The sequence below is a fragment of the Eubalaena glacialis genome, chromosome 7 (assembly GCF_028564815.1).
Source record: "Eubalaena glacialis isolate mEubGla1 chromosome 7, mEubGla1.1.hap2.+ XY, whole genome shotgun sequence".
Taxonomy (NCBI): Eukaryota; Metazoa; Chordata; class Mammalia; order Artiodactyla; family Balaenidae; genus Eubalaena; species Eubalaena glacialis.
In genome coordinates, this window is record NC_083722.1 from 133,059,989 (window position 1) to 133,348,346 (window position 288,358).

Consider the following 288,358-nt stretch of genomic DNA (forward strand, 5'->3'; position numbering starts at 1 on the left):
ATTCCCAACTCTGGTTACTAGGGCAACACAGCCTTCCTGGAAGTCCTGTTTGTAGGTTGTAAAGTAGAGTGGAATGTGCCAGGACAAACCCCCAGAAACTATGTCTACTTATTTGTTGTTGATATTCTCAGTTTAATTTTCATTTTTCTCAGAGCAAATTTGATTGCAATGTTGTGTTTGTTCTAGGTGTACAGAATGTCTTTCATTGATTCGTATATCTTTTCATGTTTGGATCCTGTTCCGTAGAGATTATTACAGAATGTTGTGTAGACCTCTCTTGGTATTCGGTATGTCTGATGATTATATATTTTATAAGTATTAGCATATGTCTGTTAAACCCAATATCCTCCGTTATACATTCCTCACACCTTTCCGTTTGGTTAAGCACAAGCTTGTTTTCTGAACACGTGAGTGTCCCTCTCTGTGGAAATAGGTTCATTCCTATCAATTTTTAGATAAGACCTATACGTGATATCATAGGATATGTGTCTCTCGCTTTCTGACTTACTTCAAGGTGTGTGATTGTCTGTAGCCTCGTCTATGGTGCTGCAAACGGCATTGTTTCATTCTTTTCTGTGTCTAATATTGCATTGTGTACATGGACCACTTTTTCGTCCATTCATCTGATGATGGACATTTTTGTTGCTTCCATGTCTTGGCTATTGTAAATACTGCTGCAATACACGATGTTCCATCCTGTGTCTTTTTGATTCTGGCTTTCACAGGTGACAGGCCCAATAGTGGGCCTTCCGGATCATATGGGGACTCAATTTTTACCTTTCAACGCACTGCCATTCTGTTCCTATTATTGGTGGTTACCAGTTTACATCCCACTTAGACCGAGAGGTTACGCTATTCTCCACAACTTCTTCAACATCTATTGTTTGTTGACGTTTTGCTGATGGTCATTCTGACTGGTGTGAGGTGATACGTTTGTGTAGATTGGATTTGCATGCGTCTAATAATTCCTGATGTTTTGCGTGGATCAATGTCCTTTTCATTTTTTTTTTAAGATTCAGCTAAACTTACAACTTCAAATTTCCTTCTTGAAAAATTTGCCGCGTTTGGATTTTTTTGGCCATTCCCTACCCCAGGACAGTTTTTGAGGGCATGAGTCATTTACAGCCCTGCAGTCCTTGTGAATATCAGTGACCATTAGCAGTGGATTTAAAGCTGCTGTTTGAGGAAACGGCCTTAAGGTGGCAGCATTTCTACGTTGCCAACTCTGCTTGCTAGGGAAACAGAACCTTGCTGCAAGTTGTGCTTTTAGGTTGCAGATTAGAGTGGAATGTGTCAGGACAAACCCCCATAAGTTTTAGCCTCCTTAATTCTTGTTTGTGTCTTTAAGTTTTCATTTTTATCAGAGCAAATTGGATTTTAAAATGTCTTTTGTTCTAGCTGCACAGAATCTTGTTCATGTACACATATACATATATCTATTGATCTTTGTGTCCTTTTCCATGTAGGTTATTGTAGAGTGTTGAATAGACCACTCTTGGTATTCCATAGGTCTTTGGGGATGATATATTTTATATGTATTAGTATATGTTTGTTAACCCCAATATCCTAATTTGTCCATTCCTCACACCTTTTCTTTGGCTTAACCATAAGTTTGTCTTCTCCATCTGAGATCGTCTTTCCCTATGGAAATATGTTCATTTTTATGAATTTTCAGATAACATAAGTGATATCGTAGAACATTTGTCTTTCGCAATCTGACTTACTTCACGTTGTGTGATTATCTCTAGGCTCATCCGTGGTGCTGCATATGCCATTCTTTTATTTTTTTTCGTGGCTAATATTCCATTCTGTACATATACCACTTCTTCTTTGTCCATTCATCTGTTTATGGAGCTTTTTTTTGCTTCCATGTCTTGGCTCTTTCAATATTGCTGCAGTGCACATTTGCCTGCCTCTGTCTTTCCGATTCTGGTGGTCTTAGGTTATAGGCCCAGAAGGTGCCCTGCCGCATCGTACGGTAGCTCAATTTTTACCTTTTAAAGCAGCTGCATTCAGTTTTCATTAGTGCTGTTAGCACTTTACACCCCATCAGCAGCTAGAAGGTACACAGTTCCCTAAAACCTCTTCAGCATTTATAGTTTGTAGACTTTTTGCTGATGGTCATTTGACTGGTGTGAGCTGAAACCTTTGTGGACGTGGGATTTGCATGCAGCTAATAATTCCTTATACTGAGCTTTAGGCATGTCTTTTTTTTTCTTTTCCTTTTTTTTTAAAGAGTGAGTACAACTTCCCTCTCATATTGACTTCTTGAAAACTTTGTCATGTGTTGAAATTTCTTGCCTATTCCCTACCCCAGGACATTTTTTGAGGGCAGGTATCATTTACAGCCCCGCAGTCCTCGTGACTATTAAGCGACCATTAGCACTGTGTTTAAAGCTGCTGTTGTGGGAAACAGCCACAAGGCGGCAGCATTGTTACGTTCTCAACTCTTGTTACTAGGGCAACAGAGTCTTCCTGGACGTCGTGTTCCTCGGTTGTAAATTAGAGTGGAATGTGCTGGGACAAGCCCCCAGAAGTTTATGTCTCCTTACTTATGTTCGTTTTTTAAATTTAATTTATATTTCTTATCGGAGGAAATTTGATTAGAGTGTTGTGATTGTCTGGCTGTACAGAATCTGGTCAATGATTCATACATATGTCTGTTCATCTTCGGATCCGGTTACCATGTATGTTATTACAGAATGTTGAGTAGACCTCCCTTGGTATTTGGTAGGTGTTTTGTCATGATATATTTTATATGTATTGGTGATTATATAATTCATATAGTTTATATGTTATATGTTTATATACATTTAACATACATTAGTATATGTATGCTACCCCCATAATCCTAATTTATCCATCCTCCCACCTTTCATTTTGGTTAACCATTAGTTTGTTTTATCAGTCTGTGAGTGTGTTTTTCTGTGGAAATATGTTCATTGGGAGCAATCTTAGGATGGATAACACGTATAAATGATATCATAGGATATTTGTCATTCCTTTTTGACTTACTTAACGTACTATGATTATTTCTAGGCTCATGTGTAGTCCTGAAAACGGCATTGTTCATTTTTTTCCCGAGGCTACTATTCCATTCGGTACGTACACCACTTCTTCTTTGTCCATTTGTCTGTTGATGGACATTTTGTTTGCTTGCATGGCTTGGCTATTGTAAATATTGCTGCAGTGCATGTTTGCCTGTCTGTGCCTTTCCCATTCTGGTCTTCTTAGGGTATAGGCCCATTAGGGGATCGGCCGCATGATATGGTAGCTCAATTTTTACCTTTTAAGCGCAGCTCCGTTCTGTTCTCATGATTAGCTGTTACCAGTTTACATCCAACCAACAGCATAGTGGGTATGCATTTCTCCCCCAACCCGTCAGCATGCATGGTTTGTAGACTTTTTACGGATGGCATTTTGAATATTGGGTGGTGAAATCTTTTTGTAGTTTGGATTTGCATCCAACCAATAATTCCTGATATTGAGCTTTTATCCATGTTCTTCTTTTTTTAGAACAACCGAGTGAGTAACACTTACCTCTTCAAATTGTTTTCTTGAAAAATTTTCCGTGTTGTGAACTTTCTTGGCCATTACCTACCCCAGGACATTTTTTGAGGACACGTGTCATTTACGGCCCTACAATTACTGTGAATCTCAAGTGACCCTTAGCCCTGTGTTTAAAGCTGCTGTTGTGGGAAACGGCCACAAGGCGGCAGCATTTCTCCATTCCCAAGTCTGGTTACTAGGGCAGCAGAGCCTTCCTGAAAGTTGTGTTCCTAGGTTGTAAATTAGAATGGGATGTGCCAGGGAAAACCCCAATAACTTTATGTCTCATTAATTGTTGTTCGTGGTTTTAATTTTTTAAATTGGGGTAATGAGCAGAATAGTGTTTGTTCTGGGTGTGCACAATCAGGTTCAATTGAACATTATATATATCTACTCATGTACAGATCCTCTTCCCATGTAAATTACTATTATTTTTTTAAATAAATTTATTTTATTTATTTATTTATTTTTGGCTGAGTTGGATCTTCGTTGCTGCATGTGGGCTTTCTCCAGTTGCGGTGAGCGGGGGCTACTCTCCGTTGCGGTGCACCGGCTTCTCACTGCAGTGGCTTCTCTTGTTGCGGAGCACGGGCTCTAGGCGTGTGGGCTTCAGTAGTTGTGGTGCATGGGCTCAGTAGTTATGGCTCATGGGCTCCAGAGCGTAGGCTCATTAGTTGTGGTGCACGGGCTTAGTTGCTCTGCTGCATGTGGGACCTTCCCGAACCAGGGATCGAACCTGTGTCCCCTGCATTGGCAGGTGGATTCTTAACCACGGTGCCACCAGGCAAGCCCCCGTGTAAATTATTACAGCGCGTTCAGTAGACCTCCCTTGGTATATGGTCGGTCTTTTTGATACGTGTGTTTAATATGTATTTGTATACGTACGGTAACCCTAATCTTAATGTGTCCATTCCTCCCACCTTTCCTTTTAGATAACCATAGTTTGTTTTCTAAGTCTGTGAGAGTCTTTCTCTGTGGAAATATGTTCATACGTGTCAGTTGTTAGGTAACAGCTAGGAGTGATATCACAGGTTATTTGTCGGCTGCTTTCCGACTTACCTCATGTTCTGTGATTATCTCTAGGCTCATCTATGGTGCTGCAAAGAGCAGTGTTTCATCCTTTTCCATGGCGAATATTGCATTGTGTACATGGACCACTTCTTCTTTGTGCATTCATCTGTGGATGGACATTTTGGTTACTTCCAAGTCTTGGCAATGCTAAATATTGATGCAGTGCAGGATTGCCAGCCTGTGTCTTTTGGATTCTGGTCTTCTCAGGGATTAGGCCCAGCAGTGGGCCTACTAGATCATATGGTGGTTCAAATTTTTCCCTTTCAACGCACCTCCATTCTGTTCTCACTACTGGCTGTTACCAGTTTACATGCCACCAGCAACTAGAGGGTACACAGTTCTCTAAAACCCCTTCAGAATTTATTGTTTGTAGACTTTTTACTGATGGCATTTTGAGTGTTGGGTGGTGATACCTTCTTGTAGGTTGGATTTGCATGCGTCTAATAATTCCCGATATTGAGCTTTCATCTACGTTTTTTTTTTTAAGTAAAACAGAGAAACTCACCTCTTCAAATTGTTTCCTTGAAAAATTTGCCATGTTCCCTGAATTCCTGTGGCCATTACCTGCACCAGGACATTTTTTGAGGGCAGGTGTCCTTTACAGCCCTGTAGTAATTGTGAATATCACATGACCATTAGTTCTGCATTTAAAGCTGCTGTTGCAGGAAACGGCCACAAGGGGGCAGCATTTCTATATTCCCAACTCTGGTTACTAGGGCAACACAGCCTTCCTGGAAGTCCTGTTTGTAGGTTGTAAAGTAGAGTGGAATGTGCCAGGACAAACCCCCAGAAACTATGTCTACTTATTTGTTGTTGATATTCTCAGTTTAATTTTCATTTTTCTCAGAGCAAATTTGATTGCAATGTTGTGTTTGTTCTAGGTGTACAGAATGTCTTTCATTGATTCGTATATCTTTTCATGTTTGGATCCTGTTCCGTAGAGATTATTACAGAATGTTGTGTAGACCTCTCTTGGTATTCGGTATGTCTGATGATTATATATTTTATAAGTATTAGCATATGTCTGTTAAACCCAATATCCTCCGTTATACATTCCTCACACCTTTCCGTTTGGTTAAGCACAAGCTTGTTTTCTGAACACGTGAGTGTCCCTCTCTGTGGAAATAGGTTCATTCCTATCAATTTTTAGATAAGACCTATACGTGATATCATAGGATATGTGTCTCTCGCTTTCTGACTTACTTCAAGGTGTGTGATTGTCTGTAGCCTCGTCTATGGTGCTGCAAACGGCATTGTTTCATTCTTTTCTGTGTCTAATATTGCATTGTGTACATGGACCACTTTTTCGTCCATTCATCTGATGATGGACATTTTTGTTGCTTCCATGTCTTGGCTATTGTAAATACTGCTGCAATACACGATGTTCCATCCTGTGTCTTTTTGATTCTGGCTTTCACAGGTGACAGGCCCAATAGTGGGCCTTCCGGATCATATGGGGACTCAATTTTTACCTTTCAACGCACTGCCATTCTGTTCCTATTATTGGCGGTTACCAGTTTACATCCCACTTAGACCGAGAGGTTACGCTATTCTCCACAACTTCTTCAACATCTATTGTTTGTTGACGTTTTGCTGATGGTCATTCTGACTGGTGTGAGGTGATACGTTTGTGTAGATTGGATTTGCATGCGTCTAATAATTCCTGATGTTTTGCGTGGATCAATGTCCTTTTCATTTTTTTTTTAAGATTCAGCTAAACTTACAACTTCAAATTTCCTTCTTGAAAAATTTGCCGCGTTTGGATTTTTTTGGCCATTCCCTACCCCAGGACAGTTTTTGAGGGCATGAGTCATTTACAGCCCTGCAGTCCTTGTGAATATCAGTGACCATTAGCAGTGGATTTAAAGCTGCTGTTTGAGGAAACGGCCTTAAGGTGGCAGCATTTCTACGTTGGCAACTCTGCTTGCTAGGGAAACAGAACCTTGCTGCAAGTTGTGCTTTTAGGTTGCAGATTAGAGTGGAATGTGTCAGGACAAACCCCCATAAGTTTTAGCCTCCTTAATTCTTGTTTGTGTCTTTAAGTTTTCATTTTTATCAGAGCAAATTGGATTTTAAAATGTCTTTTGTTCTAGCTGCACAGAATCTTGTTCATGTACACATATACATATATCTATTGATCTTTGTGTCCTTTTCCATGTAGGTTATTGTAGAGTGTTGAATAGACCACTCTTGGTATTCCATAGGTCTTTGGGGATGATATATTTTATATGTATTAGTATATGTTTGTTAACCCCAATATCCTAATTTGTCCATTCCTCACACCTTTTCTTTGGCTTAACCATAAGTTTGTCTTCTCCATCTGAGATCGTCTTTCCCTATGGAAATATGTTCATTTTTATGAATTTTCAGATAACATAAGTGATATCGTAGAACATTTGTCTTTCGCAATCTGACTTACTTCACGTTGTGTGATTATCTCTAGGCTCATCCGTGGTGCTGCATATGCCATTCTTTTATTTTTTTTCGTGGCTAATATTCCATTCTGTACATATACCACTTCTTCTTTGTCCATTCATCTGTTTATGGAGCTTTTTTTTGCTTCCATGTCTTGGCTCTTTCAATATTGCTGCAGTGCACATTTGCCTGCCTCTGTCTTTCCGATTCTGGTGGTCTTAGGTTATAGGCCCAGAAGGTGCCCTGCCGCATCACACGGTAGCTCAATTTTTACCTTTTAAAGCAGCTGCATTCAGTTTTCATTAGTGCTGTTAGCACTTTACACCCCATCAGCAGCTAGAAGGTACACAGTTCCCTAAAACCTCTTCAGCATTTATAGTTTGTAGACTTTTTGCTGATGGTCATTTGACTGGTGTGAGCTGAAACCTTTGTGGACGTGGGATTTGCATGCAGCTAATAATTCCTTATACTGAGCTTTAGGCATGTCTTTTTTTTTCTTTTCCTTTTTTTTTAAAGAGTGAGTACAACTTCCCTCTCATATTGACTTCTTGAAAACTTTGTCATGTGTTGAAATTTCTTGCCTATTCCCTACCCCAGGACATTTTTCGAGGGCAGGTATCATTTACAGCCCCGCAGTCCTCGTGACTATTAAGCGACCATTAGCACTGTGTTTAAAGCTGCTGTTGTGGGAAACAGCCACAAGGCGGCAGCATTATTACGTTCTCAACTCTTGTTACTAGGGCAACAGAGTCTTCCTGGACGTCGTGTTCCTCGGTTGTAAATTAGAGTGGAATGTGCTGGGACAAGCCCCCAGAAGTTTATGTCTCCTTACTTATGTTCGTTTTTTAAATTTAATTTATATTTCTTATCGGAGGAAATTTGATTAGAGTGTTGTGATTGTCTGGCTGTACAGAATCTGGTCAATGATTCATACATATGTCTGTTCATCTTCGGATCCGGTTAGCATGTATGTTATTACAGAATGTTGAGTAGACCTCCCTTGGTATTTGGTAGGTGTTTTGTCATGATATATTTTATATGTATTGGTGATTATATAATTCATATAGTTTATATGTTATATGTTTATATACATTTAACATACATTAGTATATGTATGCTACCCCCATAATCCTAATTTATCCATCCTCCCACCTTTCATTTTGGTTAACCATTAGTTTGTTTTATCAGTCTGTGAGTGTGTTTTTCTGTGGAAATATGTTCATTGGGAGCAATCTTAGGATGGATAACACGTATAAATGATATCATAGGATATTTGTCATTCCTTTTTGACTTACTTAACGTACTATGATTATTTCTAGGCTCATGTGTAGTCCTGAAAACGGCATTGTTCATTTTTTTCCCGAGGCTACTATTCCATTCGGTACGTACACCACTTCTTCTTTGTCCATTTGTCTGTTGATGGACATTTTGTTTGCTTGCATGGCTTGGCTATTGTAAATATTGCTGCAGTGCATGTTTGCCTGTCTGTGCCTTTCCCATTCTGGTCTTCTTAGGGTATAGGCCCATTAGGGGATCGGCCGCATGATATGGTAGCTCAATTTTTACCTTTTAAGCGCAGCTCCGTTCTGTTCTCATGATTAGCTGTTACCAGTTTACATCCAACCAACAGCATAGTGGGTATGCATTTCTCCCCCAACCCGTCAGCATGCATGGTTTGTAGACTTTTTACGGATGGCATTTTGAATATTGGGTGGTGAAATCTTTTTGTAGTTTGGATTTGCATCCAACCAATAATTCCTGATATTGAGCTTTTATCCATGTTCTTCTTTTTTTAAAACAACCGAGTGAGTAACACTTACCTCTTCAAATTGTTTTCTTGAAAAATTTTCCGTGTTGTGAACTTTCTTGGCCATTACCTACCCCAGGACATTTTTTGAGGACACGTGTCATTTACGGCCCTACAATTACTGTGAATCTCAAGTGACCCTTAGCCCTGTGTTTAAAGCTGCTGTTGTGGGAAACGGCCACAAGGCGGCAGCATTTCTCCATTCCCAAGTCTGGTTACTAGGGCAGCAGAGCCTTCCTGAAAGTTGTGTTCCTAGGTTGTAAATTAGAATGGGATGTGCCAGGGAAAACCCCAATAACTTTATGTCTCATTAATTGTTGTTCGTGGTTTTAATTTTTTAAATTGGGGTAATGAGCAGAATAGTGTTTGTTCTGGGTGTGCACAATCAGGTTCAATTGAACATTATATATATCTACTCATGTACAGATCCTCTTCCCATGTAAATTACTATTATTTTTTAAAATAAATTTATTTTATTTATTTATTTATTTTTGGCTGAGTTGGATCTTCGTTGCTGCATGTGGGCTTTCTCCAGTTGCGGTGAGCGGGGGCTACTCTCCGTTGCGGTGCACCGGCTTCTCACTGCAGTGGCTTCTCTTGTTGCGGAGCACGGGCTCTAGGCGTGTGGGCTTCAGTAGTTGTGGTGCATGGGCTCAGTAGTTATGGCTCATGGGCTCCAGAGCGTAGGCTCATTAGTTGTGGTGCACGGGCTTAGTTGCTCTGCTGCATGTGGGACCTTCCCGAACCAGGGATCGAACCTGTGTCCCCTGCATTGGCAGGTGGATTCTTAACCACGGTGCCACCAGGCAAGCCCCCGTGTAAATTATTACAGCGCGTTCAGTAGACCTCCCTTGGTATATGGTCGGTCTTTTTGATACGTGTGTTTAATATGTATTTGTATACGTACGGTAACCCTAATCTTAATGTGTCCATTCCTCCCACCTTTCCTTTTAGATAACCATAGTTTGTTTTCTAAGTCTGTGAGAGTCTTTCTCTGTGGAAATATGTTCATACGTGTCAGTTGTTAGGTAACAGCTAGGAGTGATATCACAGGTTATTTGTCGGCTGCTTTCCGACTTACCTCATGTTCTGTGATTATCTCTAGGCTCATCTATGGTGCTGCAAAGAGCAGTGTTTCATCCTTTTCCATGGCGAATATTGCATTGTGTACATGGACCACTTCTTCTTTGTGCATTCATCTGTGGATGGACATTTTGGTTACTTCCAAGTCTTGGCAATGCTAAATATTGATGCAGTGCAGGATTGCCAGCCTGTGTCTTTTGGATTCTGGTCTTCTCAGGGATTAGGCCCAGCAGTGGGCCTACTAGATCATATGGTGGTTCAAATTTTTCCCTTTCAACGCACCTCCATTCTGTTCTCACTACTGGCTGTTACCAGTTTACATGCCACCAGCAACTAGAGGGTACACAGTTCTCTAAAACCCCTTCAGAATTTATTGTTTGTAGACTTTTTACTGATGGCATTTTGAGTGTTGGGTGGTGATACCTTCTTGTAGGTTGGATTTGCATGCGTCTAATAATTCCCGATATTGAGCTTTCATCTACGTTTTTTTTTTTAAGTAAAACAGAGAAACTCACCTCTTCAAATTGTTTCCTTGAAAAATTTGCCATGTTCCCTGAATTCCTGTGGCCATTACCTGCACCAGGACATTTTTTGAGGGCAGGTGTCCTTTACAGCCCTGTAGTAATTGTGAATATCACATGACCATTAGTTCTGCATTTAAAGCTGCTGTTGCAGGAAACGGCCACAAGGGGGCGGCATTTCTATATTCCCAACTCTGGTTACTAGGGCAACACAGCCTTCCTGGAAGCCCTGTTTGTAGGTTGTAAAGTAGAGTGGAATGTGCCAGGACAAACCCCCAGAAACTATGTCTACTTATTTGTTGTTGATATTCTCAGTTTAATTTTCATTTTTCTCAGAGCAAATTTGATTGCAATGTTGTGTTTGTTCTAGGTGTACAGAATGTCTTTCATTGATTCGTATATCTTTTCATGTTTGGATCCTGTTCCGTAGAGATTATTACAGAATGTTGTGTAGACCTCTCTTGGTATTCGGTATGTCTGATGATTATATATTTTATAAGTATTAGCATATGTCTGTTAAACCCAATATCCTCCGTTATACATTCCTCACACCTTTCCGTTTGGTTAAGCACAAGCTTGTTTTCTGAACACGTGAGTGTCCCTCTCTGTGGAAATAGGTTCATTCCTATCAATTTTTAGATAAGACCTATACGTGATATCATAGGATATGTGTCTCTCGCTTTCTGACTTACTTCAAGGTGCGTGATTGTCTGTAGCCTCGTCTATGGTGCTGCAAACGGCATTGTTTCATTCTTTTCTGTGTCTAATATTGCATTGTGTACATGGACCACTTTTTCGTCCATTCATCTGATGGTGGACATTTTTGTTGCTTCCATGTCTTGGCTATTGTAAATACTGCTGCAATACACGATGTTCCATCCTGTGTCTTTTTGATTCTGGCTTTCACAGGTGACAGGCCCAATAGTGGGCCTTCCGGATCATATGGGGACTCAATTTTTACCTTTCAACGCACTGCCATTCTGTTCCTATTATTGGCGGTTACCAGTTTACATCCCACTTAGACCGAGAGGTTACGCTATTCTCCACAACTTCTTCAACATCTATTGTTTGTTGACGTTTTGCTGATGGTCATTCTGACTGGTGTGAGGTGATACGTTTGTGTAGATTGGATTTGCATGCGTCTAATAATTCCTGATGTTTTGCGTGGATCAATGTCCTTTTCATTTTTTTTTAAGATTCAGCTAAACTTACAACTTCAAATTTCCTTCTTGAAAAATTTGCCGCGTTTGGATTTTTTTGGCCATTCCCTACCCCAGGACAGTTTTTGAGGGCATGAGTCATTTACAGCCCTGCAGTCCTTGTGAATATCAGTGACCATTAGCAGTGGATTTAAAGCTGCTGTTTGAGGAAACGGCCTTAAGGTGGCAGCATTTCTACGTTGCCAACTCTGCTTGCTAGGGAAACAGAACCTTGCTGCAAGTTGTGCTTTTAGGTTGCAGATTAGAGTGGAATGTGTCAGGACAAACCCCCATAAGTTTTAGCCTCCTTAATTCTTGTTTGTGTCTTTAAGTTTTCATTTTTATCAGAGCAAATTGGATTTTAAAATGTCTTTTGTTCTAGCTGCACAGAATCTTGTTCATGTACACATATACATATATCTATTGATCTTTGTGTCCTTTTCCATGTAGGTTATTGTAGAGTGTTGAATAGACCACTCTTGGTATTCCATAGGTCTTTGGGGATGATATATTTTATATGTATTAGTATATGTTTGTTAACCCCAATATCCTAATTTGTCCATTCCTCACACCTTTTCTTTGGCTTAACCATAAGTTTGTCTTCTCCATCTGAGATCGTCTTTCCCTATGGAAATATGTTCATTTTTATGAATTTTCAGATAACATAAGTGATATCGTAGAACATTTGTCTTTCGCAATCTGACTTACTTCACGTTGTGTGATTATCTCTAGGCTCATCCGTGGTGCTGCATATGCCATTCTTTTATTTTTTTTCGTGGCTAATATTCCATTCTGTACATATACCACTTCTTCTTTGTCCATTCATCTGTTTATGGAGCTTTTTTTTGCTTCCATGTCTTGGCTCTTTCAATATTGCTGCAGTGCACATTTGCCTGCCTCTGTCTTTCCGATTCTGGTGGTCTTAGGTTATAGGCCCAGAAGGTGCCCTGCCGCATCGTACGGTAGCTCAATTTTTACCTTTTAAAGCAGCTGCATTCAGTTTTCATTAGTGCTGTTAGCACTTTACACCCCATCAGCAGCTAGAAGGTACACAGTTCCCTAAAACCTCTTCAGCATTTATAGTTTGTAGACTTTTTGCTGATGGTCATTTGACTGGTGTGAGCTGAAACCTTTGTGGACGTGGGATTTGCATGCAGCTAATAATTCCTTATACTGAGCTTTAGGCATGTCTTTTTTTTTCTTTTCCTTTTTTTTTAAAGAGTGAGTACAACTTCCCTCTCATATTGACTTCTTGAAAACTTTGTCATGTGTTGAAATTTCTTGCCTATTCCCTACCCCAGGACATTTTTTGAGGGCAGGTATCATTTACAGCCCCGCAGTCCTCGTGACTATTAAGCGACCATTAGCACTGTGTTTAAAGCTGCTGTTGTGGGAAACAGCCACAAGGCGGCAGCATTATTACGTTCTCAACTCTTGTTACTAGGGCAACAGAGTCTTCCTGGACGTCGTGTTCCTCGGTTGTAAATTAGAGTGGAATGTGCTGGGACAAGCCCCCAGAAGTTTATGTCTCCTTACTTATGTTCGTTTTTTAAATTTAATTTATATTTCTTATCGGAGGAAATTTGATTAGAGTGTTGTGATTGTCTGGCTGTACAGAATCTGGTCAATGATTCATACATATGTCTGTTCATCTTCGGATCCGGTTACCATGTATGTTATTACAGAATGTTGAGTAGACCTCCCTTGGTATTTGGTAGGTGTTTTGTCATGATATATTTTATATGTATTGGTGATTATATAATTCATATAGTTTATATGTTATATGTTTATATACATTTAACATACATTAGTATATGTATGCTACCCCCATAATCCTAATTTATCCATCCTCCCACCTTTCATTTTGGTTAACCATTAGTTTGTTTTATCAGTCTGTGAGTGTGTTTTTCTGTGGAAATATGTTCATTGGGAGCAATCTTAGGATGGATAACACGTATAAATGATATCATAGGATATTTGTCATTCCTTTTTGACTTACTTAACGTACTATGATTATTTCTAGGCTCATGTGTAGTCCTGAAAACGGCATTGTTCATTTTTTTCCCGAGGCTACTATTCCATTCGGTACGTACACCACTTCTTCTTTGTCCATTTGTCTGTTGATGGACATTTTGTTTGCTTGCATGGCTTGGCTATTGTAAATATTGCTGCAGTGCATGTTTGCCTGTCTGTGCCTTTCCCATTCTGGTCTTCTTAGGGTATAGGCCCATTAGGGGATCGGCCGCATGATATGGTAGCTCAATTTTTACCTTTTAAGCGCAGCTCCGTTCTGTTCTCATGATTAGCTGTTACCAGTTTACATCCAACCAACAGCATAGTGGGTATGCATTTCTCCCCCAACCCGTCAGCATGCATGGTTTGTAGACTTTTTACGGATGGCATTTTGAATATTGGGTGGTGAAATCTTTTTGTAGTTTGGATTTGCATCCAACCAATAATTCCTGATATTGAGCTTTTATCCATGTTCTTCTTTTTTTAAAACAACCGAGTGAGTAACACTTACCTCTTCAAATTGTTTTCTTGAAAAATTTTCCGTGTTGTGAACTTTCTTGGCCATTACCTACCCCAGGACATTTTTTGAGGACACGTGTCATTTACGGCCCTACAATTACTGTGAATCTCAAGTGACCCTTAGCCCTGTGTTTAAAGCTGCTGTTGTGGGAAACGGCCACAAGGCGGCAGCATTTCTCCATTCCCAAGTCTGGTTACTAGGGCAGCAGAGCCTTCCTGAAAGTTGTGTTCCTAGGTTGTAAATTAGAATGGGATGTGCCAGGGAAAACCCCAATAACTTTATGTCTCATTAATTGTTGTTCGTGGTTTTAATTTTTTAAATTGGGGTAATGAGCAGAATAGTGTTTGTTCTGGGTGTGCACAATCAGGTTCAATTGAACATTATATATATCTACTCATGTACAGATCCTCTTCCCATGTAAATTACTATTATTTTTTTAAATAAATTTATTTTATTTATTTATTTATTTTTGGCTGAGTTGGATCTTCGTTGCTGCATGTGGGCTTTCTCCAGTTGCGGTGAGCGGGGGCTACTCTCCGTTGCGGTGCACCGGCTTCTCACTGCAGTGGCTTCTCTTGTTGCGGAGCACGGGCTCTAGGCGTGTGGGCTTCAGTAGTTGTGGTGCATGGGCTCAGTAGTTATGGCTCATGGGCTCCAGAGCGTAGGCTCATTAGTTGTGGTGCACGGGCTTAGTTGCTCTGCTGCATGTGGGACCTTCCCGAACCAGGGATCGAACCTGTGTCCCCTGCATTGGCAGGTGGATTCTTAACCACGGTGCCACCAGGCAAGCCCCCGTGTAAATTATTACAGCGCGTTCAGTAGACCTCCCTTGGTATATGGTCGGTCTTTTTGATACGTGTGTTTAATATGTATTTGTATACGTACGGTAACCCTAATCTTAATGTGTCCATTCCTCCCACCTTTCCTTTTAGATAACCATAGTTTGTTTTCTAAGTCTGTGAGAGTCTTTCTCTGTGGAAATATGTTCATACGTGTCAGTTGTTAGGTAACAGCTAGGAGTGATATCACAGGTTATTTGTCGGCTGCTTTCCGACTTACCTCATGTTCTGTGATTATCTCTAGGCTCATCTATGGTGCTGCAAAGAGCAGTGTTTCATCCTTTTCCATGGCGAATATTGCATTGTGTACATGGACCACTTCTTCTTTGTGCATTCATCTGTGGATGGACATTTTGGTTACTTCCAAGTCTTGGCAATGCTAAATATTGATGCAGTGCAGGATTGCCAGCCTGTGTCTTTTGGATTCTGGTCTTCTCAGGGATTAGGCCCAGCAGTGGGCCTACTAGATCATATGGTGGTTCAAATTTTTCCCTTTCAACGCACCTCCATTCTGTTCTCACTACTGGCTGTTACCAGTTTACATGCCACCAGCAACTAGAGGGTACACAGTTCTCTAAAACCCCTTCAGAATTTATTGTTTGTAGACTTTTTACTGATGGCATTTTGAGTGTTGGGTGGTGATACCTTCTTGTAGGTTGGATTTGCATGCGTCTAATAATTCCCGATATTGAGCTTTCATCTACGTTTTTTTTTTAAGTAAAACAGAGAAACTCACCTCTTCAAATTGTTTCCTTGAAAAATTTGCCATGTTCCCTGAATTCCTGTGGCCATTACCTGCACCAGGACATTTTTTGAGGGCAGGTGTCCTTTACAGCCCTGTAGTAATTGTGAATATCACATGACCATTAGTTCTGCATTTAAAGCTGCTGTTGCAGGAAACGGCCACAAGGGGGCAGCATTTCTATATTCCCAACTCTGGTTACTAGGGCAACACAGCCTTCCTGGAAGTCCTGTTTGTAGGTTGTAAAGTAGAGTGGAATGTGCCAGGACAAACCCCCAGAAACTATGTCTACTTATTTGTTGTTGATATTCTCAGTTTAATTTTCATTTTTCTCAGAGCAAATTTGATTGCAATGTTGTGTTTGTTCTAGGTGTACAGAATGTCTTTCATTGATTCGTATATCTTTTCATGTTTGGATCCTGTTCCGTAGAGATTATTACAGAATGTTGTGTAGACCTCTCTTGGTATTCGGTATGTCTGATGATTATATATTTTATAAGTATTAGCATATGTCTGTTAAACCCAATATCCTCCGTTATACATTCCTCACACCTTTCCGTTTGGTTAAGCACAAGCTTGTTTTCTGAACACGTGAGTGTCCCTCTCTGTGGAAATAGGTTCATTCCTATCAATTTTTAGATAAGACCTATACGTGATATCATAGGATATGTGTCTCTCGCTTTCTGACTTACTTCAAGGTGTGTGATTGTCTGTAGCCTCGTCTATGGTGCTGCAAACGGCATTGTTTCATTCTTTTCTGTGTCTAATATTGCATTGTGTACATGGACCACTTTTTCGTCCATTCATCTGATGATGGACATTTTTGTTGCTTCCATGTCTTGGCTATTGTAAATACTGCTGCAATACACGATGTTCCATCCTGTGTCTTTTTGATGCTGGCTTTCACAGGTGACAGGCCCAATAGTGGGCCTTCCGGATCATATGGGGACTCAATTTTTACCTTTCAACGCACTGCCATTCTGTTCCTATTATTGGCGGTTACCAGTTTACATCCCACTTAGACCGAGAGGTTACGCTATTCTCCACAACTTCTTCAACATCTATTGTTTGTTGACGTTTTGCTGATGGTCATTCTGACTGGTGTGAGGTGATACGTTTGTGTAGATTGGATTTGCATGCGTCTAATAATTCCTGATGTTTTGCGTGGATCAATGTCCTTTTCATTTTTTTTTTAAGATTCAGCTAAACTTACAACTTCAAATTTCCTTCTTGAAAAATTTGCCGCGTTTGGATTTTTTTGGCCATTCCCTACCCCAGGACAGTTTTTGAGGGCATGAGTCATTTACAGCCCTGCAGTCCTTGTGAATATCAGTGACCATTAGCAGTGGATTTAAAGCTGCTGTTTGAGGAAACGGCCTTAAGGTGGCAGCATTTCTACGTTGCCAACTCTGCTTGCTAGGGAAACAGAACCTTGCTGCAAGTTGTGCTTTTAGGTTGCAGATTAGAGTGGAATGTGTCAGGACAAACCCCCATAAGTTTTAACCTCCTTAATTCTTGTTTGTGTCTTTAAGTTTTCATTTTTATCAGAGCAAATTGGATTTTAAAATGTCTTTTGTTCTAGCTGCACAGAATCTTGTTCATGTACACATATACATATATCTATTGATCTTTGTGTCCTTTTCCATGTAGGTTATTGTAGAGTGTTGAATAGACCACTCTTGGTATTCCATAGGTCTTTGGGGATGATATATTTTATATGTATTAGTATATGTTTGTTAACCCCAATATCCTAATTTGTCCATTCCTCACACCTTTTCTTTGGCTTAACCATAAGTTTGTCTTCTCCATCTGAGATCGTCTTTCCCTATGGAAATATGTTCATTTTTATGAATTTTCAGATAACATAAGTGATATCGTAGAACATTTGTCTTTCGCAATCTGACTTACTTCACGTTGTGTGATTATCTCTAGGCTCATCCGTGGTGCTGCATATGCCATTCTTTTATTTTTTTTCGTGGCTAATATTCCATTCTGTACATATACCACTTCTTCTTTGTCCATTCATCTGTTTATGGAGCTTTTTTTTGCTTCCATGTCTTGGCTCTTTCAATATTGCTGCAGTGCACATTTGCCTGCCTCTGTCTTTCCGATTCTGGTGGTCTTAGGTTATAGGCCCAGAAGGTGCCCTGCCGCATCGTACGGTAGCTCAATTTTTACCTTTTAAAGCAGCTGCATTCAGTTTTCATTAGTGCTGTTAGCACTTTACACCCCATCAGCAGCTAGAAGGTACACAGTTCCCTAAAACCTCTTCAGCATTTATAGTTTGTAGACTTTTTGCTGATGGTCATTTGACTGGTGTGAGCTGAAACCTTTGTGGACGTGGGATTTGCATGCAGCTAATAATTCCTTATACTGAGCTATAGGCATGTCTTTTTTTTTCTTTTCCTTTTTTTTTAAAGAGTGAGTACAACTTCCCTCTCATATTGACTTCTTGAAAACTTTGTCATGTGTTGAAATTTCTTGCCTATTCCCTACCCCAGGACATTTTTTGAGGGCAGGTATCATTTACAGCCCCGCAGTCCTCGTGACTATTAAGCGACCATTAGCACTGTGTTTAAAGCTGCTGTTGTGGGAAACAGCCACAAGGCGGCAGCATTATTACGTTCTCAACTCTTGTTACTAGGGCAACAGAGTCTTCCTGGACGTCGTGTTCCTCGGTTGTAAATTAGAGTGGAATGTGCTGGGACAAGCCCCCAGAAGTTTATGTCTCCTTACTTATGTTCGTTTTTTAAATTTAATTTATATTTCTTATCGGAGGAAATTTGATTAGAGTGTTGTGATTGTCTGGCTGTACAGAATCTGGTCAATGATTCATACATATGTCTGTTCATCTTCGGATCCGGTTAGCATGTATGTTATTACAGAATGTTGAGTAGACCTCCCTTGGTATTTGGTAGGTGTTTTGTCATGATATATTTTATATGTATTGGTGATTATATAATTCATATAGTTTATATGTTATATGTTTATATACATTTAACATACATTAGTATATGTATGCTACCCCCATAATCCTAATTTATCCATCCTCCCACCTTTCATTTTGGTTAACCATTAGTTTGTTTTATCAGTCTGTGAGTGTGTTTTTCTGTGGAAGTATGTTCATTGGGAGCAATCTTAGGATGGATAACACGTATAAATGATATCACAGGATATTTGTCATTCCCTTTTGACTTACTTAACGTACTATGATTATTTCTAGGCTCATGTGTAGTCCTGAAAACGGCATTGTTCATTTTTTTCCCGAGGCTACTATTCCATTCGGTACGTATACCACTTCTTCTTTTTCCATTTACCTGTTGATGGACATTTTGTTTGCTTGCATGGCTTGGCTATTGTAAATATTGCTGCAGTGCATGTTTACCTGTCTGTGCCTTTCCGATTCTGGTCTTCTTAGGGTATAAGCCCATTAGGGGATTGCCCGCATCATAGCCGCAAATAGCAAGACAGGAACACAAACCCACCCATTAGCAGAGAGGCTGCCTAAAATCATAATAAGTTTACAGACATCACAAGACACACCACCAGACATGGTCCTGCCCAGAAGAAAGACAAGATCCAGCCACATCCATCAGAAGAGAGACACCAGTCCCTTCCACCAGAAAGCCTACACAACCCACTGAACCAACTCTGGGGGCAGGCAGCAAGTAAAACGGGAACTACGAACCTGCAGCCTGAGAAAAGGAGACCCCAAACACAGTAAATTAAGCAAAATGAGAAGACAGAGAAATATGCGGCAGATGAACATGCAAGGTAAAAACCCACCAGGCCAAACTAATGAAGAGGAAATAGACAGTCTACCTGAAAAAGAATTCAGAGTAATGATAGTAAAGATGATCCAAAATCTTGGAAATAGAATGGAGAATATACAAGAAACTTTTAACAAAGATCTAGAAGAACTAAAGAGCAAACAAACAATAATGAACAACACAATAAATGAAACTTAAAATTCTCTAGAAGGAATCAATAGCAGAATAATTGAGGCAGAATAGCGGATAAGTGACCTGGAAGAAAAAATAGTGGAAATAACTAACACAGAGCAGCATAAAGAAAAAAGAATGATAAGAATTAAGGACAGTCTCAGAGACCTCTGGGAAAACATTAAACACACCAACATTCGAACTATAGTGGTCCCAGAAGAAGAAGTGAAAAAGAAAGAGACTGAGAAAACATTTGAAGAGATTATAGTTGGAAACTTCCCGAATATGGGAAATGAAATAGTCAATAAATTCCAGGAAGCACAGAGAGTCCCATAAAGGATAAATCCAAGGAGAATCATGCCAAGATCCATATTATTCAAACTATCAAAAATTAAATACAAAGAAAAAATATTAAAAGCAGCAAGGGAAAAGCAACAAATACCATACAAGGGAATCCACATAAGGTTAACAGCTGATCGCTCAGCAGAAACTCTGCAAGCCAGAAGGGTGTGGCAGGACATATTTAAAGTGATGAAAGGGAAAAAACCTACAACCAAGATTACTCTACCCAGCAAGGATCTCATTCAGATTTGATGGAGAAATTAAAACCTTTACAGACAAGCAAAAGCTAAGAGAATGCAGCACCACATAATCAGCTTTACAACAAACGCTATAGGAACTTCTCTAGGCAGGAACCACAAGAGAAGGAAAAGACCTTCAATAACAAACCCAAAACAATGAAGAAAATGGTAATAGGAAAATACATATAGATAATTACCTTAAATGAAATGAATTAAATGTTCCAACCAAAAGACATAGACTGGCTGACTGGACACAAAAACAAGACCCATATATATGCTGTCTACAAGAGACCCACTTCAGACCTAGGGACACATACAGACTGAAAGTGTGTTGATGGAAAAACATATTCCATGCAAATGGAAATCAAAAGAAAGTTGGAGTAGCAATTCTCATATCAGACAAAATAGACTTTAAAATAAAGACTATTACAAGAAACAAAGAAGGACACTGCATAATGATGAAGGGATCAATCCACAAAGAAGATATAACAATTGTAAATATTTATGCACCCAACAAAGGAGCACCTCAATACATAAGGCAAATGCTAACAACCACAAAAGGGGAAATTGACAGTAATACAATCATAGTGGGGGACTTTAACACCCCACTTTCACCAATGGACAATTCATCCAAAAGGAAAATAAATAAGGAAACACAAGCTTTAAATGATACATTAAACAAGATGGACTTAATTGATATTTATAGGACATTCCATCCAAAAACAACAGAATACACTTTCTTCTCAAGTGCACATGGAACATCCTCCAGGGTAGATCTTATCTTGGGTCACAAATGAAGCCTTGGTAAATTTAAGAAAATTGAAATCGTATCATGTATCTTTTCTGACCACAACACTATCAGACTAGATATGAATTACAGGAAAAAATCTGTAAAAAAATACAAACACATGGACGCTGAACAATATACTACTTAATAACCAGAGATCACTGAAGAAATCAAAAAGGAAATTAAAAAATACCTTGAAACAACTGACAATGAAAACACAATGACCCAAAATCTAAGGGATGCAGCAAAAGCAGTTCTAAGAGGGAAGTTTATAGCAATACAATCCTACCTCAAGAGAAAAGAAAAATCTCAAATAAACGACCTAAACTTACACCTAAAGCAATTAAAGAAAGAATAATTTAAAAAACCCCAAAGTTAGCAGAAGGAAAGAAATCATAAAGATGAAATCAGAAATAAATGAAAAAGAAATGAAGGAGGGCTTCCCTGGTGGCGCAGTGGTTCAGAATCTGCCTGCCAATGCAGGGGACACAGGTTCGAGCCCTGGTCTGGAAAGATCCACGTGCCGCGGAGCAGCTAGGCCCGTGAGCCACAACTACTGAGCCTGCGCGTCTGGAGACTGTGCTCCACAACAAGAGAGGCCGCGATAGTGACAGGCCCACGCACCGCGATGAAGAGTGGCCCCCGCTTGCCGCATCTAGAGAAAGCCCTCGCACAGAAACGAAGACCCAACACAGCCAAAACTAAATATAAAAATTTTAAAAAAAGTTTTAAAAAAAAGAAATTAATAAAACAATGCATAAAGGCTGGATAGGGTGTGGAGAAAAGGGAACCCTCCTGCACTATTGGTGGGAATGTAAACGGATACAGCCATTATGGAGAACAGTATGGAGGTTCCTTAAAAGCTAAAAATAGAACTACCATATGACCCAGCAATTCCACTACTGGGTATATACCTGGAGAAAACCATAATTCAAAAAGATACATGTACCACAATGTTCACTGTAGCACTATTTACAATAGCCAGGACATAGATGCAACCTAAATGTCCATCGACAGATGAATATATAAAGAAGACGTGGCACATATACACAATGGACTATTACTCAGCCATAAAAAGGAACAAAACTGAGTTATTTGTAGTGAGGTGGTTGGACCTAGAGTCTGTCATACAGAGTGAAGTAAGTCAGAAAGAGAAAAACAAATACCGTATGCTAACACATATATATGGAATCTAGAAAAATGGTACTGACGAACCTAGTGACAGGGCAGGAATAAAGACACAGATGTAGAGAATGGACTTAAGGCCACAGGGGGGAAGGGGAGACAGGGACGTAGTGAGAGAGTAGCACTGACATATATACACTACCAAATGTAAAATAACTAGTGGTAAGCTGCCGCATAACACAGGGAGATCAACTCGGTGCTTTATGTCCGCCAGAGGGGTGGGATAGGGAGTGTGGGAGGGAGGCTCAAGAGGGGGGGATATGGGGAATATATGTATACATATAGCTGATTCACTTTGTTGTAAAGCAGAAACTAATACAATGTTATAAAGCAATTATACTCCAATAAACATGTATTTTAAAAACCCACAGGATTGTAAATCAACTACACTTGAAGATATTTCTTTAGTGCAAAAAATTTTTTGAATGTAAGTTTTATTGTGTGTGTGTACCACAGGTTCAATATATATGAATTATGTCAAATTGATTACATTGCTTTTCAAAATAAAGAATTTTTGATATTTTACATCCGCTTCATAATATAAATGCAGAAAAAATATATTATTTTTTTCTAAAGTTCAGAAATAGCCATTTTGCTCATTCGGTATACTATAAACCACTAACTTTATTAAAAAGGGATTTGTGACCGACCTCTTCCTTCCAAAGAAATATTTCTCCACTCACACAAGTTTAATAGAATGTTCCACCATGAACTGACTTCCCACCTTAGAGACACGAGATTTGCATCCTGAAATCTCTTTCTTGCAAAAATGTCCAATTAGCATCCTAGCATTACAGAAAGGAAATGCTTTTTTCCAGATCTCAAATTCCATACAACTTTAGTCAAGACATCATGTATGTTTTTTTTCACACACACAGACTGTATTTTATTTTTACAAGAGATAAATCAACTGACACCAAGCACTGTAAATGGATGACCACAACAAAAACAACAATGATTGCAATTACCAAACACGAAACACACTCATACTATGTCATAATATTGACATTCAGTCCAGTAATCCTCCACTGTAACAGCTCCTTTACTTTGCAGTGAAAGACATCATGTATTTTAAAATAATCAGCACTCACCTGAGGTCTTTAAATATCAACAAAAACATAATTTTGTGTTCGCTTTCATTTATTCTGGTTCTAAGTGGTCATTTCTAAACGAAAGTATTTAAGTATGTTAACGTCATCTTATAACATCATATTTCCAATGACTACCGTGTCTACAAAGATGAAATATGAGGAACTCATAATTAGGCTTTCCAAAGTTTTACTCTCTGAATCTGTATAACCCTTCTGCTGAACTCCACACTGTTCATTATTCTCTGAGAATATTCTTTTTCTTGTATGGCCATCTCACATGCTCTTTCATTTCATGAAGTTTTTTCCTACAATTTTATGCCTAGTTTATTTCTGAGAAAATGCATTATTTCGGAGTGATATTTATAGACACAAAGAAGACTTCTCTATAATTCCCTGAGAGTTTCAAGAACTCCTTCTTCTTTTTTTTTTAATACCTAGATTCTGAAGCTCTCCACAAAGCATTACTAAAATTGCATTTACATAAGTATCTACATATTAATCACACATTAATGCATTTACTATTGTATTATGATTTATTGTTAATGTTGGAGCATAAACGTAGCTGTCTTATTTACCACCCTCTTGGAAATCACTTTAATATTTGCACTTAGGACTTGAAAGAGAATGGATAAATAAAAACCTGAAGAATATGCAGATCCAATTTATATATTTCTCATAAAATTAGGTGATTATCTAAACTTTATCCAGGAAAAAGAAGAGCCCAGATACTCTGCAGGCATGATACTCCAGAATGTATGGTCTTCTAGCAGGAAAACATGCATTAATCCATGTGGCAGAGTTTACCTGTGACCAGCTGGGGTTAGTGACCTATGCATTCCTTACATGCAACATATCAGGAGTGGAAAAAAGGAATCTGTCATTTGTGGCAATAAGTATAATGAAGTTTTGTAGCAGGTCACGCTCATATATTCAACACAGGTACAATCAAAATTTTGCTCAATTCTGATGAATCTAAGTCTGTATCTGTTACAATGTCTTTAACGAGGAAATGTCAGAACTGACTTACTAAAAAAAAAAAGTGTTTTGTTTGTTTGTTTGTTTTAATTACAGTCACGGTGAGCAACACTTAGCTCAGAAGAGCTAATGTGACTTAGTGATTCTCTCATCAGGAAATACAGTTTCTACTTCCTTGTTTATTCTCCACATCCTGTAGTAAGTAAAGTTTCAATGAAAGATAAACGTACACAGCGAAAAGAAAACTTACATGTGTTGATAAGATCATTTTGACAGGTTGTACCACGTATGTCAGTGTTTCTGGGGATGGAAACAAGCCAGAGCTCCCTACTCTGACATTTTCACTGATTTCATTCCCCTGACCCTCAATTTGAAAGTGGATAAAAATATTTTCTATGTTTTCTTATTTAAGAAATTAAATAAAGAATGCTTTCTAGACATGATTCTCTAATGATTTTCAGTCAGTGGTCATCAACAGAGGAAAAGCACAGAATCTCATCCCCACAGAAGGGTGACATTCAGTCAGGTAAGAAAATTCTCCCCGAAATCAGAGCTTCATCTTTAACATGCAATCAAAGGCTTTCACAGGTTCTTCATCACTCTGCACTCAGCCCTACCATATGGGATTGGCTCTGAGAATCTCACATCAGATGACTGACAAACATTTCATAGTACACTGATCTGGTACCAGATCCTGCCTCTCTTAATGATCTCCTGCAGGGACATTGGAATATTCTAGGATATTTCCTGGAGCCCTCTACTCTATACAGGTACACTTCCAAGTAGAAACAGAAGCTTGGATTCTCACTGGGACTCCTGCTCTGTCCAACCAACCTCTCTAGAAATATGATGTTCTAATCTCTCCTGATTAGAACACTTCAAGGTCTCTCCCTGTGCTAATTTAGTAAAGGTAAAAGAGAAACAAGAAAGAGCAAACTATGCAGGGAGCAATATATAAGATTCCTTTACTTAATGTATTTATCTGATATACCCAAATATTGAGAAATATAGATTCATTTCATAATGGTCAAGAAAAGAGGAGGAGGAACCTCCATTCCAACAGTATATATAAAATGGAATCAATATTGCATAAGCTCCAGCTTAAGCTTAGCTACGAGGTACTAACTCTTCTCATAAAGAAGCAATAGTTCTCCATCATTTGAAGCACACTGAGGACTCAGACAGCTGGACACTGAGGGTGTAGTCTCCTCATTCGAATTCTGTACCTGCATCACAGAGCCATGAAATATTCCCAAAGAATTATTAAGGATGAGGGGGGGAGCCGAAATAAAAGAGATGAATCCAAAGTCTGTCCTGCCATCTGTTCTGCTGGATATTACCACCATCTTGGCCCAATATGACCTTCCTACTTCTCTCTGGGCCTCCCTACTTTCCACCTCCATCCTCTCATTATATCTTACCTACACTTGGAAACGACTCTAGTTGTTCCACTTATCTTCATCAACAAGTAATCCAAATAGCAACTGTGTATATAACTCCTTAGAAACCTCAGGTCTGACTCACTAACACATGACCTTCGAAGTCCAAAGTTTTCCTAATTCCCTTTATTATTTTTTTTTTTCTAATTTCCATGTACTTACACTCTCAGGACCTTCACTGTTCTCAAGTTCGTCTTCCCTGCAAAATCTGTCAACCTAGACATAGACTTAAGTACCACCCTCTAATTATCTCCTAGGGAATTCAGTTTTTAAAAAAGCCTCAGCAAGCCTTATGGACTTTATTAAAGACTCTTTAAGATAACCCATGGGAGATAGCAGTGTACACATAGATATCTATTTAATACACCCTCAGAGTAATTTTTTTTTATAAAGTCTCTTCTGGCCAATGAAGACTCTCAGCTCTTCTTCTTCAACATATGCAGTGTCTCACCCTTCTGATTACTCTCTGCTCTATCCCAGGTCCACTCCCTTTCCTGATATTACATTCTTTCCCAATTTTGTATGTTGGTAAAATCAAATAACATAAAATATAACATGTTAATTACTATAAAGTGCACCGTTCAGTGATATTAAATACATTCATATTATTGGGCGATCAACATCACCATTTATCTTTCTAATTCTTTTCTATGTTTTAAAACTGTAACTCTGTATCCTTTAAACATAACTTTCCTTTTTGTTCCATAACCACCTGAAAAACATCATTACCCTCCTAATTTCTATGGTTTTGACTACACTAAGTACCCCATATAATTGAAATAAGTAGTTGTATTGTTATGACTCACTAAAAGTCACCAAAATGGCATTTTTGGTAGCTAAATTTCCTCAAGATTCATCCATGTTGTAGCATATTCTTAGATCTTTTCCTTCTTAAGACTGAATAATATTGTATTATATGGGTATACCACACTTTGCTTATCCAGGAACTAGTGGATGAACACTTAGGTTGCTTTCATATTTTAGCTACTGTGATTATTACTGCTCTAAACACTGGAGTACAAATATTTCTTTAAGACCCTGATTTCAATTCCTTTGGGTATACCTCATAGTAAAATTCCTGGATCATGTAATAATTCTATTTTTCAATATCTGAAAAATTGCCATACTCTTTTGCAAAGCAGCTGTATCATTCTACATTCCCACTGACATAGCACAATGGTTCCAACTCCCTCACATCCTCACCAATACTTGTTTCCTGCTTGTGTATGTGTGTGTGTGCTTGTGTGTGTATGCATGCACACAAATATATAAACATGCATTTAGTGATATGGAGCATCTATTCAAGTGCTTAGTCATTTGTACATCTTTTTGAAGAACCATCTATTCAAGTCTTTCATCCATTTTTGAATCAGGGTGTTTGCTTTTTCTTGAAGTGTAGGAGTTCTCTGTATATTCTGAATAGAAATCTCTTGTCAGATACATGGCTTTCAAATATTTTCTCCCATCTTGTGGGTTGCCATTTTATTCTGTTTACATTTCTTTGATACACATTTTTTTTAAAATTATGTTCTGCAAATTGTTAGTTTTGTTAGCTGTACCTTTGTTGTTCCTTTGTTTCATATTGAGGAAAACACTGCCAAATCCAATGTCGTGAAGCTCTTGTCCTGTGTCTTCTTCTAAGACTTTTTATTTTATTAGGTCTTATATTTAGTTTCTTGATACGTTTTCATTAATTTTTGCATATGATGTTAGGTAAGGGTCCATCTTCCTACTTTTGCATGTTGACAACATGACTTCTCAGCACCATTTGTTGAAAATACTATCCTTTCTACTTGGAAAAGTCTTGGCAACTTGACAAAAATCATTTGGCCATATATCAGGGTTTACTTCTGGGTGTTCTACTCTATTCTATTGGTTTTGAATAAGGGAGAAAATAGTATAACCTATCCAGGTTGATGAAGAACATAAAGGAAGACCAGGACTGAGAATTAGGACGGCAATATAAAACAGCAGGGAGTAAAAGACAGTGTGAGAGAAGATCTTGTATTTGCAAGTTCATGGAAATAGGATCATGCTAAAACCAGTAAACGCCTGACTTTGAACAACACGGTAAATGTGCTAGCAAGAAACATAACACTTAGCCATCTCTGGGAAATATAGTATGGGCATAAAGATAAACTACACACAAATATATTAAAAAGGGAAGGGTTTTCATGGTGTGAAAATGTTGTGGGATTTGAAATACAATTTACTTCTGTTCTACCATTGTCTCTAAAATTTATCAAAGTGTATATACAAGCAATTCCAATTCTGATAATGTGCTTGACAGGTTTATATATGAACTTCAGCAGACCAGTAAATGTACATTGATAGTAAGACTGTTCCCTAAACCAAAAAACAAAACTCAAAAACTGGAAAGACTAGAGTTCACTTTGTCAACACACATACAGATGCAATGATGGTTAACGGTCCAAAAACAGAAAGTGAGCATGGGTGCAAGAGGTTAATCCCCAGGCTGGGGTGGGGTGCAGAGTTTGAGGTTAACACAGGTAGAAAAGGCTTTTGTCCTACCCTTGATTTTTGAGGTATGGAAATTCACAGGTCACTACCTTCATTTCAAACTGAATGAATGCACTATTCAATTTCTTTAAACAGGCGAAGTAGACATGAGTGATAATAAATTTCAAACTGTCGCTAATCAAATAAGATACTAAGAAAACTTAAATAATATGATTTAAGAATGAAGTGGACATATTGTCCAAAATGGTAGTATTCAAAGACCCAGAGCTTGATGCCTCTCATGGGCACACCAAAGTCACAACAGTTTACAGAACAGCAATTGATGAAAAAGGCTGGGACCTGCTGTAAAAGATGTTTTACACCTAAAGACATAAGGAAGGCACCTCGACAAGACAGAAAGGAAGGGAAAAATCTCAATAGAGTCAAGACCCATACCACCAGGTGGGTGGCCCACAAATGGGAGAATAATTACAATTTCAGACGTGGTCCCAGGTAGCAAGGGGTATGAACCCAACATCAGGCTCCCAAGCCCAGGGATCCTGTGCTGGAAAGAAGAGTTCCTAAAAAGTTGGGCTTTGAAGACCAGTAGTGCTTATTTTCCAGAGAGCCAGAGGGTTGTGGGAAATAGAGATTCCACTCTTAAAAGATGCTCACAAAATCCCACATGATCCGAGAGTCAGAACAGAAGCAGTCATTTGAAAGGATCCCGGGTCACACCTACCTCCTGATCTTGGAGAGTCTCCCAGAGAGGCAACAGGCAACTACAGCACAGCCTCAGGGACATAGACACTGGCAGCAGCCATTTGGGGGAGCTCCTTCTACCTCGTGGACACTGGTACCAGCAAGCATAATTTCAGAATCCTCCCTCTATCTCTTTAGCCTCAGGACCTAGCCCTACCCATTTCCACCAGACTATAGACACAAGTACTAGGATGCTGCAGGCCAAACAACTAACTGAGCAGGGGCATAGCCCCACCCACCAGCAAACAGGCTGCCTTCAGACCCTCTCAATGCACAGCTGCCCCTGGACATGGGCCCAGCCACCAAAAGCCCCAGGACCAGCCTCCACACCTCAGTGGACAGGCACCAGCCCCAGAGTCCCTGGCCCCTCTGACACGTGAGCCTACTCGGGCCTTGGAGTCAGCCTCACCATCAGCAGGTGATAACTGCACAGGGACTGGATGGAGCTTGGACCTACCCAACAGCAAACCTGCTCGAGCATTGGGATCAGCCTCATACACCAACAGGCACACACCAGCTCCAGGAATACCACAGCCCAGCAGCCTGTGTGACCAGAACACTCACTTGCAGGCCAGAAGCAGCCATGGACTCAGCTGGGACCTGACCCTGCCCATCAGAATGCCAACACAAGATTAGGGATACCCCAGACCCTGCAGATAGCTGTGTCAGGAACAGTGATCCAACACCAACTCTGTGACTCCTGGGACCTGCAGCCAGAACTCAGGACCTGTCTCTTCCTCCCAGTAGCCAGCATAGCCCCAGGACCAGTGACTGGGCACTAGCCCTGACATCACCGCTACTGCAGTTCTACCCATAAGTGAACCAGCACTAGATTTGGTGTCCCCCAGAGTTGTGCAGCCAGCTGCCTTATGATTTAGTCTCACCAAGCAGCACAGACAGCCTCCACACAAGGCAGAGCCTGGCAAACAAGCAGTCTGGGGGCAGCCAAGCTTACCAGACCACCCACAGTAGTCAGCCCACCACAGCAGAAGAACCCAAGCAGCCCACATAGGGGGTACACCTAGAACATATAGTTCTAGTGACCAGGGGACAGTGGGCTGCTGGGACACATAGGACCTCTCCTACAAAAGGCCACTTCTCCAAGGTCAGGAAATGTAACGAACCTACTACACACATAGCAATAAAAACAGCAAGTTAAGAAAAATGAGGTGACACAGAAACACGATCCAAATGAAGGAACAAGATAAGAATTCAGAAGATCTAAGTGAAGTGGAGATAGCCAATCTACTCAAGAAAGAGTTCAAGGTAATGACTGTAAAGATGATCAAAGAACTCAGGAGAAGAATGCATGACCAGAGCAAGAAGTTAGAAGTTTTTAAAACAGAGTTAGACAATTAAAGAACAACAAAACAGAGATGAGGAATGCAATAACTGAAATGAAAAATACACTAAAAGGAAACTACTGTAGACTAAATGATACAGAAGAATGAATCAGAAAACTGAAGGACAGAGTACTGGCAATCACTGAAGATGAACGGTAAAACAATAGATTAAAATGAAATGAGGAAAGTTGAACAGACTTGTGAAACAACATCAAGTGTACTAATATTTGCATTATACTGGTCCCAGAAGCAAAAAGGGAAGAGAAAGCAGTGTAGAATATACCTGAAGACATACGAGCTGAAAACTTCCATAACCTGGGAAAGAAAACAGACATCCAAGTCCAGTAAACTCAGTAAGGCCAAAACAGGATCAACCCAAAGAGGACCACACCAAGACTCACTGTAATTAAAATGGCAAAAAAAATAAAGATAAAAATACACTATTAAAGGGAGCAAAGGAAAAGCAATAAGTTACAAACATGGGAACTTGCATGAAGTTATCTGCTGACTTTTCAGGATAACCTCTGCATGCCAAAAGGGAGGGGCAAGGTATATTTAAAGTCATGAAAGGGAAAAACCCATAACCAAAAATACTCTACCCAGCAAGGCTCTCCTTCAGATTTGATGGTGAGATCTAAAGTTTTACAGAGAAGCAAAACTAAAGGAGCTCAGCATCGCCAAACCAGCTTTATGAGAAAACTTAAAGGGGGTTTTCTAAGTGAAAAAGAAAAGGCCACGATTGAAACATAAAAATTAGGAAAGAAAACTTACTAAAGGAAAAACCTCATTGGTTAAGGCAAATATTCAACAAAGGTAGTAAATCAACCATCTACACAGCTAATAGGAAGGATGAAAGAAAACAGTAATAAAATCATCTATATTCACAATAAGAAGTTAAGGGACACACAAAACAAGTAGATGTAAAATATAAGGTCAAATTCAGTAACTGTGGGGGAGGAGAGTAACAATGTAGGGTTGGTAGTGTCCATGTGAAATTAAGAGCTCAGCAACTTAAATAATCACACACACACGCTCACACAAAACTGAAAGAAATCCAAACATGATATTAAAGATAGTCCTCACATCACAGATGAAGGGAATAAAAGGGGAAGAAAGGAACACTGAAGAAATTAAAGAGGGATTCTAAAAATACCCAAGACAAATGAAAATGAACACACTATGATCCAAAATCTATGGGACACAGCCAACGCAGTTCACGGGGGGAAGTTATAGTGACACAAGCTTATTCTTAGGAAACAAGAAAAATATCAAATAAACAACCTAACATTACACCTGAAGGAATTAGAAAAAGAAGAAAAAACAAAACCCAAAGCTGTCAGAAAGAAAAATTAAGAAAACTATACCATATGCAATCACATCAAAAAGAATCAGATACCTAGTAATAAACACACCTAAGCAGGTAAAAGACATGTGCTCAGAAATCTATCAGCCATTGGTGAAAGAAGTTGAAGGCAACACAAAAAGATGGAAAAACATAGCATGTGCATGGACTGGAAGAATTAATACTCTTAAAATAACCATACTCCCAAAGACAATCTACAGATTTAATGCAATCCCTATCAGAATACCAAAGCATTTGCACAGAACTTGAAAAAGTAATTTTAAAATTTGTATAGAAACACAAAGACCCCAAATAGCCAAACAATCTTGAGAAAGAATAGAGCTGGAGGCATCACACACCTTGACTTCAGACTATACTGCAAAGCGACAGTAATCAAAGAGAAAGGTACCAGAGCAAAAACAGACACAAAGATCACTGGAATAGAATAGAGATCCCGGAAATAAGCCCACACACTTATATTTAATTGATTTATGACAAAGCAGGCAATATGGAGAAAAAACTGTCTCTTCAATAAGTGGTACTAGGAAAACTGGTCAGCTATATGGGAAAGAATAAAATTAGATTATTTTAGCACACCATATATAAAATAAATGCAAAACTGAATAAACACCTAAATGTAGGACCAGAAACCATAAAACCCCTAGAGGAAAATATAGAACATTCTTCAACATAAATGATAGCAACAGTTTTAGGTTCAGTCTACTAAGGCAAATGAAACAAAAGCAAAAATAAACAAATGGGACTTCACTAAACTTAAAAGATTTTGCACAGCAAAGGAAACCAAAGACAAAATGAAAAGACAACCTGCTGAAGGAGAGAAAATATTTGCACATGATAAGAGGTTAACACCAAAAAGATGACTAAGCAACGGTTCATAGCTAAACTACAGAAACAGCACATACAACTCAATACCAAAAAAACACCCAAAATCTTTTTTTTAAAAAAATGAGAAGACCTAAATAGACATTTTTCCAAGGAAAAAATACAGATAGACAGCCGGAACTCACAAAGATGCTAAACATAGTTAATTGGCAGTAAAATGCAAATCAAAACTATGAGATATATCACCTCAGTCTTGTCAGAATGGCTGTCATCAAAAAGATCACAAATAATAAAGGTTAGTGAGGATGTGGAGAAAGGGAAACTCTTGTACACTCTTGATATGAATGTGAAGTAGTGCAGCTACTGTGGAAAGCAGAATGGAGGTTCCACAAAAAACTAAAAATAGAACTACCATAATATCCAGCAATTTCACTCTTGGGTATATCAGAAGAAAACAAAAACACTATTGCAAAAAAAATAACTGCACCCCAATGTTCATAACAGTGTTATTTGCCATAGCCAAGATATAGAGTCAAACTAAGTGTTCATCAATAGGTTAGTGGATAAAAAAGATTTTTGATGATGACTTCAGCAAAAAATGAAATTTTGCCATTTGCAAGAACATGGATGGACTTGGAGGGTATTATGTTTAGTAAAATAAGCTGCAGAGATAACAAGCATGGTATGTTATGAGAAAACAAGCATGGTATGTTATCACTTACACGTGGCATCTGAAAAATTGAATACAACAACAACAACAAAAAAACAGACTCACAGATTAAAGAACAGACTAGTGGTTACCAGCAGGGAGAGATAGGGTGGAGAGCAAAACAGTAGTAGGAGATTTTGAGGTACAATCCACTATGTATGAAATCAATAATCTACAGTGGTGTACTGTATAGCATGGGGAATATAGCCACTCTTTTATAATAACTATAAATGGAGAAGAACCTAAACATTTATGAATCACTGTTGTACCTCTGAAACTAATATAATAATGTAAATTAACTATAGATCAATAAAATATAAAGTAAGAAACAGTAAAGGGGAGACACCGATTATTAGATAGAAATCAATTAAATAAACATAAGTTTTGGAAATCAAGGAATTAAAACACAACATGTAAGACACAACGTTGGCATTTAAAGTGTACAATCTATTCATTTAAAAGAAATCATTTAAGTGGTAAAAAATGGTACCCATTCTCACAATTTTGTATATCTAGGATAAATTATTATCTACAAAAATACGTTACAAATATTCACTCAAAAAGAAAGAGAAAATTTGGATAAACCCATTTTAGTATACAAATTTAATATCAAAGTCTCTATGTAAAATTGATTTGAATAAGTTCTGTTAGCCACTTCTAGTTTCTTTGTGATGTAAAATCTTTTAAAGCATAAAAATCAGCCTTTCTACATTATTCAGACAAGGGATGCCACAACTCCAGCCGGGACTCTGCACTTCCCCATCCCTGATTCTCCAGAAGAGCAGGTGGCCCCCCTCTGAGGGCAGGGGCAAGACCAGGGACCAAGTTCCCCTGCACTAAGGCGCTACTGGAAGCTCTTCCTGAACAGCAGTGCTGGCTTGGAGCGAACCCGTGCACCGCCAAAGTTGGTCTCGTCCTGCAGCTGAGGGACGCAGGCTTTAAGTCAGCTGCCTTGGCTTTAAATCAATCAGTCCCCCCTTTAAGTCAGGTGACCCGACTTTAAATCACTGTGTGCCCCTCAAGCCTGCAACTTCAAAAGTTGGGAACTTCACTTTGATCCCAGCACCTCACACAGCTGAATGCACACTGTAGTCACCCCCAAGCCTGGCTTAGAGGCAGGATATAAGGTAAGGGGATGGGCGTGCACACATGGTGATGAGGGTGCACTTCATGTACCAGAAGGGTCCAGGTACTCTGGGTACAGCAAGCAGTGCACGATACAACAGCTCCCTGGCAAAGCTGGTGATGCACAGGGGGAGCAGGCACACCCAGGCATGCAGAGGTTCCAGGGCGGGAGCTGGGACACAGCCAGCCGGGAGGGTGTGAAAGCGGAGGATCTGAGCCTTCTTGAGAAAGGCAGACACAGAGGATGGATGAGAAACAAAGACCAGATGAAACATGGATTTGAAAAACACACCCTGCTCTTGAAATTGGGGTGGGGGGCACCGCAGATTTGAGTCTTCTTACTCCCCAGTACCTAGTGCTTTGGCATTTGCCCAATTACTTATAAAATGTGACTGTTAATATCTAACACATACAATACTGCATTTGGAGTGGTTTTGCATATTTATGTTTCTATAGTGTAATAAGCTTTTCTACAAGAAAAATGTACACAATCTGAAATAAATTAAAACCCCTCTTTAAAAAGTACTATATCAGACTTCCCTGGTGGCGCAGTGGTTAAGAATCTGCCTGCCAAGGCAGGGGACATGGGTTCGAGCCCTGGTCAGGGAAGATCCCACATGCCGTGGAGCAGCTAAGCCCATGCGCCACAACTACTGAGCCTGCAGGCCACAACTACTGAAGCCCGCGTGCCTAGAGCCGGTGCTCCACAACAAGCGCAGCAAGAGAAGCCACCGCAATGAGAAGCCCGCGCACTGCAACAAAGAGTAACCCCAGCTTGCCGCAACTAGAGAAAGCCTCAGCCAAAAACAAATTAATTAATTAATTAGTTAACTATTTTTAAAAAGTACTATATCCTTCTGTACAACTTCTCTTGGAATAACAGAGAGATGGCGTAGGAGAGTGAGAAAGACCAATATTTAGTGCACATCTCTCATGCAGGTGCTCTGCTGGCTCAGATAGATTTATCCCCACTTTACAAAGGAGCAAATAATCTCAGAGAGGTTTAGTAATTTTCCCAAAGCCAAACAGCTATTGAGTGGCAGAACCAAGATCTGAACCAAGTCTGTTACCTTCAAAGCCTAAGTCCTCATCACAACAAAACTCAATTAATATTTACATTTATCGAATTACATTGCAACCTAGGGAGTTCTTGGCACAATCCTGAATAAGAGTGAGAAAGAAAGAAATAGCCTTGTTCCTACAGTCAACCAAAATTTTTGCAGCAGCTGCTAGATTCCTGGCCCTTTTTGGGGTTCAGCAGTGATCAAGACAGGAAGAGTCCTGCTTTCATGAACCATGTAGTGGGGAGGAGAGACGGGTGCATCTTGGGTGAGGGATTTCACCTTGCTGGACCTCTGTTTTCTCATCTGGAAAATGGGATGAGTGTTCCTGGTTTTCTGGGATTGTCCAGCCCTCACATTCTCTGATTCCATAAGAAGCATTTGTTTTCCTGTTTCGTTAAAATTCATTCAGGCCGTGAGCTGTGATGAATGTTGTTAGCTGCTCCCCAAATCACTCTATTCCTACCCTTTTCCTGTGATCAGGTCTTTCCCGAAACATGACTCACAGTCAGTCAAGTCACAGAACCTAAGGGGCACCCAGCAGAAAAATTCCAACCCTTGCTTCCCAGGAGCCCTGCGGTCTACCTGCCAGGTAAACTTAATTCACCTGGCACGAGGTGGCCATCCCTGGTTTCACATCAACATGATCTCAGGCACAAACCTTATTTTTCCATTTTGTCTTTAAGTTACTTGTTGAAACAACTGCACAAATATGACAAAGATATAAAATCAGGCATCTTCTGCCCCCAGTGCCTACTAATAAATGATTTTCTGCCACTTGAATGATAAAGGTAGAACATTTCAACATTCTGCTGCCCTTATTATTTGTCATTTTTGTTGATATTTCTATTGAATACATCTTTCAATATTTTAACAATGGAACATTTATTTAGGTTGTTCCACACCCAGCCTTTAGTGGTAAAGGTTTTGTTGTTATATTTCTATGATGTTTCCTTTAAAAATCATTATCCTATTTAAATGGATTAAGTCAATTCTATAGGCATTTATCTTATGATATTGATGAAATTGATACATAGAGGGCAGTAGTACAAGTTGATTGGACTTGAGAACCTCTATTAGCACAGTTAAGTATAAATATTATCTATATGTAAACCAAAGTACATGCCGAGTGAGATTCTCCAACTCTTTTTCACTGTCTGCCCCTCAAGCCTGTGAGAAATGTAATATTTCTTGCCATATCAGTAAACAAAGGGTGTCACAGTCATCAGCACTTGCAGCCCTCCAAAGTGAGCTGGCAGGCCCTGAGGCACTCAGGATATGCAAATACAGAATGCTGGCCCCAGAGAGCTGAGGTGCATATCAAAGGAAGGATTTCAGTGAGCCCAGACTCTTGCATCTTCCCATACAAAGAAAAGAGCTACATTCCTCACCTTGGGAGAGCTGGTTTTCCTTAGTTAACAATCACCTTTTGATGTTCCCCATTACCTGCGCCATTGCCCTGCCCTGTCCCCTCCCCCCGGTACTTTAGCTCAGGGAGGAGGAAGCGTAGAGAGACTCGGCTGAACAAGGGGCCTGCGCGCCTCGGGAGGAGTTTTCAGCCGCTTTCCCCGCAGTCGGGAGGAGGGGCGCTGAGGCTGCAGCCGGACCCTGCGCCTCCCTTGCCCCGTTTCCCCTCAGGACGCTCAGGCCGACCCCCTCCCCACGCCCACCAGGCCCCGCGAGCCAGGCCGAGGGCAGGGGCGAGAGGAGGGACCGAAGTTCCCCGGGACCAGATGCTGGGGGCCGCTCTTTCTGCACAGCAGCGGCGGGTGGCAGCGAACCCCTGCCCCTCAGAAGCTGGTCTTGCGCTGCCGCCCGGGCACAGGACCAGGCCCACTTACCCGGCCCGCCGTCCCCACGACTGTCGTGGCTTCGGCCGCCGGGGCCCCTCCGGAGCCGGCAGCCTCAGTGAGGCCGCCCTCCCCTCGGGCTCCGGGGCAGTTCCGTGACGGCGGAGGGAAGAGACCCCGAGCCGGGAGTCCCAGCTCTGTGGAAACGCGGGCTCCGTTCTGGGCGCAGGGGGTGGGACCACTCTGCCCCGAGGCCTTCCGGGAAGGAGGCGGGGGGGGCGGGGGGGGCGCGGGGGGAGGAGCCGCCAGGAGCGCAGGGCCCCGTCGGGGGTCCTGGAGGGGCGGCCCGGTCTGGGGACCACGCCCACTGTGGCCGCAGCCCAGGCCTTTTTCCTGGAATCCTACACAAAAAAGTTAGAAAGATACACGGTCTATAGTAAATATTCACAAATGATTGTTGCTGCTGTGCTTACTATTCTATTAAAGGTGTAAAATCCATAAAACACTTTAAGTTCAAAATTAAATATGAATTTTTACCTTTCTAATTATGTCTCTGCTATTCACACTTGTGGTTAATGAATCAGAGACTGTGGCATCACTAGTTAAAAATGAGCTTGTTAAAAAAGTAGAACTCAGGCCCACCGGACCTACTGAATCACAATCTGCACTTTTACCATCTCCCCAGTGTACTTGTGTACCCATGAATAGTTGAAAGGTACATTTCTACCTCGACATGTCTTTTCTGTCTGAGAAATACACACATTTTATCCAGTTTGATATAAATAAAACACTCAAAAATGCATATGCCTGTGTTGAAACCATCATTTTATCATTTCTTTTCCAGACAAGTATAGTCTCTATACTGGTTTTGTGGATCACATGCCATACTCTTTTCTTGTAGTTAGAAATAAGGTAGAGAAAGTTACTTTGTAAAAAAAAAATTATATATATATATATATATATATATATATATATATATATATATATATATATTAGTGGATAATTGAAGACAGTCTTCTAAATTAAAACCAGTTCTCTTAACTTGCTGTTTTCTTCTTGGGTCACATTATGAACTCTTCCCGTGGCCACATGGCATGTGTACTTTTAATTTCAGGGACTGCTGACATTCCCGGATGTGGCCATAGATTTCTCTCAAGAGCAGTGAGAAGGCCTGGACCAAGATCAATGGGAATTGTACAGGGATGTGATGTTAGAGAAGTATAGGAACCTGCTCTCCTTGGGTGAGGATACCTTCCTTCCAGAATTCCTTATCCACCCACAGGGTTTAGAGTCCTTCATTTGTAGAATGTCTCCTGGAATCTTCTGCTTCCTGCAATAGGGTTTCAGATTGCAACGTTTCAGGAAAGATTGGGAGTTTGTGGGTATAATTTTTCTTATTCTTTTAAAATTGAAGCCTCCCTTTTAATATACTTTGTAACTGCTTGGGATGTGTCTATATGAACTGTGTACTATATGCTTCTGTTATAGTCCTTACAATATTTTATTGTTTTATTTTCTGTAATAATTTTCCATGGATTCTTTGGGCTTAAGGTATATTAAAAGGGAGACTGCGATTCTGGGACTTCCCTAGTGATGCAGTGGTTAAGAATTCGCCTGCCAATGCAGGGGACCCAGTTTGATCCCCGGTTCGGGAAGATCCCATGTGCCACGGAGCAACTAAGCCAGTGGGCCACAACTACTGAGCCTGTGCACCACAAGTACTGAAGCCGGTGTGCCTTGGGCCCCTGCGCCATTTATTTTTTGGAGAATAAAACCACCTCTGAGTGATTAAAATTTAGACCAGCTAGTCAAAATGCTTTATCACCTGTTTATCTAAAACACTGATCAACGGAACAAGTTTTACTAGGGATAACAGTGTAATTGTATTCTGGAGTTCATATCGGCAATATGGTTTATGACCTTGATGCTGGATCACGACATTTCAATGGTATAACTGCTATTAATTGTCTGTTTGTTCAACGATTAAAGTCTCACGTGATCTGAGTTCAGACTGGAGTCATTCTGGTTGGTTTCTGTCTATTGCAGATTTCTTCCAGTATGAAAGGACAAGAGCAATTCGGCTTACTTTACAAAATGTCTTCAAACTAAATGATGATATAATCTACATTCAATTAATTTATACATACCCAGTGTAGAACAGGGTTTGCTACGGTGGCAGAGCCCGGTAATTATGTAAAACTGAAACCTTTATCTGCACTGGTTCAAGTCCTCTTCCTAAGAATATGTTTATAATCAACATTCTTTCACAAATTACCCAATTTAATTCACCATTGCATTCCTCATATTAACTAAATGGAAAATCCTAGGCTATATACAAATCCAGAAAGGGCCAAAAGTCATCAGCCCCTACGGATTATTACAACCCATTGCTGAGGCATTCAAATTACTTATGAAAGAACCACTATGTCCATCAACATCATCAATTTATATATTATTGCCCCAATGCTAGCCTTAACCCTGGCTCTCACAACATGAATTCCTCTCCCATATCTTATCCACTAATTAATATAAATGTAGGCATATTATTTATATTAGCCATATCACACCTAGCCATTTATTCCATCCTCAGATCTGGATGAGCTTCAGATTCAAAATACTCACTCACCGGAGCTCTAGGGACAGCAGCACAGACAATCTCATATGAAGTAATGTAGCAGTTATTCTATTCTCAGTCTTACTGATAAATGGATCATTTACACTTTCAACAGTAATTATTACACAAGAACACCTATGACTAATTTTCTCCTGACCCCTACCCAGAATTTGATTATCTCCGCAGTAGCAGAAATCCAATGAAGCCCCACTTGATTTAACAGAAGTAGAATCAAAACCTGTATATGTCTTCAATGTAGAAAATGTAGCAGGCCCATTCACCCCGTCCTTCCTAGAGAATATGTCAATTTCCCTATAATAAACATTTCCACCATAATCTATTTTTAGGAGCATTTGACAATCCCTAGGTGCCAGAATTATACAATCTTTCATCTTGTGAATATAGTTTTTTTTTTTAAATAATTTTTATAGTTTTACTACCTTTAAACAAAATGTACTCCATTGCTGTGGAATATTCCTTCATAGGAGCGTTCATGGTTCATTTCTGCATCCGCTTGTGATGGCCTTCAGGTTCTTTCAGGTTTGGCTCCTGTGGCTGCAGAGTCCATGTCCGTGTGTCCTGGTGCAGGGCTGGTGGGTTTGTGTTCAACTGGGAGGAGCACTGTGGGTCTGTGTGCACGGACTTCGCTATCTGAGGCCCGATGGATTCAGAAGTGGTTGCACCCCCCGCTGCGTACCAGGCTTTCCATTGCTCCACATCCTGCTGATATTTGATACTATGTCTTTCATGTCTGCCATTCTGGGAGGTGTATGCACAGTATTTTTCTTATGGCTTTAATCCCTCGGTTGTTAGTGAAGTTGTGCATCTTGTGGTATTCATGGACTATTTCCTGTTGTTTTTTAAAAAGTTTTAAAAATTGTGGTCAAATACACATAACATAAACTTTACTGTCTTAACCATTTTTAAGTGCACATTTCAGGGTCAAGAAGTAATTCCCACTGTTGTGAAAACTTGACCGCCTTCGTCCTCCAAAACTTTTTCATCTTGCAAAATTGAAACAGTCCCCATTAAACACTCACTCCCCATTGTCCCTCCCTCAGCCTCTGGCACTCAACATCCTACTTTCTGTCTCTATGTTTCCGACTGCTCTAGGGGTCTTGTATGAGAGGATCAAGCACTGTTTGTTTTTCTGTGTCTAGCTTACATCACTGAGCATAATGCCCTCAAGGTTCATCCCTGCTGCAGCCTGTGTCAGAATTGCCTTCCGTTTTAGGCTGAATAGCATTCCCTTATATTGATGGACCGTGTTTTTCTTCTCCATTCATCCATTAGTGGACACATGTAATATCTACATTCATTTCTCCTGTCATAATATTTGTGGAATAACATCAGAAAGTCCTATGAATCAAAAGTCATTTGCCATTAACCTTTTTCTTAAACTTTTTATTGTTAAAAACATCGGGGCTAAGAAAAGGGAAAAATACATGTCCGCTTCACTTGTGTTCAGGAATTAATGCTTTACGGATTCACTTTATTCCCTGTGTGTGTGCTATGCGTGTGCATGTGCCTGTTTGCATACATATGCTGTGCATGTGCATAGGTATGTGCACTTGCACACGTTAGTGTGTCCATGGGCATATGCGTGCATGTGTGTTCACGTGCTAGTGTGTGAATATATTTGTGCTGTGCATGTGCATAGGTATGTGCACTTGCACACGTGAGTGTGTGCATGGGCATATGCGTGCATGTGTGTTCACGTGCTAGTGTGTGAATATATTTGTGCTGTGCACGTGCATATGTTTGTGTGTGTGCTGTGCCTGCCTGTGCGCACACCTGTGTGTTTGCTGGAACCACTTGCAAGTTGGTTGCAGACTGAATTTGCCCCAGATATATCCGCACGCAGCTGCTCCAACAATCCTGCGTAGCCACGTAAAGGCCACAGATCTCAGGGATTTAAATGGATGGAGCAGGATGTCCTGACACAGAGTCTGTCCTCCAATGACTGTCACTGTCTCAGTAACATCCTTCACACCTTCTTTAAACCCCATTCAGGGTCCAGTTTAGACCCCCATTACATTCAGTCACCTGCCCCAGGTCCCCTAAAGCAACAATGTCACAGTTGGGGAACCCGACCAAGGATGGGGGTGCCCCTCTTGTTGGCCTGGCCTCCAGGCCCTGCACTTGGCTCCTGTGTTCCCATCTCTCAGCCAGGCCCCGACTTGGATGGGGCCGCCACCTCTTTCCTCACAGGTTCCCATCGCCCAGTCAAGGGGGTTCATTCTCCCCAAACACAGTATCAGGAGTGTGGGGGGGTGACAGTCCCCACTGGGTCTCCTTCATGTGAGACCCTGTGCTGTTGAAAGACCAGGCACCATGCCCTCGGGGGTGGGGGGCTGGGGGGTGACATGCGGCCCACGATGGGCAGTCGGGTCCCCAGGTGGGGCGAGCCAGTGTGCAAGGAGTTCCGCGGTAGGTTCTCCTCTCCAACGGCTTCTGTGTCCCTACCTCTCCCCGTGCCTCCCCTCGAAGACAGCGCGGTGCCCGGGACGGGAGCCATGGGAGCCGTCAGCCACCGCCCCCTCTACACACACACACACACACACACACACACACGCACACGCACACGCTGCAGGGAAGCAGGACCTGAGTGCAGGGCTCTCAGCGGCCCTGAGCGCCCCGCCCGGAATCGGCCAGCCGAATGGACAGACTGGATCTCCCGGCCCGGCCCATGCAGGACTGTCCTGCCTGGGCTTCCAGTGTGGCCGCCTCCTTCTGGAAGCCTGGGAGGCTGGAATCAGGCCACTTCTTGTCTGTCCTGGCAGCAGACTGGGCTGCACTCTAAGAAGTTCGTGGCTCACCCGTGGATCCTGACCATCAGGTGGTCAGAGAAATTGGGAACATTTCTGTTTTGCCTGTTGAAATGTTTAATGACAAAGATTTTGTTCAGTTTCCTGATGTGGGTGTCCAAAGATGAGAGACCCATGTGTGTGACCTGTACCTCCTATGAGATCAACCCTAAGCTAGTTTAAACATGATCAAGTTCTGTCTACACGGTAGATTTAGACCTCTGCATGTCCTGTCTCCTGTTTAGAGCTGACCATGTGTTGTCTATGGTAAGAAGATTTAGACCTGACCATGTTCTGTGTACGCTAGGACTATGGGGACCTGGGTAGAGACCTGGCCTGGCCTCAGTACTGGGAAGCTCCGTGCCTGCATCTGAATGTCAGTGCTTAGATGTCTGGGGTCTGGAGCTGAGGTGGGCTTGTCTACGTAACAGCCTCGCTTCTGAGTGTGGTTACCTGGTCCTCCCAAGGGTCAGTGCTATGGTCGGGGCCTTAGTCTTAATCCCTGCAAGGTTCACCTTCCCTGGGGCTCGTGGAGAATCCTCAGGGGGGCTACCTGGCAATAATTCCAATTTACCAGCACGTGCATGGTGCGTAGGGAGGCAGGTTTAGCTGGTGAATTGATTGCAGGGCACGCAGGTCGGGCAAAAGGCCGATGGGTAACAGGTGAGGCTGCTTCTGAGATCTCCTTCCAGTCTACCGTCCCTACTCAGCAGAGTCCAGAGCTGCCCCTCGGCTTTCAGCCCTGCTGTCCTATGAGTTTTCTCAACATGTAAGTGAGACAAGAAAGGACTGAGCCTGCCAGCACCAAGGTCGTGTGTTCAACTCTAGCATGAAAGCTTTAAAAACAGTTAAAATCACACAGAACCAAAGTGAGAAGTGGAGGACTCCTCTGGGACAAGTGTGGGGAGAGGAGACCCACCTGACACTTTTTCCCATCCCAGGAGATCCCAGGGACCCAGCTTGTTTCCACATTAAGGGAGCCCCCTGCAGAGCCATGGTGTCCTGACCAAGGGGACGTGTGACCCCAGGTGCAGGGTCTGGGGAGGTGAGGTCACCCTGGGACTGTGGACATGTGACCCAGGTGGAGGGGTCTGGGGAGGAGGGGTCACCTGGTGAGAGAGAACGTGTGACTTTAGGTGCAGGGTCTGGGGAGGTGGGTCACCCTGGTGGGTGTGGATGTGTGACCCCAGGTATAGGATGCGGGGACTGTGTGGGTCTCACCACACCTGCATGGGCCAGGATCACATGTATGGGGAGACCGCATATGCGCTCTTTGCCTGCAGTGTGTCCTGTCCCCTTTGAGGTTTCCAACCTCTGCATTAAGGGTGTTGCCCTGATTAACCTGTGGTTCCTTTTCTTCTCTTAATCTTGTCACAATCATATGAGGTCAGGTATGTTTGAGTGGGTTGCTGCTCTGTGTTCTGGTGAGTGACAACACTTGGTGGTATCATATTAATATCACAGCATATCATATGTCTAATCTATGGGGGTCACCACTGCCTGGGTCCCCCTGGACAGAGGTCAGGTGAGCACAGACTAGCCCCCCCTAAGAATGGTCTCCCACGTGCTCTGTGAGGGTACCATGATGGCCCCTAAGGTAGGGGACTGTGTCTGGGCCTCCGACATTTGTGATGAAGGGGAGTCGAAATGGAATCTCAATTAACAAGACATTATTTTAAGAATTTATTTTAAGTGAAATAAAACACACATCACATACTCTTTACCATCATCACCATTTTAAGTGCACGTTTCTGAGGCATCAGATATATTCACTTTCTCGTGGAGCCATCACCACCATCTCTAGAAATTTTCATCTTGCAAAACCAAAATTCCACAACCATGAAAGTCTCACTCCCCATTCCCTCCCACTGCCCCTGGCACCGATATCCACTTCAGTCCCTGAGTTGTCGACTCCAGGGCACCCACTGGAGTGGAATCCTGCAGTGTTTGCTGACGGGTCATTTTGGAAGAGCTGACTTTCAGTCTGAAGCTCTGCCTGTTTGCATCTGAAGAATCTGCATTTAAGGAGAGGGTGTATGAGGAAGGGGGTGTATGAGGGACAAAGGTGTCCGGGGTGCAGATGAGCCAGGACATGACCAGCTGCCTTTTGGGTCCTCTGGTCCCATCTCTTGGTCTGTGCCTCATCTGCATCATCACTCTCCCCGCTGGCACCCCTGGGGTGTTGTTGTCTGAGTGAGATTCCCCTGGTGCCCCTGCTCTCCTCCCCTCCTCCTGCTGGTTGGGGAGGGAACTGCTTGCTGTGTGGTCTCTACTCCTGAGGCAGGAAGGACCCTGTAGCATGGACCTGCAGAGTGTGGGGTGTGGTCCCAAGAGCATGGGGCCCACATAGGACACAACTTCGGGGAGTGACAAGCGCTAGGGCTGCCTCATCACTGACAGGGAATGTTGCCCAGATCCTGCTCGGGAGGGTGTGGTGGGTGGCCTGGGACCCTAGAGGCCCCATTCCTATCCTGGAGCTTGGAGAGTGCATCCCCATGGGCTCCAGATTCACCCCATATCTCAGCCATATCCCTCTGTCCTGTCTTTGAACTCAGGAAAATGAGCTCTCTTGTCCACAACATAGGCCTGGTCCTGTTGGTATTAGGATTCGTTAAGTTAGGCGTCCTGGGATAGCAGCTCTTTTTAGGCCTGAGAAGCAACAACTCAGGAGTGTACAACAATTTCAGATGAAACTAATATTCAATGACTATCTCTAACTACTCGGTTGTTGACTTCTATTAGTCATTATTCTCCTGGTTTTAGCTCTGATGTGGGGATTACAGAGGAGTCAACATTTAAATCTTCATAATCTGTGTATTTGTAGCTTCAGTATCATTACTGACCCATAGTTTTTTATGGTTTGGGAAGAGTTATTGATTTCATGTATCATGTAAAGGATTCACAATGATGATAGGGCAATTAAGATTACAATAGTGGCTAGTAAATTGTTCACATTTTCTCTACCTGTGCACCTATTGTATGCATATGAGTTAGTTTAGATGTCAATGTTAGTGAAATGATACAGAGGACTAGAGAACTTATTTTAAAAATCACTATTAATGTGTGATGATGAAAATGGAAAAGTTCTTCCATAATCGGTGATGTTGTATCTTGAGAGCCTAGATGAAATGGATATGCCTTAGTGATATACAGGATTTTAGCTTATGATTTAACTTTGACAAAGCTACATCACTTTTTACTTTTATCTCATTGATTGAGAAAGATATAATTGTTATGGTGTTGGCTTGAAACTGGTTGAAAAGGACTTGAGTCCTTCCTTATTTTACATTTACATAGGTAGGATCTTGAAGCATAGGATATGGTGGAGGGCATTCGTGTAACCATTCTAGGTTAGGAGTAGCAGTTTCCACTGCTAAGACTTCTTGTTTAGACGCAAATGCTTTTCAAAGTATGAAGATTATTAGCATTACTGCTGCTACTGAGATGAATGAGCCTAAAGACAAAATATTTCATGTTGTGTGTGCCTCAGGGTACTCAGACTAACGTAGTGACATCCCTGAGAGGCCAAGGAAGTGCTGCAGGAAGTCATATTTACTACTACAGATATACTTGTGAATTTTTGCTCATGTTAAGTGTATAACCTGAGAATAGTGGGAATCAGTGTAGAAGCCTCCTATAATAGTGAAGACAGCTCCCATGGACATTACGCCATGGAAGTGTGCTACTACATAGTATGTATCCTGGAGGACAATGTCCGGGGATGAGTTGGCTAAGATGATTCCTGTCAAACCACCTACTGTAAAAAGAAAAACTAAAGCCTAAAACTCATAATATAGTGGGAGGTCATATAATACTACCTCCGTGAACAGTTGCTAACCAGGGACTTCCCTGGTGATGCAGTGGTTAAGAATTCGCCTGCCAATGCAGGGGACACGGGTTCGAGCCCTCGTCTGGGAAGATTCCACATGCCGCGGAGCAAAAAGCCCGTGCGCCACAACTACTGAGCCTGCCCTATAGAGCCCGCGTGCCACAACTACTGAAGCCCACGCGCCTAGAGGCCGTGCTCTGCAACAAGAGAAGCCACCGCAATGAAAAGGCCGCGCACTGCGACGAAGAGTAGCTGCCGCTCACCGCAACCAGAGAAAGCCCACGTGCAGCAAACAAGACCCAACGCAGCCAAAAAAAAAGAAAAGAAAAAGAAAAATTAAATAAAGAGTTGCTAATCAGCTAGATACTTTTACTCCTGTAGGGATAGAAGTAATTACGGTAGCTGATGCAAAGTATGCTCCTGAGTCGACAGCTATCTCTATGGTAAACATATGATGGGCCCACAAGAGAAATCCTAAAAAGCCAGTGGACATGACTCATACTATTCCCAAATAGCTGAAAGTCACTTTTTGTCCTAAATAGTATGTAATGATATGTGAGTTTATAACAAACCCTGGTAGGCCATGAATACAGACTTCAGGGTGAGCAAAGAATCAAAATAGGTGTTGGTATAGGATTCGGTCTCCTCCTGCAGGGTCAAAGAAAGTAGTGTTTAGATTTCTATCTCTTAACAGTATGGCAGTTCTGACTGCTCGGACTGAGATTGGTAATTATAGTAATATGGCTATAGTTGGGGAAGATTAAACAAATAGTGGTGTTTGGTATTGGGATATGACTGCTGGTTTTGTATTAAAGACTATAGTAATAAAAGTAATAATACCAAGAATTGAAGAGACACCTGCTAAATGTAAGGAGAAAACAGTTAGGTCGACAGAGGCTCCTGCATGGGCCAGATTGCAGGCTAGAGCTGAATACACGGTTCCACTGGTACCAGAACCAGCTTCTACTACTGGTGATATGAGTAGGAGTAAGAATGATGGGGGACGTAGTCAAAAGTTTATATGATTTATTTGGGGAAATGCTACTTCAGGTGTCCGAGTTATTAGTGGCCCAAGTCAGTTTTCAAACCCTGCAATCATAATGGGTACAACTATAAAGAAAATTATTACAAGTGCAGGGACTGTTATGACTACCTTACAGATTTGGGCATCTCCAAGTAGCGCTCCAGGTCAGCATAGCTCAGCCTGGATTAATATACTTAAGGTGCTGCCTGCTACTCCAGCTCAAGCACCAAATAGTAAAGATAAAATGCCGATATCTTTGTGATTTGTTGAAAATAATCAGCAGTGTATGAACAGAGGTAAAATGACTGAGTTAGCATTAGACTGTAAATCTAAAGACAGAGATTGAGCCCTCTTTCTGGCAAACCCTGTGCTGAATCAACAAATTGAATTGTAACTTCAGAGAAGCAGCTTCAATTCTGCCGGTGATTTTCCTGCCTTTTTTTTCTCTTTTTTTCTTTCTCACATGAAGGAGAAGTAGACTGAAGCCAGTTGACTAGAGGATTTACCTGTGAACTAAAGTTTCCTGGGGTTAAAACTCATCAATCTCGTAAAGATTTGGCTTAAATAGAGTGTTTGCTTTACATTCAATTGATGTAGAATAAAGTCTTGCAATCCTTATTTTTAGGAATTAAGTAAATTTTACTTGTTTAGGGTTTTGAAAGCTCTTGGTCTGAACTAACCTAAATTCCTAGTCCAGCACCGATAGAATGGGTGTTGTGTGTAGTAATCGTGTGGGTATTATGATTGGTAATGATAAGAAGGTTATTTCTTTGTATGTTCAAATTGTTTTGTGTTTGTGTTGTTTAATGAACGGAATATAGTTAGTGATGTGGAGTATGTTAGCTGCAAGTAGAAATACATGCTGAGGACTGCTATGATGGCTATTAGTGTTGGTAGAATGATGTTGTCATTTTTGTTATCTCTTGGATAATTATTCATTTGGGTAAAAACCCTGATAGTGATGGGCGATGTCCTAATGATACTATAATGGTGAGGAAAAGGATTGTGATGGGAGGTGTTTTATCTCATGTGTGTGATAATGATACTCTTGTAGTACATGATCTGGGCATAAATAAGAAGATAGTGTTGTTATGATATAAATTAGTATGTTTAGGATTGTTATAATCTGAATATACATTATGCTAGCTGTTATTCATCCTATATGGGCAATTGATGAGGAGGGTGTAATATTTTCCAGGTGAGTATGGCGAAGTCTGCCTCAACCTCCAGCTATGACTTATAATATCACTATGATTTATAATATCACTATGATTAATAGTATATTTAGGTTGATGGATGGTGACATGTGGCATAAAACTGATAGGGGTGCAATTTTGTCATGTTGATAGCATCAGGTCTGCTGTTCATGGGATGCCTTGTGTGACTTCAGGCACTCAGAAGTGAAATGGGGAAAGTCCTACTTTTGTGACAAGGGCGATTGTCATGAGGGTGGATGCTGCTGGATTAAAGATTTTTGTTATTCATTGTGTTCTTTGACCAGAGTATATTAGATTAATGATAATAGCCATTATAAGTAGTATTGATGTGGTGGATTGTTTTAGGAAATATTTGTTGGACGCTTCTGTAGCTTATGGGTTCATGTTTTTTATTAGAATGGGGATACCATTAACCAGTGTGAGCTTGTTATACAATTATATTTCCTGAGAAAATGGTCAGTAGAATGATAGTAAAAACAATGAGAGTTTATTAGCACAGGAAGGATATACAAAAACATTTTGAGGGTATGGGTCTGAAGCTTACTTAGAGAACCTTACTATATAGCATGTGGTGTAATGTGGTAGCATGGAGAATGTAAAATTCTTAGGAAGAATTCAATTCCAGGAATAAGAGCATTGAAACCTCTATGATTTACTCTATCAAAGTAACTCTTTTGTCAGACATATTTCTTAAGTTTGTGGTGGGTTGCCTGGTATGATGACAAGTAGTGAAAACTCTCATATACATAGGGTTAATGTTAGTAGTAAAAAAACTTTTTATAAGAGATGTATGCGTTGATCATATCAAAATTGTGGGTAGGATGCTCATATTCATAGAAAGGAGATTATTAGATGTGTTTTAATGATGACTTGGGCTGTATATAATTCTGGCACCTAGGGATTGTCGAATGCTCCTAAAAATAGATTGTGGTGGAAATGTTTATTATAGGGAAATTGACATATTCTCTAGGAAGGACGGGGTGAATGGGCCTACTACATTTTCTACATTGACGACATATACAGGTTTTGATTCTACTTCTGTTAAATCAAGTGGGGCTTCATTGGATTTCTGCTACTGCGGAGATAATCAAATTCTGGGTAGGGGTCAGGAGAAAATTAGTCATAGGTGTTCTTGTGTAATAATTACTGTTGAAAGTGTAGATGATCCGTTTATCAGTAAGACTGAGAATAGAATAACTGCTACATTACTTCATATGAGATTGTCTGTGCTACTGTCCCTAGAGCTCCAGTGAGTGAGTATTTTGAACGTGAAGCTCATCCAGATCTGAGGATGGAATAAATGGCTAGGTGTGATATGGCTAATATAAATAGTATGCCTACATTTATATTAATTAGTGGAAAAGATATGGGAAGAGGAATTCATGTTGTGAGAGCCAGGGTTAAGGCTAGCATTGGGGCAATAATATATAAATTGATGATGTTGATGGTCATAGTGGTCCTTTAATAAATAATGTGAATGCCTCAGCAATGGGTTGTAATAATCCATGGGGGCTGATGATTTTTGGCCCTTTCTGGATTTGTATATAGCCTAGGATTCTCCATTTAGTTAATATGAGGAATGCTATGGTGAATTAAATTGGGTAATTTGTGAAAGAATGTTGATTATAAACATATTCTTAGGAAGAGGACTTGAACCAGTGCAGAAAACGTTTCAGTTTTACATAATTACCGGGCTCTGCCACCGTAACAAACCCTGTTCTACAGTAGGGTATGTATAAGTTAATTGAATGTAGATTATATCATCATTTAGTTTGAAGACATTTTGTAAAGTAAGCCATATTGCTCTTGTCCTTTCATACTGGAAGAAATCTGCAATAGACAGAAATCAACCAGGATGACTCCAGTCTGAACTCAGATCACGTGAGACTTTAATCGTTGAACAAACAGACAATTAATAGCAGTTATACCATTGAAATGTCGTGATCCAGCATCAAGGTCATAAACCATATTGCCCATATGAACTCCAGAATACAATTACACTGTTATCCCTAGTAAAACTTGTTCCGTTGATCAGTGTTTTAGAAGAACAGGTGATAAAGCATTTTGACTAGCTGGTCTAAATTTTAATCACTCAAAGGTGGTTTTATTCTCCAAAAAATAAATGGCTCACCGGCTCAAGGCACACTGGCTTCAGTAGTTGTGGCGCGCAGGCTCAGTAGTTGTGGCCTCTGGCTTAGTTGCTCCGTGGCACGTGGGATCTTCCCGGACCGGGGATGAAACTGGGTCCCCTGCATTGGCAGGCGAATTCTTAACCACTGCATCACCAGGGAAGTCCCAGAATTGCAGTCTCCCTTTTAATATACCTTAAGCCCAAAGAATCCATGGAAAATTGTTACAGAGAATAAGACAATAAAATATTGTAAGGACTGTAACAGAAGAATATAGTACACAGTTCATATAGACACATCCTAAGCAGTTACAAAGTATATTAAAAGGGAGGCTGGAATTTTAAAAGAATAAGATAAATTATACCCACAAACTCCCAATCTTTCCTGAAACGTTGCAATCTGAAACCCTATTGTAGGAAGCAGAAGATTCCAGGAGACATTCTACAAATGAAGGACTCTAAACCCTGTGGGTGGATAAGGAATTCTGGAAGGAAGGTATCCTCACCCAAGGAGAGCAGGTTCCTATACTTCTCTAACATCACATCCCTGTACAATTCCCATTGATCTTGGTCCAGGCCTTCTCACTCTTCTTGAGAGAAATCTATGGCCACATCCGGGAATGTCAGCAGTCCTTGAAATTAAAAGTACACATGCCATGTGGCCACGGGAAGAGTTCATAATGTGACCCAAGAAGAAAACAGCAAGTTAAGAGAACTGGTTTTAATTTAGAAGACTGTCTTCAATTATCCACTAATATATATATATATATATATATTTACAAAGTAACTTTCTCTACCTTATTTCTAACTACAAGAAAAGAGTATGGCATGTGATCCACAAAACCAGTATAGAGACTATACTTGTCTGGAAAAGAAATGATAAAATGATGGTTTCAACACAGGCATATGCATTTTTGAGTGTTTTATTTATATCAAACTGGATAAAATGTGTGTATTTCTCAGACAGAAAAGACATGTCGAGGTAGAAATGTACCTTTCAACTACTCACGGGTACACAAGTACACTGGGGAGACGGTAAAAGTGCAGATTGTGATTCAGTAGGTCCGGTGGGCCTGAGTTCTATTTTTTTAACAAGCTCGTTTTTAACTAGTGATGCCACAGTCTCTGATTCATTAACCACAAGTGTGAATAGCAGAGACATAATTAGAAAGGTAAAAATTCATATTTAATTTTGAACTTAAAGTGTTTTATGGACTTTACACCTTTAATAGAATAGTAAGCACAGCAGCAACAATCATTTGTGAATATTTACTATAGACTGTGTATCTTTCTAACTTTTTTGTGTAGGATTCCAGGAAAAAGGCCTGGGCTGCGGCCACAGTGGGCGTGGCCCCCAGGCCGGGCCGCCCCTCCAGGACCCCCGACGGGGCCCTGCGCTCCTGGCGGCTCCTTCCCCGCCGCCCCCCTCCCTCCCGGAAGGCCTCGGGACAGAGCGGTCCCACCCCCTGCGCCCAGAACGGAGCCCGCGTTTCCGCACAGCTGGGACTCCCGGCTCGGGGTCTCTTCCCTCCGCCGTCACGGAACTGCCCCGGAGCCCGAGGGGAGGGCGGCCTCAACTGAGGTTGCCGGCTCCAGAGGGGCCCCGGCGGCCGAAGCCGCGACAGTCGTGGGGACGGCGGGCCGGGTAAGTGGGCGCCGACCCTCCGCCTGGTCCGGTGCCCGGGCGGCAGCGCAAGACCAGCTTCTGAGGGGCAGGGGTTCGCTGCCACCCGCCACTGCTGTGCAGAAAGAGCGGCCCCCAGCGTCTGGTCCCGGGGAACTTCGGTCCCTCCTCTCGCCCCTGCCCTCGGCCTGGCTCGCGGGGCCTGGTGGGCGTGGGGAGGGGGTCGGCCTGAGCGTCCTGAGGGGAAACGGGGCAAGGGAGGCGCAGGGTCCGGCTGCAGCGTCAGCGCCCCTCCTCCCGACTGCGGGGAAAGCGGCTGAAAACTCCTCCCGAGGCGCGCAGGCCCCTTGTTCAGCCGAGTCTCTCTATGCTTCCTCCTCCCTGAGCTAAAGTACCGGGGGGAGGGGACAGGGCAGGGCAATGGCGCAGGTAATGGGGAACATCAAAAGGTGATTGGTAACTAAGGAAAACCAGCTCTCCTAAAGTGAGGAATGGAGCGCTTTTCTTTGTATGGGAAGATGCAAGAGTTTGGGCTCACTGAAATCCTTCCTTTGATATGCACCTCAGCTCTCTGGGGCCAGCATTCTGTATTTGCATATCCTGAGTGCCTCAGGGCCCGCCGGCTCACATTGGAGGGCTGCAAGTGCTGATGACTGCGACATCCTTTTTTTACTGATATGGCAAGAAATATTACATTTCTCACAGGCTTGAGGGGCAGACAGTGAAAAAGAGTCGGAGAATCTCACTCGGCATGTACTTTGGTTTACATATAGATAATATTTATACTTAACTGTGCTAATAGAGGTTCTCAAGTCCAATCAACTTGTACTACTGCCCTCTATGTATCAATTTCATCAATATCATAAGATAAATGCCTATAGAATTGACTTAATCCATTTAAATAGGATAATGATTTTTAAAGGAAACATCATAGAAATATAACAACAAAACCTTTACCACTAAAGGCTGGGTGTGGAACAACCTAAATAAATGTTCCATTGTTAAAATATTGAAAGATGTATTCAATAGAAATATCAACAAAAATGACAAATAATAAGGGCAGCAGAATGTTGAAATGTTCTACCTTTATCATTCAAGTGGCAGAAAATCATTTATTAGTAGGCACTGGGGGCAGAAGATGCCTGATTTTATATCTTTGTCATATTTGTGCAGTTGTTTCAACAAGTAACTTAAAGACACAATGGAAAAACAAGGAGGTTTGTGCCTGAGATCATGATGATGTGAAACCAGGGACGGCCACCTTGTGTCAGGTGAATTAAGTTTACCTGAGGTAGACCGCAGAGCTCCTGGGAAGCAAGGGTTGGAATTTTTCTGCTGGGTGCCCCTTAGCTTTTGTGACTTGATTGAGTGTGAGTCATGTTTCAGGAAAGACCTGATCACAGGAAAAGGGTGGGAATAGAATGATTTGGGAAGCAGCTAACAACATTCATCACAGCTCACGGCCTGAATGAATTTTAAAGAAACAGGAAAACAAATGCTTCTTATGGAATCAGAGAATGTGAGGGCTGGACAATCCCAGAAAATGAGGAACACTCATCCCATTTTCCAGATGAGAAAACAGAGGTCCAGCAAGGTGAAATCCCTCACCCAAGTTGCACCCGCCTCTCCTTCCCACTACGTGGTTCATGAAAGCAGGACTCTTCCTGTCTTGATCACTGCTGAACCCCAAAAAGGGCCAGGAATCTAGCAGCTGCTCCAAAAATTTTGGTTGACTGTAGGAACAAGGCTATTTCTTTCTTTCTCACTCTTATTCAGGATTGTGCCAAGAACTCCCCAGGCTGCAATGGAATTCGATAAATGTAAATATTAATTGAGTTTTGTTGTGATGAGGACTTAGGCTTTGAAGGTAACAGACTTGGTTCAGATCTTGGTTCTGCCACTCAATAGCTGTTTGGCTTTGGGAAAATTACTAAACCTCTCTGAGATTATTTGCTCCTTTGTAAAGTGGGGATAAATCTATCTGAGCCAGCAGAGCACCTGCATGAGATATGTGCACTAAATATTGGTCTTTCTCACTCTCCTACGGCATCTCTCTGTTCTTCCCAGAGAAGTTGTACAGAAGGATATAGTACTTTTTGAAAATAGTTAACTAATTAATTAATTAATTTGTTTTTGGCTGCGTTGGGTCTTCGTTGCTATGCGCAGCCTTTCTCTAGTTGCGGTAAGCGGCGGCTACTCTTTGTTGTGGTGCACGGGCTTCTCATTGCGGTGGCTTCTCTTGCTGCGCTTGTTGTGGAGCACCGGCTCTAGGCGTGCGGGCTTCAGTAGTTGTGGCCTGCAGGCTCAGTAGTTGTGGTGCATGGGCTTAGCTGCTCCACGGCATGTGGGATCTTCTCTGACCAGGGCTCGAACCCATGTCCCCTGCCTTGGCAGGCAGATTCTTAACTACTGCGCCACCAGGGAAGCCTGATATAGTACTTTTTAAATAGGGGTTTTAATTTATTTCAGATTGTGTACATTTTTCTTGTAGAAAAGATTATTCCACTATAGAAACATAAACACGCAAAGCCACTCCAAATGCAGTATTGTATGTGTTAGATATTATCAGTCACATTTTATAAGTAATTGGGCAAATGCCAAAGCACTAGGTACTGGGGAGTAAGAAGACTCAAATCTGGGGTGCCCCCCACCCCAATTTCAAGAGCAGGGTGTGTTTTTCAAATCCATGTTTCATCTGTTCTTTGTTTCTCATCCATCCTCTGTGTCTGCCTTTCTCAAGAAGGCTCAGATCTTCCGCTTTCACACCCTCCCGGCTGGCTGTGTCCCAGCTCCCGCCCTGGAACCTCTGCATGCCTGGGTGTGCCTGCTCCCCCTGTGCATCACCAGCTTTGCCAGGGAGCTGCTGTATCGTGCACTGCTTGCTGTACCCAGAGTACCTGGACCCTTCTGGTACATGAAGTGCACCCTCATCACCATGTGTGCAGCCCATCCCCTTACCTTATATCCTGCCTCTAAGCCAGGCTTGGGGGTGACTACAGTGTGCATTCAGCTGTGTGAGGTGCTGGGATCAAAGTGAAGTTCCCAACTTTTGAAGTTGCAGGCTTGAGGGGCACACAGTGATTTAAAGTCGGGTCACCTGACTTAAAGGGGGGACTGATTGATTTAAAGCCAAGGCAGCTGACTTAAAGCCTGCGTCCCTCAGCTGCAGGATGAGACCAGCTTTGGCGGTGCACGGGTTCGCTCCAAGCCAGCACTGCTGTTCAGGAAGAGCTTCCAGTAGCGCCTTAGTGCAGGGGAACTTGGTCCGTGGTCTTGCCCCTGCCCTCAGAGGGGGGCCACCTGCTCTTCTGGAGAATCAGGGAGGGGGAAGTGCAGAGCCCCGGCTGGAGTTGCAGCACCCCTTGTCTGAATAATGTAGAAAGGCTGATTTTTATGCTTTAAAAGATTTTACATCACAAAGAAACTAGAAGTGGCTAACAGAACTTATTCAAATCAATTTTACATAGAGACTTTGATATTAAATTTGTATACTAAAATTGGTTTATCCAAATTTTCTCTTTCTTTTTGAGTGAATATTTGTAACATATTTTTGTAGATAATAATTTATCCTAGATATACAAAATTGTGGGAATGGGTACCATTTTTTACCACTTAAATGATTTCTTTTAAAAGAATAGATTGTACACTTTAAATGCCAGTGCTGTGTCTTACATGTTGTTTTTTAATTCCTTGATTTCCAAAACTTATGTTTATTTAATTGATTTCTATCTAATAATCTGTCTCCCCTTTATTGTTTCTTACTTTATATTTTATTGATCTATAGTTAATTTACATTATTATATTAATTTCCGGGGTACAACATAGTGATTCATAAATGTTTAGGTTCTTCTCCATTTATAGTTATTATAAAAGAGTGGCTATATTCCCCGTGCTATATAGTAAATCACTGTAGATTATTGATTCTATACATAGTGGATTGTACCTCAAAATCTCGTACCACTATTTTGCTCTCCACCCTATCTCTCCCTGCTGGTAACCACTAGTCTGTTCTTTAATCTGTGAGTCTGTTTTGTTTTTGTTGTTGTTGTTGTATTCAATTTTTTAGATGCCACGTGTAAGTGATAACATACCATGCTTGTTTTCTCATAACATACCATGCTTTTTTTCTCATAACATACCATGGTTGTTTTCTCTGTGGCTTATCTTACTAAGCATAATACCCTCCAAGTCCATCCATGTTCTTGCAAATGGCAAAATTTCATTTTTTGCTGAAGTCATCATCAAAAATCTTTTTTATCCACTAACCTATTGATGAACACTTAGTTTGACTGTATATCTTGGCTATGGCAAATAACACTGTTATGAACATTGGGGTGCAGTTATTTTTTTTGAAATAGTGTTTTTGTTTTCTTCTGATATACCCAAGAGTGAAATTGCTGGATATTATGGTAGTTCTATTTTTAGTTTTTTGTGGCACCTCCATTCTGCTTTCCACAGTAGCTGCACTACTTCACATTCACATCAAGAGTGTACAAGAGTTTCCCTTTCTCCACATCCTCACTAACCTTTGTTATTTGTGATCTTTTAATGACAGCCATTCTGACAAGACTGAGGTGATATATTTCATAGTTTTGATTTGCATTTTACTGCCGATTAACTATGTTTAGCATCTTTGTGAGTTCCGGCTGTCTATCTGTATTTTTTCCTTGGAAAAATGTCTATTTAGGTCTTCTCATTTTTTTAAAAAAAAGATTTTGGGTGTTTTTTTGGTATTGAGTTGTATGTGCTGTTTCTGTAGTTTAGCTATGAACCGTTGCTTAGTCATCTTTTTGGTGTTAACCTCTTATCATGTGCAAATATTTTCTCTCCTTCAGCAGGTTGTCTTTTCATTTTGTCTTTGGTTTCCTTTGCTGTGCAAAATCTTTTAAGTTTAGTGAAGTCCCATTTGTTTATTTTTGCTTTTGTTTCATTTGCCTTAGTAGACTGAACCTAAAACTGTTGCTATCATTTATGTTGAAGAATGTTCTATATTTTCCTCTAGGGGTTTTATGGTTTCTGGTCCTACATTTAGGTGTTTATTCAGTTTTGCATTTATTTTATATATGGTGTGCTAAAATAATCTAATTTTATTCTTTTCCATGTAGCTGACCAGTTTTCCTAGTACCACTTATTGAAGAGACAGTTTTTTCTCCATATTGCCTGTTTTGTCATAAATCAATTAAATATAAGTGTGTGGGCTTATTTCCGGGATCTCTATTCTATTCCAGTGATCTTTGTGTCTGTTTTTGCTCTGGTACCTTTCTCTTTGATTACTGTCGCTTTGCAGTATAGTCTGAAGGCAAGGTGCGTGATGCCTCCAGCTCTGTTCTTTCTAAAGATTGTTTGGCTATTTGGGGTCTTTGTGTTCCTATACAAATTTTAAAATTACTTTTTCAAGTTCTGTGCAGATGCTTTGGTATTCTGATAGGGATTGCATTAAATCTGTAGATTGTCTTTGGGAGTATGTTTATTTTAAGAGTATTAATTCTTCCAGTCCATGCACATGCTATATTTTTCCATCTTTTTGTGTTGCATTCAGCTTCTTTCACCAATGGCTGATAGATTTCTGAGCACATGTCTTTTACCTGCTTAGATGTGTTTATTCCTAGGTATCTGATTCTTTTTGATGTGATTGCATATGTTATAGTTTTCTTAATTTTTCTTTCTGACAGCTTTGAGTTTTGTTTTTTCTTCTTTTTCTAATTCCTTCAGGTGTAATGTTAGGTTGTTTATTTGATATTTTTCTTGATTCCTAAGAATAAGCTTGTATCACTATAACTTCCCCCTGTGAACTGCGTTGCCTGTGTCCCATAGATTTTGGATCATTGTGTGTTCATTTTCACTTGTCTTGGGTATTTTTAGAATCCCTCTTTAATTTCTTCAGTGTTCCTTTCTTCCCCTTTTATTCCCTTCATCTGTGATGTGAGGACTATCTTTAATATTATGTATGGATTTCTTTCAGTTTTGTGTGAGTGTGTGTGTGTGTGATTATTTAAGTTGCTGAGCTCTTAATTTCACATGGACACTACCAACCCTGCATTGTTACTCTCCTCCCCCACAGTTACTGAATTTGTCCTTATATTTTACACCTACTTGTTTTGTGTGTCCCTTAACTTCTTATTTTGAATATAGATGATTTTATTACTGTTTTCTTTCATCCTTCCTATTAGCTGTGTACATGGTTGATTTACTACCTTTGTTGAATATTTGCCTTAACCAATGAGGTTTTTCCTTTAGTAAGTTTCCTTTCCTAATTTTTATGTTTCAATCGTGGCCTTTTCTTTTTCACTTAGAAAAGCCCCTTTAAGATTTCTCATAAAGCTGGTTTGGCGATGCTGAGCTCCTTTAGTTTTGCTTCTCTGTAAAACTTTAGATCTCACCATCAAATCTGAAGGAGAGCCTTGCTGGGTAGAGTATTTTTGGTTATGGGCTTTTCCCTTTCATGACTTTAAATATACCATGCCACTCCCTTCTGGCATGCAGAGGTTATCCTGAAAAGTCAGCAGATAACTTTATGCAATTTCCCATGTTTGTAACTTGTTGCTTTTCCTTTGCTCCTTTTAATAGTGTCTTTTTATCTTTTTTTTTCCATTTTAATTACAATGAGTCTTGGTGTGGTCCTCTTTGTGTTGATCCTGTTTTGGCCTTACTGTGTTTACTGGCCTTGGATGTCTGTTTTCTTTCCCAGGTTAGGGAAGTTTTCAGCTCGTATGTCTTCAGGTATGTTCTACACTGCTTTCTCTTCCCTTTTTGCTTCTGGGACCAGTATAATGCAAATATTAGTACACTTGATGTTGTTTCACAAGTCTGTTCAACTTTCCTCATTTCATTTTAATCTATTGTTTTACCGTTCATCTTCAGTGATTGCCAGTACTCTGTCCTTCAGTTTTCTGATTCATTCTTCTGTATCATTTAGTCTACAGTAGTTTCCTTAATGTATTTTTCATTTCGGTTATTGTATTCCTCATCTCTGTTTTGTTGTTCTTTAATGGTCTAACTCTTTAAAAAAATTCTAACTTCTTGCCCTGGTCGTCCGTTCTTTTCCTGAGTTCTTTGATCATCTTTACAGTCATTACCTTGAACTCTTTCTTGAGTAGATTGGCTATCTCCAGTTCACTTAGATCTTCTTCTGAGTTGTTATCTTGTTCCTTCATTTGGATCGTGTTTCTGTGTCACCTCATTTTTCTTAACTTGCTGTTTTTATTGCTATGTATGTAGTAGGTTCGTTATATTTCCTGACCTTGGAGAAGTGGCCTTTTGTAGAAGAGGTCCTATGTGTCCCAGCAGCCCACTGTCCCCTGGTCACTAGAACTATATGTTCTAGGTGTACCCCCTATGTGGGCTGCTTGGGCTCTTCTGTTGTGGTGGGCTGACTACTGTGGGTGGTCTGGTAGGCTTGGCTACCCACAGACTGCTTGTTTGCCAGGCTCTGCCTTGCATGGAGGCTGTCTGTGCTGCTTGGTGAGACTAAATCATAAGGCAGCTGGCTGCACAACTCTGGGGGACACCAAATCTAGTGCTGGTTCACTTATGGGTAGAACTGCAGTCCAGGTGATATCAGGGCTAGTGCCCAGTCACTGGTCCTGGGGCTATATTGGCTACTGGGAGGAAGAGACAGGTCCTGAGTTCTGGCTGCAGGTCCCAGGAGTCACAGAGTTGGTGTTGGATCACTGTTCCAGACACAGCTATCTGCAGGGTCTGGGGTATCCCTAATCTTGTGTTGGCATTCTGATGGGCAGGGTCAGGTCCCAGCTGAGTCCATGGCTGCGTCTGGCTTGCAATTAAGTGGCCTGGTCACACAGGCTGCTGGGCTGTGGTATTCCTGGAGCTGGTGTGTGCTTGTTGGTGTATGAGGCTGATCCCAATGCTCGAGCAGGTTTGCTGTTGGGTAGGTCCAAGCTCCATCCAGTCCCTGTGCAGTTATCACCTGCCGATGGTGAGGCTGACTCCAAGGCCCGAGTAGGCTCACGTGTCAGAGGGGCCAGGGACTCTGGGGCTGGTGCCTGTCCACTGAGGTGTGGAGGCTGGTCCTGGGGCTTTTGGTGGCTGGGCCCATGTCCAGGGGCAGCTGTGCATTGAGAGGGTCTGAAGGCAGCCTGTTTGCTGGTGGGTGGGGCTATGCCCCTGCTCAGTTAGTTGTTTGGCCTGCAGCATCCTAGTACTTGTGTCTATAGTCTGGTGGAAATGGGTAGGGCTAGGTCCTGAGGCTAAAGAGATAGAAGGAGGATTCTGAAATTATGCTTGCTGGTACCAGTGTCCACAAGGTAGAAGGACGTCCCCCAAGTGGCTGCTTACAGTGTCTATGTCCCTGAGGCTGTGCTGTAGTTGCCTCTCGCCTCTCTGAGAGAGTCTCCAAGATCAGGAGGTAGGTGTGACCCGGGATCCTTTCAAATGACTGCTTCTGTTCTGATTCTCGGATCATGTGGGATTTTGTGAGCATCTTTTAAGACTGGAGTCTCTATTTCCCACAACCCTCTGGCTCTCTGGAAAATAAGCACTACTGGTCTTCAAAGCCCAACTTTCTAGGGACTCTTCTTTCCAGCACAGGATCCCTGGACTTGGGAGCCTGATGTTGGCTTCATACCCCTTGCTACCTGGGAGCACCTCTGAAATTGTAATTATTCTCCCATTTGTGGGCCACCCACCTGGTGGTATGGGTCTTGACTCTATTGAGATTTTGCCCTTCCTTTCTGTCTTGTCGAGGTGCCTTCTTTATATCTTTAGCTGTAAAACATCTTTTATGGTAGGTCCCGGCCTTTTTCATCAAGGGCTGTTCTGTAAACAGTTGTGACTTTGGTGTGCCCATGAGAGGCATCAAGCTCTGGGTCTTTGAATGCTACCGCGTTGCACAATCTCTCTACTTCATTCTTAAATCATATTATTTAAGTTTTCTTAGTATCTTATTTGATTAGCGACAGTTTGAAATTTATTATCACTCATGTTTACTTCGCCTGTTTAAAGAAATTGAATAGTGCATTCATTCATTTTGAAATGAAGGTAGTGACCTGCGAATTTCCATACCTCAAAAATCAAGGGTAGGACAAAAGCCTTTTCTACCTGTGTTAACCTCAAACTCTGCACCCCACCCCAGCCTGGGGATTAACCTCTTGCACCCATGCTCACCTTCTGTTTTCAGACCGTTAACCATCATTGCATCTGTATGTGTGTTGACAAAGTGAACTCTAGTCTTTGCAGTTTTTGTGTTTTGTTTTTTGGTTTAGGGAACAGTCCTACTATCAATGTACATTTAATGCTCTGCTGAAGTTCATATATAAACTTGTCAAGCACATTACCAGAATTGGAATTGCTTGTATATACACTTTGATACATTTTAGAGATGATGGTAGAACAGAAGTAAATTGTATTTCAAATCCCACAATATTCTCACACCATGAAAACCCTTCCCTGTTTAATATATTTGTGTGTAGTTTATCTTTATGCCCATACTATATTTCCCAGAGATGGGTAAGTGTTATGTTTCTTGCTAGCACATTTACCGTGTTGTTCAAAGTCAGGCGTTTACTGGTTTTAGCATGATCCTATTTCCATGAACTTGCAAATACAAGATCTTCTCTCACACTGTCTTTTACTCCCTGCTGTTTTATATTGCCCTCCTAATTCTCAGTCCTGGTCTTTCTTTATGTTCTTCATCAACCTGGATAGGTTATACTATTTTCTCCCTTATTCAAGACCAATAGAATAGAATAGAACACCCAGAAATAAACCCTGATATATGGCCAAATGATTTTTGCCAAGTTGCCAAGACTTTTCAAAGTAGAAAGGATAGTATTTTCAACAAATGGTGCTGAGAAGTCTTGTGGTCAACATGCAAAAGAAGGAAGATGGACCCTTACCTAACATCATATGCAAAAATTAATGAAAACGTATCACGAAACTAAATATGAGACCTAATAAAATAAAAAGTCTTAGAAGAAGACACAGGACAAGAGCTTCATGACATTGGATTTGGCAGCGTTTTCCTCAATATGAAACGAAGGAACAACAAAGGTACAGCTAACAAAAAAATAAACAATTTGCAGTACATAATTTTAAAAAAATGTGTATCAAAGAAATGTAAACAGAATAAAATGGCAACCCACAAGATGGGAGAAAATATTTGAAAGCCATCTATCTGACAAGAGATTTCTATTCAGAATATACAGAGAACTCCTACACTTCAAGAAAAAGCAAACACCCTGATTCAAAAATGGATGAAAGACTTGAATAGATGGTTCTTCAAAAAGATGTACAAATGACTAAGCATTTGAATAGGTGCTCCATATCACTAAATGCATGTTTATATATTCGTGTGCATGCATACACACACAAGCACACACACACATACACAAGCAGGAAACAAGTATTAGTGAGGATGTGAGGGAGTTGGAACCATTGTGCTATGTCAGTGGGAATGTAGAATGATACAGCTGCTTTGCAAAAGAGTATGGCAATTTTTCAGATATTGAAAAATAGAATTACTACATGATCCAGGAATTTTACTATGAGGTATACCCAAAGGAATTGAAATCAGGGTCTTAAAGAAATATTTGTACTCCAGTGTTTAGAGCAGTAATAATCACAGTAGCTAAAATATGAAAGCAACCTAAGTGTTCATCCACTAGTTCCTGGATAAGCAAAGTGTGGTATACCCATATAATACAATATTATTCAGTCTTAAGAAGGAAAAGATCTAAGAATATGCTACAACATGGATGAATCTTGAGGAAATTTAGCTACCAAAAATGCCATTTTGGTGACTTTTAGTGAGTCATAACAATACAACTACTTATTTCAATTATATGGGGTACTTAGTGTAGTCAAAACCATAGAAATTAGGAGGGTAATGATGTTTTTCAGGTGGTTATGGAACAAAAAGGAAAGTTATGTTTAAAGGATACAGAGTTACAGTTTTAAAACATAGAAAAGAATTAGAAAGATAAATGGTGATGTTGATCGCCCAATAATATGAATGTATTTAATATCACTGAACGGTGCACTTTATAGTAATTAACATGTTATATTTTATGTTATTTGATTTTACCAACATACAAAATTGGGAAAGAATGTAATATCAGGAAAGGGAGTGGACCTGGGATAGAGCAGAGAGTAATCAGAAGGGTGAGACACTGCATATGTTGAAGAAGAAGAGCTGAGAGTCTTCATTGGCCAGAAGAGAGTTTATAAAAAAGAAAAAAAAATTACTCTGAGGGTGTATTAGATAGATATCTGTGGCTGTACTGCTATCTCCCATGGTTTATCTTAAAGAGTCTTTAATAAATTCCATAAGGCTTGCTGAGGCTTTTTTAAAAACTGGATTCCCTAGGAGATAATTAGAGGGTGGTACTTAAGTCTATGTCTAGGTTGACAGATTTTGCAGGGAAGACGAACCTGAGAACAGTGGAGGTCTTAAGAGTGTAAGTACATGGAAATTAGAAAAAAAATAATAAAGGGAATTAGGAAAACTTTGGACTTCGAAGGTCATGTATTATTACTGAGTCAGACCTGAGGTTTCTAAGGAGTTATATACACAGTTGTTATTTGGATTACTTGTTGATAAAGATAAGTGGAACAACTAGAGTCGTTCCCAAGTGTAGGTAAGATATAATGAGAGGATGGAGGTGGAAAGTAGGGAGGCCCAGAGAGAAGTGGGAAGGTCATATTGGGCCAAGATGGTGGTAATATCCAGCAGAACAGATGGCAGGACAGACTATGGATTCATCTCTTTTATTTCGGCTCCCCCCCTCATCCTTAATAATTCTTTGGGAATATTTCATGGCTCTGTGATGCAGGTACAGAATTCGAGTGAGGAGTGTCCAGCTGTCTGAGTCCTCAGTGTGCTTCACGTGATGGAGAACTATTGCTTCTTTATGAGAAGAGTTAGTACCTCGTAGCTAAGCTTAAGCTGGAGCTTATGCAATATTGATTCCATTTTATGTATACTGTTGGCATGGAGGTTCCTCCTCCTCTTTTCTTGACCATTATGAAATGAATCTATATTTCACAATATTTGGGTATATCAGATAAATACATTAAGTAAAGGTATCTTATATATTGCTCCCTGCATAGTTTGCTCTTTCTTGTTTCTCTTTTACCTTTACTAAATTAGCACAGGGAGAGACCTTGAAATGTTCTAATCAGGAGAGATTAGAACATCATATTTCTAGAGAGGTTGGTTGGACAGAGCAGGAGTCCCAGTGAGAATCCAAGCTTCTGTTTCTACTTGGAAGTGTACCTGTATAGAGTAGAGGGCTCCAGGAAATATCCTAGAATATTCCAATGTCCCTGCAGGAGATCATTAAGAGAGGCAGGATCTGGTACCAGATCAGTGTACTATGACATGTTTGTCAGTCATCTGATGTGAGATTCTCAGAGCCAATCCCATATGGTAGGGCTGAGTGCAGAGTGATGAAGAACCTGTGAAAGCCTTTGATTGCATGTTAAAGATGAAGCTCTGATTTCGGGGGAAGATTTTCTTACCTGACTGAATGTCACCCTTCTGTGGGGATGAGATTCTGTGCTTTTCCTCTGTTGATGACCACTGACTGAAAATCATTAGAGGATCATGTCTAGAAAGCATTCTTTATTTAATTTCTTAAAGAAGAAAACATAGAAAACATTTTTATCCACTTTCAAATTGAGGATCAAGGAGATGACATCAGTGAAAATGTCAGAGTAGGGATCTCTGGCTTGTGTCCATCCCCAGAAACACTGACATACGTGGTAAAACCTGTCAAAATGATCTTATCAACACATGTAAGTTTTCTTTTCTTTTCACCCTGTAGATTTATCTTTCATTGAAACTTTACTTACTACAGGATGTGGAGAATAAACAAGGAAGTAGAAACTGTATTTCCTGATGAGAGAATAACTAAGTCACATTAGCTGTTCTGAGCTCTGTCTTACTCATCGTGACTCTAATTAAAACAAACAAACAAACAAAACACTTTTTTTTGTAAGTCAGTTCTGACATTTCCTCGTTAAAGACAAGGTAACAGATACAGACTTAGATCTACCAGAATTGAGCAAACTTTTGATTGTACCTGTGTTGAATATATGAGCGTGACCTGCTACAAATCTTCATTATACTTATTGCCACAACTGACAAATTCCCTTTTTCCACTCCTGATATGTTGCATGTAAGGAATGCATAGGTCACTAACACCAGCTGGTCACAGGTAAACTCTGCCACATGGACTACTGCATGTTTTCCTGCTGGAAGACCACACATTCTCGAGTATCATGCCTGCAGAGTATCTGGGCTCTTCTCTTTTTCTGGATGAAGGTTAGATAATCACCTAATTTTATGAGAAATATATAAATTGTATTTGCATATTGTTCAGGTTTTTATTTATCCATTCTCTTTCAAGTCCTAAGTGCAAATATTAAAGTGATTTCCAAGAGGGTGGTAAATAAGACAGCTACGTTTATGCTCCAAAATTAGCAATAAATCATAATACAATTGTAAATGCATTAATGTGTGATTAATATGTAGATACTTATGTAAATGCAAGTTTAGTAATGCTTTGTGGAGAGCTTCAGAATCTAGGTATTAAAAAAAAAAGAAGAAGGAGTTCTTGAAACTCTCAGGGAATTATAGAGAAGTCTTTGTGTCTATAAATATCATTCTGAAATAATGCATATTCTCAGAAATAAACTAGGCATAATATTGTAGGAAAAAACTTCATGAAATGAAAGAGCATGTGAGATGGCCATACAAGAAAAAGAATATTCTCAGAGAATAATGAAGAGTGTGGAGTTCAGCAGAAGGGTCATACACATTCAGAGAGCAAAACTTTGGAGAGCCTAATTGTGAGTTCCTCATATTTCATGTTTGGAGACACGGTAGTCATTTGAAATATGATGTTATAAGATGACGTTAACATACTTAAATACTTTCGTTTAGAAATGACCACTTAGAACCAGAATAAATGAAAGAGAGCACAAAATTATGTTTATGTTGATTTTTAAAGACCTCAGGTGAGTGCTGATTATTTTAAAATACCTGATGTCTTTCACTGCAAAGTTAAGGAGCTGTTACAGTGGAGGATTACTGGACTGAATGTCAATATTATGACATAGTATGAGTGTGTTTCGTGTTTGGTAATTGCAATCATTGTTGCTTTTGTTGTGGTCATCCATTTACAATGCTTGGTGTCAGTTGATTTATTTCTTGTAAAAATAAAATACAGTCTGTGTGTGTGAAAAAAAAATACATGATGTCTTGACTAAAGTTGTATGGAATTTGAGATCTGGAAAAAAGCATTTCCTTTCTGTAATGCTAGGATGCTAATTGGACATTTTTGCAAGAAAGAGATTTCAGGATGCAAATCTCATGTCTCTAAGGTGGGAAGTCAGTTCATGGCGGAACATTCTATTAAACTTGTGTGAGTGGAGAAATATTTCTTTGGAAGGAAGAGGTCACGAATCCCTTTTTAATAGTTAGTGGTTTATAGTATACCGAATGAGCAAAATGGCTATTTCTGAACTTTAGAAAAAAATAATATAGTTTTTCTGCATTTATAATATGAAGCTGATGTAAAATATCAAAAATTCTTTATTTTGAAAAGCAATGTAATCAATTTGACATAATTCATATATATTGAACCTGTGGTACACACACACAATAAAACTTACATTCAGAAAATTTTTTGCACTTAAGAAATATTTTCAAGTGTAGTTGATTTACAATGTTGTGGGTTTTTAAAATACATGTTTATTGGAGTATAATTGCTTTATAACACTGTATTAGTTTCTGCTTTACAACAAAGTGAATCAGCTATATGTATACATATATTCCCCATATCCCCCCCTCTTGAGCCTCCCTCCCTCCCTCCCTATCCCACCCCTCTGGGGGACATAAAGCACCGAGCTGATCTCCCTGTGCTATGCGGCAGCTTACCACTAGCTATTTTACATTTTGTAGTGTATATATGTCAGTGCTGCTCTCTCACTACGTCCCTGTCTCCCCTTCCCCCCTGTGTCCTTAAGTCCGTTCTCTACATCTGTGTCTCTATTCCTGCCCTGTCACTAGGTTCGTCAGTACCATTTTTCAAGATTCCATATATATGTGTTAGCGTACGGTATTTGTTTTTCTCTTTCTGACTTACTTCACTCTGTATGACAGACTCTAGGTCCAACCACCTCACTACAAATAACTCAATTTTGTTCCTTTTTATGGCTGAGTAATACTCCATTGTGTAAATGTGACACATCTTCTTTATATATTCATCTGTTGATGGACATTTAGGTTGCTTCTATGTCCTGGCTATTGTAAATAATGCTACAGTGAACATTGTGGTACATGTATCTTTTTGAATTATGGTTTTCTCCGGGTATATGCCCAGTAGTGGGATTGCTGGGTCATATGGTAGTTCTGTTTTTAGCTTTTAAGGAATCTCTATACTGTTCTCCGTAGTAGCTGTATCAGTTTACATTCCCACCAACAGTTCAGGAGGGTTCCCTTTTCTCCACACCCTCTGCAGCCTTTATACATTGTTGTATTAATTTCTGCTGTGCAGCAAAGTGATTCAGTTTTATATATATAGATAGATAGACAGATAGATATCTATATCTATCTATCTCTCTCTATATATCTATATATATATATATGTATATATATATATATATATATATTCTTTTCCATTATGGTTTATCACAAGATATTGAATATAGTTTCCTGTGCTATACAGTAGGTCTTTGTGGGTTGTCCATCCTATGTAGAATAGTTTGCTTCTGCTATTCCAAAACTCCCAATCTTTCCTTCACTCTCTCCTTGGCAACCACAACTCTGTTTTCTATATCTGTGTGTTTGTTTCTATTTCACTGACATGTTCATTTGTGTCCTGTTTTCGATTCCACATATAAGTGATATTATATGGTATTTGTCTTTCTCTCTCTGACTTACTTCACTTAGTATCATTATCTCTAGGTCCATCCATGTTGCTGCAAATGGCATTATTTCATTCTTTTTTATGTCTGAGTAATATCTATTGTATACGTATACCACACTTCTTTATACATTCATTTTTCAATGAACATTTAGGTTGTTTCCATGTCTTGGCTATTATAAATAGTGTTGCTATGAACATAGGGTTTCATGTATCTTTTTGAATTATAGTTTTGTCTAGATATATGTCCACAAGTGGGATTGCTAGATCATATGGCAACTCTCTTTATAGTTTTTTTGAGGAACCTCCATACTGTTTTCCATAGTGGCTGCACCAACTTACATGGCCACCGACAGTGTAGAAGGGTTCCCTTTTCTCCATAACCCCTCCAGCATTTGTTAACTGTAGATTTTTTTTAATGATGGCCATTCTGATCAGTGTGAAGTGATACCTCATTGTAATTTGGATTTGCGTTTCTCTAATAATTAGTGATGATGAGCATCTTTTCATGTGCCTATTGGCTATCTGTATGTCTTCTTTGGAGAAATGTTTACTTAGATCTTCTACCCATTTTTCCATTGAGTTATTTGTTATTTTGTTATTGAGTTGTATGAGCTGTTTGTATAGTTTGGAAATTAAGTCCTTGTCAGTCTCATCATTTGCTAATATTTTCTCCCAGTCCATAGGTTGTATTTTCATTTTGATTATGGTTTCCTTTGCTGTGCAAAAGCTTATAAGTTTGATTAGTTCCTGTTTCTTTTTTGCTTTTACAGTAAGTCCCCTACATATGAAGAAGTTCTGTTCCAAGAGTGCGTTTGTAAGTCCAATTTGTTTGTAAGTCCAACAAAGTTCGCCTAGGTACCCAAATTACACAGTCGGCTATATGGTATGGTACCGTAATAGGTTTATAATACTTTTCACGCAAACAATACATAAAAAACAAGCACAAAAACAAAGAAAACATTTTTAATCTTACTGTACAGTAACTTGAAAAGTACAGTAATACAGTACAACAGCTGGGATACTCGGGCTGGCATCGAGGGAACAGGAGAGAAGAGTTACTGATTGGAGGAGGGAGAGGAGGTGGGAGATGGTAGAGGTGAAGGATTATCAGCAGTAGGAGACAGAGGGCAAGCTGCAATTTCACTCATACCTGACGTTGATGGCAAAGGTTCTGGTTCCTTGCTGGATTTAATTCTATCTACCCTCTTGAAAGAATGATCCATTGATGTCTGGGCAGTAGCTCTTTTTTTCTCATCATAGATGACAAGGTAGCACTGGATTGCATTCTGAATGGCTGCTGCCACCTTTGGGTCCCATTCTAGGTTCGGGTCCTGTGCCTCAAAAGCTAACAGTGCTTCCTCAAATAACGAAGATTCGCTTGCCATTTTCTGTGTCGTGAATCTCTTCAGTTCTTCAGTTACTTCTTCTTCCTCCTGTCCCTCTTCATCCTTTCTCTGGGCCTCCAATTCCGTCAGCAAGCTCCTCATGTTGCACAGCAAGGAGTTCAATGAAATCGTCCTCTTGCAGATCTAGCTCCAGCTTCTCGCTTACGTTGCTGAAGACCTCTTCGGACTTCTGATCTACCTTCTCAAATCCACAAAAATCATGAACAAACTGTGGGCAAAGGTTCTTCCAAACCCCATTCATGGTGACCGCCATACCCTCACACCATGCAAAGTCAATGTTTTTTATGGTCTTGTAGATGTTATAGTCCTTCTAAAGTTGTCCCTAGGTTGTTCCTGATTTGTCACTTACCTTTACTGCCTGACAAAAAGTGTGACATAAATAATATTTCTTGAAAGTCGCTATAACTCCCTGGTCCATAGGTTGGATGAGCAACGTAGTATTCGGTGACAGATGCAGTACTTTGACGTTGGGATGAAAGTCATCCATGAATGGGGGGTGGCCCAGAGCATAGTCGAGCAGCAATAGAATGTTTTGCTGGAATGTCCTTCTCCAAGCAATATTTCTCTACATCTGGGATAAAGTGGTGGCAAAACCAGTCCTGGAACGTGGCCTGTGTAATCCAGGATTTGGGGTTACGCTTCCACACAACAGGAAGAGAGCCCTTGGCTATGTTTTTAAGGGTTCTTGGGTTCTGTGAATGATAAACTAAGAGAGGTTTCAGCTTCAATTCACCGGAAGCATTGCCACCAAACAACAGTTAGCCTATCCTTTGCTGCTTTACAGCCCGGCATCAACTTTTCCTCCTTACTGATGTAACTTCGGTCTGGCATCTTCTTCCAGTACAGTTGTGTCTCATCCACATTAAAAACCTGGTTGGGTAAATATACACTATCATCAATAATTTCTCAAAGTGTTTCCGGAAGTTCCTGGACAGCTACCCTATCTGCACTTGCTGCCTCTCCACTTACTTTTACATTGTGAAGGTTGGCTCTAGCCTTGAACCGATGAAACCAGCCATGGCTGGCATTGAAAGATGTGCCCTCTGATTCTTTGCCTTGTTTCTTCTTCAAGTCTTCATAAAGGCTTTTAGCTTTCTCTTGAATCAGCGTTAAGTTGAGCAGGACTCAGCGCTGATGTTGATCCTGCATCCGCACACTGAGAAGTTTCTCCATCTCCTCCATCACTTTCCCATGCTTCTTCAATATTTTGTCAACATCGTCGGCGCAGCAGACTTCACATGTTCCATGATCTTGTCCTTGTTCTTTAGATTCGTGCCAATGATTGAATGATTCATGTTATAAGAATGAGCGATGTCTAACATCTTTTTGCCTCGCTCCACTCTCTCAATTACTTTCACTTTTGTTTCCATCATTATCGCTTGGCGCTTCTTAACAGTACCAGCTACATCACCTCTGCTTTTACGCTTGCTTCCAGACATCTTGGGCTTGAAATAAAGGTACTGTACTACTGTACTCTATACAGTACTGTAAAGTACACAAAAGCACAACCACATATAGAGGAAGCACGCACGTGACAATGTATGCCAGACACGTGAACTAACTTACATGATAGGACATGCGAATGGACGTTTGCATCTTTGAAAGTTTGCAACTTGAATGTTCGTATGTAGGTGACTTACTGTATTTGTACTGCCTAAGGAGAACTACCTAGGAAAACTTTGGTATGACTTATGTCAGAGAATGTTTTGCTTATGTTGTCTTCTAGGAGTTATAAGGTGTTCTATCTTATATTTAAGCATATAAGCCGTTTTGAGTTTATTTTTGTGTATGGTGTGAGGGTATGTTCTGACTTCACTGATTTGCATACGGCTCTCCAACTTTCAAAACACCACTTGCTGAAGAGACAATCTTTTCCCCATTGTATATTCTTGCCTCCTCTGTCAAAGGTTAATTGACCATAGGTGTGTGGGTTTATTTCTTAGCTCTCTATTCTATTCCATTGATCCATGTATCTCTTTCTGTGCCAATACCATGCGGCTTTGATTACTGTAACTTTGTAGTATTGTCTGAAGTTTAGGAGGGTTATGCCTCCTGCTTTGTTCTTTTTCCTGGGGATTGTGTTGACATTTCTGACTTTTTATGGTTCCAGATACATTTTAGGATTATTTGGTCTAGTTCTGGGGAAAATGTCATGGGTAATTTGATAGGGATCACATTAAATCTGTAGATTGCTTTGGGTAGTATAGCCATTTTAACAGTATTAATTCTTCCCATCCAAGAGCGTGGGATGTCTTTCCATTCCTTTGAATCATCTTCAGTTTCCTTTACTAATGTTTTGTAGTTCTCAGCATATAAATCTTTCACCTCCTTGGTGAGGTTTATTCCTAAGCATTTTATTTTTTTGATGCCATTTAAAAAAGGATTGCTTGTTTACATTTCCTTTCTGTTATTTCATTGTTAGTGTAAAGAAATGCAACCAGGGACTTCCCTGGTGGCTCTGTGGTTGAGAATCTGCCTGCCAATACAGGGGACACGGGTTTGAGCCCTGGTGCAGGAAGATCTCACATGCCGTGGAGCAACTAAACCTGTGTGCCACAACTACTTAGCCTGCACTCTAGAGCCTGTGAGCCACAACTACTGAGCCCATGTGCCACAACTACTTAAGCCCACGTACCTAGAGCCCGTGCTCCGCAACAAGAGAAGCCACTGCAATGAGAAGCCTGTGTACCACAACGAAGACTAGCTCCCACTGGCCACAACTAGAGAAAGCCCGTGCACAGCAATGAAGACCCAATGCAGCCAAAATAAATTAAAAAAAAAAAAGAAAACCCAAGAAATACAACCAAGTTTTGTATGTTAATCTTGTATCCTGCTACTTTGCTGAACTTGTTTATCAGTTCTAGTAGTGTTTGTGTGGAATTTTTAGGGTTTCCTTTATATATATTAGCATGTCATCTGCATATAATGACAACTTTACCTCTTTCCTTCCAATTTGGTTAGATTTTATTTCTTTTTCTTGTCTGATTGTTGTGGCTAGGACTTCCAATACTATGTTGAAGAGAAGAGGTGAGAGTGGGCATCCTTGTCTTGTTCCAGATTTTAGTGGGAAGGCTTTCAGCTTATGAACATTGAGTATTATATTGGCTGTGGGTTTGTCATAAATAGCTTTTATTATGTTGAGATATGTTTCCTCTATAACCACTTTGGTAAGTGTTTTTATCATGAATGGATGTTGAAGTTTTTCAAATGCTTTTTCGGCATCTATTGAGATGATCATTTGTTTTGTGGTTTTCCTTTGTTGATGGGGTGTATCATGTTGATTGATTTGCATGTGTTGAAACAACTTTGTGACACCGGGGTGAATCAAATTTGGTCATGGGGTATGATCCTCTTATGTGTTGTCAGATTCGGTTTTCTAATATTCAGTTGAGAATTTTTGCATCTATATTTATGAAAGATACTGGCCTGCAGTTTTCTTTTTTGGTAGTGTCTTTCTCTGTGTTTTTTTTTAAAGTCTTTATTGAATTTGTTCCAATATTGCTTCTGTTTTATGTTTTGGTTTCTTGTTTGTGAGGCATGTGGGATCTTAGCTCCACCACCAGGGATCAAACCCGCACCCCCTGCACTGGAAGGCGAAATCTTAACTGCTGGACCACCAGAAAAGTCCCCATCTGTTTTATTTTGTTTTTTTTTAAAGTAAATTTCTTTCTTTCTTTATTTTTGGATGCATTGGGCGTTCGTTGCTGTGCTCGGGCTCTCTCTAGTTGCGGCGAACGGGGGCTACTCTTCATTGTGGTATGCAGGCTGTTCATTGCGGTGGCTTCTTTTGTTGCAGATCATGGGCTGTAGGTGCGCGGGCTTCAACAGTTGTGGCTATCAGGCTCAGTAGCTGTGGCTCATGGGCTGTAGAGCGCAGGCTTAGTAGTTGTGGCACACAGGCTTAGTTGCTCTGCGGCATGTGGGATCTTCCTGGACCAGGGCTCGAACCTATGTCCCCTGCATTGGCAGACGGATTCTTAATCACTGTGTCACCAGGGAAGTCCCCCCCCCATCTGTTTTTGATATCGGGGTGATGGTGGCGTCGTAGAATGTCTTTGGAAGTATTCCTTACTCTTCAATCTTTTGAAGAGTTTGAGAAGAATCAGTGTAAGTTCTGCTTTGTATATTTGGTAGAATTTGCCTGTGAAACCATCTGATCCTGGACTTTTGTTGGTAGGGAGTTTTTTTTAAATTACAGATTCTATTTTTTTAAAAATTTTATTTATTTATTTATTTATTTATTTTTGGCTGTGTTGGGTCTTCGTTTCTGTGCGAGGGCTTTCTCTAGTTGCGGCGAGTGGGGGCCACTCTTCATCGCAGTGCATGGGCCTCTCACTATCGTGGCCTGTCTTGTTGCGGAGCACGGGCTCCAGACGCGCAGGCTCATTAGTTGTGGCTCACGGGCGCAGTTGCTCCGCAGCATGTGGGATCTTCCCAGACCAGGGCTTGAACCCGTGTCCCCTGCATTGGCAGGCAGATTCTCAACCACTGCGCCACCAGGGAAGCCCTCTATTTTGCTTTTAGTGATCAGTATGTTCAAATTATCTATTTCTTCTTGATTCAGTTTTGTTCGGCTGTAAAAAAACAACATATATTTTTAGGTTATGTTAGCACCTAAATACTTACCATGTATTAGACCACAAAAGAGCGAAGAAAAAAATATTAAAATATTTTTTCAAATAGAAAAAGTATTGACATATTTTTAAGAAATTGGGATGATATACTAATTACAATAATGACAAATTGTTCTGAACTTAAAGACTACTTTATCTAAGATGCATATTATATGCTTATTGTTTTATTGTTTTTAAATACATGGAATATTTTCTCCTTTCTAATGTAATTCTTTTATTTTACCTGTATATTGTGAAAAAAGTTTAGTTGCACATAATATAAAAAATTACACTTTAATAGGAGATATTAATCCATTTACATTTACTATAGTACTGAAAATACTTAGGTTTAGAGTTACCATGTCATTGAGTGCTCTTGTTTATTTATTTATTTTTAAAAGAGATTTAATTTGGGGGGCATAAATTATTTATTTATTTATTTTTAACATCTTTATTGGACTATAATTGCTTTACAATGGTGTGTTAGTTTCTGCTTTATAACAAAGTGAATCAGATATACATATCCATATATCCCCATATCTCCTCCCTCTTGCGTCTCCCTCCCACCCTCCCTATCCCACTCCTCTAAGTGGTCACAAAGCACTGAGCTGATCTCCCTGTGCTATGCAGCTGTTTCCTAATAGCTATCTATTTTACATTTGGTAGTATATATGTCCATGCCACTCTCTCACTTCGTCCCAGCTTACCCTTCCCCCTCCCCATGTCCTCAAGTCCATTCTCTATGTTTGCATCTTTATTCCTGTCCTGTCCCTAGGTTCTTCCCAACCATTTTTTTTTCTTTTTTTTTTAGATTCCATATATATGTGTTAGCATACAGTATTTGTTTTTCTCTTTCTGACTTACTTCACTGTGTATGACAGACTCTAGGTCCATCCACCTCACTACAAATAACTCAATTTCATTACTTTTATGGCTGAGTAATATTCCATTTTATATTGAAGATGTGCAATATCTTCTTTATCCATTCATCAGTTGATGGACACTTAGGTTGCTTCCATGTCCTGGCTATTGCAAATAGAGCTGCAATGAACATTGTGGAACATGACTCCTTTTGAATTATAGTTTTCTCCAGGTATATGCCCAGTAGTGGGATTGCTGTGTCATATGGTAGTTCTATTTTTAGTTTTTTAAGGAACCTCCATACTGTTCTCGATAGTGGCTGTATCAATTTACACTCCCACCAATGGTGCAAGAGGGTTCCCTTTTCTCCACACCTCTGCAGCATTTATTCTTTGTAGATTTTTTTGATGATGGCCATTCTTACCTGTGTGTTGTGATACCTCATAGTAATTTTGATTTGCATTTCTCTAATGATCAGTGATGTTGAGCATTCTTTCATGTGTTTGTTGGCAATCTGTATATCTTCTTTGGAGAAATGTCTATTTAGGTCTTCTGCCCATTTATGGATTGAGTTGTTTTTTTTTTGACATTGATCTGCATGGGCTGCTTGTAAAGTTTGGAGATTAATCCTTTGTCAGTTGCTTCGTTGGCAAATATTTTCTCCCATTCTGAGGGTTGTCTTTTCATTTTGTTTACGTTTTCCTTTGCTGTGCAAAAGCTTTTAAGTCTCCTTAGGTCTTATTTGTTTATGTTTTTTTAAAATTTCCATTTTTCTAGGAGGTGGGTCAAAAAGGATCTTGCTGTGATTGATGTCATAGAGTGTTCTGCCTATGTTTTCCTCTAAGAGTTTTATAGTGTCTGGCCTTACATTTAGGTCTTTAATCCATTTTGAGTTTATTTTTGTGTATGGTGTTAGGGATTCTTCTAATTTCATTCTTCTACCTGTAGCTGTCCAGTTTTCCCAGCACCACATATTGAAGAGGCTGTGATTTCTCCATTGTATATTCTTGCCTCCTTTATCAAAAATATGGTGACCATATGTGTATGGGTTTATGTCTGGGCTTTCTCTCCTGTTCCACTGATCTATATTTCTGTTTTTGTGCCAGTACCATACTGTCTTGACTACTGTAGCTTTGTAGTATTATCTGAAGTCAGGGAGCCTGATTCCTCCAGCTCTGTTTTTCTTCTCAAGATTGCTTTGGCTGTTCGGGGTCTTTTGTGTTTCCATACAAATAGTGAAATTTTTTTGTTCTAGTTCTCTGAAAAATTCCATTGGTAGTTAGGGATTGCACTGAATCTGTAGATTGCTTTGGGTAGTAGAGTCATTTTCACAATGTTTATTCTTCCAATCCAAGAACATGGTATATCTCTCTATCTGTTTGTGTCATCTTTGATTTCTTTCATCAGTGTCTTATAGTTTGTTGAGTAAACGTCTTTTGTCTCCTTAGGTAGGTTTATTCCTAGGTATTTTATTCTTTTTGTTGCAGTGGTAAATGGGAGTGTTTCCTTAATTTCTCTTTCAGATTTTTCATCTTTAGTGTATAGGAATGAAAGAGATATCTGTACATTAATTTTGTATCCTGCAACCTTACCAGATTCATTGATTAACTCTAGTAGGTTTCTGGTAGCATCTTTAGGATTCTCTATGTATAGTATCATGTCATCTGCAAACAGTGAGAGCTTAACTTCTTCTTTTCCAATTTGGATTCCTTTTATTTCTTTTTCTTCTCTGATTGCTGTAGCTAAAAATTCCAAAATTGTGTGGAATAATAGTGGTGAGAGTGGGCAACCTTGTCTTGTTCCTGATCTTGGTGGAAATAGTTTCACTTTTTCACCATTGAGAACAATGTTGGCTGTAGGTTTGTCATATATGGCCTTTATTATGTTGAGGAAAGTTCCCTCTATGCCGACTTTCTGGAGGGTTTTTATCATAAATGGGTGTTTAATATTGTTGGAAGCATTTTCTGCATCTATTGAGATGACCATATGGTTTTTATCCTTCAGTTGTTTAATATGGTGTATCACATTGATTTGCATGTATTGAAGAATCCTTGCATCTCTGGGAGAAACCCCACTTGATCATGGTGTATGATCCTTTTAAGGCGCTGTTGGATTCTGTTTGCTAGTATTGTGCAGTGGATTTTTGCAGCTATGTTCATCAGTGATATTGTCCTGTAGTTTTCTTTCTTTGTGACATCTTTGTCTGGTTTTGGTGTCAGGGAGATGGTGGTCTCATAGAATAAGTTTGGGAGAGTTCCTCCCTCTGCTATATTTTGGAAGAGTTTGAGAAGGATAGGTGTTAACTCTTCTCTAAATGTTTGATAGAATTTGCCTGTGAAGCCATCTGGTCCTGGGCTTTTGTTTGTTGGAAGATTTTTAATCACAGTCTCAATTTCAGTGCTTGGGATTGGTTTGTTTATAGTTTCTATTTCTTCCTGGTTCAGTCTTGGAAGGTTGTGCTTTTCTAAGAATTTGTCCATTTCTTCCAGGTTGTCCATTTTATTGGCATATAGTTGCTTGCAGTAATCTCTCATGATCCTTTGTATTTCTGCAGTGTCAGTGGTTACTTCTCCTTTTTCATTTGTAATTCTATTGATTTGAGTCTTCTCCTTTTTTTTCTTGATGAGTCTGGCTAATGGTTTATCAATTTTGTTTATCTTCTCAAAGAACCAGCTTTTAGTTTTTTTGATCTTTGCTGTTGTTTCCTTCATTTCTTTTTCATTTATTTCTGATCTGATCTTTATGATTTCTTTCCTCTGCTGACTTTAGGTTTTTTTTTCTTTCTCTAATTGCTTTAGGTGTAAGGTTAACTTGTTTATTTGAGATGTTTCTTGTTTCTTGAGGTAGGATTGTATTGCTATAAACTTCCCTCTTAGAACTGCTTTTGCTGCATCCCATAGGTTTTGGGTCTTCATGTTTTCATTGTCATTTGTTTCTAGGTACTTTTTAAATTTCCTCTTTGATTTCTTCAGTGATGTCTTGGTTATTAAGTAGTGTATTGTTTAGCGTCCATGTGTTTGTATTTTTTTACAGATTTTTTCCTGTAATTGATATCTAGTCTGATAGCGTTGTGGTTGGAAAAGATACTTGATACGATTTCAATTTTCTTAAATTTGCCAAGGCTTGATTTATGACCCAAGATATGATCTATCCTGGAGAATGTTCCACGAGCACTTGAGAAAAAGTGTATTCTGTTGTTTTTGGATGGAATGTCCTATAAATATCAATTAAGTCCATCTTGTTTAATGTATCATTTAAAGCTTGTGTTTCCTTATTTATTTTCATTTTGGATGATCTGTTCATTGGTGAAAGAGGGGTGCTAAAGTCCCCTACTATGATTGTGTTACTGTCGATTTCCCCTTTCATGGCTGTTAGCATTTGCCTTATGTATTGAGGTGCTCCTATGTTGGGTGCATAAATATGTACAATTGTTATATCTTCTCCTTGGATTGATCCCTTGATCATTAGGTAGTGTCCTTCTTTGTCTCCTGTAATAGTCTTTATTTTAAAGTCTTTTTTGTCTGATAGGAGAATTGCTACTCTAGCTTTCTTTTGATTTCCATTTGCGTGGAATATCTTATTCCATCCCCTCACTTTCCATCTGTATGTGTCCCTAGGTCTGAAGTGGGTCTCTTGTAGACCGCATATATACCGGTCGTGTTTTTGGATCCATTCAGCCAGTCTTTGTCTTTTGGTTGGAGCATTTAATCCATTTACATTTAAGGTAATTATTGATATGTATGTTCTTATTACCATTTTCTTAATTGTTTTGGGTTTGTTATTGTAGGTCTTTTCCTTCTCTTGTGTTTCCTGCCCAGAGAAGTTCCTTTAGCCTTTGTTGTAAAGCGGGTTTGGTGGTGCTGAATTCTCTTAGCTTTTGCTTGTCTGTAAAGGTTTTAATTTCTCTGTCGAATCTGAAAGAGATCCTTGGTGGTTCGAGTGATCTTGGTTGTAGCTTTTCCCCTTTCATCACTTTAAATATGTCCTGCCAGTCCCTTCTGGCTTGCAGAGTTTCTGCTGAAAGATCAGCTGTTAACCTTATGGGGATTCCCTTGTATGTTATTTGTTGTTTTTCCCTTGCTGCTTTTAATATTTTTTCTTTGTATTTAATTTTTGATAGTTTGATTAATATATGTTTTGGCATGTTTCTCCTTGGGTTTATCTTGTATGGGACTCTCTGCACTTCCTGGACTTGATTAACGATTTCCTTTCCCATATTAGGGAAGTTTTCAACTATAATCTCTTCAAATATTTCCTCAGTCTCTTTCTTTTTCTCTTCTACTTCTGGGACCCCTATATTCGAATGTTGGTGCATTTAATGTGGTCCCAGAGGTGTCTCAGATTGTCCTCAATTCTTTTCATTCGTTTTTCTTTATTCTGCTCTGCAGTAGTTATTTCCACTATTTTATCTTCCAGGTCATTTATCCATTCTTCTGCCTCAGTTATTCTGCTATTGTTTCCTTCTAGAGAATTTTTAATTCCATTTATTGTGTTGTTCATCATTGTTTGTTTGCTCTTTAGTTCTTCTAGGTCCTTGTTAAACGTTTCCTCTCTATTCTCCATTCCAGTTCCAAGATTTAGGATCATCTTTACTATCATTACTCTGAATTCTGTTTCAGGTAGACTACCTATTTCCTCTACATTTGTTTGGTCTGGTGGGTTTTTACCTTGCTCCTTCATCTGCTGTGTGTTTCTGTGTCTTCTTATTTGGCTTTGGGGACTGTGTTTGGGGTCTCCTTTTCGCAGGCTGCAGATTCGTAGTTCCCATTGTTTTTGGTGTCTGCCCCCAGTGGCTAAGGTTGGTTCAGTGGGTTGCGTAGGCTTTCTGGTGGAGGGGACTGGTGCCTGTATTCTGGTGGGTGTGTCTGGATCTTGTCTTTCTGGTGGACAGGTCCGCATCCGGTGGTGTGTTTTGGGGTGTCTGTGACCTTATTATGATTTTAGGCAGCCTCTCTGCTCATGGGTGGGCCTGCATTCCTGTCTTGCTAGTTGTTTGGCATGGGATGTCCAGCACTGGATCTTGCTGGTCTCTGAGTGGAGCTGGGTCTTAGCGTTGAGACAGATATCTCTGGGAGAGCTTTCACCGTTTGATATTACAAGGTGCCGGAGGTCTCTGGTAGACCAATATCCTGAACTCGGATCTCCCACCTCAGAGGCACAGGCTTGACTCCCGGCTGGAGCACCAAGACCCTGTCAGCCACACGGCTGGGGGTGAGAGCAAGAGGTAGCTTTGGTACATCTCAAAGACCACCAATGAGATTCACTGACCATTTTCTCTCCAGAAGTGAAGAAAACAAAATTCAGACTTCGGCTAGTCAGCCACTTTGGTAGCCAGCCTCCAAGATGGCCCTAATTATCCCCTAATTATCCCCCAGTCTTCATGTACATGTGTGGCTTCTCGCACTTGAAAACGGTGAACTGTTTAACTAATAAGAAATTGCAGAAATGACAAAGTGCAGTTTCCAGAGTTATAAAAGACATTGCAACTTCTGCTTTGGTTTCTGCTAGATCACTCATCCTAGGGTAAGCCAGCTGCCATGTCATGAGGACACTCAAGCAGCCCTAAGGAGAGATCATGTGGCAAGGAACTGAGGCCTCTTACCTACAGCCACATGAGTGAGTCATCTCAGAAGTCAAAAGATTTAATTTTATTTATTTTTGGTTGCATTAGGTCTTCATTGTTGCACAGGGTTTCTCTAGTTGTGTCAAGCAGGGGTTACTCATCGTTGTGGTGCACGGGCTTCTCCTTGCGGTGGTTTCTCTTCTTGTGGAGTATGGGCTCTAGGTGCATGGGCTTCAGTAGTTGTGTCATGCAGGCTCAATAGTTGTTGCTTGCAGGCTCTAGAGCACAGGCTCAGTAGTTGTGGCACACGGGCTTAGTTGCTCTGCGGCATGTGGGATCTTCCCAGATCAGGGATTGAACCCCTGTTCCCTGCATTGGCAGGCAAATTCTTACCCACTGTGCCACCAGGGAAATCCAGTGTGCTCTTTTTTAAATCTAGTCTGTTTTCATTATTTTCTATCTTAATGATTCTGTATTAAAGAAAAAAAATAATACTCATTTCTACTCCTCCTCTTTGAGGATTATATATGAAGAAGTATGTCTTATTTATTAATCTCAAATTTTCACCTTACTTTAAGAAGTTATCACAATGTCAAGTATTTAATACCTTTCACTTCTACCTTGAAAGGCATGGATATTAAAGTGCTAATATAATTACCTTCCCTAGTCTATCTTTTTACTTTTTGTTATGTATAAAAAACAACTAAAAACATGCATGGTTTGTAAGGAAATGACAAATTTCAGAAAATTCAGCATCTGAATACACTCTATACATAGCTTCTAGATAAAGACACAGAAAATTGCCAGATACTCAGAGGCCCCCTGGTCCCATTCTAGTGACTCCCCTTAAGGTTTAATATTGTTCTGGTATCTAACAAAAAGATCACTTTACCTGTATTTTGTATTTTATATAAATGTTATGGCACAGTAAAATCACTTTTGGATTGGGCTTTTTTATTTTATGTTGTTTGTGAATATGCCTATATGGTTGCCTGTTGTGATCATGCATTGCCACTGTTGCATAGGATTCCATAGCGTAAATATTTAACTATTAATTAATTTATTCCAATGTGTATTACAATATGAGTGATTTTCAGTTTGTGTCTATTGAGAACAGCACTGGTATATAAATTCTAGAACTTGAGCTTTGGTGGTGTGTGTATAAATTATTGTTCAGTATACATGTAGTAGTAAAATTTTCGAGTCATAGCTTTTATGTGTTTATCTTTTTAGATATTTCTAAATATTTTCAAAACATTTGTATGATTTTTCATCCTCAGCAGCAGTGAATGAGATTCAAGGATTATACACATTATTGTCAAACTTGATAATACTTGTCATTTTCATTTGAACTTTCTGGTTGGTGAGTGATAATTCCAGGTATCACGTTTTTGCATTTAATTGACTACTAAGAAGCCAAGCATCTTTTGATATGTTTACTTAACATTCTATACTCTCTTTTTTGAAATATCTTTTGGTATATTTCCCCCATTTTGCTATTCCATTATCTTCTTATTGAAAACTTCCTTTTTTTTAACATCTGAAGACTTCTTATTTAAGAGTTTTTAATATATGCTTGATATGAGTTCTTCTCTCTTTCTGTCTCTCCTTCTCTTTCTTTAGATGAGTGTCAGTTTTTAATGTTAATAACATCTAATTTGTTATTTTCCTCTTTATTTATTTATTTTAGTCTTATTTCTATTTATTTATGTAGTCTTCTTATCTGTAGCAGAACACATTATTTATTCTAAACCACAAATATGTTTTCGTTTCTTTAATAAATCTAATTATTAAGCTTTAAAATTAAGTTAACTTTCTAAACTAAATATGTTGTATCATAGTGAGTATTAATTTTTCTATGACAGCTGAAAGGTTACATTTATTCAGAAAACGTTGTATTCAGCTTTCTTCTCATTTGCTCCTACTTCTCATTGATTCACAGTGGTAAACATCACTTCATCCTTGGATCTGACTTTTCTCTGATTTCTCATGGTCATTCTCACTAATTCGTCTTGCCTCCTGAAATCTTTAGCAATCCCATTATTCCACAGAAGCAAAAACCTTCCTTGGGCCTTTTTCCTCAGAAGATTGATTATTCCCACATTTTAAATGGGAGATTGCAATAAGTTAGGAGAAAATGCCACAAGGGTCTCTCATTTTTTTTTTGCACATCTTGTATCAGCCTCTGCTTGCACTCTCTGTTCAAAGATTTTTGTACAACACACTGATGGAAGATGCCAGTTGTTTCTCTCCTTGGGGAAAAGACAGATTAATTACCTGACAAATAAAATAAACAGAGTGTCTTGCTCTGTTCAAATGTTGGACAGGATTGCTTGCATCCTAATTTAAATGTTTCAGGTGACTGAAGCTTAAGATTCCTAAGCTTTAACCCATACTTGCGCCATGCACAGCACCCAACAGGAGTGCTTTACATAACCCCATGAGACACTTGTGTGCAAGTGGAACAGATAAAAATATAAAACTATTGCTGTCTTTTTGTGTCATAAAAATGATTTTTTGTCTCATTTAAAATATTTTTTTCTAAAATCCAAAAACGTGTCAGGCTAAAATATTGTTATTTCAAATATGGTAAAATCGAAGACCTTTCAAATTTCTTTCCAGTTTTATTGATGATGGAATGCCATCAGAGATATGACTTCATTAACACAATAGGTAAGATTCCTTCATAGACCTGATTGGGGAATATGAAAATAATCCCCAGAAAAATCTGGACATTTTCTAGTTCACAAATATTGGTTAAGATGGTAGAAAGGGCCCTTCATTGTCTTATATGTTAATGCAGATCAATTGTGAGAGGTGGGGATAAAACAAGCAGCCTAAATATCCTTTATGTTTGTTGTACTACTAGTAGAAAGAGGAAGGGTCAACATGTCACCATGGTTGATATAGCAAATAAGCTGCTTGAAACTACACAGAAATGTACCTGCTTGTATTTTCTGTGCAGTTACCCTCTCTTTTGGTGTGCCCTGATACCTCCCTCAACTTATGTACCAACTCCAGCAGCATTAAGCAGAAATCCAAAGAAATCTATTCTTTGGAATTATGAGGAAGGGAAGAGTCGAAAATTTTATAGCATGCTCTATACAAGGATACACGTCACCATCCTTATCTATGTCATGCCATGCATGGAGGGTCAGTAGGTTCAGGGGCTTCTGGAAGCACCAAGTTCTGTGGGGTTAATCACAGCTGCATTCATGGGCAGTAAAAGAGAAGGGCCTTATCTTGGTCACTTTCTCAATGCTAGTAGCTACAAAAAGAAGAGGACAGCAGACATCTTAGGGAGAAGGGCCAACATTAAATGAAATGTCCTAATTACTCTAGGCAACCTCTCATGATAGCCTCCCATAGCTCCTCAAATCCCTACATACTTGCACAAGGGATAGTGTAATATTACTGGAGTGTCTGACTTCAGATTAACATTATTTTTGTTGAAAAAAATAAAAATAGGTTCAAGTGATAGGGTTTGAAAAGGGTTCACAGTGCGAGGGAAACTGTTGTAACAATGTGGACAGGACCCTTTGGATGGATTGACCATTTTTTTTTTGGCTGCTTCAGAATCTGTAGTAGAGATTGGTGTGTTCCATGATGGATTCCCGCTTCTTATAAGTTTTAGATGGAATACCCCATTAGGAAGAAGTGCACGTAAGGAAGATTAGTGAGTCAAACTCCTCTGCCCTCTGTCAGCAGTGGGTGCAAAGGCATTTAGACCAAGTGCTTTCATCCTTTGATGTGCAAAGTTTTCACTATATGAATGATGTTTTGTTTGTTTGCAGGTCAGGAGCCTTGGTCTCAATATCCCTGTTTAAAAAGTGTTATCATGTGTCTGCCAGAAAGAATTGCTGATGATACTGGAAAAAATTGAGAGTTATCCTTAACAATTAAGGGTTTTGTAGCAACATGGATGGACCTAGAGATTGTTATACTAAGTGAAGAAAGTCAGACACAGAAAGACAGATATCATATGATATTGCTTATATGAGGAATCTAAAAAAGAAATAAAAGGTACAAATGAACTTATTTACACAACAGAAATAGAGTCATGGATATAGAAAACAAACTTATGGTTACCAGGGGATAAGTGGGGAAGGGATAAATTGGGAGATTGTGACTGACATATACACACTACTATATATAAAATAGATAAGTATTGATAAAGACCTGCTTTATAGCATAGGGAACTCTACTCAATGGTCTGTATTGGCGTATATGGAAAAAGAATCTTAAAAAAAAAAACAAGGGTTTTGGGATTATATAATAAACGTAAATGTGCAAACCTTTAACATGAAAGAAAAAATCAGTTAACTCTGTTGTCCCTGTTATGGTGTAAATATTTTGTACCTCTAATTTTAAAATTTTGAAACCCAGCTCCCATATTGATGGTATTAGGAGGTGGGGCTTTTGGGAGGTGATTAGGTCATGAGGCCAGAGACCTCAAACATGGGATTAGTGACCTAATAAATGTAGCACACAGAAGATCTTATGCCCATTCTATGATTTCATTGCTGAGCGAGAAGACTCACATTATGAACCAGAAATTGGTCCCTCTCCAGACACTAAGTCAGCTGGCAACTTGTTCTCTTTTTTTAAAAATTAATTAGATAATTAATTAATTTTTTGGCTGTGTTGGGTCTTTGTTGCGGTGCGCGGGCTTCTCATTGGGTGGCTTCTCTTGTTGCAGAGCACGGGCTCTAGGCGTGCGGGTTTCAGTAGTTGTGGCTCATGGGCTCAGTAGTTGTGGCCTGTGGGCTCTAGAGCACAGGCTCAGTATTTGTGGTGCACAGGCTTAGTTGTTCCATGGCATGTGGGATCTTCCTGGACCAGGGCTCGAACCCTTGTCCCCTTTATTGGTAGGCAGATTCTTAACCACTGCACCACCAGGGAAGCCCCTGGTAACTTGTTCTTGAACTTTTCAGCCTCAGCAATTATGAGAAAACAAAAATATTCTGTTGTTTATAAAATACCAAGTCTCTCGTATTCTGTTTTAGCAGTCAAAGAGCTGGCTGAGGAGAAATATCTGTGAGCTTGAAGACATATCAAGAGAAACCTTTAAATCTCAAAAGAAAAGAGAAAATGGGCAGGAAAGAAATCAACAGAACAGAGTAATCAATAATTGTGGAACAATGAAAAATGCTGTGACCTATACATAACGGGTATAGCAGGAGGAGAATAAAGATAACAAAGAACAGAAAATATTTTTAAAAAATGACTGAGAATCTCCCCAAATGAATGTCTGTCACTAAATCCACAACATCCAAACTTAGAGGAACATATGAATAATAAAGAAAACTGACCAATATCTCTCAGGAACATCAATGCAAAAATCCTCAACAAAATATTACCAAATCGAATCCAACAATATTTTGAGAGAATTTTGTATCATGAATGAGAGGGAATAATCCCAGGTATGCAAGGCTGGTTCAACATTCTAAAATCAAATAATTATATCCATCATATCAACACCCTAAAGACAATCATTAGCATATCAATAGATTCAGAAGACCTTTGAAAAAATCTAACACCCATTCTTCATAAAAACTCTCAGTTAAAGAAATAGACTGGAGCTTTCTCAAGTTGATAACAAAGATGTACAGGAAACTTTTATCTTACATCATGATTAATGGTCAAAAACATGAAGCTTTTCCACTAAGTTCAGGTAAAAGCAAGGATGTCCCCTTTCATGACTCCTTTTCCATATTTTACTCCAAGTCCTTGCTAATGCAATAAGGCATGAAAATAAATAAAACAAATACAGATTGGGTAGAACAAAATGAAAACAACCTAAATAAAATGTGGACCAATATACTTTATGGACACCTCACCAAAGAAAATAGACACTATGCATATAAGTATACAGAAGAATAATCCAGATTACATGCTGCCATGAAAAAGCAAATTAAAAATACAATTACATACCACTATGTAACACTTAGAATGGCTAAAATGTGAACAATGACAAGAACAAATTCTGTAGGAGATGTGGAACAATAGGAAATGTCATTTGTTATTGGTGGAAATGAAAAATAATACAGCTACTTTGGTAGTCTGATTGACACTTGCTATAATATTGAACATTCCCTTACTGTACAATCTGGCAAGTGTTTTCATGGATATTTACTGAAAGTAGTTTAAAACATACTTCCAGACGAAAACCTGCATGTGGATATTTATAGCACCTAATTCAATATTGCCAAAATGTGAATGAAACTAAGGTGTCCTCCAATAGGTGAATGAAATGATATAGTATTAATATATTCTGGGAATGGGATAATATTGAGCACTAAAAAAGTAAGCTATCAAGCCATAAAAATAGATGGGAATTCTTTTTTTTCTTTTGAAATATAAGTGATTTTCTTTATTTTGTAATTTAAATTTTATTGGAGTATAGTTGATTTACAATGTTGTGTTCATTTCAGCTGCACAGCAAGTGATTCAGTTACACATATGCATATATTCATTCTTTTTCAGATTCTTTTCTCATAAAGGTATTCCCAGAATATTGAGTAGAGTTCCCTGTGCTGTACAGTAGGTCCTTGTTGCTTATCTATGTTATATATAGTAGTATTCGTATGTTTACCTCAAGTTCCTGATTTATCCCTACCCCCCACCTTTCCCCTTTGGTAACCATAAGTTTGTTTTCCAAGTCTGTGAGTCTGCCTCTGTTTTGTAAGTTAGTTCATTTGTATCAATTTTTAGCTTCCACCTAGAAGTGATATCATACAATATTTGTCTTACTCTGTCTGACTTACTTCACTTAGTACAATCATCTCTAGGTCCATCCATGTTACTGCAATTGGCATTATTTTCTTCTATTTTATGGCTGAGTCATATTCCATTATATATATGTATCACATATTCTTTACCTATATTCATATGTTGATGGACATTTTGGTTGCTTCCATGTCTTCGCTATTGTAAAGAGTGTTGCAGTGAACATTGGGGAAGATGTGTCTTTTCGATTTATGCTTTCCTCCAGATATGCGCACAGGAGTGAACTTGCTGGATCATCTGGTAGCTCTATTTTATTTTATTTTATTTCATTTCATTTCAATTTCAATTTTTTTGGAGAATAGTTGATTTACAATGTTGTGTTACTTTCTGCTGCACAGCAGAGTGAAGCAGTTATACATATATCCAATCCTTTTTGGATTCCTTTCCCATACAAGTCATTACAGAGTATTGAGTAGAGTTCCCTGTGCTATACAGTAAGCCCTTATTTGTTGTCTCTTTTATATATAGTGGTGTGTATATGTCAATCCCAATTTCCAATTTATCCCTCCCACCTCCCCTTACTCTGGTAACCTCCATTCTGTGCTCCATAGTGGCTGTTACCAATTGGCGTTGCCACCGATAGCATAACATTGGTGGCACAGTGGTTAAGAATCTGCCTGCCAGTTCAGGGGACACAGGTTCGAGCCCTGGCCCGGGAAGATCTCACATGCCACAGAGCAAGTAAGCCTGTGCACCACAACTACTGAGTCTGTGATCTAGAGCCCATGAGCCACAACTACTGAAGCCTGTGTACCTAGAGCCTGTGCTCCACAACAAGAGAAGCCACCGCAAAGAGAAGGCTTCGTACCACAACGATGAGTAGCCCCCGCTTGCTGCAGCTAGAGAAAAGCCACATGCAGCAATGAAGACCCAACGCAGATTAAAAATAATAATAATAAGTAGTAGGTTTCTCTTTTTCTCACACCATCTGAAGCATTCCGTGTTTGTAGACATTGTGATGATGGCTATTCTGAGTGGTTCCAGGTGATACTTCTTTGTACATCTGATTTGCATTTGTCTAACATAAAGCAATGGTGAGCATCTTCATATGTGCTTTTTTTTTTTTTGAACAGTGTGAGTAAAATTTACCCCTTGAAAAAGGGTTATTGAAAGGTTGCCTTGTTTTGAAGTCTATTTCGTTTACCTACCCCAAGACATTTTTTGAGGGCTGTTGTCATTTACAGCTCCCCAGGCATTGTGAATATGAAGTGCCTATAAGGTCCATTTTTTAGAGTTGTTGTTATGGGAAACAGAAGACGGCAGGATTTCTACTGTCCCTGTCTGGTTACTGACACAACCTTAGATGTAGGGCAAGTCCTGTTCCTGTGTTTTAAATTAAAGTGGAATGTGCCTGACCAAACATGTAAGGGCTTCTGTCCCATTCCTTCTTCCCCCTTACCCTTCATCCCCCGAACAAATACAAACCCCTGCAAAATCACCTGTTGAGGGTGCTGTCTTGCAGAGTGGGATGACCCTAATGAAGAAGTCTGGAGGTCGGAACCCAAACACCAGGATATGTTGAGAGCAGGTGATTTTCCAAATGTCATCCGGCCCAGAGAGTCCAGCATCCTTTGGGTGTCAGAGGATTGGTTTAGTAGTATGAGGGCGCACTTAGATCTGGAGATTGTGATCCCATGCAGAGGGGACCAGGTATTACAGGTTCAAGAGGGGCGAATTAGCTGGCATATACTCCCGAGGTCCTCAGGCCCACAACCGCCCAGCCTTGGGACCAAATTGGGTCTGTGTCCAGGGATGTGACACTAGCACGTTCACTGTGACTAAACAAATTTAGTGATCATTTTTCTTTTCTGTAATTTAATTTTAAATTTGTAATGGAGTATAGTTGATTTACCATGTTGTGTTCGTTTTTGATATACACCAACATGATTCATTTATACAGAGATGACTATATATTCTTTTTAGAATTATTTTCCCATTGAGGTTACTAAAGGGTGTTGAGAAGAGTTCCAAGTGCTCTACAGCAGGTCCATGCTGATTACAAGTTTTCTCTCTGTAAATATGTATATACTAACTCCAACCTCATGATTTATGCCTCCAACACACCTTTCCAGTTTGGTAACCATAAGTTTGTGTTCTAAGTCTGGGACTCTGTTTCTGTGTTGTAGGATAGTACCTTTGTATCAATTTTTAGATTCCACCAATAAGTAATATCATATGATAGTTATCATTGTCTGATTTATTACACTTAATATGAATGTATAAAGGTCCTTCCAAGTGGCTGCAAATGGCCTTATTTCATTCATTTCATGGCTGAGTAATATTCCGTGGTACATATGCACCATAATTTCTTTATCCAGTTTTCCTTCCAAGGACTTTTAGGTAGCTTCCAAGTAGAGGCTCTTGTAAACAGGGCTGCATAAAGGTTGGAGTGCCTGGGTTCTGTCAGTGTATGTTTTTTCCAAGATACAGGCCCAGGAGTGGAAGCGCCATATGCTCTGAAGCTCTGTTTTTTAGATTTTTAAGGAATCACCATCCACTTCTCCAGAGTGGCTGTTAGCAATTTACATTCCCACCGTCAGCTTGTCAGGGTTCCCTTTTCTCCACGCCCTGTCCTGCATTTCAGGTTTTACACTTTGTGAGGTTGGCCATTCTGACTGGTGCGAAGTGATACCTCTTTGTAGTACTGATTTGCATTGCCTGCTTGTTTTGTTGGCCAAAAAGCGAGTAAGGGTTTTTCCTGAATATATTAAGGAATAACGCATACGACCTTTTTGGCCAACTGCATCATTGGCGATGTTCAGCAGCTTTGCATGTGCTTTAATGGCGAGTGCAAACTACCTCTTGAAATCCCTTTCCTGCAATTCTGCCTTGCTTACAAGTCCTTTAGGAATACTTGGCTGAAAAAATGACTCCATTAGAGGTGTCAATTACAACCCTGCATGTCTGTGAATTGCAGTGCCCCTGAGCACCGGTTTTCACCTTGTTGTTTAGGGAAGCAGCCACAAAGGGGCAGGATTTCTACAGCCCCATTCCGGTTACTGGGGCACCTGAAGGATAGGGAAATTCTTCTTCCAGATTGGGAAACTAGAGTGGCATATGCCTGTCCAAACATCTAGGGCTTGTGTCTCATTCCATCCCCCCATTCCCCTTCTTCACCCGGAAAATTCCAAGCTGTGCAAAACTGGCTGTTGAATGTGCTGCCTTCCCAAAGTGGGGAGACTCTAAGGAAAGGAGTTGGAGGGGGGACCCGAATACCAGGAGACTTGGAGATGAGGTGACTTTTCCAAACTCTTCCCGATCAGAAGGTGTACCATCCTCTGGATGTGCCATGCATGTTTTAGCTGTAGGAAGGGTCCCCTGCACCTGGAGATATGGGACCCATGGAATGGGGGCCAGGCAGTATTACTCTAAAAGGGCTGCATTTGCTGTCCCATGCTCACCAAGCCTCTCAGACCGAAGAGTGTAGAGCCTTAGGTCCCATCCAGCTGTGTATCTAGATGTGGTCAGTCCAGGTTGCATCACAGCCCCTGAACAAATTTTGTAAGAATTTCTCTCTCTCTCACTGTCTTTTTTTTTGTTCTTGTTATTTAATTTTATAATGGGGTATAGCTGATTTTCAATATTGTGTTTCTTGCTGCTCTACATCTATTCAGTTGACTCACTTAAAGAGAGACATCAATAAATTCTTTTACAGATTCTTACCAGTCTTATATATTCTTTTCCAGTGACAACAGTATGCTGAGTCCAGCTCTTTGAGCTATACAGTAGGTCCGGTCGAATACCTATTTTGTTTATGGAACTGTATCTATGCTAATTTCAACCTACTGGTTTATGCATCACCCCACCCCACCTTTCTCCTTTAGCAGCCATAAGTATGTTTTCTAAATGTGTGACTCTGTTTCTGTTTTGTAACTGAGTTCATGTGTAGCCATTTTTAGATACTATCTATAAGTGATACCTTATGATAAGTCTCTTTTTATGTCTGACTTATGTCACTTAGAATGATCGTACCTCAGTCTCCACGAGTTGCTGCAACTGGCCTTATTTCATTGATTTAATTGCTGAGTAATATTCCATTGTACATAAGTACCACATCTTCTTTATCCATTTTTTCCTTCCAAGGACATGTAAGTTGTACACAAATTCAGGCATTTCTAAACAGAGCAGCACTAAACGTAGGTGTGCCTGTGACCAGTCGATTTTTGGTTTTCCCAAGATATACGCCCAAGAGTGGAAGTGATGTATGCTCTGTAGCTCTGTATTTTAGATGTTTTAGGAAACACCATACACTTTTCCAGAGTGGCCGTTGGCTATTAACATCCCCGCTATCAGCGGAACAAGGCACTCATTTCTCCTTGGCCTGTCCTGCATTTCTGGTTTTTACACTTTTCCAGGATGGCCTTTTGACGAATGCGAAGTGAGGCTTCTTTGTAGTTCTGATTAGCATTGCCCGCTTGTTTGGATAGCCAAAAAGGGCGTATGCGATTTTTCTGAATATATTTATTTTTATAATGAGGTTGAGCTGATTTTCACTGCTGCGTTTATGCCGCTTTACACCCACTTGATTCACTTACAGAGAGATATCAATAAATATTTTTAAGATTATTACTACTCAGATATACTCTTCTCCGGTGAATAGGATGTGTTGAGTATAGTTCATTGAGCAATGAGTAGATCTTCACTATTACATATTTGGTTTATGGAACGGTATCTGAGCTAATTTCATGCCCTTGTTTTATGAATCACCCCACCTCACCATTACACTTAAGGAGCCATAAGTGTGCTTTCTAAATGTGTGGCTCTGTTCTGTTTTGTAATTCAGTTCATATGTAGCGATTTTTCATTCCCTCTAAAACTCGTATCTTATGATAAATTTCTTTTTCTGTGTGACTCATTTCACTTAGAACCATCGTACCTAAATCCACTCATTATGCTGCTACAAGCCTTATGACATAGATTTTATGGCGGAGGGATATTCCATTGTACATAGTACCACAACTTCTTTATCCATTTCTCTCTTTCCTGGGATATTAAAGGTGTCCCTAAGTCGAGGTTCTTGGAAACAGAGCAGCCCTAAACTTTGGGGTGCCTGGGTCTTGTTGATTTTTAGTTTTTCCAATTTATACGTCCCTGAGTGGAAGTGCCCTATGCTCTCTAGCTGTGTTTTTTAGATGTTTCAGGACACACCATACACTTCTCCAGAGTGGCTGTTGGCAATTTACATCCCGCCCATCAGCATAACAAGGCTCCCTTTTCTCCAAGGACTGTCCTGCATTTCTGGTTTTTACACATTTTTCAGCATGGCCCTTTTGACCTATGTGAAGTGAGACTTCTTTGTAGTGCTGATTTGCATTTCCGGCTTGCTTGGTTGGCCAAAAAGGGCGTATACGTTTTTTCCTGAATATATTCAGGAAAAAACGCATACGCCCTTTTTGGCCAAGGGCATCATTGTCAACGTTTTGCCGCTTTTCATGTGCTTTCAAGGCGAGTCGAATCTACCTCCTGAAATCTGTTTCCTGCAATTCTGCCTTGCTTTCAAGTCCTCTTCTTTACCTTCCCTCAATATATTTGTGGACAAGAGTTATCATTTATAACTCTGCAGGTTTGTGAATTGCAGTGCCCCTGAGCTCCATTTGTCAACTCGCTTTTTTGGGAGCTGGCCGCAAAAGCGCAGGATTGCTTCAGGCCGTATTCTGGTTCCAGTGGGCAGGCTGAGCCTGTGGTTTATTCTTCTTCCTGATGGGGTAATAAAGTGACCTGTGCCTGTCCCAACACCTAGAGCTAGTCTCTCATTGGTTCCCCCTCTTCCCGTTCATCCTCAGGCCAAATTGCAACCTGTACGAAAAAGGAGTTTAAAGGTGCTGATTCTCCAAGTAGGGAGATTGTTAGTCAAGCGGCTGGAATGGCAAAACCGAGCACAAGGAGAGGAGAAATGAGGTGCGTTTTAGAAACCTTTCCGGATCAAACGGTGTACCATCTTCTGGGTTTCCCATGCATGTTTTCAATGTAGGAAGATGCCCTTGAACCTGGAGATTTGGGACCCATGGCATGGGTACCACGCAGTATTACTTTAAAGGGTCTGGGTTTGCTCATGCAACCTCACCAATCCTCTCAGCCCCAAGAGTGACCAGCCTTATGTCTCATCCAGCTGTGGGTCTAGATATGGTCAATCCATGTTGCATCAGAGCCCCTGAACCGATTTTGTAAGAATTTCTCTCTCTTTCACTGTCTTTGTTTTATGGGTTTTATTAAAGTAATTTATTTTTATAATGGGGTTTAGCTGCTTTTCACTGCTGTGTTTATGCCGCTTTACACCCTTTTGATTCACTTTCAGACAGATATCAATACATAGGTTTTAAGACTCTTACTAGTCAGATATATTCTTGGGCGGTGAAGAGGGGGTGTTGAGTCCAGTTCACTGAGCAGGGAGTAGATCTTTTCTATTACATATTTGGCTTCTGGAACGGTATCTGAGCTAATTTCAAACCTATGTTTTATGCATCACCCTAGCTCACCTTTCCCATTAAGCAGCCATAGTGTGGTTTCTAAATGTGTGACTCTGTTCTGTTTTGTAATTCAGTTCAGGTGTAGCGATGTTTACATTCCCTCTATAAGTGATATCTTAGGATAAGTGTCTTTTTCTGTGTGACTTACTTCACTTAGAGTCATCGTACCTAAATCCACTCATCATGCTGCTACTAGCCTTATGACATTGATTTCATGGCTGAGTGATATTCCATTTTGCATAAGTACCACAACTTCTTTATCCACTTTTCTCTTTCCTGGGATATTTAAGGTGTACCGAAATGGAGGTTCTTGGAAACAGAGCAGCCCTAAACTTTGGGGTGCCTGTGTCTTGTTGATTTTTACTTTTCCCGATTTATACGCCCATGAGTGGAAGTGCCCTATGCTCTCTAAGCTGTGTTTATTACATGTTTCAGGACACACCGTACACTTCTCCAGAGTGGTTGTTGGCAATTGACATCCCGCCCATCAGCGTAGCAAGGCTCCCATGTCTCCATGGCCTTTCCTGCATTTCTGGTTTTTACACTTTCTTCAGCATGGCCCTGTTGACCGATGGCAAGCGAGACTTCTTTGTAGCGCTGATTTGTCTTTCCGGCTTGCTTGGTTGGCCAAAAAGGGCGTATGCGTTTTTTCCTGAATATATTGAGGAAAAAACGCATACGCCCTTTTTGGCCAAGGGCAGCATTGTCAACGTTTTGCCCCTTTTCATGTGCTTTCAAGGCGAGTCGAATCTACCTCCTGAAATCTGTTTCCTGCAATTCTGCCTTGCTTTCAAATCCTCTTCGTTGCCTTCCCTCAATATATTGTGGACGAGAGTTATCATGTATAACTCTGCAGGTTTGTGAATTGCAGTGCCCCTGAGCTCCATTTGTCAACTCGCTTTTTTGGGAGCTGGCCGCAAAAGCACAGGATTTCTTCAGGCCCTATTCTGGTTCCGGGGGGCAGGCTGAGCCTGTGGTTCATTCTTATTCCTGATGGGAAAATAGAGAGACCTATGCCTGTCCCAACACCTAGAGCTAGTGTCTCATTGGTTCCCCCTCTTCCCGTTCATCTTCAGGACAAATTGCGACCTGTACGAAACAGGAGGTTAACGGTGCTGATTCTCCAAGTAGGGAGATTGTTAGTAAAGCGGCTGGAATGGCGAACCCGAGAACAAGGAGAGGATAAATGAGGTGCATTTTAGAAACCTTTCCCGATAACACGGTGTACCATCTTCTGGGTTTCCCATGCATGTTTTCGATGTAGGAAGATGCCCTTGAACCTGTAGATTTGGGACCCATGGCATGGGTACCACGCAGTGTTACTTTAAAGGGTCTGCGTTTGCTCACCCAACCTCACCAATCCTCTCAGCCCCATGAGTGTCCAGCCTCATGTCTCATCCAGCTGTGGGTCTAGATATGGTCAATCCAGGTTGCATCAGAGCCCCTGAACGGATTTTTTAAGAATTTCTCTCTCTTTCACTGTCTTTGTTCTATGGGTTTTTTTTAAAGTAATGTATTTTTATAATGGGGTTTAGCTGCTTCTCACTGCTGTGTTTATGCCGCTTTACACCCTCTTGATTCACTTCCAGAGAGATATCAATACATAGGTTTTAAGACTCTTACTAGTCAGATATATTCTTGGGCGGTGAATAGGGGCTGTTGAGTCCAGTTCACTGAGCAGGGAGTAGGTCTTGTCTATTACATATTTGGCTTGTGGAACGGTATCTGAGCTAATTTCAAACCCTTGTTTTATGCATCACCCCACCTCACCTTTCCCGTTACGCAGCCATAGTGTGTTTTCTAAATGTGTGACTCTGTTCTGTTTTGTAATTCAGTTCAAGTGTAGCGATTTTGACATTCCCTCTATCAGTGATATCTTAGGATAAGTGTGTTTTTCTCTGTGACTTATTTCACTGAGAGTCATCATACCTAAATCCACTCATCCTGCTGCTACTAGCCTTATGACATTGAGTTCATGGCTGAGTGATATTCCATTGTGCCTAAGTACCACAACTTCTTTATCCATTTTTCGCTTTCCTGGGATATTGAAGGTGTACCGAAGTGGAGGTTCTTGGAAACAGAGCAGCCCTAAACTTTGGGGTGCCTGTGTCTTGTTGATTTTTAGGTTTCCCGATTTATACGCCCATGAGTGGAAGTGCCCTATGCTCTCTAAGCTGTGCTTATTACATGTTTCAGGACACACCGTACACTTCTCCAGAGTGGCTGCTGGCAATTTACAGCCCGCCCATCAGCGTAGCAAGGCTCCCATGTCTCCATGGCCTGTCCTGCATTTCTGGTTTTTACACTTTTTTCAGCATGGCCCTTTTGACCGATGGCAAGCGAGACTTCTTTGTAGCGCTGATTTGCCTTTCCGGCTTGCCTGGTTGGCCAAAAAGGGCGTATGCGTTTTTTCCTGAATATATTCAGGAAAAAACGCATACGCCCTTTTTGGCCAAGGGCATCATTGTCAACGCTTTGCCGCTTTTCATGTGCTTTCAAGGCGAGTCGACTCTGCCTCCTGAAACCTGTTTCCTGCAATTCTGCCTTGCTTTCAAATCCTCTTCGTTGCCTTCCCTCAATATATTTGTGGACGAGAGTTATCATTTATAACTCTGCAGGTTTGTGAGTTGCAGTGCCCCTGAGCTCCATTTGTCAACTCGCTTTTTTGGGAGCTGGCCGCCAAAGCGCAGGATTGCTTCAGGCCGTATTCTGGTTCCGGGGGGCAGGCTGAGCCTGTGGCTCATTCTTCTTCCTGATGGGAAAATAGAGTGACCTGTGCCTGTCCCAACACCTAGCGCTAGTCTCTCATTGGTTCCCCCTCTTCCCGTTCATCCTCAGGCCAAATTGCGACCTGTCCGAAACAGGAGGTTAAAGGTGCTGATTCTCCAAGTAGGGAGATTGTTAGTAGAGCGGCTGGAATGGCGAACCCGAGCACAACGAGAGGAGAAATGAGGTGCGTTTGAGAAACCTTTCCCGATCACACGGTGTACCATCTTCTGGGTTTCCCACGCATGTTTTCGATGTAGGAAGATGCCCTTGAACCGGGAGATTTGGGACCCACGGCATGGGTACCACGCAGTATGACTTTAAAGGGTCTGCGTTTGCTCACCCAAGCTGACCAATCCTCTCAGCCCCAAGAGTGTCCAGCCTCATGTCTCATCCAGCTGTGGGTCTAGATATGGTCAATCCAGGTTGCATCAGAGCCCCTGAACGGATTTTGTAAGAATTTCTCTCTCTTTCACTGTCTTTGTTTTATGGGGTTTTTTTTAAGTAATCTATTTTTATAATGGGGTTTAGCTGCTTTTCACTGCTGTGTTTATGCTGCTTTACACACTCTTGATGCACTTCCAGAGAGAGATCAATACATAGGTTTTAAGACTCTTACTAGTCAGATATATTCTTGGGCGGTGAATAGGGGCTGTTGAGTCCAGTTCACTGAGCAGGGAGTAGGTCTTGTCTATTACATATTTGGCTTGTGGAACGGTATCTGAGCTAATTTCAAACCCTTGTTTTATGCATCACCCCACCTCACCTTTCCCGTTAAGCAGCCATAGTGTGTTTTCTAAATGTGTGACTCTGTTCTGTTTTGTAATTCAGTTCAAGTATAGCGATTTTGACATTCCCTCTATAAGTGATATCTTAGGATAAGTGTCTTTTTCTCTGTGACTTATTTCACTGAGAGTCATCGTACCTAAATCCACTCATCCTGCTGCTACTAGCCTTATGACATTGATTTCATGGCTGAGTGATATTCCATTGTGCCTAAGTACCACAACTTCTTTATCCATTTTTCGCTTTCCTGGGATATTGAAGGTGTACCGAAGTGGAGGTTCTTGGAAACAGAGCAGCCCTAAACTTTGGGGTGCCTGTGTCTTGTTGATTTTTAGGTTTCCCGATTTATAGGCCCATGAGTGGAAGTGCCCTATGCTTCTCTAAGCTGTGCTTATTACATGTTTCAGGACTCACCTTACACTTCTCCAGAGTGGCTGTTGGCAATTTACAGCCCGCCCATCAGCGTAGCAAGGCTCCGTTGTCTCCATGGCCTGTCCTGCATTTCTGGTTTTTACACTTTTTTCAGCATGGCCCTTTTGACCGATGGCAAGCGAGACTTCTTTGTAACGCTGATTTGCCTTTCCGGCTTGCCTGGTTGGCCAAAAAGGGCGTATGCGTTTTTTCCTGAATATATTCAGGAAAAAACGCATACGCCCTTTTTGGCCAAGGGCATCATTGTCAACGCTTTGCCGCTTTTCATGTGCTTTCAAGGCGAGTCGAGTCTGCCTCCTGAAACCTGTTTCCTGCAATTCTGCCTTGCTTTCAAATCCTCTTCGTTGCCTTCCCTCAATATATTTGTGGACGAGAGTTATCATTTATAACTCTGCAGGTTTGTGAGTTGCAGTTCCCCTGAGCTGCATTTGTCAACTCGCTTTTTTGGGAGCTGGCCGCCAAAGCGCAGGATTGCTTCAGGCCGTATTCTGGTTCCGGGGGGCAGGCTGAGCCTGTGGTTCATTCTTCTTCCTGATGGGAAAATAGAGTGACCTGTGCCTGTCCCAACACCTAGAGCTAGTCTCTCATTGGTTCCCCCTCTTCCCGTTCATCCTCAGGCCAAATTGCGACCTGTCCGAAACAGGAGGTTAAAGGTGCTGATTCTCCAAGTAGGGAGATTGTTAGTAGAGCGGCTGGAATGGCGAACCCGAGCACAAGGAGAGGAGAAATGAGGTGCGTTTGAGAAACCTTTCCCGATCACACGGTGTACCATCTTCTGGGTTTCCCACACATGTTTTCGATGTAGGAAGATGCCCTTGAACCTGGAGATTTGGGACCCACGGCATGGGTACCACGCAGTAGGACTTTAAAGGGTCTGCGTTTGCTCACCCAAGCTCACCAATCCTCTCAGCCCCAAGAGTGTCCAGCCTCATGTCTCATCCAGCTGTGGGTCTAGATATGGTCAATCCAGGTTGCATCAGAGCCCCTGAACGGATTTTGTAAGAATTTCTCTCTCTTTCACTGTCTTTGTTTTCTGGGGTTTTTTTTAAGTAATCTATTTTTATAATGGGGTTTAGCTGCTTTTCACTGCTGTGTTTATGCCGCTTTACACCCTCTTGATGCACTTCCAGAGAGAGATCAATACATAGGTTTTAAGACTCTTACTAGTCAGATATATTCTTGGGCGGTGAATAGGGGCTGTTGAGTCCAGTTCACTGAGCAGGGAGTAGGTCTTGTCTATTACATATTTGGCTTGTGGAACGGTATCTGAGCTAATTTCAAACCCTTGTTTTATGCATCACCCCACCTCACCTTTCCCGTTAAGCAGCCATAGTGTGTTTTCTAAATGTGTGACTCTGTTCTGTTTTGTAATTCAGTTCAAGTATAGCGATTTTGACATTCCCTCTATAAGTGATATCTTAGGATAAGTGTCTTTTTCTCTGTGACTTATTTCACTGAGAGTCATCGTACCTAAATCCACTCATCCTGCTGCTACTAGCCTTATGACATTGATTTCATGGCTGAGTGATATTCCATTGTGCCTAAGTACCACAACTTCTTTATCCATTTTTCGCTTTCCTGGGATATTGAAGGTGTAGCGAAGTGGAGGTTCTTGGAAACAGAGCAGCCCTAAACTTTGGGGTGCCTGTGTCTTGTTGATTTTTAGGTTTCCCGATTTATACGCCCATGAGTGGAAGTGCCCTATGCTCTCTAAGCTGTGCTTATTACATGTTTCAGGACACACCGTACACTTCTCCAGAGTGGCTGCTGGCAATTTACAGCCCGCCCATCAGCGTAGCAAGGCTCCCATGTCTCCATGGCCTGTCCTGCATTTCTGGTTTTTACACTTTTTTCAGCATGGCCCTTTTGACCGATGGCAAGCGAGACTTCTTTGTAGCGCTGATTTGCCTTTCCGGCTTGCCTGGTTGGCCAAAAAGGGCGTATGCGTTTTTTCCTGAATATATTCAGGAAAAAACGCATACGCCCTTTTTGGCCAAGGGCATCATTGTCAACGCTTTGCCGCTTTTCATGTGCTTTCAAGGCGAGTCGAGTCTGCCTCCTGAAACCTGTTTCCTGCAATTCTGCCTTGCTTTCAAATCCTCTTCGTTGCCTTCCCTCAATATATTTGTGGACGAGAGTTATCATTTATAACTCTGCAGGTTTGTGAGTTGCAGTGCCCCTGAGCTCCATTTGTCAACTCGCTTTTTTGGGAGCTGGCCGCCAAAGCGCAGGATTGCTTCAGGCCGTATTCTGGTTCCGGGGGGCAGGCTGAGCCTGTGGTTCATTCTTCTTCCTGATGGGAAAATAGAGTGACCTGTGCCTGTCCCAACACCTAGAGCTAGTCTCTCATTGGTTCCCCCTCTTCCCGTTCATCCTCAGGCCAAATTGCGACCTGTCCGAAACAGGAGGTTAAAGGTGCTGATTCTCCAAGTAGGGAGATTGTTAGTAGAGCGGCTGGAATGGCGAACCCGAGCACAAGGAGAGGAGAAATGAGGTGCGTTTGAGAAACCTTTCCCGATCACACGGTGTACCATCTTCTGGGTTTCCCACACATGTTTTCGATGTAGGAAGATGCCCTTGAACCTGGAGATTTGGGACCCACGGCATGGGTACTACGCAGTAGGACTTTAAAGGGTCTGCGTTTGCTCACCCAAGCTCACCAATCCTCTCAGCCCCAAGAGTGTCCAGCCTCATGTCTCATCCAGCTGTGGGTCTAGATATGGTCCATCCAGGTTGCATCAGAACCCCTGAACGGATTTTGTAAGAATTTCTCTCTCTTTCACTGTCTTTGCTTTCTGGGGTTTTTTTTTAAAGTAATCTATTTTTATAATGGGGTTTAGCTGCTTTTCACTGCTGTGTTTATGCCGATTTACACCCTCTTGACTCACTTCCAGAGAGATATCAATACATAGGTTTTAAGACTCTTACTAGTCAGATATATTCTTGGGCGGTGAATAGGGGCTGTTGGGTCCAGTTCACTGAGCAGGGAGTAGGTCTTGTCTATTACATATTTGGCTTGTGGAACGGTATCTGAGCTAATTTCAAACCCTTGTTTTATGCATCACCCCAGCTCACCTTTCCCGTTAAGCAGCCATAGTGTTTTTTCTAAATGTGTGACTCTGTTCTGTTTTGTAATTCAGTTCAAGTGTAGCGATTTTGACATTCCCTCTATAAGTGATATCTTAGGATAAGTGTCTTTTTCTCTGTGACTTATTTCACTGAGAGTCATCGTACCTAAATCCACTCATCCTGCTGCTACTAGCCTTATGACATTGATTTCATGGCTGAGTGATATTCCATTGTGCCTAAGTACCACAACTTCTTTATCCATTTTTCGCTTTCCTGGGATATTGAAGGTGTACCGAAGTGGAGGTTCTTGGAAACAGAGCAGGCCTAAACTTTGGGGTGCCTGTGTCTTGTTGATTTTTAGGTTTCCCGATTTATACGCCCATGAGTGGAAGTGCCCTATGCTTCTCTAAGCTGTGCTTATTACATGTTTCAGGACACACCGTACACTTCTCCAGAGTGGCTGTTGGCAATTTACAGCCCGCCCATCAGCGTAGCAAGGCTCCCATGTCTCCATGGCCTGTCCTGCATTTCTGGTTTTTACACTTTTTTCAGCATGGCCCTTTTGACCGATGGCAAGCGAGACTTCTTTGTAGCGCTGATTTGCCTTTCCGGCTTGCCTGGTTGACCAAAAAGGGCGTATGCGTTTTTTCCTGAATATATTCAGGAAAAAACGCATACGCCCTTTTTGGCCAAGGGCATCATTGTCAACGCTTTGCCGCTTTTCATGTGCTTTCAAGGCGAGTCGAGTCTGCCTCCTGAAACCTGTGTCCTGCAATTCTGCCTTGCTTTCAAATCCTCTTCGTTGCCTTCCCTCAATATATTTGTGGACGAGAGTTATCATTTATAACTCTGCAGGTTTGTGAGTTGCAGTGCCCCTGAGCTCCATTTGTCAACTCGCTTTTTTGGGAGCTGGCCGCCAAAGCGCAGGATTGCTTCAGGCCATATTCTGGTTCCGGGGGGCAGGCTGAGCCTGTGGTTCATTCTTCTTCCTGATGGGAAAATAGAGTGACCTGTGCCTGTCCCAACACCTAGAGCTAGTCTCTCATTGGTTCCCCCTCTTCCCGTTCATCCTCAGGCCAAATTGCGACCTGTCCGAAACAGGAGGTTAAAGGTGCTGATTCTCCAAGTAGGGAGATTGTTAGTAGAGAGGCTGGAATGGCGAACCCGAGCACAAGGAGAGGAGAAATGAGGTGCGTTTGAGAAACCTTTCCCGATCACACGGTGTACCATCTTCTGGGTTTCCCACACATGTTTTCGATGTAGGAAGATGCCCTTGAACCTGGAGATTTGGGACCCACGGCATGGGTACTACGCAGTAGGACTTTAAAGGGTCTGCGTTTGCTCACCCAAGCTCACCAATCCTCTCAGCCCCAAGAGTGTCCAGCCTCATGTCTCATCCAGCTGTGGGTCTAGATATGGTCCATCCAGGTTGCATCAGAACCCCTGAACGGATTTTGTAAGAATTTCTCTCTCTTTCACTGTCTTTGCTTTCTGGGGTTTTTTTTTAAAGTAATCTATTTTTATAATGGGGTTTAGCTGCTTTTCACTGCTGTGTTTATGCCGATTTACACCCTCTTGACTCACTTCCAGAGAGATATCAATACATAGGTTTTAAGACTCTTACTAGTCAGATATATTCTTGGGCGGTGAATAGGGGCTGTTGAGTCCAGTTCACTGAGCAGGGAGTAGGTCTTGTCTATTACATATTTGGCTTGTGGAACGGTATCTGAGCTAATTTCAAACCCTTGTTTTATGCATCACCCCAGCTCACCTTTCCCGTTAAGCAGCCATAGTGTTTTTTCTAAATGTGTGACTCTGTTCTGTTTTGTAATTCAGTTCAAGTGTAACGATTTTGACATTCCCTCTATAAGTGATATCTTAGGATAAGTGTCTTTTTCTCTGTGACTTATTTCACTGAGAGTCATCGTACCTAAATCCACTCATCCTGCTGCTACTAGCCTTATGACATTGATTTCATGGCTGAGTGATATTCCATTGTGCCTAAGTACCACAACTTCTTTATCCATTTTTCGCTTTCCTGGGATATTGAAGGTGTACCGAAGTGGAGGTTCTTGGAAACAGAGCAGGCCTAAACTTTAGGGTGCCTGTGTCTTGTTGATTTTTAGGTTTCCCGATTTATACGCCCATGAGTGGAAGTGCCCTATGCTTCTCTAAGCTGTGCTTATTACATGTTTCAGGACACACCGTACACTTCTCCAGAGTGGCTGTTGGCAATTTACAGCCCGCCCATCAGCGTAGCAAGGCTCCCATGTCTCCATGGCCTGTCCTGCATTTCTGGTTTTTACACTTTTTTCAGCATTGCCCTTTTGACCGATGGCAAGCGAGACTTCTTTGTAGCGCTGATTTGCCTTTCCGGCTTGCCTGGTTGACCAAAAAGGGCGTATGCGTTTTTTCCTGAATATATTCAGGAAAAAAGGCATACGCCCTTTTTGGCTAAGAGCATCATTGTCAACGCTTTGCCGCTTTTCATGTGCTTTCAAGGCGAGTCGACTCTGCCTCCTGAAACCTGTGTCCTGCAATTCTGCCTTGCTTTCAAATCCTCTTCGTTGCCTTCCCTCAATATATTTGTGGACGAGAGTTATCATTTATAACTCTGCAGGTTTGTGAGTTGCAGTGCCCCTGAGCTCCATTTGTCAACTCGCTTTTTTGGGAGCTGGCCGCCAAAGCGCAGGATTGCTTCAGGCCGTATTCTGGTTCCGGGGGGCAGGCTGAGCCTGTGGCTCATTCTTCTTCCTGATGGGAAAATAGAGTGACCTGTGCCTGTCCCAACACCTAGAGCTAGTCTCTCATTGGTTCCCCCTCTTCCCGTTCATCCTCAGGCCAAATTGCGACCTGTCCGAAACAGGAGGTTAAAGGTGCTGATTCTCCAAGTAGGGAGATTGTTAGTAGAGCGGCTGGAATGGCGAACCCGAGCACAACGAGACGAGAAATGAGGTGCGTTTGAGAAACCTTTCCCGATCACACGGTGTACCATCTTCTGGGTTTCCCACGCGTGTTTTCGATGTAGGAAGATGCCCTTGAACCTGGAGATTTGGGACCCACTGCATGGGTACCACGCAGTAGGACTTTAAAGGGTCTGCGTTTGCTCACCCAAGCTCACCAATCCTCTCAGCCCCAAGAGTGTCCAGCCTCATGTCTCATCCAGCTGTGGGTCTAGATATGGTCAATCCAGGTTGCATCAGAGCCCCTGAACGGATTTTGTAAGAATTTCTCTCTCTTTCACTGTCTTTGTTTTATGGGGTTTTTTTTAAGTAATCTATTTTTATAATGGGGTTTAGCTGCTTTTCACTGCTGTGTTTATGCCGCTTTACACCCTCTTGATGCACTTCCAGAGAGAGATCAATACATAGGTTTTAAGACTCTTACTAGTCAGATATATTCTTGGGCGGTGAATAGGGGCTGTTGAGTCCAGTTCACTGAGCAGGGAGTAGGTCTTGTCTATTACATATTTGGCTTGTGGAACGGTATCTGAGCTAATTTCAAACCCTTGTTTTATGCATCACCCCACCTCACCTTTCCCGTTAAGCAGCCATAGTGTGTTTTCTAAATGTGTGACTCTGTTCTGTTTTGTAATTCAGTTCAAGTATAGCGATTTTGACATTCCCTCTATAAGTGATATCTTAGGATAAGTGTCTTTTTCTCTGTGACTTATTTCACTGAGAGTCATCGTACCTAAATCCACTCATCCTGCTGCTACTAGCCTTATGACATTGATTTCATGGCTGAGTGATATTCCATTGTGCCTAAGTACCACAACTTCTTTATCCATTTTTCGCTTTCCTGGGATATTGAAGGTGTAGCGAAGTGGAGGTTCTTGGAAACAGAGCAGCCTTAAACTTTGGGGTGCCTGTGTCTTGTTGATTTTTAGGTTTCCCGATTTATACGCCCATGAGTGGAAGTGCCCTATGCTCTCTAAGCTGTGCTTATTACATGTTTCAGGACACACCTTACACTTCTCCAGAGTGGCTGTTGGCAATTTACAGCCCGCCCATCAGCGTAGCAAGGCTCCGTTGTCTCCATGGCCTGTCCTGCATTTCTGGTTTTTACACTTTTTTCAGCATGTCCCTTTTGACCGATGGCAAGCGAGACTTCTTTGTAACGCTGATTTGCCTTTCCGGCTTGCCTGGTTGGCCAAAAAGGGCGTATGCGTTTTTTCCTGAATATATTCAGGAAAAAACGCATACGCCCTTTTTGGCCAAGGGCATCATTGTCAACGCTTTGCCGCTTTTCATGTGCTTTCAAGGCGAGTCGAGTCTGCCTCCTGAAACCTGTTTCCTGCAATTCTGCCTTGCTTTCAAATCCTCTTCGTTGCCTTCCCTCAATATATTTGTGGACGAGAGTTATCATTTATAACTCTGCAGGTTTGTGAGTTGCAGTGCCCCTGAGCTCCATTTGTCAACTCACTTTTTTGGGAGCTGGCCGCCAAAGCGCAGGATTGCTTCAGGCCGTATTCTGGTTCCGGGGGGCAGGCTGAGCCTGTGGCTCATTCTTCTTCCTGTTGGGAAAATAGAGTGACCTGTGCCTGTCCCAACACCTAGCGCTAGTCTCTCATTGGTTCCCCCTCTTCCCATTCATCCTCAGGCCAAATTGCGACCTGTCCGAAACAGGAGGTTAAAGGTGCTGATTCTCCAAGTAGGGAGATTGTTAGTAGAGCGGCTGGAATGGCGAACCCGAGCACAAGGAGAGGAGAAATGAGGTGCGTTTGAGAAACCTTTCCCGATCACACGGTGTACCATCTTCTGGGTTTCCCACGCATGTTTTCGATGTAGGAAGATGCCCTTGAACCTGGAGATTTGGGACCCACGGCATGGGTACCACACAGTATGACTTTAAAGGGTCTGCGTTTGCTCACCCAAGCTCACCAATCCTCTCAGCCCCAAGAGTGTCCAGCCTCATGTCTCATCCAGCTGTGGGTCTAGATATGGTCAATCCAGGTTGCATCAGAGCCCCTGAACGGATTTTGTAAGAATTTCTCTCTCTTTCACTGTCTTTGTTTTCTGGGGTTTTTTTTAAGTAATCTATTTTTATAATGGGGTTTAGCTGCTTTTCACTGCTGTGTTTATGCCGCTTTACACCCTCTTGATGCACTTCCAGAGAGAGATCAATACATAGGTTTTAAGACTCTTACTAGTCAGATATATTCTTGGGCGGTGAATAGGGGCTGTTGAGTCCAGTTCACTGAGCAGGGAGTAGGTCTTGTCTATTACATATTTGGCTTGTGGAACGGTATCTGAGCTAATTTCAAACCCTTGTTTTATGCATCACCCCACCTCACCTTTCCCGTTAAGCAGCCATAGTGTGTTTTCTAAATGTGTGACTCTGTTCTGTTTTGTAATTCCGTTCAAGTGTAGCGATTTTGACATTCCCTCTATAAGTGATATCTTAGGATAAGTGTCTTTTTCTCTGTGACTTATTTCACTGAGAGTCATCGTACCTAAATCCACTCATCCTGCTGCTACTAGCCTTATGACATTGATTTCATGGCTGAGTGATATTCCATTGTGCCTAAGTACCACAACTTCTTTATCCATTTTTCGCTTTCCTGGGATATTGAAGGTGTACCGAAGTGGAGGTTCTTGGAAACAGAGCAGCCCTAAACTTTGGGGTGCCTGTGTCTTGTTGATTTTTAGGTTTCCCGATTTATACGCCCATGAGTGGAAGTGCCCTATGCTTCTCTAAGCTGTGCTTATTACATGTTTCAGGACACACCGTACACTTCTCCAGAGTGGCTGCTGGCAATTTACAGCCCGCCCATCAGCGTAGCAAGGCTCCCATGTCTCCATGGCCTGTCCTGCATTTCTGGTTTTTACACTTTTTTCAGCATGGCCCTTTTGACCGATGGCAAGCGAGACTTCTTTGTAGCGCTGATTTGCCTTTCCGGCTTGCCTGGTTGACCAAAAAGGGCGTATGCGTTTTTTCCTGAATATATTCAGGAAAAAACGCATACGCCCTTTTTGGCTAAGAGCATCATTGTCAACGCTTTGCCGCTTTTCATGTGCTTTCAAGGCGAGTCGACTCTGCCTCCTGAAACCTGTGTCCTGCAATTCTGCCTTGCTTTCAAATCCTCCTCGTTGCCTTCCCTCAATATATTTGTGGACGAGAGTTATCATTTATAACTCTGCAGGTTTGTGAGTTGCAGTGCCCCTGAGCTCCATTTGTCAACTCGCTTTTTTGGGAGCTGGCCGCCAAAGCGCAGGATTGCTTCAGGCCGTATTCTGGTTCCGGGGGGCAGGCTCAGCCTGTGGTTCATTCTTCTTCCTGATGGGAAAATAGAGTGACCTGTGCCTGTCCCAACACCTAGAGCTAGTCTCTCATTGGTTCCCCCTCTTCCCGTTCATCCTCAGGCCAAATTGCGACCTGTCCGAAACAGGAGGTTAAAGGTGCTGATTCTCCAAGTAGGGAGATTGTTAGTAGAGCGGCTGGAATGGCGAACCCGAGCACAAGGAGAGGAGAAATGAGGTGCGTTTGAGAAACCTTTCCCGATCACACGGTGTACCATCTTCTGGGTTTCCCACACATGTTTTCGATGTAGGAAGATGCCCTTGAACCTGGAGATTTGGGACCCACGGCATGGGTACCACGCAGTAGGACTTTAAAGGGTCTGCGTTTGCTCACCCAAGCTCACCAATCCTCTCAGCCGCAAGAGTGTCCAGCCTCATGTCTCATCCAGCTGTGGGTCTAGATATGGTCAATCCAGGTTGCATCAGAGCCCCTGAACGGATTTTGTAAGAATTTCTCTCTCTTTCACTGTCTTTGTTTTCTGGGGTTTTTTTTAAGTAATCTATTTTTATAATGGGGTTTAGCTGCTTTTCACTGCTGTGTTTATGCCGCTTTACACCCTCTTGATGCACTTCCAGAGAGAGATCAATACATAGGTTTTAAGACTCTTACTAGTCAGATATATTCTTGGGCGGTGAATAGGGGCTGTTGAGTCCAGTTCACTGAGCAGGGAGTAGGTCTTGTCTATTACATATTTGGCTTGTGGAACGGTATCTGAGCTAATTTCAAACCCTTGTTTTATGCATCACCCCACCTCACCTTTCCCGTTAAGCAGCCATAGTGTGTTTTCTAAATGTGTGACTCTGTTCTGTTTTGTAATTCAGTTCAAGTATAGCGATTTTGACATTCCCTCTATAAGTGATATCTTAGGATAAGTGTCTTTTTCTCTGTGACTTATTTCACTGAGAGTCATCGTACCTAAATCCACTCATCCTGCTGCTACTAGCCTTATGACATTGATTTCATGGCTGAGTGATATTCCATTGTGCCTAAGTACCACAACTTCTTTATCCATTTTTCGCTTTCCTGGGATATTGAAGGTGTAGCGAAGTGGAGGTTCTTGGAAACAGAGCAGCCCTAAACTTTGGGGTGCCTGTGTCTTGTTGATTTTTAGGTTTCCCGATTTATACGCCCATGAGTGGAAGTGCCCTATGCTCTCTAAGCTGTGCTTATTACATGTTTCAGGACACACCGTACACTTCTCCAGAGTGGCTGCTGGCAATTTACAGCCCGCCCATCAGCGTAGCAAGGCTCCCATGTCTCCATGGCCTGTCCTGCATTTCTGGTTTTTACACTTTTTTCAGCATGGCCCTTTTGACCGATGGCAAGCGAGACTTCTTTGTAGCGCTGATTTGCCTTTCCGGCTTGCCTGGTTGGCCAAAAAGGGCGTATGCGTTTTTTCCTGAATATATTCAGGAAAAAACGCATACGCCCTTTTTGGCCAAGGGCATCATTGTCAACGCTTTGCCGCTTTTCATGTGCTTTCAAGGCGAGTCGACTCTGCCTCCTGAAACCTGTTTCCTGCAATTCTGCCTTGCTTTCAAATCCTCTTCGTTGCCTTCCCTCAATATATTTGTGGACGAGAGTTATCATTTATAACTCTGCAGGTTTGTGAGTTGCAGTGCCCCTGAGCTCCATTTGTCAACTCGCTTTTTTGGGAGCTGGCCGCCAAAGCGCAGGATTGCTTCAGGCCATATTCTGGTTCCGGGGGGCAGGCTGAGCCTGTGGTTCATTCTTCTTCCTGATGGGAAAATAGAGTGACCTGTGCCTGTCCCAACACCTAGAGCTAGTCTCTCATTGGTTCCCCCTCTTCCCGTTCATCCTCAGGCCAAATTGCGACCTGTCCGAAACAGGAGGTTAAAGGTGCTGATTCTCCAAGTAGGGAGATTGTTAGTAGAGCGGCTGGAATGGCGAACCCGAGCACAAGGAGAGGAGAAATGAGGTGCGTTTGAGAAACCTTTCCCGATCACACGGTGTACCATCTTCTGGGTTTCCCACACATGTTTTCGATGTAGGAAGATGCCCTTGAACCTGGAGATTTGGGACCCACGGCATGGGTACTACGCAGTAGGACTTTAAAGGGTCTGCGTTTGCTCACCCAAGCTCACCAATCCTCTCAGCCCCAAGAGTGTCCAGCCTCATGTCTCATCCAGCTGTGGGTCTAGATATGGTCCATCCAGGTTGCATCAGAACCCCTGAACGGATTTTGTAAGAATTTCTCTCTCTTTCACTGTCTTTGCTTTCTGGGGTTTTTTTTTAAAGTAATCTATTTTTATAATGGGGTTTAGCTGCTTTTCACTGCTGTGTTTATGCCGATTTACACCCTCTTGACTCACTTCCAGAGAGATATCAATACATAGGTTTTAAGACTCTTACTAGTCAGATATATTCTTGGGCGGTGAATAGGGGCTGTTGAGTCCAGTTCACTGAGCAGGGAGTAGGTCTTGTCTATTACATATTTGGCTTGTGGAACGGTATCTGAGCTAATTTCAAACCCTTGTTTTATGCATCACCCCACCTCACCTTTCCCGTTAAGCAGCCATAGTGTGTTTTCTAAATGTGTGACTCTGTTCTGTTTTGTAATTCCGTTCAAGTGTAGCGATTTTGACATTCCCTCTATAAGTGATATCTTAGGATAAGTGTCTTTTTCTCTGTGACTTATTTCACTGAGAGTCATCGTACCTAAATCCACTCATCCTGCTGCTACTAGCCTTATGACATTGATTTCATGGCTGAGTGATATTCCATTGTGCCTAAGTACCACAACTTCTTTATCCATTTTTCGCTTTCCTGGGATATTGAAGGTGTAGCGAAGTGGAGGTTCTTGGAAACAGAGCAGCCTTAAACTTTGGGGTGCCTGTGTCTTGTTGATTTTTAGGTTTCCCGATTTATACGCCCATGAGTGGAAGTGCCCTATGCTCTCTAAGCTGTGCTTATTACATGTTTCAGGACACACCTTACACTTCTCCAGAGTGGCTGTTGGCAATTTACAGCCCGCCCATCAGCGTAGCAAGGCTCCGTTGTCTCCATGGCCTGTCCTGCATTTCTGGTTTTTACACTTTTTTCAGCATGTCCCTTTTGACCGATGGCAAGCGAGACTTCTTTGTAACGCTGATTTGCCTTTCCGGCTTGCCTGGTTGGCCAAAAAGGGCGTATGCGTTTTTTCCTGAATATATTCAGGAAAAAACGCATACGCCCTTTTTGGCCAAGGGCATCATTGTCAACGCTTTGCCGCTTTTCATGTGCTTTCAAGGCGAGTCGAGTCTGCCTCCTGAAACCTGTTTCCTGCAATTCTGCCTTGCTTTCAAATCCTCTTCGTTGCCTTCCCTCAATATATTTGTGGACGAGAGTTATCATTTATAACTCTGCAGGTTTGTGAGTTGCAGTGCCCCTGAGCTCCATTTGTCAACTCACTTTTTTGGGAGCTGGCCGCCAAAGCGCAGGATTGCTTCAGGCCGTATTCTGGTTCCGGGGGGCAGGCTGAGCCTGTGGCTCATTCTTCTTCCTGTTGGGAAAATAGAGTGACCTGTGCCTGTCCCAACACCTAGCGCTAGTCTCTCATTGGCTCCCCCTCTTCCCATTCATCCTCAGGCCAAATTGCGACCTGTCCGAAACAGGAGGTTAAAGGTGCTGATTCTCCAAGTAGGGAGATTGTTAGTAGAGCGGCTGGAATGGCGAACCCGAGCACAAGGAGAGGAGAAATGAGGTGCGTTTGAGAAACCTTTCCCGATCACACGGTGTACCATCTTCTGGGTTTCCCACGCATGTTTTCGATGTAGGAAGATGCCCTTGAACCTGGAGATTTGGGACCCACGGCATGGGTACCACGCAGTATGACTTTAAAGGGTCTGCGTTTGCTCACCCAAGCTCACCAATCCTCTCAGCCCCAAGAGTGTCCAGCCTCATGTCTCATCCAGCTGTGGGTCTAGATATGGTCAATCCAGGTTGCATCAGAGCCCCTGAACGGATTTTGTAAGAATTTCTCTCTCTTTCACTGTCTTTGTTTTATGGGTTTTTTTTTAAGTAATCTATTTTTATAATGGGGTTTAGCTGCTTTTCACTGCTGTGTTTATGCCGCTTTACACCCTCTTGATGCACTTCCAGAGAGAGATCAATACATAGGTTTTAAGACTCTTACTAGTCAGATATATTCTTGGGCGGTGAATAGGGGCTGTTGAGTCCAGTTCACTGAGCAGGGAGTAGGTCTTGTCTATTACATATTTGGCTTGTGGAACGGTATCTGAGCTAATTTCAAACCCTTGTTTTATGCATCACCCCACCTCACCTTTCCCGTTAAGCAGCCATAGTGTGTTTTCTAAATGTGTGACTCTGTTCTGTTTTGTAATTCCGTTCAAGTGTAGCGATTTTGACATTCCCTCTATAAGTGATATCTTAGGATAAGTGTCTTTTTCTCTGTGACTTATTTCACTGAGAGTCATCGTACCTAAATCCACTCATCCTGCTGCTACTAGCCTTATGACATTGATTTCATGGCTGAGTGATATTCCATTGTGCCTAAGTACCACAACTTCTTTATCCATTTTTCGCTTTCCTGGGATATTGAAGGTGTAGCGAAGTGGAGGTTCTTGGAAACAGAGCAGCCCTAAACTTTGGGGTGCCTGTGTCTTGTTGATTTTTAGGTTTCCCGATTTATACGCCCATGAGTGGAAGTGCCCTATGCTCTCTAAGCTGTGCTTATTACATGTTTCAGGACACACCGTACACTTCTCCAGAGTGGCTGCTGGCAATTTACAGCCCGCCCATCAGCGTAGCAAGGCTCCCATGTCTCCATGGCCTGTCCTGCATTTCTGGTTTTTACACTTTTTTCAGCATGGCCCTTTTGACCGATGGCAAGCGAGACTTCTTTGTAGCGCTGATTTGCCTTTCCGGCTTGCCTGGTTGGCCAAAAAGGGCGTATGCGTTTTTTCCTGAATATATTCAGGAAAAAACGCATACGCCCTTTTTGGCCAAGGGCATCATTGTCAACGCTTTGCCGCTTTTCATGTGCTTTCAAGGCGAGTCGACTCTGCCTCCTGAAACCTGTTTCCTGCAATTCTGCCTTGCTTTCAAATCCTCCTCGTTGCCTTCCCTCAATATATTTGTGGACGAGAGTTATCATTTATAACTCTGCAGGTTTGTGAGTTGCAGTGCCCCTGAGCTCCATTTGTCAACTCGCTTTTTTGGGAGCTGGCCGCCAAAGCGCAGGATTGCTTCAGGCCATATTCTGGTTCCGGGGGGCAGGCTCAGCCTGTGGTTCATTCTTCTTCCTGATGGGAAAATAGAGTGACCTGTGCCTGTCCCAACACCTAGAGCTAGTCTCTCATTGGTTCCCCCTCTTCCCGTTCATCCTCAGGCCAAATTGCGACCTGTCCGAAACAGGAGGTTAAAGGTGCTGATTCTCCAAGTAGGGAGATTGTTAGTAGAGCGGCTGGAATGGCGAACCCGAGCACAAGGAGAGGAGAAATGAGGTGCGTTTGAGAAACCTTTCCCGATCACACGGTGTACCATCTTCTGGGTTTCCCACACATGTTTTCGATGTAGGAAGATGCCCTTGAACCTGGAGATTTGGGACCCACGGCATGGGTACCACGCAGTAGGACTTTAAAGGGTCTGCGTTTGCTCACCCAAGCTCACCAATCCTCTCAGCCCCAAGAGTGTCCAGCCTCATGTCTCATCCAGCTGTGGGTCTAGATATGGTCAATCCAGGTTGCATCAGAGCCCCTGAACGGATTTTGTAAGAATTTCTCTCTCTTTCACTGTCTTTGTTTTCTGGGGTTTTTTTTAAGTAATCTATTTTTATAATGGGGTTTAGCTGCTTTTCACTGCTGTGTTTATGCCGCTTTACACCCTCTTGATGCACTTCCAGAGAGAGATCAATACATAGGTTTTAAGACTCTTACTAGTCAGATATATTCTTGGGCGGTGAATAGGGGCTGTTGAGTCCAGTTCACTGAGCAGGGAGTAGGTCTTGTCTATTACATATTTGGCTTGTGGAACGGTATCTGAGCTAATTTCAAACCCTTGTTTTATGCATCACCCCACCTCACCTTTCCCGTTAAGCAGCCATAGTGTGTTTTCTAAATGTGTGACTCTGTTCTGTTTTGTAATTCCGTTCAAGTGTAGCGATTTTGACATTCCCTCTATAAGTGATATCTTAGGATAAGTGTCTTTTTCTCTGTGACTTATTTCACTGAGAGTCATCGTACCTAAATCCACTCATCCTGCTGCTACTAGCCTTATGACATTGATTTCATGGCTGAGTGATATTCCATTGTGCCTAAGTACCACAACTTCTTTATCCATTTTTCGCTTTCCTGGGATATTGAAGGTGTACCGAAGTGGAGGTTCTTGGAAACAGAGCAGCCCTAAACTTTGGGGTGCCTGTGTCTTGTTGATTTTTAGGTTTCCCGATTTATACGCCCATGAGTGGAAGTGCCCTATGCTTCTCTAAGCTGTGCTTATTACATGTTTCAGGACACACCGTACACTTCTCCAGAGTGGCTGTTGGCAATTTACAGCCCGCCCATCAGCGTAGCAAGGCTCCCATGTCTCCATGGCCTGTCCTGCATTTCTGGTTTTTACACTTTTTTCAGCATGGCCCTTTTGACCGATGGCAAGCGAGACTTCTTTGTAGCGCTGATTTGCCTTTCCGGCTTGCCTGGTTGACCAAAAAGGGCGTATGCGTTTTTTCCTGAATATATTCAGGAAAAAACGCATACGCCCTTTTTGGCTAAGAGCATCATTGTCAACGCTTTGCCGCTTTTCATGTGCTTTCAAGGCGAGTCGACTCTGCCTCCTGAAACCTGTGTCCTGCAATTCTGCCTTGCTTTCAAATCCTCCTCGTTGCCTTCCCTCAATATATTTGTGGACGAGAGTTATCATTTATAACTCTGCAGGTTTGTGAGTTGCAGTGCCCCTGAGCTCCATTTGTCAACTCGCTTTTTTGGGAGCTGGCCGCCAAAGCGCAGGATTGCTTCAGGCCGTATTCTGGTTCCGGGGGGCAGGCTCAGCCTGTGGTTCATTCTTCTTCCTGATGGGAAAATAGAGTGACCTGTGCCTGTCCCAACACCTAGAGCTAGTCTCTCATTGGTTCCCCCTCTTCCCGTTCATCCTCAGGCCAAATTGCGACCTGTCCGAAACAGGAGGTTAAAGGTGCTGATTCTCCAAGTAGGGAGATTGTTAGTAGAGCGGCTGGAATGGCGAACCCGAGCACAAGGAGAGGAGAAATGAGGTGCGTTTGAGAAACCTTTCCCGATCACACGGTGTACCATCTTCTGGGTTTCCCACACATGTTTTCGATGTAGGAAGATGCCCTTGAACCTGGAGATTTGGGACCCACGGCATGGGTACCACGCAGTAGGACTTTAAAGGGTCTGCGTTTGCTCACCCAAGCTCACCAATCCTCTCAGCCCCAAGAGTGTCCAGCCTCATGTCTCATCCAGCTGTGGGTCTAGATATGGTCAATCCAGGTTGCATCAGAGCCCCTGAACGGATTTTGTAAGAATTTCTCTCTCTTTCACTGTCTTTGTTTTATGGGTTTTTTTTTAAGTAATCTATTTTTATAATGGGGTTTAGCTGCTTTTCACTGCTGTGTTTATGCCGCTTTACACCCTCTTGATGCACTTCCAGAGAGAGATCAATACATAGGTTTTAAGACTCTTACTAGTCAGATATATTCTTGGGCGGTGAATAGGGGCTGTTGAGTCCAGTTCACTGAGCAGGGAGTAGGTCTTGTCTATTACATATTTGGCTTGTGGAACGGTATCTGAGCTAATTTCAAACCCTTGTTTTATGCATCACCCCACCTCACCTTTCCCGTTAAGCAGCCATAGTGTGTTTTCTAAATGTGTGACTCTGTTCTGTTTTGTAATTCCGTTCAAGTGTAGCGATTTTGACATTCCCTCTATAAGTGATATCTTAGGATAAGTGTCTTTTTCTCTGTGACTTATTTCACTGAGAGTCATCGTACCTAAATCCACTCATCCTGCTGCTACTAGCCTTATGACATTGATTTCATGGCTGAGTGATATTCCATTGTGCCTAAGTACCACAACTTCTTTATCCATTTTTCGCTTTCCTGGGATATTGAAGGTGTACCGAAGTGGAGGTTCTTGGAAACAGAGCAGCCCTAAACTTTGGGGTGCCTGTGTCTTGTTGATTTTTAGGTTTCCCGATTTATACGCCCATGAGTGGAAGTGCCCTATGCTTCTCTAAGCTGTGCTTATTACATGTTTCAGGACACACCGTACACTTCTCCAGAGTGGCTGTTGGCAATTTACAGCCCGCCCATCAGCGTAGCAAGGCTCCCATGTCTCCATGGCCTGTCCTGCATTTCTGGTTTTTACACTTTTTTCAGCATGGCCCTTTTGACCGATGGCAAGCGAGACTTCTTTGTAGCGCTGATTTGCCTTTCCGGCTTGCCTGGTTGACCAAAAAGGGCGTATGCGTTTTTTCCTGAATATATTCAGGAAAAAACGCATACGCCCTTTTTGGCTAAGAGCATCATTGTCAACGCTTTGCCGCTTTTCATGTGCTTTCAAGGCGAGTCGACTCTGCCTCCTGAAACCTGTGTCCTGCAATTCTGCCTTGCTTTCAAATCCTCCTCGTTGCCTTCCCTCAATATATTTGTGGACGAGAGTTATCATTTATAACTCTGCAGGTTTGTGAGTTGCAGTGCCCCTGAGCTCCATTTGTCAACTCGCTTTTTTGGGAGCTGGCCGCCAAAGCGCAGGATTGCTTCAGGCCGTATTCTGGTTCCGGGGGGCAGGCTGAGCCTGTGGTTCATTCTTCTTCCTGATGGGAAAATAGAGTGACCTGTGCCTGTCCCAACACCTAGAGCTAGTCTCTCATTGGTTCCCCCTCTTCCTGTTCATCCTCAGGCCAAATTGCGACCTGTCCGAAACAGGAGGTTAAAGGTGCTGATTCTCCAAGTAGGGAGATTGTTAGTAGAGCGGCTGGAATGGCGAACCCGAGCACAACGAGACGAGAAATGAGGTGCGTTTGAGAAACCTTTCCCGATCACACGGTGTACCATCTTCTGGGTTTCCAACGCGTGTTTTCGATGTAGGAAGATGCCCTTGAACCTGGAGATTTGGGACCCACTGCATGGGTACCATGCAGTATGACTTTAAAGGGTCTGCGTTTGCTCACCCAAGCTCACCAATCCTCTCAGCCCCAAGAGTGTCCAGCCTCATGTCTCATCCAGCTGTGGGTCTAGATATGGTCAATCCAGGTTGCATCAGAGCCCCTGAACGGATTTTGTAAGAATTTCTCTCTCTTTCACTGTCTTTGTTTTATGGGGTTTTTTTTAAGTAATCTATTTTTATAATGGGGTTTAGCTGCTTTTCACTGCTGTGTTTATGCCGCTTTACACCCTCTTGATGCACTTCCAGAGAGAGATCAATACATAGGTTTTAAGACTCTTACTAGTCAGATATATTCTTGGGCGGTGAATAGGGGCTGTTGAGTCCAGTTCACTGAGCAGGGAGTAGGTCTTGTCTATTACATATTTGGCTTGTGGAACGGTATCTGAGCTAATTTCAAACCCTTGTTTTATGCATCACCCCACCTCACCTTTCCCGTTAAGCAGCCATAGTGTGTTTTCTAAATGTGTGACTCTGTTCTGTTTTGTAATTCCGTTCAAGTGTAGCGATTTTGACATTCCCTCTCTCAGTGATATCTTAGGATAAGTGTCTTTTTCTCTGTGACTTATTTCACTGAGAGTCATCGTACCTAAATCCACTCATCCTGCTGCTACTAGCCTTATGACATTGATTTCATGGCTGAGTGATATTCCATTGTGCCTAAGTACCACAACTTCTTTATCCATTTTTCGCTTTCCTGGGATATTGAAGGTGTAGCGAAGTGGAGGTTCTTGGAAACAGAGCAGCCCTAAACTTTGGGGTGCCTGTGTCTTGTTGATTTTTAGGTTTCCCGATTTATACGCCCATGAGTGGAAGTGCCCTATGCTCTCTAAGCTGTGCTTATTACATGTTTCAGGACACACCGTACACTTCTCCAGAGTGGCTGCTGGCAATTTACAGCCCGCCCATCAGCGTAGCAAGGCTCCCATGTCTCCATGGCCTGTCCTGCATTTCTGGTTTTTACACTTTTTTCAGCATGGCCCTTTTGACCGATGGCAAGCGAGACTTCTTTGTAGCGCTGATTTGCCTTTCCGGCTTGCCTGGTTGGCCAAAAAGGGCGTATGCGTTTTTTCCTGAATATATTCAGGAAAAAACGCATACGCCCTTTTTGGCCAAGGGCATCATTGTCAACGCTTTGCCGCTTTTCATGTGCTTTCAAGGCGAGTCGAGTCTGCCTCCTGAAACCTGTTTCCTGCAATTCTGCCTTGCTTTCAAATCCTCTTCGTTGCCTTCCCTCAATATATTTGTGGACGAGAGTTATCATTTATAACTCTGCAGGTTTGTGAGTTGCAGTGCCCCTGAGCTCCATTTGTCAACTCGCTTTTTTGGGAGCTGGCCGCCAAAGCGCAGGATTGCTTCAGGCCGTATTCTGGTTCCGGGGGGCAGGCTCAGCCTGTGGTTCATTCTTCTTCCTGATGGGAAAATAGAGTGACCTGTGCCTGTCCCAACACCTAGAGCTAGTCTCTCATTGGTTCCCCCTCTTCCCGTTCATCCTCAGGCCAAATTGCGACCTGTCCGAAACAGGAGGTTAAAGGTGCGGATTCTCCAAGTAGGGAGATTGTTAGTAGAGAGGCTGGAATGGCGAACCCGAGCACAAGGAGAGGAGAAATGAGGTGCGTTTGAGAAACCTTTCCCGATCACACGGTGTACCATCTTCTGGGTTTCCCACGCATGTTTTCGATGTAGGAAGATGCCCTTGAACCTGGAGATTTGGGACCCACGGCATGGGTACCACGCAGTATGACTTTAAAGGGTCTGCGTTTGCTCACCCAAGCTCACCAATCCTCTCAGCCGCAAGAGTGTCCAGCCTCATGTCTCATCCAGCTGTGGGTCTAGATATGGTCAATCCAGGTTGCATCAGAGCCCCTGAACGGATTTTGTAAGAATTTCTCTCTCTTTCACTGTCTTTGTTTTATGGGGTTTTTTTTAAGTAATCTATTTTTATAATGGGGTTTAGCTGCTTTTCACTGCTGTGTTTATGCCGCTTTACACCCTCTTGATTCACTTCCAGAGAGAGATCAATACATCGGTTTTAAGACTCTTACTAGTCAGATATATTCTTGGGCGGTGAATAGGGGCTGTTGAGTCCAGTTCGCTGAGCAGGGAGTAGGTCTTGTCTATTACATATTTGGCTTGTGGAACGGTATCTGAGCTAATTTCAAACCCTTGTTTTATGCATCACCCCACCTCCCTTTTCCCGTTACGCAGCCATAGTGTGTTTTCTAAATGTGTGACTCTGTTCTGTTTTGTAATTCCGTTCAAGTGTAGCGATTTTGACATTCCCTCTATAAGTGATATCTTAGGATAAGTGTCTTTTTCTCTGTGACTTATTTCACTGAAAGTCATCGTACCTAAATCCACTCATCCTGCTGCTACTAGCCTTATGACATTGATTTCATGGCTGAGTGATATTCCATTGTGCCTAAGTACCACAACTTCTTTATCCATTTTTCGCTTTCCTGGGATATTGAAGGTGTACCGAAGTGGAGGTTCTTGGAAACAGAGCAGCCCTAAACTTTGGGGTGCCTGTGTCTTGTTGATTTTTAGGTTTCCCGATTTATACGCCCATGAGTGGAAGTGCCCTATGGTCTCTAAGCTGTGCTTATTACATGTTTCAGGACACACCGTACACTTCTCCAGAGTGGCTGTTGGCAATTTACAGCCCGCCCATCAGCGTAGCAAGGCTCCCATGTCTCCATGGCTTGTCCTGCATTTCTGGTTTTTACACTTTTTTCAGCATGGCCCTTTTGACCGATGGCAAGCAAGACTTCTTTGTAGCGCTGATTTGCCTTTCCGGCTTGCCTGGTTGGCCAAAAGGGGCGTATGCGTTTTTTCCTGAATATATTCAGGAAAAAACGCATACGCCCCTTTTGGCCAAGGGCATCATTGTCAACGCTTTGCCGCTTTTCATGTGCTTTCAAGGCGAGTCGAGTCTGCCTCCTGAAACCTGTTTCCTGCAATTCTGCCTTGCCTTCAAATCCTCTTCGTTGCCTTCCCTCAATATATTTGTGGACGAGAGTTATCATTTATAACTCTGCAGGTTTGTGAGTTGCAGTGCCCCTGAGCTCCATTTGTCAACTCGCTTTTTTGGGAGCTGGCCGCCAAAGCGCAGGATTGCTTCAGGCCGTATTCTGGTTCCGGGGGGCAGGCTGAGCCTGTGGTTCATTCTTCTACCTGATGGGAAAATAGAGTGACCTGTGCCTGTCCCAACACCTAGAGCTAGTCTCTCATTGGTTCCCTCTCTTCCCGTTCATCCTCAGGCCAAATTGCGACCTGTCCGAAACAGGAGGTTAAAGGTGCTGATTCTCCAAGTAGGGAGATTGTTAGTAGAGCGGCTGGAATGGCGAACCCGAGCACAAGGAGAGGAGAAATGAGGTGCGTTTGAGAAACCTTTCCCGATCACACGGTGTACCATCTTCTGGGTTTCCCACGCATGTTTTTGATGTAGGAAGATGCCCTTGAACCTGGAGATTTGGGACCCACGGCATGGGTACCACGCAGTATGACTTTAAAGGGTCTGCGTTTGCTCACCCAAGCTCACCAATCCTCTCAGCCCCAAGAGTGTCCAGCCTCATGTCTCATCCAGCTGTGGGTCTAGATATGGTCAATCCAGGTTGCATCAGAGCCCCTGAACGGATTTTGTAAGAATTTCTCTCTCTTTCACTGTCTTTGTTTTCTGGGGATTTTTTTAAGTAATCTGTTTTTATAATGGGGTTTAGCTGCTTTTCACTGCTGTGTTTATGCCGCTTTACACCCTCTTGATTCACTTCCAGAGAGAGATCAATACATAGGTTTTAAGACTCTTACTAGTCAGATATATTCTTGGGCGGTGAATAGGGGCTGTTGAGTCCAGTTCACTGAGCAGGGAGTAGGTCTTGAGTATTACACATTTGGCTTGTGGAACGGTATCTGAGCTAATTTCAAACCCTTGTTTTATGCATCACCCCAGCTCACCTTTCCCGTTAAGCAGCCATAGTGTTTTTTCTAAATGTGTGACTCTGTTCTGTTTTGTAATTCAGTTCAAGTGTAGCGATTTTGACATTCCCTCTATAAGTGATATCTTAGGATAAGTGTCTTTTTCTCTGTGACTTATTTCACTGAGAGTCATCGTACCTAAATCCACTCATCCTGCTGCTACTAGCCTTATGACATTGATTTCATGGCTGAGTGATATTCCATTGTGCCTAAGTACCACAACTTCTTTATCCATTTTTCGCTTTCCTGGGATATTGAAGGTGTACCGAAGTGGAGGTTCTTGGAAACAGAGCAGCCCTAAACTTTGGGGTGCCTGTGTCTTGTTGATTTTTAGGTTTCCCGATTTATACGCCCATGAGTGGAAGTGCCCTATGCTCTCTAAGCTGTGCTTATTACATGTTTCAGGACACACCGTACACTTCTCCAGAGTGGCTGCTGGCAATTTACAGCCCGCCCATCAGCGTAGCAAGGCTCCCATGTCTCCATGGCCTGTCCTGCATTTCTGGTTTTTACACTTTTTTCAGCATGGCCCTTTTGACCGATGGCAAGCGAGACTTCTTTGTAGCGCTGATTTGCCTTTCCGGCTTGCCTGGTTGGCCAAAAAGGGCGTATGCGTTTTTTCCTGAATATATTCAGGAAAAAACGCATACGCCCTTTTTGGCCAAGGGCATCATTGTCAACGCTTTGCCGCTTTTCATGTGCTTTCAAGGCGAGTCGACTCTGCCTCCTGAAACCTGTTTCCTGCAATTCTGCCTTGCTTTCAAATCCTCCTCGTTGCCTTCCCTCAATATATTTGTGGACGAGAGTTATCATTTATAACTCTGCAGGTTTGTGAGTTGCAGTGCCCCTGAGCTCCATTTGTCAACTCGCTTTTTTGGGAGCTGGCCGCCAAAGCGCAGGATTGCTTCAGGCCATATTCTGGTTCCGGGGGGCAGGCTCAGCCTGTGGTTCATTCTTCTTCCTGATGGGAAAATAGAGTGACCTGTGCCTGTCCCAACACCTAGAGCTAGTCTCTCATTGGTTCCCCCTCTTCCCGTTCATCCTCAGGCCAAATTGCGACCTGTCCGAAACAGGAGGTTAAAGGTGCTGATTCTCCAAGTAGGGAGATTGTTAGTAGAGCGGCTGGAATGGCGAACCCGAGCACAAGGAGAGGAGAAATGAGGTGCGTTTGAGAAACCTTTCCCGATCACACGGTGTACCATCTTCTGGGTTTCCCACACATGTTTTCGATGTAGGAAGATGCCCTTGAACCTGGAGATTTGGGACCCACGGCATGGGTACCACGCAGTAGGACTTTAAAGGGTCTGCGTTTGCTCACCCAAGCTCACCAATCCTCTCAGCCGCAAGAGTGTCCAGCCTCATGTCTCATCCAGCTGTGGGTCTAGATATGGTCAATCCAGGTTGCATCAGAGCCCCTGAACGGATTTTGTAAGAATTTCTCTCTCTTTCACTGTCTTTGTTTTCTGGGGTTTTTTTTAAGTAATCTATTTTTATAATGGGGTTTAGCTGCTTTTCACTGCTGTGTTTATGCCGCTTTACACCCTCTTGATGCACTTCCAGAGAGAGATCAATACATAGGTTTTAAGACTCTTACTAGTCAGATATATTCTTGGGCGGTGAATAGGGGCTGTTGAGTCCAGTTCACTGAGCAGGGAGTAGGTCTTGTCTATTACATATTTGGCTTGTGGAACGGTATCTGAGCTAATTTCAAACCCTTGTTTTATGCATCACCCCACCTCACCTTTCCCGTTAAGCAGCCATAGTGTGTTTTCTAAATGTGTGACTCTGTTCTGTTTTGTAATTCAGTTCAAGTATAGCGATTTTGACATTCCCTCTATAAGTGATATCTTAGGATAAGTGTCTTTTTCTCTGTGACTTATTTCACTGAGAGTCATCGTACCTAAATCCACTCATCCTGCTGCTACTAGCCTTATGACATTGATTTCATGGCTGAGTGATATTCCATTGTGCCTAAGTACCACAACTTCTTTATCCATTTTTCGCTTTCCTGGGATATTGAAGGTGTAGCGAAGTGGAGGTTCTTGGAAACAGAGCAGCCCTAAACTTTGGGGTGCCTGTGTCTTGTTGATTTTTAGGTTTCCCGATTTATACGCCCATGAGTGGAAGTGCCCTATGCTCTCTAAGCTGTGCTTATTACATGTTTCAGGACACACCGTACACTTCTCCAGAGTGGCTGCTGGCAATTTACAGCCCGCCCATCAGCGTAGCAAGGCTCCCATGTCTCCATGGCCTGTCCTGCATTTCTGGTTTTTACACTTTTTTCAGCATGGCCCTTTTGACCGATGGCAAGCGAGACTTCTTTGTAGCGCTGATTTGCCTTTCCGGCTTGCCTGGTTGGCCAAAAAGGGCGTATGCGTTTTTTCCTGAATATATTCAGGAAAAAACGCATACGCCCTTTTTGGCCAAGGGCATCATTGTCAACGCTTTGCCGCTTTTCATGTGCTTTCAAGGCGAGTCGACTCTGCCTCCTGAAACCTGTTTCCTGCAATTCTGCCTTGCTTTCAAATCCTCTTCGTTGCCTTCCCTCAATATATTTGTGGACGAGAGTTATCATTTATAACTCTGCAGGTTTGTGAGTTGCAGTGCCCCTGAGCTCCATTTGTCAACTCGCTTTTTTGGGAGCTGGCCGCCAAAGCGCAGGATTGCTTCAGGCCATATTCTGGTTCCGGGGGGCAGGCTGAGCCTGTGGTTCATTCTTCTTCCTGATGGGAAAATAGAGTGACCTGTGCCTGTCCCAACACCTAGAGCTAGTCTCTCATTGGTTCCCCCTCTTCCCGTTCATCCTCAGGCCAAATTGCGACCTGTCCGAAACAGGAGGTTAAAGGTGCTGATTCTCCAAGTAGGGAGATTGTTAGTAGAGCGGCTGGAATGGCGAACCCGAGCACAAGGAGAGGAGAAATGAGGTGCGTTTGAGAAACCTTTCCCGATCACACGGTGTACCATCTTCTGGGTTTCCCACACATGTTTTCGATGTAGGAAGATGCCCTTGAACCTGGAGATTTGGGACCCACGGCATGGGTACTACGCAGTAGGACTTTAAAGGGTCTGCGTTTGCTCACCCAAGCTCACCAATCCTCTCAGCCCCAAGAGTGTCCAGCCTCATGTCTCATCCAGCTGTGGGTCTAGATATGGTCCATCCAGGTTGCATCAGAACCCCTGAACGGATTTTGTAAGAATTTCTCTCTCTTTCACTGTCTTTGCTTTCTGGGGTTTTTTTTTAAAGTAATCTATTTTTATAATGGGGTTTAGCTGCTTTTCACTGCTGTGTTTATGCCGATTTACACCCTCTTGACTCACTTCCAGAGAGATATCAATACATAGGTTTTAAGACTCTTACTAGTCAGATATATTCTTGGGCGGTGAATAGGGGCTGTTGAGTCCAGTTCACTGAGCAGGGAGTAGGTCTTGTCTATTACATATTTGGCTTGTGGAACGGTATCTGAGCTAATTTCAAACCCTTGTTTTATGCATCACCCCACCTCACCTTTCCCGTTAAGCAGCCATAGTGTGTTTTGTAAATGTGTGACTCTGTTCTGTTTTGTAATTCCGTTCAAGTGTAGCGATTTTGACATTCCCTCTATAAGTGATATCTTAGGATAAGTGTCTTTTTCTCTGTGACTTATTTCACTGAGAGTCATCGTACCTAAATCCACTCATCCTGCTGCTACTAGCCTTATGACATTGATTTCATGGCTGAGTGATATTCCATTGTGCCTAAGTACCACAACTTCTTTATCCATTTTTCGCTTTCCTGGGATATTGAAGGTGTACCGAAGTGGAGGTTCTTGGAAACAGAGCAGCCCTAAACTTTGGGGTGCCTGTGTCTTGTTGATTTTTAGGTTTCCCGATTTATACGCCCATGAGTGGAAGTGCCCTATGCTTCTCTAAGCTGTGCTTATTACATGTTTCAGGACACACCGTACACTTCTCCAGAGTGGCTGTTGGCAATTTACAGCCCGCCCATCAGCGTAGCAAGGCTCCCATGTCTCCATGGCCTGTCCTGCATTTCTGGTTTTTACACTTTTTTCAGCATGGCCCTTTTGACCGATGGCAAGCGAGACTTCTTTGTAGCGCTGATTTGCCTTTCCGGCTTGCCTGGTTGACCAAAAAGGGCGTATGCGTTTTTTCCTGAATATATTCAGGAAAAAACGCATACGCCCTTTTTGGCTAAGAGCATCATTGTCAACGCTTTGCCGCTTTTCATGTGCTTTCAAGGCGAGTCGACTCTGCCTCCTGAAACCTGTGTCCTGCAATTCTGCCTTGCTTTCAAATCCTCCTCGTTGCCTTCCCTCAATATATTTGTGGACGAGAGTTATCATTTATAACTCTGCAGGTTTGTGAGTTGCAGTGCCCCTGAGCTCCATTTGTCAACTCGCTTTTTTGGGAGCTGGCCGCCAAAGCGCAGGATTGCTTCAGGCCGTATTCTGGTTCCGGGGGGCAGGCTCAGCCTGTGGTTCATTCTTCTTCCTGATGGGAAAATAGAGTGACCTGTGCCTGTCCCAACACCTAGAGCTAGTCTCTCATTGGTTCCCCCTCTTCCTGTTCATCCTCAGGCCAAATTGCGACCTGTCCGAAACAGGAGGTTAAAGGTGCTGATTCTCCAAGTAGGGAGATTGTTAGTAGAGCGGCTGGAATGGCGAACCCGAGCACAACGAGACGAGAAATGAGGTGCGTTTGAGAAACCTTTCCCGATCACACGGTGTACCATCTTCTGGGTTTCCAACGCGTGTTTTCGATGTAGGAAGATGCCCTTGAACCTGGAGATTTGGGACCCACTGCATGGGTACCATGCAGTATGACTTTAAAGGGTCTGCGTTTGCTCACCCAAGCTCACCAATCCTCTCAGCCCCAAGAGTGTCCAGCCTCATGTCTCATCCAGCTGTGGGTCTAGATATGGTCAATCCAGGTTGCATCAGAGCCCCTGAACGGATTTTGTAAGAATTTCTCTCTCTTTCACTGTCTTTGTTTTATGGGGTTTTTTTTAAGTAATCTATTTTTATAATGGGGTTTAGCTGCTTTTCACTGCTGTGTTTATGCCGCTTTACACCCTCTTGATGCACTTCCAGAGAGAGATCAATACATAGGTTTTAAGACTCTTACTAGTCAGATATATTCTTGGGCGGTGAATAGGGGCTGTTGAGTCCAGTTCACTGAGCAGGGAGTAGGTCTTGTCTATTACATATTTGGCTTGTGGAACGGTATCTGAGCTAATTTCAAACCCTTGTTTTATGCATCACCCCACCTCACCTTTCCCGTTAAGCAGCCATAGTGTGTTTTCTAAATGTGTGACTCTGTTCTGTTTTGTAATTCCGTTCAAGTGTAGCGATTTTGACATTCCCTGTATAAGTGATATCTTAGGATAAGTGTCTTTTTCTCTGTGACTTATTTCACTGAGAGTCATCGTACCTAAATCCACTCATCCTGCTGCTACTAGCCTTATGACATTGATTTCATGGCTGAGTGATATTCCATTGTGCCTAAGTACCACAACTTCTTTATCCATTTTTCGCTTTCCTGGGATATTGAAGGTGTAGCGAAGTGGAGGTTCTTGGAAACAGAGCAGCCCTAAACTTTGGGGTGCCTGTGTCTTGTTGATTTTTAGGTTTCCCGATTTATACGCCCATGAGTGGAAGTGCCCTATGCTCTCTAAGCTGTGCTTATTACATGTTTCAGGACACACCGTACACTTCTCCAGAGTGGCTGCTGGCAATTTACAGCCCGCCCATCAGCGTAGCAAGGCTCCCATGTCTCCATGGCCTGTCCTGCATTTCTGGTTTTTACACTTTTTTCAGCATGGCCCTTTTGACCGATGGCAAGCGAGACTTCTTTGTAGCGCTGATTTGCCTTTCCGGCTTGCCTGGTTGGCCAAAAAGGGCGTATGCGTTTTTTCCTGAATATATTCAGGAAAAAACGCATACGCCCTTTTTGGCCAAGGGCATCATTGTCAACGCTTTGCCGCTTTTCATGTGCTTTCAAGGCGAGTCGAGTCTGCCTCCTGAAACCTGTTTCCTGCAATTCTGCCTTGCTTTCAAATCCTCTTCGTTGCCTTCCCTCAATATATTTGTGGACGAGAGTTATCATTTATAACTCTGCAGGTTTGTGAGTTGCAGTGCCCCTGAGCTCCATTTGTCAACTCGCTTTTTTGGGAGCTGGCCGCCAAAGCGCAGGATTGCTTCAGGCCGTATTCTGGTTCCGGGGGGCAGGCTCAGCCTGTGGTTCATTCTTCTTCCTGATGGGAAAATAGAGTGACCTGTGCCTGTCCCAACACCTAGAGCTAGTCTCTCATTGGTTCCCCCTCTTCCCGTTCATCCTCAGGCCAAATTGCGACCTGTCCGAAACAGGAGGTTAAAGGTGCTGATTCTCCAAGTAGGGAGATTGTTAGTAGAGAGGCTGGAATGGCGAACCCGAGCACAAGGAGAGGAGAAATGAGGTGCGTTTGAGAAACCTTTCCCGATCACACGGTGTACCATCTTCTGGGTTTCCCACGCATGTTTTCGATGTAGGAAGATGCCCTTGAACCTGGAGATTTGGGACCCACGGCATGGGTACCACGCAGTATGACTTTAAAGGGTCTGCGTTTGCTCACCCAAGCTCACCAATCCTCTCAGCCCCAAGAGTGTCCAGCCTCATGTCTCATCCAGCTGTGGGTCTAGATATGGTCAATCCAGGTTGCATCAGAGCCCCTGAACGGATTTTGTAAGAATTTCTCTCTCTTTCACTGTCTTTGTTTTATGGGGTTTTTTTTAAGTAATCTATTTTTATAATGGGGTTTAGCTGCTTTTCACTGCTGTGTTTATGCCGCTTTACACCCTCTTGATTCACTTCCAGAGAGAGATCAATACATCGGTTTTAAGACTCTTACTAGTCAGATATATTCTTGGGCGGTGAATAGGGGCTGTTGAGTCCAGTTCGCTGAGCAGGGAGTAGGTCTTGTCTATTACATATTTGGCTTGTGGAACGGTATCTGAGCTAATTTCAAACCCTTGTTTTATGCATCACCCCACCTCCCTTTTCCCGTTACGCAGCCATAGTGTGTTTTCTAAATGTGTGACTCTGTTCTGTTTTGTAATTCCGTTCAAGTGTAGCGATTTTGACATTCCCTCTATAAGTGATATCTTAGGATAAGTGTCTTTTTCTCTGTGACTTATTTCACTGAAAGTCATCGTACCTAAATCCACTCATCCTGCTGCTACTAGCCTTATGACATTGATTTCATGGCTGAGTGATATTCCATTGTGCCTAAGTACCACAACTTCTTTATCCATTTTTCGCTTTCCTGGGATATTGAAGGTGTACCGAAGTGGAGGTTCTTGGAAACAGAGCAGCCCTAAACTTTGGGGTGCCTGTGTCTTGTTGATTTTTAGGTTTCCCGATTTATACGCCCATGAGTGGAAGTGCCCTATGGTCTCTAAGCTGTGCTTATTACATGTTTCAGGACACACCGTACACTTCTCCAGAGTGGCTGTTGGCAATTTACAGCCCGCCCATCAGCGTAGCAAGGCTCCCATGTCTCCATGGCTTGTCCTGCATTTCTGGTTTTTACACTTTTTTCAGCATGGCCCTTTTGACCGATGGCAAGCAAGACTTCTTTGTAGCGCTGATTTGCCTTTCCGGCTTGCCTGGTTGGCCAAAAGGGGCGTATGCGTTTTTTCCTGAATATATTCAGGAAAAAACGCATACGCCCCTTTTGGCCAAGGGCATCATTGTCAACGCTTTGCCGCTTTTCATGTGCTTTCAAGGCGAGTCGAGTCTGCCTCCTGAAACCTGTTTCCTGCAATTCTGCCTTGCCTTCAAATCCTCTTCGTTGCCTTCCCTCAATATATTTGTGGACGAGAGTTATCATTTATAACTCTGCAGGTTTGTGAGTTGCAGTGCCCCTGAGCTCCATTTGTCAACTCGCTTTTTTGGGAGCTGGCCGCCAAAGCGCAGGATTGCTTCAGGCCGTATTCTGGTTCCGGGGGGCAGGCTGAGCCTGTGGTTCATTCTTCTACCTGATGGGAAAATAGAGTGACCTGTGCCTGTCCCAACACCTAGAGCTAGTCTCTCATTGGTTCCCTCTCTTCCCGTTCATCCTCAGGCCAAATTGCGACCTGTCCGAAACAGGAGGTTAAAGGTGCTGATTCTCCAAGTAGGGAGATTGTTAGTAGAGCGGCTGGAATGGCGAACCCGAGCACAAGGAGAGGAGAAATGAGGTGCGTTTGAGAAACCTTTCCCGATCACACGGTGTACCATCTTCTGGGTTTCCCACGCATGTTTTTGATGTAGGAAGATGCCCTTGAACCTGGAGATTTGGGACCCACGGCATGGGTACCACGCAGTATGACTTTAAAGGGTCTGCGTTTGCTCACCCAAGCTCACCAATCCTCTCAGCCCCAAGAGTGTCCAGCCTCATGTCTCATCCAGCTGTGGGTCTAGATATGGTCAATCCAGGTTGCATCAGAGCCCCTGAACGGATTTTGTAAGAATTTCTCTCTCTTTCACTGTCTTTGTTTTATGGGGTTTTTTTTAAGTAATCTATTTTTATAATGGGGTTTAGCTGCTTTTCACTGCTGTGTTTATGCCGCTTTACACCCTCTTGATTCACTTCCAGAGAGAGATCAATACATCGGTTTTAAGACTCTTACTAGTCAGATATATTCTTGGGCGGTGAATAGGGGCTGTTGAGTCCAGTTCGCTGAGCAGGGAGTAGGTCTTGTCTATTACATATTTGGCTTGTGGAACGGTATCTGAGCTAATTTCAAACCCTTGTTTTATGCATCACCCCACCTCCCTTTTCCCGTTACGCAGCCATAGTGTGTTTTCTAAATGTGTGACTCTGTTCTGTTTTGTAATTCCGTTCAAGTGTAGCGATTTTGACATTCCCTCTATAAGTGATATCTTAGGATAAGTGTCTTTTTCTCTGTGACTTATTTCACTGAAAGTCATCGTACCTAAATCCACTCATCCTGCTGCTACTAGCCTTATGACATTGATTTCATGGCTGAGTGATATTCCATTGTGCCTAAGTACCACAACTTCTTTATCCATTTTTCGCTTTCCTGGGATATTGAAGGTGTACCGAAGTGGAGGTTCTTGGAAACAGAGCAGCCCTAAACTTTGGGGTGCCTGTGTCTTGTTGATTTTTAGGTTTCCCGATTTATACGCCCATGAGTGGAAGTGCCCTATGGTCTCTAAGCTGTGCTTATTACATGTTTCAGGACACACCGTACACTTCTCCAGAGTGGCTGTTGGCAATTTACAGCCCGCCCATCAGCGTAGCAAGGCTCCCATGTCTCCATGGCTTGTCCTGCATTTCTGGTTTTTACACTTTTTTCAGCATGGCCCTTTTGACCGATGGCAAGCAAGACTTCTTTGTAGCGCTGATTTGCCTTTCCGGCTTGCCTGGTTGGCCAAAAGGGGCGTATGCGTTTTTTCCTGAATATATTCAGGAAAAAACGCATACGCCCCTTTTGGCCAAGGGCATCATTGTCAACGCTTTGCCGCTTTTCATGTGCTTTCAAGGCGAGTCGAGTCTGCCTCCTGAAACCTGTTTCCTGCAATTCTGCCTTGCCTTCAAATCCTCTTCGTTGCCTTCCCTCAATATATTTGTGGACGAGAGTTATCATTTATAACTCTGCAGGTTTGTGAGTTGCAGTGCCCCTGAGCTCCATTTGTCAACTCGCTTTTTTGGGAGCTGGCCGCCAAAGCGCAGGATTGCTTCAGGCCGTATTCTGGTTCCGGGGGGCAGGCTCAGCCTGTGGTTCATTCTTCTTCCTGATGGGAAAATAGAGTGACCTGTGCCTGTCCCAACACCTAGAGCTAGTCTCTCATTGGTTCCCCCTCTTCCCGTTCATCCTCAGGCCAAATTGCGACCTGTCCGAAACAGGAGGTTAAAGGTGCTGATTCTCCAAGTAGGGAGATTGTTAGTAGAGCGGCTGGAATGGCGAACCCGAGCACAAGGAGAGGAGAAATGAGGTGCGTTTGAGAAACCTTTCCCGATCACACGGTGTACCATCTTCTGGGTTTCCCACGCATGTTTTTGATGTAGGAAGATGCCCTTGAACCTGGAGATTTGGGACCCACGGCATGGGTACCACGCAGTATGACTTTAAAGGGTCTGCGTTTGCTCACCCAAGCTCACCAATCCTCTCAGCCCCAAGAGTGTCCAGCCTCATGTCTCATCCAGCTGTGGGTCTAGATATGGTCAATCCAGGTTGCATCAGAGCCCCTGAACGGATTTTGTAAGAATTTCTCTCTCTTTCACTGTCTTTGTTTTCTGGGGATTTTTTTAAGTAATCTGTTTTTATAATGGGGTTTAGCTGCTTTTCACTGCTGTGTTTATGCCGCTTTACACCCTCTTGATTCACTTCCAGAGAGAGATCAATACATAGGTTTTAAGACTCTTACTAGTCAGATATATTCTTGGGCGGTGAATAGGGGCTGTTGAGTCCAGTTCACTGAGCAGGGAGTAGGTCTTGAGTATTACACATTTGGCTTGTGGAACGGTATCTGAGCTAATTTCAAACCCTTGTTTTATGCATCACCCCAGCTCACCTTTCCCGTTAAGCAGCCATAGTGTTTTTTCTAAATGTGTGACTCTGTTCTGTTTTGTAATTCAGTTCAAGTGTAGCGATTTTGACATTCCCTCTATAAGTGATATCTTAGGATAAGTGTCCTTTTCTCTGTGACTTATTTCACTGAGAGTCATCGTACCTAAATCCACTCATCCTGCTGCTACTAGCCTTATGACATTGATTTCATGGCTGAGTGATATTCCATTGTGCCTAAGTACCACAACTTCTTTATCCATTTTTCGCTTTCCTGGGATATTGAAGGTGTACCGAAGTGGAGGTTCTTGGAAACAGAGCAGCCCTAAACTTTGGGGTGCCTGTGTCTTGTTGATTTTTAGGTTTCCCGATTTATACGCCCATGAGTGGAAGTGCCCTATGCTCTCTAAGCTGTGCTTATTACATGTTTCAGGACACACCGTACACTTCTCCAGAGTGGCTGCTGGCAATTTACAGCCCGCCCATCAGCGTAGCAAGGCTCCCATGTCTCCATGGCCTGTCCTGCATTTCTGGTTTTTACACTTTTTTCAGCATGGCCCTTTTTCACCGATGGCAAGCGAGACTTCTTTGTAGCGCTGATTTGCCTTTCCGGCTTGCCTGGTTGGCCAAAAAGGGCGTATGCGTTTTTTCCTGAATATATTCAGGAAAAAACGCATACGCCCTTTTTGGCCAAGGGCATCATTGTCAACGCTTTGCCGCTTTTCATGTGCTTTCAAGGTGAGTCGAGTCTGCCTCCTGAAACCTGTTTCCTGCAATTCTGCCTTGCTTTCAAATCCTCCTCGTTCCCTTCCCTCAATATATTTGTGGACGAGAGTTATCATTTATAACTCTGCAAGTTTGTGAGTTGCAGTGCCCCTGAGCTCCATTTGTCAACTCGCTTTTTTGGGAGCTGGCCGCCAAAGTGCAGGATTGCTTCAGGCCGTATTCTGGTTCGGGGGGGCAGGCTGAGCCTGTGGCTCATTCTTCTTCCTGATGGGAAAATAGAGTGACCTGTGCCTGTCCCAACACCTAGCGCTAGTCTCTCATTGGTTCCCCCTCTTCCCGCTCATCCTCAGGCCAAATTGCGACCTGTCCGAAACAGGAGGTTAAAGGTGCTGATTCTCCAATTAGGGAGATTGTTAGTAGAGCGGCTGGAATGGCGAACCCGAGCACAAGGAGAGGAGAAATGAGGTGCGTTTGAGAAACCTTTCCCGATCACACGGTGTACCATCTTCTGGGTTTCCCACGCATGTTTTCGATGTAGGAAGATGCCCTTGAACCTGGAGATTTGGGACCCACGGCATGGGTACCACGCAGTATGACTTTAAAGGGTCTGCGTTTGCACACCCAAGCTCACCAATCCTCTCAGCCCCAAGAGTGTCCAGCCTCATGTCTCATCCAGCTGTGGGTCTAGATATGGTCAGTGCAGCTTGCACCAGAGCCCCTGAACGGATTTTGTAAGAATTTCTCTCTCTTTCACTGTCTTTGTTTTCTGGGGTTTTTTTTAAGTAATCTATTTTTATAATGGAGTTTAGATGCTTTTCACTGCTGTGTTTATGCCGCTTTACACCCTCTTGATGCACTTCCAGAGAGAGATCAATACATAGGTTTTAAGACTCTTACTAATCAGATGTATTCTTGGGCGGTGAATAGGGGCTGTTGAGTCCAGTTCACTGAGCAGGGAGTAGGTCTTGTCTATTACATATTTGGCTTGTGGAACGGTATCTGAGCTAATTTCAAACCCTTGTTTTATGCATCACCCCACCTCACCTTTCCCGTTAAGCAGCCATAATGTGTTTTCTAAATGTGTGACTCTGTTCTGTTTTGTAATTCCGTTCAACTGTAGCGATTTTGACATTCCCTGTATAAGTGATATCTTAGGATAAGTGTCTTTTTCTCTGTGACTTATTTCACTGAGAGTCATCGTACCTAAATCCACTCATCCTGCTGCTACTAGCCTTATGACATTGATTTCATGGCTGAGTGATATTCCATTGTGCCTAAGTACCACAACTTCTTTATCCATTTTTCTCTTTCCTGGGATATTGAAGGTGTACCAAAGTGGAGGTTCTTGGAAACAGAGCAGCCCTAAACTTTGGGGTGCCTGTGTCTTGTTGATTTTTAGGTTTCCCGATTTATACGCCCATGAGTGGAAGTGCCCTATGCTCTCTAAGCTGTGCTTATTACATGTTTCAGGACACACCGTACACTTCTCCAGAGTGGCTGTTGGCAATTTACAGCCCGCCCATCAGCGTAGCAAGGCTCCCATGTCTCCATGGCCTGTCCTGTATTTCTGGTTTTTACACTTTTTTCAGCATGGCCCTTTTGACCGATGGCAAGCGAGACTTCTTTGTAGCGCTGATTTGCCTTTCCGGCTTGCCTGGTTGGCCAAAAAGGGCGTATGCGTTTTTTCCTGAATATTTTCAGGAAAAAACGCATACGCCCTTTTTGGCCAAGGGCATCATTGTCAACGCTTTGCCGCTTTTCATGTGCTTTCAAGGCGAGTCGAGTCTGCCTCCTGAAACCTGTTTCCTGCAATTCTGCCTTGCCTTCAAATCCTCTTCGTTGCCTTCCCTCAATATATTTGTGGACGAGAGTTATCATTTATAACTCTGCAGGTTTGTGAGTTGCAGTGCCCCTGAGCTCCATTTGTCAACTCGCTTTTTTGGGAGCTGGCCGCCAAAGCGCAGGATTGCTTCAGGCCGTATTCTGGTTCCGGGGGGCAGGCTGAGCCTGTGGTTCATTCTTCTTCCTGATGGGAAAATAGAGTGACCTGTGCCTGTCCCAACACCTAGAGCTAGTCTCTCATTGGTTCCCCCTCTTCCCGTTCATCCTCAGGCCAAATTGCGACCTGTATGAAACAGGAGGTTAAAGGTGCTGATTCTCCAAGTAGGGAGATTGTTAGTAGAGCGGCTGGAATGGCGAACCCGAGCACAACGAGAGGAGAAATGAGGTGCGTTTGAGAACCCTTTCCCGATCACACGGTGTACCATCTTCTGGGTTTCCCACACATGTTTTCGATGTAGGAAGATGCCCTTGAACCTGGAGATTTGGGACCCACGGCATGGGTACCACGCAGTAGGACTTTAAAGGGTCTGCGTTTGCTCACCCAAGCTCACCAATCCTCTCAGCCCCAAGAGTGTCCAGCCTCATGTCTCATCCAGCTGTGGGTCTAGATATGGTCAATCCAGGTTGCATCAGAGCCCCTGAACGGATTTTGTAAGAATTTCTCTCTCTTTCACTGTCTTTGTTTTATGGGGTTTTTTTTAAGTAATCTATTTTTATAATGGGGTTTAGCTGCTTTTCACTGCTGTGTTTATGCCGCTTTACACCCTCTTGATGCACTTCCAGAGGGAGATCAATACATAGGTTTTAAGACTCTTACTAGTCAGATATATTCTTGGGCGGTGAATAGGGGCTGTTGAGTCCAGTTCACTGAGCAGGGATTAGGTCTTGTTTATTACACATTTGGCTTGTGGAACGGTATCTGAGCTAATTTGAAACCCTTGTTTTATGCATCACCCCACCTCACCTTTCCCGTTAAGCAGCCATAGTGTGTTTTCTAAATGTGTGACTCTGTTCTGTTTTGTAATTCCGTTCAAGTGTAGCGATTTTGACATTCCCTCTATAAGTGATATCTTAGGATAAGTGTCTTTTTCTCTGTGACTTATTTCACTGAGAGTCATCGTACCTAAATCCACTCATCCTGCTGCTACTAGCCTTATGACATTGATTTCATGGCTGAGTGATATTCCATTGTGCCTAAGTACCACAACTTCTTTATCCATTTTTCTCTTTCCTGGGATATTGAAGGTGTAGCGAAGTGGAGGTTCTTGGAAACAGAGCAGCCCTAAACTTTGGGGTGCTTGTGTCTTGTTGATTTTTAGGTTTCCCGATTTATACGCCCATGAGTGGAAGTGCCCTATGCTTCTCTAAACTGTGCTTATTACATGTTTCAGGACACACCGTACACTTCTCCAGAGTGGCTGTTGGCAATTTACAGCCCGCCCATCAGCGTAGCAAGGCTCCCATGTCTCCATGGCCTGTCCTGCATTTCTGGTTTTTACACTTTTTTCAGCATGGCCCTTTTGACCGATGGCAAGCGAGACTTCTTTGTAGCGCTGATTTGCCTTTCCGGCTTGCCTGGTTGACCAAAAAGGGCGTATGCGTTTTTTCCTGAATATATTCAGGAAAAAACGCATACGCCCTTTTTGGCTAAGAGCATCATTGTCAACGCTTTGCCGCTTTTCATGTGCTTTCAAGGCGAGTCGACTCTGCCTCCTGAAACCTGTGTCCTGCAATTCTGCCTTGCTTTCAAATCCTCCTCGTTGCTTTCCCTCAATATATTTGTGGACGAGAGTTATCATTTATAACTCTGCAGGTTTGTGAGTTGCAGTGCCCCTGAGCTCCATTTGTCAACTCGCTTTTTTGGGAGCTGGCCGCCAAAGCGCAGGATTGCTTCAGGCCGTATTCTGGTTCCGGGGGGCAGGCTGAGCCTGTGGTTCATTCTTCTTCCTGATGGGAAAATAGAGTGACCTGTGCCTGTCCCAACACCTAGAGCTAGTCTCTCATTGGTTCCCCCTCTTCCTGTTCATCCTCAGGCCAAATTGCGACCTGTCCGAAACAGGAGGTTAAAGGTGCTGATTCTCCAAGTAGGGAGATTGTTAGTAGAGCGGCTGGAATGGCGAACCCGAGCACAACGAGACGAGAAATGAGGTGCGTTTGAGAAACCTTTCCCGATCACACGGTGTACCATCTTCTGGGTTTCCAACGCGTGTTTTCGATGTAGGAAGATGCCCTTGAACCTGGAGATTTGGGACCCACTGCATGGGTACCATGCAGTATGACTTTAAAGGGTCTGCGTTTGCTCACCCAAGCTCACCAATCCTCTCAGCCCCAAGAGTGTCCAGCCTCATGTCTCATCCAGCTGTGGGTCTAGATATGGTCAATCCAGGTTGCATCAGAGCCCCTGAACGGATTTTGTAAGAATTTCTCTCTCTTTCACTGTCTTTGTTTTATGGGTTTTTTTTTAAGTAATCTATTTTTATAATGGGGTTTAGCTGCTTTTCACTGCTGTGTTTATGCCGCTTTACACCCTCTTGATGCACTTCCAGAGAGAGATCAATACATAGGTTTTAAGACTCTTACTAGTCAGATATATTCTTGGGCGGTGAATAGGGGCTGTTGAGTCCAGTTCACTGAGCAGGGAGTAGGTCTTGTCTATTACATATTTGGCTTGTGGAACGGTATCTGAGTTAATTTCAAACCCTTGTTTTATGCATCACCCCACCTCACCTTTCCCGTTAAGCAGCCATAGTGTGTTTTCTAAATGTGTGACTCTGTTCTGTTTTGTAATTCCGTTCAAGTATAGCGATTTTGACATTCCCTGTATAAGTGATATCTTAGGATAAGTGTCTTTTTCTCTGTGACTTATTTCACTGAGAGTCATCGTACCTAAATCCACTCATCCTGCTGCTACTAGCCTTATGACATTGATTTCATGGCTGAGTGATATTCCATTGTGCCTAAGTACCACAACTTCTTTATCCATTTTTCGCTTTCCTGGGATATTGAAGGTGTAGCGAAGTGGAGGTTCTTGGAAACAGAGCAGCCTTAAACTTTGGGGTGCCTGTGTCTTGTTGATTTTTAGGTTTCCCGATTTATACGCCCATGAGTGGAAGTGCCCTATGCTCTCTAAGCTGTGCTTATTACATGTTTCAGGACACACCTTACACTTCTCCAGAGTGGCTGTTGGCAATTTACAGCCCGCCCATCAGCGTAGCAAGGCTCCGTTGTCTCCATGGCCTGTCCTGCATTTCTGGTTTTTACACTTTTTTCAGCATGTCCCTTTTGACCGATGGCAAGCGAGACTTCTTTGTAACGCTGATTTGCCTTTCCGGCTTGCCTGGTTGGCCAAAAAGGGCGTATGCGTTTTTTCCTGAATATATTCAGGAAAAAACGCATACGCCCTTTTTGGCCAAGGGCATCATTGTCAACGCTTTGCCGCTTTTCATGTGCTTTCAAGGCGAGTCGAGTCTGCCTCCTGAAACCTGTTTCCTGCAATTCTGCCTTGCTTTCAAATCCTCTTCGTTGCCTTCCCTCAATATATTTGTGGACGAGAGTTATCATTTATAACTCTGCAGGTTTGTGAGTTGCAGTGCCCCTGAGCTCCATTTGTCAACTCGCTTTTTTGGGAGCTGGCCGCCAAAGCGCAGGATTGCTTCAGGCCGTATTCTGGTTCCGGGGGGCAGGCTCAGCCTGTGGCTCATTCTTCTTCCTGTTGGGAAAATAGAGTGACCTGTGCCTGTCCCAACACCTAGCGCTAGTCTCTCATTGGTTCCCCCTCTTCCCGTTCATCCTCAGGCCAAATTGCGACCTGTCCGAAACAGGAGGTTAAAGGTGCTGATTCTCCAAGTAGGGAGATTGTTAGTAGAGCGGCTGGAATGGCGAACCCGAGCACAAGGAGAGGAGAAATGAGGTGCGTTTGAGAAACCTTTCCCGATCACACGGTGTACCATCTTCTGGGTTTCCCACGCATGTTTTCGATGTAGGAAGATGCCCTTGAACCTGGAGATTTGGGACCCACGGCATGGGTACCACGCAGTATGACTTTAAAGGGTCTGCGTTTGCTCACCCAAGCTCACCAATCCTCTCAGCCCCAAGAGTGTCCAGCCTCATGTCTCATCCAGCTGTGGGTCTAGATATGGTCAATCCAGGTTGCATCAGAGCCCCTGAACGGATTTTGTAAGAATTTCTCTCTCTTTCACTGTCTTTGTTTTCTGGGTTTTTTTTTAAGTAATCTATTTTTATAATGGGGTTTAGCTGCTTTTCACTGCTGTGTTTATGCCGCTTTACACCCTCTTGATGCACTTCCAGAGAGAGATCAATACATAGGTTTTAAGACTCTTACTAGTCAGATATATTCTTGGGCGGTGAATAGGGGCTGTTGAGTCCAGTTCACTGAGCAGGGAGTAGGTCTTGTCTATTACATATTTGGCTTGTGGAACGGTATCTGAGCTAATTTCAAACCCTTGTTTTATGCATCACCCCACCTCACCTTTCCCGTTAAGCAGCCATAGTGTGTTTTCTAAATGTGTGACTCTGTTCTGTTTTGTAATTCCGTTCAAGTGTAGCGATTTTGACATTCCCTCTATAAGTGATATCTTAGGATAAGTGTCTTTTTCTCTGTGACTTATTTCACTGAGAGTCATCGTACCTAAATCCACTCATCCTGCTGCTACTAGCCTTATGACATTGATTTCATGGCTGAGTGATATTCCATTGTGCCTAAGTACCACAACTTCTTTATCCATTTTTCGCTTTCCTGGGATATTGAAGGTGTAGCGAAGTGGAGGTTCTTGGAAACAGAGCAGCCCTAAACTTTGGGGTGCCTGTGTCTTGTTGATTTTTAGGTTTCCCGATTTATAGGCCCATGAGTGGAAGTGCCCTATGCTCTCTAAGCTGTGCTTATTACATGTTTCAGGACACACCGTACACTTCTCCAGAGTGGCTGCTGGCAATTTACAGCCCGCCCATCAGCGTAGCAAGGCTCCCATGTCTCCATGGCCTGTCCTGCATTTCTGGTTTTTACACTTTTTTCAGCATGGCCCTTTTGACCGATGGCAAGCGAGACTTCTTTGTAGCGCTGATTTGCCTTTCCGGCTTGCCTGGTTGGCCAAAAAGGGCGTATGCGTTTTTTCCTGAATATATTCAGGAAAAAACGCATACGCCCTTTTTGGCCAAGGGCATCATTGTCAACGCTTTGCTGCTTTTCATGTGCTTTCAAGGCGAGTCGACTCTGCCTCCTGAAACCTGTTTCCTGCAATTCTGCCTTGCCTTCAAATCCTCTTCGTTGCCTTCCCTCAATATATTTGTGGACGAGAGTTATCATTTATAACTCTGCAGGTTTGTGAGTTGCAGTGCCCCTGAGCTCCATTTGTCAACTCGCTTTTTTGGGAGCTGGCCGCCAAAGCGCAGGATTGCTTCAGGCCGTATTCTGGTTCCGGGGGGCAGGCTGAGCCTGTGGTTCATTCTTCTTCCTGATGGGAAAATAGAGTGACCTGTGCCTGTCCCAACACCTAGAGCTAGTCTCTCATTGGTTCCCCCTCTTCCCGTTCATCCTCAGGCCAAATTGCGACCTGTATGAAACAGGAGGTTAAAGGTGCTGATTCTCCAAGTAGGGAGATTGTTAGTAGAGCGGCTGGAATGGCGAACCCGAGCACAACGAGAGGAGAAATGAGGTGCGTTTGAGAACCGTTTCCCGATCACACGGTGTACCATCTTCTGGGTTTCCCACACATGTTTTCGATGTAGGAAGATGCCCTTGAACCTGGAGATTTGGGACCCACGGCATGGGTACCACGCAGTAGGACTTTAAAGGGTCTGCGTTTGCTCACCCAAGCTCACCAATCCTCTCAGCCCCAAGAGTGTCCAGCCTCATGTCTCATCCAGCTGTGGGTCTAGATATGGTCAATCCAGGTTGCATCAGAGCCCCTGAACGGATTTTGTAAGAATTTCTCTCTCTTTCACTGTCTTTGTTTTCTGGGGTTTTTTTTAAGTAATCTATTTTTATAATGGGGTTTAGCTGCTTTTCACTGCTGTGTTTATGCCGCTTTACACCCTCTTGATGCACTTCCAGAGGGAGATCAATACATAGGTTTTAAGACTCTTACTAGTCAGATATATTCTTGGGCGGTGAATAGGGGCTGTTGAGTCCAGTTCACTGAGCAGGGATTAGGTCTTGTTTATTACACATTTGGCTTGTGGAACGGTATCTGAGCTAATTTGAAACCCTTGTTTTATGCATCACCCCACCTCACCTTTCCCGTTAAGCAGCCATAGTGTGTTTTCTAAATGTGTGACTCTGTTCTGTTTTGTAATTCCGTTCAAGTGTAGCGATTTTGACATTCCCTCTATAAGTGATATCTTAGGATAAGTGTCTTTTTCTCTGTGACTTATTTCACTGAGAGTCATCGTACCTAAATCCACTCATCCTGCTGCTACTAGCCTTATGACATTGATTTCATGGCTGAGTGATATTCCATTGTGCCTAAGTACCACAACTTCTTTATCCATTTTTCTCTTTCCTGGGATATTGAAGGTGTAGCGAAGTGGAGGTTCTTGGAAACAGAGCAGCCCTAAACTTTGGGGTGCTTGTGTCTTGTTGATTTTTAGGTTTCCCGATTTATACGCCCATGAGTGGAAGTGCCCTATGCTTCTCTAAACTGTGCTTATTACATGTTTCAGGACACACCGTACACTTCTCCAGAGTGGCTGTTGGCAATTTACAGCCCGCCCATCAGCGTAGCAAGGCTCCCATGTCTCCATGGCCTGTCCTGCATTTCTGGTTTTTACACTTTTTTCAGCATGGCCCTTTTGACCGATGGCAAGCGAGACTTCTTTGTAGCGCTGATTTGCCTTTCCGGCTTGCCTGGTTGACCAAAAAGGGCGTATGCGTTTTTTCCTGAATATATTCAGGAAAAAACGCATACGCCCTTTTTGGCTAAGAGCATCATTGTCAACGCTTTGCCGCTTTTCATGTGCTTTCAAGGCGAGTCGACTCTGCCTCCTGAAACCTGTGTCCTGCAATTCTGCCTTGCTTTCAAATCCTCCTCGTTGCCTTCCCTCAATATATTTGTGGACGAGAGTTATCATTTATAACTCTGCAGGTTTGTGAGTTGCAGTGCCCCTGAGCTCCATTTGTCAACTCGCTTTTTTGGGAGCTGGCCGCCAAAGCGCAGGATTGCTTCAGGCCGTATTCTGGTTCCGGGGGGCAGGCTGAGCCTGTGGTTCATTCTTCTTCCTGATGGGAAAATAGAGTGACCTGTGCCTGTCCCAACACCTAGAGCTAGTCTCTCATTGGTTCCCCCTCTTCCTGTTCATCCTCAGGCCAAATTGCGACCTGTCCGAAACAGGAGGTTAAAGGTGCTGATTCTCCAAGTAGGGAGATTGTTAGTAGAGCGGCTGGAATGGCGAACCCGAGCACAACGAGACGAGAAATGAGGTGCGTTTGAGAAACCTTTCCCGATCACACGGTGTACCATCTTCTGGGTTTCCAACGCGTGTTTTCGATGTAGGAAGATGCCCTTGAACCTGGAGATTTGGGACCCACTGCATGGGTACCATGCAGTATGACTTTAAAGGGTCTGCGTTTGCTCACCCAAGCTCACCAATCCTCTCAGCCCCAAGAGTGTCCAGCCTCATGTCTCATCCAGCTGTGGGTCTAGATATGGTCAATCCAGGTTGCATCAGAGCCCCTGAACGGATTTTGTAAGAATTTCTCTCTCTTTCACTGTCTTTGTTTTATGGGGTTTTTTTTAAGTAATCTATTTTTATAATGGGGTTTAGCTGCTTTTCACTGCTGTGTTTATGCCGCTTTACACCCTCTTGATGCACTTCCAGAGAGAGATCAATACATAGGTTTTAAGACTCTTACTAGTCAGATATATTCTTGGGCGGTGAATAGGGGCTGTTGAGTCCAGTTCACTGAGCAGGGAGTAGGTCTTGTCTATTACATATTTGGCTTGTGGAACGGTATCTGAGCTAATTTCAAACCCTTGTTTTATGCATCACCCCACCTCACCTTTCCCGTTAAGCAGCCATAGTGTGTTTTCTAAATGTGTGACTCTGTTCTGTTTTGTAATTCCGTTCAAGTATAGCGATTTTGACATTCCCTCTATAAGTGATATCTTAGGATAAGTGTCTTTTTCTCTGTGACTTATTTCACTGAGAGTCATCGTACCTAAATCCACTCATCCTGCTGCTACTAGCCTTATGACATTGATTTCATGGCTGAGTGATATTCCATTGTGCCTAAGTACCACAACTTCTTTATCCATTTTTCGCTTTCCTGGGATATTGAAGGTGTACCGAAGTGGAGGTTCTTGGAAACAGAGCAGCCCTAAACTTTGGGGTGCCTGTGTCTTGTTGATTTTTAGGTTTCCCGATTTATACGCCCATGAGTGGAAGTGCCCTATGCTTCTCTAAGCTGTGCTTATTACATGTTTCAGGACACACCGTACACTTCTCCAGAGTGGCTGTTGGCAATTTACAGCCCGCCCATCAGCGTAGCAAGGCTCCCATGTCTCCATGGCCTGTCCTGCATTTCTGGTTTTTACACTTTTTTCAGCATGGCCCTTTTGACCGATGGCAAGCGAGACTTCTTTGTAGCGCTGATTTGCCTTTCCGGCTTGCCTGGTTGACCAAAAAGGGCGTATGCGTTTTTTCCTGAATATATTCAGGAAAAAACGCATACGCCCTTTTTGGCTAAGAGCATCATTGTCAACGCTTTGCCGCTTTTCATGTGCTTTCAAGGCGAGTCGACTCTGCCTCCTGAAACCTGTGTCCTGCAATTCTGCCTTGCTTTCAAATCCTCCTCGTTGCCTTCCCTCAATATATTTGTGGACGAGAGTTATCATTTATAACTCTGCAGGTTTGTGAGTTGCAGTGCCCCTGAGCTCCATTTGTCAACTCGCTTTTTTGGGAGCTGGCCGCCAAAGCGCAGGATTGCTTCAGGCCGTATTCTGGTTCCGGGGGGCAGGCTCAGCCTGTGGTTCATTCTTCTTCCTGATGGGAAAATAGAGTGACCTGTGCCTGTCCCAACACCTAGAGCTAGTCTCTCATTGGTTCCCCCTCTTCCCGTTCATCCTCAGGCCAAATTGCGACCTGTCCGAAACAGGAGGTTAAAGGTGCTGATTCTCCAAGTAGGGAGATTGTTAGTAGAGCGGCTGGAATGGCGAACCCGAGCACAAGGAGAGGAGAAATGAGGTGCGTTTGAGAAACCTTTCCCGATCACACGGTGTACCATCTTCTGGGTTTCCCACACATGTTTTCGATGTAGGAAGATGCCCTTGAACCTGGAGATTTGGGACCCACGGCATGGGTACCACGCAGTAGGACTTTAAAGGGTCTGCGTTTGCTCACCCAAGCTCACCAATCCTCTCAGCCGCAAGAGTGTCCAGCCTCATGTCTCATCCAGCTGTGGGTCTAGATATGGTCAATCCAGGTTGCATCAGAGCCCCTGAACGGATTTTGTAAGAATTTCTCTCTCTTTCACTGTCTTTGTTTTCTGGGGTTTTTTTTAAGTAATCTATTTTTATAATGGGGTTTAGCTGCTTTTCACTGCTGTGTTTATGCCGCTTTACACCCTCTTGATGCACTTCCAGAGAGAGATCAATACATAGGTTTTAAGACTCTTACTAGTCAGATATATTCTTGGGCGGTGAATAGGGGCTGTTGAGTCCAGTTCACTGAGCAGGGAGTAGGTCTTGTCTATTACATATTTGGCTTGTGGAACGGTATCTGAGCTAATTTCAAACCCTTGTTTTATGCATCACCCCACCTCACCTTTCCCGTTAAGCAGCCATAGTGTGTTTTCTAAATGTGTGACTCTGTTCTGTTTTGTAATTCAGTTCAAGTATAGCGATTTTGACATTCCCTCTATAAGTGATATCTTAGGATAAGTGTCTTTTTCTCTGTGACTTATTTCACTGAGAGTCATCGTACCTAAATCCACTCATCCTGCTGCTACTAGCCTTATGACATTGATTTCATGGCTGAGTGATATTCCATTGTGCCTAAGTACCACAACTTCTTTATCCATTTTTCGCTTTCCTGGGATATTGAAGGTGTAGCGAAGTGGAGGTTCTTGGAAACAGAGCAGCCCTAAACTTTGGGGTGCCTGTGTCTTGTTGATTTTTAGGTTTCCCGATTTATACGCCCATGAGTGGAAGTGCCCTATGCTCTCTAAGCTGTGCTTATTACATGTTTCAGGACACACCGTACACTTCTCCAGAGTGGCTGCTGGCAATTTACAGCCCGCCCATCAGCGTAGCAAGGCTCCCATGTCTCCATGGCCTGTCCTGCATTTCTGGTTTTTACACTTTTTTCAGCATGGCCCTTTTGACCGATGGCAAGCGAGACTTCTTTGTAGCGCTGATTTGCCTTTCCGGCTTGCCTGGTTGGCCAAAAAGGGCGTATGCGTTTTTTCCTGAATATATTCAGGAAAAAACGCATACGCCCTTTTTGGCCAAGGGCATCATTGTCAACGCTTTGCTGCTTTTCATGTGCTTTCAAGGCGAGTCGACTCTGCCTCCTGAAACCTGTTTCCTGCAATTCTGCCTTGCTTTCAAATCCTCTTCGTTGCCTTCCCTCAATATATTTGTGGACGAGAGTTATCATTTATAACTCTGCAGGTTTGTGAGTTGCAGTGCCCCTGAGCTCCATTTGTCAACTCGCTTTTTTGGGAGCTGGCCGCCAAAGCGCAGGATTGCTTCAGGCCATATTCTGGTTCCGGGGGGCAGGCTGAGCCTGTGGTTCATTCTTCTTCCTGATGGGAAAATAGAGTGACCTGTGCCTGTCCCAACACCTAGAGCTAGTCTCTCATTGGTTCCCCCTCTTCCCGTTCATCCTCAGGCCAAATTGCGACCTGTCCGAAACAGGAGGTTAAAGGTGCTGATTCTCCAAGTAGGGAGATTGTTAGTAGAGCGGCTGGAATGGCGAACCCGAGCACAAGGAGAGGAGAAATGAGGTGCGTTTGAGAAACCTTTCCCGATCACACGGTGTACCATCTTCTGGGTTTCCCACACATGTTTTCGATGTAGGAAGATGCCCTTGAACCTGGAGATTTGGGACCCACGGCATGGGTACTACGCAGTAGGACTTTAAAGGGTCTGCGTTTGCTCACCCAAGCTCACCAATCCTCTCAGCCCCAAGAGTGTCCAGCCTCATGTCTCATCCAGCTGTGGGTCTAGATATGGTCCATCCAGGTTGCATCAGAACCCCTGAACGGATTTTGTAAGAATTTCTCTCTCTTTCACTGTCTTTGCTTTCTGGGGTTTTTTTTTAAAGTAATCTATTTTTATAATGGGGTTTAGCTGCTTTTCACTGCTGTGTTTATGCCGATTTACACCCTCTTGACTCACTTCCAGAGAGATATCAATACATAGGTTTTAAGACTCTTACTAGTCAGATATATTCTTGGGCGGTGAATAGGGGCTGTTGAGTCCAGTTCACTGAGCAGGGAGTAGGTCTTGTCTATTACATATTTGGCTTGTGGAACGGTATCTGAGCTAATTTCAAACCCTTGTTTTATGCATCACCCCACCTCACCTTTCCCGTTAAGCAGCCATAGTGTGTTTTCTAAATGTGTGACTCTGTTCTGTTTTGTAATTCCGTTCAAGTGTAGCGATTTTGACATTCCCTCTATAAGTGATATCTTAGGATAAGTGTCTTTTTCTCTGTGACTTATTTCACTGAGAGTCATCGTACCTAAATCCACTCATCCTGCTGCTACTAGCCTTATGACATTGATTTCATGGCTGAGTGATATTCCATTGTGCCTAAGTACCACAACTTCTTTATCCATTTTTCGCTTTCCTGGGATATTGAAGGTGTACCGAAGTGGAGGTTCTTGGAAACAGAGCAGCCCTAAACTTTGGGGTGCCTGTGTCTTGTTGATTTTTAGGTTTCCCGATTTATACGCCCATGAGTGGAAGTGCCCTATGCTTCTCTAAGCTGTGCTTATTACATGTTTCAGGACACACCGTACACTTCTCCAGAGTGGCTGTTGGCAATTTACAGCCCGCCCATCAGCGTAGCAAGGCTCCCATGTCTCCATGGCCTGTCCTGCATTTCTGGTTTTTACACTTTTTTCAGCATGGCCCTTTTGACCGATGGCAAGCGAGACTTCTTTGTAGCGCTGATTTGCCTTTCCGGCTTGCCTGGTTGACCAAAAAGGGCGTATGCGTTTTTTCCTGAATATATTCAGGAAAAAACGCATACGCCCTTTTTGGCTAAGAGCATCATTGTCAACGCTTTGCCGCTTTTCATGTGCTTTCAAGGCGAGTCGACTCTGCCTCCTGAAACCTGTGTCCTGCAATTCTGCCTTGCTTTCAAATCCTCCTCGTTGCCTTCCCTCAATATATTTGTGGACGAGAGTTATCATTTATAACTCTGCAGGTTTGTGAGTTGCAGTGCCCCTGAGCTCCATTTGTCAACTCGCTTTTTTGGGAGCTGGCCGCCAAAGCGCAGGATTGCTTCAGGCCGTATTCTGGTTCCGGGGGGCAGGCTCAGCCTGTGGTTCATTCTTCTTCCTGATGGGAAAATAGAGTGACCTGTGCCTGTCCCAACACCTAGAGCTAGTCTCTCATTGGTTCCCCCTCTTCCTGTTCATCCTCAGGCCAAATTGCGACCTGTCCGAAACAGGAGGTTAAAGGTGCTGATTCTCCAAGTAGGGAGATTGTTAGTAGAGCGGCTGGAATGGCGAACCCGAGCACAACGAGACGAGAAATGAGGTGCGTTTGAGAAACCTTTCCCGATCACACGGTGTACCATCTTCTGGGTTTCCAACGCGTGTTTTCGATGTAGGAAGATGCCCTTGAACCTGGAGATTTGGGACCCACTGCATGGGTACCATGCAGTATGACTTTAAAGGGTCTGCGTTTGCTCACCCAAGCTCACCAATCCTCTCAGCCCCAAGAGTGTCCAGCCTCATGTCTCATCCAGCTGTGGGTCTAGATATGGTCAATCCAGGTTGCATCAGAGCCCCTGAACGGATTTTGTAAGAATTTCTCTCTCTTTCACTGTCTTTGTTTTCTGGGGTTTTTTTTAAGTAATCTATTTTTATAATGGGGTTTAGCTGCTTTTCACTGCTGTGTTTATGCCGCTTTACACCCTCTTGATGCACTTCCAGAGAGAGATCAATACATAGGTTTTAAGACTCTTACTAGTCAGATATATTCTTGGGCGGTGAATAGGGGCTGTTGAGTCCAGTTCACTGAGCAGGGAGTAGGTCTTGTCTATTACATATTTGGCTTGTGGAACGGTATCTGAGCTAATTTCAAACCCTTGTTTTATGCATCACCCCACCTCACCTTTCCCGTTAAGCAGCCATAGTGTGTTTTCTAAATGTGTGACTCTGTTCTGTTTTGTAATTCCGTTCAAGTGTAGCGATTTTGACATTCCCTCTCTCAGTGATATCTTAGGATAAGTGTCTTTTTCTCTGTGACTTATTTCACTGAGAGTCATCGTACCTAAATCCACTCATCCTGCTGCTACTAGCCTTATGACATTGATTTCATGGCTGAGTGATATTCCATTGTGCCTAAGTACCACAACTTCTTTATCCATTTTTCGCTTTCCTGGGATATTGAAGGTGTAGCGAAGTGGAGGTTCTTGGAAACAGAGCAGCCCTAAACTTTGGGGTGCCTGTGTCTTGTTGATTTTTAGGTTTCCCGATTTATACGCCCATGAGTGGAAGTGCCCTATGCTCTCTAAGCTGTGCTTATTACATGTTTCAGGACACACCGTACACTTCTCCAGAGTGGCTGCTGGCAATTTACAGCCCGCCCATCAGCGTAGCAAGGCTCCCATGTCTCCATGGCCTGTCCTGCATTTCTGGTTTTTACACTTTTTTCAGCATGGCCCTTTTGACCGATGGCAAGCGAGACTTCTTTGTAGCGCTGATTTGCCTTTCCGGCTTGCCTGGTTGGCCAAAAAGGGCGTATGCGTTTTTTCCTGAATATATTCAGGAAAAAACGCATACGCCCTTTTTGGCCAAGGGCATCATTGTCAACGCTTTGCCGCTTTTCATGTGCTTTCAAGGCGAGTCGAGTCTGCCTCCTGAAACCTGTTTCCTGCAATTCTGCCTTGCTTTCAAATCCTCTTCGTTGCCTTCCCTCAATATATTTGTGGACGAGAGTTATCATTTATAACTCTGCAGGTTTGTGAGTTGCAGTGCCCCTGAGCTCCATTTGTCAACTCGCTTTTTTGGGAGCTGGCCGCCAAAGCGCAGGATTGCTTCAGGCCGTATTCTGGTTCCGGGGGGCAGGCTCAGCCTGTGGTTCATTCTTCTTCCTGATGGGAAAATAGAGTGACCTGTGCCTGTCCCAACACCTAGAGCTAGTCTCTCATTGGTTCCCCCTCTTCCCGTTCATCCTCAGGCCAAATTGCGACCTGTCCGAAACAGGAGGTTAAAGGTGCTGATTCTCCAAGTAGGGAGATTGTTAGTAGAGAGGCTGGAATGGCGAACCCGAGCACAAGGAGAGGAGAAATGAGGTGCGTTTGAGAAACCTTTCCCGATCACACGGTGTACCATCTTCTGGGTTTCCCACACATGTTTTCGATGTAGGAAGATGCCCTTGAACCTGGAGATTTGGGACCCACGGCATGGGTACCACGCAGTATGACTTTAAAGGGTCTGCGTTTGCTCACCCAAGCTCACCAATCCTCTCAGCCCCAAGAGTGTCCAGCCTCATGTCTCATCCAGCTGTGGGTCTAGATATGGTCAATCCAGGTTGCATCAGAGCCCCTGAACGGATTTTGTAAGAATTTCTCTCTCTTTCACTGTCTTTGTTTTATGGGGTTTTTTTTAAGTAATCTATTTTTATAATGGGGTTTAGCTGCTTTTCACTGCTGTGTTTATGCCGCTTTACACCCTCTTGATTCACTTCCAGAGAGAGATCAATACATCGGTTTTAAGACTCTTACTAGTCAGATATATTCTTGGGCGGTGAATAGGGGCTGTTGAGTCCAGTTCGCTGAGCAGGGAGTAGGTCTTGTCTATTACATATTTGGCTTGTGGAACGGTATCTGAGCTAATTTCAAACCCTTGTTTTATGCATCACCCCACCTCCCTTTTCCCGTTACGCAGCCATAGTGTGTTTTCTAAATGTGTGACTCTGTTCTGTTTTGTAATTCCGTTCAAGTGTAGCGATTTTGACATTCCCTCTATAAGTGATATCTTAGGATAAGTGTCTTTTTCTCTGTGACTTATTTCACTGAAAGTCATCGTACCTAAATCCACTCATCCTGCTGCTACTAGCCTTATGACATTGATTTCATGGCTGAGTGATATTCCATTGTGCCTAAGTACCACAACTTCTTTATCCATTTTTCGCTTTCCTGGGATATTGAAGGTGTACCGAAGTGGAGGTTCTTGGAAACAGAGCAGCCCTAAACTTTGGGGTGCCTGTGTCTTGTTGATTTTTAGGTTTCCCGATTTATACGCCCATGAGTGGAAGTGCCCTATGGTCTCTAAGCTGTGCTTATTACATGTTTCAGGACACACCGTACACTTCTCCAGAGTGGCTGTTGGCAATTTACAGCCCGCCCATCAGCGTAGCAAGGCTCCCATGTCTCCATGGCTTGTCCTGCATTTCTGGTTTCTACACTTTTTTCAGCATGGCCCTTTTGACCGATGGCAAGCAAGACTTCTTTGTAGCGCTGATTTGCCTTTCCGGCTTGCCTGGTTGGCCAAAAGGGGCGTATGCGTTTTTTCCTGAATATATTCAGGAAAAAACGCATACGCCCCTTTTGGCCAAGGGCATCATTGTCAACGCTTTGCCGCTTTTCATGTGCTTTCAAGGCGAGTCGAGTCTGCCTCCTGAAACCTGTTTCCTGCAATTCTGCCTTGCCTTCAAATCCTCTTCGTTGCCTTCCCTCAATATATTTGTGGACGAGAGTTATCATTTATAACTCTGCAGGTTTGTGAGTTGCAGTGCCCCTGAGCTCCATTTGTCAACTCGCTTTTTTGGGAGCTGGCCGCCAAAGCGCAGGATTGCTTCAGGCCGTATTCTGGTTCCGGGGGGCAGGCTGAGCCTGTGGTTCATTCTTCTACCTGATGGGAAAATAGAGTGACCTGTGCCTGTCCCAACACCTAGAGCTAGTCTCTCATTGGTTCCCTCTCTTCCCGTTCATCCTCAGGCCAAATTGCGACCTGTCCGAAACAGGAGGTTAAAGGTGCTGATTCTCCAAGTAGGGAGATTGTTAGTAGAGCGGCTGGAATGGCGAACCCGAGCACAAGGAGAGGAGAAATGAGGTGCGTTTGAGAAACCTTTCCCGATCACACGGTGTACCATCTTCTGGGTTTCCCACGCATGTTTTTGATGTAGGAAGATGCCCTTGAACCTGGAGATTTGGGACCCACGGCATGGGTACCACGCAGTATGACTTTAAAGGGTCTGCGTTTGCTCACCCAAGCTCACCAATCCTCTCAGCCCCAAGAGTGTCCAGCCTCATGTCTCATCCAGCTGTGGGTCTAGATATGGTCAATCCAGGTTGCATCAGAGCCCCTGAACGGATTTTGTAAGAATTTCTCTCTCTTTCACTGTCTTTGTTTTCTGGGGATTTTTTTAAGTAATCTGTTTTTATAATGGGGTTTAGCTGCTTTTCACTGCTGTGTTTATGCCGCTTTACACCCTCTTGATTCACTTCCAGAGAGAGATCAATACATAGGTTTTAAGACTCTTACTAGTCAGATATATTCTTGGGCGGTGAATAGGGGCTGTTGAGTCCAGTTCACTGAGCAGGGAGTAGGTCTTGAGTATTACACATTTGGCTTGTGGAACGGTATCTGAGCTAATTTCAAACCCTTGTTTTATGCATCACCCCAGCTCACCTTTCCCGTTAAGCAGCCATAGTGTTTTTTCTAAATGTGTGACTCTGTTCTGTTTTGTAATTCAGTTCAAGTGTAGCGATTTTGACATTCCCTCTATAAGTGATATCTTAGGATAAGTGTCTTTTTCTCTGTGACTTATTTCACTGAGAGTCATCGTACCTAAATCCACTCATCCTGCTGCTACTAGCCTTATGACATTGATTTCATGGCTGAGTGATATTCCATTGTGCCTAAGTACCACAACTTCTTTATCCATTTTTCGCTTTCCTGGGATATTGAAGGTGTACCGAAGTGGAGGTTCTTGGAAACAGAGCAGCCCTAAACTTTGGGGTGCCTGTGTCTTGTTGATTTTTAGGTTTCCCGATTTATACGCCCATGAGTGGAAGTGCCCTATGCTCTCTAAGCTGTGCTTATTACATGTTTCAGGACACACCGTACACTTCTCCAGAGTGGCTGCTGGCAATTTACAGCCCGCCCATCAGCGTAGCAAGGCTCCCATGTCTCCATGGCCTGTCCTGCATTTCTGGTTTTTACACTTTTTTCAGCATGGCCCTTTTTCACCGATGGCAAGCGAGACTTCTTTGTAGCGCTGATTTGCCTTTCCGGCTTGCCTGGTTGGCCAAAAAGGGCGTATGCGTTTTTTCCTGAATATATTCAGGAAAAAACGCATACGCCCTTTTTGGCCAAGGGCATCATTGTCAACGCTTTGCCGCTTTTCATGTGCTTTCAAGGTGAGTCGAGTCTGCCTCCTGAAACCTGTTTCCTGCAATTCTGCCTTGCTTTCAAATCCTCCTCGTTCCCTTCCCTCAATATATTTGTGGACGAGAGTTATCATTTATAACTCTGCAAGTTTGTGAGTTGCAGTGCCCCTGAGCTCCATTTGTCAACTCGCTTTTTTGGGAGCTGGCCGCCAAAGTGCAGGATTGCTTCAGGCCGTATTCTGGTTCGGGGGGGCAGGCTGAGCCTGTGGCTCATTCTTCTTCCTGATGGGAAAATAGAGTGACCTGTGCCTGTCCCAACACCTAGCGCTAGTCTCTCATTGGTTCCCCCTCTTCCCGCTCATCCTCAGGCCAAATTGCGACCTGTCCGAAACAGGAGGTTAAAGGTGCTGATTCTCCAAGTAGGGAGATTGTTAGTAGAGCGGCTGGAATGGCGAACCCGAGCACAAGGAGAGGAGAAATGAGGTGCGTTTGAGAAACCTTTCCCGATCACACGGTGTACCATCTTCTGGGTTTCCGACGCATGTTTTCGATGTAGGAAGATGCCCTTGAACCTGGAGATTTGGGACCCACGGCATGGGTACCACGCAGTATGACTTTAAAGGGTCTGCGTTTGCACACCCAAGCTCACCAATCCTCTCAGCCCCAAGAGTGTCCAGCCTCATGTCTCATCCAGCTGTGGGTCTAGATATGGTCAGTGCAGCTTGCACCAGAGCCCCTGAACGGATTTTGTAAGAATTTCTCTTTCACTGTCTTTGTTTTCTGGGGTTTTTTTTAAGTAATCTATTTTTATAATGGAGTTTAGATGCTTTTCACTGCTGTGTTTATGCCGCTTTACACCCTCTTGATGCACTTCCAGAGAGAGATCAATACATAGGTTTTAAGACTCTTACTAATCAGATGTATTCTTGGGCGGTGAATAGGGGCTGTTGAGTCCAGTTCACTGAGCAGGGAGTAGGTCTTGTCTATTACATATTTGGCTTGTGGAACGGTATCTGAGCTAATTTCAAACCCTTGTTTTATGCATCACCCCACCTCACCTTTCCCGTTAAGCAGCCATAGTGTGTTTTCTAAATGTGTGACTCTGTTCTGTTTTGTAATTCCGTTCAACTGTAGCGATTTTGACATTCCCTGTATAAGTGATATCTTAGGATAAGTGTCTTTTTCTCTGTGACTTATTTCACTGAGAGTCATCGTACCTAAATCCACTCATCCTGCTGCTACTAGCCTTATGACATTGATTTCATGGCTGAGTGATATTCCATTGTGCCTAAGTACCACAACTTCTTTATCCATTTTTCTCTTTCCTGGGATATTGAAGGTGTACCAAAGTGGAGGTTCTTGGAAACAGAGCAGCCCTAAACTTTGGGGTGCCTGTGTCTTGTTGATTTTTAGGTTTCCCGATTTATACGCCCATGAGTGGAAGTGCCCTATGCTCTCTAAGCTGTGCTTATTACATGTTTCAGGACACACCGTACACTTCTCCAGAGTGGCTGTTGGCAATTTACAGCCCGCCCATCAGCGTAGCAAGGCTCCCATGTCTCCATGGCCTGTCCTGTATTTCTGGTTTTTACACTTTTTTCAGCATGGCCCTTTTGACCGATGGCAAGCGAGACTTCTTTGTAGCGCTGATTTGCCTTTCCGGCTTGCCTGGTTGGCCAAAAAGGGCGTATGCGTTTTTTCCTGAATATTTTCAGGAAAAAACGCATACGCCCTTTTTGGCCAAGGGCATCATTGTCAACGCTTTGCCGCTTTTCATGTGCTTTCAAGGCGAGTCGAGTCTGCCTCCTGAAACCTGTTTCCTGCAATTCTGCCTTGCCTTCAAATCCTCTTCGTTGCCTTCCCTCAATATATTTGTGGACGAGAGTTATCATTTATAACTCTGCAGGTTTGTGAGTTGCAGTGCCCCTGAGCTCCATTTGTCAACTCGCTTTTTTGGGAGCTGGCCGCCAAAGCGCAGGATTGCTTCAGGCCGTATTCTGGTTCCGGGGGGCAGGCTGAGCCTGTGGTTCATTCTTCTTCCTGATGGGAAAATAGAGTGACCTGTGCCTGTCCCAACACCTAGAGCTAGTCTCTCATTGGTTCCCCCTCTTCCCGTTCATCCTCAGGCCAAATTGCGACCTGTATGAAACAGGAGGTTAAAGGTGCTGATTCTCCAAGTAGGGAGATTGTTAGTAGAGCGGCTGGAATGGCGAACCCGAGCACAACGAGAGGAGAAATGAGGTGCGTTTGAGAACCCTTTCCCGATCACACGGTGTACCATCTTCTGGGTTTCCCACACATGTTTTCGATGTAGGAAGATGCCCTTGAACCTGGAGATTTGGGACCCACGGCATGGGTACCACGCAGTAGGACTTTAAAGGGTCTGCGTTTGCTCACCCAAGCTCACCAATCCTCTCAGCCCCAAGAGTGTCCAGCCTCATGTCTCATCCAGCTGTGGGTCTAGATATGGTCAATCCAGGTTGCATCAGAGCCCCTGAACGGATTTTGTAAGAATTTCTCTCTCTTTCACTGTCTTTGTTTTATGGGGTTTTTTTTAAGTAATCTATTTTTATAATGGGGTTTAGCTGCTTTTCACTGCTGTGTTTATGCCGCTTTACACCCTCTTGATGCACTTCCAGAGGGAGATCAATACATAGGTTTTAAGACTCTTACTAGTCAGATATATTCTTGGGCGGTGAATAGGGGCTGTTGAGTCCAGTTCACTGAGCAGGGATTAGGTCTTGTTTATTACACATTTGGCTTGTGGAACGGTATCTGAGCTAATTTGAAACCCTTGTTTTATGCATCACCCCACCTCACCTTTCCCGTTAAGCAGCCATAGTGTGTTTTCTAAATGTGTGACTCTGTTCTGTTTTGTAATTCCGTTCAAGTGTAGCGATTTTGACATTCCCTCTATAAGTGATATCTTAGGATAAGTGTCTTTTTCTCTGTGACTTATTTCACTGAGAGTCATCGTACCTAAATCCACTCATCCTGCTGCTACTAGCCTTATGACATTGATTTCATGGCTGAGTGATATTCCATTGTGCCTAAGTACCACAACTTCTTTATCCATTTTTCTCTTTCCTGGGATATTGAAGGTGTACCGAAGTGGAGGTTCTTGGAAACAGAGCAGCCCTAAACTTTGGGGTGCTTGTGTCTTGTTGATTTTTAGGTTTCCCGATTTATACGCCCATGAGTGGAAGTGCCCTATGCTTCTCTAAACTGTGCTTATTACATGTTTCAGGACACACCGTACACTTCTCCAGAGTGGCTGTTGGCAATTTACAGCCCGCCCATCAGCGTAGCAAGGCTCCCATGTCTCCATGGCCTGTCCTGCATTTCTGGTTTTTACACTTTTTTCAGCATGGCCCTTTTGACCGATGGCAAGCGAGACTTCTTTGTAGCGCTGATTTGCCTTTCCGGCTTGCCTGGTTGACCAAAAAGGGCGTATGCGTTTTTTCCTGAATATATTCAGGAAAAAACGCATACGCCCTTTTTGGCTAAGAGCATCATTGTCAACGCTTTGCCGCTTTTCATGTGCTTTCAAGGCGAGTCGACTCTGCCTCCTGAAACCTGTGTCCTGCAATTCTGCCTTGCTTTCAAATCCTCCTCGTTGCTTTCCCTCAATATATTTGTGGACGAGAGTTATCATTTATAACTCTGCAGGTTTGTGAGTTGCAGTGCCCCTGAGCTCCATTTGTCAACTCGCTTTTTTGGGAGCTGGCCGCCAAAGCGCAGGATTGCTTCAGGCCGTATTCTGGTTCCGGGGGGCAGGCTGAGCCTGTGGTTCATTCTTCTTCCTGATGGGAAAATAGAGTGACCTGTGCCTGTCCCAACACCTAGAGCTAGTCTCTCATTGGTTCCCCCTCTTCCTGTTCATCCTCAGGCCAAATTGCGACCTGTCCGAAACAGGAGGTTAAAGGTGCTGATTCTCCAAGTAGGGAGATTGTTAGTAGAGCGGCTGGAATGGCGAACCCGAGCACAACGAGACGAGAAATGAGGTGCGTTTGAGAAACCTTTCCCGATCACACGGTGTACCATCTTCTGGGTTTCCAACGCGTGTTTTCGATGTAGGAAGATGCCCTTGAACCTGGAGATTTGGGACCCACTGCATGGGTACCATGCAGTATGACTTTAAAGGGTCTGCGTTTGCTCACCCAAGCTCACCAATCCTCTCAGCCCCAAGAGTGTCCAGCCTCATGTCTCATCCAGCTGTGGGTCTAGATATGGTCAATCCAGGTTGCATCAGAGCCCCTGAACGGATTTTGTAAGAATTTCTCTCTCTTTCACTGTCTTTGTTTTATGGGGTTTTTTTTAAGTAATCTATTTTTATAATGGGGTTTAGCTGCTTTTCACTGCTGTGTTTATGCCGCTTTACACCCTCTTGATGCACTTCCAGAGAGAGATCAATACATAGGTTTTAAGACTCTTACTAGTCAGATATATTCTTGGGCGGTGAATAGGGGCTGTTGAGTCCAGTTCACTGAGCAGGGAGTAGGTCTTGTCTATTACATATTTGGCTTGTGGAACGGTATCTGAGCTAATTTCAAACCCTTGTTTTATGCATCACCCCACCTCACCTTTCCCGTTAAGCAGCCATAGTGTGTTTTCTAAATGTGTGACTCTGTTCTGTTTTGTAATTCCGTTCAAGTATAGCGATTTTGACATTCCCTCTATAAGTGATATCTTAGGATAAGTGTCTTTTTCTCTGTGACTTATTTCACTGAGAGTCATCGTACCTAAATCCACTCATCCTGCTGCTACTAGCCTTATGACATTGATTTCATGGCTGAGTGATATTCCATTGTGCCTAAGTACCACAACTTCTTTATCCATTTTTCGCTTTCCTGGGATATTGAAGGTGTAGCGAAGTGGAGGTTCTTGGAAACAGAGCAGCCTTAAACTTTGGGGTGCCTGTGTCTTGTTGATTTTTAGGTTTCCCGATTTATACGCCCATGAGTGGAAGTGCCCTATGCTCTCTAAGCTGTGCTTATTACATGTTTCAGGACACACCTTACACTTCTCCAGAGTGGCTGTTGGCAATTTACAGCCCGCCCATCAGCGTAGCAAGGCTCCGTTGTCTCCATGGCCTGTCCTGCATTTCTGGTTTTTACACTTTTTTCAGCATGTCCCTTTTGACCGATGGCAAGCGAGACTTCTTTGTAACGCTGATTTGCCTTTCCGGCTTGCCTGGTTGGCCAAAAAGGGCGTATGCATTTTTTCCTGAATATATTCAGGAAAAAACGCATACGCCCTTTTTGGCCAAGGGCATCATTGTCAACGCTTTGCCGCTTTTCATGTGCTTTCAAGGCGAGTCGAGTCTGCCTCCTGAAACCTGTTTCCTGCAATTCTGCCTTGCTTTCAAATCCTCTTCGTTGCCTTCCCTCAATATATTTGTGGACGAGAGTTATCATTTATAACTCTGCAGGTTTGTGAGTTGCAGTGCCCCTGAGCTCCATTTGTCAACTCGCTTTTTTGGGAGCTGGCCGCCAAAGCGCAGGATTGCTTCAGGCCGTATTCTGGTTCCGGGGGGCAGGCTCAGCCTGTGGCTCATTCTTCTTCCTGTTGGGAAAATAGAGTGACCTGTGCCTGTCCCAACACCTAGCGCTAGTCTCTCATTGGTTCCCCCTCTTCCCGTTCATCCTCAGGCCAAATTGCGACCTGTCCGAAACAGGAGGTTAAAGGTGCTGATTCTCCAAGTAGGGAGATTGTTAGTAGAGCGGCTGGAATGGCGAACCCGAGCACAAGGAGAGGAGAAATGAGGTGCGTTTGAGAAACCTTTCCCGATCACACGGTGTACCATCTTCTGGGTTTCCCACGCATGTTTTCGATGTAGGAAGATGCCCTTGAACCTGGAGATTTGGGACCCACGGCATGGGTACCACGCAGTATGACTTTAAAGGGTCTGCGTTTGCTCACCCAAGCTCACCAATCCTCTCAGCCCCAAGAGTGTCCAGCCTCATGTCTCATCCAGCTGTGGGTCTAGATATGGTCAATCCAGGTTGCATCAGAGCCCCTGAACGGATTTTGTAAGAATTTCTCTCTCTTTCACTGTCTTTGTTTTCTGGGTTTTTTTTTAAGTAATCTATTTTTATAATGGGGTTTAGCTGCTTTTCACTGCTGTGTTTATGCCGCTTTACACCCTCTTGATGCACTTCCAGAGAGAGATCAATACATAGGTTTTAAGACTCTTACTAGTCAGATATATTCTTGGGCGGTGAATAGGGGCTGTTGAGTCCAGTTCACTGAGCAGGGAGTAGGTCTTGTCTATTACATATTTGGCTTGTGGAACGGTATCTGAGCTAATTTCAAACCCTTGTTTTATGCATCACCCCACCTCACCTTTCCCGTTAAGCAGCCATAGTGTGTTTTCTAAATGTGTGACTCTGTTCTGTTTTGTAATTCCGTTCAAGTGTAGCGATTTTGACATTCCCTCTATAAGTGATATCTTAGGATAAGTGTCTTTTTCTCTGTGACTTATTTCACTGAGAGTCATCGTACCTAAATCCACTCATCCTGCTGCTACTAGCCTTATGACATTGATTTCATGGCTGAGTGATATTCCATTGTGCCTAAGTACCACAACTTCTTTATCCATTTTTCGCTTTCCTGGGATATTGAAGGTGTAGCGAAGTGGAGGTTCTTGGAAACAGAGCAGCCCTAAACTTTGGGGTGCCTGTGTCTTGTTGATTTTTAGGTTTCCCGATTTATAGGCCCATGAGTGGAAGTGCCCTATGCTCTCTAAGCTGTGCTTATTACATGTTTCAGGACACACCGTACACTTCTCCAGAGTGGCTGCTGGCAATTTACAGCCCGCCCATCAGCGTAGCAAGGCTCCCATGTCTCCATGGCCTGTCCTGCATTTCTGGTTTTTACACTTTTTTCAGCATGGCCCTTTTGACCGATGGCAAGCGAGACTTCTTTGTAGCGCTGATTTGCCTTTCCGGCTTGCCTGGTTGGCCAAAAAGGGCGTATGCGTTTTTTCCTGAATATATTCAGGAAAAAACGCATACGCCCTTTTTGGCCAAGGGCATCATTGTCAACGCTTTGCTGCTTTTCATGTGCTTTCAAGGCGAGTCGACTCTGCCTCCTGAAACCTGTTTCCTGCAATTCTGCCTTGCCTTCAAATCCTCTTCGTTGCCTTCCCTCAATATATTTGTGGACGAGAGTTATCATTTATAACTCTGCAGGTTTGTGAGTTGCAGTGCCCCTGAGCTCCATTTGTCAACTCGCTTTTTTGGGAGCTGGCCGCCAAAGCGCAGGATTGCTTCAGGCCGTATTCTGGTTCCGGGGGGCAGGCTGAGCCTGTGGTTCATTCTTCTTCCTGATGGGAAAATAGAGTGACCTGTGCCTGTCCCAACACCTAGAGCTAGTCTCTCATTGGTTCCCCCTCTTCCCGTTCATCCTCAGGCCAAATTGCGACCTGTATGAAACAGGAGGTTAAAGGTGCTGATTCTCCAAGTAGGGAGATTGTTAGTAGAGCGGCTGGAATGGCGAACCCGAGCACAACGAGAGGAGAAATGAGGTGCGTTTGAGAACCCTTTCCCGATCACACGGTGTACCATCTTCTGGGTTTCCCACACATGTTTTCGATGTAGGAAGATGCCCTTGAACCTGGAGATTTGGGACCCACGGCATGGGTACCACGCAGTAGGACTTTAAAGGGTCTGCGTTTGCTCACCCAAGCTCACCAATCCTCTCAGCCCCAAGAGTGTCCAGCCTCATGTCTCATCCAGCTGTGGGTCTAGATATGGTCAATCCAGGTTGCATCAGAGCCCCTGAACGGATTTTGTAAGAATTTCTCTCTCTTTCACTGTCTTTGTTTTCTGGGGTTTTTTTTAAGTAATCTATTTTTATAATGGGGTTTAGCTGCTTTTCACTGCTGTGTTTATGCCGCTTTACACCCTCTTGATGCACTTCCAGAGGGAGATCAATACATAGGTTTTAAGACTCTTACTAGTCAGATATATTCTTGGGCGGTGAATAGGGGCTGTTGAGTCCAGTTCACTGAGCAGGGATTAGGTCTTGTTTATTACACATTTGGCTTGTGGAACGGTATCTGAGCTAATTTGAAACCCTTGTTTTATGCATCACCCCACCTCACCTTTCCCGTTAAGCAGCCATAGTGTGTTTTCTAAATGTGTGACTCTGTTCTGTTTTGTAATTCCGTTCAAGTGTAGCGATTTTGACATTCCCTCTATAAGTGATATCTTAGGATAAGTGTCTTTTTCTCTGTGACTTATTTCACTGAGAGTCATCGTACCTAAATCCACTCATCCTGCTGCTACTAGCCTTATGACATTGATTTCATGGCTGAGTGATATTCCATTGTGCCTAAGTACCACAACTTCTTTATCCATTTTTCTCTTTCCTGGGATATTGAAGGTGTACCGAAGTGGAGGTTCTTGGAAACAGAGCAGCCCTAAACTTTGGGGTGCTTGTGTCTTGTTGATTTTTAGGTTTCCCGATTTATACGCCCATGAGTGGAAGTGCCCTATGCTTCTCTAAACTGTGCTTATTACATGTTTCAGGACACACCGTACACTTCTCCAGAGTGGCTGTTGGCAATTTACAGCCCGCCCATCAGCGTAGCAAGGCTCCCATGTCTCCATGGCCTGTCCTGCATTTCTGGTTTTTACACTTTTTTCAGCATGGCCCTTTTGACCGATGGCAAGCGAGACTTCTTTGTAGCGCTGATTTGCCTTTCCGGCTTGCCTGGTTGACCAAAAAGGGCGTATGCGTTTTTTCCTGAATATATTCAGGAAAAAACGCATACGCCCTTTTTGGCTAAGAGCATCATTGTCAACGCTTTGCCGCTTTTCATGTGCTTTCAAGGCGAGTCGACTCTGCCTCCTGAAACCTGTGTCCTGCAATTCTGCCTTGCTTTCAAATCCTCCTCGTTGCCTTCCCTCAATATATTTGTGGACGAGAGTTATCATTTATAACTCTGCAGGTTTGTGAGTTGCAGTGCCCCTGAGCTCCATTTGTCAACTCGCTTTTTTGGGAGCTGGCCGCCAAAGCGCAGGATTGCTTCAGGCCGTATTCTGGTTCCGGGGGGCAGGCTGAGCCTGTGGTTCATTCTTCTTCCTGATGGGAAAATAGAGTGACCTGTGCCTGTCCCAACACCTAGAGCTAGTCTCTCATTGGTTCCCCCTCTTCCTGTTCATCCTCAGGCCAAATTGCGACCTGTCCGAAACAGGAGGTTAAAGGTGCTGATTCTCCAAGTAGGGAGATTGTTAGTAGAGCGGCTGGAATGGCGAACCCGAGCACAACGAGACGAGAAATGAGGTGCGTTTGAGAAACCTTTCCCGATCACACGGTGTACCATCTTCTGGGTTTCCAACGCGTGTTTTCGATGTAGGAAGATGCCCTTGAACCTGGAGATTTGGGACCCACTGCATGGGTACCATGCAGTATGACTTTAAAGGGTCTGCGTTTGCTCACCCAAGCTCACCAATCCTCTCAGCCCCAAGAGTGTCCAGCCTCATGTCTCATCCAGCTGTGGGTCTAGATATGGTCAATCCAGGTTGCATCAGAGCCCCTGAACGGATTTTGTAAGAATTTCTCTCTCTTTCACTGTCTTTGTTTTATGGGGTTTTTTTTAAGTAATCTATTTTTATAATGGGGTTTAGCTGCTTTTCACTGCTGTGTTTATGCCGCTTTACACCCTCTTGATGCACTTCCAGAGAGAGATCAATACATAGGTTTTAAGACTCTTACTAGTCAGATATATTCTTGGGCGGTGAATAGGGGCTGTTGAGTCCAGTTCACTGAGCAGGGAGTAGGTCTTGTCTATTACATATTTGGCTTGTGGAACGGTATCTGAGCTAATTTCAAACCCTTGTTTTATGCATCACCCCACCTCACCTTTCCCGTTAAGCAGCCATAGTGTGTTTTCTAAATGTGTGACTCTGTTCTGTTTTGTAATTCCGTTCAAGTATAGCGATTTTGACATTCCCTCTATAAGTGATATCTTAGGATAAGTGTCTTTTTCTCTGTGACTTATTTCACTGAGAGTCATCGTACCTAAATCCACTCATCCTGCTGCTACTAGCCTTATGACATTGATTTCATGGCTGAGTGATATTCCATTGTGCCTAAGTACCACAACTTCTTTATCCATTTTTCGCTTTCCTGGGATATTGAAGGTGTAGCGAAGTGGAGGTTCTTGGAAACAGAGCAGCCTTAAACTTTGGGGTGCCTGTGTCTTGTTGATTTTTAGGTTTCCCGATTTATACGCCCATGAGTGGAAGTGCCCTATGCTCTCTAAGCTGTGCTTATTACATGTTTCAGGACACACCTTACACTTCTCCAGAGTGGCTGTTGGCAATTTACAGCCCGCCCATCAGCGTAGCAAGGCTCCGTTGTCTCCATGGCCTGTCCTGCATTTCTGGTTTTTACACTTTTTTCAGCATGTCCCTTTTGACCGATGGCAAGCGAGACTTCTTTGTAACGCTGATTTGCCTTTCCGGCTTGCCTGGTTGGCCAAAAAGGGCGTATGCGTTTTTTCCTGAATATATTCAGGAAAAAACGCATACGCCCTTTTTGGCCAAGGGCATCATTGTCAACGCTTTGCCGCTTTTCATGTGCTTTCAAGGCGAGTCGAGTCTGCCTCCTGAAACCTGTTTCCTGCAATTCTGCCTTGCTTTCAAATCCTCTTCGTTGCCTTCCCTCAATATATTTGTGGACGAGAGTTATCATTTATAACTCTGCAGGTTTGTGAGTTGCAGTGCCCCTGAGCTCCATTTGTCAACTCGCTTTTTTGGGAGCTGGCCGCCAAAGCGCAGGATTGCTTCAGGCCGTATTCTGGTTCCGGGGGGCAGGCTGAGCCTGTGGTTCATTCTTCTTCCTGATGGGAAAATAGAGTGACCTGTGCCTGTCCCAACACCTAGAGCTAGTCTCTCATTGGTTCCCCCTCTTCCCGTTCATCCTCAGGCCAAATTGCGACCTGTCCGAAACAGGAGGTTAAAGGTGCTGATTCTCCAAGTAGGGAGATTGTTAGTAGAGCGGCTGGAATGGCGAACCCGAGCACAAGGAGAGGAGAAATGAGGTGCGTTTGAGAAACCTTTCCCGATCACACGGTGTACCATCTTCTGGGTTTCCCACACATGTTTTCGATGTAGGAAGATGCCCTTGAACCTGGAGATTTGGGACCCACGGCATGGGTACCACGCAGTAGGACTTTAAAGGGTCTGCGTTTGCTCACCCAAGCTCACCAATCTTCTCAGCCCCAAGAGTGTCCAGCCTCATGTCTCATCCAGCTGTGGGTCTAGATATGGTCAATCCAGGTTGCATCAGAGCCCCTGAACGGATTTTGTAAGAATTTCTCTCTCTTTCACTGTCTTTGTTTTCTGGGTTTTTTTTTAAGTAATCTATTTTTATAATGGGGTTTAGCTGCTTTTCACTGCTGTGTTTATGCCGCTTTACACCCTCTTGATGCACTTCCAGAGAGAGATCAATACATAGGTTTTAAGACTCTTACTAGTCAGATATATTCTTGGGCGGTGAATAGGGGCTGTTGAGTCCAGTTCACTGAGCAGGGAGTAGGTCTTGTCTATTACATATTTGGCTTGTGGAACGGTATCTGAGCTAATTTCAAACCCTTGTTTTATGCATCACCCCACCTCACCTTTCCCGTTAAGCAGCCATAGTGTGTTTTCTAAATGTGTGACTCTGTTCTGTTTTGTAATTCAGTTCAAGTATAGCGATTTTGACATTCCCTCTATAAGTGATATCTTAGGATAAGTGTCTTTTTCTCTGTGACTTATTTCACTGAGAGTCATCGTACCTAAATCCACTCATCCTGCTGCTACTAGCCTTATGACATTGATTTCATGGCTGAGTGATATTCCATTGTGCCTAAGTACCACAACTTCTTTATCCATTTTTCGCTTTCCTGGGATATTGAAGGTGTAGCGAAGTGGAGGTTCTTGGAAACAGAGCAGCCCTAAACTTTGGGGTGCCTGTGTCTTGTTGATTTTTAGGTTTCCCGATTTATACACCCATGAGTGGAAGTGCCCTATGCTCTCTAAGCTGTGCTTATTACATGTTTCAGGACACACCGTACACTTCTCCAGAGTGGCTGCTGGCAATTTACAGCCCGCCCATCAGCGTAGCAAGGCTCCCATGTCTCCATGGCCTGTCCTGCATTTCTGGTTTTTACACTTTTTTCAGCATGGCCCTTTTGACCGATGGCAAGCGAGACTTCTTTGTAGCGCTGATTTGCCTTTCCGGCTTGCCTGGTTGGCCAAAAAGGGCGTATGCGTTTTTTCCTGAATATATTCAGGAAAAAACGCATACGCCCTTTTTGGCCAAGGGCATCATTGTCAACGCTTTGCCGCTTTTCATGTGCTTTCAAGGCGAGTCGAGTCTGCCTCCTGAAACCTGTTTCCTGCAATTCTGCCTTGCTTTCAAATCCTCTTCGTTGCCTTCCCTCAATATATTTGTGGACGAGAGTTATCATTTATAACTCTGCAGGTTTGTGAGTTGCAGTGCCCCTGAGCTCCATTTGTCAACTCGCTTTTTTGGGAGCTGGCCGCCAAAGCGCAGGATTGCTTCAGGCCGTATTCTGGTTCCGGGGGGCAGGCTCAGCCTGTGGTTCATTCTTCTTCCTGATGGGAAAATAGAGTGACCTGTGCCTGTCCCAACACCTAGAGCTAGTCTCTCATTGGTTCCCCCTCTTCCTGTTCATCCTCAGGCCAAATTGCGACCTGTCCGAAACAGGAGGTTAAAGGTGCTGATTCTCCAAGTAGGGAGATTGTTAGTAGAGCGGCTGGAATGGCGAACCCGAGCACAACGAGACGAGAAATGAGGTGCGTTTGAGAAACCTTTCCCGATCACACGGTGTACCATCTTCTGGGTTTCCAACGCGTGTTTTCGATGTAGGAAGATGCCCTTGAACCTGGAGATTTGGGACCCACTGCATGGGTACCATGCAGTATGACTTTAAAGGGTCTGCGTTTGCTCACCCAAGCTCACCAATCCTCTCAGCCCCAAGAGTGTCCAGCCTCATGTCTCATCCAGCTGTGGGTCTAGATATGGTCAATCCAGGTTGCATCAGAGCCCCTGAACGGATTTTGTAAGAATTTCTCTCTCTTTCACTGTCTTTGTTTTATGGGGTTTTTTTTAAGTAATCTATTTTTATAATGGGGTTTAGCTGCTTTTCACTGCTGTGTTTATGCCGCTTTACACCCTCTTGATGCACTTCCAGAGAGAGATCAATACATAGGTTTTAAGACTCTTACTAGTCAGATATATTCTTGGGCGGTGAATAGGGGCTGTTGAGTCCAGTTCACTGAGCAGGGAGTAGGTCTTGTCTATTACATATTTGGCTTGTGGAACGGTATCTGAGCTAATTTCAAACCCTTGTTTTATGCATCACCCCACCTCACCTTTCCCGTTAAGCAGCCATAGTGTGTTTTCTAAATGTGTGACTCTGTTCTGTTTTGTAATTCAGTTCAAGTATAGCGATTTTGACATTCCCTCTATAAGTGATATCTTAGGATAAGTGTCTTTTTCTCTGTGACTTATTTCACTGAGAGTCATCGTACCTAAATCCACTCATCCTGCTGCTACTAGCCTTATGACATTGATTTCATGGCTGAGTGATATTCCATTGTGCCTAAGTACCACAACTTCTTTATCCATTTTTCGCTTTCCTGGGATATTGAAGGTGTAGCGAAGTGGAGGTTCTTGGAAACAGAGCAGCCCTAAACTTTGGGGTGCCTGTGTCTTGTTGATTTTTAGGTTTCCCGATTTATACGCCCATGAGTGGAAGTGCCCTATGCTCTCTAAGCTGTGCTTATTACATGTTTCAGGACACACCGTACACTTCTCCAGAGTGGCTGCTGGCAATTTACAGCCCGCCCATCAGCGTAGCAAGGCTCCCATGTCTCCATGGCCTGTCCTGCATTTCTGGTTTTTACACTTTTTTCAGCATGGCCCTTTTGACCGATGGCAAGCGAGACTTCTTTGTAGCGCTGATTTGCCTTTCCGGCTTGCCTGGTTGGCCAAAAAGGGCGTATGCGTTTTTTCCTGAATATATTCAGGAAAAAACGCATACGCCCTTTTTGGCCAAGGGCATCATTGTCAACGCTTTGCCGCTTTTCATGTGCTTTCAAGGCGAGTCGAGTCTGCCTCCTGAAACCTGTTTCCTGCAATTCTGCCTTGCTTTCAAATCCTCTTCGTTGCCTTCCCTCAATATATTTGTGGACGAGAGTTATCATTTATAACTCTGCAGGTTTGTGAGTTGCAGTTCCCCTGAGCTCCATTTGTCAACTCGCTTTTTTGGGAGCTGGCCGCCAAAGCGCAGGATTGCTTCAGGCCGTATTCTGGTTCCGGGGGGCAGGCTCAGCCTGTGGTTCATTCTTCTTCCTGATGGGAAAATAGAGTGACCTGTGCCTGTCCCAACACCTAGAGCTAGTCTCTCATTGGTTCCCCCTCTTCCCGTTCATCCTCAGGCCAAATTGCGACCTGTCCGAAACAGGAGGTTAAAGGTGCTGATTCTCCAAGTAGGGAGATTGTTAGTAGAGAGGCTGGAATGGCGAACCCGAGCACAAGGAGAGGAGAAATGAGGTGCGTTTGAGAAACCTTTCCCGATCACACGGTGTACCATCTTCTGGGTTTCCCACGCATGTTTTCGATGTAGGAAGATGCCCTTGAACCTGGAGATTTGGGACCCACGGCATGGGTACCACGCAGTAGGACTTTAAAGGGTCTGCGTTTGCTCACCCAAGCTCACCAATCCTCTCAGCCCCAAGAGTGTCCAGCCTCATGTCTCATCCAGCTGTGGGTCTAGATATGGTCAATCCAGGTTGCATCAGAGCCCCTGAACGGATTTTGTAAGAATTTCTCTCTCTTTCACTGTCTTTGTTTTCTGGGGATTTTTTTAAGTAATCTATTTTTATAATGGGGTTTAGCTGCTTTTCACTGCTGTGTTTATGCCGCTTTACACCCTCTTGATGCACTTCCAGAGAGAGATCAATACATAGGTTTTAAGACTCTTACTAGTCAGATATATTCTTGGGCGGTGAATAGGGGCTGTTGAGTCCAGTTCACTGAGCAGGGAGTAGGTCTTGTCTATTACACATTTGGCTTGTGGAACGGTATCTGAGCTAATTTCAAACCCTTGTTTTATGCATCACCCCAGCTCACCTTTCCCGTTAAGCAGCCATAGTGTTTTTTCTAAATGTGTGACTCTGTTCTGTTTTGTAATTCAGTTCAAGTGTAGCGATTTTGACATTCCCTCTATAAGTGATATCTTAGGATAAGTGTCTTTTTCTCTGTGACTTATTTCACTGAGAGTCATCGTACCTAAATCCACTCATCCTGCTGCTACTAGCCTTATGACATTGATTTCATGGCTGAGTGATATTCCATTGTGCCTAAGTACCACAACTTCTTTATCCATTTTTCGCTTTCCTGGGATATTGAAGGTGTACCGAAGTGGAGGTTCTTGGAAACAGAGCAGCCCTAAACTTTGGGGTGCCTGTGTCTTGTTGATTTTTAGGTTTCCCGATTTATACGCCCATGAGTGGAAGTGCCCTATGCTCTCTAAGCTGTGCTTATTACATGTTTCAGGACACACCGTACACTTCTCCAGAGTGGCTGCTGGCAATTTACAGCCCGCCCATCAGCGTAGCAAGGCTCCCATGTCTCCATGGCCTGTCCTGCATTTCTGGTTTTTACACTTTTTTCAGCATGGCCCTTTTTCACCGATGGCAAGCGAGACTTCTTTGTAGCGCTGATTTGCCTTTCCGGCTTGCCTGGTTGGCCAAAAAGGGCGTACGCGTTTTTTCCTGAATATATTCAGGAAAAAACGCGTACGCCCTTTTTGGCCAAGGGCATCATTGTCAACGCTTTGCCGCTTTTCATGTGCTTTCAAGGTGAGTCGAGTCTGCCTCCTGAAACCTGTTTCCTGCAATTCTGCCTTGCTTTCAAATCCTCCTCGTTCCCTTCCCTCAATATATTTGTGGACGAGAGTTATCATTTATAACTCTGCAAGTTTGTGAGTTGCAGTGCCCCTGAGCTCCATTTGTCAACTCGCTTTTTTGGGAGCTGGCCGCCAAAGTGCAGGATTGCTTCAGGCCGTATTCTGGTTCGGGGGGGCAGGCTGAGCCTGTGGCTCATTCTTCTTCCTGATGGGAAAATAGAGTGACCTGTGCCTGTCCCAACACCTAGCGCTAGTCTCTCATTGGTTCCCCCTCTTCCCGCTCATCCTCAGGCCAAATTGCGACCTGTCCGAAACAGGAGGTTAAAGGTGCTGATTCTCCAAGTAGGGAGATTGTTAGTAGAGCGGCTGGAATGGCGAACCCGAGCACAAGGAGAGGAGAAATGAGGTGCGTTTGAGAAACCTTTCCCGATCACACGGTGTACCATCTTCTGGGTTTCCCACGCATGTTTTCGATGTAGGAAGATGCCCTTGAACCTGGAGATTTGGGACCCACGGCATGGGTACCACGCAGTATGACTTTAAAGGGTCTGCGTTTGCACACCCAAGCTCACCAATCCTCTCAGCCCCAAGAGTGTCCAGCCTCATGTCTCATCCAGCTGTGGGTCTAGATATGGTCAGTGCAGCTTGCACCAGAGCCCCTGAACGGATTTTGTAAGAATTTCTCTCTCTTTCACTGTCTTTGTTTTCTGGGGTTTTTTTTAAGTAATCTATTTTTATAATGGAGTTTAGATGCTTTTCACTGCTGTGTTTATGCCGCTTTACACCCTCTTGATGCACTTCCAGAGAGAGATCAATACATAGGTTTTAAGACTCTTACTAATCAGATGTATTCTTGGGCGGTGAATAGGGGCTGTTGAGTCCAGTTCACTGAGCAGGGAGTAGGTCTTGTCTATTACATATTTGGCTTGTGGAACGGTATCTGAGCTAATTTCAAACCCTTGTTTTATGCATCACCCCACCTCACCTTTCCCGTTAAGCAGCCATAGTGTGTTTTCTAAATGTGTGACTCTGTTCTGTTTTGTAATTCCGTTCAAGTGTAGCGATTTTGACATTCCCTCTATAAGTGATATCTTAGGATAAGTGTCTTTTTCTCTGTGACTTATTTCACTGAGAGTCATCGTACCTAAATCCACTCATCCTGCTGCTACTAGCCTTATGACATTGATTTCATGGCTGAGTGATATTCCATTGTGCCTAAGTACCACAACTTCTTTATCCATTTTTCGCTTTCCTGGGATATTGAAGGTGTAGCGAAGTGGAGGTTCTTGGAAACAGAGCAGCCCTAAACTTTGGGGTGCCTGTGTCTTGTTGATTTTTAGGTTTCCCGATTTATACGCCCATGAGTGGAAGTGCCCTATGCTCTCTAAGCTGTGCTTATTACATGTTTCAGGACACACCGTACACTTCTCCAGAGTGGCTGCTGGCAATTTACAGCCCGCCCATCAGCGTAGCAAGGCTCCCATGTCTCCATGGCCTGTCCTGCATTTCTGGTTTTTACACTTTTTTCAGCATGGCCCTTTTGACCGATGGCAAGCGAGACTTCTTTGTAGCGCTGATTTGCCTTTCCGGCTTGCCTGGTTGGCCAAAAAGGGCGTATGCGTTTTTTCCTGAATATTTTCAGGAAAAAACGCATACGCCCTTTTTGGCCAAGGGCATCATTGTCAACGCTTTGCCGCTTTTCATGTGCTTTCAAGGCGAGTCGACTCTGCCTCCTGAAACCTGTTTCCTGCAATTCTGCCTTGCCTTCAAATCCTCTTCGTTGCCTTCCCTCAATATATTTGTGGACGAGAGTTATCATTTATAACTCTGCAGGTTTGTGAGTTGCAGTGCCACTGAGCTCCATTTGTCAACTCGCTTTTTTGGGAGCTGGCCGCCAAAGCGCAGGATTGCTTCAGGCCGTATTCTGGTTCCGGGGGGCAGGCTGAGCCTGTGGTTCATTCTTCTTCCTGATGGGAAAATAGAGTGACCTGTGCCTGTCCCAACACCTAGAGCTAGTCTCTCATTGGTTCCCCCTCTTCCCGTTCATCCTCAGGCCAAATTGCGACCTGTATGAAACAGGAGGTTAAAGGTGCTGATTCTCCAAGTAGGGAGATTGTTAGTAGAGCGGCTGGAATGGCGAACCCGAGCACAACGAGAGGAGAAATGAGGTGCGTTTGAGAACCCTTTCCCGATCACACGGTGTACCATCTTCTGGGTTTCCCACACATGTTTTCGATGTAGGAAGATGCCCTTGAACCTGGAGATTTGGGACCCACGGCATGGGTACCACGCAGTAGGACTTTAAAGGGTCTGCGTTTGCTCACCCAAGCTCACCAATCCTCTCAGCCCCAAGAGTGTCCAGCCTCATGTCTCATCCAGCTGTGGGTCTAGATATGGTCAATCCAGGTTGCATCAGAGCCCCTGAACGGATTTTGTAAGAATTTCTCTCTCTTTCACTGTCTTTGTTTTATGGGGTTTTTTTTAAGTAATCTATTTTTATAATGGGGTTTAGCTGCTTTTCACTGCTGTGTTTATGCCGCTTTACACCCTCTTGATGCACTTCCAGAGGGAGATCAATACATAGGTTTTAAGACTCTTACTAGTCAGATATATTCTTGGGCGGTGAATAGGGGCTGTTGAGTCCAGTTCACTGAGCAGGGATTAGGTCTTGTTTATTACACATTTGGCTTGTGGAACGGTATCTGAGCTAATTTGAAACCCTTGTTTTATGCATCACCCCACCTCACCTTTCCCGTTAAGCAGCCATAGTGTGTTTTCTAAATGTGTGACTCTGTTCTGTTTTGTAATTCCGTTCAAGTGTAGCGATTTTGACATTCCCTCTATAAGTGATATCTTAGGATAAGTGTCTTTTTCTCTGTGACTTATTTCACTGAGAGTCATCGTACCTAAATCCACTCATCCTGCTGCTACTAGCCTTATGACATTGATTTCATGGCTGAGTGATATTCCATTGTGCCTAAGTACCACAACTTCTTTATCCATTTTTCGCTTTCCTGGGATATTGAAGGTGTAGCGAAGTGGAGGTTCTTGGAAACAGAGCAGCCCTAAACTTTGGGGTGCCTGTGTCTTGTTGATTTTTAGGTTTCCCGATTTATACGCCCATGAGTGGAAGTGCCCTATGCTCTCTAAGCTGTGCTTATTACATGTTTCAGGACACACCGTACACTTCTCCAGAGTGGCTGCTGGCAATTTACAGCCCGCCCATCAGCGTAGCAAGGCTCCCATGTCTCCATGGCCTGTCCTGCATTTCTGGTTTTTACACTTTTTTCAGCATGGCCCTTTTGACCGATGGCAAGCGAGACTTCTTTGTAGCGCTGATTTGCCTTTCCGGCTTGCCTGGTTGGCCAAAAAGGGCGTATGCGTTTTTTCCTGAATATATTCAGGAAAAAACGCATACGCCCTTTTTGGCCAAGGGCATCATTGTCAACGCTTTGCCGCTTTTCATGTGCTTTCAAGGCGAGTCGACTCTGCCTCCTGAAACCTGTTTCCTGCAATTCTGCCTTGCTTTCAAATCCTCTTCGTTGCCTTCCCTCAATATATTTGTGGACGAGAGTTATCATTTATAACTCTGCAGGTTTGTGAGTTGCAGTGCCCCTGAGCTCCATTTGTCAACTCTCTTTTTTGGGAGCTGGCCGCCAAAGCGCAGGATTGCTTCAGGCCGTATTCTGGTTCCTGGGGGCAGGCTGAGCCTGTGGTTCATTCTTCTTCCTGATGGGAAAATAGAGTGACCTGTGCCTGTCCCAACACCTAGAGCTAGTCTCTCATTGGTTCCCCCTCTTCCCGTTCATCCTCAGGCCAAATTGCGACCTGTCCGAAACAGGAGGTTAAAGGTGCAGATTCTCCAAGTAGGGAGATTGTTAGTAGAGCGGCTGGAATGGCGAACCCGAGCACAAGGAGAGGAGAAATGAGGTGCGTTTGAGAACCCTTTCCCGATCACACGGTGTACCATCTTCTGGGTTTCCCACACATGTTTTCGATGTAGGAAGATGCCCTTGAACCTGGAGATTTGGGACCCACGGCATGGGTACCACACAGTAGGACTTTAAAGGGTCTGCGTTTGCTCACCCAAGCTCACCAATCCTCTCAGCCCCAAGAGTGTCCAGCCTCATGTCTCATCCAGCTGTGGGTCTAGATATGGTCAATCCAGGTTGCATCAGAGCCCCTGAACGGATTTTGTAAGAATTTCTCTCTCTTTCACTGTCTTTGTTTTATGGGGTTTTTTTTAAGTAATCTATTTTTATAATGGGGTTTAGCTGCTTTTCACTGCTGTGTTTATGCCGCTTTACACCCTCTTGATGCACTTCCAGAGAGAGATCAATACATAGGTTTTAAGACTCTTACTAGTCAGATATATTCTTGGGCGGTGAATAGTGGCTGTTGAGTCCAGTTCACTGAGCAGGGAGTAGGTCTTGTCTATTACATATTTGGCTTGTGGAACGGTATCTGAGCTAATTTCAAACCCTTGTTTTATGCATCACCCCACCTCACCTTTCCCGTTAAGCAGCCATAGTGTGTTTTCTAAATGTGTGACTCTGTTCTGTTTTGTAATTCAGTTCAAGTGTAGCGATTTTGACATTCCCTCTATAAGTGATATCTTAGGATAAGTGTCTTTTTCTCTGTGACTTATTTCACTGAGAGTCATTGTACCTAAATCCACTCATCCTGCTGCTACTAGCCTTATGACATTGATTTCATGGCTGAGTGATATTCCATTGTGCCTAAGTACCACAACTTCTTTATCCATTTTTCGCTTTCCTGGGATATTGAAAGTGTAGCGAAGTGGAGGTTCTTGGAAACAGAGCAGCCCTAAACTTTGGGGTGCCTGTGTCTTGTTGATTTTTAGGTTTCCCGATTTATACGCCCATGAGTGGAAGTGCCCTATGCTCTCTAAGCTGTGCTTATTACATGTTTCAGGACACACCGTACACTTCTCCAGAGTGGCTGTTGGCAATTTACAGCCCGCCCATCAGCGTAGCAAGGCTCCCATGTCTCCATGGCCTGTCCTGCATTTCTGGTTTTTACACTTTTTTCAGCATGGCCCTTTTGACCGATGGCAAGCGAGACTTCTTTGTAGCGCTGATTTGCCTTTCCGGCTTGCCTGGTTGGCCAAAAAGGGCGTATGCGTTTTTTCCTGAATATATTCAGGAAAAAACGCATACGCCCTTTTTGGCCAAGGGCATCATTGTCAACGCTTTGCCGCTTTTCATGTGCTTTCAAGGCGAGTCGAGTCTGCCTCCTGAAACCTGTTTCCTGCAATTCTGCCTTGCTTTCAAATCCTCTTCGTTGCCTTCCCTCAATATATTTGTGGACGAGAGTTATCATTTATAACTCTGCATGTTTGTGAGTTGCAGTGTCCCTGAGCTCCATTTGTCAACTCTCTTTTTTGGGAGCTGGCCGCCAAAGCGCAGGATTGCTTCAGGCCGTATTCTGGTTCCGGGGGGCAGGCTGAGCCTGTGGCTCATTCTTCTTCCTGATGGGAAAATAGAGTAACCTGTGCCTGTCCCAACACCTAGAGCTAGTCTCTCATTGGTTCCCCCTCTTCCCGTTCATCCTCAGGCCAAATTGCGACCTGTCCGAAACAGGAGGTTAAAGGTGCTGATTCTCCAAGTAGGGAGATTGTTAGTAGAGCGGCTGGAATGGCGAACCCGTGCACAAGGAGAGGAGAAATGAGGTGCGTTTGAGAAACTTTTCCCGATCACACGGTGTACCATCTTCTGGGTTTCCCACACATGTTTTCGATGTAGGAAGATGCCCTTGAACCTGGAGATTTGGGACCCACGGCATGGGTACCACGCAGTAGGACTTTAAAGGGTCTGCGTTTGCTCACCCAAGCTCACCAATCCTCTCAGCCCCAAGAGTGTCCAGCCTCATGTCTCATCCAGCTGTGGGTCTAGATATGGTCAATCCAGGTTGCATCAGAGCCCCTGAACGGATTTTGTAAGAATTTCTCTCTCTTTCACTGTCTTTGTTTTATGGGGTTTTTTTTAAATAATCTATTTTTATAATGGGGTTTAGCTGCTTTTCACTGCTGTGTTTATGCCGCTTTACACCCTCTTGATGCACTTCCAGAGAGAGATCAATACATAGGTTTTAAGACTCTTACTAGTCAGATATATTCTTGGGCGGTGAATAGGGGCTGTTGAGTCCAGTTCACTGAGCAGGGAGTAGGTCTTGTTTATTACACATTTGGCTTGTGGAACGGTATCTGAGCTAATTTGAAACCCTTGTTTTATGCATCACCCCACCTCACCTTTCCCGTTAAGCAGCCATAGTGTGTTTTCTAAATGTGTGACTCTGTTCTGTTTTGTAATTCCGTTCAAGTGTAGCGATTTTGACATTCCCTCTATAAGTGATATCTTAGGATAAGTGTCTTTTTCTCTGTGACTTATTTCACTGAGAGTCATCGTACCTAAATCCACTCATCCTGCTGCTACTAGCCTTATGACATTGATTTCATGGCTGAGTGATATTCCATTGTGCCTAAGTACCACAACTTCTTTATCCATTTTTCGCTTTCCTGGGATATTGAAGGTGTACCGAAGTGGAGGTTCTTGGAAACAGAGCAGCCCTAAACTTTGGGGTGCCTGTGTCTTGTTGATTTTTAGGTTTCCCGATTTATACGCCCATGAGTGGAAGTGCCCTATGCTCTCTAAGCTGTGCTTATTACATGTTTCAGGACACACCTTACACTTCTCCAGAGTGGCTGTTGGCAATTTACAGCCCGCCCATCAGCGTAGCAAGGCTCCCATGTCTCCATGGCCTGTCCTGCATTTCTGGTTTTTACACTTTTTTCAGCATGGCCCTTTTGACCGATGGCAAGCGAGACTTCTTTGTAGCGCTGATTTGCCTTTCCGGCTTGCCTGGTTGGCCAAAAAGGGCGTATGCGTTTTTTCCTGAATATATTCAGGAAAAAACGCATGCGCCCTTTTTGGCCAAGGGCATCATTGTCAACGCTTTGCCGCTTTTCATGTGCTTTCAAGGCGAGTCGAGTCTGCCTCCTGAAACCTGTTTCCTGCAATTCTGCCTTGCCTTCAAATCGTCTTCGTTGCCTTCCCTCAATATATTTGTGGACGAGAGGTATCATTTATAACTCTGCAGGTTTGTGAGTTACAGTGCCCCTGAGCTCCATTTGTCAACTCGCTTTTTTGGGAGCTGGCCGCCAAAGCGCAGGATTGCTTCAGGCCGTATTCTGGTTCCGGGGGGCAGGCTGAGCCTGTGGTTCATTCTTCTTCCTGATGGGAAAATAGAGTAACCTGTGCCTGTCCCAACACCTAGAGCTAGTCTCTCATTGGTTCCCCCTCTTCCCGTTCATCCTCAGGCCAAATTGCGACCTGTATGAAACAGGAGGTTAAAGGCGCTGATTCTCCAAGTAGGGAGATTGTTAGTAGAGCGGCTGGAATGGCGAACCCGAGCACAAGGAGAGGAGAAATGCGGTGCGTTTGAGAAACCTTTCCCGATCACACGGTGTACCATGTTCTGGGTTTCCCACGCATGTTTTCGATGTAGGAAGATGCCCTTGAACCTGAAGATTTGGGATCCACGGCATGGGTACCACGCAGTATGACTTTAAAGGGTCTGCGTTTGCTCACCCAAGCTCACCAATCCTCTCAGCCCCAAGAGTGTCCAGCCTCATGTCTCATCCAGCTGTGGGTCTAGATATGGTCAATCCAGGTTGCATCAGAGCCCCTGAACGGATTTTGTAAGAATTTCTCTCTCTTTCACTGTCTTTGTTTTCTGGGGTTTTTTTTAAGTAATCTATTTTTATAATGGGGTTTAGCTGCTTTTCACTGCTGTGTTTATGCCGCTTTACACCCTCTTGATTCACTTCCAGAGAGAGATCAATACATAGGTTTTAAGACTCTTACTAGTCAGATATATTCTTGGGCGGTGAATAGGGGCTGTTGAGTCCAGTTCACTGAGCAGGGAGTAGGTCTTGTCTATTACATATTTGGCTTGTGGAACGGTATCTGAGCTAATTTCAAACCCTTGTTTTATGCATCACCCCACCTCACCTTTCCCGTTAAGCAGCCATAGTGTGCTTTCTAAATGTGTGACTCTGTTCTGTTTTGTAATTCCGTTCAAGTGTAGCGATTTTGACATTCCCTCTATAAGTGATATCTTAGGATAAGTGTCTTTTTCTCTGTGACTTATTTCACTGAGAGTCATCGTACCTAAATCCACTCATCCTGCTGCTACTAGCCTTATGACATTGATTTCATGGTTGAGTGATATTCCATTGTGCCTAAGTACCACAACTTCTTTATCCATTTTTCGCTTTCCTGGGATATTGAAGGTGTAGCGAAGTGGAGGTTCTTGGAAACAGAGCAGCCCTAAACTTTGGGATGCCTGTGTCTTTTTGATTTTTAGGTTTCCCGATTTATACGCCCATGAGTGGAAGTGCCCTATGCTCTCTAAGCTGTGCTTATTACATGTTTCAGGACACACCGTACACTTCTCCAGAGTGGCTGTTGGCAATTTACAGCCCGCCCATCAGCGTAGCAAGGCTCCCATGTCTCCATGGCCTGTCCAGCATTTCTGGTTTTTACACTTTTTTCAGCATGGCCCTTTTGACCGATGGCAAGCGAGACTTCTTTGTAGCGCTGATTTGCCTTTCCGGCTTGCCTGGTTGGCCAAAAAGGGCGTATGCGTTTTTTCCTGAATATATTCAGGAAAAAACGCATACGCCCTTTTTGGCCAAGGGCATCATTGTCAACGCTTTGCCGCTTTTCATGTGCTTTCAAGGCGAGTCGAGTCTGCCTCCTGAAACCTGTTTCCTGCAATTCTGCCTTGCTTTCAAATCCTCTTCGTTGCCTTCCCTCAATATATTTGTGGACGAGAGTTATCATTTATAACTCTGCATGTTTGTGAGTTGCAGTGTCCCTGAGCTCCATTTGTCAACTCGCTTTTTTGGGAGCTGGCCGCCAAAGCGCAGGATTGCTTCAGGCCGTATTCTGGTTCCGGGGGGCAGGCTGAGCCTGTGGCTCATTCTTCTTCCTGATGGGAAAATAGAGTGACCTGTGCCTGTCCCAACACCTAGAGCTAGTCTCTCATTGGTTCCCCCTCTTCCCGTTCATCCTCAGGCCAAATTGCGACCTGTCCGAAACAGGAGGTTAAAGGTGCTGATTCTCCAAGTAGGGAGATTGTTAGTAGAGCGGCTGGAATGGCGAACCCGTGCACAAGGAGAGGAGAAATGAGGTGCGTTTGAGAACCCTTTCCCGATCACACGGTGTACCATCTTCTGGGTTTCCCACACATGTTTTCGATGTAGGAAGATGCCCTTGAACCTGGAGATTTGGGACCCACGGCATGGGTACCACGCAGTAGGACTTTAAAGGGTCTGCGTTTGCTCACCCAAGCTCACCAATCCTCTCAGCCCCAAGAGTGTCCAGCCTCATGTCTCATCCAGCTGTGGGTCTAGATATGGTCAATCCAGGTTGCATCAGAGCCCCTGAACGGATTTTGTAAGAATTTCTCTCTCTTTCACTGTCTTTGTTTTATGGGGTTTTTTTTAAATAATCTATTTTTATAATGGGGTTTAGCTGCTTTTCACTGCTGTGTTTATGCCGCTTTACACCCTCTTGATGCACTTCCAGAGAGAGATCAATACATAGGTTTTAAGACTCTTACTAGTCAGATATATTCTTGGGCGGTGAATAGGGGCTGTTGAGTCCAGTTCACTGAGCAGGGAGTAGGTCTTGTTTATTACACATTTGGCTTGTGGAACGGTATCTGAGCTAATTTGAAACCCTTGTTTTATGCATCACCCCACCTCACCTTTCCCGTTAATCAGCCATAGTGTGTTTTCTAAATGTGTGACTCTGTTCTGTTTTGTAATTCCGTTCAAGTGTAGCGATTTTGACATTCCCTCTATAAGTGATATCTTAGGATAAGTGTCTTTTTCTCTGTGACTTATTTCACTGAGAGTCATCGTACCTAAATCCACTCATCCTGCTGCTACTAGCCTTATGACATTGATTTCATGGCTGAGTGATATTCCATTGTGCCTAAGTACCACAACTTCTTTATCCATTTTTCGCTTTCCTGGGATATTGAAGGTGTAGCGAAGTGGAGGTTCTTGGAAACAGAGCAGCCCTAAACTTTGGGGTGCCTGTGTCTTGTTGATTTTTAGGTTTCCCGATTTATACGCCCATGAGTGGAAGTGCCCTATGCTCTCTAAGCTGTGCTTATTACATGTTTCAGGACACACCGTACACTTCTCCAGAGTGGCTGCTGGCAATTTACAGCCCGCCCATCAGCGTAGCAAGGCTCCCATGTCTCCATGGCCTGTCCTGCATTTCTGGTTTTTACACTTTTTTCAGCATGGCCCTTTTGACCGATGGCAAGCGAGACTTCTTTGTAGCGCTGATTTGCCTTTCCGGCTTGCCTGGTTGGCCAAAAAGGGCGTATGCGTTTTTTCCTGAATATATTCAGGAAAAAACGCATACGCCCTTTTTGGCCAAGGGCATCATTGTCAACGCTTTGCCGCTTTTCATGTGCTTTCAAGGCGAGTCGACTCTGCCTCCTGAAACCTGTTTCCTGCAATTCTGCCTTGCTTTCAAATCCTCTTCGTTGCCTTCCCTCAATATATTTGTGGACGAGAGTTATCATTTATAACTCTGCATGTTTGTGAGTTGCAGTGCCCCTGAGCTCCATTTGTCAACTCGCTTTTTTGGGAGCTGGCCGCCAAAGCGCAGGATTGCTTCAGGCCGTATTCTGGTTCCGGGGGGCAGGCTGAGCCTGTGGTTCATTCTTCTTCCTGATGGGAAAATAGAGTGACCTGTGCCTGTCCCAACACCTAGAGCTAGTCTCTCATTGGTTCCCCCTCTTCCCGTTCATCCTCAGGCCAAATTGCGACCTGTCCGAAACAGGAGGTTAAAGGTGCTGATTCTCCAAGTAGGGAGATTGTTAGTAGAGCGGCTGGAATGGCGAACCCGAGCACAAGGAGAGGAGAAATGAGGTGCGTTTGAGAACCCTTTCCCGATCACACGGTGTACCATCTTCTGGGTTTCCCACACATGTTTTCGATGTAGGAAGATGCCCTTGAACCTGGAGATTTGGGACCCACGGCATGGGTACCACGCAGTAGGACTTTAAAGGGTCTGCGTTTGCTCACCCAAGCTCACCAATCCTCTCAGCCCCAAGAGTGTCCAGCCTCATGTCTCATCCAGCTGTGGGTCTAGATATGGTCAATCCAGGTTGCATCAGAGCCCCTGAACGGATTTTGTAAGAATTTCTCTCTCTTTCACTGTCTTTGTTTTCTGGGTTTTTTTTTAAGTAATCTATTTTTATAATGGGGTTTAGCTGCTTTTCACTGCTGTGTTTATGCCGCTTTACACCCTCTTGATTCACTTCCAGAGAGAGATCAATACATAGGTTTTAAGACTCTTACTAGTCAGATATATTCTTGGGCGGTGAATAGGGGCTGTTGAGTCCAGTTCACTGAGCAAGGAGTAGGTCTTGTCTATTACACATTTGGCTTGTGGAACGGTATCTGAGCTAATTTCAAACCCTTGTTTTATGCATCACCCCAGCTCACCTTTCCCGTTAAGCAGCCATAGTGTGTTTTCTAAATGTGTGACTCTGTTCTGTTTTGTAATTCCGTTCAAGTGTAGCGATTTTGAATTCCCTCTATAAGTGATATCTTAGGATAAGTGTCTTTTTCTCTGTGACTTATTTCACTGAGAGTCATCGTACCTTAATCCACTCATCCTGCTGCTACTAGCCTTATGACATTGATTTCATGGCTGAGTGATATTCCATTGTGCCTAAGTACCACAACTTCTTTATCCATTTTTCGCTTTCCTGGGATATTGAAGGTGTAGCGAAGTGGAGGTTCTTGGAAACAGAGCAGCCCTAAACTTTGGGGTGCCTGTGTCTTGTTGATTTTTAGGTTTCCCGATTTATACGCCCATGAGTGGAAGTGCCCTATGCTCTCTAAGCTGTGCTTATTACATGTTTCAGGACACACCGTACACTTCTCCAGAGTGGCTGTTGGCAATTTACAGCCCGCCCATCAGCGTAGCAAGGCTCCGATGTCTCCATGGCCTGTCCTGCATTTCTGGTTTTTACACTTTTTTCAGCACGGCCCTTTTGACCGATGGAAAGCGAGACTTCTTTGTAGCGCTGATTTGCCTTTCCGGCTTGCCTGGTTGGCCAAAAAGGGCGTATGCGTTTTTTCCTGAATATATTCAGGAAAAAACGCATACGCCCTTTTTGGCCAAGGGCATCATTGTTAACGCTTTGCCGCTTTTCATGTGCTTTCAAGGCGAGTCGAGTCTGCCTCCTGAAACCTGTTTCCTGCAATTCTGCCTTGCTTTCAAATCCTCCTCTTTGCCTTCCCTCAATATATTTGTGGACGAGAGTTATCATTTATAACTCTGCAGGTTTGTGAGTTGCAGTGCCCCTGAGCTCCATTTGTCAACTCGCTTTTTTGGGAGCTGGCCGCCAAAGCGCAGGATTACTTCAGGCCGTATTCTGGTTCCGGGGGGCAGGCTGAGCTTGTGGTTCATTCTTCTTCCTGATGGGAAAATAGAGTGACCTGTGCCTGTCCCAACTCCTAGATGTAGTCTCTCATTGGTTCCCCCTCTTCCCGTTCATCCTCAGGCCAAATTGCGACCTGTCCGAAACAGGAGGTTAAAGGTGCTGATTCTCCAAGTAGGGAGATTGTTAGTAGAGCGGCTGGAATGGCGAACCCGAGCACAAGGAGAGGAGAAATGAGGTGCGTTTGAGAAACCTTTCCCGATCACACGGTGTACCATCTTCTGGGTTTCCCACACATGTTTTCGATGTAGGAAGATGCCCTTGAACCTGGAGATTTGGGACCCACGGCATGGGTACCACGCAGTAGGACTTTAAAGGGTCTGCGTTTGCTCACCCAAGCTCACCAATCCTCTCAGCCCCAAGAGTGTCCAGCCTCATGTCTCATCCAGCTGTGGGTCTAGATATGGTCAATCCAGGTTGCATCAGAGCCCCTGAACGGATTTTGTAAGAATTTCTCTCTCTTTCACTGTCTTTGTTTTCTGGGGTTTTTTTTAAGTAATCTATTTTTATAATGGGGTTTAGCTGCTTTTCACTGCTGTGTTTATGCTGCTTTACACCCTCTTGATTCACTTCCAGAGAGAGATCAATACATAGGTTTTAAGACTCTTACTAGTCAGATATATTCTTGGGCGGTGAATAGGGGCTGTTGAGTCCAGTTCACTGAGCAGGGAGTAGGTCTTGTCTATTACATATTTGGCTTGTGGAACGGTATCTGAGCTAATTTCAAACCCTTGTTTTATGCATCACCCCACCTCACCTTTCCCGTTAAGCAGCCATAGTGTGTTTTCTAAATGTGTGACTCTGTTCTGTTTTGTAATTCAGTTCAAGTGTAGCGACTTTGACATTCCCTCTATAAGTGATATCTTAGGATAAGTGTCTTTTTCTCTGTGACTTATTTCACTGAGAGTCATCGTACCTAAATCCACTCATCCTGCTGCTACTAGCCTTATGACATTGATTTCATGGCTGAGTGATATTCCATTGTGCCTAAGTGCCACAACTTCTTTATCCATTTTTCGCTTTCCTGGGATATTGAAGGTGTACCGAAGTGGAGGTTCTTGGATACAGAGCAGCCCTAAACTTTGGGGTGCCTGTGTCTTGTTGATTTTTAGGTTTCCCGATTTATACGCCCATGAGTGGAAGTGCCCTATGCTCTCTAAGCTGTGCTTATTACATGTTTCAGGACACACCGTACACTTCTCCAGAGTGGCTGCTGGCAATTTACAGCCCGCCCATCAGCGTAGCAAGGCTCCCATGTCTCCATGGCCTGTCCTGCATTTCTGGTTTTTACACTTTTTTCAGCATGGCCCTTTTGACCGATGGCAAGCGAGACTTCTTTGTAGCGCTGATTTGCCTTTCCGGCTTGCCTGGTTGGCCAAAAAGGGCGTATGCGTTTTTTCCTGAATATATTCAGGAAAAAACGCATACGCCCTTTTTGGCCAAGGGCATCATTGTCAACGCTTTGCCGCTTTTCATGTGCTTTCAAGGCGAGTCGACTCTGCCTCCTGAAACCTGTTTCCTGCAATTCTGCCTTGCTTTCAATTCCTCTTCGTTGCCTTCCCTCAATATATTTGTGGACGAGAGTTATCATTTATAACTCTGCAGGTTTGTGAGTTGCAGTGCCCCTGAGCTCCATTTGTCAACTCTCTTTTTTGGGAGCTGGCCGCCAAAGCGCAGGATTGCTTCAGGCCGTATTCTGGTTCCGGGGGGCAGGCTGAGCCTGTGGTTCATTCTTCTTCCTGATGGGAAAATAGAGTGACCTGTGCCTGTCCCAACACCTAGAGCTAGTCTCTCATTGGTTCCCCCTCTTCCCGTTCATCCTCAGGCCAAATTGCGACCTGTCCGAAACAGGAGGTTAAAGGTGCTGATTCTCCAAGTAGGGAGATTGTTAGTAGAGCGGCTGGAATGGCGAACCCGAGCACAAGGAGAGGAGAAATGAGGTGCGTTTGAGAACCCTTTCCCGATCACACGGTGTACCATCTTCTGGGTTTCCCACACATGGTTTCGATGTAGGAAGATGCCCTTGAACCTGGAGATTTGGGACCCACGGCATGGGTACCACGCAGTAGGACTTTAAAGGGTCTGCGTTTGCTCACCCAAGCTCACCAATCCTCTCAGCCCCAAGAGTGTCCAGCCTCATGTCTCATCCAGCTGTGGGTCTAGATATGGTCAGTCCAGCTTGCATCACAGCCCCTGAACGGATTTTGTAAGAATTTCTCTCTCTTTCACTGTCTTTGTTTTCTGGGTTTTTTTTAAAGTAATCTATTTTTATAATGGGGTTTAGCTGCTTTTCACTGCTGTGTTTATGCCGCTTTACACCCTCTTGATGCACTTCCAGAGAGAGATCAATACATAGGTTTTAAGACTCTTACTAGTCAGATATATTCTTGGGCGGTGAATAGGGGCTGTTGAGTCCAGTTCACTGAGCAGGGAGTAGGTCTTGTCTATTACATATTTGGCTTGTGGAACGGTATCTGAGCTAATTTCAAACCCTTGTTTTATGCATCACCCCACCTCACCTTTCCCGTTAAGCAGCCATAGTGTGTTTTCTAAATGTGTGACTCTGTTCTGTTTTGTAATTCAGTTCAAGTGTAGCGACTTTGACATTCCCTCTATAAGTGATATCTTAGGATAAGTGTCTTTTTCTCTGTGACTTATTTCACTGAGAGTCATCGTACCTAAATCCACTCATCCTGCTGCTACTAGCCTTATGACATTGATTTCATGGCTGAGTGATATTCCATTGTGCCTAAGTACCACAACTTCTTTATCCATTTTTCGCTTTCCTGGGATATTGAAGGTGTACCGAAGTGGAGGTTCTTGGATACAGAGCAGCCCTAAACTTTGGGGTGCCTGTGTCTTGTTGATTTTTAGGTTTCCCGATTTATACGCCCATGAGTGGAAGTGCCCTATGCTCTCTAAGCTGTGCTTATTACATGTTTCAGGACACACCGTACACTTCTCCAGAGTGGCTGCTGGCAATTTACAGCCCGCCCATCAGCGTAGCAAGGCTCCCATGTCTCCATGGCCTGTCCTGCATTTCTGGTTTTTACACTTTTTTCAGCATGGCCCTTTTGACCGATGGCAAGCTAGACTTCTTTGTAGCGCTGATTTGCCTTTCCGGCTTGCCTGGTTGGCCAAAAAGGGCGTATGCGTTTTTTCCTGAATATATTCAGGAAAAAACGCATACGCCCTTTTTGGCCAAGGGCATCATTGTCAACGCTTTGCCGCTTTTCATGTGCTTTCAAGGCGAGTCGACTCTGCCTCCTGAAACCTGTTTCCTGCAATTCTGCCTTGCTTTCAATTCCTCTTCGTTGCCTTCCCTCAATATATTTGTGGACGAGAGTTATCATTTATAACTCTGCAGGTTTGTGAGTTGCAGTGCCCCTGAGCTCCATTTGTCAACTCTCTTTTTTGGGAGCTGGCCGCCAAAGCGCAGGATTGCTTCAGGCCGTATTCTGGTTCCGGGGGGCAGGCTGAGCCTGTGGTTCATTCTTCTTCCTGATGGGAAAATAGAGTGACCTGTGCCTGTCCCAACACCTAGAGCTAGTCTCTCATTGGTTCCCCCTCTTCCCGTTCATCCTCAGGCCAAATTGCGACCTGTCCGAAACAGGAGGTTAAAGGTGCTGATTCTCCAAGTAGGGAGATTGTTAGTAGAGCGGCTGGAATGGCGAACCCGAGCACAAGGAGAGGAGAAATGAGGTGCGTTTGAGAACCCTTTCCCGATCACACGGTGTACCATCTTCTGGGTTTCCCACACATGGTTTCGATGTAGGAAGATGCCCTTGAACCTGGAGATTTGGGACCCACGGCATGGGTACCACGCAGTAGGACTTTAAAGGGTCTGCGTTTGCTCACCCAAGCTCACCAATCCTCTCAGCCCCAAGAGTGTCCAGCCTCATGTCTCATCCAGCTGTGGGTCTAGATATGGTCAGTCCAGCTTGCATCACAGCCCCTGAACGGATTTTGTAAGAATTTCTCTCTCTTTCACTGTCTTTGTTTTCTGGGTTTTTTTTAAAGTAATCTATTTTTATAATGGGGTTTAGCTGCTTTTCACTGCTGTGTTTATGCCGCTTTACACCCTCTTGATGCACTTCCAGAGAGAGATCAATACATAGGTTTTAAGACTCTTACTAGTCAGATATATTCTTGGGCGGTGAATAGGGGCTGTTGAGTCCAGTTCACTGAGCAGGGAGTAGGTCTTGTCTATTACATATTTGGCTTGTGGAACGGTATCTGAGCTAATTTCAAACCCTTGTTTTATGCATCACCCCACCTCACCTTTCCCGTTAAGCAGCCATAGTGTGTTTTCTAAATGTGTGACTCTGTTCTGTTTTGTAATTCCGTTCAAGTGTAGCGACTTTGACATTCCCTCTATAAGTGATATCTTAGGATAAGTGTCTTTTTCTCTGTGACTTATTTCACTGAGAGTCATCGTACCTAAATCCACTCATCCTGCTGCTACTAGCCTTATGACATTGATTTCATGGCTGAGTGATATTCCATTGTGCCTAAGTACCACAACTTCTTTATCCATTTTTCGCTTTCCTGGGATATTGAAGGTGTACCGAAGTGGAGGTTCTTGGAAACAGAGCAGCCCTAAACTTTGGGGTGCCTGTGTCTTGTTGATTTTTAGGTTTCCCGATTTATACGCCCATGAGTGGAAGTGCCCTATGCTCTCTAAGCTGTGCTTATTACATGTTTCAGGACACACCGTACACTTCTCCAGAGTGGCTGCTGGCAATTTACAGCCCGCCCATCAGCGTAGCAAGGCTCCCATGTCTCCATGGCCTGTCCTGCATTTCTGGTTTTTACACTTTTTTCAGCATGGCCCTTTTGACCGATGGCAAGCAAGACTTCTTTGTAGCGCTGATTTGCCTTTCCGGCTTGCCTGGTTGGCCAAAAGGGGCGTATGCGTTTTTTCCTGAATATATTCAGGAAAAAACGCATACGCCCCTTTTGGCCAAGGGCATCATTGTCAACGCTTTGCCGCTTTTCATGTGCTTTCAAGGCGAGTCGACTCTGCCTCCTGAAACCTGTTTCCTGCAATTCTGCCTTGCTTTCAATTCCTCTTCGTTGCCTTCCCTCAATATATTTGTGGACGAGAGTTATCATTTATAACTCTGCAGGTTTGTGAGTTGCAGTGCCCCTGAGCTCCATTTGTCAACTCTCTTTTTTGGGAGCTGGCCGCCAAAGCGCAGGATTGCTTCAGGCCGTATACTGGTTCCGGGGGGCAGGCTGAGCCTGTGGTTCATTCTTCTTCCTGATGGGAAAATAGAGTGACCTGTGCCTGTCCCAACACCTAGAGCTAGTCTCTCATTGGTTCCCCCTCTTCCCGTTCATCCTCAGGCCAAATTGCGACCTGTCCGAAACAGGAGGTTAAAGGTGCTGATTCTCCAAGTAGGGAGATTGTTAGTAGAGCGGCTGGAATGGCGAACCCGAGCACAAGGAGAGGAGAAATGAGGTGCGTTTGAGAACCCTTTCCCGATCACACGGTGTACCATCTTCTGGGTTTCCCACACATGTTTTCGATGTAGGAAGATGCCCTTGAACCTGGAGATTTGGGACCCACGGCATGGGTACCACGCAGTAGGACTTTAAAGGGTCTGCGTTTGCTCACCCAAGCTCACCAATCCTCTCAGCCCCAAGAGTGTCCAGCCTCATGTCTCATCCAGCTGTGGGTCTAGATATGGTCAGTCCAGCTTGCATCACAGCCCCTGAACGGATTTTGTAAGAATTTCTCTCTCTTTCACTGTCTTTGTTTTCTGGGTTTTTTTTAAAGTAATCTATTTTTATAATGGGGTTTAGCTGCTTTTCACTGCTGTGTTTATGCCGCTTTACACCCTCTTGATGCACTTCCAGAGAGAGATCAATACATAGGTTTTAAGACTCTTACTAGTCAGATATATTCTTGGGCGGTGAATAGGGGCTGTTGAGTCCAGTTCACTGAGCAGGGAGTAGGTCTTGTCTATTACATATTTGGCTTGTGGAACGGTATCTGAGCTAATTTCAAACCCTTGTTTTATGCATCACCCCACCTCACCTTTCCCGTTAAGCAGCCATAGTGTGTTTTCTAAATGTGTGACTCTGTTCTGTTTTGTAATTCCGTTCAAGTGTAGCGACTTTGACATTCCCTCTATAAGTGATATCTTAGGATAAGTGTCTTTTTCTCTGTGACTTATTTCACTGAGAGTCATCGTACCTAAATCCACTCATCCTGCTGCTACTAGCCTTATGACATTGATTTCATGGCTGAGTGATATTCCATTGTGCCTAAGTACCACAACTTCTTTATCCATTTTTCGCTTTCCTGGGATATTGAAGGTGTACCGAAGTGGAGGTTCTTGGAAACAGAGCAGCCCTAAACTTTGGGGTGCCTGTGTCTTGTTGATTTTTAGGTTTCCCGATTTATACGCCCATGAGTGGAAGTGCCCTATGCTCTCTAAGCTGTGCTTATTACATGTTTCAGGACACACCGTACACTTCTCCAGAGTGGCTGCTGGCAATTTACAGCCCGCCCATCAGCGTAGCAAGGCTCCCATGTCTCCATGGCCTGTCCTGCATTTCTGGTTTTTACACTTTTTTCAGCATGGCCCTTTTGACCGATGGCAAGCGAGACTTCTTTGTAGCGTTGATTTGCCTTTCCGGCTTGCCTGGTTGGCCAACAAGGGCGTATGCGTTTTTTCCTGAATATATTCAGGAAAAAATGCATACGCCCTTGTTGGCCAAGGGCATCATTGTCACGCTTTGCTGCTTTTCATGTGCTTTCAAGGTGAGTGGAGTCTGCCTCCTGAAACCTGTTTCCTGCAATTCTGCCTTGCTTTCAAATCCTCCTCGTTGACCTCCCTCAATATATTTGTGGACGAGAGTTATCATTTATAACTCTGCAGGTTTGTGAGTTGCAGTGCCCCTGAGCTCCATTTGTCAACTCGTTTTTTTGGGAGCTGGCCGCCAAAGCGCAGGATTGCTTCAGGCCGTATTCTGGTTCCGGGGGGCAGGCTGAGCCTGTGGTTCATTCTTCTTCCTGATGGGAAAATAGAGTGACCTGTGCCTGTCCCAACACCTAGAGCTAGTCTGTCATTGATTCCCCCTCTTCCCGTTCATCCTCAGGCCAAATTGCGACCTGTCCGAAACAGGAGGTTAAAGGTGCAGATTCTCCAAGTAGGGAGATTGTTAGTAGAGCGGCTGGAATGGCGAACCCGAGCACAACGAGAGGAGAAATGAGGTGCGTTTGAGAACCCTTTCCCGATCACACGGTGTACCATCTTCTGGGTTTCCCACACATGTTTTCGATGTAGGAAGATGCCCTTGAACCTGGAGATTTGGGACCCACGGCATGGGTACCACGCAGTAGGACTTTAAAGGGTCTGCGTTTGCTCACCCAAGCTCACCAATCCTCTCAGCCCCAAGAGTGTCCAGCCTCATGTCTCATCCAGCTGTGGGTCTAGATATGGTCAATCCAGGTTGCATCAGAGCCCCTGAACGGATTTTGTAAGAATTTCTCTCCCTTTCACTGTCTTTGTTTTATGGGGTTTTTTTTAAGTAATCTATTTTAATAATGGGGTTTAGCTGCTTTTCACTGCTGTGTTTATGCCGCTTTACACCCTCTTGATTCACTTCCAGAGAGATATCAATACATAGGTTTTAAGACTCTTACTAGTCAGATATATTCTTGGGCGGTGAATAGGGGCTGTTGAGTCCAGTTCACTGAGCAGGGGGTAGGTCTTGTCTATTACATATTTGGCTTGTGGAACGGTATCTGAGCTAATTTCAAACCCTTGTTTTATGCATCACCCCACCTCACCTTTCCCGTTAAGCAGCCATAGTGTGTTTTCTAAATGTGTGACTCTGTTCTGTTTTGTAATTCCGTTCAAGTGTAGCGATTTTGACATTCCCTCTATAAGTGATATCTTAGGATAAGTGTCTTTTTCTCTGTGACTTATTTCACTGAGAGTCATCGTACCTAAATCCACTCATCCTGCTGCTACTAGCCTTATGACATTGATTTCATGGCTGAGTGATATTCCATTGTGCCTAAGTACCACAACTTCTTTATCCATTTTTCGCTTTCCTGGGATATTGAAGGTGTAGCGAAGTGTAGGTTCTTGGAAACAGAGCAGCCCTAAACTTTGGGGTGCCTGTGTCTTGTTGATTTTTAGGTTTCCCGATTTATATGCCCATGAGTGGAAGTGTCCTATGCTCTCTAAGCTGTGCTTATTACATGTTTCAGGACACACCGTACACTTCTCCAGAGTGGCTGTTGGCAATTTACAGCCCGCCCATCAGCGTAGCAAGGCTCCCATGTCTCCATGGCCTGTCCTGCATTTCTGGTTTTTACACTTTTTTCAGCATGGCCCTTTTGACCGATGGCAAGCGAGACTTCTTTGTAGCGCTGATTTGCCTTTCCGGCTTGCTTGGTTGGCCAAAAGGGGCGTATGCGTTTTTTCCTGAATATATTCAGGAAAAAACGCATACGCCCCTTTTGGTCAAGTGCATCATTGTCAACGCTTTGCCGCTTTTCATGTGCTTTCAAGGCGAGTCGAGTCTGCCTCCTGAAACCTGTTTCCTGCAATTCTGCCTTGCCTTCAAATCGTCTTCGTTGCCTTCCCTCAATATATTTGTGGACGAGAGTTATCATTTATAACTCTGCAGGTTTGTGAGTTGCAGTGCCCCTGAGCTCCATTTGTCAAGTCGCTTTTTTGGGAGCTGGCCGCCAAAGCGCAGGATTGCTTCAGGCCGTATTCTGGTTCCGGGGGGCAGGCTGAGCCTGTGGTTCATTCTTCTTCCTGATGGGAAAATAGAGTGACCTGTGCCTGTCCCAACACCTAGAGCTAGTCTCTCATTGGTTCCCTCTCTTCCCGTTCATCCTCAGGCCAAATTGCGACCTGTCCGAAACAGGAGGTTAAAGGTGCTGATTCTCCAAGTAGGGAGATTGTTAGTAGAGCGGCTGGAATGGCGAACCTGAGCACAAGGAGAGGAGAAATGAGGTGCGTTTGAGAAACCTTTCCCGATCACACGGTGTACCATCTTCTGGGTTTCCCACGCATGTTTTCGATGTAGGAAGATGCCCTTGAACCTGGAGATTTGGGACCCACTGCATGGGTACCACGCAGTATGACTTTAAATGGTCTGCGTTTGCTCACCCAAGCTCACCAATCCTCTCAGCCCCAAGAGTGTCCAGCCTCATGTCTCATCCAGCTGTGGGTCTAGATATGGTCAATCCAGGTTGCATCAGAGCCCCTGAACGGATTTTGTAAGAATTTCTCTCTCTTTCACTGTCTTTGTTTTATGGGGTTTTTTTTAAGTAATCTATTTTTATAACGGGGTTTAGCTGCTTTTCACTGCTGTGTTTATGCTGCTTTACACCCTCTTGATTCACTTCCAGAGAGAGATCAATACATAGGTTTTAAGACTCTTACTAGTCAGATATATTCTTGGGCGGTGAATAGGGGCTGTTGAGTCCAGTTCACTGAGCAGGGAGTAGGTCTTGTCTATTACATATTTGGCTTGTGGAACGGTATCTGAGCTAATTTCAAACCCTTGTTTTATGCATCACCCCACCTCACCTTTCCCGTTACGCAGCCATAGTGTGTTTTCTAAATGTGTGACTCTGTTCTGTTTTGTAATTCCGTTCAAGTGTAGCGATTTTGACATTCCCTCTATAAGTGATATCTTAGGATAAGTGTCTTTTTCTCTGTGACTTATTTCACTGAGAGTCATCGTACCTAAATCCACTCATCCTGCTGCTACTAGCCTTATGACATTGATTTCATGGCTGAGTGATATTCCATTGTGCCTAAGTACCACAACTTCTTTATCCATTTTTCGCTTTCCTGGGATATTGAAGGTGTACCGAAGTGGAGGTTCTTGGAAACAGAGCAGCCCTAAACTTTGGGGTGCCTGTGTCTTGTTGATTTTTAGGTTTCCCGATTTATACGCCCATGAGTGGAAGTGCCCTATGCTCTCTAAGCTGTGCTTATTACATGTTTCAGGACACACCGTACACTTCTCCAGAGTGGCTGCTGGCAATTTACAGCCCGCCCATCAGCGTAGCAAGGCTCCCATGTCTCCATGGCCTGTCCTGCATTTCTGGTTTTTACACTTTTTTCAGCATGGCCCTTTTGACCGATGGCAAGCGAGACTTCTTTGTAGCGCTGATTTGCCTTTCCGGCTTGCCTGGTTGGCCAAAAAGGGCGTATGCGTTTTTTCCTGAATATATTCAGGAAAAAACGCATACGCCCTTTTTGGCCAAGGGCATCATTGTCAACGCTTTGCCGCTTTTCATGTGCTTTCAAGGCGAGTGGAGTCTGCCTCCTGAAACCTGTTTCCTGCAATTCTGCCTTGCCTTCAAATCCTCTTCGTTGCCTTCCCTCAATATATTTGTGGACGAGAGTTATCATTTATAACTCTGCAGGTTTGTGAGTTGCAGTGCCCCTGAGCTCCATTTGTCAACTCGCTTTTTTGGGAGCTGGCCGCCAAAGCGCAGGATTGCTTCAGGCCGTATTCTGGTTCCGGGGGGCAGGCTGAGCCTGTGGTTCATTCTTCTTCCTGATGGGAAAATAGAGTGACCTGTGCCTGTCCCAACACCTAGAGCTAGTCTCTCATTGGTTCCCTCTCTTCCCGTTCATCCTCAGGCCAAATTGCGACCTGTCCGAAACAGGAGGTTAAAGGTGCTGATTCTCCAAGTAGGGAGATTGTTAGTAGAGCGGCTGGAATGGCGAACCCGAGCACAAGGAGAGGAGAAATGAGGTGCGTTTGAGAAACCTTTCCCGATCACACGGTGTACCATCTTCTGGGTTTCCCACGCATGTTTTCGATGTAGGAAGATGCCCTTGAACCTGGAGATTTGGGACCCACGGCATGGGTACCACGCAGTATGACTTTAAAGGGTCTGCGTTTGCTCACCCAAGCTCACCAATCCTCTCAGCCCCAAGAGTGTCCAGCCTCATGTCTCATCCAGCTGTGGGTCTAGATATGGTCAATCCAGGTTGCATCAGAGCCCCTGAACGGATTTTGTAAGAATTTCTCTCTCTTTCACTGTCTTTGTTTTATGGGGTTTTTTTTAAGTAATCTATTTTTATAACGGGGTTTAGCTGCTTTTCACTGCTGTGTTTATGCTGCTTTACACCCTCTTGATTCACTTCCAGAGAGAGATCAATACATAGGTTTTAAGACTCTTACTAGTCAGATATATTCTTGGGCGGTGAATAGGGGCTGTTGAGTCCAGTTCACTGAGCAGGGAGTAGGTCTTGTCTATTACATATTTGGCTTGTGGAACGGTATCTGAGCTAATTTCAAACCCTTGTTTTATGCATCACCCCACCTCACCTTTCCCGTTAAGCAGCCATAGTGTGTTTTCTAAATGTGTGACTCTGTTCTGTTTTGTAATTCAGTTCAAGTATAGCGATTTTGACATTCCCTCTATAAGTGATATCTTAGGATAAGTGTCTTTTTCTCTGTGACTTATTTCACTGAGAGTCATCGTACCTAAATCCACTCATCCTGCTGCTACTAGCCTTATGACATTGATTTCATGGCTGAGTGATATTCCATTGTGCCTAAGTACCACAACTTCTTTATCCATTTTTCGCTTTCCTGGGATATTGAAGGTGTACCGAAGTGGAGGTTCTTGGAAACAGAGCAGCCCTAAACTTTGGGGTGCCTGTGTCTTGTTGATTTTTAGGTTTCCCGATTTATACGCCCATGAGTGGAAGTGCCCTATGCTCTCTAAGCTGTGCTTATTACATGTTTCAGGACACACCGTACACTTCTTCAGAGTGGCTGTTGGCAATTTACAGCCCGCCCATCAGCGTAGCAAGGCTCCCATGTCTCCATGGCCTGTCCTGCATTTCTGGTTTTTACACTTTTTTCAGCATGGCCCTTTTGACCGATGGCAAGCGAGATTTCTTTGTAGCGCTGATTTGCCTTTCCGGCTTGCCTGGTTGGCCAAAAAGGGCGTATGCGTTTTTTCCTGAATATATTCAGGAAAAAACGCATACGCCCTTTTTGGCCAAGGGCATCATTGTCAACGCTTTGCCGCTTTTCATGTGCTTTCAAGGCGAGTCGACTCTGCCTCCTGAAACCTGTTTCCTGCAATTCTGCCTTGCTTTCCAATCCTCCTCGTTGCCTTCCCTCAATATATTTGTGGACGAGAGTTATCATTTATAACGCTGCAGGTTTGTGAGTTGCAGTGCCCCTGAGCTCCATTTGTCAACTCGCTTTATTGGGAGCTGGCCGCCAAAGCGCAGGATTGCTTCAGGCCGTATTCTGGTTCCGGGGGGCAGGCTGAGCCTGTGGTTCATTCTTCTTCCTGATGGGAAAATAGAGTGACCTGTGCCTGTCCCAACACCTAGCGCTAGTTTATCATTGGTTCCCCCTCTTCCCGTTCATCCTCAGGCCAAATTGCGACCTGTCCGAAACAGGAGGTTAAAGGTGCTGATTCTCCAAGTAGGGAGATTGTTAGTAGAGAGGCTGGAATGGCGAACCCGAGCACAAGGAGAGGAGAAATGAGGTGCGTTTGAGAAACCTTTCCCGATCACACGGTGTACCGTCTTCTGGGTTTCCCACGCATGTTTTCGATGTAGGAAGATGCCCTTGAACCTGGAGATTTGGGACCCACGGCATGGGTACCACGCAGTAGGACTTTAAAGGGTCTGCGTTTGCTCACCCAAGCTCACCAATCCTCTCAGCCCCAAGAGTGTCCAGCCTCATGTCTCATCCAGCTGTGGGTCTAGATATGGTCAGTCCAGCTTGCATCAGAGCCCCTGAACGGATTTTGTAAGAATTTCTCTCTCTTTCACTGTCTTTCTTTTCTGGGGTTTTTTTTAAGTAATCTATTTTTATAATGGGGTTTAGCTGCTTTTCACTGCTGTGTTTATGCCGCTTTACACCCTCTTGATTCACTTCCAGAGAGAGATCAATACATAGGTTTTAAGACTCTTACTAGTCAGATATATTCTTGGGTGGTGAATAGGGGCTGTTGAGTCCAGTTCACTGAGCAGGGAGTAGGTCTTGTCTATTACATATTTGGCTTGTGGAACGGTATCTGAGCTAATTTCAAACCCTTGTTTTATGCATCACCCCACCTCACCTTTCCCGTTAAGCAGCCATAGTGTGTTTTCTAAATGCGTGACTCTGTTCTGTTTTGTAATTCAGTTCAAGTGTAGCGATTTTGACATTCCCTCTATAAGTGATATCTTAGGATAAGTGTCTTTTTCTCTGTGACTTATTTCACTGAGAGTCATCGTACCTAAATCCACTCATCCTGCTGCTACTAGCCTTATGACATTGATTTCATGGCTGAGTGATATTCCATTGTGCCTAAGTACCACAACTTCTTTATCCATTTTTCGCTTTCCTGGGATATTGAAGGTGTAGCGAAGTGGAGGTTCTTGGAAACAGAGCAGCCCTAAACTTTGGGGTGCCTGTGTCTTGTTGATTTTTAGGTTTCCCGATTTATACGCCCATGAGTGGAAGTGTCCTATGCTCTCTAAGCTGTGCTTATTACATGTTTCAGGACACACCGTACACTTCTCCAGAGTGGCTGTTGGCAATTTACAGCCCGCCCATCAGCGTAGCAAGGCTCCCATGTCTCCATGGCCTGTCCTGCTTTTCTGGTTTTTACACTTTTTTCAGCATGGCCCTTTTGACCGATGGCAAGCGAGACTTGTTTGTAGCGCTGATTTGCCTTTCCGGCTTGCCTGGTTGGCCAAAAAGGGCGTATGCGTTTTTTCCTGAATATATTCAGGAAAAAACGCATACGCCCTTTTTGGCCAAGGGCATCATTGTCAACGCTTTGCCGCTTTTCATGTGCTTTCAAGGCGAGTCGAGTCTGCCTCCTGAAACCTGTTTCCTGCAATTCTGCCTTGCTTTCAAATCCTCCTCGTTGCCTTCCCTCAATATATTTGTGGACGAGAGTTCTCATTTATAACTCTGCAGGTTTGTGAGTTGCAGTGCCCCTGAGCTCCATTTGTCAACTCGCTTTTTTGGGAGCTGGCCGCCAAAGCGCAGGATTGCTTCAGGCTGTATTTTGGTTCCCCGGGGCAGGCTGAGCCTGTGGCTCATTCTTCTTCCTGATGGGAAAATAGAGTGACCTGTGCCTGTCCCAACACCTAGAGCTAGTCTCTCATTGGTTTCCCCTCTTCCCGTTCATCCTCAGGCCAAATTGCGACCTGTCCGAAACAGGAGGTTAAAGGTGCTGATTCTCCAAGTAGGGAGATTGTTAGTAGAGCGGCTGGAATGGCGAACCCGAGCACAAGGAGAGGAGAAATGAGGTGCGTTTGAGAAACCTTTCCCGATCACACGGTGTACCATCTTCTGGGTTTCCCACGCATGTTTTCGATGTAGGAAGATGCCCTTGAACCTGGAGATTTGGGACCCACGGCATGGGTACCACGCAGTAGGACTTTAAAGGGTCTGCGTTTGCTCACCCAAGCTCACCAATCCTCTCAGCCCCAAGAGTGTCCAGCCTCATGTCTCATCCAGCTGTGGGTCTAGATATGGTCAATCCAGGTTGCATCAGAGCCCCTGAACGGATTTTGTAAGAATTTCTCTCTCTTTCACTGTCTTTGTTTTCTGGGGTTTTTTTTTAAGTAATCTATTTTTATAATGGGGTTTAGCTGCTTTTCACTGCTGTGTTTATGCCGCTTTACACCCTCTTGATGCACTTCCAGAGAGAGATCAATACATAGGTTTTAAGACTCTTACTAGTCAGATATATTCTTGGGCGGTGAATAGGGGCTGTTGAGTCCAGTTCACTGAGCAGGGAGTAGGTCTTGTCTATTACATATTTGGCTTGTGGAACGGTATCTGAGCTAATTTCAAACCCTTGTTTTATGCATCACCCCACCTCACCTTTCCCGTTAAGCAGCCATAGTGTGTTTTCTAAATGTGTGACTCTGTTCTGTTTTGTAATTCTCCGTTCAAGTGTAGCGATTTTGACATTCCCTCTATAAGTGATATCTTAGGATAAGCGTCTTTTTCTCTGTGACTTATTTCACTGAGAGTCATCGTACCTAAATCCACTCATCCTGCTGCTACTAGCCTTATGACATTGATTTCATGGCTGAGTGATATTCCATTGTGCCTAAGTACCACAACTTCTTTATCCATTTTTCTCTTTCCTGGGATATTGAAGGTGTAGCGAAGTGGAGGTTCTTGGAAAACAGAGCAGCCCTAAACTTTGGGGTGCCTGTGTCTTGTTGATTTTTAGGTTTCCCGATTTATACGCCCATGAGTGGAAGTGCCCTATGCTCTCTAAGCTGTGCTTATTACATGTTTCAGGACACACCGTACACTTCTCCAGAGTGGCTGTTGGCAATTTACAGCCCGCCCATCAGCGTAGCAAGGCTCCCATGTCTCCATGGCCTGTCCTGCATTTCTGGTTTTTACACGTTTTTTCAGCATGGCCCTTTTGACCGATGGCAAGCGAGACTTCTTTGTAGCGCTGATTTGCCTTTCCGGCTTGCCTGGTTGGCCAAAAAGGGCGTATGCGTTTTTTCCTGAATATATTCAGGAAAAAAACGCATACGCCCTTTTTGGCCAAGGGCATCATTGTCAACGCTTTGCCGCTTTTCATGTGCTTTCAAGGCGAGTCGACTCTGCCTCCTGAAACCTGTTTCCTGCAATTCTGCCTTGCTTTCAAATCCTCTTCGTTGCCTTCCCTCAATATATTTGTGGACGAGAGTTATCATTTATAACTCTGCAGGTTTGTGAGTTGCAGTGCCCCTGAGCTCCATTTGTCAACTCGCTTTTTTGGGAGCTGGCCGCCAAAGCGCAGGATTGCTTCAGGCCGTATTCTGGTTCCGGGGGGCAGGCTGAGCCTGTGGTTCATTCTTCTTCCTGATGGGAAAATAGAGTGACCTGTGCCTGTCCCAACACCTAGCGCTAGTCTCTCATTGGTTCCCCCTCTTCCCGTTCATCCTCAGGCCAAATTGCGACCTGTCCGAAACAGGAGGTTAAAGGTGCTGATTCTCCAAGTAGGGAGATTGTTAGTAGAGAGGCTGGAATGGCGAACCCGAGCACAAGGAGAGGAGAAATGAGGTGCGTTTGAGAAACCTTTCCCGATCACACGGTGTACCATCTTCTGGGTTTCCCACACATGTTTTCGATGTAGGAAGATGCCCTTGAACCTGGAGATTTGGGACCCACGGCATGGGTACCACGCAGTAGGACTTTAAAGGGTCTGCGTTTGCTCACCCAAGCTCACCAATCCTCTCAGCCCCAAGAGTGTCCAGCCTCATGTCTCATCCAGCTGTGGGTCTAGATATGGTCAATCCAGGTTGCATCAGAGCCCCTGAACGGATTTTGTAAGAATTTCTCTCTCTTTCACTGTCTTTGTTTTCTGGGGTTTTTTTTAAGTAATCTATTTTTATAATGGGGTTTAGCTGCTTTTCACTGCTGTGTTTATGCCGCTTTACACCCTCTTGATGCACTTCCAGAGAGAGATCAATACATAGGTTTTAAGACTCTTACTAGTCAGATATATTCTTGGGCGGTGAATAGGGGCTGTTGAGTCCAGTTCACTGAGCAGGGAGTAGGTCTTGTCTATAACACATTAGGCTTGTGGAACGGTATCTGAGCTAATTTCAAACCCTTGTTTTATGCATCACCCCAGCTCACCTTTCCCGTTAAGCAGCCATAGTGTGTTTTCTAAATGTGTGACTCTGTTCTGTTTTGTAATTCCGTTCAAGTGTAGCGATTTTGACATTCCCTGTATAAGTGATATCTTAGGATAAGTGTCTTTTTCTCTGTGACTTATTTCACTGAGAGTCATCGTACCTAAATCCACTCATCCTGCTGCTACTAGCCTTATGACATTGATTTCATGGCTGAGTGATATTCCATTGTGCCTAAGTACCACAACTTCTTTATCCATTTTTCGCTTTCCTGGGATATTGAAGGTGTACCGAAGTGGAGGTTCTTGGAAACAGAGCAGCCCTAAACTTTGGGGTGCCTGTGTCTTGTTGATTTTTAGGTTTCCCGATTTATACGCCCATGAGTGGAAGTGTCCTATGCTCTCTAAGCTGTGCTTATTACATGTTTCAGGACACACCGTACACTTCTCCAGAGTGGCTGTTGGCAATTTACAGCCCGCCCATCAGCGTAGCAAGGCTCCCATGTCTCCATGGCCTGTCCTGCTTTTCTGGTTTTTACACTTTTTTCAGCATGGCCCTTTTGACCGATGGCAAGCGAGACTTCTTTGTAGCGCTGATTTGCCTTTCCGGCTTGCCTGGTTGGCCAAAAAGGGCGTATGCGTTTTTTCCTGAATATATTCAGGAAAAAACGCATACGCCCTTTTTGGCCAAGGGCATCATTGTCAACGCTTTGCCGCTTTTCATATGCTTTCAAGGCGAGTCGAGTCTGCCTCCTGAAACCTGTTTCCTGCAATTCTGCCTTGCTTTCAAATCCTCCTCGTTGCCTTCCCTCAATATATTTGTGGACGAGAGTTATCATTTATAACTCTGCAGGTTTGTGAGTTGCAGTGCCCCTGAGCTCCATTTGTCAACTCGCTTTTTTGGGAGCTGGCCGCCAAAGCGCAGGATTACTTCAGGCCGTATTCTGGTTCCGGGGGGCAGGCTGAGCTTGTGGTTCATTCTTCTTCCTGATGGGAAAATAGAGTGACCTGTGCCTGTCCCAACTCCTAGATGTAGTCTCTCATTGGTTCCCCCTCTTCCCGTTCATCCTCAGGCCAAATTGCGACCTGTCCGAAACAGGAGGTTAAAGGTGCTGATTCTCCAAGTAGGGAGATTGTTAGTAGAGCGGCTGGAATGGCGAACCCGAGCACAAGGAGAGGAGAAATGAGGTGCGTTTGAGAACCCTTTCCCGATCACACGGTGTACCATCTTCTGGGTTTCCCACACATGGTTTCGATGTAGGAAGATGCCCTTGAACCTGGAGATTTGGGACCCACGGCATGGGTACCACGCAGTATGTCTTTAAAGGGTCTGCGTTTGCTCACCCAAGCTGACCAATCCTCTCAGCCCCAAGAGTGTCCAGCCTTATGTCTCATCCAGCTGTGGGTCTAGATATGGTCAATACAGGTTGCATCAGAGCCCCTGAACGGATTTTGTAAGAATTTCTCTCTCTTTCACTGTCTTTGTTTTATGGGGTTTTTTTTAAAGTAATCTATTTTGATAATGGGGTTTAGCTGCTTTTCACTGCTGTGTTTATGCCGCTTTACACCCTCTTGATTCACTTCCAGAGAGATATCAATACATAGGTTTTAAGACTCTTACTAGTCAGATATATTCTTGGGCGGTGAATAGGGGCTGTTGAGTCCAGTTCACTGATCAGGGAGTAGGTCTTGTCTATTACATATTTGGCTTGTGGAACGGTATCTGAGCTAATTTCAAACCCTTGTTTTATGCATCACCCCACCTCACCTTTCCCGTTAAGCAGCCATAGTGTGTTTTCTAAATGTGTGACTCTGTTCTGTTTTGTAATTCAGTTCAAGTGTAGCGATTTTGACATTCCCTGTATAAGTGATATCTTAGGATAAGTGTCTTTTTCTCTGTGACTTATTTCACTGAGAGTCATCGTACCTAAATCCACTCATCCTGCTGCTACTAGCCTTATGACATTGATTTCATGGCTGAGTGATATTCCATTGTGCCTAAGTACCACAACTTCTTTATCCATTTTTCGCTTTCCTGGGATATTGAAGGTGTACCGAAGTGGAGGTTCTTGGAAACAGAGCAGCCCTAAACTTTGGGGTGCCTGTGTCTTGTTGATTTTTAGGTTTCCCGATTTATACGCCCATGAGTGGAAGTGCCCTATGCTCTCTAAGCTGTGCTTATTACATGTTTCAGGACACACCGTACACTTCTCCAGAGTGGCTGCTGGCAATTTACAGCCCGCCCATCAGCGTAGCAAGGCTCCCATGTCTCCATGGCCTGTCCTGCATTTCTGGTTTTTACACTTTTTTCAGCATGGCCCTTTTGACCGATGGCAAGCAAGACTTCTTTGTAGCGCTGATTTGCCTTTCCGGCTTGCCTGGTTGGCCAAAAGGGGCGTATGCGTTTTTTCCTGAATATATTCAGGAAAAAACGCATACGCCCCTTTTGGCCAAGGGCATCATTGTCAACGCTTTGCCGCTTTTCATGTGCTTTCAAGGCGAGTCGACTCTGCCTCCTGAAACCTGTTTCCTGCAATTCTGCCTTGCTTTCAATTCCTCTTCGTTGCCTTCCCTCAATATATTTGTGGACGAGAGTTATCATTTATAACTCTGCAGGTTTGTGAGTTGCAGTGCCCCTGAGCTCCATTTGTCAACTCTCTTTTTTGGGAGCTGGCCGCCAAAGCGCAGGATTGCTTCAGGCCGTATACTGGTTCCGGGGGGCAGGCTGAGCCTGTGGTTCATTCTTCTTCCTGATGGGAAAATAGAGTGACCTGTGCCTGTCCCAACACCTAGAGCTAGTCTCTCATTGGTTCCCCCTCTTCCCGTTCATCCTCAGGCCAAATTGCGACCTGTCCGAAACAGGAGGTTAAAGGTGCTGATTCTCCAAGTAGGGAGATTGTTAGTAGAGCGGCTGGAATGGCGAACCCGAGCACAAGGAGAGGAGAAATGAGGTGCGTTTGAGAACCCTTTCCCGATCACACGGTGTACCATCTTCTGGGTTTCCCACACATGTTTTCGATGTAGGAAGATGCCCTTGAACCTGGAGATTTGGGACCCACGGCATGGGTACCACGCAGTAGGACTTTAAAGGGTCTGCGTTTGCTCACCCAAGCTCACCAATCCTCTCAGCCCCAAGAGTGTCCAGCCTCATGTCTCATCCAGCTGTGGGTCTAGATATGGTCAGTCCAGCTTGCATCACAGCCCCTGAACGGATTTTGTAAGAATTTCTCTCTCTTTCACTGTCTTTGTTTTCTGGGTTTTTTTTTAAAGTAATCTATTTTTATAATGGGGTTTAGCTGCTTTTCACTGCTGTGTTTATGCCGCTTTACACCCTCTTGATGCACTTCCAGAGAGAGATCAATACATAGGTTTTAAGACTCTTACTAGTCAGATATATTCTTGGGCGGTGAATAGGGGCTGTTGAGTCCAGTTCACTGAGCAGGGAGTAGGTCTTGTCTATTACATATTTGGCTTGTGGAACGGTATCTGAGCTAATTTCAAACCCTTGTTTTATGCATCACCCCACCTCACCTTTCCCGTTAAGCAGCCATAGTGTGTTTTCTAAATGTGTGACTCTGTTCTGTTTTGTAATTCCGTTCAAGTGTAGCGACTTTGACATTCCCTCTATAAGTGATATCTTAGGATAAGTGTCTTTTTCTCTGTGACTTATTTCACTGAGAGTCATCGTACCTAAATCCACTCATCCTGCTGCTACTAGCCTTATGACATTGATTTCATGGCTGAGTGATATTCCATTGTGCCTAAGTACCACAACTTCTTTATCCATTTTTCGCTTTCCTGGGATATTGAAGGTGTACCGAAGTGGAGGTTCTTGGAAACAGAGCAGCCCTAAACTTTGGGGTGCCTGTGTCTTGTTGATTTTTAGGTTTCCCGATTTATACGCCCATGAGTGGAAGTGCCCTATGCTCTCTAAGCTGTGCTTATTACATGTTTCAGGACACACCGTACACTTCTCCAGAGTGGCTGCTGGCAATTTACAGCCCGCCCATCAGCGTAGCAAGGCTCCCATGTCTCCATGGCCTGTCCTGCATTTCTGGTTTTTACACTTTTTTCAGCATGGCCCTTTTGACCGATGGCAAGCGAGACTTCTTTGTAGCGTTGATTTGCCTTTCCGGCTTGCCTGGTTGGCCAACAAGGGCGTATGCGTTTTTTCCTGAATATATTCAGGAAAAAATGCATACGCCCTTGTTGGCCAAGGGCATCATTGTCACGCTTTGCTGCTTTTCATGTGCTTTCAAGGTGAGTGGAGTCTGCCTCCTGAAACCTGTTTCCTGCAATTCTGCCTTGCTTTCAAATCCTCCTCGTTGACCTCCCTCAATATATTTGTGGACGAGAGTTATCATTTATAACTCTGCAGGTTTGTGAGTTGCAGTGCCCCTGAGCTCCATTTGTCAACTCGTTTTTTTGGGAGCTGGCCGCCAAAGCGCAGGATTGCTTCAGGCCGTATTCTGGTTCCGGGGGGCAGGCTGAGCCTGTGGTTCATTCTTCTTCCTGATGGGAAAATAGAGTGACCTGTGCCTGTCCCAACACCTAGAGCTAGTCTGTCATTGATTCCCCCTCTTCCCGTTCATCCTCAGGCCAAATTGCGACCTGTCCGAAACAGGAGGTTAAAGGTGCAGATTCTCCAAGTAGGGAGATTGTTAGTAGAGCGGCTGGAATGGCGAACCCGAGCACAACGAGAGGAGAAATGAGGTGCGTTTGAGAACCCTTTCCCGATCACACGGTGTACCATCTTCTGGGTTTCCCACACATGTTTTCGATGTAGGAAGATGCCCTTGAACCTGGAGATTTGGGACCCACGGCATGGGTACCACGCAGTAGGACTTTAAAGGGTCTGCGTTTGCTCACCCAAGCTCACCAATCCTCTCAGCCCCAAGAGTGTCCAGCCTCATGTCTCATCCAGCTGTGGGTCTAGATATGGTCAATCCAGGTTGCATCAGAGCCCCTGAACGGATTTTGTAAGAATTTCTCTCCCTTTCACTGTCTTTGTTTTATGGGGTTTTTTTTAAGTAATCTATTTTAATAATGGGGTTTAGCTGCTTTTCACTGCTGTGTTTATGCCGCTTTACACCCTCTTGATTCACTTCCAGAGAGATATCAATACATAGGTTTTAAGACTCTTACTAGTCAGATATATTCTTGGGCGGTGAATAGGGGCTGTTGAGTCCAGTTCACTGAGCAGGGGGTAGGTCTTGTCTATTACATATTTGGCTTGTGGAACGGTATCTGAGCTAATTTCAAACCCTTGTTTTATGCATCACCCCACCTCACCTTTCCCGTTAAGCAGCCATAGTGTGTTTTCTAAATGTGTGACTCTGTTCTGTTTTGTAATTCCGTTCAAGTGTAGCGATTTTGACATTCCCTCTATAAGTGATATCTTAGGATAAGTGTCTTTTTCTCTGTGACTTATTTCACTGAGAGTCATCGTACCTAAATCCACTCATCCTGCTGCTACTAGCCTTATGACATTGATTTCATGGCTGAGTGATATTCCATTGTGCCTAAGTACCACAACTTCTTTATCCATTTTTCGCTTTCCTGGGATATTGAAGGTGTAGCGAAGTGTAGGTTCTTGGAAACAGAGCAGCCCTAAACTTTGGGGTGCCTGTGTCTTGTTGATTTTTAGGTTTCCCGATTTATATGCCCATGAGTGGAAGTGTCCTATGCTCTCTAAGCTGTGCTTATTACATGTTTCAGGACACACCGTACACTTCTCCAGAGTGGCTGTTGGCAATTTACAGCCCGCCCATCAGCGTAGCAAGGCTCCCATGTCTCCATGGCCTGTCCTGCATTTCTGGTTTTTACACTTTTTTCAGCATGGCCCTTTTGACCGATGGCAAGCGAGACTTCTTTGTAGCGCTGATTTGCCTTTCCGGCTTGCTTGGTTGGCCAAAAGGGGCGTATGCGTTTTTTCCTGAATATATTCAGGAAAAAACGCATACGCCCCTTTTGGTCAAGTGCATCATTGTCAACGCTTTGCCGCTTTTCATGTGCTTTCAAGGCGAGTCGAGTCTGCCTCCTGAAACCTGTTTCCTGCAATTCTGCCTTGCCTTCAAATCGTCTTCGTTGCCTTCCCTCAATATATTTGTGGACGAGAGTTATCATTTATAACTCTGCAGGTTTGTGAGTTGCAGTGCCCCTGAGCTCCATTTGTCAAGTCGCTTTTTTGGGAGCTGGCCGCCAAAGCGCAGGATTGCTTCAGGCCGTATTCTGGTTCCGGGGGGCAGGCTGAGCCTGTGGTTCATTCTTCTTCCTGATGGGAAAATAGAGTGACCTGTGCCTGTCCCAACACCTAGAGCTAGTCTCTCATTGGTTCCCTCTCTTCCCGTTCATCCTCAGGCCAAATTGCGACCTGTCCGAAACAGGAGGTTAAAGGTGCTGATTCTCCAAGTAGGGAGATTGTTAGTAGAGCGGCTGGAATGGCGAACCTGAGCACAAGGAGAGGAGAAATGAGGTGCGTTTGAGAAACCTTTCCCGATCACACGGTGTACCATCTTCTGGGTTTCCCACGCATGTTTTCGATGTAGGAAGATGCCCTTGAACCTGGAGATTTGGGACCCACTGCATGGGTACCACGCAGTATGACTTTAAATGGTCTGCGTTTGCTCACCCAAGCTCACCAATCCTCTCAGCCCCAAGAGTGTCCAGCCTCATGTCTCATCCAGCTGTGGGTCTAGATATGGTCAATCCAGGTTGCATCAGAGCCCCTGAACGGATTTTGTAAGAATTTCTCTCTCTTTCACTGTCTTTGTTTTATGGGGTTTTTTTTAAGTAATCTATTTTTATAACGGGGTTTAGCTGCTTTTCACTGCTGTGTTTATGCTGCTTTACACCCTCTTGATTCACTTCCAGAGAGAGATCAATACATAGGTTTTAAGACTCTTACTAGTCAGATATATTCTTGGGCGGTGAATAGGGGCTGTTGAGTCCAGTTCACTGAGCAGGGAGTAGGTCTTGTCTATTACATATTTGGCTTGTGGAACGGTATCTGAGCTAATTTCAAACCCTTGTTTTATGCATCACCCCACCTCACCTTTCCCGTTACGCAGCCATAGTGTGTTTTCTAAATGTGTGACTCTGTTCTGTTTTGTAATTCCGTTCAAGTGTAGCGATTTTGACATTCCCTCTATAAGTGATATCTTAGGATAAGTGTCTTTTTCTCTGTGACTTATTTCACTGAGAGTCATCGTACCTAAATCCACTCATCCTGCTGCTACTAGCCTTATGACATTGATTTCATGGCTGAGTGATATTCCATTGTGCCTAAGTACCACAACTTCTTTATCCATTTTTCGCTTTCCTGGGATATTGAAGGTGTACCGAAGTGGAGGTTCTTGGAAACAGAGCAGCCCTAAACTTTGGGGTGCCTGTGTCTTGTTGATTTTTAGGTTTCCCGATTTATACGCCCATGAGTGGAAGTGCCCTATGCTCTCTAAGCTGTGCTTATTACATGTTTCAGGACACACCGTACACTTCTCCAGAGTGGCTGCTGGCAATTTACAGCCCGCCCATCAGCGTAGCAAGGCTCCCATGTCTCCATGGCCTGTCCTGCATTTCTGGTTTTTACACTTTTTTCAGCATGGCCCTTTTGACCGATGGCAAGCGAGACTTCTTTGTAGCGCTGATTTGCCTTTCCGGCTTGCCTGGTTGGCCAAAAAGGGCGTATGCGTTTTTTCCTGAATATATTCAGGAAAAAACGCATACGCCCTTTTTGGCCAAGGGCATCATTGTCAACGCTTTGCCGCTTTTCATGTGCTTTCAAGGCGAGTGGAGTCTGCCTCCTGAAACCTGTTTCCTGCAATTCTGCCTTGCCTTCAAATCCTCTTCGTTGCCTTCCCTCAATATATTTGTGGACGAGAGTTATCATTTATAACTCTGCAGGTTTGTGAGTTGCAGTGCCCCTGAGCTCCATTTGTCAACTCGCTTTTTTGGGAGCTGGCCGCCAAAGCGCAGGATTGCTTCAGGCCGTATTCTGGTTCCGGGGGGCAGGCTGAGCCTGTGGTTCATTCTTCTTCCTGATGGGAAAATAGAGTGACCTGTGCCTGTCCCAACACCTAGAGCTAGTCTCTCATTGGTTCCCTCTCTTCCCGTTCATCCTCAGGCCAAATTGCGACCTGTCCGAAACAGGAGGTTAAAGGTGCTGATTCTCCAAGTAGGGAGATTGTTAGTAGAGCGGCTGGAATGGCGAACCCGAGCACAAGGAGAGGAGAAATGAGGTGCGTTTGAGAAACCTTTCCCGATCACACGGTGTACCATCTTCTGGGTTTCCCACGCATGTTTTCGATGTAGGAAGATGCCCTTGAACCTGGAGATTTGGGACCCACGGCATGGGTACCACGCAGTATTACTTTAAAGGGTCTGCGTTTGCTCACCCAAGCTCACCAATCCTCTCAGCCCCAAGAGTGTCCAGCCTCATGTCTCATCCAGCTGTGGGTCTAGATATGGTCAATCCAGGTTGCATCAGAGCCCCTGAACGGATTTTGTAAGAATTTCTCTCTCTTTCACTGTCTTTGTTTTATGGGGTTTTTTTTAAGTAATCTATTTTTATAACGGGGTTTAGCTGCTTTTCACTGCTGTGTTTATGCTGCTTTACACCCTCTTGATTCACTTCCAGAGAGAGATCAATACATAGGTTTTAAGACTCTTACTAGTCAGATATATTCTTGGGCGGTGAATAGGGGCTGTTGAGTCCAGTTCACTGAGCAGGGAGTAGGTCTTGTCTATTACATATTTGGCTTGTGGAACGGTATCTGAGCTAATTTCAAACCCTTGTTTTATGCATCACCCCACCTCACCTTTCCCGTTAAGCAGCCATAGTGTGTTTTCTAAATGTGTGACTCTGTTCTGTTTTGTAATTCAGTTCAAGTATAGCGATTTTGACATTCCCTCTATAAGTGATATCTTAGGATAAGTGTCTTTTTCTCTGTGACTTATTTCACTGAGAGTCATCGTACCTAAATCCACTCATCCTGCTGCTACTAGCCTTATGACATTGATTTCATGGCTGAGTGATATTCCATTGTGCCTAAGTACCACAACTTCTTTATCCATTTTTCGCTTTCCTGGGATATTGAAGGTGTACCGAAGTGGAGGTTCTTGGAAACAGAGCAGCCCTAAACTTTGGGGTGCCTGTGTCTTGTTGATTTTTAGGTTTCCCGATTTATACGCCCATGAGTGGAAGTGCCCTATGCTCTCTAAGCTGTGCTTATTACATGTTTCAGGACACACCGTACACTTCTTCAGAGTGGCTGTTGGCAATTTACAGCCCGCCCATCAGCGTAGCAAGGCTCCCATGTCTCCATGGCCTGTCCTGCATTTCTGGTTTTTACACTTTTTTCAGCATGGCCCTTTTGACCGATGGCAAGCGAGATTTCTTTGTAGCGCTGATTTGCCTTTCCGGCTTGCCTGGTTGGCCAAAAAGGGCGTATGCGTTTTTTCCTGAATATATTCAGGAAAAAACGCATACGCCCTTTTTGGCCAAGGGCATCATTGTCAACGCTTTGCCGCTTTTCATGTGCTTTCAAGGCGAGTCGACTCTGCCTCCTGAAACCTGTTTCCTGCAATTCTGCCTTGCTTTCAAATCCTCCTCGTTGCCTTCCCTCAATATATTTGTGGACGAGAGTTATCATTTATAACGCTGCAGGTTTGTGAGTTGCAGTGCCCCTGAGCTCCATTTGTCAACTCGCTTTATTGGGAGCTGGCCGCCAAAGCGCAGGATTGCTTCAGGCCGTATTCTGGTTCCGGGGGGCAGGCTGAGCCTGTGGTTCATTCTTCTTCCTGATGGGAAAATAGAGTGACCTGTGCCTGTCCCAACACCTAGCGCTAGTTTATCATTGGTTCCCCCTCTTCCCGTTCATCCTCAGGCCAAATTGCGACCTGTCCGAAACAGGAGGTTAAAGGTGCTGATTCTCCAAGTAGGGAGATTGTTAGTAGAGAGGCTGGAATGGCGAACCCGAGCACAAGGAGAGGAGAAATGAGGTGCGTTTGAGAAACCTTTCCCGATCACACGGTGTACCGTCTTCTGGGTTTCCCACGCATGTTTTCGATGTAGGAAGATGCCCTTGAACCTGGAGATTTGGGACCCACGGCATGGGTACCACGCAGTAGGACTTTAAAGGGTCTGCGTTTGCTCACCCAAGCTCACCAATCCTCTCAGCCCCAAGAGTGTCCAGCCTCATGTCTCATCCAGCTGTGGGTCTAGATATGGTCAGTCCAGCTTGCATCAGAGCCCCTGAACGGATTTTGTAAGAATTTCTCTCTCTTTCACTGTCTTTCTTTTCTGGGGTTTTTTTTAAGTAATCTATTTTTATAATGGGGTTTAGCTGCTTTTCACTGCTGTGTTTATGCCGCTTTACACCCTCTTGATGCACTTCCAGAGAGAGATCAATACATAGGTTTTAAGACTCTTACTAGTCAGATATATTCTTGGGCGGTGAATAGGGGCTGTTGAGTCCAGTTCACTGAGCAGGGAGTAGGTCTTGTCTATTACATATTTGGCTTGTGGAACGGTATCTGAGCTAATTTCAAACCCTTGTTTTATGCATCACCCCACCTCACCTTTCCCGTTAAGCAGCCATAGTGTGTTTTCTAAATGTGTGACTCTGTTCTGTTTTGTAATTCCGTTCAAGTGTAGCGATTTTGACATTCCCTCTATAAGTGATATCTTAGGATAAGCGTCTTTTTCTCTGTGACTTATTTCACTGAGAGTCATCGTACCTAAATCCACTCATCCTGCTGCTACTAGCCTTATGACATTGATTTCATGGCTGAGTGATATTCCATTGTGCCTAAGTACCACAACTTCTTTATCCATTTTTCTCTTTCCTGGGATATTGAAGGTGTAGCGAAGTGGAGGTTCTTGGAAACAGAGCAGCCCTAAACTTTGGGGTGCCTGTGTCTTGTTGATTTTTAGGTTTCCCGATTTATACGCCCATGAGTGGAAGTGCCCTATGCTCTCTAAGCTGTGCTTATTACATGTTTCAGGACACACCGTACACTTCTCCAGAGTGGCTGTTGGCAATTTACAGCCCGCCCATCAGCGTAGCAAGGCTCCCATGTCTCCATGGCCTGTCCTGCATTTCTGGTTTTTACACGTTTTTTCAGCATGGCCCTTTTGACCGATGGCAAGCGAGACTTCTTTGTAGCGCTGATTTGCCTTTCCGGCTTGCCTGGTTGGCCAAAAAGGGCGTATGCGTTTTTTCCTGAATATATTCAGGAAAAAACGCATACGCCCTTTTTGGCCAAGGGCATCATTGTCAACGCTTTGCCGCTTTTCATGTGCTTTCAAGGCGAGTCGACTCTGCCTCCTGAAACCTGTTTCCTGCAATTCTGCCTTGCTTTCAAATCCTCTTCGTTGCCTTCCCTCAATATATTTGTGGACGAGAGTTATCATTTATAACTCTGCAGGTTTGTGAGTTGCAGTGCCCCTGAGCTCCATTTGTCAACTCGCTTTTTTGGGAGCTGGCCGCCAAAGCGCAGGATTGCTTCAGGCCGTATTCTGGTTCCGGGGGGCAGGCTGAGCCTGTGGCTCATTCTTCTTCCTGATGGGAAAATAGAGTGACCTGTGCCTGTCCCAACACCTAGCGCTAGTCTCTCATTGGTTCCCCCTCTTCCCGTTCATCCTCAGGCCAAATTGCGACCTGTCCGAAACAGGAGGTTAAAGGTGCTGATTCTCCAAGTAGGGAGATTGTTAGTAGAGAGGCTGGAATGGCGAACCCGAGCACAAGGAGAGGAGAAATGAGGTGCGTTTGAGAAACCTTTCCCGATCACACGGTGTACCATCTTCTGGGTTTCCCACACATGTTTTCGATGTAGGAAGATGCCCTTGAACCTGGAGATTTGGGACCCACGGCATGGGTACCACGCAGTAGGACTTTAAAGGGTCTGCGTTTGCTCACCCAAGCTCACCAATCCTCTCAGCCCCAAGAGTGTCCAGCCTCATGTCTCATCCAGCTGTGGGTCTAGATATGGTCAATCCAGGTTGCATCAGAGCCCCTGAACGGATTTTGTAAGAATTTCTCTCTCTTTCACTGTCTTTGTTTTCTGGGGTTTTTTTTAAGTAATCTATTTTTATAATGGGGTTTAGCTGCTTTTCACTGCTGTGTTTATGCCGCTTTACACCCTCTTGATGCACTTCCAGAGAGAGATCAATACATAGGTTTTAAGACTCTTACTAGTCAGATATATTCTTGGGCGGTGAATAGGGGCTGTTGAGTCCAGTTCACTGAGCAGGGAGTAGGTCTTGTCTATAACACATTAGGCTTGTGGAACGGTATCTGAGCTAATTTCAAACCCTTGTTTTATGCATCACCCCAGCTCACCTTTCCCGTTAAGCAGCCATAGTGTGTTTTCTAAATGTGTGACTCTGTTCTGTTTTGTAATTCCGTTCAAGTGTAGCGATTTTGACATTCCCTGTATAAGTGATATCTTAGGATAAGTGTCTTTTTCTCTGTGACTTATTTCACTGAGAGTCATCGTACCTAAATCCACTCATCCTGCTGCTACTAGCCTTATGACATTGATTTCATGGCTGAGTGATATTCCATTGTGCCTAAGTACCACAACTTCTTTATCCATTTTTCGCTTTCCTGGGATATTGAAGGTGTACCGAAGTGGAGGTTCTTGGAAACAGAGCAGCCCTAAACTTTGGGGTGCCTGTGTCTTGTTGATTTTTAGGTTTCCCGATTTATACGCCCATGAGTGGAAGTGTCCTATGCTCTCTAAGCTGTGCTTATTACATGTTTCAGGACACACCGTACACTTCTCCAGAGTGGCTGTTGGCAATTTACAGCCCGCCCATCAGCGTAGCAAGGCTCCCATGTCTCCATGGCCTGTCCTGCTTTTCTGGTTTTTACACTTTTTTCAGCATGGCCCTTTTGACCGATGGCAAGCGAGACTTCTTTGTAGCGCTGATTTGCCTTTCCGGCTTGCCTGGTTGGCCAAAAAGGGCGTATGCGTTTTTTCCTGAATATATTCAGGAAAAAACGCATACGCCCTTTTTGGCCAAGGGCATCATTGTCAACGCTTTGCCGCTTTTCATATGCTTTCAAGGCGAGTCGAGTCTGCCTCCTGAAACCTGTTTCCTGCAATTCTGCCTTGCTTTCAAATCCTCCTCGTTGCCTTCCCTCAATATATTTGTGGACGAGAGTTATCATTTATAACTCTGCAGGTTTGTGAGTTGCAGTGCCCCTGAGCTCCATTTGTCAACTCGCTTTTTTGGGAGCTGGCCGCCAAAGCGCAGGATTGCTTCAGGCTGTATTTTGGTTCCCGGGGGCAGGCTGAGCCTGTGGCTCATTCTTCTTCCTGATGGGAAAATAGAGTGACCTGTGCCTGTCCCAACACCTAGAGCTAGTCTCTCATTGGTTCCCCCTCTTCCCGTTCATCCTCAGGCCAAATTGCGACCTGTCCGAAACAGGAGGTTAAAGGTGCTGATTCTCCAAGTAGGGAGATTGTTAGTAGAGCGGCTGGAATGGCGAACCCGAGCACAAGGAGAGGAGAAATGAGGTGCGTTTGAGAAACCTTTCCCGATCACACGGTGTACCATCTTCTGAGTTTCCCACGCATGTTTTCGATGTAGGAAGATGCCCTTGAACCTGGAGATTTGGGACCCACGGCATGGGTACCACGCAGTATGACTTTAAAGGGTCTGCGTTTGCTCACCCAAGCTCACCAATCCTCTCAGCCCCAAGAGTGTCCAGCCTCATGTCTCATCCAGCTGTGGGTCTAGATATGGTCAATCCAGGTTGCATCAGAGCCCCTGAACGGATTTTGTAAGAATTTCTCTCTCTTTCACTGTCTTTGTTTTATGGGGTTTTTTTTTAAGTAATCTATTTTTATAATGGGGTTTAGCTGCTTTTCACTGCTGTGTTTATGCCGCTTTACACCCTCTTGATGCACTTCCAGAGAGAGATCAATACATAGGTTTTAAGACTCTTACTAGTCAGATATATTCTTGGGCGGTGAATAGGGGCTGTTGAGTCCAGTTCACTGAGCAGGGAGTAGGTCTTGTCTATTACATATTTGGCTTGTGGAACGGTATCTGAGCTAATTTCAAACCCTTGTTTTATGCATCACCCCACCTCACCTTTCCCGTTAAGCAGCCATAGTGTGTTTTCTAAATGTGTGACTCTGTTCTGTTTTGTAATTCAGTTCAAGTATAGCGATTTTGACATTCCCTCTATAAGTGATATCTTAGGATAAGTGTCTTTTTCTCTGTGACTTATTTCACTGAGAGTCATCGTACCTAAATCCACTCATCCTGCTGCTACTAGCCTTATGACATTGATTTCATGGCTGAGTGATATTCCATTGTGCCTAAGTGCCACAACTTCTTTATCCATTTTTCTCTTTCCTGGGATATTGATGGTGTACCGAAGTGGAGGTTCTTGGAAACAGAGCAGCCCTAAACTTTGGGGTGCCTGTGTCTTGTTGATTTTTAGGTTTCCCGATTTATACGCCCATGAGTGGAAGTGCCCTATGCTCTCTAAGCTGTGCTTATTACATGTTTCAGGACACACCGTACACTTCTCCAGAGTGGCTGCTGGCAATTTACAGCCCGCCCATCAGCGTAGCAAGGCTCCCATGTCTCCATGGCCTGTCCTGCATTTCTGGTTTTTACGCTTTTTTCAGCATGGCCCTTTTGACCGATGGCAAGCGAGATTTCTTTGTAGCGCTGATTTGCCTTTCCGGCTTGCCTGGTTGGCCAAAAAGGGCGTATGCGTTTTTTCCTGAATATATTCAGGAAAAAACGCATACGCCCTTTTTGGCCAAGGGCATCATTGTCAACGCTTTGCCGCTTTTCATGTGCTTTCAAGACGAGTCGAGTCTGCCTCCTGAAACCTGTTTCCTGCAATTCTGCCTTGCTTTCAAATCCTCTTCGTTGCCTTCCCTCAATATATTTGTGGACGAGAGTTATCATTTATAACTCTGCAGGTTTGTGAGTTGCAGTGCCCCTGAGCTCCATTTGTCAACTCGCTTTTTTGGGAGCTGGCCGCCAAAGCGCAGGATTGCTTCAGGCCGTATTCTGGTTCCGGGGGGCAGGCTGAGCCTGTGGCTCATTCTTCTTCCTGATGGGAAAATAGAGTGACCTGTGCCTGTCCCAACACCTAGAGCTAGTCTCTCATTGGTTCCCCCTCTTCCCGTTCATCCTCAGGCCAAATTGCGACCTGTCCGAAACAGGAGGTTAAAGGTGCTGATTCTCCAAGTAGGGAGATTGTTAGTAGAGCGGCTGGAATGGCGAACCCGAGCACAAGGAGAGGAGAAATGAGGTGCGTTTGAGAAACCTTTCCCGATCACACGGTGTACCATCTTCTGGGTTTCCCACGCATGTTTTCGATGTAGGAAGATGCCCTTGAACCTGGAGATTTGGGACCCACGGCATGGGTACCACGCAGTAGGACTTTAAAGGGTCTGCGTTTGCTCACCCAAGCTCACCAATCCTCTCAGCCCCAAGAGTGTCCAGCCTCATGTCTCATCCAGCTGTGGGTCTAGATATGGTCAATCCAGGTTGCATCAGAGCCCCTGAACGGATTTTGTAAGAATTTCTCTCTCTTTCACTGTCTTTGTTTTATGGGGTTTTTTTTAAGTAATCTATTTTTATAATGGGGTTTAGCTGCTTTTCACTGCTGTGTTTATGCCGCTTTACACCCTCTTGATGCACTTCCAGAGAGAGATCAATACATAGGTTTTAAGACTCTTACTAGTCAGATATATTCTTGGGCGGTGAATAGGGGCTGTTGAGTCCAGTTCACTGAGCAGGGAGTAGGTCTTGTCTATTACATATTTGGCTTGTGGAACGGTATCTGAGCTAATTTCAAACCCTTGTTTTATGCATCACCCCACCTCACCTTTCCCGTTAAGCAGCCATAGTGTGTTTTCTAAATGTGTGACTCTGTTCTGTTTTGTAATTCAGTTCAAGTGTAGCGATTGTGACATTCCCTCTATAAGTGATATCTTAGGATAAGTGTCTTTTTCTCTGTGACTTATTTCACTGAGAGTCATCGTACCTAAATCCACTCATCCTGCTGCAACTAGCCTTGTGACATTGATTTCATGGCTGAGTGATATTCCATTGTGCCTAAGTACCACAACTTCTTTATCCATTTTTCTCTTTCCTGGGATATTGAAGGTGTACCGAAGTGGAGGTTCTTGGAAACAGAGCAGCCCTAAATTTTGGGGTGCCTGTGTCTTGTTGATTTTTAGGTTTCCCGATTTATACGCCCATGAGTGGAAGTGCCCTATGCTCTCTAAGCTGTGCTTATTACATGTTTCAGGACACACCGTACACTTCTCCAGAGTGGCTGCTGGCAATTTACAGCCCGCCCATCAGCGTAGCAAGGCTCCCATGTCTCCATGGCCTGTCCTGCATTTCTGGTTTTTACACGTTTTTTAAGCATGGCCCTTTTGACCGATGGCAAGCGAGACTTCTTTGTAGCGCTGATTTGCCTTTCCGGCTTGCCTGGTTGGCCAAAAAGGGCGTATGCGTTTTTTCCTGAATATATTCAGGAAAAAACGCATACGCCCTTTTTGGCCAAGGGCATCATTGTCAACGCTTTGCCGCTTTTCATGTGCTTTCAAGGCGAGTCGACTCTGCCTCCTGAAACCTGTTTCCTGCAATTCTGCCTTGCTTTCAAATCCTCTTCGTTGCCTTCCCTGAATATATTTGTGGACGAGACTTATCATTTATAACTCTGCAGGTTTGTGAGTTGCAGTGCCCCTGAGCTCCATTTGTCAACTCGCTTTTTTGGGAGCTGGCCGCCAAAGCGCAGGATTGCTTCAGGCCCTATTCTGGTTCCGGGGGGCAGGCTGAGCCTGTGGCTCATTCTTCTTCCTGATGGGAAAATAGAGTGACCTGTGCCTGTCCCAACACCTAGAGCTAGTCTCTCATTGGTTCCCCCTCTTCCCGTTCATCCTCAGGCCAAATTGCGACCTGTCCGAAACAGGAGGTTAAAGGTGCTGATTCTCCAAGTAGGGAGATTGTTAGTAGAGCGGCTGGAATGGCGAACCCGAGCACAAGGAGAGGAGAAATGAGGTGCGTTTGAGAAACCTTTCCCGATCACACGGTGTACCATCTTCTGGGTTTCCCACGCATGTTTTCGATGTAGGAAGATGCCCTTGAACCTGGAGATTTGGGACCCACGGCATGGGTACCACGCAGTAGGACTTTAAAGGGTCTGCGTTTGCTCACCCAAGCTCACCAATCCTCTCAGCCCCAAGAGTGTCCAGCCTCATGTCTCATCCAGCTGTGGGTCTAGATATGGTCAATCCAGGTTGCATCAGAGCCCCTGAACGGATTTTGTAAGAATTTCTCTCTCTTTCACTGTCTTTGTTTTATGGGGTTTTTTTTAAGTAATCTATTTTTATAATGGGGTTTAGCTGCTTTTCACTGCTGTGTTTATGCCGCTTTACACCCTCTTGATGCACTTCCAGAGAGAGATCAATACATAGGTTTTAAGACTCTTACTAGTCAGATATATTCTTGGGCGGTGAATAGGGGCTGTTGAGTCCAGTTCACTGAGCAGGGAGTAGGTCTTGTCTATTACATATTTGGCTTGTGGAACGGTATCTGAGCTAATTTCAAACCCTTGTTTTATGCATCACCCCACCTCACCTTTCCCGTTAAGCAGCCATAGTGTGTTTTCTAAATGTGTGACTCTGTTCTGTTTTGTAATTCAGTTCAAGTGTAGCGATTGTGACATTCCCTCTATAAGTGATATCTTAGGATAAGTGTCTTTTTCTCTGTGACTTATTTCACTGAGAGTCATCGTACCTAAATCCACTCATCCTGCTGCAACTAGCCTTGTGACATTGATTTCATGGCTGAGTGATATTCCATTGTGCCTAAGTACCACAACTTCTTTATCCATTTTTCTCTTTCCTGGGATATTGAAGGTGTACCGAAGTGGAGGTTCTTGGAAACAGAGCAGCCCTAAATTTTGGGGTGCCTGTGTCTTGTTGATTTTTAGGTTTCCCGATTTATACGCCCATGAGTGGAAGTGCCCTATGCTCTCTAAGCTGTGCTTATTACATGTTTCAGGACACACCGTACACTTCTCCAGAGTGGCTGCTGGCAATTTACAGCCCGCCCATCAGCGTAGCAAGGCTCCCATGTCTCCATGGCCTGTCCTGCATTTCTGGTTTTTACACGTTTTTTAAGCATGGCCCTTTTGACCGATGGCAAGCGAGACTTCTTTGTAGCGCTGATTTGCCTTTCCGGCTTGCCTGGTTGGCCAAAAAGGGCGTATGCGTTTTTTCCTGAATATATTCAGGAAAAAACGCATACGCCCTTTTTGGCCAAGGGCATCATTGTCAACGCTTTGCCGCTTTTCATGTGCTTTCAAGGCGAGTCGAGTCTGCCTCCTGAAACCTGTTTCCTGCAATTCTGCCTTGCTTTCAAATCCTCTTCGTTGCCTTCCCTCAATATATTTGTGGACGAGAGTTATCATTTATAACTCTGCAGGTTTGTGAGTTGCAGTGCCCCTGAGCTCCATTTGTCAACTCGCTTTTTTGGGAGCTGGCCGCCAAAGCGCAGGATTGCTTCAGGCCGTATTCTGGTTCCGGGGGGCAGGCTGAGCCTGTGGCTCATTCTTCTTCCTGATGGGAAAATAGAGTGACCTGTGCCTGTCCCAACACCTAGCGCTAGTCTCTCATTGGTTCCCCCTCTTCCCGTTCATCCTCAGGCCAAATTGCGACCTGTTCGAAACAGGAGGTTAAAGGTGCTGATTCTCCAAGTAGGGAGATTGTTAGTAGAGAGGCTGGAATGGCGAACCCGAGCACAAGGAGAGGAGAAATGAGGTGCGTTTGAGAAACCTTTCCCGATCACACGGTGTACCATCTTCTGGGTTTCCCACACATGTTTTCGATGTAGGAAGATGCCCTTGAACCTGGAGATTTGGGACCCACGGCATGGGTACCACGCAGTAGGACTTTAAAGGGTCTGCGTTTGCTCACCCAAGCTCACCAATCCTCTCAGCCCCAAGAGTGTCCAGCCTCATGTCTCATCCAGCTGTGGGTCTAGATATGGTCAATCCAGGTTGCATCAGAGCCCCTGAACGGATTTTGTAAGAATTTCTCTCTCTTTCACTGTCTTTGTTTTATGGGTTTTTTTTTAAGTAATCTATTTTTATAATGGGGTTTAGCTGCTTTTCACTGCTGTGTTTATGCCGCTTTACACCCTCTTGATGCACTTCCAGAGAGAGATCAATACATAGGTTTTAAGACTCTTACTAGTCAGATATATTCTTGGGCGGTGAATAGGGGCTGTTGAGTCCAGTTCACTGAGCAGGGAGTAGGTCTTGTCTATTACACATTAGGCTTGTGGAACGGTATCTGAGCTAATTTCAAACCCTTGTTTTATGCATCACCCCACCTCACCTTTCCCGTTAAGCAGCCATAGTGTGTTTTCTAAATGTGTGACTCTGTTCTGTTTTGTAATTCCGTTCAACTGTAGCGATTTTGACATTCCCTGTATAAGTGATATCTTAGGATAAGTGTCTTTTTCTCTGTGACTTATTTCACTGAGAGTCATCGTACCTAAATCCACTCATCCTGCTGCTACTAGCCTTATGACATTGATTTCATGGCTGAGTGATATTCCATTGTGCCTAAGTACCACAACTTCTTTATCCATTTTTCGCTTTCCTGGGATATTGAAGGTGTACCGAAGTGGAGGTTCTTGGAAACAGAGCAGCCCTAAACTTTGGGGTGCCTGTGTCTTGTTGATTTTTAGGTTTCCCGATTTATACGCCCATGAGTGGAAGTGTCCTATGCTCTCTAAGCTGTGCTTATTACATGTTTCAGGACACACCGTACACTTCTCCAGAGTGGCTGTTGGCAATTTACAGCCCGCCCATCAGCGTAGCAAGGCTCCCATGTCTCCATGGCCTGTCCTGCATTTCTGGTTTTTACACTTTTTTCAGCATGGCCCTTTTGACCGATGGCAAGCGAGACTTCTTTGTAGCGCTGATTTGCCTTTCCGGCTTGCCTGGTTGGCCAAAAAGGGCGTATGCGTTTTTTCCTGAATATATTCAGGAAAAAACGCATACGCCCTTTTTGGCCAAGGGCATCATTGTCAACGCTTTGCCGCTTTTCATGTGCTTTCAAGGCGAGTCGAGTCTGCCTCCTGAAACCTGTTTCCTGCAATTCTGCCTTGCTTTCAAATCCTCTTCGTTGCCTTCCCTCAATATATTTGTGGACGAGAGTTATCATTTATAACTCTGCAGGTTTGTGAGTTGCAGTGCCCCTGAGCTCCATTTGTCAACTCGCTTTTTTGGGAGCTGGCCGCCAAAGCGCAGGATTGCTTCAGGCTGTATTTTGGTTCCCCGGGGCAGGCTGAGCCTGTGGCTCATTCTTCTTCCTGATGGGAAAATAGAGTGACCTGTGCCTGTCCCAACACCTAGCGCTAGTCTCTCATTGGTTCCCCCTCTTCCCGTTCATCCTCAGGCCAAATTGCGACCTGTCCGAAACAGGAGGTTAAAGGTGCTGATTCTCCAAGTAGGGAGATTGTTAGTAGAGAGGCTGGAATGGCGAACCCGAGCACAAGGAGAGGAGAAATGAGGTGCGTTTGAGAAACCTTTCCCGATCACACGGTGTACCATCTTCTGGGTTTCCCACACATGTTTTCGATGTAGGAAGATGCCCTTGAACCTGGAGATTTGGGACCCACGGCATGGGTACCACGCAGTAGGACTTTAAAGGGTCTGCGTTTGCTCACCCAAGCTCACCAATCCTCTCAGCCCCAAGAGTGTCCAGCCTCATGTCTCATCCAGCTGTGGGTCTAGATATGGTCAATCCAGGTTGCATCAGAGCCCCTGAACGGATTTTGTAAGAATTTCTCTCTCTTTCACTGTCTTTGTTTTATGGGGTTTTTTTTAAGTAATCTATTTTTATAATGGGGTTTAGCTGCTTTTCACTGCTGTGTTTATGCCGCTTTACACCCTCTTGATGCACTTCCAGAGAGAGATCAATACATAGGTTTTAAGACTCTTACTAGTCAGATATATTCTTGGGCGGTGAATAGGGGCTGTTGAGTCCAGTTCACTGAGCAGGGAGTAGGTCTTGTCTATTACATATTTGGCTTGTGGAACGGTATCTGAGCTAATTTCAAACCCTTGTTTTATGCATCACCCCACCTCACCTTTCCCGTTAAGCAGCCATAGTGTGTTTTCTAAATGTGTGACTCTGTTCTGTTTTGTAATTCCGTTCAACTGTAGCGATTTTGACATTCCCTGTATAAGTGATATCTTAGGATAAGTGTCTTTTTCTCTGTGACTTATTTCACTGAGAGTCATCGTACCTAAATCCACTCATCCTGCTGCTACTAGCCTTATGACATTGATTTCATGGCTGAGTGATATTCCATTGTGCCTAAGTACCACAACTTCTTTATCCATTTTTCTCTTTCCTGGGATATTGAAGGTGTACCGAAGTGGAGGTTCTTGGAAACAGAGCAGCCCTAAACTTTGGGGTGCCTGTGTCTTGTTGATTTTTAGGTTTCCCGATTTATACGCCCATGAGTGGAAGTGTCCTATGCTCTCTAAGCTGTGCTTATTACATGTTTCAGGACACACCGTACACTTCTCCAGAGTGGCTGTTGGCAATTTACAGCCCGCCCATCAGCGTAGCAAGGCTCCCATGTCTCCATGGCCTGTCCTGCTTTTCTGGTTTTTACACTTTTTTCAGCATGGCCCTTTTGACCGATGGCAAGCGAGACTTCTTTGTAGCGCTGATTTGCCTTTCCGGCTTGCCTGGTTGGCCAAAAAGGGCGTATGCGTTTTTTCCTGAATATATTCAGGAAAAAACGCATACGCCCTTTTTGGCCAAGGGCATCATTGTCAACGCTTTGCCGCTTTTCATGTGCTTTCAAGGCGAGTCGAGTCTGCCTCCTGAAACCTGTTTCCTGCAATTCTGCCTTGCTTTCAAATCCTCTTCGTTGCCTTCCCTCAATATATTTGTGGACGAGAGTTATCATTTATAACTCTGCAGGTTTGTGAGTTGCAGTGCCCCTGAGCTCCATTTGTCAACTCGCTTTTTTGGGAGCTGGCCGCCAAAGCGCAGGATTGCTTCAGGCCGTATTCTGGTTCCGGGGGGCAGGCTGAGCCTGTGGCTCATTCTTCTTCCTGATGGGAAAATAGAGTGACCTGTGCCTGTCCCAACACCTAGCGCTAGTCTCTCATTGGTTCCCCCTCTTCCCGTTCATCCTCAGGCCAAATTGCGACCTGTCCGAAACAGGAGGTTAAAGGTGCTGATTCTCCAAGTAGGGAGATTGTTAGTAGAGAGGCTGGAATGGCGAACCCGAGCACAAGGAGAGGAGAAATGAGGTGCGTTTGAGAAACCTTTCCCGATCACACGGTGTACCATCTTCTGGGTTTCCCACACATGGTTTCGATGTAGGAAGATGCCCTTGAACCTGGAGATTTGGGACCCACGGCATGGGTACCACGCAGTAGGACTTTAAAGGGTCTGCGTTTGCTCACCCAAGCTCACCAATCCTCTCAGCCCCAAGAGTGTCCAGCCTCATGTCTCATCCAGCTGTGGGTCTAGATATGGTCAATCCAGGTTGCATCAGAGCCCCTGAACGGATTTTGTAAGAATTTCTCTCTCTTTCACTGTCTTTGTTTTATGGGGTTTTTTTTAAGTAATCTATTTTTATAATGGGGTTTAGCTGCTTTTCACTGCTGTGTTTATGCCGCTTTACACCCTCTTGATGCACTTCCAGAGAGAGATCAATACATAGGTTTTAAGACTCTTACTAGTCAGATATATTCTTGGGCGGTGAATAGGGGCTGTTGAGTCCAGTTCACTGAGCAGGGAGTAGGTCTTGTCTATTACACATTAGGCTTGTGGAACGGTATCTGAGCTAATTTCAAACCCTTGTTTTATGCATCACCCCACCTCACCTTTCCCGTTAAGCAGCCATAGTGTGTTTTCTAAATGTGTGACTCTGTTCTGTTTTGTAATTCCGTTCAACTGTAGCGATTTTGACATTCCCTGTATAAGTGATATCTTAGGATAAGTGTCTTTTTCTCTGTGACTTATTTCACTGAGAGTCATCGTACCTAAATCCACTCATCCTGCTGCTACTAGCCTTATGACATTGATTTCATGGCTGAGTGATATTCCATTGTGCCTAAGTACCACAACTTCTTTATCCATTTTTCGCTTTCCTGGGATATTGAAGGTGTACCGAAGTGGAGGTTCTTGGAAACAGAGCAGCCCTAAACTTTGGGGTGCCTGTGTCTTGTTGATTTTTAGGTTTCCCGATTTATACGCCCATGAGTGGAAGTGTCCTATGCTCTCTAAGCTGTGCTTATTACATGTTTCAGGACACACCGTACACTTCTCCAGAGTGGCTGTTGGCAATTTACAGCCCGCCCATCAGCGTAGCAAGGCTCCCATGTCTCCATGGCCTGTCCTGCTTTTCTGGTTTTTACACTTTTTTCAGCATGGCCCTTTTGACCGATGGCAAGCGAGACTTCTTTGTAGCGCTGATTTGCCTTTCCGGCTTGCCTGGTTGGCCAAAAAGGGCGTATGCGTTTTTTCCTGAATATATTCAGGAAAAAACGCATACGCCCTTTTTGGCCAAGGGCATCATTGTCAACGCTTTGCCGCTTTTCATGTGCTTTCAAGGTGAGTCGAGTCTGCCTCCTGAAACCTGTTTCCTGAAATTCTGCCTTGCTTTCAAATCCTCCTCGTTGCCTTCCCTCAATATATTTGTGGACGAGAGTTATCATTTATAACTCTGCAGGTTTGTGAGTTGCAGTGCCCCTGAGCTCCATTTGTCAACTCGCTTTTTTGGGAGCTGGCCGCCAAAGCGCAGGATTGCTTCAGGCTGTATTTTCGTTCCCCGGGGCAGGCTGAGCCTGTGGCTCATTCTTCTTCCTGATGGGAAAATAGAGTGACCTGTGCCTGTCCCAACACCTAGCGCTAGTCTCTCATTGGTTCCCCCTCTTCCCGTTCATCCTCAGGCCAAATTGCGACCTGTCCGAAACAGGAGGTTAAAGGTGCTGATTCTCCAAGTAGGGAGATTGTTAGTAGAGAGGCTGGAATGGCGAACCCGAGCACAAGGAGAGGAGAAATGAGGTGCGTTTGAGAAACCTTTCCCGATCACACAGTGTACCATCTTCCGGGTTTCCCACACATGTTTTCGATGTAGGAAGATGCCCTTGAACCTGGAGATTTGGGACCCACGGCATGGGTACCACGCAGTAGGACTTTAAAGGGTCTGCGTTTGCTCACCCAAGCTCACCAATCCTCTCAGCCCCAAGAGTGTCCAGCCTCATGTCTCATCCAGCTGTGGGTCTAGATATGGTCAATCCAGGTTGCATCAGAGCCCCTGAACGGATTTTGGAAGAATTTCTCTCTCTTTCACTGTCTTTGTTTTATGGGGTTTTTTTTAAGTAATCTATTTTTATAATGGGGTTTAGCTGCTTTTCACTGCTGTGTTTATGCCGCTTTACACCCTCTTGATGCACTTCCAGAGAGAGATCAATACATAGGTTTTAAGACTCTTACTAGTCAGATATATTCTTGGGCGGTGAATAGGGGCTGTTGAGTCCAGTTCACTGAGCAGGGAGTAGGTCTTGTATTACACATTAGGCTTGTGGAACGGTATCTGAGCTAATTTCAAACCCTTGTTTTATGCATCACCCCAGCTCACCTTTCCCATTAAGCAGCCATAGTGTGTTTTCTAAATGTGTGACTCTGTTCTGTTTTGTAATTCCGTTCAACTGTAGCGATTTTGACATTCCCTGTATAAGTGATATCTTAGGATAAGTGTCTTTTTCTCTGTGACTTATTTCACTGAGAGTCATCGTACCTAAATCCACTCATCCTGCTGCTACTAGCCTTATGACATTGATTTCATGGCTGAGTGATATTCCATTGTGCCTAAGTACCACAACTTCTTTATCCATTTTTCGCTTTCCTGGGATATTGAAGGTGTACCGAAGTGGAGGTTCTTGGAAACAGAGCAGCCCTAAACTTTGGGGTGCCTGTGTCTTGTTGATTTTTAGGTTTCCCGATTTATACGCCCATGAGTGGAAGTGTCCTATGCTCTCTAAGCTGTGCTTATTACATGTTTCAGGACACACCGTACACTTCTCCAGAGTGGCTGTTGGCAATTTACAGCCCGCCCATCAGCGTAGCAAGGCTCCCATGTCTCCATGGCCTGTCCTGCTTTTCTGGTTTTTACACTTTTTTCAGCATGGCCCTTTTGACCGATGGCAAGCGAGACTTCTTTGTAGCGCTGATTTGCCTTTCCGGCTTGCCTGGTTGGCCAAAAAGGGCGTATGCGTTTTTTCCTGAATATATTCAGGAAAAAACGCATACGCCCTTTTTGGCCAAGGGCATCATTGTCAACGCTTTGCCGCTTTTCATGTGCTTTCAAGGCGAGTCGACTCTGCCTCCTGAAACCTGTTTCCTGCAATTCTGCCTTGCTTTCAAATCCTCCTCGTTGCCTTCCCTCAATATATTTGTGGACGAGAGTTATCATTTATAACTCTGCAGGTTTGTGAGTTGCAGTGCCCCTGAGCTCCATTTGTCAACTCGCTTTTTTGGGAGCTGGCCGCCAAAGCGCAGGATTGCTTCAGGCTGTATTTTGGTTCCCCGGGGCAGGCTGAGCCTGTGGCTCATTCTTCTTCCTGATGGGAAAATAGAGTGACCTGTGCCTGTCCCAACACCTAGAGCTAGTCTCTCATTGGTTACCCCTCTTCCCGTTCATCCTCAGGCCAAATTGCGACCTGTCCGAAACAGGAGGTTAAAGGTGCTGATTCTCCAAGTAGGGAGATTGTTAGTAGAGCGGCTGGAATGGCGAACCCGAGCACAAGGAGAGGAGAAATGAGGTGCGTTTGAGAAACCTTTCCCGATCACACGGTGTACCATCTTCTGGGTTTCCCACGCATGTTTTCGATGTAGGAAGATGCCCTTGAACCTGGAGATTTGGGACCCACGGCATGGGTACCACGCAGTAGGACTTTAAAGGGTCTGCGTTTGCTCACCCAAGCTCACCAATCCTCTCAGCCCCAAGAGTGTCCAGCCTCATGTCTCATCCAGCTGTGGGTCTAGATATGGTCAATCCAGGTTGCATCAGAGCCCCTGAACGGATTTTGTAAGAATTTCTCTCTCTTTCACTGTCTTTGTTTTATGGGGTTTTTTTTAAGTAATCTATTTTTATAATGGGGTTTAGCTGCTTTTCACTGCTGTGTTTATGCCGCTTTACACCCTCTTGATGCACTTCCAGAGAGAGATCAATACATAGGTTTTAAGACTCTTACTAGTCAGATATATTCTTGGGCGGTGAATAGGGGCTGTTGAGTCCAGTTCACTGAGCAGGGAGTAGGTCTTGTCTATTACATATTTGGCTTGTGGAACGGTATCTGAGCTAATTTCAAACCCTTGTTTTATGCATCACCCCACCTCACCTTTCCCGTTAAGCAGCCATAGTGTGTTTTCTAAATGTGTGACTCTGTTCTGTTTTGTAATTCCGTTCAAGTGTAGCGATTTTGACATTCCCTCTATAAGTGATATCTTAGGATAAGTGTCTTTTTCTCTGTGACTTATTTCACTGAGAGTCATCGTACCTAAATCCACTCATCCTGCTGCTACTAGCCTTATGACATTGATTTCATGGCTGAGTGATATTCCATTGTGCCTAAGTACCACAACTTCTTTATCCATTTTTCTCTTTCCTGGGATATTGAAGGTGTACCGAAGTGGAGGTTCTTGGAAACAGAGCAGCCCTAAACTTTGGGGTGCCTGTGTCTTGTTGATTTTTAGGTTTCCCGATTTATACGCCCATGAGTGGAAGTGCCCTATGCTCTCTAAGCTGTGCTTATTACATGTTTCAGGACACACCGTACACTTCTCCAGAGTGGCTGCTGGCAATTTACAGCCCGCCCATCAGCGTAGCAAGGCTCCCATGTCTCCATGGCCTGTCCTGCATTTCTGGTTTTTACACGTTTTTTAAGCATGGCCCTTTTGACCGATGGCAAGCGAGACTTCTTTGTAGCGCTGATTTGCCTTTCCGGCTTGCCTGGTTGGCCAAAAAGGGCGTATGCGTTTTTTCCTGAATATATTCAGGAAAAAACGCATACGCCCTTTTTGGCCAAGGGCATCATTGTCAACGCTTTGCCGCTTTTCATGTGCTTTCAAGGCGAGTCGAGTCTGCCTCCTGAAACCTGTTTCCTGCAATTCTGCCTTGCTTTCAAATCCTCCTCGTTGCCTTCCCTCAATATATTTGTGGACGAGAGTTATCATTTATAACTCTGCAGGTTTGTGAGTTGCAGTGCCCCTGAGCTCCATTTGTCAACTCGCTTTTTTGGGAGCTGGCCGCCAAAGCGCAGGATTGCTTCAGGCTGTATTTTGGTTCCCCGGGGCAGGCTGAGCCTGTGGCTCATTCTTCTTCCTGATGGGAAAATAGAGTGACCTGTGCCTGTCCCAACACCTAGCGCTAGTCTCTCATTGGTTCCCCCTCTTCCCGTTCATCCTCAGGCCAAATTGCGACCTGTCCGAAACAGGAGGTTAAAGGTGCTGATTCTCCAAGTAGGGAGATTGTTAGTAGAGAGGCTGGAATGGCGAACCCGAGCACAAGGAGAGGAGAAATGAGGTGCGTTTGAGAAACCTTTCCCGATCACACGGTGTACCATCTTCTGGGTTTCCCACACATGTTTTCGATGTAGGAAAATGCCCTTGAACCTGGAGATTTGGGACCCACGGCATGGGTACCACGCAGTAGGACTTTAAAGGGTCTGCGTTTGCTCACCCAAGCTCACCAATCCTCTCAGCCCCAAGAGTGTCCAGCCTCATGTCTCATCCAGCTGTGGGTCTAGATATGGTCAATCCAGGTTGCATCAGAGCCCCTGAACGGATTTTGTAAGAATTTCTCTCTCTTTCACTGTCTTTGTTTTATGGGGTTTTTTTTAAGTAATCTATTTTTATAATGGGGTTTAGCTGCTTTTCACTGCTGTGTTTATGCCGCTTTACACCCTCTTGATGCACTTCCAGAGAGAGATCAATACATAGGTTTTAAGACTCTTACTAGTCAGATATATTCTTGGGCGGTGAATAGGGGCTGTTGAGTCCAGTTCACTGAGCAGGGAGTAGGTCTTGTCTATTACACATTAGGCTTGTGGAACGGTATCTGAGCTAATTTCAAACCCTTGTTTTATGCATCACCCCACCTCACCTTTCCCGTTAAGCAGCCATAGTGTGTTTTCTAAATGTGTGACTCTGTTCTGTTTTGTAATTCCGTTCAACTGTAGCGATTTTGACATTCCCTGTATAAGTGATATCTTAGGATAAGTGTCTTTTTCTCTGTGACTTATTTCACTGAGAGTCATCGTACCTAAATCCACTCATCCTGCTGCTACTAGCCTTATGACATTGATTTCATGGCTGAGTGATATTCCATTGTGCCTAAGTACCACAACTTCTTTATCCATTTTTCGCTTTCCTGGGATATTGAAGGTGTACCGAAGTGGAGGTTCTTGGAAACAGAGCAGCCCTAAACTTTGGGGTGCCTGTGTCTTGTTGATTTTTAGGTTTCCCGATTTATACGCCCATGAGTGGAAGTGTCCTATGCTCTCTAAGCTGTGCTTATTACATGTTTCAGGACACACCGTACACTTCTCCAGAGTGGCTGTTGGCAATTTACAGCCCGCCCATCAGCGTAGCAAGGCTCCCATGTCTCCATGGCCTGTCCTGCTTTTCTGGTTTTTACACTTTTTTCAGCATGGCCCTTTTGACCGATGGCAAGCGAGACTTCTTTGTAGCGCTGATTTGCCTTTCCGGCTTGCCTGGTTGGCCAAAAAGGGCGTATGCGTTTTTTCCTGAATATATTCAGGAAAAAACGCATACGCCCTTTTTGGCCAAGGGCATCATTGTCAACGCTTTGCCGCTTTTCATGTGCTTTCAAGGCGAGTCGACTCTGCCTCCTGAAACCTGTTTCCTGCAATTCTGCCTTGCTTTCAAATCCTCCTCGTTGCCTTCCCTCAATATATTTGTGGACGAGAGTTATCATTTATAACTCTGCAGGTTTGTGAGTTGCAGTGCCCCTGAGCTCCATTAGTCAACTCGCTTTTTTGGGAGCTGGCCGCCAAAGCGCAGGATTGCTTCAGGCCGTATTCTGGTTCCGGGGGGCAGGCTGAGCCTGTGGCTCATTCTTCTTCCTGATGGGAAAATAGAGTGACCTGTGCCTGTCCCAACACCTAGAGCTAGTCTCTCATTGGTTCCCCCTCTTCCCGTTCATCCTCAGGCCAAATTGCGACCTGTCCGAAACAGGAGGTTAAAGGTGCTGATTCTCCAAGTAGGGAGATTGTTAGTAGAGCGGCTGGAATGGCGAACCCGAGCACAAGGAGAGGAGAAATGAGGTGCGTTTGAGAAACCTTTCCCGATCACACGGTGTACCATCTTCTGGGTTTCCCACGCATGTTTTCGATGTAGAAAGATGCCCTTGAACCTGGAGATTTGGGACCCACGGCATGGGTACCACGCAGTAGGACTTTAAAGGGTCTGCGTTTGCTCACCCAAGCTCACCAATCCTCTCAGCCCCAAGAGTGTTCAGCCTCATGTCTCATCCAGCTGTGGGTCTAGATATGGTCAATCCAGGTTGCATCAGAGCCCCTGAACGGATTTTGGAAGAATTTCTCTCTCTTTCACTGTCTTTGTTTTATGGGGTTTTTTTTAAGTAATCTATTTTTATAATGGGGTTTAGCTGCTTTTCACTGCTGTGTTTATGCCGCTTTACACCCTCTTGATGCACTTCCAGAGAGAGATCAATACATAGGTTTTAAGACTCTTACTAGTCAGATATATTCTTGGGCGGTGAATAGGGGCTGTTGAGTCCAGTTCACTGAGCAGGGAGTAGGTCTTGTCTATTACATATTTGGCTTGTGGAACGGTATCTGAGCTAATTTCAAACCCTTGTTTTATGCATCACCCCACCTCACCTTTCCCGTTAAGCAGCCATAGTGTGTTTTCTAAATGTGTGACTCTGTTCTGTTTTGTAATTCAGTTCAAGTGTAGCGATTTTGACATTCCCTCTATAAGTGATATCTTAGGATAAGTGTCTTTTTCTCTGTGACTTATTTCACTGAGAGTCATCGTACCTAAATCCACTCATCCTGCTGCTACTAGCCTTATGACATTGATTTCATGGCTGAGTGATATTCCATTGTGCCTAAGTACCACAACTTCTTTATCCATTTTTCGCTTTCCTGGGATATTGAAGGTGTACCGAAGTGGAGGTTCTTGGAAACAGAGCAGCCCTAAACTTTGGGGTGCCTGTGTCTTGTTGATTTTTAGGTTTCCCGATTTATACGCCCATGAGTGGCAGTGTCCTATGCTCTCTAAGCTGTGCTTATTACATGTTTCAGGACACACCGTACACTTCTCCAGAGTGGCTGTTGGCAATTTACAGCCCGCCCATCAGCGTAGCAAGGCTCCCATGTCTCCATGGCCTGTCCTGCATTTCTGGTTTTTACACTTTTTTCAGCATGGCCCTTTTGACCGATGGCAAGCGAGACTTCTTTGTAGCGCTGATTTGCCTTTCCGGCTTGCCTGGTTGGCCAAAAAGGGCGTATCCGTTTTTTCCTGAATATATTCAGGAAAAAACGCATACGCCCTTTTTGGCCAAGGGCATCATTGTCAACGCTTTGCCGCTTTTCATGTGCTTTCAAGGCGAGTCGAGTCTGCCTCCTGAAACCTGTTTCCTGCAATTCTGCCTTGCTTTCAAATCCTCTTCGTTGCCTTCCCTCAATATATTTGTGGACGAGAGTTATCATTTATAACTCTGCAGGTTTGTGAGTTGCAGTGCCCCTGAGCTCCATTTGTCAACTCGCTTTTTTGGGAGCTGGCCGCCAAAGCGCAGGATTGCTTCAGGCCGTATTTTGGTTCCCGGGGGCAGGCTGAGCCTGTGGCTCATTCTTCTTCCTGATGGGAAAATAGAGTGACCTCTGCCTGTCCCAACACCTAGAGCTAGTCTCTCATTGGTTCCCCCTCTTCCCGTTCATCCTCAGGCCAAATTGCGACCTGTCCGAAACAGGAGGTTAAAGGTGCTGATTCTCCAAGTAGGGAGATTGTTAGTAGAGCGGCTGGAATGGCGAACCCGAGCACAAGGAGAGGAGAAATGAGGTGCGTTTGAGAAACCTTTCCCGATCACACGGTGTACCATCTTCTGAGTTTCCCACGCATGTTTTCGATGTAGGAAGATGCCCTTGAACCTGGAGATTTGGGACCCACGGCATGGGTACCACGCAGTAGGACTTTAAAGGGTCTGCGTTTGCTCACCCAAGCTCACCAATCCTCTCAGCCCCAAGAGTGTCCAGCCTCATGTCTCATCCAGCTGTGGGTCTAGATATGGTCAATCCAGGTTGCATCAGAGCCCCTGAACGGATTTTGGAAGAATTTCTCTCTCTTTCACTGTCTTTGTTTTATGGGGTTTTTTTTAAGTAATCTATTTTTATAATGGGGTTTAGCTGCTTTTCACTGCTGTGTTTATGCCGCTTTACACCCTCTTGATGCACTTCCAGAGAGAGATCAATACATAGGTTTTAAGACTCTTACTAGTCAGATATATTCTTGGGCGGTGAATAGGGGCTGTTGAGTCCAGTTCACTGAGCAGGGAGTAGGTCTTGTCTATTACATATTTGGCTTGTGGAACGGTATCTGAGCTAATTTCAAACCCTTGTTTTATGCATCACCCCACCTCACCTTTCCCGTTAAGCAGCCATAGTGTTTTTTCTAAATGTGTGACTCTGTTCTGTTTTGTAATTCCGTTCAAGTGTAGCGATTTTGACATTCCCTCTATAAGTGATATCTTAGGATAAGTGTCTTTTTCTCTGTGACTTATTTCACTGAGAGTCATCGTACCTAAATCCACTCATCCTGCTGCTACTAGCCTTATGACATTGATTTCATGGCTGAGTGATATTCCATTGTGCCTAAGTGCCACAACTTCTTTATCCATTTTTCTCTTTCCTGGGATATTGATGGTGTACCGAAGTGGAGGTTTTTGGAAACAGAGCAGCCCTAAACTTTGGGGTGCCTGTGTCTTGTTGATTTTTAGGTTTCCCGATTTATACGCCCATGAGTGGAAGTGCCCTATGCTCTCTAAGCTGTGCTTATTACATGTTTCAGGACACACCGTACACTTCTCCAGAGTGGCTGCTGGCAATTTACAGCCCGCCCATCAGCGTAGCAAGGCTCCCATGTCTCCATGGCCTGTCCTGCTTTTCTGGTTTTTACACTTTTTTCAGCATGGCCCTTTTGACCGATGGCAAGCGAGACTTCTTTGTAGCGCTGATTTGCCTTTCCGGCTTGCCTGGTTGGCCAAAAAGGGCGTATGCGTTTTTTCCTGAATATATTCAGGAAAAAACGCATACGCCCTTTTTGGCCAAGGGCATCATTGTCAACGCTTTGCCGCTTTTCATGTGCTTTCAAGGCGAGTCGAGTCTGCCTCCTGAAACCTGTTTCCTGCAATTCTGCCTTGCCTTCAAATCCTCTTCGTTGCCTTCCCTCAATATATTTGTGGACGAGAGTTATCATTTATAACGCTGCAGGCTTGTGAGTTGCAGTGCCCCTGAGCTCCATTTGTCAAGTCGCTTTTTTGGGAGCTGGCCGCCAAAGCGCAGGATTGCTTCAGGCCGTATTCTGGTTCCGGGGGGCAGGCTGAGCCTGTGGTTCATTCTTCTTCCTGATGGGAAAATAGAGTGACCTGTGCCTGTCCCAACACCTAGCGCTAGTCTATCATTGGTTCCCCCTCTTCCCGTTCATCCTCAGGCCAAATTGCGACCTGTCCGAAACAGGAGGTTAAAGGTGCTGATTCTCCAAGTAGGGAGATTGTTAGTAGAGAGGCTGGAATGGCGAACCCGAGCACAAGGAGAGGAGAAATGAGGTGCGTTTGAGAAACCTTTCCCGATCACACGGTGTACCATCTTTTGGGTTTCCCACGCATGTTTTCGATGTAGGAAGACGCCCTTGAACCTGGAGATTTGGGACCCACGGCATGGGTACCACGCAGTAGGACTTTAAAGGGTCTGCGTTTGCTCACCCAAGCTCACCAATCCTCTCAGCCCCAAGAGTGTCCAGCCTCATGTCTCATCCAGCTGTGGGTCTAGATATGGTCAATCCAGGTTGCATCAGAGCCCCTGAACGGATTTTGTAAGAATTTCTCTCTCTTTCACTGTCTTTGTTTTCTGGGGTTTTTTTTAAGTAATCTATTTTTATAATGGGGTTTAGCTGCTTTTCACTGCTGTGTTTATGCCGCTTTACACCCTCTTGATGCACTTCCAGAGAGAGATCAATACATAGGTTTTAAGACTCTTACTAGTCAGATATATTCTTGGGCGGTGAATAGGGGCTGTTGAGTCCAGTTCACTGAGCAGGGAGTAGGTCTTGTCTATTACACATTAGGCTTGTGGAACGGTATCTGAGCTAATTTCAAACCCTTGTTTTATGCATCACCCCAGCTCACCTTTCCCGTTAAGCAGCCATAGTGTGTTTTCTAAATGTGTGACTCTGTTCTGTTTTGTAATTCCGTTCAACTGTAGCGATTTTGACATTCCCTGTATAAGTGATATCTTAGGATAAGTGTCTTTTTCTCTGTGACTTATTTCACTGAGAGTCATCGTACCTAAATCCACTCATCCTGCTGCTACTAGCCTTATGACATTGATTTCATGGCTGAGTGATATTCCATTGTGCCTAAGTACCACAACTTCTTTATCCATTTTTCGCTTTCCTGGGATATTGAAGGTGTACCGAAGTGGAGGTTCTTGGAAACAGAGCAGCCCTAAACTTTGGGGTGCCTGTGTCTTGTTGATTTTTAGGTTTCCCGATTTATACGCCCATGAGTGGAAGTGTCCTATGCTCTCTAAGCTGTGCTTATTACATGTTTCAGGACACACTGTACACTTCTCCAGAGTGGCTGTTGGCAATTTACAGCCCGCCCATCAGCGTAGCAAGGCTCCCATGTCTCCATGGCCTGTCCTGCTTTTCTGGTTTTTACACTTTTTTCAGCATGGCCCTTTTGACCGATGGCAAGCGAGACTTCTTTGTAGCGCTGATTTGCCTTTCCGGCTTGCCTGGTTGGCCAAAAAGGGCGTATGCGTTTTTTCCTGAATATATTCAGGAAAAAACGCATACGCCCTTTTTGGCCAAGGGCATCATTGTCAACGCTTTGCCGCTTTTCATGTGCTTTCAAGGCGAGTCGAGTCTGCCTCCTGAAACCTGTTTCCTGCAATTCTGCCTTGCTTTCAAATCCTCCTCGTTGCCTTCCCTCAATATATTTGTGGACGAGAGTTATCATTTATAACTCTGCAGGTTTGTGAGTTGCAGTGCCCCTGAGCTCCATTTGTCAACTCGCTTTTTTGGGAGCTGGCCGCCAAAGCGCAGGATTGCTTCAGGCTGTATTTTGGTTCCCCGGGGCAGGCTGAGCCTGTGGCTCATTCTTCTTCCTGATGGGAAAATAGAGTGACCTGTGCCTGTCCCAACACCTAGAGCTAGTCTCTCATTGGTTCCCCCTCTTCCCGTTCATCCTCAGGCCAAATTGCGACCTGTCCGAAACAGGAGGTTAAAGGTGCTGATTCTCCAAGTAGGGAGATTGTTAGTAGAGCGGCTGGAATGGCGAACCCGAGCACAAGGAGAGGAGAAATGAGGTGCGTTTGAGAAACCTTCCCGATCACACGGTGTACCATCTTCTGGGTTTCCCACGCATGTTTTCGATGTAGAAAGATGCCCTTGAACCTGGAGATTTGGGACCCACGGCATGGGTACCACGCAGTAGGACTTTAAAGGGTCTGCGTTTGCTCACCCAAGCTCACCAATCCTCTCAGCCCCAAGAGTGTCCAGCCTCATGTCTCATCCAGCTGTGGGTCTAGATATGGTCAATCCAGGTTGCATCAGAGCCCCTGAACGGATTTTGTAAGAATTTCTCTCTCTTTCACTGTCTTTGTTTTATGGGGTTTTTTTTAAGTAATCTATTTTTATAATGGGGTTTAGCTGCTTTTCACTGCTGTGTTTATGCCGCTTTACACCCTCTTGATGCACTTCCAGAGAGAGATCAATACATAGGTTTTAAGACTCTTACTAGTCAGATATATTCTTGGGCGGTGAATAGGGGCTGTTGAGTCCAGTTCACTGAGCAGGGAGTAGGTCTTGTCTATTACATATTTGGCTTGTGGAACGGTATCTGAGCTAATTTCAAACCCTTGTTTTATGCATCACCCCACCTCACCTTTCCCGTTAAGCAGCCATAGTGTGTTTTCTAAATGTGTGACTCTGTTCTGTTTTGTAATTCCGTTCAAGTGTAGCGATTTTGACATTCCCTCTATAAGTGATATCTTAGGATAAGTGTCTTTTTCTCTGTGACTTATTTCACTGAGAGTCATCGTACCTAAATCCACTCATCCTGCTGCTACTAGCCTTATGACATTGATTTCATGGCTGAGTGATATTCCATTGTGCCTAAGTACCACAACTTCTTTATCCTTTTTTCGCTTTCCTGGGATATTGAAGGTGTAGCGAAGTGGAGGTTCTTGGAAACAGAGCAGCCCTAAACTTTGGGGTGCCTGTGTCTTGTTGATTTTTAGGTTTCCCGATTTATACGCCCATGAGTGGCAGTGTCCTATGCTCTCTAAGCTGTGCTTATTACATGTTTCAGGACACACCGTACACTTCTCCAGAGTGGCTGTTGGCAATTTACAGCCCGCCCATCAGCGTAGCAAGGCTCCCATGTCTCCATGGCCTGTCCTGCATTTCTGGTTTTTACACTTTTTTCAGCATGGCCCTTTTGACCGATGGCAAGCGAGACTTCTTTGTAGCGCTGATTTGCCTTTCCGGCTTGCCTGGTTGGCCAAAAAGGGCGTATGCGTTTTTTCCTGAATATATTCAGGAAAAAACGCATACGCCCTTTTTGGCCAAGGGCATCATTGTCAACGCTTTGCCGCTTTTCATGTGCTTTCAAGGCGAGTCGACTCTGCCTCCTGAAACCTGTTTCCTGCAATTCTGCCTTGCTTTCAAATCCTCTTCGTTGCCTTCCCTCAATATATTTGTGGACGAGAGTTATCATTTATAACTCTGCAGGTTTGTGAGTTGCAGTGCCCCTGAGCTCCATTTGTCAACTCGCTTTTTTGGGAGCTGGCCGCCAAAGCGCAGGATTGCTTCAGGCCGTATTTTGGTTCCCGGGGGCAGGCTGAGCCTGTGGCTCATTCTTCTTCCTGATGGGAAAATAGAGTGACCTGTGCCTGTCCCAACACCTAGAGCTAGTCTCTCATTGGTTCCCCCTCTTCCCGTTCATCCTCAGGCCAAATTGCGACCTGTCCGAAACAGGAGGTTAAAGGTGCTGATTCTCCAAGTAGGGAGATTGTTAGTAGAGCGGCTGGAATGGCGAACCCGAGCACAAGGAGAGGAGAAATGAGGTGCGTTTGAGAAACCTTTCCTGATCACACGGTGTACCATCTTCTGAGTTTCCCACGCATGTTTTCGATGTAGGAAGATGCCCTTGAACCTGGAGATTTGGGACCCACGGCATGGGTACCACGCAGTATGACTTTAAAGGGTCTGCGTTTGCTCACCCAAGCTCACCAATCCTCTCAGCCCCAAGAGTGTCCAGCCTCATGTCTCATCCAGCTGTGGGTCTAGATATGGTCAATCCAGGTTGCATCAGAGCCCCTGAACGGATTTTGGAAGAATTTCTCTCTCTTTCACTGTCTTTGTTTTATGGGGTTTTTTTTAAGTAATCTATTTTTATAATGGGGTTTAGCTGCTTTTCACTGCTGTGTTTATGCCGCTTTACACCCTCTTGATGCACTTCCAGAGAGAGATCAATACATAGGTTTTAAGACTCTTACTAGTCAGATATATTCTTGGGCGGTGAATAGGGGCTGTTGAGTCCAGTTCACTGAGCAGGGAGTAGGTCTTGTCTATTACATATTTGGCTTGTGGAACGGTATCTGAGCTAATTTCAAACCCTTGTTTTATGCATCACCCCACCTCACCTTTCCCGTTAAGCAGCCATAGTGTTTTTTCTAAATGTGTGACTCTGTTCTGTTTTGTAATTCCGTTCAAGTGTAGCGATTTTGACATTCCCTCTATAAGTGATATCTTAGGATAAGTGTCTTTTTCTCTGTGACTTATTTCACTGAGAGTCATCGTACCTAAATCCACTCATCCTGCTGCTACTAGCCTTATGACATTGATTTCATGGCTGAGTGATATTCCATTGTGCCTAAGTGCCACAACTTCTTTATCCATTTTTCTCTTTCCTGGGATATTGATGGTGTACCGAAGTGGAGGTTCTTGGAAACAGAGCAGCCCTAAACTTTGGGGTGCCTGTGTCTTGTTGATTTTTAGGTTTCCCGATTTATACGCCCATGAGTGGAAGTGCCCTATGCTCTCTAAGCTGTGCTTATTACATGTTTCAGGACACACCGTACACTTCTCCAGAGTGGCTGCTGGCAATTTACAGCCCGCCCATCAGCGTAGCAAGGCTCCCATGTCTCCATGGCCTGTCCTGCATTTCTGGTTTTTACACTTTTTTCAGCATGGCCCTTTTGACCGATGGCAAGCGAGACTTCTTTGTAGCGCTGATTTGCCTTTCCGGCTTGCCTGGTTGGCCAAAAAGGGCGTATGCGTTTTTTCCTGAATATATTCAGGAAAAAACGCATACGCCCTTTTTGGCCAAGGGCATCATTGTCAACGCTTTGCCGCTTTTCATGTGCTTTCAAGGCGAGTCGACTCTGCCTCCTGAAACCTGTTTCCTGCAATTCTGCCTTGCTTTCAAATCCTCTTCGTTGCCTTCCCTCAATATATTTTTGGACGAGAGTTATCATTTATAACTCTGCAGGTTTGTGAGTTGCAGTGCCCCTGAGCTCCATTTGTCAAGTCGCTTTTTTGGGAGCTGGCCGCCAAAGCGCAGGATTGCTTCAGGCCGTATACTGGTTCCGGGGGGCAGGCTGAGCCTGTGGTTCATTCTTCTTCCTGATGGGAAAATAGAGTGACCTGTGCCTGTCCCAACACCTAGAGCTAGTCTCTCATTGGTTCCCCCTCTTCCCGTTCATCCTCAGGCCAAATTGCGACCTGTCCGAAACAGGAGGTTAAAGGTGCTGATTCTCCAAGTAGGGAGATTGTTAGTAGAGAGGCTGGAATGGCGAACCCGAGCACAAGGAGAGGAGAAATGAGGTGCGTTTGAGAAACCTTTCCCGATCACACGGTGTACCATCTTCTGGGTTTCCCACACATGTTTTCGATGTAGGAAGATGCCCTTGAACCTGGAGATTTGGGACCCACGGCATGGGTACCACGCAGTAGGACTTTAAAGGGTCTGCGTTTGCTCACCCAAGCTGACCAATCCTCTCAGCCCCAAGAGTGTCCAGCCTCATGTCTCATCCAGCTGTGGGTCTAGATATGGTCAATCCAGGTTGCATCAGAGCCCCTGAACGGATTTTGGAAGAATTTCTCTCTCTTTCACTGTCTTTGTTTTATGGGGTTTTTTTTAAGTAATCTATTTTTATGATGGGGTTTAGCTGCTTTTCACTGCTGTGTTTATGCCGCTTTACACCCTCTTGATGCACTTCCAGAGAGAGATCAATACATAGGTTTTAAGACTCTTACTAGTCAGATATATTCTTGGGCGGTGAATAGGGGCTGTTGAGTCCAGTTCACTGAGCAGGGAGTAGGTCTTGTCTATTACATATTTGGCTTGTGGAACGGTATCTGAGCTAATTTCAAACCCTTGTTTTATGCATCACCCCACCTCACCTTTCCCGTTAAGCAGCCATAGTGTGTTTTCTAAATGTGTGACTCTGTTCTGTTTTGTAATTCCGTTCAAGTGTAGCGATTTTGACATTCCCTGTATAAGTGATATCTTAGGATAAGTGTCTTTTTCTCTGTGACTTATTTCACTGAGAGTCATCGTACCTAAATCCACTCATCCTGCTGCTACTAGCCTTATGACATTGATTTCATGGCTGAGTGATATTCCATTGTGCCTAAGTACCACAACTTCTTTATCCATTTTTCGCTTTCCTGGGATATTGAAGGTGTAGCGAAGTGGAGGTTCTTGGAAACAGAGCAGCCCTAAACTTTGGGGTGCCTGTGTCTTGTTGATTTTTAGGTTTCCCGATTTATACGCCCATGAGTGGAAGTGCCCTATGCTCTCTAAGCTGTGCTTATTACATGTTTCAGGACACACCGTACACTTCTCCAGAGTGGCTGTTGGCAATTTACAGCCCGCCCATCAGCGTAGCAAGGCTCCCATGTCTCCATGGCCTGTCCTGCATTTCTGGTTTTTACACTTTTTTCAGCACGGCCCTTTTGACCGATGGCAAGCGAGACTTCTTTGTAGCGCTGATTTGCCTTTCCGGCTTGCCTGGTTGGCCAAAAAGGGCGTATGCGTTTTTTCCTGAATATATTCAGGAAAAAACGCATACGCCCTTTTTGGCCAAGGGCATCATTGTCAACGCTTTGCCGCTTTTCATGTGCTTTCAAGGCGAGTCGAGTCTGCCTCCTGAAACCTGTTTCCTGCAATTCTGCCTTGCTTTCAAATCCTCCTCGTTGCCTTCCCTCAATATATTTTTGGACGAGAGTTATCATTTATAACTCTGCAGGTTTGTGAGTTGCAGTGCCCCTGAGCTCCATTTGTCAACTCGCTTTTTTGGGAGCTGGCCGCCAAAGCGCAGGATTGCTTCAGGCCGTATTCTGGTTCCGGGGGGCAGGCTGAGCCTGTGGCTCATTCTTCTTCCTGATGGGAAAATAGAGTGACCTGTGCCTGTCCCAACACCTAGAGCTAGTCTCTCATTGGTTCCCCCTCTTCCCGTTCATCCTCAGGCCAAATTGCGACCTGTCCGAAACAGGAGGTTAAAGGTGCTGATTCTCCAAGTAGGGAGATTGTTAGTAGAGCGGCTGGAATGGCGAACCCGAGCACAAGGAGAGGAGAAATGAGGTGCGTTTGAGAAACCTTTCCCGATCACACGGTGTACCATCTTTTGGGTTTCCCACGCATGTTTTCGATGTAGGAAGATGCCCTTGAACCTGGAGATTTGGGACCCACGGCATGGGTACCACGCAGTAGGACTTTAAAGGGTCTGCGTTTGCTCACCCAAGCTCACCAATCCTCTCAGCCCCAAGAGTGTCCAGCCTCATGTCTCATCCAGCTGTGGGTCTAGATATGGTCAATCCAGGTTGCATCAGAGCCCCTGAACGGATTTTGTAAGAATTTCTCTCTCTTTCACTGTCTTTGTTTTATGGGGTTTTTTTTAAGTAATCTATTTTTATAATGGGGTTTAGCTGCTTTTCACTGCTGTGTTTATGCCGCTTTACACCCTCTTGATGCACTTCCAGAGAGAGATCAATACATAGGTTTTAAGACTCTTACTAGTCAGATATATTCTTGGGCGGTGAATAGGGGCTGTTGAGTCCAGTTCACTGAGCAGGGAGTAGGTCTTGTCTATTACATATTTGGCTTGTGGAACGGTATCTGAGCTAATTTCAAACCCTTGTTTTATGCATCACCCCACCTCACCTTTCCCGTTAAGCAGCCATAGTGTGTTTTCTAAATGTGTGACTCTGTTCTGTTTTGTAATTCCGTTCAACTGTAGCGATTTTGACATTCCCTGTATAAGTGATATCTTAGGATAAGTGTCCTTTTCTCTGTGACTTATTTCACTGAGAGTCATCGTACCTAAATCCACTCATCCTGCTGCTACTAGCCTTATGACATTGATTTCATGGCTGAGTGATATTCCATTGTGCCTAAGTACCACAACTTCTTTATCCATTTTTCGCTTTCCTGGGATATTGAAGGTGTACCGAAGTGGAGGTTCTTGGAAACAGAGCAGCCCTAAACTTTGGGGTGCCTGTGTCTTGTTGATTTTTAGGTTTCCCGATTTATACGCCCATGAGTGGAAGTGCCCTATGCTCTCTAAGCTGTGCTTATTACATGTTTCAGGACACACCGTACACTTCTCCAGAGTGGCTGCTGGCAATTTACAGCCCGCCCATCAGCGTAGCAAGGCTCCCATGTCTCCATGGCCTGTCCTGCATTTCTGGTTTTTACACTTTTTTCAGCATGGCCCTTTTGACCGATGGCAAGCGAGACTTCTTTGTAGCGCTGATTTGCCTTTCCGGCTTGCCTGGTTGGCCAAAAAGGGCGTATGCGTTTTTTCCTGAATATATTCAGGAAAAAACGCATACGCCCTTTTTGGCCAAGGGCATCATTGTCAACGCTTTGCCGCTTTTCATGTGCTTTCAAGGCGAGTCGAGTCTGCCTCCTGAAACCTGTTTCCTGCAATTCTGCCTTGCTTTCAAATCCTCCTCGTTGCCTTCGCTCTATATATTTGTGGACGAGAGTTATCATTTATAACTCTGCAGGTTTGTGAGTTGCAGTGCCCCTGAGCTCCATTTGTCAAGTCGCTTTTTTGGGAGCTGGCCGCCAAAGCGCAGGATTGCTTCAGGCCGTATTCTGGTTCCGGGGGGCAGGCTGAGCCTGTGGCTCATTCTTCTTCCTGATGGGAAAATAGAGTGACCTGTGCCTGTCCCAACACCTAGCGCTAGTCTCTCATTGGTTCCCCCTCTTCCCGTTCATCCTCAGGCCAAATTGCGACCTGTCCGAAACAGGAGGTTAAAGGTGCTGATTCTCCAAGTAGGGAGATTGTTAGTAGAGCGGCTGGAATGGCGAACCCGAGCACAAGGAGAGGAGAAATGAGGTGCGTTTGAGAAACCTTTCCCGATCACACGGTGTACCATCTTCTGGGTTTCCCACGCATGTTTTCGATGTAGGAAGATGCCCTTGAACCTGGAGATTTGGGACCCACGGCATGGGTACCACGCAGTAGGACTTTAAAGGGTCTGCGTTTGCTCACCCAAGCTCACCAATCCTCTCAGCCCCAAGAGTGTCCAGCCTCATGTCTCATCCAGCTGTGGGTCTAGATATGGTCAATCCAGGTTGCATCAGAGCCCCTGAACGGATTTTGTAAGAATTTCTCTCTCTTTCACTGTCTTTGTTTTATGGGGTTTTTTTTAAGTAATCTATTTTTATAATGGGGTTTAGCTGCTTTTCACTGCTGTGTTTATGCCGCTTTACACCCTCTTGATGCACTTCCAGAGAGAGATCAATACATAGGTTTTAAGACTCTTACTAGTCAGATATATTCTTGGGCGGTGAATAGGGGCTGTTGAGTCCAGTTCACTGAGCAGGGAGTAGGTCTTGTCTATTAGATATTTGGCTTGTGGAACGGTATCTGAGCTAATTTCAAACCCTTGTTTTATGCATCACCCCACCTCACCTTTCCCGTTACGCAGCCATAGTGTGTTTTCTAAATGTGTGACTCTGTTCTGTTTTGTAATTCCGTTCAACTGTAGCGATTTTGACATTCCCTCTATAAGTGATATCTTAGGATAAGTGTATTTTTCTCTGTGACTTATTTCACTGAGAGTCATCGTACCTAAATCCACTCATCCTGCTGCTACTAGCCTTATGACATTGATTTCATGGCTGAGTGATATTCCATTGTGCCTAAGTACCACAACTTCTTTATCCATTTTTCGCTTTCCTGGGATATTGAAGGTGTACCGAAGTGGAGGTTCTTGGAAACAGAGCAGCCCTAAACGTTGGGGTGCCTGTGTCTTGTTGATTTTTAGGTTTCCCGATTTATACGCCCATGAGTGGAAGTGCCCTATGCTCTCTAAGCTGTGCTTATTACATGTTTCAGGACACACCATACACTTCTCCAGAGTGGCTGTTGGCAATTTACAGCCCGCCCATCAGCGTAGCAAGGCTCCCATGTCTCCATGGCCTGTCCTGCATTTCTGGTTATTACACTTTTTTCAGCATGGCCCTTTTGACCGATGGCAAGCGAGACTTCTTCGTATCGCTGATTTGCCTTTCCGGCTTGCCTGGTTGGCCAAAAAGTGCGTATGCGTTTTTTCCTGAATATATTCAGGAAAAAAGGCATACGCCCTTTTTGGCCAAGGGCATCATTGTCAACGCTTTGCCGCTTTTCATGTGCTTTCAAGGCGAGTCGAGTCTGCCTCCTGAAACCTGTTTCCTGCAATTCTGCCTTGCTTTCAAATCCTCCTCGTTGCCTTCGCTCAATATATTTGTGGACGAGAGTTATCATTTATAACTCTGCAGGTTTGTGAGTTGCAGTGCCCCTGAGCTCCATTTGTCAACTCGCTTTTTTGGGAGCTGGCCGCCAAAGCGCAGGATTTCTTCAGGCCGTATTCTGGTTCCGGGGGGCAGGCTGAGCCTGTGGCTCATTCTTCTTCCTGATGGGAAAATAGAGTGACCTGTGCCTGTCCCAACACCTAGCGCTAGTCTCTCATTGGTTCCCCCTCTTCCCGTTCATCCTCAGGCCAAATTGCGACCTGTCCGAAACAGGAGGTTAAAGGTGCTGATTCTCCAAGTAGGGAGATTGTTAGTAGAGCGGCTGGAATGGCGAACCCGAGCACAAGGAGAGGAGAAATGAGGTGCGTTTGAGAAACCTTTCCCGATCACACGGTGTACCATCTTCTGGGTTTCCCACGCATGTTTTCGATGTAGGAAGATGCCCTTGAACCTGGAGATTTGGGACCCACGGCATGGGTACCACGCAGTAGGACTTTAAAGGGTCTGCGTTTGCTCACCCAAGCTCACCAATCCTCTCAGCCCCAAGAGTGTCCAGCCTCATGTCTCATCCAGCTGTGGGTCTAGATATGGTCAATCCAGGTTGCATCAGAGCCCCTGAACGGATTTTGTAAGAATTTCTCTCTCTTTCACTGTCTTTGTTTTATGGGGTTTTTTTTAAGTAATCTATTTTTATAATGGGGTTTAGCTGCTTTTCACTGCTGTGTTTATGCCGCTTTACACCCTCTTGATGCACTTCCAGAGAGAGATCAATACATAGGTTTTAAGACTCTTACTAGTCAGATATATTCTTGGGCGGTGAATAGGGGCTGTTGAGTCCAGTTCACTGAGCAGGGAGTAGGTCTTGTCTATTACATATTTGGCTTGTGGAACGGTATCTGAGCTAATTTGAAACCCTTGTTTTATGCATCACCCCACCTCACCTTTCCCGTTACGCAGCCATAGTGTGTTTTCTAAATGTGTGACTCTGTTCTGTTTTGTAATTCAGTTCAAGTGTAGCGATTTTGACATTCCCTGTATAAGTGATATCTTAGGATAAGTGTCTTTTTCTCTGTGACTTATTTCACTGAGAGTCATCGTACCTAAATCCACTCATCCTGCTGCTACTAGCCTTATGACATTGATTTCATGGCTGAGTGATATTCCATTGTGCCTAAGTACCACAACTTCTTTATCCATTTTTCGCTTTCCTGGGATATTGAAGGTGTACCGAAGTGGAGGTTCTTGGAAACAGAGCAGCCCTAAACTTTGGGGTGCCTGTGTCTTGTTGATTTTTAGGTTTCCCGATTTATACGCCCATGAGTTGAAGTGCCCTATGCTCTCTAAGCTGTGCTTATTACATGTTTCAGGACACACCGTACACTTCTCCAGAGTGGCTGTTGGCAATTTACAGCCCGCCCATCAGCGTAGCAAGGCTCCCATGTCTCCATGGCCTGTCCTGCATTTCTGGTTTTTACACTTTTTTCAGCATGGCCCTTTTGACCGATGGCAAGCGAGACTTCTTTGTAGCGCTGATTTGCCTTTCCGGCTTGCCTGGTTGGCCAAAAAGGGCGTATGCGTTTTTTCCTGAATATATTCAGGAAAAAACGCATACGCCCTTTTTGGCCAAGGGCATCATTGTCAACGCTTTGCCGCTTTTCATGTGCTTTCAAGGCGAGTCGAGTCTGCCTCCTGAAACCTGTTTCCTGCAATTCTGCCTTGCTTTCAAATCCTCCTCGTTGCCTTCCCTCAATATATTTGTGGACGAGAGTTATCATTTATAACTCTGCAGGTTTGTGAGTTGCAGTGCCCCTGAGCTCCATTTGTCAACTCGCTTTTTTGGGAGCTGGCCGCCAAAGCGCAGGATTGCTTCAGGCTGTATTTTGGTTCCCCGGGGCAGGCTGAGCCTGTGGCTCATTCTTCTTCCTGATGGGAAAATAGAGTGACCTGTGCCTGTCCCAACACCTAGAGCTAGTCTCTCATTGGTTCCCCCTCTTCCCGTTCATCCTCAGGCCAAATTGCGACCTGTCCGAAACAGGAGGTTAAAGGTGCTGATTCTCCAAGTAGGGAGATTGTTAGTAGAGCGGCTGGAATGGCGAACCCGAGCACAAGGAGAGGAGAAATGAGGTGCGTTTGAGAAACCTTTCCCGATCACACGGTGTACCATCTTCTGGGTTTCCCACGCATGTTTTCGATGTAGGAAGATGCCCTTGAACCTGGAGATTTGGGACCCACGGCATGGGTACCACGCAGTAGGACTTTAAAGGGTCTGCGTTTGCTCACCCAAGCTCACCAATCCTCTCAGCCCCAAGAGTGTCCAGCCTCATGTCTCATCCAGCTGTGGGTCTAGATATGGTCAATCCAGGTTGCATCAGAGCCCCTGAACGGATTTTGTAAGAATTTCTCTCTCTTTCACTGTCTTTGTTTTCTGGGGTTTTTTTTAAGTAATCTATTTTTATAATGGGGTTTAGCTGCTTTTCACTGCTGTGTTTATGCCGCTTTACACCCTCTTGATGCACTTCCAGAGAGAGATCAATACATAGGTTTTAAGACTCTTACTAGTCAGATATATTCTTGGGCGGTGAATAGGGGCTGTTGAGTCCAGTTCACTGAGCAGGGAGTAGGTCTTGTCTATTACATATTTGGCTTGTGGAACGGTATCTGAGCTAATTTCAAACCCTTGTTTTATGCATCACCCCACCTCACCTTTCCCGTTAAGCAGCCATAGTGTGTTTTCTAAATGTGTGACTCTGTTCTGTTTTGTAATTCCGTTCAAGTGTAGCGATTTTGACATTCCCTCTATAAGTGATATCTTAGGATAAGTGTCTTTTTCTCTGTGACTTATTTCACTGAGAGTCATCGTACCTAAATCCACTCATCCTGCTGCTACTAGCCTTATGACATTGATTTCATGGCTGAGTGATATTCCATTGTGCCTAAGTACCACAACTTCTTTATCCATTTTTCGCTTTCCTGGGATATTGAAGGTGTACCGAAGTGGAGGTTCTTGGAAACAGAGCAGCCCTAAACTTTGGGGTGCCTGTGTCTTGTTGATTTTTAGGTTTCCCGATTTATACGCCCATGAGTGGAAGTGCCCTATGCTCTCTAAGCTGTGCTTATTACATGTTTCAGGACACACCGTACACTTCTCCAGAGTGGCTGCTGGCAATTTACAGCCCGCCCATCAGCGTAGCAAGGCTCCCATGTCTCCATGGCCTGTCCTGCATTTCTGGTTTTTACACGTTTTTTCAGCATGGCCCTTTTGACCGATGGCAAGCGAGACTTCTTTGTAGCGCTGATTTGCCTTTCCGGCTTGCCTGGTTGGCCAAAAAGGGCGTATGCGTTTTTTCCTGAATATATTCAGGAAAAAACGCATACGCCCTTTTTGGCCAAGGGCATCATTGTCAACACTTTGCCGCTTTTCATGTGCTTTCAAGGCGAGTCGAGTCTGCCTCCTGAAACCTGTTTCCTGCAATTCTGCCTTGCTTTCAAATCCTCCTCGTTGCCTTCGCTCTATATATTTGTGGACGAGAGTTATCATTTATAACTCTGCAGGTTTGTGAGTTGCAGTGCCCCTGAGCTCCGTTTGTCAAGTCGCTTTTTTGGGAGCTGGCCGCCAAAGCGCAGGATTGCTTCAGGCCGTATTCTGGTTCCGGGGGGCAGGCTGAGCCTGTGGCTCATTCTTCTTCCTGATGGGAAAATAGAGTGACCTGTGCCTGTCCCAACACCTAGCGCTAGTCTCTCATTGGTTCCCCCTCTTCCCGTTCATCCTCAGGCCAAATTGCGACCTGTCCGAAACAGGAGGTTAAAGGTGCTGATTCTCCAAGTAGGGAGATTGTTAGTAGAGCGGCTGGAATGGCGAACCCGAGCACAAGGAGAGGAGAAATGAGGTGCGTTTGAGAAACCTTTCCCGATCACACGGTGTACCATCTTCTGGGTTTCCCACGCATGTTTTCGATGTAGGAAGATGCCCTTGAACCTGGAGATTTGGGACCCACGGCATGGGTACCACGCAGTAGGACTTTAAAGGGTCTGCGTTTGCTCACCCAAGCTCACCAATCCTCTCAGCCCCAAGAGTGTCCAGCCTCATGTCTCATCCAGCTGTGGGTCTAGATATGGTCAATCCAGGTTGCATCAGAGCCCCTGAACGGATTTTGTAAGAATTTCTCTCTCTTTCACTGTCTTTGTTTTATGGGGTTTTTTTTAAGTAATCTATTTTTATAATGGGGTTTAGCTGCTTTTCACTGCTGTGTTTATGCCGCTTTACACCCTCTTGATGCACTTCCAGAGAGAGATCAATACATAGGTTTTAAGACTCTTACTAGTCAGATATATTCTTGGGCGGTGAATAGGGGCTGTTGAGTCCAGTTCACTGAGCAGGGAGTAGGTCTTGTCTATTACACATTAAGCTTGTGGAACGGTATCTGAGCTAATTTCAAACCCTTGTTTTATGCATCACCCCACCTCACCTTTCCCGTTAAGCAGCCATAGTGTGATTTCTAAATGTGTGACTCTGTTCTGTTTTGTAATTCCGTTCAAGTGTAGCGATTTTGACATTCCCTGTATAAGTGATATCTTAGGATAAGTGTCTTTTTCTCTGTGACTTATTTCACTGAGAGTCATCGTACCTAAATCCACTCATCCTGCTGCTACTAGCCTTATGACATTGATTTCATGGCTGAGTGATATTCCATTGTGCCTAAGTACCACAACTTCTTTATCCATTTTTCGCTTTCCTGGGATATTGAAGGTGTAGCGAAGTGGAGGTTCTTGGAAACAGAGCAGCCCTAAACTTTGGGGTGCCTGTGTCTTGTTGATTTTTAGGTTTACCGATTTATACGCCCATGAGTGGAAGTGCCCTATGCTCTCTAAGCTGTGCTTATTACATGTTTCAGGACACACCGTACACTTCTCCAGAGTGGCTGTTGGCAATTTACAGCCCGCCCATCAGCGTAGCAAGGCTCCCATGTCTCCATGGCCTGTCCTGCATTTCTGGTTTTTACACTTTTTTCAGCATGGCCCTTTTGACCGATGGCAAGCGAGACTTCTTTGTAGCGCTGATTTGCCTTTCCGGCTTGCCTGGTTGGCCAAAAAGGGCGTATGCGTTTTTTCCTGAATATATTCAGGAAAAAACGCATACGCCCTTTTTGGCCAAGGGCATCATTGTCAACGCTTTGCCGCTTTTCATGTGCTTTCAAGGCGAGTCGAGTCTGCCTCCTGAAACCTGTTTCCTGCAATTCTGCCTTGCCTTCAAATCCTCTTCGTTGCCTTCCCTCAATATATTTGTGGACGAGAGTTATCATTTATAACTCTGCAGGTTTGTGAGTTGCAGTGCCCCTGAGCTCAATTTGTCAAGTCGCTTTTTTGGGAGCTGGCCGCCAAAGCGCAGGATTGCTTCAGGCCGTATTCTGGTTCCGGGGGGCAGGCTGAGCCTGTGGCTCATTCTTCTTCCTGATGGGAAAATAGAGTGACCTGTGCCTGTCCCAACACCTAGCGCTAGTCTCTCATTGGTTCCCCGTATTCCCGTTCATCCTCAGGCCAAATTGCGACCTGTCCGAAACAGGAGGTTAAAGGTGCTGATTCTCCAAGTAGGGAGATTGTTAGTAGAGCGGCTGGAATGGCGAACCCGAGCACAAGGAGAGGAGAAATGAGGTGCGTTGGAGAAACCTTTCCCGATCACACGGTGTACCATCTTCTGGGTTTCCCACGCATGTTTTCGATGTAGGAAGATGCCCTTGAACCTGGAGATTTGGGACCCACGGCATGGGTACCACGCAGTAGGACTTTAAAGGGTCTGCGTTTGCTCACCCAAGCTCACCAATCCTCTCAGCCCCAAGAGTGTCCAGCCTCATGTCTCATCCAGCTGTGGGTCTAGATATGGTCAGTCCAGCTTGCATCAGAGCCCCTGAACGGATTTTGTAAGAATTTCTCTCTCTTTCACTGTCTTTGTTTTATGGGGTTTTTTTTAAGTAATCTATTTTTATAATGGGGTTTAGCTGCTTTTCACTGCTGTGTTTATGCCGCTTTACACCCTCTTGATTCACTTCCAGAGAGAGATCAATACATAGGTTTTAAGACTCTTACTAGTCAGATATATTCTTGGGCGGTGAATAGGGGCTGTTGAGTCCAGTTCACTGAGAAGCGAGTAGGTCTTGTCTATTACATATTTGGCTTGTGGAACGGTATCTGAGCTAATTTCAAACCCTTGTTTTATGCATCACCCCACCTCACCTTTCCCGTTAAGCAGCCATAGTGTGTTTTCTAAATGTGTAACTCTGTTCTGTTTTGTAATTCAGTTCAAGTGTAGCAATTTTGACATTCCCTCTATAAGTGATATCTTAAGATAAGTGTCTTTTTCTCTGTGACTTATTTCACTGAGAGTCATCGTACCTAAATCCACTCATCCTGCTGCTACTAGCCTTATGACATTGATTTCATGGCTGAGTGATATTCCATTGTGCCTAAGTACCACAACTTCTTTATCCATTTTTCGCTTTCCTGGGATATTGAAGGTGTAGCGAAGTGGAGGTTCTTGGAAACAGAGCAGCCCTAAACTTTGGGGTGCCTGTGTCTTGTTGATTTTTAGTTTTCCCGATTTATACGCCCATGAGTGGAAGTGCCCTATGCTCTCTAAGCTGTGCTTATTACATGTTTCAGGACACACCGTACACTTCTCCAGAGTGGCTGTTGGCAATTTACAGCCCGCCCATCAGCGTAGCAAGGCTCCCATGTCTCCATGGCCTGTCCTGCATTTCTGGTTTTTACACTTTTTTCAGCATGGCCCTTTTGACCGATGGCAAGCGAGACTTCTTTGTAGCGCTGATTTGCCTTTCCGGCTTGCCTGGTTGGCCAAAAAGGGCGTATGCGTTTTTTCCTGAATATATTCAGGAAAAAACGCATACGCCCTTTTTGGCCAAGGGCATCATTGTCAACGCTTTGCCGCTTTTCATGTGCTTTCAAGGCGAGTCGAGTCTGCCTCCTGAAACCTGTTTCCTGCAATTCTGCCTTGCTTTCAAATCCTCCTCGTTGCCTTCGCTCAATATATTTGTGGACGAGAGTTATCATTTATAACTCTGCAGGTTTGTGAGTTGCAGTGCCCCTGAGCTCCATTTGTCAAGTCGCTTTTTTGGGAGCTGGCCGCCAAAGCGCAGGATTTCTTCAGGCCGTATTCTGGTTCCGGGGGGCAGGCTGAGCCTGTGGCTCATTCTTCTTCCTGATGGGAAAATAGAGTAACCTGTACCTGTCCCAAAACCTAGCGCTAGTCTCTCATTGGTTCCCCCTCTTCCCGTTCATCCTCAGGCCAAATTGCGACCTGTCCGAAACAGGAGGTTAAAGGTGCTGATTCTCCAAGTAGGGAGATTGTTAGTAGAGCGGCTGGAATGGCGAACCCGAGCACAAGGAGAGAAGAAATGAGGTGCGTTTGAGAAACCTTTCCCGATCACACGGTGTACCATCTTCTGGGTTTCCCACGCATGTTTTCGATGTAGGAAGATGCCCTTGAACCTGGAGATTTGGGACCCACGGCATGGGTACCACGCAGTAGGACTTTAAAGGGTCTGCGTTTGCTCACCCAAGCTCACCAATCCTCTCAGCCCCAAGAGTGTCCAGCCTCATGTCTCATCCAGCTGTGGGTCTAGATATGGTCAATCCAGGTTGCATCAGAGCCCCTGAACGGATTTTGGAAGAATTTCTCTCTCTTTCACTGTTTTTGTTTTATGGGGTTTTTTTTAAGTAATCTATTTTTATAATGGGGTTTAGCTGCTTTTCACTGCTGGGTTTATGCCGCTTTACACCCTCTTGATGCACTTCCAGAGAGAGATCAATACATAGGTTTTAAGACTCTTACTAGTCAGATATATTCTTGGGCGGTGAATAGGGGCTGTTGAGTCCAGTTCACTGAGCAGGGAGTAGGTCTTGTCTATTACACATTAGGCTTGTGGAACGGTATCTGAGCTAATTTCAAACCCTTGTTTTATGCATCACCCCACCTCACCTTTCCCGTTAAGCAGCCATAGTGTGATTTCTAAATGTGTGACTCTGTTCTGTTTTGTAATTCCGTTCAAGTGTAGCGATTTTGACATTCCCTCTATAAGTGATATCTTAGGATAAGTGTCTTTTTCTCTGTGACTTATTTCACTGAGAGTCATCGTACCTAAATCCACTCATCCTGCTGCTACTAGCCTTATGACATTGATTTCATGGCTGAGTGATATTCCATTGTGCCTAAGTACCACAACTTCTTTATCCATTTTTCGCTTTCCTGGGATATTGAAGGTGTAGCGAAGTGGAGGTTCTTGGAAACAGAGCAGCCCTAAACTTTGGGGTGCCTGTGTCTTGTTGATTTTTAGGTTTCCCGATTTATACGCCCATGAGTGGAAGTGCCCTATGCTCTCTAAGCTGTGCTTATTACATGTTTCAGGACACACCGTACACTTCTCCAGAGTGGCTGTTGGCAATTTACAGCCCGCCCATCAGCGTAGCAAGGCTCCCATGTCTCCATGGCCTGTCCTGTATTTCTGGTTTTTACACTTTTTTCAGCATGGCCCTTTTGACCGATGGCAAGCGAGACTTCTTTGTAGCGCTGATTTGCCTTTCCGGCTTGCCTGGTTGGCCAAAAAGGGCGTATGCGTTTTTTCCTGAATATATTCAGGAAAAAACGCATACGCCCTTTTTGGCCAAGGGCATCATTGTCAACGCTTTGCCGCTTTTCATGTGCTTTCAAGGCGAGTCGAGTCTGCCTCCTGAAACCTGTTTCCTGCAATTCTGCCTTGCTTTCAAATCCTCCTCGTTGCCTTCGCTCAATATATTTGTGGACGAGAGTTATCATTTATAACTCTGCAGGTTTGTGAGTTGCAGTGCCCCTGAGCTCCATTTGTCAAGTCGCTTTTTTGGGAGCTGGCCGCCAAAGCGCAGGATTGCTTCAGGCCGTATTCTGGTTCCGGGGGGCAGGCTGAGCCTGTGGCTCATTCTTCTTCCTGATGGGAAAATAGAGTGACCTGTGCCTGTCCCAACACCTAGCGCTAGTCTCTCATTGGTTCCCCCTCTTCCCGTTCATCCTCAGGCCAAATTGCGACCTGTCCGAAACAGGAGGTTAAAGGTGCTGATTCTCCAAGTAGGGAGATTGTTAGTAGAGCGGCTGGAATGGCGAACCCGAGCACAAGGAGAGGAGAAATGAGGTGCGTTTGAGAAACCTTTCCCGATCACACGGTGTACCATCTTCTGGGTTTCCCACGCATGTTTTCGATGTAGGAAGATGCCCTTGAACCTGGAGATTTGGGACCCACGGCATGGGTACCACGCAGTAGGACTTTAAAGGGTCTGCGTTTGCTCACCCAAGCTCACCAATCCTCTCAGCCCCAAGAGTGTCCAGCCTCATGTCTCATCCAGCTGTGGGTCTAGACATGGTCAATCCAGGTTGCATCAGAGCCCCTGAACGGATTTTGTAAGAATTTCTCTCTCTTTCACTGTCTTTGTTTTCTGGGGTTTTTTTTAAGTAATCTATTTTTATAATGGGGTTTAGCTGCTTTTCACTGCTGTGTTTATGCCGCTTTACACCCTCTTGATGCACTTCCAGAGAGAGATCAATACATAGGTTTTAAGACTCTTACTAGTCAGATATATTCTTGGGCGGTGAATAGGGGCTGTTGAGTCCAGTTCACTGAGCAGGGAGTAGGTCTTGTCTATTACACATTAGGCTTGTGGAACGGTATCTGAGCTAATTTCAAACCCTTGTTTTATGCATCACCCCACCTCACCTTTCCCGTTAAGCAGCCATAGTGTGATTTCTAAATGTGTGACTCTGTTCTGTTTTGTAATTCCGTTCAAGTGTAGCGATTTTGACATTCCCTCTATAAGTGATATCTTAGGATAAGTGTCTTTTTCTCTGTGACTTATTTCACTGAGAGTCATCGTACCTAAATCCACTCATCCTGCTGCTACTAGCCTTATGACATTGATTTCATGGCTGAGTGATATTCCATTGTGCCTAAGTACCACAACTTCTTTATCCATTTTTCGCTTTCCTGGGATATTGAAGGTGTAGCGAAGTGGAGGTTCTTGGAAACAGAGCAGCCCTAAACTTTGGGGTGCCTGTGTCTTGTTGATTTTTAGGTTTCCCGATTTATACGCCCATGAGTGGAAGTGCCCTATGCTCTCTAAGCTGTGCTTATTACATGTTTCAGGACACACCGTACACTTCTCCAGAGTGGCTGTTGGCAATTTACAGCCCGCCCATCAGCGTAGCAAGGCTCCCATGTCTCCATGGCCTGTCCTGTATTTCTGGTTTTTACACTTTTTTCAGCATGGCCCTTTTGACCGATGGCAAGCGAGACTTCTTTGTAGCGCTGATTTGCCTTTCCGGCTTGCCTGGTTGGCCAAAAAGGGCGTATGCGTTTTTTCCTGAATATATTCAGGAAAAAACGCATACGCCCTTTTTGGCCAAGGGCATCATTGTCAACGCTTTGCCGCTTTTCATGTGCTTTCAAGGCGAGTCGAGTCTGCCTCCTGAAACCTGTTTCCTGCAATTCTGCCTTGCTTTCAAATCCTCCTCGTTGCCTTCGCTCAATATATTTGTGGACGAGAGTTATCATTTATAACTCTGCAGGTTTGTGAGTTGCAGTGCCCCTGAGCTCCATTTGTCAAGTCGCTTTTTTGGGAGCTGGCCGCCAAAGCGCAGGATTGCTTCAGGCCGTATTCTGGTTCCGGGGGGCAGGCTGAGCCTGTGGCTCATTCTTCTTCCTGATGGGAAAATAGAGTGACCTGTGCCTGTCCCAACACCTAGCGCTAGTCTCTCATTGGTTCCCCCTCTTCCCGTTCATCCTCAGGCCAAATTGCGACCTGTCCGAAACAGGAGGTTAAAGGTGCTGATTCTCCAAGTAGGGAGATTGTTAGTAGAGCGGCTGGAATGGCGAACCCGAGCACAAGGAGAGGAGAAATGAGGTGCGTTTGAGAAACCTTTCCCGATCACACGGTGTACCATCTTCTGGGTTTCCCACGCATGTTTTCGATGTAGGAAGATGCCCTTGAACCTGGAGATTTGGGACCCACGGCATGGGTACCACGCAGTAGGACTTTAAAGGGTCTGCGTTTGCTCACCCAAGCTCACCAATCCTCTCAGCCCCAAGAGTGTCCAGCCTCATGTCTCATCCAGCTGTGGGTCTAGACATGGTCAATCCAGGTTGCATCAGAGCCCCTGAACGGATTTTGTAAGAATTTCTCTCTCTTTCACTGTCTTTGTTTTCTGGGGTTTTTTTTAAGTAATCTATTTTTATAATGGGGTTTAGCTGCTTTTCACTGCTGTGTTTATGCCGCTTTACACCCTCTTGATGCACTTCCAGAGAGAGATCAATACATAGGTTTTAAGACTCTTACTAGTCAGATATATTCTTGGGCGGTGAATAGGGGCTGTTGAGTCCAGTTCACTGAGCAGGGAGTAGGTCTTGTCTATTACACATTAGGCTTGTGGAACGGTATCTGAGCTAATTTCAAACCCTTGTTTTATGCATCACCCCACCTCACCTTTCCCGTTAAGCAGCCATAGTGTGATTTCTAAATGTGTGACTCTGTTCTGTTTTGTAATTCCGTTCAAGTGTAGCGATTTTGACATTCCCTCTATAAGTGATATCTTAGGATAAGTGTCTTTTTCTCTGTGACTTATTTCACTGAGAGTCATCGTACCTAAATCCACTCATCCTGCTGCTACTAGCCTTATGACATTGATTTCATGGCTGAGTGATATTCCATTGTGCCTAAGTACCACAACTTCTTTATACATTTTTCGCTTTCCTGGGATATTGAAGGTGTAGCGAAGTGGAGGTTCTTGGAAACAGAGCAGCCCTAAACTTTGGGGTGCCTGTGTCTTGTTGATTTTTAGGTTTCCCGATTTATACGCCCATGAGTGGAAGTGCCCTATGCTCTCTAAGCTGTGCTTATTACATGTTTCAGGACACACCGTACACTTCTCCAGAGTGGCTGTTGGCAATTTACAGCCCGCCCATCAGCGTAGCAAGGCTCCCATGTCTCCATGGCCTGTCCTGTATTTCTGGTTTTTACACTTTTTTCAGCATGGCCCTTTTGACCGATGGCAAGCGAGACTTCTTTGTAGCGCTGATTTGCCTTTCCGGCTTGCCTGGTTGGCCAAAAAGGGCGTATGCGTTTTTTCCTGAATATATTCAGGAAAAAACGCATACGCCCTTTTTGGCCAAGGGCATCATTGTCAAGGCTTTGCCGCTTTTCATGTGCTTTCAAGGCGAGTCGAGTCTGCCTCCTGAAACCTGTTTCCTGCAATTCTGCCTTGCTTTCAAATCCTCTTCGTTGCCTTCCCTCAATATATTTGTGGACGAGAGTTATCATTTATAACTCTGCAGGTTTGTGAGTTGCAGTGCCCCTGGGCTCCATTTGTCAAGTCGCTTTTTTGGGAGCTTGCCGCCAAAGCGCAGGATTGCTTCAGGCCGTATTCTGGTTCCGGGGGGCAGGCTGAGCCTGTGGCTCATTCTTCTTCCTGATGGGAAAATAGAGTGACCTGTGCCTGTCCCAACACCTAGCGCTAGTCTCTCATTGGTTCCCCGTATTCCCGTTCATCCTCAGGCCAAATTGCGACCTGTCCGAAACAGGAGGTTAAAGGTGCTGATTCTCCAAGTAGGGAGATTGTTAGTAGAGCGGCTGGAATGGCGAACCCGAGCACAAGGAGAGGAGAAATGAGGTGCGTTGGAGAAACCTTTCCCGATCACACGGTGTACCATCTTCTGGGTTTCCCACGCATGTTTTCGATGTAGGAAGATGCCCTTGAACCTGGAGATTTGGGACCCACGGCATGGGTACCACGCAGTAGGACTTTAAAGGGTCTGCGTTTGCTCACCCAAGCTCACCAATCCTCTCAGCCCCAAGAGTGTCCAGCCTCATGTCTCATCCAGCTGTGGGTCTAGATATGGTCAGTCCAGCTTGCATCAGAGCCCCTGAACGGATTTTGTAAGAATTTCTCTCTCTTTCACTGTCTTTGTTTTATGGGTTTTTTTTTAAGTAATCTATTTTTATAATGGGGTTTAGCTGCTTTTCACTGCTGTGTTTATGCCGCTTTACACCCTCTTGATTCACTTCCAGAGAGAGATCAATACATAGGTTTTAAGACTCTTACTAGTCAGATATATTCTTGGGCGGTGAATAGGGGCTGTTGAGTCCAGTTCACTGAGAAGCGAGTAGGTCTTGTCTATTACATATTTGGCTTGTGGAACGGTATCTGAGCTAATTTCAAACCCTTGTTTTATGCATCACCCCACCTCACCTTTCCCGTTAAGCAGCCATAGTGTGTTTTCTAAATGTGTAACTCTGTTCTGTTTTGTAATTCAGTTCAAGTGTAGCAATTTTGACATTCCCTCTATAAGTGATATCTTAAGATAAGTGTCTTTTTCTCTGTGACTTATTTCACTGAGAGTCATCGTACCTAAATCCACTCATCCTGCTGCTACTAGCCTTATGACATTGATTTCATGGCTGAGTGATATTCCATTGTGCCTAAGTACCACAACTTCTTTATCCATTTTTCGCTTTCCTGGGATATTGAAGGTGTAGCGAAGTGGAGGTTCTTGGAAACAGAGCAGCCCTAAACTTTGGGGTGCCTGTGTCTTGTTGATTTTTAGTTTTCCCGATTTATACGCCCATGAGTGGAAGTGCCCTATGCTCTCTAAGCTGTGCTTATTACATGTTTCAGGACACACCGTACACTTCTCCAGAGTGGCTGTTGGCAATTTACAGCCCGCCCATCAGCGTAGCAAGGCTCCCATGTCTCCATGGCCTGTCCTGCATTTCTGGTTTTTACACTTTTTTCAGCATGGCCCTTTTGACCGATGGCAAGCGAGACTTCTTTGTAGCGCTGATTTGCCTTTCCGGCTTGCCTGGTTGGCCAAAAAGGGCGTATGCGTTTTTTCCTGAATATATTCAGGAAAAAACGCATACGCCCTTTTTGGCCAAGGGCATCATTGTCAACGCTTTGCCGCTTTTCATGTGCTTTCAAGGCGAGTCGAGTCTGCCTCCTGAAACCTGTTTCCTGCAATTCTGCCTTGCTTTCAAATCCTCCTCGTTGCCTTCGCTCAATATATTTGTGGACGAGAGTTATCATTTATAACTCTGCAGGTTTGTGAGTTGCAGTGCCCCTGAGCTCAATTTGTCAAGTCGCTTTTTTGGGAGCTGGCCGCCAAAGCGCAGGATTGCTTCAGGCCGTATTCTGGTTCCGGGGGGCAGGCTGAGCCTGTGGCTCATTCTTCTTCCTGATGGGAAAATAGAGTGACCTGTGCCTGTCCCAACACCTAGCGCTAGTCTCTCATTGGTTCCCCGTATTCCCGTTCATCCTCAGGCCAAATTGCGACCTGTCCGAAACAGGAGGTTAAAGGTGCTGATTCTCCAAGTAGGGAGATTGTTAGTAGAGCGGCTGGAATGGCGAACCCGAGCACAAGGAGAGGAGAAATGAGGTGCGTTGGAGAAACCTTTCCCGATCACACGGTGTACCATCTTCTGGGTTTCCCACGCATGTTTTCGATGTAGGAAGATGCCCTTGAACCTGGAGATTTGGGACCCACGGCATGGGTACCACGCAGTAGGACTTTAAAGGGTCTGCGTTTGCTCACCCAAGCTCACCAATCCTCTCAGCCCCAAGAGTGTCCAGCCTCATGTCTCATCCAGCTGTGGGTCTAGATATGGTCAGTCCAGCTTGCATCAGAGCCCCTGAACGGATTTTGTAAGAATTTCTCTCTCTTTCACTGTCTTTGTTTTATGGGGTTTTTTTTAAGTAATCTATTTTTATAATGGGGTTTAGCTGCTTTTCACTGCTGTGTTTATGCCGCTTTACACCCTCTTGATTCACTTCCAGAGAGAGATCAATACATAGGTTTTAAGACTCTTACTAGTCAGATATATTCTTGGGCGGTGAATAGGGGCTGTTGAGTCCAGTTCACTGAGAAGCGAGTAGGTCTTGTCTATTACATATTTGGCTTGTGGAACGGTATCTGAGCTAATTTCAAACCCTTGTTTTATGCATCACCCCACCTCACCTTTCCCGTTAAGCAGCCATAGTGTGTTTTCTAAATGTGTAACTCTGTTCTGTTTTGTAATTCAGTTCAAGTGTAGCAATTTTGACATTCCCTCTATAAGTGATATCTTAAGATAAGTGTCTTTTTCTCTGTGACTTATTTCACTGAGAGTCATCGTACCTAAATCCACTCATCCTGCTGCTACTAGCCTTATGACATTGATTTCATGGCTGAGTGATATTCCATTGTGCCTAAGTACCACAACTTCTTTATCCATTTTTCGCTTTCCTGGGATATTGAAGGTGTAGCGAAGTGGAGGTTCTTGGAAACAGAGCAGCCCTAAACTTTGGGGTGCCTGTGTCTTGTTGATTTTTAGTTTTCCCGATTTATACGCCCATGAGTGGAAGTGCCCTATGCTCTCTAAGCTGTGCTTATTACATGTTTCAGGACACACCGTACACTTCTCCAGAGTGGCTGTTGGCAATTTACAGCCCGCCCATCAGCGTAGCAAGGCTCCCATGTCTCCATGGCCTGTCCTGCATTTCTGGTTTTTACACTTTTTTCAGCATGGCCCTTTTGACCGATGGCAAGCGAGACTTCTTTGTAGCGCTGATTTGCCTTTCCGGCTTGCCTGGTTGGCCAAAAAGGGCGTATGCGTTTTTTCCTGAATATATTCAGGAAAAAACGCATACGCCCTTTTTGGCCAAGGGCATCATTGTCAACGCTTTGCCGCTTTTCATGTGCTTTCAAGGCGAGTCGAGTCTGCCTCCTGAAACCTGTTTCCTGCAATTCTGCCTTGCTTTCAAATCCTCCTCGTTGCCTTCGCTCAATATATTTGTGGACGAGAGTTATCATTTATAACTCTGCAGGTTTGTGAGTTGCAGTGCCCCTGAGCTCCATTTTTCAAGTCGCTTTTTTGGGAGCTGGCCGCCAAAGCGCTGGATTTCTTCAGGCCGTATTCTGGTTCCGGGGGGCAGGCTGAGCCTGTGGCTCATTCTTCTTCCTGATGGGAAAATAGAGTAACCTGTACCTGTCCCAACACCTAGCGCTAGTCTCTCATTGGTTCCCCCTCTTCCCGTTCATCCTCAGGCCAAATTGCGACCTGTCCGAAACAGGAGGTTAAAGGTGCTGATTCTCCAAGTAGGGAGATTGTTAGTAGAGCGGCTGGAATGGCGAACCCGAGCACAAGGAGAGAAGAAATGAGGTGCGTTTGAGAAACCTTTCCCGATCACACGGTGTACCATCTTCTGGGTTTCCCACGCATGTTTTCGATGTAGGAAGATGCCCTTGAACCTGGAGATTTGGGACCCACGGCATGGGTACCACGCAGTAGGACTTTAAAGGGTCTGCGTTTGCTCACCCAAGCTCACCAATCCTCTCAGCCCCAAGAGTGTCCAGCCTCATGTCTCATCCAGATGTGGGTCTAGATATGGTCAATCCAGGTTGCATCAGAGCCCCTGAACGGATTTTGGAAGAATTTCTCTCTCTTTCACTGTTTTTGTTTTATGGGGTTTTTTTTAAGTAATCTATTTTTATAATGGGGTTTAGCTGCTTTTCACTGCTGGGTTTATGCCGCTTTACACCCTCTTGATGCACTTCCAGAGAGAGATCAATACATAGGTTTTAAGACTCTTACTAGTCAGATATATTCTTGGGCGGTGAATAGGGGCTGTTGAGTCCAGTTCACTGAGCAGGGAGTAGGTCTTGTCTATTACACATTAGGCTTGTGGAACGGTATCTGAGCTAATTTCAAACCCTTGTTTTATGCATCACCCCACCTCACCTTTCCCGTTAAGCAGCCATAGTGTGATTTCTAAATGTGTGACTCTGTTCTGTTTTGTAATTCCGTTCAAGTGTAGCGATTTTGACATTCCCTGTATAAGTGATATCTTAGGATAAGTGTCTTTTTCTCTGTGACTTATTTCACTGAGAGTCATCGTACCTAAATCCACTCATCCTGCTGCTACTAGCCTTATGACATTGATTTCATGGCTGAGTGATATTCCATTGTGCCTAAGTACCACAACTTCTTTATCCATTTTTCGCTTTCCTGGGATATTGAAGGTGTAGCGAAGTGGAGGTTCTTGGAAACAGAGCAGCCCTAAACTTTGGGGTGCCTGTGTCTTGTTGATTTTTAGGTTTCCCGATTTATACGCCCATGAGTGGAAGTGCCCTATGCTCTCTAAGCTGTGCTTATTACATGTTTCAGGACACACCGTACACTTCTCCAGAGTGGCTGTTGGCAATTTACAGCCCGCCCATCAGCGTAGCAAGGCTCCCATGTCTCCATGGCCTGTCCTGTATTTCTGGTTTTTACACTTTTTTCAGCATGGCCCTTTTGACCGATGGCAAGCGAGACTTCTTTGTAGCGCTGATTTGCCTTTCCGGCTTGCCTGGTTGGCCAAAAAGGGCGTATGCGTTTTTTCCTGAATATATTCAGGAAAAAACGCATACGCCCTTTTTGGCCAAGGGCATCATTGTCAACGCTTTGCCGCTTTTCATGTGCTTTCAAGGCGAGTCGAGTCTGCCTCCTGAAACCTGTTTCCTGCAATTCTGCCTTGCTTTCAAATCCTCCTCGTTGCCTTCGCTCAATATATTTGTGGACGAGAGTTATCATTTATAACTCTGCAGGTTTGTGAGTTGCAGTGCCCCTGAGCTCCATTTGTCAAGTCGCTTTTTTGGGAGCTGGCCGCCAAAGCGCAGGATTGCTTCAGGCCGTATTCTGGTTCCGGGGGGCAGGCTGAGCCTGTGGCTCATTCTTCTTCCTGATGGGAAAATAGAGTGACCTGTGCCTGTCCCAACACCTAGCGCTAGTCTCTCATTGGTTCCCCCTCTTCCCGTTCATCCTCAGGCCAAATTGCGACCTGTCCGAAACAGGAGGTTAAAGGTGCTGATTCTCCAAGTAGGGAGATTGTTAGTAGAGCGGCTGGAATGGCGAACCCGAGCACAAGGAGAGGAGAAATGAGGTGCGTTTGAGAAACCTTTCCCGATCACACGGTGTACCATCTTCTGGGTTTCCCACGCATGTTTTCGATGTAGGAAGATGCCCTTGAACCTGGAGATTTGGGACCCACGGCATGGGTACCACGCAGTAGGACTTTAAAGGGTCTGCGTTTGCTCACCCAAGCTCACCAATCCTCTCAGCCCCAAGAGTGTCCAGCCTCATGTCTCATCCAGCTGTGGGTCTAGACATGGTCAATCCAGGTTGCATCAGAGCCCCTGAACGGATTTTGTAAGAATTTCTCTCTCTTTCACTGTCTTTGTTTTCTGGGGTTTTTTTAAAGTAATCTATTTTTATAATGGGGTTTAGCTGCTTTTCACTGCTGTGTTTATGCCGCTTTACACCCTCTTGATGCACTTCCAGAGAGAGATCAATACATAGGTTTTAAGACTCTTACTAGTCAGATATATTCTTGGGCGGTGAATAGGGGCTGTTGAGTCCAGTTCACTGAGCAGGGAGTAGGTCTTGTCTATTACACATTAGGCTTGTGGAACGGTATCTGAGCTAATTTCAAACCCTTGTTTTATGCATCACCCCACCTCACCTTTCCCGTTAAGCAGCCATAGTGTGATTTCTAAATGTGTGACTCTGTTCTGTTTTGTAATTCCGTTCAAGTGTAGCGATTTTGACATTCCCTGTATAAGTGATATCTTAGGATAAGTGTCTTTTTCTCTGTGACTTATTTCACTGAGAGTCATCGTACCTAAATCCACTCATCCTGCTGCTACTAGCCTTATGACATTGATTTCATGGCTGAGTGATATTCCATTGTGCCTAAGTACCACAACTTCTTTATCCATTTTTCGCTTTCCTGGGATATTGAAGGTGTAGCGAAGTGGAGGTTCTTGGAAACAGAGCAGCCCTAAACTTTGGGGTGCCTGTGTCTTGTTGATTTTTAGGTTTCCCGATTTATACGCCCATGAGTGGAAGTGCCCTATGCTCTCTAAGCTGTGCTTATTACATGTTTCAGGACACACCGTACACTTCTCCAGAGTGGCTGTTGGCAATTTACAGCCCGCCCATCAGCGTAGCAAGGCTCCCATGTCTCCATGGCCTGTCCTGTATTTCTGGTTTTTACACTTTTTTCAGCATGGCCCTTTTGACCGATGGCAAGCGAGACTTCTTTGTAGCGCTGATTTGCCTTTCCGGCTTGCCTGGTTGGCCAAAAAGGGCGTATGCGTTTTTTCCTGAATATATTCAGGAAAAAACGCATACGCCCTTTTTGGCCAAGGGCATCATTGTCAACGCTTTGCCGCTTTTCATGTGCTTTCAAGGCGAGTCGAGTCTGCCTCCTGAAACCTGTTTCCTGCAATTCTGCCTTGCTTTCAAATCCTCTTCGTTGCCTTCCCTCAATATATTTGTGGACGAGAGTTATCATTTATAACTCTGCAGGTTTGTGAGTTGCAGTGCCCCTGAGCTCCATTTGTCAAGTCGCTTTTTTGGGAGCTTGCCGCCAAAGCGCAGGATTGCTTCAGGCCGTATTCTGGTTCCGGGGGGCAGGCTGAGCCTGTGGCTCATTCTTCTTCCTGATGGGAAAATAGAGTGACCTGTGCCTGTCCCAACACCTAGCGCTAGTCTCTCATTGGTTCCCCGTATTCCCGTTCATCCTCAGGCCAAATTGCGACCTGTCCGAAACAGGAGGTTAAAGGTGCTGATTCTCCAAGTAGGGAGATTGTTAGTAGAGCGGCTGGAATGGCGAACCCGAGCACAAGGAGAGGAGAAATGAGGTGCGTTGGAGAAACCTTTCCCGATCACACGGTGTACCATCTTCTGGGTTTCCCACGCATGTTTTCGATGTAGGAAGATGCCCTTGAACCTGGAGATTTGGGACCCACGGCATGGGTACCACGCAGTAGGACTGTAAAGGGTCTGCGTTTGCTCACCCAAGCTCACCAATCCTCTCAGCCCCAAGAGTGTCCAGCCTCATGTCTCATCCAGCTGTGGGTCTAGATATGGTCAGTCCAGCTTGCATCAGAGCCCCTGAACGGATTTTGTAAGAATTTCTCTCTCTTTCACTGTCTTTGTTTTATGGGGTTTTTTTTAAGTAATCTATTTTTATAATGGGGTTTAGCTGCTTTTCACTGCTGTGTTTATGCCGCTTTACACCCTCTTGATTCACTTCCAGAGAGAGATCAATACATAGGTTTTAAGACTCTTACTAGTCAGATATATTCTTGGGCGGTGAATAGGGGCTGTTGAGTCCAGTTCACTGAGAAGCGAGTAGGTCTTGTCTATTACATATTTGGCTTGTGGAACGGTATCTGAGCTAATTTCAAACCCTTGTTTTATGCATCACCCCACCTCACCTTTCCCGTTAAGCAGCCATAGTGTGTTTTCTAAATGTGTAACTCTGTTCTGTTTTGTAATTCAGTTCAAGTGTAGCAATTTTGACATTCCCTCTATAAGTGATATCTTAAGATAAGTGTCTTTTTCTCTGTGACTTATTTCACTGAGAGTCATCGTACCTAAATCCACTCATCCTGCTGCTACTAGCCTTATGACATTGATTTCATGGCTGAGTGATATTCCATTGTGCCTAAGTACCACAACTTCTTTATCCATTTTTCGCTTTCCTGGGATATTGAAGGTGTAGCGAAGTGGAGGTTCTTGGAAACAGAGCAGCCCTAAACTTTGGGGTGCCTGTGTCTTGTTGATTTTTAGTTTTCCCGATTTATACGCCCATGAGTGGAAGTGCCCTATGCTCTCTAAGCTGTGCTTATTACATGTTTCAGGACACACCGTACACTTCTCCAGAGTGGCTGTTGGCAATTTACAGCCCGCCCATCAGCGTAGCAAGGCTCCCATGTCTCCATGGCCTGTCCTGCATTTCTGGTTTTTACACTTTTTTCAGCATGGCCCTTTTGACCGATGGCAAGCGAGACTTCTTTGTAGCGCTGATTTGCCTTTCCGGCTTGCCTGGTTGGCCAAAAAGGGCGTATGCGTTTTTTCCTGAATATATTCAGGAAAAAACGCATACGCCCTTTTTGGCCAAGGGCATCATTGTCAACGCTTTGCCGCTTTTCATGTGCTTTCAAGGCGAGTCGAGTCTGCCTCCTGAAACCTGTTTCCTGCAATTCTGCCTTGCTTTCAAATCCTCCTCGTTGCCTTCGCTCAATATATTTGTGGACGAGAGTTATCATTTATAACTCTGCAGGTTTGTGAGTTGCAGTGCCCCTGAGCTCCATTTGTCAAGTCGCTTTTTTGGGAGCTGGCCGCCAAAGCGCAGGATTGCTTCAGGCCGTATTCTGGTTCCGGGGGGCAGGCTGAGCCTGTGGCTCATTCTTCTTCCTGATGGGAAAATAGAGTGACCTGTGCCTGTCCCAACACCTAGCGCTAGTCTCTCATTGGTTCCCCCTCTTCCCGTTCATCCTCAGGCCAAATTGCGACCTGTCCGAAACAGGAGGTTAAAGGTGCTGATTCTCCAAGTAGGGAGATTGTTAGTAGAGCGGCTGGAATGGCGAACCCGAGCACAAGGAGAGAAGAAATGAGGTGCGTTTGAGAAACCTTTCCCGATCACACGGTGTACCATCTTCTGGGTTTCCCACGCATGTTTTCGATGTAGGAAGATGCCCTTGAACCTGGAGATTTGGGACCCACGGCATGGGTACCACGCAGTAGGACTTTAAAGGGTCTGCGTTTGCTCACCCAAGCTCACCAATCCTCTCAGCCCCAAGAGTGTCCAGCCTCATGTCTCATCCAGCTGTGGGTCTAGATATGGTCAATCCAGGTTGCATCAGAGCCCCTGAACGGATTTTGTAAGAATTTCTCTCTCTTTCACTGTTTTTGTTTTATGGGGTTTTTTTTAAGTAATCTATTTTTATAATGGGGTTTAGCTGCTTTTCACTGCTGTGTTTATGCCGCTTTACACCCTCTTGATGCACTTCCAGAGAGAGATCAATACATAGGTTTTAAGACTCTTACTAGTCAGATATATTCTTGGGCGGTGAATAGGGGCTGTTGAGTCCAGTTCACTGAGCAGGGAGTAGGTCTTGTCTATTACACATTAGGCTTGTGGAACGGTATCTGAGCTAATTTCAAACCCTTGTTTTATGCATCACCCCACCTCACCTTTCCCGTTAAGCAGCCATAGTGTGATTTCTAAATGTGTGACTCTGTTCTGTTTTGTAATTCCGTTCAAGTGTAGCGATTTTGACATTCCCTATATAAGTGATATCTTAGGATAAGTGTCTTTTTCTCTGTGACTTATTTCACTGAGAGTCATCGTACCTAAATCCACTCATCCTGCTGCTACTAGCCTTATGACATTGATTTCATGGCTGAGTGATATTCCATTGTGCCTAAGTACCACAACTTCTTTATCCATTTTTCGCTTTCCTGGGATATTGAAGGTGTAGCGAAGCGGAGGTTCTTGGAAACAGAGCAGCCCTAAACTTTGGGGTGCCTGTGTCTTGTTGATTTTTAGGTTTCCCGATTTATACGCCCATGAGTGGAAGTGTCCTATGCTCTCTAAGCTGTGCTTATTACATGTTTCAGGACACACCGTACACTTCTCCAGAGTGGCTGTTGGCAATTTACAGCCCGCCCATCAGCGTAGCAAGGCTCCCATGTCTCCATGGCCTGTCCTGTATTTCTGGTTTTTACACTTTTTTCAGCATGGCCCTTTTGACCGATGGCAAGCGAGACTTCTTTGTAGCGCTGATTTGCCTTTCCGGCTTGCCTGGTTGGCCAAAAAGGGCGTATGCGTTTTTTCCTGAATATATTCAGGAAAAAACGCATACGCCCTTTTTGGCCAAGGGCATCATTGTCAACGCTTTGCCGCTTTTCATGTGCTTTCAAGGCGAGTCGAGTCTGCCTCCTGAAACCTGTTTCCTGCAATTCTGCCTTGCTTTCAAATCCTCTTCGTTGCCTTCCCTCAATATATTTGTGGACGAGAGTTATCATTTATAACTCTGCAGGTTTGTGAGTTGCAGTGCCCCTGAGCTCCATTTGTCAACTCGCTTTTTTGGGAGCTGGCCGCCAAAGCGCAGGATTGCTTCAGGCTGTATTTTGGTTCCCGGGGGCAGGCTCAGCCTGTGACTCATTCTTCTTCCTGATGGGAAAATAGAGTGACCTGTGCCTGTCCCAACACCTAGAGCTAGTCTCTCATTGGTTCCCCCTCTTCCCGTTCATCCTCAGGCCAAATTGCGACCTGTCCGAAACAGGAGGTTAAAGGTGCTGATTCTCCAAGTAGGGAGATTGTTAGTAGAGCGGCTGGAATGGCGAACCCGAGCACAAGGAGAGGAGAAATGAGGTGCGTTTGAGAAACCTTTCCCGATCACACGGTGTACCATCTTCTGGGTTTCCCACGCATGTTTTCGATGTAGGAAGATGCCCTTGAACCTGGAGATTTGGGACCCATGGCATGGGTACCACGCAGTAGGACTTTAAAGGGTCTGCGTTTGCTCACCCAAGCTGACCAATCCTCTCAGCCCCAAGAGTGTCCAGCCTCATGTCTCATCCAGCTGTGGGTCTAGATATGGTCAATCCAGGTTGCATCAGAGCCCCTGAACGGATTTTGTAAGAATTTCTCTCTCTTTCACTGTCTTTGTTTTCTGGGGTTTTTTTTAAGTAATCTATTTTTATAATGGGGTTTAGCTGCTTTTCACTGCTGTGTTTATGCCGCTTTACACCCTCTTGATGCACTTCCAGAGAGAGATCAATACATAGGTTTTAAGACTCTTACTAGTCAGATATATTCTTGGGCGGTGAATAGGGGCTGTTGAGTCCAGTTCACTGAGCAGGGAGTAGGTCTTGTCTATTACACATTAGGCTTGTGGAACGGTATCTGAGCTAATTTCAAACCCTTGTTTTATGCATCACCCCACCTCACCTTTCCCGTTAAGCAGCCATAGTGTGTTTTCTAAATGTGTGACTCTGTTCTGTTTTGTAATTCCGTTCAACTGTAGCGATTTTGACATTCTCTGTATAAGTGATATCTTAGGATAAGTGTCTTTTTCTCTGTGACTTATTTCACTGAGAGTCATCGTACCTAAATCCACTCATCCTGCTGCTACTAGCCTTATGACATTGATTTCATGGCTGAGTGATATTCCATTGTGCCTAAGTACCACAACTTCTTTATCCATTTTTCGCTTTCCTGGGATATTGAAGGTGTAGCGAAGTGGAGGTTCTTGGAAACAGAGCAGCCCTAAACTTTGGGGTGCCTGTGTCTTGTTGATTTTTAGGTTTCCCGATTTATACGCCCATGAGTGGAAGTGCCCTATGCTCTCTAAGCTGTGCTTATTACATGTTTCAGGACACACCATACACTTCTCCAGAGTGGCTGTTGGCAATTTACAGCCCGCCCATCAGCGTAGCAAGGCTCCCATGTCTCCATGGCCTGTCCTGCATTTGTGGTTTTTACACTTTTTTCAGCATGGCCCTTTTGACCGATGGCAAGCAAGACTTCTTTGTAGCGCTGATTTGCCTTTTCGGCTTGCCTGGTTGGCCAGAAGGGGCGTATGCGTTTTTTCCTGAATATATTCAGGAAAAAACGCATACGCCCTTTTTGGCCAACGGCATCATTGTCAACGCTTTGCCGCTTTTCATGTGCTTTCAAGGCGAGTCGAGTCTGCCTCCTGAAACCTGTTTCCTGCAATTCTGCCTTGCCTTCAAATCCTCTTCGTTGCCTTCCCTCAATATATTTGTGGACGAGAGTTATCATTTATAACTCTGCAGGTTTGTGAGTTGCAGTGCCCCTGAGCTCCATTTGTCAACTCGCTTTTTTGGGAGCTGGCCGCCAAAGCGCAGGATTGCTTCAGGCCGTATTCTGGTTCCGGGGGGCAGGCTGAGCCTGTGGCTCATTCTTCTTCCTGATGGGAAAATAGAGTGACCTGTGCCTGTCCCAACACCTAGCGCTAGTCTCTCATTGGTTCCCCGTCTTCCCGTTCATCCTCAGTCCAAATTGCGACCTGTCCGAAACAGGAGGTTAAAGGTGCTGATTCTCCAAGTAGGGAGATTGTTAGTAGAGCGGCTGGAATGGCGAACCCGAGCACAAGGAGAGGAGAAATGAGGTGCGTTTGAGAAACCTTTCCCGATCACACGGTGTACCATCTTCTGGGTTTCCCACGCATGTTTTCGATGTAGGAAGATGCCCTTGAACCTGGAGATTTGGGACCCACGGCATGGGTACCACGCAGTATGACTTTAAAGGGTCTGCGTTTGCTCACCCAAGCTCACCAATCCTCTCAGCCCCAAGAGTGTCCAGCCTCATGTCTCATCCAGCTGTGGGTCTAGATATGGTCAATCCAGGTTGCATCAGAGCCCCTGAACGGATTTTGTAAGAATTTCTCTCTCTTTCACTGTCTTTGTTTTATGGGGTTTTTTTTAAGTAATCTATTTTTATAATGGGGTTTAGCTGCTTTTCACTGCTGTGTTTATGCCGCTTTACACCCTCTTGATTCACTTCCAGAGAGAGATCAATACATAGGTTTTAAGACTCTTACTAGTCAGATATATTCTTGGGCGGTGAATAGGGGCTGTTTAGTCCAGTTCACTGAGAAGCGAGTAGGTCTTGTCTATTACATATTTGGCTTGTGGAACGGTATCTGAGCTAATTTCAAACCCTTGTTTTATGCATCACCCCACCTCACCTTTCCCGTTAAGCAGCCATAGTGTGTTTTCTAAATGTGTAACTCTGTTCTGTTTTGTAATTCAGTTCAAGTGTAGCAATTTTGACATTCCCTCTATAAGTGATATCTTAAGATAAGTGTCTTTTTCTCTGTGACTTATTTCACTGAGAGTCATCGTACCTAAATCCACTCATCCTGCTGCTACTAGCCTTATGACATTGATTTCATGGCTGAGTGATATTCCATTGTGCCTAAGTACCACAACTTCTTTATCCATTTTTCGCTTTCCTGGGATATTGAAGGTGTAGCGAAGTGGAGGTTCTTGGAAACAGAGCAGCCCTAAACTTTGGGGTGCCTGTGTCTTGTTGATTTTTAGTTTTCCCGATTTATACGCCCATGAGTGGAAGTGCCCTATGCTCTCTAAGCTGTGCTTATTACATGTTTCAGGACACACCGTACACTTCTCCAGAGTGGCTGTTGGCAATTTACAGCCCGCCCATCAGCGTAGCAAGGCTCCCATGTCTCCATGGCCTGTCCTGCATTTCTGGTTTTTACAGTTTTTTCAGCATGGCCCTTTTGACCGATGGCAAGCGAGACTTCTTTGTAGCGCTGATTTGCCTTTCCGGCTTGCCTGGTTGGCCAAAAAGGGCGTATGCGTTTTTTCCTGAATATATTCAGGAAAAAACGCATACGCCCTTTTTGGCCAAGGGCATCATTGTCAACGCTTTGCCGCTTTTCATGTGCTTTCAAGGCGAGTCGAGTCTGCCTCCTGAAACCTGTTTCCTGCAATTCTGCCTTGCTTTCAAATCCTCCTCGTTGCCTTCGCTCAATATATTTGTGGACGAGAGTTATCATTTATAATTCTGCAGGTTTGTGAGTTGCAGTGCCCCTGAGCTCCATTTGTCAAGTCGCTTTTTTGGGAGCTGGCCGCCAAAGCGCAGGATTGCTTCAGGCCGTATTCTGGTTCCGGGGGGCAGGCTGAGCCTGTGGCTCGTTCTTCTTCCTGATGGGAAAATAGAGTGACCTGTGCCTGTCCCAACACCTAGCGCTAGTCTCTCATTGGTTCCCCCTCTTCCCGTTCATCCTCAGGCCAAATTGCGACCTGTCCGAAACAGGAGGTTAAAGGTGCTGATTCTCCAAGTAGGGAGATTGTTAGTCGAGCGGCTGGAATGGCGAACCCGAGCACAAGGAGAGGAGAAATGAGGTGCGTTTGAGAAACCTTTCCCGATCACACGGTGTACCATCTTCTGGGTTTCCCACGCATGTTTTCGATGTAGGAAGATGCCCTTGAACCTGGAGATTTGGGACCCACGGCATGGGTACCACGCAGTAGGACTTTAAAGGGTCTGCGTTTGCTCACCCAAGCTCATTAATCCTCTCAGCCCCAAGAGTGTCCAGCCTCATGTCTCATCCAGCTGTGGGTCTAGATATGGTCAATCCAGGTTGCATCAGAGCCCCTGAACGGATTTTGTAAGAATTTCTCTCTCTTTCACTGTCTTTGTTTTATGGGGTTTTTTTAAAGTAATCTATTTTTATAATGGGGTTTAGCTGCTTTTCACTGCTGTGTTTATGCCGCTTTACACCCTCTTGATGCACTTCCAGAGAGAGATCAATACATGGGTTTTAAGACTCTTACTAGTCAGATATATTCTTGGGCGGTGAATAGGGGCTGTTGAGTCCAGTTCACTGAGCAGGGAGTAGGTCTTGTCTATTACATATTTGGCTTGTGGAACGGTATCTGAGCTAATTTCAAACCCTTGTTTTATGCATCACCCCACCTCACCTTTCCCGTTACGCAGCCATAGTGTGTTTTCTAAATGTGTGACTCTGTTCTGTTTTGTAATTCAGTTCAAGTGTAGCGATTTTGACATTCCCTCTATAAGTGATATCTTAGGATAAGTGTCTTTTTCTCTGTGACATATTTCACTGAGAGTCATCGTACCTAAATCCACTCATCCTGCTGCTACTAGCCTTATGACATTGATTTCATGGCTGACTGATATTCCATTGTGCCTAAGTACCACAACTTCTTTATCCATTTTTCGCTTTCCTGGGATATTGAAGGTGTACCGAAGTGGAGGTTCTTGGAAACAGAGCAGCCCTAAACTTTGGGGTGCCTGTGTCTTGTTGATTTTTAGGTTTCCCCATTTAAACGCCCATGCGTTGAAGTGCCCTATGCTCTCTAAGCTGTGCTTATTACATGTTTCAGGACACACCGTACACTTCTCCAGAGTGGCTGTTGGCAATTTACAGCCCGCCCATCAGCGTAGCAAGGCTCCCATGTCTCCATGGCCTGTCCTGCATTTCTGGTTTTTACACTTTTTTCAGCATGGCCCTTTTGACCGATGGCAAGCGAGACTTCTTTGTAGCGCTGATTTGCCTTTTCGGCTTGCCTGGTTGGCCAAATAGGGCGTATGCGTTTTTTCCTGAATATATTCAGGAAAAAACGCATACGCCCTTTTTGGCCAAGGGCATCATTGTCAACGCTTTGCCGCTTTTCATGTGCTTTCAAGGCGAGTCGACTCTGCCTCCTGAAACCTGTTTCCTGCAATTCTGCCTTGCTTTCAAATCCTCTTCGTTGCCTTCCCTCAATATATTTGTGGATGAGAGTTATCATTTATAACTCTGCAGGTTTGTGAGTTGCAGTGCCCCTGAGCTCCATTTGTCAACTCGCTTTTTTGGGAGCTGGCCGCCAAAGCGCAGGATTGCTTCAGGCCGTATTCTGCTTCCGGGGGGCAGGCTGAGCCTGTGGTTCATTCTTCTTCCTGATGGGAAAATAGAGTGACCTGTGCCTGTCCCAACACCTAGAGCTAGTCTCTCATTGGTTCCCCCTCTTCCCGTTCATCCTCAGGCCAAATTGCGACCTGTCCGAAACAGGAGGTTAAAGGTGCTGATTCTCCAAGTAGGGAGATTGTTAGTAGAGAGGCTGGAATGGCGAACCCGAGCACAAGGAGAGGAGAAATGAGGTGTGTTTGAGAAACCTTTCCCGATCACACGGTGTACCATCTTCTGGGCTTCCCACACATGTTTTCGATGTAGGAAGATGCCCTTGAACCTGGAGATTTGGGACCCACGGCATGGGTACCACGCAGTAGGACTTTAAAGGGTCTGCGTTTGCTCACCCAAGCTCACCAATCCTCTCATCCCCAAGAGTGTCCAGCCTCATGTCTCATCCAGCTGTGGGTCTAGATATGGTGAATCCAGGTTGCATCAGAGCCCCTGAACGGATTTTGTAAGAATTTCTCTCTCTTTCACTGTCTTTGTTTTCTGTGGTTTTTTTTAAGTAATCTATTTTTATAATGGGGTTTAGCTGCTTTTCACTGCTGTGTTTATGCCGCTTTACACCCTCTTGATGCACTTCCAGAGAGAGATCAATACATAGGTTTTAAGACTCTTACTAGTCAGATATATTCTTGGGCGGTGAATAGGGGCTGTTGAGTCCAGTTCACTGAGCAGGGAGTAGGTCTTGTCTATTACATATTTGGCTTGTGGAACGGTATCTGAGCTAATTTCAAACCCTTGTTTTATGCATCACCCCACCTCACCTTTCCCGTTAAGCAGCCATAGTGTGTTTTCTAAATGTGTGACTCTGTTCTGTTTTGTAATTCCGTTCAAGTGTAGCGATTTTGACATTCCCTCTATAAGTGATATCTTAGGATAAGTGTCTTTTTCTCTGTGACTTATTTCACTGAGAGTCATCGTACCTAAATCCACTCATCCTGCTCCTACTAGCCTTATGACATTGATTTCATGGCTGAGTGATATTCCATTGTGCCTAAGTACCACAACTTCTTTATCCATTTTTCTCTTTCCTGGGATATTGAAGGTGTAGCGAAGTGGAGGTTCTTGGAAACAGAGCAGCCCTAAACTTTGGGGTGCCTGTGTCTTGTTGATTTTTAGGTTTCCCGATTTATACGCCCATGAGTGGAAGTGCCCTATGCTCTCTAAGCTGTGCTTATTACATGTTTCAGGACACACCGTACACTTCTCCAGAGTGGCTGCTGGCAATTTACAGCCCGCCCATCAGCGTAGCAAGGCTCCCATGTCTCCATGGCCTGTCCTGCATTTCTGGTTTTTACACTTTTTTCAGCATGGCCCTTTTGACCGATGGCAAGCAAGACTTCTTTGTAGCGCTGATTTGCCTTTTCGGCTTGCCTGGTTGGCCAGAAGGGGCGTATGCGTTTTTTCCTGAATATATTCAGGAAAAAACGCATACGCCCTTTTTGGCCAACGGCATCATTGTCAACGCTTTGCCGCTTTTCATGTGCTTTCAAGGCGAGTCGAGTCTGCCTCCTGAAACCTGTTTCCTGCAATTCTGCCTTGCCTTCAAATCCTCTTCGTTGCCTTCCCTCAATATATTTGTGGACGAGAGTTATCATTTATAACTCTGCAGGTTTGTGAGTTGCAGTGCCCCTGAGCTCCATTTGTCAACTCGCTTTTTTGGGAGCTGGCCGCCAAAGCGCAGGATTGCTTCAGGCCGTATTCTGGTTCCGGGGGGCAGGCTGAGCCTGTGGCTCATTCTTCTTCCTGATGGGAAAATAGAGTGACCTGTGCCTGTCCCAACACCTAGCGCTAGTCTCTCATTGGTTCCCCGTCTTCCCGTTCATCCTCAGTCCAAATTGCGACCTGTCCGAAACAGGAGGTTAAAGGTGCTGATTCTCCAAGTAGGGAGATTGTTAGTAGAGCGGCTGGAATGGCGAACCCGAGCACAAGGAGAGGAGAAATGAGGTGCGTTTGAGAAACCTTTCCCGATCACACGGTGTACCATCTTCTGGGTTTCCCACGCATGTTTTCGATGTAGGAAGATGCCCTTGAACCTGGAGATTTGGGACCCACGGCATGGGTACCACGCAGTATGACTTTAAAGGGTCTGCGTTTGCTCACCCAAGCTCACCAATCCTCTCAGCCCCAAGAGTGTCCAGCCTCATGTCTCATCCAGCTGTGGGTCTAGATATGGTCAATCCAGGTTGCATCAGAGCCCCTGAACGGATTTTGTAAGAATTTCTCTCTCTTTCACTGTCTTTGTTTTATGGGGTTTTTTTTAAGTAATCTATTTTTATAATGGGGTTTAGCTGCTTTTCACTGCTGTGTTTATGCCGCTTTACACCCTCTTGATTCACTTCCAGAGAGAGATCAATACATAGGTTTTAAGACTCTTACTAGTCAGATATATTCTTGGGCGGTGAATAGGGGCTGTTTAGTCCAGTTCACTGAGAAGCGAGTAGGTCTTGTCTATTACATATTTGGCTTGTGGAACGGTATCTGAGCTAATTTCAAACCCTTGTTTTATGCATCACCCCACCTCACCTTTCCCGTTAAGCAGCCATAGTGTGTTTTCTAAATGTGTAACTCTGTTCTGTTTTGTAATTCAGTTCAAGTGTAGCAATTTTGACATTCCCTCTATAAGTGATATCTTAAGATAAGTGTCTTTTTCTCTGTGACTTATTTCACTGAGAGTCATCGTACCTAAATCCACTCATCCTGCTGCTACTAGCCTTATGACATTGATTTCATGGCTGAGTGATATTCCATTGTGCCTAAGTACCACAACTTCTTTATCCATTTTTCGCTTTCCTGGGATATTGAAGGTGTAGCGAAGTGGAGGTTCTTGGAAACAGAGCAGCCCTAAACTTTGGGGTGCCTGTGTCTTGTTGATTTTTAGTTTTCCCGATTTATACGCCCATGAGTGGAAGTGCCCTATGCTCTCTAAGCTGTGCTTATTACATGTTTCAGGACACACCGTACACTTCTCCAGAGTGGCTGTTGGCAATTTACAGCCCGCCCATCAGCGTAGCAAGGCTCCCATGTCTCCATGGCCTGTCCTGCATTTCTGGTTTTTACAGTTTTTTCAGCATGGCCCTTTTGACCGATGGCAAGCGAGACTTCTTTGTAGCGCTGATTTGCCTTTCCGGCTTGCCTGGTTGGCCAAAAAGGGCGTATGCGTTTTTTCCTGAATATATTCAGGAAAAAACGCATACGCCCTTTTTGGCCAAGGGCATCATTGTCAACGCTTTGCCGCTTTTCATGTGCTTTCAAGGCGAGTCGAGTCTGCCTCCTGAAACCTGTTTCCTGCAATTCTGCCTTGCTTTCAAATCCTCCTCGTTGCCTTCGCTCAATATATTTGTGGACGAGAGTTATCATTTATAATTCTGCAGGTTTGTGAGTTGCAGTGCCCCTGAGCTCCATTTGTCAAGTCGCTTTTTTGGGAGCTGGCCGCCAAAGCGCAGGATTGCTTCAGGCCGTATTCTGGTTCCGGGGGGCAGGCTGAGCCTGTGGCTCGTTCTTCTTCCTGATGGGAAAATAGAGTGACCTGTGCCTGTCCCAACACCTAGCGCTAGTCTCTCATTGGTTCCCCCTCTTCCCGTTCATCCTCAGGCCAAATTGCGACCTGTCCGAAACAGGAGGTTAAAGGTGCTGATTCTCCAAGTAGGGAGATTGTTAGTAGAGCGGCTGGAATGGCGAACCCGAGCACAAGGAGAGGAGAAATGAGGTGCGTTTGAGAAACCTTTCCCGATCACACGGTGTACCATCTTCTGGGTTTCCCACGCATGTTTTCGATGTAGGAAGATGCCCTTGAACCTGGAGATTTGGGACCCACGGCATGGGTACCACGCAGTAGGACTTTAAAGGGTCTGCGTTTGCTCACCCAAGCTCATTAATCCTCTCAGCCCCAAGAGTGTCCAGCCTCATGTCTCATCCAGCTGTGGGTCTAGATATGGTCAATCCAGGTTGCATCAGAGCCCCTGAACGGATTTTGTAAGAATTTCTCTCTCTTTCACTGTCTTTGTTTTATGGGGTTTTTTTAAAGTAATCTATTTTTATAATGGGGTTTAGCTGCTTTTCACTGCTGTGTTTATGCCGCTTTACACCCTCTTGATGCACTTCCAGAGAGAGATCAATACATGGGTTTTAAGACTCTTACTAGTCAGATATATTCTTGGGCGGTGAATAGGGGCTGTTGAGTCCAGTTCACTGAGCAGGGAGTAGGTCTTGTCTATTACATATTTGGCTTGTGGAACGGTATCTGAGCTAATTTCAAACCCTTGTTTTATGCATCACCCCACCTCACCTTTCCCGTTACGCAGCCATAGTGTGTTTTCTAAATGTGTGACTCTGTTCTGTTTTGTAATTCAGTTCAAGTGTAGCGATTTTGACATTCCCTCTATAAGTGATATCTTAGGATAAGTGTCTTTTTCTCTGTGACATATTTCACTGAGAGTCATCGTACCTAAATCCACTCATCCTGCTGCTACTAGCCTTATGACATTGATTTCATGGCTGACTGATATTCCATTGTGCCTAAGTACCACAACTTCTTTATCCATTTTTCGCTTTCCTGGGATATTGAAGGTGTACCGAAGTGGAGGTTCTTGGAAACAGAGCAGCCCTAAACTTTGGGGTGCCTGTGTCTTGTTGATTTTTAGGTTTCCCCATTTAAACGCCCATGCGTTGAAGTGCCCTATGCTCTCTAAGCTGTGCTTATTACATGTTTCAGGACACACCGTACACTTCTCCAGAGTGGCTGTTGGCAATTTACAGCCCGCCCATCAGCGTAGCAAGGCTCCCATGTCTCCATGGCCTGTCCTGCATTTCTGGTTTTTACACTTTTTTCAGCATGGCCCTTTTGACCGATGGCAAGCGAGACTTCTTTGTAGCGCTGATTTGCCTTTTCGGCTTGCCTGGTTGGCCAAATAGGGCGTATGCGTTTTTTCCTGAATATATTCAGGAAAAAACGCATACGCCCTTTTTGGCCAAGGGCATCATTGTCAACGCTTTGCCGCTTTTCATGTGCTTTCAAGGCGAGTCGACTCTGCCTCCTGAAACCTGTTTCCTGCAATTCTGCCTTGCTTTCAAATCCTCTTCGTTGCCTTCCCTCAATATATTTGTGGATGAGAGTTATCATTTATAACTCTGCAGGTTTGTGAGTTGCAGTGCCCCTGAGCTCCATTTGTCAACTCGCTTTTTTGGGAGCTGGCCGCCAAAGCGCAGGATTGCTTCAGGCCGTATTCTGGTTCCGGGGGGCAGGCTGAGCCTGTGGCTCGTTCTTCTTCCTGATGGGAAAATAGAGTGACCTGTGCCTGTCCCAACACCTAGCGCTAGTCTCTCATTGGTTCCCCCTCTTCCCGTTCATCCTCAGGCCAAATTGCGACCTGTCCGAAACAGGAGGTTAAAGGTGCTGATTCTCCAAGTAGGGAGATTGTTAGTAGAGCGGCTGGAATGGCGAACCCGAGCACAAGGAGAGGAGAAATGAGGTGCGTTTGAGAAACCTTTCCCGATCACACGGTGTACCATCTTCTGGGTTTCCCACGCATGTTTTCGATGTAGGAAGATGCCCTTGAACCTGGAGATTTGGGACCCACGGCATGGGTACCACGCAGTAGGACTTTAAAGGGTCTGCGTTTGCTCACCCAAGCTCATTAATCCTCTCAGCCCCAAGAGTGTCCAGCCTCATGTCTCATCCAGCTGTGGGTCTAGATATGGTCAATCCAGGTTGCATCAGAGCCCCTGAACGGATTTTGTAAGAATTTCTCTCTCTTTCACTGTCTTTGTTTTATGGGGTTTTTTTAAAGTAATCTATTTTTATAATGGGGTTTAGCTGCTTTTCACTGCTGTGTTTATGCCGCTTTACACCCTCTTGATGCACTTCCAGAGAGAGATCAATACATGGGTTTTAAGACTCTTACTAGTCAGATATATTCTTGGGCGGTGAATAGGGGCTGTTGAGTCCAGTTCACTGAGCAGGGAGTAGGTCTTGTCTATTACATATTTGGCTTGTGGAACGGTATCTGAGCTAATTTCAAACCCTTGTTTTATGCATCACCCCACCTCACCTTTCCCGTTACGCAGCCATAGTGTGTTTTCTAAATGTGTGACTCTGTTCTGTTTTGTAATTCAGTTCAAGTGTAGCGATTTTGACATTCCCTCTATAAGTGATATCTTAGGATAAGTGTCTTTTTCTCTGTGACATATTTCACTGAGAGTCATCGTACCTAAATCCACTCATCCTGCTGCTACTAGCCTTATGACATTGATTTCATGGCTGACTGATATTCCATTGTGCCTAAGTACCACAACTTCTTTATCCATTTTTCGCTTTCCTGGGATATTGAAGGTGTACCGAAGTGGAGGTTCTTGGAAACAGAGCAGCCCTAAACTTTGGGGTGCCTGTGTCTTGTTGATTTTTAGGTTTCCCCATTTAAACGCCCATGCGTTGAAGTGCCCTATGCTCTCTAAGCTGTGCTTATTACATGTTTCAGGACACACCGTACACTTCTCCAGAGTGGCTGTTGGCAATTTACAGCCCGCCCATCAGCGTAGCAAGGCTCCCATGTCTCCATGGCCTGTCCTGCATTTCTGGTTTTTACACTTTTTTCAGCATGGCCCTTTTGACCGATGGCAAGCGAGACTTCTTTGTAGCGCTGATTTGCCTTTTCGGCTTGCCTGGTTGGCCAAATAGGGCGTATGCGTTTTTTCCTGAATATATTCAGGAAAAAACGCATACGCCCTTTTTGGCCAAGGGCATCATTGTCAACGCTTTGCCGCTTTTCATGTGCTTTCAAGGCGAGTCGACTCTGCCTCCTGAAACCTGTTTCCTGCAATTCTGCCTTGCTTTCAAATCCTCTTCGTTGCCTTCCCTCAATATATTTGTGGATGAGAGTTATCATTTATAACTCTGCAGGTTTGTGAGTTGCAGTGCCCCTGAGCTCCATTTGTCAACTCGCTTTTTTGGGAGCTGGCCGCCAAAGCGCAGGATTGCTTCAGGCCGTATTCTGCTTCCGGGGGGCAGGCTGAGCCTGTGGTTCATTCTTCTTCCTGATGGGAAAATAGAGTGACCTGTGCCTGTCCCAACACCTAGAGCTAGTCTCTCATTGGTTCCCCCTCTTCCCGTTCATCCTCAGGCCAAATTGCGACCTGTCCGAAACAGGAGGTTAAAGGTGCTGATTCTCCAAGTAGGGAGATTGTTAGTAGAGAGGCTGGAATGGCGAACCGGAGCACAAGGAGAGGAGAAATGAGGTGTGTTTGAGAAACCTTTCCCGATCACACGGTGTACCATCTTCTGGGCTTCCCACACATGTTTTCGATGTAGGAAGATGCCCTTGAACCTGGAGATTTGGGACCCACGGCATGGGTACCACGCAGTAGGACTTTAAAGGGTCTGCGTTTGCTCACCCAAGCTCACCAATCCTCTCATCCCCAAGAGTGTCCAGCCTCATGTCTCATCCAGCTGTGGGTCTAGATATGGTGAATCCAGGTTGCATCAGAGCCCCTGAACGGATTTTGTAAGAATTTCTCTCTCTTTCACTGTCTTTGTTTTCTGTGGTTTTTTTTAAGTAATCTATTTTTATAATGGGGTTTAGCTGCTTTTCACTGCTGTGTTTATGCCGCTTTACACCCTCTTGATGCACTTCCAGAGAGAGATCAATACATAGGTTTTAAGACTCTTACTAGTCAGATATATTCTTGGGCGGTGAATAGGGGCTGTTGAGTCCAGTTCACTGAGCAGGGAGTAGGTCTTGTCTATTACATATTTGGCTTGTGGAACGGTATCTGAGCTAATTTCAAACCCTTGTTTTATGCATCACCCCACCTCACCTTTCCCGTTAAGCAGCCATAGTGTGTTTTCTAAATGTGTGACTCTGTTCTGTTTTGTAATTCCGTTCAAGTGTAGCGATTTTGACATTCCCTCTATAAGTGATATCTTAGGATAAGTGTCTTTTTCTCTGTGACTTATTTCACTGAGAGTCATCGTACCTAAATCCACTCATCCTGCTCCTACTAGCCTTATGACATTGATTTCATGGCTGAGTGATATTCCATTGTGCCTAAGTACCACAACTTCTTTATCCATTTTTCTCTTTCCTGGGATATTGAAGGTGTAGCGAAGTGGAGGTTCTTGGAAACAGAGCAGCCCTAAACTTTGGGGTGCCTGTGTCTTGTTGATTTTTAGGTTTCCCGATTTATACGCCCATGAGTGGAAGTGCCCTATGCTCTCTAAGCTGTGCTTATTACATGTTTCAGGACACACCGTACACTTCTCCAGAGTGGCTGCTGGCAATTTACAGCCCGCCCATCAGCGTAGCAAGGCTCCCATGTCTCCATGGCCTGTCCTGCATTTCTGGTTTTTACACTTTTTTCAGCATGGCCCTTTTGACCGATGGCAAGCGAGACTTCTTTGTAGCGCTGATTTGCCTTTCCGGCTTGCCTGGTTGGCCAAAAAGGGCGTATGCGTTTTTTCCTGAATATATTCAGGAAAAAACGCATACGCCCTTTTTGGCCAAGGGCATCATTGTCAACGCTTTGCCGCTTTTCATGTGCTTTCAAGGCGAGTCGACTCTGCCTCCTGAAACCTGTTTCCTGCAATTCTGCCTTGCTTTCAAATCCTCTTCGTTGCCTTCCCTCAATATATTTGTGGACGAGAGTTATCATTTATAACTCTGCAGGTTTGTGAGTTGCAGTGCCCCTGAGCTCCTTTTGTCAACTCGCTTTTTTGGGAGCTGGCCGCCAAAGCGCAGGATTGCTTCAGGCCGTATTCTGGTTCCGGGGGGCAGGCTGAGCCTGTGGTTCATTCTTCTTCCTGATGGGAAAATAGAGTGACCTGTGCCTGTCCCAACACCTAGAGCTAGTCTCTCATTGGTTCCCCCTCTTCCCGTTCATCCTCAGGCCAAATTGCGACCTGTCCGAAACAGGAGGTTAAAGGTGCTGATTCTCCAAGTAGGGAGATTGTTAGTAGAGAGGCTGGAATGGCGAACCCGAGCACAAGGAGAGGAGAAATGAGGTGCGTTTGAGAAACCTTTCCCGATCACACGGTGTACCATCTTCTGGGTTTCCCACACATGTTTTCGATGTAGGAAGATGCCCTTGAACCTGGAGATTTGGGACCCACGGCATGGGTACCACGCAGTAGGACTTTAAAGGGTCTGCGTTTGCTCACCCAAGCTCACCAATCCTCTCAGCCCCAAGAGTGTCCAGCCTCATGTCTCATCCAGCTGTGGGTCTAGATATGGTCAATCCAGGTTGCATCAGAGCCCCTGAACGGATTTTGTAAGAATTTCTCTCTCTTTCACTGTCTTTGTTTTATGGGGTTTTTTTTAAGTAATCTATTTTTATAATGGGGTTTAGCTGCTTTTCACTGCTGTGTTTATGCCGCTTTACACCCTCTTGATGCACTTCCAGAGAGAGATCAATACATAGGTTTTAAGACTCTTACTAGTCAGATATATTCTTGGGCGGTGAATAGGGGCTGTTGAGTCCAGTTCACTGAGCAGGGAGTAGGTCTTGTCTATTACACATTAGGCTTGTGGAACGGTATCTGAGCTAATTTCAAACCCTTGTTTTATGCATCACCCCACCTCACCTTTCCCGTTAAGCAGCCATAGTGTGATTTCTAAATGTGTGACTCTGTTCTGTTTTGTAATTCCGTTCAAGTGTAGCGATTTTGACATTCCCTGTATAAGTGATATCTTAGGATAAGTGTCTTTTTCTCTGTGACTTATTTCACTGAGTGTCATCGTACCTAAATCCACTCATCCTGCTGCTACTAGCCTTATGACATTGATTTCATGGCTGAGTGATATTCCATTGTGCCTAAGTACCACAACTTCTTTATCCATTTTTCGCTTTCCTGGGATATTGAAGGTGTAGCGAAGTGGAGGTTCTTGGAAACAGAGCAGCCCTAAACTTTGGGGTGCCTGTGTCTTGTTGATTTTTAGGTTTCCCGATTTATACGCCCATGAGTGGAAGTGCCCTATGCTCTCTAAGCTGTGCTTATTACATGTTTCAGGACACACCGTACACTTCTCCAGAGTGGCTGTTGGCAATTTACAGCCCGCCCATCAGCGTAGCAAGGCTCCCATGTCTCCATGGCCTGTCCTGTATTTCTGGTTTTTACACTTTTTTCAGCATGGCCCTTTTGACCGATGGCAAGCGAGACTTCTTTGTAGCGCTGATTTGCCTTTCCGGCTTGCCTGGTTGGCCAAAAAGGGCGTATGCGTTTTTTCCTGAATATATTCAGGAAAAAACGCATACGCCCTTTTTGGCCAAGGGCATCATTGTCAACGCTTTGCCGCTTTTCATGTGCTTTCAAGGCGAGTCGAGTCTGCCTCCTGAAACCTGTTTCCTGCAATTCTGCCTTGCCTTCAAATCCTCTTCGTTGCCTTCCCTCAATATATTTGTGGACGAGAGTTATCATTTATAACTCTGCAGGTTTGTGAGTTGCAGTGCCCCTGAGCTCCATTTGTCAACTCGCTTTTTTGGGAGCTGGCCGCCAAAGCGCAGGATTGCTTAAGGCCGTATTCTGGTTCCGGGGGGCAGGCTGAGCCTGTGGCTCATTCTTCTTCCTGATGGGAAAATAGAGTGACCTGTGCCTGTCCCAACACCTAGCGCTAGTCTCTCATTGGTTCCCCGTATTCCCGTTCATCCTCAGGCCAAATTGCGACCTGTCCGAAACAGGAGGTTAAAGGTGCTGATTCTCCAAGTAGGGAGATTGTTAGTAGAGCGGCTGGAATGGCGAACCCGAGCACAAGGAGAGGAGAAATGAGGTGCGTTGGAGAAACCTTTCCCGATCACACGGTGTACCATCTTCTGGGTTTCCCACGCATGTTTTCGATGTAGGAAGATGCCCTTGAACCTGGAGATTTGGGACCCACGGCATGGGTACCACGCAGTAGGACTTTAAAGGGTCTGCGTTTGCTCACCCAAGCTCACCAATCCTCTCAGCCCCAAGAGTGTCCAGCCTCATGTCTCATCCAGCTGTGGGTCTAGATATGGTCAGTCCAGCTTGCATCAGAGCCCCTGAACGGATTTTGTAAGAATTTCTCTCTCTTTCACTGTCTTTGTTTTCTGGGGTTTTTTTTAAGTAATCTATTTTTATAATGGGGTTTAGCTGCTTTTCACTGCTGTGTTTATGCCGCTTTACACCCTCTTGATTCACTTCCAGAGAGAGATCAATACATAGGTTTTAAGACTCTTACTAGTCAGATATATTCTTGGGTGGTGAATAGGGGCTGTTGAGTCCAGTTCACTGAGCAGGGAGTAGGTCTTGTCTATTACATATTTGGCTTGTGGAACGGTATCTGAGCTAATTTCAAACCCTTGTTTTATGCATCACCCCACCTCACCTTTCCCGTTAAGCAGCCATAGTGTGTTTTCTAAATGTGTGACTCTGTTCTGTTTTGTAATTCAGTTCAAGTGTAGCGATTTTGACATTCCCTCTATAAGTGATATCTTAGGATAAGTGTCTTTTTCTCTGTGACTTATTTCACTGAGAGTCATCGTACCTAAATCCACTCATCCTGCTGCTACTAGCCTTATGACATTGATTTCATGGCTGAGTGATATTCCATTGTGCCTAAGTACCACAACTTCTTTATCCATTTTTCGCTTTCCTGGGATATTGAAGGTGTAGCGAAGTGGAGGTTCTTGGAAACAGAGCAGCCCTAAACTTTGGGGTGCCTGTGTCTTGTTGATTTTTAGGTTTCCCGATTTATACGCCCATGAGTGGCAGTGTCCTATGCTCTCTAAGCTGTGCTTATTACATGTTTCAGGACACACCGTACACTTCTCCAGAGTGGCTGTTGGCAATTTACAGCCCGCCCATCAGCGTAGCAAGGCTCCCATGTCTCCATGGCCTGTCCTGCATTTCTGGTTTTTACACTTTTTTCAGCATGGCCCTTTTGACCGATGGCAAGCGAGACTTCTTTGTAGCGCTGATTTGCCTTTCCGGCTTGCCTGGTTGGCCAAAAAGGGCGTATGCGTTTTTTCCTGAATATATTCAGGAAAAAACGCATACGCCCTTTTTGGCCAAGGGCATCATTGTCAACGCTTTGCCGCTTTTCATGTGCTTTCAAGGCGAGTCGAGTCTGCCTCCTGAAACCTGTTTCCTGCAATTCTGCCTTGCCTTCAAATCCTCTTCGTTGCCTTCCCTCAATATATTTGTGGACGAGAGTTATCATTTATAACTCTGCAGGTTTGTGAGTTGCAGTGCCCCTGAGCTCCATTTGTCAACTCGCTTTTTTGGGAGCTGGCCGCCAAAGCGCAGGATTGCTTCAGGCCGTATTCTGGTTCCGGGGGGCAGGCTGAGCCTGTGGTTCATTCTTCTTCCTGATGGGAAAATAGAGTGACCTGTGCCTGTCCCAACACCTAGAGCTAGTCTCTCATTGGTTCCCCCTCTTCCCGTTCATCCTCAGGCCAAATTGCGACCTGTCCGAAACAGGAGGTTAAAGGTGCTGATTCTCCAAGTAGGGAGATTGTTAGTAGAGAGGCTGGAATGGCGAACCCGAGCACAAGGAGAGGAGAAATGAGGTGTGTTTGAGAAACCTTTCCCGATCACACGGTGTACCATCTTCTGGGCTTCCCACACATGTTTTCGATGTAGGAAGATGCCCTTGAACCTGGAGATTTGGGACCCACGGCATGGGTACCACGCAGTAGGACTTTAAAGGGTCTGCGTTTGCTCACCCAAGCTCACCAATCCTCTCAGCCCCAAGAGTGTCCAGCCTCATGTCTCATCCAGCTGTGGGTCTAGATATGGTGAATCCAGGTTGCATCAGAGCCCCTGAACGGATTTTGTAAGAATTTCTCTCTCTTTCACTGTCTTTGTTTTCTGGGGTTTTTTTTAAGTAATCTATTTTTATAATGGGGTTTAGCTGCTTTTCACTGCTGTGTTTATGCCGCTTTACACCCTCTTGATGCACTTCCAGAGAGAGATCAATACATAGGTTTTAAGACTCTTACTAGTCAGATATATTCTTGGGCGGTGAATAGGGGCTGTTGAGTCCAGTTCACTGAGCAGGGAGTAGGTCTTGTCTATTACATATTTGGCTTGTGGAACGGTATCTGAGCTAATTTCAAACCCTTGTTTTATGCATCACCCCACCTCACCTTTCCCGTTAAGCAGCCATAGTGTGTTTTCTAAATGTGTGACTCTGTTCTGTTTTGTAATTCCGTTCAAGTGTAGCGATTTTGACATTCCCTGTATAAGTGATATCTTAGGATAAGTGTCTTTTTCTCTGTGACTTATTTCACTGAGAGTCATCGTACCTAAATCCACTCATCCTGCTCCTACTAGCCTTATGACATTGATTTCATGGCTGAGTGATATTCCATTGTGCCTAAGTGCCACAACTTCTTTATCCATTTTTCTCTTTCCTGGGATATTGAAGGTGTACCGAAGTGGAGGTTCTTGGAAACAGAGCAGCCCTAAACTTTGGGGTGCCTGTGTCTTGTTGATTTTTAGGTTTCCCGATTTATACGCCCATGAGTGGAAGTGCCCTATGCTCTCTAAGCTGTGCTTATTACATGTTTCAGGACACACCGTACACTTCTCCAGAGTGGCTGCTGGCAATTTACAGCCCGCCCATCAGCGTAGCAAGGCTCCCATGTCTCCATGGCCTGTCCTGCATTTCTGGTTTTTACACTTTTTTCAGCATGGCCCTTTTGACCGATGGCAAGCGAGACTTCTTTGTAGCGCTGATTTGCCTTTCCGGCTTGCCTGGTTGGCCAAAAAGGGCGTATGCGTTTTTTCCTGAATATATTCAGGAAAAAACGCATACGCCCTTTTTGGCCAAGGGCATCATTGTCAACGCTTTGCCGCTTTTCATGTGCTTTCAAGGCGAGTCGACTCTGCCTCCTGAAACCTGTTTCCTGCAATTCTGCCTTGCTTTCAAATCCTCTTCGTTGCCTTCCCTCAATATATTTGTGGACGAGAGTTATCATTTATAACTCTGCAGGTTTGTGAGTTGCAGTGCCCCTGAGCTCCATTTGTCAAGTCGCTTTTTTGGGAGCTGGCCGCCAAAGCGCAGGATTGCTTCAGGCCGTATTCTGGTTCCGGGGGGCAGGCTGAGCCTGTGGTTCATTCTTCTTCCTGATGGGAAAATAGAGTGACCTGTGCCTGTCCCAACACCTAGAGCTAGTCTCTCATTGGTTCCCCCTCTTCCCGTTCATCCTCAGGCCAAATTGCGACCTGTCCGAAACAGGAGGTTAAAGGTGCTGATTCTCCAAGTAGGGAGATTGTTAGTAGAGAGGCTGGAATGGCGAACCCGAGCACAAGGAGAGGAGAAATGAGGTGTGTTTGAGAAACCTTTCCCGATCACACGGTGTACCATCTTCTGGGTTTCCCACGCATGTTTTCGATGTAGGAAGATGCCCTTGAACCTGGAGATTTGGGACCCACGGCATGGGTACCACGCAGTAGGACTTTAAAGGGTCTGCGTTTGCTCACCCAAGCTCATTAATCCTCTCAGCCCCAAGAGTGTCCAGCCTCATGTCTCATCCAGCTGTGGGTCTAGATATGGTCAATCCAGGTTGCATCAGAGCCCCTGAACGGATTTTGTAAGAATTTCTCTCTCTTTCACTGTCTTTGTTTTATGGGGTTTTTTTTAAGTAATCTATTTTTATAATGGGGTTTAGCTGCTTTTCACTGCTGTGTTTATGCCGCTTTACACCCTCTTGATGCACTTCCAGAGAGAGATCAATACATGGGTTTTAAGACTCTTACTAGTCAGATATATTCTTGGGCGGTGAATAGGGGCTGTTGAGTCCAGTTCACTGAGCAGGGAGTAGGTCTTGTCTATTACATATTTGGCTTGTGGAACGGTATCTGAGCTAATTTCAAACCCTTGTTTTATGCATCACCCCACCTCACCTTTCCCGTTACGCAGCCATAGTGTGTTTTCTAAATGTGTGACTCTGTTCTGTTTTGTAATTCAGTTCAAGTGTAGCGATTTTGACATTCCCTCTATAAGTGATATCTTAGGATAAGTGTCTTTTTCTCTGTGACTTATTTCACTGAGAGTCATCGTACCTAAATCCACTCATCCTGCTGCTACTAGCCTTATGACATTGATTTCATGGCTGAGTGATATTCCATTGTGCCTAAGTACCACAACTTCTTTATCCATTTTTCGCTTTCCTGGGATATTGAAGGTGTAGCGAAGTGGAGGTTCTTGGAAACAGAGCAGCCCTAAACTTTGGGGTGCCTGTGTCTTGTTGATTTTTAGGTTTCCCGATTTATACGCCCATGAGTGGAAGTGCCCTATGCTCTCTAAGCTGTGCTTATTACATGTTTCAGGACACACCGTACACTTCTCCAGATTGGCTGCTGGCAATTTACAGCCCGCCCATCAGCGTAGCAAGGCTCCCATGTCTCCATGGCCTGTCCTGCATTTCTGGTTTTTACACTTTTTTCAGCATGGCCCTTTTGACCGATGGCAAGCGAGACTTCTTTGTAGCGCTGATTTGCCTTTCCGGCTTGCCTGGTTGGCCAAAAAGGGCGTATGCGTTTTTTCCTGAATATATTCAGGAAAAAACGCATACGCCCTTTTTGGCCAAGGGCATCATTGTCAACGCTTTGCCGCTTTTCATGTGCTTTCAAGGCGAGTCGACTCTGCCTCCTGAAACCTGTTTCCTGCAATTCTGCCTTGCTTTCAAATCCTCTTCGTTGCCTTCCCTCAATATATTTGTGGACGAGAGTTATCATTTATAACTCTGCAGGTTTGTGAGTTGCAGTGCCCCTGAGCTCCATTTGTCAACTCGCTTTTTTGGGAGCTGGCCGCCAAAGCGCAGGATTGCTTCAGGCCGTATTCTGGTTCCGGGGGGCAGGCTGAGCCTGTGGTTCATTCTTCTTCCTGATGGGAAAATAGAGTGACCTGTGCCTGTCCCAACACCTAGAGCTAGTCTCTCATTGGTTCCCCCTCTTCCCGTTCATCCTCAGGCCAAATTGCGACCTGTCCGAAACAGGAGGTTAAAGGTGCTGATTCTCCAAGTAGGGAGATTGTTAGTAGAGAGGCTGGAATGGCGAACCCGAGCACAAGGAGAGGAGAAATGAGGTGTGTTTGAGAAACCTTTCCCGATCACACGGTGTACCATCTTCTGGGTTTCCCACGCATGTTTTCGATGTAGGAAGATGCCCTTGAACCTGGAGATTTGGGACCCACGGCATGGGTACCACGCAGTAGGACTTTAAAGGGTCTGCGTTTGCTCACCCAAGCTCATTAATCCTCTCAGCCCCAAGAGTGTCCAGCCTCATGTCTCATCCAGCTGTGGGTCTAGATATGGTCAATCCAGGTTGCATCAGAGCCCCTGAACGGATTTTGTAAGAATTTCTCTCTCTTTCACTGTCTTTGTTTTATGGGGTTTTTTTTAAGTAATCTATTTTTATAATGGGGTTTAGCTGCTTTTCACTGCTGTGTTTATGCCGCTTTACACCCTCTTGATGCACTTCCAGAGAGAGATCAATACATGGGTTTTAAGACTCTTACTAGTCAGATATATTCTTGGGCGGTGAATAGGGGCTGTTGAGTCCAGTTCACTGAGCAGGGAGTAGGTCTTGTCTATTACATATTTGGCTTGTGGAACGGTATCTGAGCTAATTTCAAACCCTTGTTTTATGCATCACCCCACCTCACCTTTCCCGTTACGCAGCCATAGTGTGTTTTCTAAATGTGTGACTCTGTTCTGTTTTGTAATTCAGTTCAAGTGTAGCGATTTTGACATTCCCTCTATAAGTGATATCTTAGGATAAGTGTCTTTTTCTCTGTGACATATTTCACTGAGAGTCATCGTACCTAAATCCACTCATCCTGCTGCTACTAGCCTTATGACATTGATTTCATGGCTGAGTGATATTCCATTGTGCCTAAGTACCACAACTTCTTTATCCATTTTTCGCTTTCCTGGGATATTGAAGGTGTACCGAAGTGGAGGTTCTTGGAAACAGAGCAGCCCTAAACTTTGGGGTGCCTGTGTCTTGTTGATTTTTAGGTTTCCCCATTTAAACGCCCATGCGTTGAAGTGCCCTATGCTCTCTAAGCTGTGCTTATTACATGTTTCAGGACACACCGTACACTTCTCCAGAGTGGCTGTTGGCAATTTACAGCCCGCCCATCAGCGTAGCAAGGCTCCCATGTCTCCATGGCCTGTCCTGCATTTCTGGTTTTTACACTTTTTTCAGCATGGCCCTTTTGACCGATGGCAAGCGAGACTTCTTTGTAGCGCTGATTTGCCTTTTCGGCTTGCCTGGTTGGCCAAATAGGGCGTATGCGTTTTTTCCTGAATATATTCAGGAAAAAACGCATACGCCCTTTTTGGCCAAGGGCATCATTGTCAACGCTTTGCCGCTTTTCATGTGCTTTCAAGGCGAGTCGACTCTGCCTCCTGAAACCTGTTTCCTGCAATTCTGCCTTGCTTTCAAATCCTCTTCGTTGCCTTCCCTCAATATATTTGTGGATGAGAGTTATCATTTATAACTCTGCAGGTTTGTGAGTTGCAGTGCCCCTGAGCTCCATTTGTCAACTCGCTTTTTTGGGAGCTGGCCGCCAAAGCGCAGGATTGCTTCAGGCCGTATTCTGGTTCCGGGGGGCAGGCTGAGCCTGTGGTTCATTCTTCTTCCTGATGGGAAAATAGAGTGACCTGTGCCTGTCCCAACACCTAGAGCTAGTCTCTCATTGGTTCCCCCTCTTCCCGTTCATCCTCAGGCCAAATTGCGACCTGTCCGAAACAGGAGGTTAAAGGTGCTGATTCTCCAAGTAGGGAGATTGTTAGTAGAGAGGCTGGAATGGCGAACCCGGGCACAAGGAGAGGAGAAATGAGGTGTGTTTGAGAAACCTTTCCCGATCACACGGTGTACCATCTTCTGGGCTTCCCACACATGTTTTCGATGTAGGAAGATGCCCTTGAACCTGGAGATTTGGGACCCACGGCATGGGTACCACGCAGTAGGACTTTAAAGGGTCTGCGTTTGCTCACCCAAGCTCACCAATCCTCTCATCCCCAAGAGTGTCCAGCCTCATGTCTCATCCAGCTGTGGGTCTAGATATGGTGAATCCAGGTTGCATCAGAGCCCCTGAACGGATTTTGTAAGAATTTCTCTCTCTTTCACTGTCTTTGTTTTATGGGGTTTTTTTTAAGTAATCTATTTTTATAATGGGGTTTAGCTGCTTTTCACTGCTGTGTTTATGCCGCTTTACACCCTCTTGATGCACTTCCAGAGAGAGATCAATACATAGGTTTTAAGACTCTTACTAGTCAGATATATTCTTGGGCGGTGAATAGGGGCTGTTGAGTCCAGTTCACTGAGCAGGGAGTAGGTCTTGTCTATTACACATTAGGCTTGTGGAACGGTATCTGAGCTAATTTCAAACCCTTGTTTTATGCATCACCCCACCTCACCTTTCCCGTTAAGCAGCCATAGTGTGATTTCTAAATGTGTGACTCTGTTCTGTTTTGTAATTCCGTTCAAGTGTAGCGATTTTGACATTCCCTGTATAAGTGATATCTTAGGATAAGTGTCTTTTTCTCTGTGACTTATTTCACTGAGAGTCATCGTACCTAAATCCACTCATCCTGCTGCTACTAGCCTTATGACATTGATTTCATGGCTGAGTGATATTCCATTGTGCCTAAGTACCACAACTTCTTTATCCATTTTTCGCTTTCCTGGGATATTGAAGGTGTAGCGAAGTGGAGGTTCTTGGAAACAGAGCAGCCCTAAACTTTGGGGTGCCTGTGTCTTGTTGATTTTTAGGTTTCCCGATTTATACGCCCATGAGTGGAAGTGCCCTATGCTCTCTAAGCTGTGCTTATTACATGTTTCAGGACACACCGTACACTTCTCCAGAGTGGCTGTTGGCAATTTACAGCCCGCCCATCAGCGTAGCAAGGCTCCCATGTCTCCATGGCCTGTCCTGTATTTCTGGTTTTTACACTTTTTTCAGCATGGCCCTTTTGACCGATGGCAAGCGAGACTTCTTTGTAGCGCTGATTTGCCTTTCCGGCTTGCCTGGTTGGCCAAAAAGGGCGTATGCGTTTTTTCCTGAATATATTCAGGAAAAAACGCATACGCCCTTTTTGGCCAAGGGCATCATTGTCAACGCTTTGCCGCTTTTCATGTGCTTTCAAGGCGAGTCGAGTCTGCCTCCTGAAACCTGTTTCCTGCAATTCTGCCTTGCCTTCAAATCCTCTTCGTTGCCTTCCCTCAATATATTTGTGGACGAGAGTTATCATTTATAACTCTGCAGGTTTGTGAGTTGCAGTGCCCCTGAGCTCCATTTGTCAAGTCGCTTTTTTGGGAGCTGGCCGCCAAAGCGCAGGATTGCTTCAGGCCGTATTCTGGTTCCGGGGGGCAGGCTGAGCCTGTGGCTCATTCTTCTTCCTGATGGGAAAATAGAGTGACCTGTGCCTGTCCCAACACCTAGCGCTAGTCTCTCATTGGTTCCCCGTATTCCCGTTCATCCTCAGGCCAAATTGCGACCTGTCCGAAACAGGAGGTTAAAGGTGCTGATTCTCCAAGTAGGGAGATTGTTAGTAGAGCGGCTGGAATGGCGAACCCGAGCACAAGGAGAGGAGAAATGAGGTGCGTTGGAGAAACCTTTCCCGATCACACGGTGTACCATCTTCTGGGTTTCCCACGCATGTTTTCGATGTAGGAAGATGCCCTTGAACCTGGAGATTTGGGACCCACGGCATGGGTACCACGCAGTAGGACTTTAAAGGGTCTGCGTTTGCTCACCCAAGCTCACCAATCCTCTCAGCCCCAAGAGTGTCCAGCCTCATGTCTCATCCAGCTGTGGGTCTAGATATGGTCAGTCCAGCTTGCATCAGAGCCCCTGAACGGATTTTGTAAGAATTTCTCTCTCTTTCACTGTCTTTGTTTTCTGGGGTTTTTTTTAAGTAATCTATTTTTATAATGGGGTTTAGCTGCTTTTCACTGCTGTGTTTATGCCGCTTTACACCCTCTTGATGCACTTCCAGAGAGAGATCAATACATAGGTTTTAAGACTCTTACTAGTCAGATATATTCTTGGGCGGTGAATAGGGGCTGTTGAGTCCAGTTCACTGAGCAGGGAGTAGGTCTTGTCTATTACATATTTGGCTTGTGGAACGGTATCTGAGCTAATTTCAAACCCTTGTTTTATGCATCACCCCACCTCACCTTTCCCGTTACGCAGCCATAGTGTGTTTTCTAAATGTGTGACTCTGTTCTGTTTTGTAATTCAGTTCAAGTGTAGCGATTTTGACATTCCCTCTATAAGTGATATCTTAGGATAAGTGTCTTTTTCTCTGTGACTTATTTCACTGAGAGTCATCGTACCTAAATCCACTCATCCTGCTGCTACTAGCCTTATGACATTGATTTCATGGCTGAGTGATATTCCATTGTGCCTAAGTACCACAACTTCTTTATCCATTTTTCGCTTTCCTGGGATATTGAAGGTGTAGCGAAGTGGAGGTTCTTGGAAACAGAGCAGCCCTAAACTTTGGGGTGCCTGTGTCTTGTTGATTTTTAGGTTTCCCGATTTATACGCCCATGAGTGGAAGTGCCCTATGCTCTCTAAGCTGTGCTTATTACATGTTTCAGGACACACCGTACACTTCTCCAGAGTGGCTGCTGGCAATTTACAGCCCGC